General features: G+C 37.6%; 1 protein-coding gene and 1 non-coding gene across 2 annotated transcripts; one reads left to right on the forward strand and one right to left on the reverse strand.

The window, feature by feature from the left end:
• Nucleotides 1–31,468: 31,468 nt before the first annotated feature.
• On the reverse strand, nucleotides 31,469–31,610 carry LOC148093487 (small nucleolar RNA U109). The gene has a single exon (XR_015714354.1). It is a non-coding gene; the product is annotated as a small nucleolar RNA U109 (small nucleolar RNA).
• A 12,280-nt stretch (nucleotides 31,611–43,890) lies between these two features.
• XRCC4 (X-ray repair cross complementing 4) lies at nucleotides 43,891–226,303 on the forward strand. The gene is made up of 8 exons (XM_016210335.2): nucleotides 43,891–43,922; nucleotides 59,926–60,074; nucleotides 68,106–68,281; nucleotides 114,976–115,142; nucleotides 122,262–122,414; nucleotides 123,444–123,550; nucleotides 158,706–158,853; nucleotides 225,660–226,303. Exons 2-8 carry the CDS (start codon nucleotides 59,936–59,938, stop codon nucleotides 225,769–225,771), a joined length of 1,002 nt encoding a protein of 333 aa, XP_016065821.2. The 5' UTR covers nucleotides 43,891–43,922; nucleotides 59,926–59,935; the 3' UTR covers nucleotides 225,772–226,303.
• The last annotated feature ends 62,055 nt before the right edge of the window (nucleotides 226,304–288,358 follow it).

Raw genomic sequence — 288,358 nt, forward strand, 5'->3', positions numbered from 1 at the left:
AGAGGTTGATGCCGACTGGAAAAAATCCAATAATGGAGCCCCAGCGAGTCAAGCTTGGCGTTCACGCTCTAATTTCCATGGCAACGTGAGGTGATCACACCTGTGCTAAATTTTACAGAACGCAGGTTCGGGCCGTGAGGACAGTACAACAACTTGGGCCCATTCATTCCTTCAGGCTTCTTACTTTCTGTAGGCAGGATAGGCACCCAGCAGTAAGCTCCGGATCAAATGGAAATAAACGCACTGAGACAGACCTGGGGAGGCCCCAAACTGGCCAGGCTTCCGGCCAAAGCCCTGCAAGGCGCGGCACTTGCTGTGGTTCCCATCTGAAGCCACGGAGAACCGGGCACGGCCTTCAATACCTGCGAACGTGCGTGTGCGGTTCTGGTTCACACCCAGCTCCCCCCAGGCTCCCTACCAGTGAACCTGGTGAACTTCATGCAAGTTCAGTGTTTGTAATCAAACCTGAAATTCCAGGGGCTGTGTCTGGGGTTTGATTTCAAAATGAGGGCATGTCTTTCCAAGTTCCGTGTTTCCAACTATTGTTGATTACTGGGGCCCGGTATCTAGCATGTTCCATGCTGTGCATTCCTGAATAAGCAGACAGTGTGAGAGAATGCGGGCTGAGAGGGCCAGCGCTATGGGTGGGTGGCTGTAGAACGCCCTACATTTCCAAGCGTGTCTCCTAGAGAAGCTTCCAAATAGCTGAGGATTCTGTGGTGATCCTTGGCAACAACCTCTCCTTTTCTCTTTACACCTCTTCACCTCCCCAACCCCCTCAACAAAACTGAAATGAGAAGTCAGCCAAACGGAATGCCTGCTCTGGCTCTGTGGACTCTCTCCCTGAGGCCCCAGTTTTATGCCTTTGTTCTCCTGTCCTTTACCTGGAATATCTTTTTCCTTCTGCCATATGTTGACAGCCTCACTAATTATAAGGCCCAGACTATAGCCCTCCTTGTCCATGGGGCCTGTCGACTGGAAATATTCTCTCCTGTATCTGAACTGTCATGACTCTTAAGAAGTCTCAACATGAATCATGATACAGATACATCTATTGCCCCCTCCCTAGACCACAAGACACTTGAAGGCAGGACTAAGTCATCTTCCTATCGCTCAGTTGTTAGGAAGACGATAAAGTCATTCAAATGATATTTGTTGAAAGAATAATGAATGGAGAAATGGATGAATGTTAACTGCATTCAAACACAGAGTGGCAGGAGGACTTGAACATAGCCTGTATGCACCATAACAGAAGCAGCCATGAGAGAACATATTCTAAAAAGTAAGACACTTCCAGGGCCTTTGTTATGCTTGGGCTCTGTGTAGTTAAGGCCAACCTCGCACTATCGTGAGCCTCGGAAGGACAAGCATTTCACTGCCCTCATTCACTGCTACATCCCCAGCCCCTCAGCACCATAACTGGCATATAACAGACACCTCATAAATGTGTTTTGAATGAGTAATGTATAGCATTTTAAGAAGCAAGGACTCTATACAATGTAAACCTTTTGGCTAAAAGGGGAAATCTTAGAGACATCAGAAGATAAATAAAACAAAACTTAAAGCATCTTAAGGCAAACCACTAAAATGGTCCCCCAGTTTCTACCTGTCTCACCTTGTCTGAGCCTCCTTGAGCTTTGAGTTCCCTTCCTGTACGATGTCCAGTTGATGAGACAACCACAAGTGATAATCTGTAAACTCAGCCACTCTCTCATTAGCCCAGAGCAGCTTGTAGTAGCTGCTACTGGCTCTTGCGGGTTTTCTGGAGAGCACTCTCTCTCATTTCCAAAGTAGCTCCCAAGCTTGATAAGATCCAAGTCTTTGGAGGAGAGATTAGCATCAGACCAGGGGGAGGGGGGATTTTTAATCACATTAAAGCAAGATAACATGTTACCTGAGCGAAAATTAATCCTCACTTCTAGGCTATGTTATTTATGCAACTTAACACATGGGATTCTTTTAAATAGTCAGCTGGTCCATTTCATTTCAATGCTTTGACATCTAAATATCTTTAATTTATGAGTATTCAAATGGTTCTTGATTAAAACAGCTAGTAATTTTATTATTATTTCTTGCTTCATAAAATAAGTAATGCACTAATATCAGGTACCTAATGCTGACAACATAAGTTTATTTCCTTCTGCCCTTACAATTTAATATTAGCTAGAAAAGATACACAGAAAATTGCACAGTGGCCTATGGCTATTTATAAAGAGATGGAGAAAGGTCAATGTACATCTGAATGAACTTCATAAGACAAGTAATTGCTTGTTTAAAATTCCTCACATTTCCAGACAGTTCTTGTGATTTTTGATGGCATCATATCCTATCTCAAAATATGCAAAATATTTATTTATTTATAGAACTAGCTATTTACACTTTTTCCCACAAATGACTTTAAGTGGAATCCTTACTAATATGATTTCATTAGAAGGGGAAATTTACCTGTATTCAACAAACTTTATCTACTAGGCTAATGAAAGTGTAAATAAAATATAAGAAAAGAGTTTAAGATATTTCAATACCTCAAATATCTTCAATAATTTAATAAACATTATTTATATATTGATTACATAACTAGGAAACATTTGTCAATCACTAATATTAAATGAGGCAAACACAGCCAAAAGCTGTTTAAATCCAGTTATATACAAGTTACCATTATTACATTATTTCAAAATTATGTCCATTGAATTACCAGTTGTTCTTATTTACATATTATAAAGAAAGCTAGCCCCAAATTTACTGTAGCCTTGTTTGTTACCATTTACAGTTGTAGTAATAATAGCAGTAAAATTCCTATAAAATCACTTAAAGTATATTTATATCACATTCTCAATTAAATTTTACAATATCAAGCACCGAAAAGTAAGAGCATAAACAAATTCATTTAATTCAGCCACTTATTTTACTTTAAGATGTTCTGTAATTCTGGTACATGGTGTGTAATATGAATTCTCGCAAACTACAAAGAATGTGTAATTAATTGCATTTCTGAGTTGAACTAGTGCAGTAAAATTGCTTCAGAATTCTGATAAGTATTCACTCAATATTTTAGGTAATTTTTCATTTGAAAACACAAAGTGACTACCTCGATGATGAGTTCAAGTTTAATCAACGTGTAACATTAGTTAATACATGACAAGCAACCACAATATCTTCTCCAGCCTCACTTACGAAGATGCTATAACCAGTTCAAACTAGGCTATCACATATTCTCTTTTTTGAAAATCAAAACAAACCTATAAAGTGGGCAGAACAGGTGGCATTCCCACCCCTTCTCCACTCCATTTTACATATGAGAAATTTGAGACTCAGAGAGTCTAAATGCCTCAAGATCACCCAATTGGTAAGCAGAAGACTCAGAGAGCCAGACGGGGGGAAAGGATTTGCCAGCAAAATTAATGAAGCATTTTGCATTCAGGACAGCACAACCACTAAATCCCCATTTCCTATATTTTTTCCTATATTTTTCCTATGATTTGCTTTCCTATGGGGCATCCTAATATTTTTCTTCCCTACTTGTAGCATGTCATCTATATGTGATCAATTTAATCCAGCCCGATTTCTATTTTCCATCATCCTTGAATTCAGTGTTAGTATCCTTACATAGCTGGTTTTTGTGGTTGTCAATCAAAGGTACTATACGTTTCCTTCCTTTTGAAGTACCTTGTACCTAAGAGAAAGCCAAAGAGCAAAAATACAATTCATTCAGGTCAAAAACATATCTTAGGAAGAAATTTGCTTTGCATACTGCCATTGAACAAATATTCACTTGATTCCTACCATGTATCTGACAATGACATGGAAGTCACTACCTATAGGGGAGATCTACAGTAAGCTAATAGATGACTACAGTGCACCATGGTGCGTGCTCTGATAGAAGCAACAGTTAGAGAACTCCCAGGAAGAGGTAGATACAAGTGGGAAAGTTAAGGAAGGCTATAGAGAAGGGAATGATTGAAGTAGCTATTGAAAGATGGACAGGAATCAGCAAACAAAGAAGGGTAACCTAGGCAAAGAAGAGAGTTGCCCAACCTGGTATAGCGCTTTTAAGGATCTGTTCCCTTCTAGCAGAATGAGATGTGTCCCAAGAGCAGAATTATCTATTGCATGCTCAGTTTTGCTAACCTTTTCTTCTTGAAACTCCAGTTTTCACCAGCTTTGTACGACCTGCGTACTATTACACCTTGGCCTCCTTCCAGTTGGCTTAGTAAAGGAGCCAATCTGTCTTATACTTTGACCCTAGCAATGATTTCATCTCTCAGCATATTTGTGGAGGATTCCTAGATTACACCATCCTAATTCAACTCAAAGTCTAGCACTTTCCAATGATCCATAACTCCTTTAAGCATTTCTCTATCAACTCTGCCTCATCCTCCTGAACAGGGCTTGAAAAATGGTGAGAAATCACAAGCTATTGTCCAGGGACAGAAAACAGTTGCATATGGCTGCAAAGATGGAGGTTTGGGAGAAAATAGCAAATACTAGAGGTGGAAAAGTAAAAACAAAGAACAACAACTATAATAAAACTTTCCAGCATTGAACAGTAGCTGTCAGGCACCACATCAAGTACTTTTCATATTATCTAATTCAGTCCTCACAACAATCCCATGAGATACTGTTATGATCCCTATTTTACAAACAAAGTGACTGAAGTTCAGGGAGCTTAAGTGATTCCCTAAAATCACACACCTAGTAAAAGAACCAGCCAGACTCCCACTCCCACTCCAGAACCTACACTCTTAAGCTATATGCCTCCCAAATATAGGTTGACTGGCTTGTAAAACATCTGAACTTAATCCTGATGAAGTGAGCCACTGAAGATTTTTAAGCAGGGATGTGTTTAGACTTGAATTTTAGAAAGATCATTCTGGGGAATGGGACAGAATGGAGACAATGTAGAGTTTGCATGACCCCATTGTGAGAAGATGACGCTCTCAACTTGTGTGTTGACAGTGGCAAAAGGAGGAGACAAAAAGTATTGGAGAAGTAACTCCCCATATGTAGATGAGGAAGGTGAGTGGGAGAGGACTCCCAAGTCTTTGGCCTGGCTGACTGTCCATGGCCACTAACAGTATGAGCACAGAGCGAGATCACAGGAGAAACGGGCTTAAGATGCTGAGTTGCCCACCATCAGACACACTTCCCACTATAATCAAGCTTCCTTCCTTCCAGGTTCTTCAAAGTCAATTTTATGACTGATTTTTATTTAAGTAACCTTCTTGGAAATCTGTCGAAGACTTTAAGATACTTAAAGACTAAGAATCTGGACTATCTGTCCTAATGAGTCTGTCTTCACATCCCTTTTCTCCTCTATTTCCTAGAATATTTGTAGGCATCACAAAGAAAATCAACTATTATCTTCCAAATCAGCTTCCAGGCCTTACAGGAAAAGAGCCCACCCAGCAGGTTTTAATTGCCTCTAGATCTAACCACCCAAATATCCTTGTTATTTTCTCTTTTCTTTCCGAATGCCATGACTCATCAGACCACCAGGTAAAGAGCCCCGGGTCAGCAAGCCAGCAGCCAGGGAGAGCACAGAGAGCATGAAGAATGGCTCCTAAAGTCTCTCATTTCAAAAAGCTGTTGTAGCCTATTCTTGTTGAGCAGAAAACAACTTTTGAGGGCCCAGTCTATGAGATCCCACAAGGCTGACGCAGGTAAGATTCAGCCTAATATGAAAATGTGATTGGCTTTCCATGCTAAGAAAAACAAAGCTAGTGACATTTCCTCAGAGCCAAATATTTCATCACATGAACTATAAAGCCTCTGTCTTAGTTGTAGGTCATGTGTCAACAAGAGGGTGGTTTATTTTTTTAACTATGTGTCACATGACCCAACTGCATCATCTATAATAATTTTCTGGAGTGAATCAGACAGCCGGGACCTTCTCTCAAACACAAATACTGAAGCCAACTCAAATGGGCAGCTGCTACGTGTTTGTGAATGGGCTGTTGTAATTTGAATGCCTCATTCCATTGGGAGCTAGGAGAGGTGACATAATCCAGAAGAAGCTTGGAAGTGAGAGTGTTAGTGGGGGTGGCTGAGCTATGTGACCTTTAAGGTCTGCCCTCTAATTCTGTCTCTGGTTGTCAATGGATGTATTTCAGGAGTGTTAGGCACTGGGGGCAAGCTTCTTGGGAGGTTTATATGAAAGGAAAAGAAAAGTTAGGCTGCAAGTAGGTGGCTGTGATGAATGGTTTTCTTTACATCAACTTCCACAGAAAGCGGCCAATTAAATTATGGATGTCTGCTCTGCGCTGTATTGTAAGAAAAAGAGGGAGTTCATCTTCTTGAACCAAATCCGTTCTTGGAGGGTGCTTGAACAGCAGTAATAGGCAGCAATCAAGTTGATTCTTGTGCTTTGTTTGAATTCAGCTAAGAAAAATATCATTAAGCACTACCTACATTTTGTTTTTGTTTTTAAGTAGGGATAGTTAATGGAACTTGGAACCTCACATACAAACTGTCCCTACAGCATTGTGGTCAAATTTTCTCACGAAGGGTGGGCCTTAATTTTTATTCTAAAATTGTAATCCTTAAATTGTACACTGAGAGAGTTTCTCTGTGTACTAAATGTGTAGGAAAGCACTGGCAGCCAAAGGACACATGGACAAATGGGATCACTTGAAACTAAAAAGCTTCTGCCCAACAAAGGGAACTATCAACAGAGTGAAGAGACAGCCTACGAAATGGTAGAAGATACTTTTAAACCACCTATCTGATAAGGGGCTAATGCTCAAAATATAAAAGGGGCTCAAACAACTGGAGATCAAGAAAACAAATAACCTCATTTAAAAAAATGGATAAAGGACCTGAATAGACATTTCTCAAAAGCAGATATACAGATGGCTATCAGTTACATGAAAAGGTGCTCAACATCACTAATGACCAGGGAAATGCAACTCAAAACCACAGTGAGATGTCACCTCACACCTGTTAGAATGGCTGTCATCAAAAAGAAAAAAGATGAGTGTTGGTGAGGATGTGGAGGAAAGGGAAACCTTGTGCACTGTTGGTGGAATATAAATTAGTACAATCACTAAGGAAAATAGTACAGAGGTTCCACAAATAATTAAAAATAAAAGTATCATATGACCCAGCAATTCCACCACTGGGAATTTACCCAAAGGAAATGAAATCAGCATCTCAAGGAGATATTTGTGCTCCTATGTTTATTGCAGCATTATTTATAATAACCAAGATATGGAAACAGCCTATGCGTCCATTGATGAATGAACAAATGAAGAAATGTTTTATATATATACACATATACATATATACATATGTATACATACAAATATTATTCATCCTTAAAATAGAAAGAAATCCTGTCATTGGCAGCGACATGGAAGACATTATGCTAGGTGAACTAAACCAGACCCAGAAAGACAAATACTTCATGATATCACTTATATGTGGAATCTAAAAGTCAAACTCTTAGAAGCAGAAATTGGAATGGTGGTTACCAGGGGATGGGAGGTTGGGGAAATGGAAAGATGTTGATCAAAGGGTACAAAGTTTCAGTTATGTAGGATGAATATGTTCTGGAGATCTAATGTACAGTGTGGTAATATAGTTAATAATACCATATTGTATGCTTGAAATTAGTTAAGAGAGTGTGTATATATATATATAAGAGAGTGTGTATATATATATATATATATAAACTTTAAACAAATTTTCGTTACACAAAAGTTGCCACATAATTGTGTATTTCTCTACTCTGCACACAACTACTCTCCACGGAAAGGCTGCTTTTTAACTTCTTATGGGGATGGTAAGAACTGAAATCCTGATTTCGACAGAATAGTAGTAAAAATGCTTCAGTGATTTAAGTTGAAAGCAGTACCCTGGTACATGGCTCTTGCACTTCGTTATCAGGAACGTACAAATGTTCTTTACTGTGATGACACTTTTCTTCCAACCTTTTTCATTGCATCGGCAATGATGTTGCCAATTTCTTGGTCTCCTTTTGCAGAAATCATAGTGACTTGAGCTATTTCTTCAGGGGTCGTCACAGGCTTAGGCTGCTTCTTAAATTCAGCAATTGCAGCATCAGCCGCTAACGTCACACCCCTGCCGATTCCCACTGGATTACCCGTTGCTAATCTCTCAAAGCTCTCCTTGGCAGGAGAGCGGGCCAGTGCAGTAGCAGTGGCGGTGCCGCCCCAGCCTCTTCATTCCTCTTACTGGCAACATCTTGAGCAAGTTTAGCGCCCTTCGTCCCCCCTGCCCCCTCCTGCCTCCCCCACCCGTTTCCCTCTGGCGATCACCATGCCGTTGTCTGTCTGCGAGGTTTTGTGAAAGCAAATAAGGTCCCTCACTAGGTATAAGGGTCTGATTGTCATGGTACAAAGTCATATGTCATATCCTAGACCTTACCATGAACTTTGAATTTATGTTCCAAGTAATATATAGTATTAATTTCAATCCCAAAGAAACGAGAGGTTATTCACATTTAGTCATTTATTTTATATGTTGAACCAGGTTTGCACCCTCTGTGAGAACTGCCTCGTAAGCGTTACGAGCTTGGAATCCCCCCAATGGCGGCCTCAAGTACCCAAGTGTTCTGTTACTTGGACCAAGGTGCTCCATGTACAGCCCTTGAAATTCCATAAAACTTCTGGTGATTTCTGACCATGGGTGGAAGACTGGATAGGGGAGTCCTTGTCACATTTGTCCAGTGAAGACCCATAGACATGGGGTGTGGCGCTGCTCTGTCCTTGCCCTCGCTTGAACCCCAGTCCTAGGACTGTGGGCAGGGCAGCTCAGCCGTGTCACGGCTTGGAAGCTGAGCACACCCAGCCAACTTTTAAGCACTGCTCCCCAAATGATGTCTGGAGACTACGTTTGGGATTCTTCTCAAGCCTTCTTCTGGGACTCTTTTCCATACTAGTGCCATTTTTTATTTGGTGGGCTCAGAATTAGAGCAGTTTCTAAAGCATTCTGAGGCCGCCTTTAACCATGAGCAGAGAAGCAGGAAAGGACACCACTGCCTCCACTAATCCCAAAGACAGAAGCGTCCTAACCAGCAGGGATGATTCGGCCACACCAGCCTCTTCCTGCTTCTTCTGGCCCTTGAGAAGAAAGAGAAATAAAAGCCACACAATGTGTTAGCGTTACATGGCAACACAGGTAGATCTGACACTAAAGTTTCTAAATTTTACTAAGAAATCTTTAAAGAAAGAAAACCTTAAAGCAGCTCATAGTCTTAATCTTTTAGGGGTCCTAGGGGATGCTTCAGCTGATTTATAAAGAGCTCCTCACTTGAGAGCCAACATTTGTGGTGAACAGGGAACATCGGTTAATCTCATATTAGGGCGACTCCTTTGTTCGCTGTGTGAAAGTGTCTCTAGCAGACGTTCTTATATTCCCATGCACAATATTTATCTTCTCAAAGCCAAACCAATTCAAATAGCCAATGTGACCTTTAAATAGTATTCTTCCTTCTGTCTCTTAGAAAACAATTTAAGGGGTTTCACTGTATTAGTGGGATTTTCCCTTTTTTTCTAGCCTTCAAAAGATTTTCCTTTCATCTTCTTTTTCTTTCTCTCCAGCTACAAAATGTGCTCATTACGGGCCTGTCAGCTATAAAAGGGAGGAGACTCCTTCCATTTCAGCAGGTATGCATCTCAATAGCTGCTTTCATCTCTAGAGAGTTCACTTCTGCTCTATTTAATAAAACCCAACACTTCAGTTATCAGAGTCATTAGTAGGAAGCAGGACTGGAAGAAGGAAAGCCTTCATTTATTTTGGTGTCATACATAATTATACTATTTAATTCCCCAATGGGCTCTACACTTTTCCACCATCTTTAAAATTTTCTTCTTTTTTTTTTCAGTTCAGAATATTTATGAAGAAAAGCTCCTCATGTGGAAAATGAAGAGTAGACAGCGATAAAATAAAGATTACTCCTTTGGAAATCGAAGTAATTCTAGTACCAGATAATTAGCACAAGTAAGTCTGACTGTCATTGTCACTTTGTTTATTGTCTTTTTCCCTCAACTAATGTGAAGTGTATTTCATGAGCTAAATTAGTCCTGCATAGTACAAAAGGAATTTAAACTTGATCATTTTTAAGGGCTACAAATCTCTGCAGACTGTATGTATGGCCAATAAAGGTTATAAAATGCACTTTCTGAAGCTATAATCAGAAATCCAGTATTATATTAGCACATGAAAACCAAGCTCAATTAATTAATTAATTCTAATCAACCACCCCTTGTTTAAAAAACTAAAATAAATATATAAAGATTACAATTAATTGAAAATGCAAAACACCCTAATAATTATCTGTGCTAGGTTCATGGGGAAGCAGACTTCAATGATTCTTCACCAAGGCCCCCCAGAATTCAGTGGGGAAGCTATGAGAAAGCTATCAGCTGATCCTAAATGATATTCAGATGATTAAAGAAATGGAATCATAACATCTAAGAATTTTCAAATCAGAAAACTCCTTGAAAATCCGCATAGTTGGGAAAATCTTAATCTGTAGTTCATAATCTCTTGAATATATAAACATAATTGTTTATAGGTATGTTCATACTTCATAGGAAGGCTTTACCAGCTTTCTTAAGAAATTTATGACCCAAGAAAGTGTAAAAGTTATTAATCTAGTTCATTCTCCATCTTTGCAAGAACTCACTATATAATAAGGTTGTAGTTTTTATAATGTTCTAGGCAAATCCAATCAATCGATGATCAATCTGCATATATATCATTTACAGATATTAAAATCATTCTTAGTTTGTGGGTTGTATAAAAATGGCTCCGGGCCATTTTGGCTTGTGGGTCATATTTTGTCAGTCCCTGTGTCGTGGAGACCCAAGTGCTCTACACCTGCCCAGCCTGAGGCATGGTCATCCGCCTTCCTCCCTGACTCAGCCTAAGCCTGGTAGTTCACTCACTGCCAGCTGGAGCCTCACTAGCAAATTGGCTGAATTACTGGTGAGCCAGCCTGCTCACTGTTGTCATTCCTAAAATCTGCTGGTCTTGCTATTTTAGCTTGTTAGCTACAGGTTCAGCCTCTCTTAGAGAAAATACTTTGTATATGTAGAGAAATCAGATGTGTGTCTAGCACTGATGTCTCCCTTCTTCTGCCAAGTGTATAATTCTGACAAGTTTCCTTTGGGAACCTTAATTCCCTTTGCTGTCACTGGCCCTGTAATTTGGGTTGTTTTGGCCAGTCAGAGCATCTGATTTCCCTGGTCACAGTCACTGGTTTAGGAATGAGAACAAGATTTCACCTAGGCCAATGTGAAAGGACTTTTGCTGGAAAATTATGGAAAAAGAGTTCACCATACATAGTTATTATAATACAGGGATGGGCAAAAGTAGGTTTGTAGTTGTTCATATGGAAAATAATACAATAATTAATAAATAATAATACAAGAATAAACTCTATTTCCCATACTCACAACTGTAACCCACTTTTGCCCCACCTGTATATTGACTATATTTCCTATGCTGTAATTAATATTTCTGTGACTGTTCTATAACTACCTATTTATACTTTTAATCCCTTCACCTTTTCACCCAGCCCCCTAACACCCCTTCTCTCTGTCAACTGCCAGTCTGTTCTCTGTATCTATGAGCCTGTTTCTATTTTGTTGGTTTGTTTTGTTCTTTAGATTACATATAAAAGTAAAATCATATGGTATTTGTCTTTCTCTTACCTGAACCTGAAATCATCCTAGCACGTGGAGTTAGTGTAATCTGGAATAAGCTCAATGGAAAAGAAAAATGGAGAAGGAAATACTCTGGGCCCTCCGTCCAAATGAGAGGAGTGGATCAGATGAGCAGTTTTCAAACATTTTCTAAGAGTGAAGCCCTTTATTCAAATAAAGTCTTAGGAAGAATCCAAAGAATTGCTACCCAAATGGGAGCCTAATGTGCTGACCATTTTCTGCCTCCTGTCTTTTGAGAAACCTTTAAGGATCAGGATCACAGTTTGAAAGTAACTGGACTCAAATTCGAGAAGACAGGTTTGGTGATCTACAGAATGAGTTCCAACCCAAACTCTGCCACATTCACTCTATGTGACCACAGACGAGTTACCAAACCTCTCTAAGCTTTATTTTCCTCATCTGTAAATTAAAAAATAACAGCACCTGTCTCATTGGGTGGTTTCCAGGGTGAGAAATAATGCTGTGCACTGTGAGTGATGAAATGTTAACTGAGATGAAGGTTCTTTATAACATTCTTTGATTTAAGCAGCCATCAAAAAACTTCATACATTTTCCTCCCCTCCTTTTTTTTCTTATGGGAGGTACTTCAATTAGGTGTTGCACGGAGTAAGAGATAAAAGCATAAGTAATTAACCATTGCTATGATCTTAATTACCACAAATTTAATGAACACTTGGTGTGGCAGAATAAAATGGTTTCTGCCAGTCTCTTATATCAAAAGGCTGTCTGGAGGAGTGGATGGACTGTCAAGGGAAGCTGGCAGGAATTCTAAGTATCCTTTGACTCCCTTTCACATGTCGTTTCTCACTGTAGGAAGATGACCTCTGACTTATCTAGAAACATCTGGATACTTTGAGGGATCTTATAAGAACTCTCTCTTTAGTAAAGGCCTTGAATACATACAAAGTGCTTGAGAAATAAGAAGTATAATTATGACTGGTCATAAATAGAGTAGATGCCACTTAAGTCAAGTCTTGTGGAGTTTTCCAGTGTTTAAAAGCATCACTTAGCTGTTGCTTGATTTCATCAAGTTGTCCTGGTCCTAGTTAGAAGGTGGGGAGCAGTCAGCCAAGCCACCTGTCCTGGAGGATGTTGTTAGGAGGGCCACTTGACAATGAGCCCTTTCTGATTCTCTAGTGGATGTAAAATCATACTACCTAATTGTGAGAGCCTCTGGATAACTTGCGTGTACTTGAACCCCAGTCTGTTCCCCAAAAGCAGAGTGCTAGGTATAGTATTTTAGTCTCAAATAACAGAAACAAAATTCAGCTAATTTAAGCAGGGGTAAAATTAGAAGAAAAAAAAAAGTAGGCAGGATTTTTGAGGGTTCTCATGAATATGTCATCAGAATGCTCCCATCAGTGCATCTTAACACCACTTACTCCAAGCTTCAGTATCTCTCCAAACCAGATTCAAATACCTGGAGGAAAGAATCTGATTGTCTACACTGGCCAGGTGTCATCCACACCTGAGAAAATCAGCCCCATGTGGGTCTGTTCCCCGAGAAGCAGGAAAAATAAGCTGGGTTGGCACTCCAGCGGGGCCCAGCTCAGGGAACTTGTGCCAACCACACATCACTCACTCGAGCACACGTGGTCTCCACGGAAGCGCCAGAGTTGAGGGCAAGAATCTTACTTCCGCAGAAGAAGGTAGTCTGTTTCTTGTTGGAATCAATCAGGCTGACATGTTTTTTCTCTTTTTTTTTTTTGCTAAGGAAAAAGTCAGTATTGAGCATATATTTATATTTTGATGGCCAGGCCACACCAGATATCCATCAAAAGTGATCAATCCTTACACTTCCCCAGTCCCTTCGATGGAGTTCTGGTAGGTAGTAAAGAAGCAGCATAGCTGGAAAGTGGAAATTAAATCCTGAAGTTTTTCAATCAATAAACTATGCTTATCAACAATCCTAAGACTAATAAATTATGCCTCATTGACACGTCTATTCTTTATCTAATTGTTAATACTTAAACATCCTTTTGATATGCTAAGAACTCTTAGTAAGGTAGAATAATCATTGGGTAGGAAAGACGACTTCAGTCTTTAGCTAAAACTATTAATACACCTCTTCCACATGCCCAATATATTAACCTGGTTTAGTAATTAACAGGATCATAGAACATCTTTAAATGTCCAAAGCCACACATCACTATTATGAAATCATTCACGTAGAGATTTTCTTACTAAGAATTGTCAAATGCTTCATTTTTTTTCAAAAGCTTCAATGTATGCATAATTGAATGGTGTAATAAATGCCAAATTCTCCAGTATTTTAAAGGCATGTAAAATGGATGGAGATACATTTGCCATTATTGCTATAAACCAGAGAATCAGGAAAATTTATTTAGTTGACATCTTTATGTAATCTAATACCAGATAGATAGATACATTTCCTTTCATTTAAGATAAAATTGAGTTTCTTCACTCAGAAAATAAACTCATTGAGTTCGCACTAATTTCATACTCAATGCAAGGCATTTATTTCTGGAACTTGGACCACTCACTCTGTTGTATATTTAAAACGTTCATCGACTAGTATATACATTTTAAGTTTATTATCTTTTGCCTTTACACAAAACCCTTGGCAGACCAGTCTTTAGCATATACGTTGGAGATAACCGAGTCTGTTTCTTGTCAGTTCTAAATTTAAATGATTTACTTTTCTTGATGGTTGAAAGTGCTTGAAGTCAGGGCATTAGGGGGTAAATTCAGGCCATTTGTGCCTCTTCAAAGAATTAAGAATTTACATGATGGATGAAAGTTTACTAAATACTGTTCACATTCTGTATTTCTAAAGGCAAATAAGGAGTGACCACCCTTAAAAACTCTAAATTCATATGAAACATCTAGCTTGAGAAATTGAGCATGGGGGAAAGTAAGGAAAAGGAAAGACAGAACAACAGATTTGGAGATAAAATGACAAAGACGTTTCATATTCTCATGGGAATGAAACGAAGAGGAAAAATCAATAAAGCAATTGCAACCAGAAATGGTCTGAAAATATCAAGCACGAAAAAAAAGTAGAGCGTCAAGTTCAACTGCACATACTTGCCATTTATTATATCATATATGTTTATCATAAAAACACAGACTTAAAAAATAACAGGAAAGAAAAACCAGTTATTGTTAGCTCCTAGAGAAAGCCATTATTTGCATGCTGGTATGTATTTTTATATTTCTTTTTATATAAATGTGTGTGTGCGCGCACGTGCGTGTGTGCACAATACAGAATTTTTTAAACAAAGAGATCACAGTGCATAAAGTGTTTTGCAACATGATTTCATCACTGAATAGGTTGTGTGCATGCTTCCATGCTAATACTTCAATATATTTAATGGCTGCATAAATATCCCATTTTGTAGAATAAACAAATAAATGGATTCTATCAAAATTTTCTATAAATTGATCCCCCACAACTTCCATTAACAAAATGGAGCTACAGCTCCACTGCACCCCGAGTGACTAAAAACTGTGGCAGCAGGTTGTCAGCAGAGCGACGGCTGCAGGACACTCAGGCCGTTGCGTGCAGCGCTGTTTTGCTCAGTCTGAATGCTGCGTGGCACGCCTGCATCCTCGGCTTTCTCTTTAAGTTTCTCTGCTACTGTTCTGCTTCTCTCACGCCTCAGATGCCTAATTTCTTTTGCCCAACTTGGCGCACATCTCTGTTTTGCTCGGTGTACTACGATGTTTAACAGAACTGGATACAAATATGGTATTTCAGCAGCTGGCTCCCCCACCTAATGCAGGCGGGCACTTCATTGAAGACTCATGGTGCTGGGGGAGGGAATGATTTAAAATGTACTGTGCCCTACTCTATTAAACGCTGACAAGATATGAATGTTAAGCTTTTTAAGGGTATAATTTCAGTTCACAGGTAGAGGTGGAGTGGGAGCTATTTCCAACTGGTTTTCAAATAATCAGAAGCAAGCAGTCAATTCTTTTGCCCTGAACAAAGAAACCCGCTCAGGCAGACCTAAGTGCAAACTTAGATATATCCATTTAACTCAAGCACATTGTGCTACAAATTAACCGTAGTGGACACTAATGTGATTTGTGCCATGCTGTTCTTTTACGTGTATCATTTCCAAAATGGAAAAACATAATTTCCAATGATAGGCTATAGGTTAAATATATTATGTTGTATTTTATAGTGGAATACTCTCCAATTAATTAAAAATTGTATAATAGCAAAAAATCTATAACTTATGTAAAGATGTTCATGATATATTGTTAAAGGGGGAGGCTATAAAATAGCATGCACTATTTTATCCCACTCTGTAAAAGTAATTATATGTTTTATCTTTACAAGAATAGTTAATGATGGTTATTTTGGACTGGTAGGATTACTAGAAACATTTTTTCTTTTTGTAAACTTGCATTTTCTAGATTTTCTGTAATTCATAGATTTAAATTTTGTAGTGATAAAATTTTTAAAACATTATTTTTAGGTATGAAACTAAAGGTGCCATGGAAATTTGTCTCCCATATGACTGACTGACTCTGAGGGGGCTTGTTACTCAGGGGTCAGTAGTCTCTTAAAACGAAGAATAAATAATGGAAAATAGAGGCATTTCTTGCTTCATGACTCATGCTGTGCTCGGGTGGTGAGGGGTTAGCGCAGCTACAATAGTGTATTTGCTTGGATCATATGGAGGAACACACGGAAGGCAGAGTGGGGGGAAATGATTAGCAACTAGACACCCAGACGCAGTTTTTGTCTGTGTTTTTCCTCTCCTTCGAAGGTGATGTGGGCACGTGCCTTTGCAGGGTGCTAGTCAGTGGGGGGCGGATTCTTGCTGATGGTCGTGGACAAGGGCAGTCTCAGGGTCAGGTCCAGAGAGGAGCAGCCAGCTCGAGCTCCCTGAGTGTCTCCTGCTGAAGGAACCGGTGTAACCAGAGCGTCTCCGTGACTCAGAGAAGACTGAGAGGAGCCAGCAGGGAACTTCTGGCGAGGCGAACTCCAGGGTGCATCTCCCAAAGCAGAGCTTCCAGCCGCACGGGATGCCCGAGGACCGCCTGGAAAACCAGCGAATCTTCCCTCTCCAAGAGCGCTCTGTCCATTGAAGCCACGCTGAGCAATAGCGGGGGCCAGCCCAGACCCAGGCCGGGGAGGCTTGGCCCCGAGTTCTGCATCCATGACATGGATTGCGGCCCCTCCCCACTCTCTGGCCACGTAAGGAGGGCCCGGGTCGCTGCCTCGGCCGCAGGCCTGGCCCTCACTCCTAGATCCTCAGCCCTGCTGGCACTGGGGCCGCCCCTGCCACTAGGCACACACCTCAGGGGACGGAGGAGCGGGAGTAGGAGATGGAACATGAGCTACACCAGATGCTGCGGACAAGAGTCCCAAATAGGATGTGCTCAGGGGTACGGTCCCCTTTAAGAGAAAATTAAAGATAAGAATGGAGTTATTTCAGTTTAAAATCTCAACAAGTTTAGTTTTTGAGCGCCAATTTCTCTAGATTTTGATGACTAATTAAAATATGACAAATTTGGATGGAGCAGAAAAAGTTGCTGTGTAGTAGACTAGAGCATTAATATGCTTAAATAGAAAGAACACTTCTGTAGAATTAGTAATACATGACTCAGGTACCCTGAAGTCTGCTGATCATACCCGCACCAGCCCACCAGGACCTCCCAATGACCACCGTTTTTTTGTGTTTTTTTTTGTAACTCCACTGGGTGTGATATTCAGTGTCCAGGATCATCTGTCATTTTGTTGGACTTCTTCACAGCCCCGCTGCTTCCTGGCTGAGTTATTTATGTAACATTATTCCACATGGGAAAGCCCAGCTGTTAGAGTTTTAGGATCAGGAATAAGAACACATTTTTATTAGATCTTTCATCTTGTCTACAGTGTTTTTCTTGGTTTAAATAATGATAACAGCATGCCGACTCCTCCACCATAACTCACTCCCTGTGTCTTTGGAGGGAGAATGCCCTTGTTGTACTTCTGGGGTTCCAGAATGGGGCTCGCATCAAACTGAATGTGAAATCAGTGTGTGGGATTGTGCAATCACCTGGTGAGCTTGAACTCATACAACTGGGGTGGGCACTGCAGAAACAAAAATAAGATTAAGTTACAGATTGGTGGGAGCAAGAGAGGCATATGAGAGAGGAAAGAATGTAGTGGGTTAGAAAGTTTTGATCACGGAAGGAAAGCTGTACCATTTACAAAAACAGGGAAACACAGGGCAGCATGTTTGGAAGGGAAGATGAAGAGCTTTGTTTGGGACACATTAAATTCGAGTTGCTGGGAGGAGATTCAGATGGAAGGGTCTGAGAGGTCATGACGACCTTGTCGTGTGTCAACTTGGTTAGGCCGACCTACATTTCCTAGACTCCCTTTGCCTGTGAGGGTCTGGTTAGAGTGGGCGACAGGAGTGGTGTGAAACGTGGAGGGCAGAGGTGAGGCAACAGCCACTTTGCGAGCCCACACCCCTGGTCAGGGACCTGTACCTTGTTAGCCTGAGGCACAGCTGGGCCTTCAGCTGCTCTGCCTTCTCCTTCAGCTTCTGACTCCTGGGCCAGAGATGTTTACCTGCAAGGTAATGAAGGGCTCTGGGCTTTTTTCTGGACATCCACAGCACCAAGGTCAGAGCGGTGAGAACTGACACGGGGTCTTAATCCATCCTGAAGCTTCTCGCCTTCCCTTCCTGTGGATTTCGGGTCCAATATTCAACACAAGGACAGCAGCTTTAGAGAAACTACTAACCCTGCTCCAGTTGTGTAGTGGAATCTTTTGCATGAGTCTGTCGGCCGTTTCTTCGGCTCAAAGCACTGGATGCTTTGGCTGGTTTCTCTATCCAATTTACACCATTCTTTGTCTCACTTAGAATAATGTTCTTTATGCTACTGTCCTATAAATTGCTTGACCACTTCAAGCCCCAAGCTCTTTTCCTGTCTCTGGGTCTTTGAATATGCTGTTCCTTCTGCCTCTAAGCTCATGCTTTTAGTCTGCAGGTTGTAGCTTAACCCATTCCATAGACTGGCCTACTCTGACAACTCTATTTAAATCCTGTCTTCCTCAGGGTCCTTCCTAGAGGTTGGGAACACTCATGTAAATAACTTTTTGGTTAGCTGGTCTTCACTAGAATACAGGTTCCATGACAGCAAGAGCTTATTGGTCTTGCCACACTTTGTACACCCTGACACTACCACTGTCTGACACACAACCAGTTTTCACATTTTTCTAGTAGAAAGGGAGACATGAAGGACTCTCTTGTGGAGCAGAAATACCAAGTGGTTAATTTCACATTTCTTGGGAGCACAAAAATTATCTTGAGTTTTATCACTGTTTCTACTCTTCATGGCAGGTCAAGCTAATTGCCTAAGGATTCAGGAACCATAACAGTTTTCTACATCCAATTTCTAAATTTTAACAGATTCAATTACACTTCTTTGAAAAGATGCTTGTGATAATACTTAATAAAAACTCAACTAGTATTGGAGTTGCCAGAGTATAAATGCTGTTTTACATGGTGGGTTTAGAATTATATCACTGTTATTTTGGCTTTGATTTAGAGCTAAAACCAGTGACCCAGTAGATCTGAATGAAGCTGAGGTTATTCATAAAACTAAATTTTCAGAAAACTCATCCAACTCTATTACCTGATATTTTGTGTTTTACAGCTTATTTTCATATTGTAAACTTCTTAAACATAGTTTATTAGAGTACTCTCATTATTTTCCAAGATTTAACAGACATTCCATTTGTAAATATATAACATTAGGTAGAGAACAAGCAAATATTAAGTTTTTATTCATTAAAATCAAAAGAAAAATACTATCTTGTTTTCCAGGAGCCTTAATGAAATAATACTGAGAGTATTCTAATTTCATAACTTTTAATTTCCTAGGTCAAATCTTTTGGGGTTACTCAGAACCTGCATATCACTTTTAACACTTCAATACTGCAAATATTCCTTCAAGGCCAGCCTTAAAATCCTTCATGCCTTAAGTGTTTCCTTATTTCTTTTAAAACAGCTTAATATCTTTGCAAATTACTTTTCCAGCATTTAGCCTAGACATAGTACTTGATCAAAAATGTTAGTGGCTCATACATTACACATTTTGGCATCTGGGCACAAATCCTCAATCACTACACATTTGCTGCTCGGCCCTTCCTTGCCAAAGCAAGCTGCTAGTGTCTGGGCATTCTGTAGTTCCTGAGTGTGGAGTCCTCAGACTCCACAGTGTGTTTAGTGACTACCCTTATTTCTAATATTTATGCCTCCCCAACAAGTATGTGTGGTTAAGGACATTAATGCAACTCTTTTGAATTGAAAACAGATTTGCAGATTTTGCTTTCCTACTATGTTAAATTCAATGGTCTCAAGCAAAGCCATTTTGAATTCTCTTGAGCAGTTAGAAATCAGAAATTCATTGACTTTCTCTAGTCTTATCTCAACTGGTAATAAAATGGAGCAGTGAGGGATTTACAAAACACATCAAAGGAAACAAGATCCTGTTTTTTTTTTTATTCATATGTGAAATATCTTTTGAGTTCAAAACTCAGCTACAAATACAAGGGTGGGCAAAAGTAGGTTTACTGTTGTGAATACGAGAGTTTATTCCTGTATTAAAAATTATTGTATTATTTGCCACAGGAACTATAAACCTACTCTTGCCCACCCCTGCATAGTTGTTGCAATTCATTTGGTTACATAAATTCTTTTTAGTAAGAGGTCTAACAAAACTTTGCCTGTTAATATAGTGGTAGGATGACAACAGTAGAAGGACCGTGCTGCCCAAAGCAAGGCATATGGTACATACAAGACTTTCCTCTCTCTCGATAAATGGTGTGAATTTGCTGAGTACTCTGACTCTGATGGACACAGCTCATAGACAGATTCTGGACAGAAAAAGATAGCTACTTGCCAGAATGTTTGGGCATCTGAAGGCTTCCAGTTGAGGAGGTTGAAAATAATTGTAATTAATAACTGTCACTTTCATTCAGAATCAGATTTCAACCGTCCCTAGGGGAATTAACGACTTCCTATCTAAAGTAAGTCATTTAGGCTCTTGAAGGCTCAAATAAACAGTACTATAATAGACTGAACAGTTCTAAGTTGCAAAACAACCAAAACCAAATTCCCCAAACTAATCTTGATCATTTATTAAAACATGAAGGTAAAACAAATAGAAACATTTCTTTCTCTATTACCATCTTACCCCAAAGATGTCAACTGCAATTTTTTAACCTCTAAAAAAACTTTCACTCATCTGACATAAAAAGTAGGAGGCTCTTGAGAGTTCATTTCGATTTTTATTATACACCATAGGCATGTGGACTAACTGGAGTAGGATGATTAACTGTACTCTTAAAATCACAGGAAATGTATTTCCACCCCTCCCCCCTTTCTGATATTGGAGTGGCATTGCAGAAAACTTTGGGGTTAATTTAGGGCAAAGTAAAAGAAAATGCCATGGAAGGTGGTATATAAATGAAGCTAGTTTTGAAAGCTAGTGTAACTTGCTCATTGCTATTGAGAACAAGGCTGTATAGTACTCACAATGCTATTTTAGTTAAGTTCTCATTTAAGGTGAATAGGTTCTGTGACTTTCCATAAAACGATTGCAATAAAACCAATTTCACCACAGGCTAATTGAAATAAACCAGTTAGGTTCCTAAGGCATCTCATCAGCATTATAACGAAATGATGTTAGTCAAGTACTTGCTATGCTCAGCTACTTATATTCTGAACATCTGTCACTGAATGCAAAGACAGAAAAGAGCAGTCCCTAAGAATCTTCCATTCGTTTTTAGCTTCCTACGATCCAATAATTTCTCAAAGGCTTTGAAAAGAGTGTAAGTCCTTGCTTATTGTACGCCTTTTGTGTGCACCAAGGGAAGGTCTGCTTCTTGCACAGATGTGTTTTAACAACCATGGCTGCTCTGGCACTGATGGAGGATGGGTGACCGAGGTCCTAAAAGCATCTGACCTGGTTGCCTGGGCTTGATACACTTAGCAGGTCAGTCTCTGGAGAGTATGCTATTGTAGTCCTGGGCCAAATTAGTTTGTTTATATATTCACCAAGGAAGGATTTTATTTTTATGTTGTAGCTTTTTTTGGTCAGGCAGGAGGGAACACATATTCAACTTCAATTTTGAGGTAGGTAACAGATGAGAAAAATACAGACCCTCTAGGATCTAATCTCCGCTTACCTTTCTAGGCTTGTTTTACTAATCCCCAGGTGGCATAAGCTGGGTAGTTATAGTCAATATATCCCTGGTGCTTTTGCACATGGTTCTTAGATTCAGCTCAAGCACTGCTTCTTCAGAAAGAAGTTCATATCCTTGACTGAGTTGTCTGTCACCCTTATTTTCTTCTAGAATTCTGGGATTATCTCAATAATAAATGCTCTCCCATCCACTGCCACTTTGTGACTACTAGAGGGGAAGAATTGTGTACCTGTCTATCTTCAGTGATATACCATATGCACTCTATAAATGCTTCTTGAAAGAATACTGAAATATAAATATTCTGTTTACAAGTCCTAGGTCTTTTCACAAAACTAAGCAGAGAACTGTTCATTTTTGACTTTGTAAACTTGGAGAAGTTAGTTCATTCAAACTTCTATTTTGTCCTAAGGCTGGTCTGCACATCACTAAGATGAAAGAGCCTATTACAAATTACATATTACTATTATCCCTAGTACTAAAGGACTATTTTGAATTTGAATATGTAAGAGCATTCAGGACAGCGCCTGGACGAGCAGCACAGGTACTGCGAAGACACTGGACTTGATTCTCAACTTGAAGCCACAGAAGGGATTCAGCGCACCATGTGGCCCTTTGGCCATCTTTAAGACTGCTGAGGGAGAAGACACTCCTGCCACTGGCACAGCTCAGGCCAACCAGGAACTGATTTTCAGTACAAGACAAATTCTAGGAGAGATGGAATCAAAGATTCTGGAGCCAGTAAGGTTAGGGAGAGTATCTGAACCTAGACATCTGTGGACTGCAGTGCCATCACCTCACCCTGCACCCCCGCAGTAAGACTGGTGACAGAGGCAGCCATCTGATGCCTAAACTGACCCAGACCTCCCCACTGAGGCCACGGGATATCTGCATATTTTGCAGGCTCAAAACTACCTGCACTGCCCCTTTCGTTACAGAACAGGAGTCAGTGGGAACCACTTGAAAACAATACATTCAAGAAAGTGCTAACTGCTTTTATTCATAGAATCCTATGTCTTTCCCCCACCTCCCAAAGAGCTTGTGTTGAAAAGGTCAAAACGGCTGGGGTCAGAAATAAGCTGCCTCCCACTCTGTTCAGAATCTATAAGAGGGCAAATTTTTAGATATTACCACAAATTTTCCAGAGAAATTATTTCTTCCTCTATCTTCCACCTACACCCTCCAAAATGCCTACTTAAAGAAATGTCTTAGAATTGATTATCTAGAATATTTGTCTTTTTAAAATATTAGATTTATGTAGCACATAAAAAGTTAGTCGACAAAGCTTTTGGAAAATCTAGTTGGCAGCAGAATTGAACAACAGATGGCCACTAAGAAACCAGACTCAGAAAGGTAACTTACTCTGCGTATATATGCTGATAAGAGTACTATTTTGGGGATATCCTGAAAATCCTTGACTTAATACAAAGCCCAAGAGACAGTTCAGAGTAGGAACAATTCTCATACCCTGATTCTCTGTCTACAGCAAAATATACCACTTTTATTTAACCAGCTTTAGATAAGCAAAAAATGTAAAAACAAATATAGTCACAGCTTACAGCAGCTTTTGTTTTGGGAAGAAAAAAAAAGACAGCAACGCATACCCAGTTTTTCTTAGATGTTTCCTAGAATTCTTTCCAAGTAGTTTAGTTTTAAAAATAGCTGGCTTTCAGTTCTTTACCTTGTTTCTGTAGAAAGAGCTACTAGCAGACTCATTTTAAAATAATTCTCTTTTCTTTAAAAAAAAAAAAAAGTTTTTTTTTACCTTTATGGGGAACTAATAGCTGAGAACAACATCCAAATAATACTATATATAACGGGCAATTTTTAGCTAAGATGGTCAGTAGATCTGAAAACTATCATTACCTATTAAGTTACATAAGAGATTCCAGTTCAAGTTGACAGACAAAAAATAAACTAGATTCAAAGTGTTGTATTAAAAAACAACAGTACAGTTTGCATTTTAGGGCAATTAAAGTAAGCGGAGACCTGAGTCTAAAAAAAAAAAGAAAAAAACACATACAGGATTATCATTTTGTAATTGTTCTACTTTGCTCTTTTCATTCTAAGACTGTAGTTTTATTTAGAGAATGAGTTAGCTGGTCAAATTTATGCTTAAGACATTTATCCATACTTAACTAGAGAGGGTGCAGAAGCTACTACAACAATCGGTTATTCTAAATCCTTTTATGTTAAATACACACACTTTCCCCACAATACTCTTAACTCAATTTCATTTGTCTTCTTCCTTAGAATGGCATAGGCTTATTTTAAATAGTTTAAAAACCTGTAATAAACTACAGAGTTCATTAAGAGTAGAGGTACTCTGGTTTATGCTCAAAATGGTATGACCAGAGGTAAAGCAAGTATTATTAAAAAAGCACAATCCTTATCAACATAAATTGAACCTTTTTTTTCAATAAAAAAAGCTAGTCCAATATACGGTCTCATTCTATAAAGATATATCACTTTCAAATCACAGTGAAAGGAACTTGAATAATTTACCAATTTTTTTTCTACTATGTGACTTAGAGATACCTCACTAAAAACTGGTATCAGACAGGACAAAATGACATTTACAGAATATAACATTGTAGTGACAGTACTGAGATTGATTGTTACAAACTCTTTGAGTATTAAATGGTTACATCCTAATTATACAGAACATTGGTCCAATAACGAAATAGAGAACAGCAGCTGGGAATTTATCTCATTCAATGTTGAGAGATAAAGTTAACCATTCTTTCCATTATTTTCAAGATAAGTCCCCTTTTTATACTGAAATCTGATGGGAGTTAAATCCAGGTACTTTCCAAGCTACTGCATGAAGAGGATGCTGAAGGCCATCACTATACAGCATACCGCAACGTAAGGACTCTTCCGCTCACCTGTTGAAAACAAGGAAGATGTTCACGTTGAGGAACTGAGTAGCTAACATGTGTGATTTGGTTACATAAGAATCAGGATAAAGTTCCTGTGATAAGGTCCATGTATTTGGAGGGTGGGGTGGGCAAAACAAGAACTAGAGGCAACATAAGAGCAAGTACAATACAGAACGTACTAAACTATATCAATTTATTTCTAAGAGCACCTCCTTTTCACTTGTTTAGAAAACCCTCAATGCGCCATTCCTGTGCTGCTGCATAAACCCAGACGTTAAAAAATACAACACAGAAGGTAGGGGAAAGATCCAAGAGAAATGATCTATACTCAATTAAGGCCAAACAAATAGTGATTAATTATTTTCTGCAGAAAGGGAAATTTCCACCCACAAAAAAAATTCAACAGGCAATTTTCAGCCATATTTTTTTTCTCATTGGTAGCAATTCGCGAGACTTTTAAAGGGAAAAATAAGCATTTGTGGATGAAAATGAACAGAGGGTGATCAATAAAACTGCATTTTAAGAATGGGCATAAAATAAAATGATTAACAAAAAACATAAGAAAAAACAATTTTTGAGATGAATTTCATATCGAATCTTTTGTATTTTTTATAGTATGGTAACTCTGGGTCAGAAATTTAGAACTTAAAACAGCCACTTCAGGATGGGTAGATTTTCATATGTGTTTAAGGAGTATTTATACTTGGGTGACTTTCCTTCTGCATGAAACAGACCTGGAGTTGGCTAGTGAAATAGTCTTGCAAACAGATATAGATCTTGTGATTATGGGTTAACTCAAATTCATCTTTTTCTTTCCCGTTTCTTTAGCAATTGCAAGGCTGTACAATTCCACAGAGCACCAGGAAATTACGTGCTGCCCTGGGGACACATAAGAAAGTGATGTGCTACTTCTAGAAATGGTCCTGGGTATGTAGCGGCAGCGTCTAGTAGACATGGTTTATACACCCCTCATTTGTGTTTTTTTATGATGTTTAAAACCAGCGCTTTTTCAGTAAGTTCCTTATTTCCTTTAGCAAGGTCAGTTAACCACCTCTGAAAAACATCAAATTTGACCACGCTGACCTAACCAAAATCCTCAGTTGCGCTCACAGTCATAGTGTTAGTGAGCATATATGTTTGTTCAATCACAATATTCATGACAGATATTACACACATACAAATAAAATAAACATTTGGTGTTTTTCTGAAAGTGTTTTTCTATCCATAGACATTTAATGGACTGCTTCTAGCTAAAGGAAAATCTAGAAAGTGAGAGAACAGTGTTTTCATAATACCACTATCCCAACTAGAAAAAAATATTTTAAAACTAAGTCTCCTTGGGTTATCATTTGTAAGCAATGCTAATTCCTTTGGTGGTAAAAACTCAAGTTATCAAACAAAATGAAAACACACAAACTCATTCTGACATAAATTTCAGGTAGATTCCATAAGCAAGCCTGTCACCCTTATTGTGGCCAGAAACTCTTCTTGTCCAATAGTCTTATTAAATACCTAAAAGAGAACTTAATATTGTCCTAACCTTCCCATCTGCTGGAAATTAATTTTTGAGGAAGTTCTCTTCCTCATCCTCCAGCTCAGAATGCTATAATTTACATATGGGTTTCATTTTCCTGTTTCTAATTTTCTTAAAAGAGATCGCCATGTGGTAGAGTTAAACATCTTTGGTTGAACTTGGGTAAGAATGTTACTTCTTGTCTGCTCTTGGTTCTGTATAAGTGAATGTGAAACAGTTGCTGTAATGTGATGTGTAACATAAGATGATCTGGCTGGGCCTTTTCCCATTAAAATTGCATCCTTTCCTTGTGGATATATTCTTTGTCAAGATAAGAGGAGCATGTGTTTGAGAAAGCAGCATATCAGCATCAACATTTTCTAAGCCACTTTGCCAAAATGAAAAGCTAATGCTTTTATAGAATTGGCAAGAATGAATACTTTAACTGAACTATGACATTCATATAGTCAAGCTAGGAAAATAAAAATAATAAATGAGCAAGCAAAAAAGAAAAGGCAGTTTATAATTAGACATAAAATTTATATGAGACTACAGGAAAGCATTAAGAAAGCTACAAACTAAATGTCCTAAATTTTTAGCTATACTTTCAAGTAACAATTATGAGCAAAACAGTCACCTGGGTTGGCTAATGAATGCAGCTGTACTTCTCTTATTACATAAAATGGATTTAAAGTACCTTAACATTTTATTTCTGAATTAGCAACTTAATAATACTGAGATGAAAACTCAGTCTCCTAACTCCGTACTTTTTATATTGTTACCCATATTGAGACTCACTTTAATACAGTGATATCCTCTAGTCCTTCCAACTGTTTTGCTCCTCTATTATGTTCTCTTGTTGCGGGTTACTTGAGATATTTTTACCACTCTGCTCCTTGACAGTATTTCCTTTGCCAGGTGACTTGGCTCTGAAGTAAATGGTTTGGTTTGTATATATTTACATTTACCAATAGTTACCAGAATTAGCCATTGAGGGTGCCACTGTGTCTCTTTACCTCTCTCGGTTATTTGTGAAGTGCTTGAGATCTCTTCTGCTATTTCAGGGCTTGCAGCTGTTGAGCATGACTGAATGCCAGATAAGTCTGCACCGCAAGGCTCTGTAAGTCTAGGCTGGGTATTCTCAACTTCAGCACTACCGACATTTGGGGCTAATGTTGGAAGGGGCTGTCCTGTGCATCACAGGATGTTTAGCAACATCCCTAACCTATACCCAGTATGTACTTCCACTAGGCATTGTCAAATGTCCCGACTGACACAACTTATCTAGGCTATATCTGTGCTTTACCAATCTAAGGCCAATAATATTTCTTAAAAAAGAAAAAGATTCTTATGTCTATCACTGTTTAAGAGGTAATAAAGTCCGACAAAGAACACTGAGGAAGAACAGTTTAACATGTTAAAAGCACACTGAATTCTCTGAAAGATGTCTGTTTCAATAGTCAATATATTAGAATGAGGGCTTTGAAAGAGGTACTTTTCTGTGAAGGTCTTTGTTCTTATACTATCATTTTCCACAGGAACAAACATAAAAGGCCCAGGAATTGTATAATCTCATCATAACAGAATTTTTAAAAAGGACCTCTAGATAATTTAGTATTATACTTACAACTGCCACTGTGAATAGGTCATGCCAATCATTAAAAGCTCAAGGGAAGAAAAGTTGCTCTCAAGATTATTTCAATGTTAACATTATATGAATCTTAGAAGATGCTTAAAGAATTTGAAACTCCTACAATTAATTTTTAGTCCTTAACTGAGACTATGTTATGCCTATAATTATCTTTAGATATATTACATCAATTCTCAGGTCTTCTTTAAAAAAATTTTTAAATATTATAAGCATTTAGTTTATATTTTTCAATCTTTACTTAATTTTGTTTCCTGTTATGGAACATCTTCTACATTTTCCACATCTCTGAGAAGTGACAGTCAAAATAAAACATAATACTCTAAAGGGAGCACAGCTTATTTAAAGGAGACGGTTCTTAAATTCTCCATCCTATTTAAAGGAATTAGTTTAGGGAATTCAGGCAGTTGTTAGATTAGCTATTTTCTTCATTATGAAAGCCTGGCAGCCTTATAAAAAAAAGTAGTTATGTACAAATGCAATACTAGAAGAAGAGTATAAAAATCATGTTTTTGAGGGAGGGGTCATGCAAATAATTTCAAAGAGGACAAGACATTTCAAAGAGAAATAGACATTTTTCAGTCCAAGTGATGTAAGTAACAAATGCACCAAAGTAGTGTTTTTGGAACAAGGCATGTTAAAGAGGGTATATAATCTCTATTATTCAAGAGTACTGGTGAATTACAGCAATATAATACATTTTAATTCATTCATTACCAATCATTTGAGAGTCTAGTATGTGCTGCTGAGCATTGTGCTAAATGTCATGTACATAGTGGAATAAGACAAGAGTATATTATTATTTAAACATAAATACACTTAAGATGCTACTAATCTTATTGTGAAAAGTTAAAAGAAAATCACATTTATGTTAACTTTAACCAATAGAATAAAGCTCAGCTATGACCACCTGGGTTTAAAAGATAAAAGTTAATGTTATCTAAAAGCAACAAATAACAGTCTATGACTTAGCATAGGGCAATAAAATGATTATGTTGGGTAGTTGCTCAGCAAGTCTTTCGCTGACGGGAAATTCATCCTCAGTTATCAAAATGGTACACATTGTACAGAACAAGATGCTCCCTACTATAAGCATACGTGCATAACACTATACATATTTGTCTAAAATCTTCTCAAAACCAGGAATGCATAGTATTTAATACCTGAACTTCAAGAGAGAAATTTTCCATCTCCCTGCTAATAAAGTATCATGAGGTAGCCACTGAAAAGAATTTGGTAGAACGCTACAAACTTTTGCAAAATTGCAGAAAATTAGGAAGCCTGCACTTTAAACTGACATTTGACTCGTATGAATAGGATATAAGTAAACTGGCCAACAATTTATTGCTGAAGAAATGAAGGAAGATTACAGAGACACTTACCAATTCTGGCACACTTCCAAAATATACCCAACAGTCTGCGTAGAATAAAAAAGAAAAAAGTAGCTATTGATTACTGGAAAAGGTAAATCATTCTCTCAGACTCACAGACAATTCATTATACTAGTATTTTAACTTCTGATGCTTTGCTTCAAAACTGAAATTTGTTTGATGTCGAGCCACTTATGTAGGAAGTAGAACACAATAACTTAACCACCATCAACGTATATACACTGTTGCTAACTGGAATGCACGTCGTGTCATAGATTAAACCTAGGGTAAATTAATGTGAAAGTGGCAAAAATTAGCACAAGGGCTTACTATTTTGTCTTTAAAAAATGTAGATCTACATTTAAATAATTTATAACCATGAACTCCAGTGACAGCATCTATATAACTATGTTATTCCATAAAGAAGAATACAAAAACATGTGCCTATGTTCTCAAAATAAGTAGAAAATCCTAGTTTAGGGACACTGTATATGAGTTAATTAAATATGGCATTTAAAACACATTCTAAAAATAAAGAGAATTAAAATAAAGATGTCCATTTCAATTCTATAAATGAACATATTAAGAATTAAATAAGTATTATATATATACATATCATTTATTTGACATATAAAAAGTACCAGCATAAGAAAAAAAAAACAGCGGTCAAGTCATTTAATAAATATCAGAAAAAATATAAACACTGTGGATAACTATTTTGTTGGTCTGACAGAATTGAATAATAAATGGTGCTATGCATGGTTACAAATCAAGATAAATTAACATTACTTATTCTGGTAAGTTAGGATTGGCGTAACAAAATCAAAATCCTTAAATTCCAGAGAAGCTTATATTACACATTTTTTGCCCAAAGAAATGGCTGGCTAATGAATCATTATATTAGAATAACTAAGACTGAAAGAAAATACTGGTTCAGTTAAGTTCTATATAGGTTCCTCCTCTGAAGTATAACAACGTCCTGACCTCAAAGCAAAAACTCTCTTACTTCAGATTAAATGAAAGGAGTAAAATATAAGTTATTCTGAAGAATGACCATTCTGACAGGTGAAACAATTTTACTACAAGACTAAAAGGACAAAAATCATATATATTCTTGAAAGTAATGTAGGATAATATAAGGGCCATACTATGTCTAAATTCAATCCTACTTAATCGGTTGCATAACTGTGGTTATTTTATCCTTTTGTTAAAAGGATTAAATGAGTTACTTCACAGAAAGTCTTTAGAACAGTGACTAACATGTGCTGTGCTCAGTAATACACAGGTTAAAGGAACATGTGACAATAACTCCAGATATCACTTAAAATCGGCTCACATTTCACCAAAAATGGAAAACAACTGGTTAGTGACAAATGGTTCCTTGATTCTAAAAACCTACTGGTTATAATATGCACTACTGATTTAAAGCTACTCTGCTTGAGGGATTCAGAGGCAGGATACCTGGAGTTCTTCCACAGGAAGCTTAAAGTCCCACAGAGCACAGTCTGAAACCAAATGATCACAGTCAAGGTCTTTTCAGGCCTAATATTCTATTAAGTATGATCAGAAGGTTGGTACAACACAGTTAATATATTAAAAGCTATTTAAGTAAAAAATATTCCCAAGTTGGCCACTGAAGGATATACCAGTACTACTTTGGCTTTTTAAACATATTTAGACATATTTCTTAGACATATTTCTGTAATGTTCCAAATGCTATTCATTAAAACACAGGAATTTTAATCCTTGGTAAAACAGTTATGCTGCTTAATTTCTATGGCTGTAAACCAATAAGTATAACTGGTGATAAAGCTATTAGGAAACTGGACAAAGTAGCAGTATCTTTCTGCTGCTTTTTATTTCTATGTTATCTGAAGCAGCAGCAGTTGAAGGCATCAAAAACGTGCTTTATGCATGCGACCCAGACATCTGCACTTAAGTATGGAGTACTCACTACAATAAAGGGAAATTTACAGCCTCAGAAAAAATACGTGTTGTAACAACAAAAACAAATGGCCTATACATTTTTTTCTACAGAAAATATTTCTTATATAAGTTAAAATAAAATGGGGCTTAATATTTATATAAATAGAAACTACGTTTTTTAAAAAGCTTTCAAACAGTTGACTGTATCAACATAAACTTTAAAATGTAAAAATAGGCATCCTATTTTTTTGGTCTTTTATGTAGGAGAAATATACTACTACTCAACCTCTACTGTAAGGTTGGCAGCCCTGAGAACTCCTTTTTTTTCTTAATGTGGCATGTTATGGATGTATTCCTGCTCCCATAGGAATGAGGAGCAGACCTATTTCCACATGCAATCTACTTTCTTTATAATAGAATCAACAAAGTATATTCTATTCTACTACTATGGGACTATTCTTTAATGAAATAAACACTTAAAAGTATCTTTTAGATAGAAGCTACGTATTATATGAGAAATCTAAGCAATGGGTCAATGAGAATGTTTAATGGTTTCTACCACATGCTTTAACTATAAGTAATAGTTAATAGAGGAAGGAAAGGAGGAAAGAAAGGAGGAAATAAAACTGGTTGGGTAAAAAGATTTCACACACAAGTAAGAAACAAATACAATTATTTGTAACATCAACAAATGGACAAAGTATTAAATCGAGTGCCAAAGGCTAAGTGCAATAGGAGTTCAGAAAAAAAGGTGGAATGATGAGAGGACAATGTCTACAAAGGAAGTGGGGGTTGTAATAAAAACTGATGGACAAACAGCATCTGTTTCCAACTTTAGTAAATTAAATAAAATCCCTCAGGCCAACAGAGACAGATGATCAGTTTATTAGAACAGGATTACTGGTTTTCAATATTCAAAACTGGTTAGAGTTCTGTTTATCCGTTTACACGTGTTCAAACAACCCGAGGAAATAAAAAGGGAGAAGTAGGGAAAAGCCCATGGTCCAGCTAATGGGATGTTTGAGTTAATGTTAATTATGACTCCAGACAGAACAGGGCTGCAGGAAAGAGAGCAGGGATTATTACTCTCATACTTGACTATCTACCACCTGGCCTTCTGTAGCTTTTATTAGAGGAAAAGAAGTGTTTGACCTTGCAGGATCCTAATTTGGCCTTTTTCTTCCTGTTAAAAACAAAAAAGGTGCTGGAGATAATTAGTCCCATGGGAAATAGTCCATTATTTCATCTTTTTATTTCTTAAAATCATTAAGTGAGGTACAGCCTCTTATCAAGAAAGAATTAAGACAATCATTCATAGAAATTAATAAATATGTAAGGCAAAGAAAAGTTTTTACCTCACAGTCTCTTTTTAAAAATATACTCTTACTTTTGGTTAAATTCAACATGTATTTCTGCATTATGAACACGGCACTTTAATTCTCTGTGTTACAATATTAAGTTCAAATTTTGGGGGAGCATGAATCTATTAAAAGGGACGTGACATGCCCAAGACAGTTTAAGTAAGCTAAATACATTTCTTCAAAGATGTTTAATTTGTGACACAGACAGGGAGTTCACATAATTAGAGCAGTCTTGGATTAGAGAGGGAGTGTCATATTATTATTTTTATGTACATGGTGCTTGCAAACTGCTTAATGCTTTCAGAATGTGATAACTAACCAACTTCACTAATTATTTTATTTTCTTGATCCCAGAAAAATTACCTGTTGCATCTTTTTAAATATACATATTTTTCGGTCTAATAAACTTCAGGTCACTTCTGATATTTATCTTTTTATTTAATAAGATTCTGTGAATATAAAGTTTTTGGATTTTTAAAATGGAGGAAGAAAATAATGTAAAAGTTATTACAAAAAACTGAGTTACATGTAGAAATTAAACTGTTTAATGACGTTTATAGTAATTTACATTCAATGTCTATAAGAACTAATTTGGATGATTAGGCATCATTAGTAACATACCCAGTTTTATTTCTGTCCAGGAGGCTTGGTGCCAACGACCGGATATAAGCACAGGTACATATAAGCAGCAAGATTACAGTCAACAGACTCTGAAAATTGAAAATGGCAGACTAAAAAGAGAAAAAGAAAAATTAGTATCAAAAGAGAAACTGCAAAGGTAAAATATGCCAGACAAGCCCATATAAAGAATCATACTTTTTTCTTCAAAAAGGCAAGCAGAATGCCATGTCTGAGAACACTTAAAACCGAATAGGTATTTCGAGAGTGTACTTTCTTCTTCATTCTTTGAGCTAAGGGATGAAGATGTAACAAAAATTCTAAATTCAACAACTTAAAAACACTACCAAAAATGTCACGAATCCAACATAGGTCACCAAAGCTGAATCAATATATAATACATACAGATGTTCTAGAGGCCCAGACTACAAGCAGGACATAGAGTCTCCAAGCTCTGCCAGTAAGTAGCTGGCTACCTGACCTCAACTGAATCACTAGCCTCTCTCTAAGTCTCTGTTTCACACCTGCAAAACTGGGTGGAGGGAGGAGAGAGACTAAATGTTGACTAACATTTTTTTCAATTCTGAAATTCTTTTAGGATAAGCATGCTTTAAATTTGAGCAGTCACGTTCCATGTACTGACTCATACTAGTTTATTCTGTTTTGGTGAAATAAAAGCAGTTGCTCATTCACTGATGAATCTTTATAAAAAGTTTTTCAATAAATTTAACAGAGAAAATCATGTTTCCAGTCATAGCAAAATGAAGGTGGACTTTATTCAAAATTCAGCTCAAGCATTATCTTTTCCAGGAAGTCTCCTTGAACGCATTGGCCTCTGCTCTCCTATTTCATATAGAACGTTCCTTTCTGTTCCCATAGCAAACTGTTACACATTTATTATAATTAATACTCAGTCATGAAGAGTGGGCATTGTCTTACCAGACTCAATCTCCAGTACCTGACTATGCATCTGACACAAAGTTCGAGCCCTATAAGGGATGGTTGAATAAACAAAAAGTACAGAGATGCTACTGTATATATAAGCCCCCCAAAATCTAGTGAAAAACAAGTACAGATCATAAGGGAATTAAGTAAGGTGCTTGGGTACATAATTAAAATATTTAAATCAATAGGCTTCATGATTATATTTATCAACCTGTTAAAAGACATACTGGAAAAAAAGACTTCATTTACAATAGCAAAATTGCTAGGAATAAGCTTAACATGAAATATGTGCAACACTGGCATCAAAGAACTGTCAAAACCTTAAAGCATACTGAAGAATACAGAAGCAGAATGAAGTGCTTTATTTGGTTCTTATACTAGAAGGCAACATCATAAAGTTAATCTGTAAATTTAAAGTGAACCTAATACCAACAACTTATTTTTGAAACAGACAACTGATTTTGAAGTTGAACAGGGAAAAATAAATTTAAAAGAAATAGCAAGAAAATTCTAAACAAAGGAACTAGCCCTGTCAAAAACTGTCATAATATTTTTAACCTTTTATACATATTTAGAATATTTATAAACTATTCAAAACCTTTTTTTAAAATTATACATTATTTACCAATATCCTTAAGGACAAAAATGCTTACATACAATGCTAACTAGTAGGAAAAGCAGCATGTAAGATTTCACAATCCTATCTTTAGCCATGTAAACCTTTATTCAAAGAAGAGGTGAAAATGCAGTGATTATCTCTAGAAGGTTTTTAACATAATTCTCAGCTTTTCTGGATCTCTCAAATTTTCTAAGTGTTAGTTTTATGGTCTGAAAAAGATAAGCAAAAATCTTCTGTATTATTTTAACAGTTGTTTTTGTATGGAAACCATTTCTTCATGGATATAGCAAGGGTAAAATTTAATATGCCTTGGTTTTTAATTGAATTGGATTTTAATTTTGCATCTGTGAAGGCAAGTGATATACATTTTATAACTTGAACGAAATTAATGAACTCATGATCAATTATAGATAGAAAACACAGTATCTTCCTTTCAAAGGTCATTTTTTGAACATGTATATGAGTATGTTGATAAAAATAGTATTTGATAACACCATGAAATATAAAGCATAGATTTCCTTCCACTCAATATAACTAAACACGTATTTAGTATCTAGTCTGGGGTATGAGGCTAGACATGGGATTGAAAAGTACATAGCATGATTCCTTTCCTCCAGGACTTTTATAAAAGCTAACAACAATGATAACTGATATTCACTGAGTGCTGGGATTATCTTACTTATCCTCACATATGCTGTTATTAATACCCTCACTTTATACATGAAACAACTGAGGCACACAGCAGCTATAATCGAGTTAGGACATATATTTTAAAAACTAAATAGCAACTCCCTGTAGCGTATGTGACTACTGAGCCACGCTGACAGAAAAGTGGTTTTCATAAAGTCAAGTCAGGAAAAGACTCAAGAAGAAAGCAGGAACTGAACCAAGCCTTGAAAGAGCACAATTAGTCAGGCAAAGAACAAGAAAAACAGGCTCCAGAAGAAACAAAAGCATGTAAAACATCCCCACAGAATCAGAAATGCACACGCACGGAACAATGTGCAGATTTATTAAGCAAAGGATTTATGTGGTAAAGTGGCTGGAAAATAAATTTGCAAAGTAGGTTTATCATCTTCCTTAATGGAGTATCTAAATTCATGATTTTGCAATGTATACTTTTGCCTTCCCTGAATGTCTTGTTAAAAAACATGCTTAAATGATACGGTGTTTGGGATTGGTTTTTAAATAATCCAGTGTGTGTGTGGTGTGAGGTTGATGAAATGCTGAGTATATGAGGCTTCATTGTGCTCTTCTTTCTACCTTTGTATGTTTAAATTTTTCATAATAAAAGATTTTAAGAGGCACTTAGAAACATGCCTATTATTAAAAAGTGGGGTGTGTTATATACATTTGTATGTAAAACCATTTACAAATGAAAATCATTTACAAGTATGCGATACATAATACATGTAACTTTGTTCCTGGGGTTTATAGACCCTAAAATTTAAACAAATAATCTTAGGTGGTAAAGTCTTTAAGATGTACTCAGGCTGGTCTAAAGAGCGTTTCAAACCTCTAGACATTAGTCTACCACTGCTTAGCCTACCTAAGCATTCCTCTTAATGCTTAGCATCTGTTAGCCGCTGATATAAAATTTTAGTCTCAGGGTTAGAGGAAACAGATGTTCCTGTCCTGTAGAAAAATAATTGAGATTTTTAAATAGGGAAGTGTTATTAAAGGAAAGGGAGGAAGCTAAGAAAAAAGGAAGCATATTTGATCACAAAATAGATGGAAAGATGATAAGGTGGTAAGAGAAGTAAAATTCATTTACTGTGCTTAATTTTTTTTCAGGTCTTTTAAATCATGAAATCTTTTTCAAGGTATTCCGTATTTTTGCACATTTCCATCTAGTTTTCCTTGCCTGGTGAACTGACTGAAACTGCTGGTCTCAACTCAAGAGGTACCTCCTCTGTGAAGTCTTCCCTGTCTCCACTCTCCACACCAAGAGTCAAGATCTTTGACAAGTATGTGTTACGCACAGAGCTGCCTAAGATAGCACCCATTAATCTGTACTGTGATTGTATCCTTTATTTTAATTAGGTTAACCCCTGTGAATATTAAACAAAATAGTGCACAGCAGTCGCTGAAAAATGCTGAATGAAACAGGAACTTGAAAATAATCACAAATAATATTTAAACAAATGCAAGAGCATACTTATATTCTAAATTAACAATGCAGGTTATTAAAAAAAGTGTAGATCAGACTGCTGAATATTTTGTTAACTCAAGAGAAACCTCCATGCACTCCTTTGCATTTATATTTACTTGTCAGTGATAATCGGAAAATCCAGAAGGAAGAAGCAAATATCCTTATGTTTTGTTAAGAGCCCAGGCTGTAGGGTAAAATAAAGGCCTGAGGTAATTTCCTTTCAATATCTAAGACTTTTTGTATCACAAACTGGAATTCAGAGAAAGTTCTATCAAGCAGCCAGCCTTAAGGTGCTTATACATGAGACAAAATGTATTCTTCTGACTCACCTAATTTGTAAGAGAGACATCTTTAAGAAGCGTGGCTGGCAGAAAATTCTAGAACCTCAAACAATTCTCCAATCTCAGGTTTACCTAGTTTTCCATGAGGACACCCTGTGACAATGGCAGGGGGTTATACAATGGCATGCTACCCAGTTTAAGAAATAAAACTTCATGAAGTAAACATTAAATAAGGCACATTGGAACTAAGGAGTTCTAGGGAAGAATTTATCTTCTGCTTTTTCTAGTTTCTAGAGGCTGCCTGCGTTCCTGGGCTACTGACCCCTCATCACTCTGACCTCTACAGTCACTTTTACTCTAGTCACTTTTGTTGTGACTCCGCCCCTCCTGCCTCCCTCTTACAAGGGTCCTTGTGATTAAATCACCCCTCTCCCCATAATTCAAGACACTCATCCCATTCCAAAATTCTTAATCAAATATGCAAAGTTCCTTTTCACTTATCATAAGATAGTAAGATAAAATATTTGCAGGTGTTTGTTTGTTTTTGTTTGTGTGTGTGGGGGCATTATGTCTACCACAACTACAAACACTTCCTTTTTATGAAGTATCCAATTAACATTCCCTAGACTCTGGGATGCTTGAGCACCTGGAGCACAAACCTCAAATACAACCAGAATGGTAACTCTTGTGGTTGTGGAATACAGCAGTCCTGCCTTGACCTTTCATTCCTCTCATAGTTGTGCTCAGTCTTCTAAAAAATGGTAATGGAGATCCTCAACTATTTTTCTCCAAAGGCCCCTTTTATTATCCTTCCATATTTCAGACTTATCACACTGCTCATAGCTAATCAGAGCTCCTAATATACTTCAAATTAATGTTACTGTACTAATTTATACAAACCAGAAGGAAATCAACTTGATGAGTCAGTTACTTTGTATAATCATTTTAAAGTAAATCACAATTTCTCAGTTCATTTGAAACAATGAAAATAATTCAGACTTTGATTTGGCCATTACTACAGTACACAAAATCATTTATCAATGAATAGACAAGAGATTGGTCAACACAAAGCTTAATGTTCAAACATGAAATTATTTGCAATGTTGACACATCTTTTAAAATTTGCTATACTGAAGTCAGTTTGAAAGTAAGCAATATTTATTTCAGATTCAATTTTTGTCATTTTATCTATACAGATATAATTTCTTATTTCTGACTCATTCCTGAATGTTAAAACTATATTAACTAAGACTGACTATAAAGACAAGAATTCAATACAGAGTTTTGTTTTTAGACATATAAATAAAAATACTTCTAAGTAAAAGAAACCATCTATAACATTAGAAATAGAGGAAAAAAAGGGGAAAGATCCAAACAGTATAAAGGTTCAAATAATAATACTATGCAAAAAGCAGCAGAAATATACATATTAATATGCGAAACAATGCTTTGCCCAAAGAGTGCTCAATGACTGGTTGCTAACCATAAGACCTTAATTAAGCCTATAGTATTTTCATTAGTCCTGGATCACTTAAACTACATGCAGCTTAATTATTTATTAAGACTATTAAAATAAACTGTTTAATCAATTTGTTAATTAAGGGCCTTCTTTATGCATAACACTGTCTGGGAGCTAAATGTTGACTGTTACCTATGCAGGAAATACATTTTTATTGACATATTTAATTCTTCCAGTTTAACTAAAATTCACTTTAAACAAGAACTGAATAACAAAGATTTAAATCCTTAAAACTCCAAATAGTAGCAATTTTACTTGATTTAAAAATAACTACTGCTTTTACACAAAACTAAAGTCATTTATCCCTCTCTGGGGGTCGAAGGAAACCCAGAAATGACATTCCTGACCTAAATGTTATAAAAATTATACAGCACTTGAAAAGTGGGTCAGCACTTTATCATTTACAAATCTAGGTCAGGTCAGCATTTTCCAACTAGTTTGTACCTGTAAATTCGTATGTACCACTATTATCTCTTAAAATGGAAAAACAACAGGGAAATATAGGGATAAATGTAAGCCTGTATGTGAATGTGCAAACACACACACAAATACCCCATTTATGCAAAATAATTACAAGTAATTGAAAAGATTTTTACTAATACATAGAAATAGTTAACATCTTTTAGCATTATTAGCACATTAAGTTCAACCTTTGTTGCTTACTGTAAGGTAGCACTGATACTGTACCAGGTTATCTTAATCTGAATTTAATTTGAAACCCAGAAGTCAGGATTGCTTAATGTGTCAATGTTAAGAACACATTAGCTTCTCAGAGTGGCTAGTGTATAAATTTGTCCTTGGGTAAATCAGCATATCTAAGCATCAGTTTAATTTCATTTGCAAAATGAGGGAGCTGGACTAAATAGACATTTGATCTCACTGGTTCTGTTTCAAAAGTATAGACTTTCTCTACTTACACTTTGCACTTAAAATTAGTAACTTTCATGGCTATGGGTAAAGTTACAGTCCAGGGTAGAAGCACTTCAACTCTGTTCTTCACTGGCAACAGTGGTGGTCATTTGCGTTTATTTTCACCTCAGTCACGGTACCTACAATGCATTTGCTGTGTTTGTGCTGCTTAGTTTTAGAGCTATTTTATGGACAACTCAGATCTAAATATAAAGCAACAAGGGTGTCCAAGGTATTTATAAGAGAAAGTGCAGATAAAATAGGACCCACATCAGGTACCTTAAATTATGCTAATGCAATGGTTTTCATAGTGTAGTTCATGGAACCCTCTCACAGGTTTATGAGGTAAAAACTATTTTTATAATACTAAGAAGATATTTGCCTTTTAGCTTTTATGCCTTTTGTGTTAATGGTGTGAAAGTAATAACAAGAGAATTATCATCTTAACCAACTTTTCTACCCTCCAACCACTGAGGCATACCATCCTTTTCTTCTTGAATTCTGGAATTAATGGCATTGCATAATATACAGAGCACAAGATGTATGACAGAGTTAAGTTTAAATCTAAGTTTCACTATTTATGTCTTGTGATCTTGGGCAAGACACTTAACCTTTCTGTGCTTTATTATTCTCAGGTAAAATGTGGCCAATAATTTAAGTCTTTAATAAAACACTGTATGCAAAGTGCCTGGCAGAGTAGGTGCTTACCCAATATTTCCTTCCAATCCTCAATCATCCAAACAGGAGTTGTGCTTCATCAACCCTCACTAAGCATCCTCAAAATGATTTTCTTATTTATCCTTTCCTTTAACCCAACTACTATGGCCAAAGTTGAAGCATTCAATCATCTCCTACCTGGATCACTGCTTTTGTTTCTAAACTGGTCTCCCGAATTTTAATCTTCCTCTATTTAAACATACCCTCTGTATTGTTACTAGTTGGTTTTCTAAAATGCACACCATTTCTTTTCCCTGCTCAGTCTTTACCAGGTAAGCAATTAAACATCATCAAAACATAAAGTTCCTTGGTATGGCAAAAACTCCTTCAAGATGTGGCCCCAACCTTTCTAGTTTCTTTTTTCATTTCAGTGCTTAATTTCTATTCCTGCCAGTCTCCAAGCAACTATTCAATTTGATGCCCTTTGGCTCCTTAACTGCCACTTCCTTTATCTATTATCTAAAGGACAGAGAACACTGTCCAGCTCTAGCTAATTATTCCTTCGGTAATCCCTAATCACTCTTGAACATACGGGTCAGAGCATTACCTCCTTGGGGATGTTTCTGCAGCAGTTCCTAGCCAGAATTACTTCTTTTTGTGTATCATTAGAACTTATGTGCTAATATTCTCCCTGCTATGAGGAAAACACTTCACACACCCCCTCTTACACTCCGTTTAAGTATAAAATGTGGGCAAAAGCTCCTACTCTGCAGGTTTTGTGAGCATTAAATGAGAATATCTGCAAATCACCTAATATAATGAAGAAATGAAATGAAGATAAAGTTCCTCAAGTTAACCAAGCAAAGGATGGGAACTGGGAATGACTTTGACCCGCTATGGCTCAGTCTTTCCACTACACACATTGTTTTTCTATGTATTAGCAGATAACACATGGAATTTACTTAACAGTCTTTTCCACTGGACTGTGAAATCCTTGAATACACTGAGCATCGCTACATGACTTTGTATTCCTGACTCTCATTCATTTGAATACTAACTCTAACTGACACTGTGATGAAGAGACTGAAAGGTCCAGTCTCTACATTAAGAACTCTGTCTAGAGAAGAGAGAAATATTTGCAACACCCTATTGCTGTTTTCCTTGTGCTAAGTGCTATGCTAGTGGGAAACTGGAGTTATATACAAGGACTATGGGTGCCCAAATGGATACCTAAAAGGGATAGGCAAAAATAAAGGGGCAGGGAAGGGTTTCTGGGGAGAGATGAAACTTGAGGTGAATCTTGAAAGATTAAAAATTTAGGGAGAACAAAGCATTCTGAAGTTCTAAGAAGCATTAATTTTTAAGTGGTACAATTATCAGACTGTTTATACTCTGATAATTGTAAGTTTTTATTGCTGATAAACATTTTATGGCCTTGAAAAGCATTTAAAAAATGAATTCATTAAAATAATGGTAATTCAGATTTAAGTCATTATCACAAATACACCAAGGGTAGGTGCGAACTCAGTGCTGGCATGAGAAGCTCATAGGAACAGAGCAGAAATGAAAAATTAATCACCTGGCAGTTGTTTCTATTATCCACCCACATTTGATTGGGATGTTACATATGAGAGTTACAAATAACTAAATATTTCATTCTCTATTAGGTTGTTTCTATTAACAACATGAAGATTTCTAGCATCTGGACATTAAAATAAGTTTGAGTTCTGTCTTTACTACCTACTAGGTTGTGCAACCCCAACACATCAATCTCTTTCTCCCTTACTTCCTTCATCTACTCAGAAGCTGTTTTGGGCTTGGAATGAGAGTGCTTATAAACTGATTTTTCAAACATAGCCTGGCACTCAAGTGTTAATAAACGAGAGCTACTATCGTTACTTTGGAAAAAATAAGCATGGCCAGACGGTTTAAATACTGTTGATCTTAAACATAGTATCCGCCTTGCTTTTAATTAGACATTAGATAGTAAGGATGATGAAAAGAAGAATATATCTTTGCCTTGCACTAAGAGTAAAATAATTTAATTTCAGCTTCTTGGAAGACATGCAAGAATTAAGAATAACAGTCTCTCTACTCTTAAAATTGAAGGAACCACATTTTCTAAGTTAAATAACAGCTCACCCACGACACTCGGAACAAGTGTATCCTGCTTATCATTTGATAGGTGGGGAAAGAAGCTGGAGAGCATCCTTGTTTGAGAAATCACCTGCCATCTCCTCTATAAGTGAATGGTAAACTTCTCCAGGGAAAAGACTGTATGTAACTTATGCCTTAGCTATAATCAAAGCAGCTAGCATAAAGCAATCAACAAGTAATGAGTTTTCCATGAAGTGTCTAAAGCTTTTGTGCTGTAGGAACTTCTGGGAACACACGCTTAGCAACTATTCACAAAAAATAGCATTCTGGGCATCAAGGTTGCTTCTGATTCTATAATAAAACGCAGGCATCCTTTCCCCCAAAATATGCTCATAACTGCAACATTGGCACGTGGACTTCATAAATTCATCACGAGGGCCTGGAGTAGAGGCTGTTGGCATTTGATCATAACACAGGTAAAATGCCTGACGGACGGAGCTTGGGAGCTTTGTACTGACACCGCATCTGTCCTCTGGCCACGCTGGCTTCACCTCCTTTTTTTCAGCCTGGAGATGTAAGCATTTCCTTTGCGAACATTTGTGACTTATTGCAAACTTGTCTAGGAGGCCCAAACTATCAGAGGAATCTGCAATACCACAAACAACCTTAACAACGTGTGGGGAGGAGAGGCCGGCCCGAGGCCAGACACACTCCAAGGACGCTAAGCTACTAGAAGAAAAACCATCTTTGCAGAGCCCTCCAATCAGTAATAGTTTGTAAAGTAGCATCCTTAAGGTTAAGAGAGTCGAGTACGAGAGGCCTAAAGGCCACTAATTCAACAGATAAAAAGGTGTTAAGTTTGGGACTTGAAAATGAAATAAAAACCTGTTTCAGGAGCGCAGGGGGAGGAGACGCAAAATAACCTGAGCAAACTGCAGAAGCTGTAATGCCTCAAAGGGCCGACCACAAAGGGCCTACGTAACCGACAGGCCAAGCCAAGCCAGCACATTTCTTCGAAACACATCAAGAAAGTGAACTCAGGGAACCAGAACCGGGGTCCTTCTTGGGTGGTCGGCCCTGGTTCTCCCCGGCTGGGCGTGCAGGGGCCACACGGCTCCCGGGCCCGTGCATCCGCCGAACCCCGGGAACATCAAGATAGTGACAAGGTTCCCTGGCCCGCCTCCCAGTCCTCGAGCCCCAGTTCGGGGCCACAGCCCCTTCCGAAAGCTCAAGCACAAGCCCCCAGACCCGCTTCTTACCATAGTGAGGCCGGCGGAGCCCCAGCCACATCACCCTTCCGGGCCCAGGGCGGAAAAGGCGTGCTCGCCCCGCTGCCCCTCTCGCTCCTTCCGGCGTTCCGGTTGGGCCTGTCGGGGCCCCGCCTCCTGAGCCGCGCGCTCGGACACTGGGATAGGCTCCTCTCTATGGGAGTAAGGCGGGACTTGAGGACGTCACGCGCCCCGGCGGAAGTAAATGACACTCTGATTGGCTGCGGGGCGCCAGCCGGGGGAGCGGGCGTTTTGGAGGAGAGCGGAAGTGGAGTCCCTGCGAGGTAGGGCTGGGACGTAGGGGGTGGCCCTTTTAAGTAACAGTAATTTTAAAACTGTCTTTTTTTGTCTTTTTCTCTTTTAATTTTTTAATTTTCATTGTTTTTAGTTCCCCTTTTTCCCCCTGTCTAGAACAGCGCGGTGCTTGGATATTTCCCGACTAGGATCCCCCTTTAATGTGTAAGCTACGGGGCCATCCGTTTGTTGACCCCGGGAGGCCAGGGTTCGCCGGCCTGGTCCGCAAGGTGTGCACCTGCTGGGCCCTCTTTTCAGTTTCTCCCTTTGCACCTGAGGGATTCTTTGGGTCACAAAGCATCTTTGAAATGCCTCTTAATGGTTTTGGATTAGGAGGACCCTCGAATCTGGAGGGTTGTGTGGAGTCGGCTGTTTGGTCTAACCCTGGCCTTTTCTCTCTCCCGCCCCCCGGTCTTTGTAAACTGTCGGTGGGTTGCATCTGGGGCTGAAACGTTTGGCGCTTTGGGATCAGGAACCACTCACTTTCTGTGGTGATAAATGGAAAGCAACTGCCCTTTCTTGAGGTCAGTAGCCGATTATGTACTCTAGAGAAGTGATCCACCAGCGAGACAAATCACATGCCAACTTTTTTTAAAATTAGTAGTAGTATTTAGCTTCCTCTAATTTTAATAACCCCGGTAGGTGAGACTTTATTCCCCCTCCCCTTTTTTTTGTTTTGTTTTGTTTGTTTTTCCCCCCAGAAACTGGCGCGCTGATATATCCAGTTTGCATAGTTTTTGGAATTATTCAGAGTTTATTCCTCTGCCCCATTAAGTGAATCAGAAAATTATGACAACTTGTTGGCTCCAAATGTATAGTTTATTTTTCCTCACGTAGCAGAGGGTTCTTTTCAGAATGTTTTTTTAAAAACTTTATTAACTCAGAAAATGGATAAAGAAAAAAAGGGAAAGTGTGCAGTATCCTCTTCCTATAAAAAACAAACAAGCCGTTTATACGTTACAATACTTGCCATTCAAATTAAATAATCTTGGCTTAGTCATGGAAGTTATGTGCAACTCATCAAGCTTGGCTTCTAAAGTAGTAAATGTGTCCTGACGTTATAACTGTTTTTGCTTTCATGTCAAGGTCATCTTCATCTTTATGAACACTTAAGGGTAATACTTCTATGTGAAGCTGTGCTTCAAGCTACTTGTGAAGAGCACTAGGAAACTGAAGTTGTTACAGATCACAGTTGATTTCCTGTATTTACGGATTACAATAAATTTTAGGCCATGGTTACTTAGGAACTTAAGCTTCAAAATGGTAAAGAACAGTATTTGCCAGTTAAAGTTGTCCATTGAGGAGCACAAAGAGCAATAGATGAAGCTGAACCATATATGTATAGCGTTTTTGTGGTGTTTTTTTTCATGTAACACAGCAAACAAAATTAATCTGACCTGTGATAAGAGGTGGGGAGTTAGTCGTTGAGCTACATGGTCATTAAGCACATAAACCCCCTGTTTTGGTTTTCACTGCCAATGAACTACTTTAAGTACTATCATATTGCTATTTCAAAAGTATACTTTCTGGCAGCTCTGCTATGGGTTTTCATTTCTTAGTAAATCATCTTTGATCCTTTTCTTACTAAAAGTAAAATCTATGTCTCCTTTTTCAAAAATGACTGCCTTTTCTGTGTCTAGAAGAGTATTTTTAATTTTGGTTTCATGGGTTCCCTAGAATTTTATGTAAAAATAGTGCATATTTATATTTCTCTGTGGAGAGAGTTCTTGGCTTCTCTAGTGTTATGAGAATTAAATGAGTTCATACAAGTAAATCATCTCACAAAGAATTTGGCATTTAATAAGCACACAGTAAGCACTGCCTATTGTTGTGTGCCTGGCTTTCTCTTTCACTAAATTAAAAATTTCTTGAAGGGAGGGATAATGATTTAGAGCTGATTGACTTGCATGTTAGGCACTCAGTAAAAGATTTTTGAAATAAATTGGTACTGCTTTTATACCACCAGACCACTTTCTTCCCCTTTTCTTTTTTTACTTTGATATTGAGTGTTGAAGGATTCCTTTTATATGATTTCCCATATTCTTTCATTCAGTGATATTCTCATATGTTAAATGGTTTTACTTAACTGCTTGTTTACTCTGAGCCTCAAGTAGCCTCCATAGTTTGAGGTTGAGGTTCTTCGTGTTCTAGTGTTTGTCCTCTCCCCCCTTTTTATATTCTCTTTCCCATGGCTCTTAGATTAAGATCCATAAAAGTTTTGTTTGACCTGAATGTTATTATTTTTTTAACCTTAAGAAATGCTTCTCTTAGCCTTTCTCCACTTCCAATCCCATTTATTTGCTCTTCTGAAACATACTTTAAGGAGTTGTCTATGCTCCAAACCCTCCCCCCTGCATTCTTTCCTGTATGGGGGGAAAAATAATGTTCCTTCCTACTCTTACAAAGTTCTGGCTGCAGTAATGATCAAATTAATGTAAGACACGTTAACTGGAGAAAATGGCCAGGTTTATTACATATGTACATATGGGGGGTTCCATAAGAATTTGTGACTAGAGGACAAATTGGGCAGTTAAGGCTTATATGCCATTTTGAACCCAGGAGAAGGGGTAAGGGTGGTGGTTTGGGACTACACAGGAGAGGGAGGCAAACATGGAGATAGAAAAGCAAATGTTTGGTAAATAAATGTTTGCTGGGCCATCTTTAACAATGGGTACGGAGAGGACTTTGATCAAATGAGCCTTCCTAGGTTCCTCCTTATTACACACTAGTTCTTATTAAGCTATAGTTGTCTATGATGATAGCTCTCTTCTCGGAGCAGGTCCTTTGTCTAAATTCTTTTAAACAATTGGGAGAAGGTTAAAGGTTTTTCCTGAGTCTTTTGTTTCTTTAAAATAACTCACTTGAGATCTTTTAAAAATGGCTATTGTTCCCACGCTCCCCCAAATGCTTTATTTTTTATTATTTATTTCTTTTTTACCCTCACCCAAGGATATTTTTTCCATTGCTTTTCAGAGAGTGGAAGGGAGAGAAAGAGAGGGAGAGAGAGAAACATTCATGTGAGAGATACACATGGATTAGTTGCCTCCCGAATGTGCCCCCACCAGGGCCAGGGATTGAGCCTGCAACTGAGGTATGTGCCTTTGGCCGGAATCGAACCCCAGGCCCTTCAGTCCGTGAGCCGACACAAACCACTGAGCCAAACTGGCTAGAGCCCCAGATCCTTTTGTTAGTGTCACCTGTGATTTCTAGGTGTTAATCATTCTCAGTCCTTATATTTGACCTATAAGCAACCTTTGACGCCACGGATCATTCTTTTCTCCATGATGTATTTTCTTCACTTGATTTCCAGGACACCACACTTGGTTTCTCTTCTACCTCATTGGTTGCTCCTTCTCAGTCTTCCTTCTGTTCTTCCCGATCTCTTACTATTGCAGCGCTTCACGGCTCAGTCTTTGGTTCTCTTCTTTTCCTCTGTCTATACTTCCTCTTGATGCTGTCGTGTCTTAATGACTTAAATACCGTCTGTATACTGAAGACTAGCAAATTCATATTCCTAGTCCCCTCTCTTTTTGAACTCCAGGCTCACATACCCAGTTTTCTACCAATACATCTCCACTTGTTTAAGATATTCAAACTTAAATGTCACAAACTGAACTCTTTTACCCTCAAACCTATCTCATTCTATCTCATTTCAGTTGATGGCGATTCTATACAGCCAGTTGCTAAAAGTTAAATATTTGAGTCATCCGCCACTCTTTCTCTTATATTCCATCCAAATCCATCAGCAAATCCTATTGACTCTCTCTATAAAATATATCTAGAATTTGGCCATTTCCTACTATTTCTACTTAGTGTACTGATCATCTCTTGCTTGGATATCTGTTATTAACTACTATAATTTCTTGCTTGGATTATAGTAATAATATTCAATCTGGTCTCCCTGCTTTCTTCAATCCTTGCCTCTCTATAGTCTATTCACATACAATTGCCAGAGCGATACTTTTAAACATAAGTAAAAATTTGTATTATAATTAAGGTTCTAAATGCAATGTGTTATCCTAGATTGGGTCCTGGAATAGACAAAAGATATTAGTGAAAAAAACCTGGTAAAATCTGAGTAGTTGGTGAGTTCAGTTAATAGTATTGCACCAATGTTGGTTTCTTTGTTTTGATAAATGCACCGTGGTAATATAAGGTGTTAATATTAGAGGAAACTGGGTGAAGGGTATATGGGAACTCAGTATTATCTTTGCAACTTTTCTGTAAATTCAGGATTTTTCCAAAATAAAAAGTTTATTAAAAAAGAATGTCACATTGCTTTTTCTTGCCTAAAAGCCTTTTATTACTTCTTCTTTGACTCATGGTAAAAGCCAGCATTCTTACACTGGCCTGTAAGACTTTACATGACCTGGTTTGCCATTCCCTCTCTGACTTCATCCTTTGTATCCTCTGCCCCTCACTGTTCCAGCCATACTGGCTGCCGTGTTTCTTTAACAGACTAGGCCCATTTCCACCTTAGGGCCTTTGTACTGGCTGCTTTATCTACTTGGAATGCTTCTTCCCAGGCATCCACACAACTAATTCCTTCACTTCCTCTATGTATGTTCAAATGTCACCTTTTCAATAAAGCCTACCTCTAATTTAAACTGCAGCTTTGCAACTGACTCCCCTTTTCCCCCAGCTGGCCTCTGCACTCCCAGTTTCCTCTACCCTGTTTTATCTTCTCCTTTTACTATAGCACTTACCACCATATTTTGCATACTTATTAGTTGTATTTTTAATTGTTCACTTATTAAAATGTGAACTTCACAAAGGCAGGAATTTTTATCTGTTTTGTTCCCTCATGCCAAGTTCTAAAACACTGTTCGAGGCATAGACATACGCAATATGTTTTGGTTGAATAGTTCAGCTTGACTGGGTATTTGAACTTGTAATCCTTGATTTACAATCCATCCAAAACATTGAATTGTTTATCATTTCCATATATCATGCTATTTCTTGCCTCCAAGCCTTTTCTCGTGCAGATTCTTCTTCCTGGAATGCCTTTCCTTATCTTTTTCTTTTACCCCTAAATCATTTTTACCCTTTGAGATTCATATCTTAAAAGATGTAACTCAAGGAAGCCTTTCCTGCAATGTCAGACTGGTTTACATGCTACTTTTCAGAGGAACTCCCACCCAGCCTCTGCATTTCACAAGTTTTTAATACTTCTCTTTGTGTGTTTCTATCTTGCTAGAGAATGTTTCCTATTTGTCATTGGGATATCAGAGCCTGGGTACATAGGTAGTCAGTGAACATTTTAATGTGTTGGCGTGACCAAAGTCACTCAGCTATGAAGCAGTGGAGTTTTGATTTCAAGCTTGGTCTTCTGAGTATAAAATCAATGCTCTATTTTGCTATACTCTGTTTTCTAGGGAAAAGATGACCATCTTTAAAATAATAGAAGGATGGCTCCTTTTATACAAGTAGGAGGTAGTTAATGTATTTTATACCCCTGGGCAATTTGCTCCTTGTCATTTGTGAAGTTGCCAGTGCTGATGAGAAAGTGAGTTGTGCTTTTTTCTAAGACACTGCCTGAAATCAATGCATAGAAGGTTATTATAGTCAGCAAAGTTTTAATGTTGATGAAATTGAGCTCTTTATGGGAGAAAAACACTACTGAGACTTTCATTGCCCGAAAGAAGAAATCCATGCTAGAATTCTTAACTGTTCCTGAGACATTTATGCTTTGTAAATGCCAGTACTGCCAATAGCTGTAAATTAAACTTTAACTTGTGTGCCATTGGGAAATCCCGGGGTAGTTACAAGATATTGCAAAGATTTTCTCCTAGTCATATGGAAATTTGCTTTTAACATTGAATTAATGATGATTAGTTTGCGTTTTTCAGTTACCTGTTATGGTAGGCATTCTGATTTCAAACTGTCCTTTGAATATCATCATCTTGAGTCTAAACCGATCTTTCATAATTTTGCCTATCTTTTGGACTAAGAAAAAAGGAAATAATTTAACTATAAATTCTGAGAGGTTCCAGTGGCTTTCAATTCCAACAGTGCAGTTGAAAATGATTAGGCTTGAGATTAAGTTATCAACAACAAATATTACTTGGAGGGCACTCCTGAATTTGTGCCTGGTTTCTTTGAACTTTACTCATCCTGCAGAAGTGATCAAAACGTTGAAATAAGCAGGGAGCTTAATCTGGTTTTTGTCTGACGGGTTGCTTTTAGCTTAATTATAATTCCATCTGAACAGTTAATGAGAATTTTGTTAAATAAAAAACTTGCTCAATTGGAAGAGAAACAAGTGGCTGCTAAGAAATAAGATGCAACCATTGTTGAAGAAACTCAAAGCCCTGACAGAATAAATGTGGACATGCTGAGATATGTCAATATTTACCATAGAATTTGGAAATTGCCAAGTTCCTGTTTAAGAAATATGACCCTAGCATTGAACATAGTATATCAATAAATAAGGAACATGTCCTAATGAACAGCTGCTCAGAGAAAATAGGATAACATCTGTTAAAGATGGAGCAGTTAAAAAGTTACATTTAAAAAAATTATTGATGCTTCCTTGGTAATTTGTAGGTAGAGCTTATACAATATAGTTTACTGATATAGTTACATATGTGGGCTTCACTTAAGTGTTTTTTTAAAAATGAGAGCATGGATGTAATTTATAACTTTGTAAATTAATTGTGCTATGATACTCATGTGTAAATTGATTTTAAAATATCTTTCCTTAATACTGTGTTTAGGAACCGAACCAACCTCTTCATTTTAAGCATTATTCTTATAAAAATTGGCTCAAGTCATGTCTTAGATATTACCTTTGGGAACTAAAAGTTTGTGCTCTGAGAATTTAGCAATAGAGAAAACATAAGAAGTTTCTGAAGTTTGAATGTACTGAGGAAATTTGTCCTGGTTATTATCTGACAACTATGTCTCAGAAAAAAATCTGTGGAGTAAAGTCGGTATGTTAGGTTGAATATCACAGATCACCACTGTTAATTCCCATAATGAACATCACTGTAATATAACAACATTTGGTGCAAGGTAGAAGAATGTTTGAAGCTTCTAGAGCAAGTCATTGGAACCACACAAACAATCTTATGTCTGTTATGCAAACTTCTAGAAGAAGGTTAAACTTACGTTTTTTGAGTAATAGTCCTAAAAAGAGTCTTAGAAGGTCATAAATTACAGGTATTTGGGACTGCTCCTGTCATTGCTTCTTTTTTCTGATAGCAGAGATTGATGGCTTTTATTGAGCAATCTAATCATTTAACTACATAATGTTATATTTATATAGTGAAGATAGATGCATAGATCAGTTGAGGTCATATATTCTGTTAGAAGCTATATTCATTCCTGTAAATATCTTGATAAACATGAAAAAACAAATTTGCTTAGAGGTTCATTAAAGGCTTTTAACCTATTTTCATTATGTTAAAGATGGAAGAGGAAGAAACACAGTTTTGAAATTTAAATTGGTTGAATCTCTCTTTTTGAGGGAATTTGCCAGTATTTTGATTTAAGATGTTGAGTTTTAAGGAGAAATCACTAGATTTATTAATTAGTGATTTTTAAAACATGGGAAACTTTTTTTTGCGCCATGAAACCAAGACTTGAATCTGTGTTTTGAATAGACATATGATTTTCTTCTGGAATTATTAGGCCTTATGCAAAATATTGACCAGTTGCCTTCTTGAACCACCTGTTACCAGTTATTTATTATGTAGTGATAAGAGAGATACCCAGTGTTTTCAAAATGTCACGTGTTTTAGATTTGATGAGAGTGTAAACATATTAAGTATAAAATATAAAATTTCCTGTTTGGTAATGAAAATCATGAGTTTAAAACAGTGTTTCCCAAAGTGTGTAGTGCTTACATACCACTGATGGAATGTACACAGTTGCTTCCTTACAACTGTTTTTCAGGTACTATGAGATAATTTAAGAGAATGAAATGATTAGTTGAAGTCCTCACAACCAGTAAATGACAATGAGAATGCATCCTGAAGTCTGTCTGAATTCAAAACCTGATACAAGGTAGCTTAAGCAAAAAGGAATTTCTTTGGCCTCATACCTAAAACATCCACGGTTAGAACTAGATTCTGGTGCTGCTGGAATCTGGCCTGAGTTGCTTCCCATCCCTTAGTTCCACTTTTTGCTATCTTGGTTTTGTTCTCAACAGCTCCAGGCTCACAGTATCATAACGCAAAATCCTTGGAGAAGAATCTGTATCCTTCCTGATGCAAATAAAAGTCTTGGAATTGAGCCTCACTGGTGTGAATTGTCCTAACTTGAATTATGTGCTCATCTCTGAATCTTGCTCATGCTCTTCCCTGAATCAGTCACTGGGGATTAGAATAATGTTGGCTTAGTCCAGGTTTGTGTTCTGCTTCTGGACTATGGGGCCATAGTCAGCTTGCCCAAAGCCTGTGGACTGAGAATAGCAGAGGTGGGATCACTGAGAGTTTTGTTGCTACAAGCAGGTAGAGTCTGAATTGAGTGGCAAAAATCAATACATTCTCTCTAAATGTTTGAGGAATGAACAGTTTTAACCTGAATTACAGTGGAACATGGCTAATGATACTGGTGTTATTTTCTGACCAATGTTTGGTAATAGCTAGCAATGCTGAATACTTACTGGGAAACTGTTTTCTTGCTTCTTGAGGTAGGCCTGCATTGCTATGAACTTCCCTCTTAGTACTGCTTTTACTACATCCCAAGATTTTGATATATTGTATATCTGTGTTCATTTGTCTCTAGGTATTTTATTATTTCTCTTTTGATTTCTTTGATGACCCATTGGTTTCTCAGCAGTAAGTTGTTTGATTTCCACAGTTTTGTGTTTTTTCCAATTATTTTTTGTAATTGACTTCTGATTTGACACCACTGTGGTCGGAAAAGATGCTGTACAGTTTCACTTTTCTTGAATTTATTGAGACTTGTTTTGTGCCCTAATATGATCTATTCTGGAGAATGTCCCTTGCCACTTGAGAAGAAAGTATCTTCTGCTGCTTTTGGATGGAATGTTCTGTAACTGTCTGTTAAGGTCAAGTGGATTAATCTGTCATTTAAGGTTGATGTTTTCTTATTGATTTTTCTGTCTGATTGATCTATCCATTGATGTAATTGCAGTGTTAAAGTTCCCTACTATTGTATTGCTCTCAGTATTTCCCTTTAGATTTGTTGATATTTGATTTATATATTTTGGTGCTTCTGTGTTGGGTACATATATATAAATGTTTTATATCTTCTTGTTGGATTGACCTCTATCATTATGTAATACCCTTCTTTGTCTTTTATTACAATCTCTGTTTTAAAGTCTGTTTTTCTGATATGATTATAGCTGCACTAGCCTTCTTTTCATTTTCATTTGTATGGAATATCTTTATTTCTTCACTTTCAGTCTGATTGTGTTCTTACTACTGAAGTGAATCTCTTGTAGGCATATAGATGGATCTTTCTTTTTTACATATTTAGCTACTCTGAATCTTTTGATTGGAGCATTTATTTAATTTATTTACATTTAAAGTAATTATTGATATGTATGTACTTAACATGTTGTTACTTGTTTTCTGGCTGTTTTTGTGGTTTCTCTTTGTTCCTTTTTCTCTTTCCTTGTGGTTTCATGACTTTCTTTGGTGTTATGTTTAGATTATTTTCTCATTTTATTTTGTGTATTTAGTGTAAGTTTTCTATTTGTGATTACTGTGAGTTTCATGTATAATGTTCTATGTATGTAACAGTCTCTTTTAAGTTGATAGCCGCTTACATTTGAACACATTCCAAAACTTTACATTTTTACTGCTCTCCCTTCATGTTTTGTATTTTAGGTGTCACATTTGCATCTTCTTATTTTATGCATCCCTGAACTAATTATTGTCATTTAGTTAATTTTACTACTTTTGTCCTTTAACCTTCATACTTCTTAAGTGAGTGATCCACTAGCTTTACTATATATTTAGTGAGATTTTTACTTTTGTGTTTTCGTGTTACTAATTAGTGTCATTTCTTTTCAACTTAAGTTTCTTTAACATTTCTTGTAAGGCTGGTTTAGTGATGATGTACCCTTTTAGCTTTTGCTTATTTGGAGAACTCATAATCTCTTCTTCAACTCTGAATGATAAGCTTTGGCTTGCCAGCTAGAGAATTAATTCTTTGTTGGAAGTTTTTTCTTTTCAGCACTTGAATATGTTACGCCACTCCCTTCTGGCCTGCAAAGTTTCAGCCAAAAAATCTGCTGATAGCCTCATGGAGTTTCCTTTGTATATAACAAGTTGTTTTTCTCTTGCTGCTTTTAAGAGTCTCACATAGTCTATGTATGGTTTGATACTGTCTGTGGTATAGTACATTGTATGTCCAATGTGTATGGGCGTATACCTGACCTGTGTAGCTCCTAGAGGCATTACGATTTATACCCTTGCTTTAAATGTACAAGGCTTGATTTAAATCTTAGGAGATTCAAATCTCCTAAGTTCAGTTTGGGAATGTATCACCCAGGGGAACTCAGAATTGAATCTTTGCTTCTATCTTGGAACCTCCTCCCTATAGAGTTGTCTAAAATATATTCAGAGATGTGGTTGAAATTGCAACCTACGAAGTATGTAATTATTCATCCAATTAGGAATGTACTGTTTATAACTTACTATTATTTGAACCATGTGAAATTGCTATTCTTTGTGGGTTCAAAATTATTAAATATTGACAATTTCATATGGTTCCTAAATATTTCTGTATGTCTGAATTAGGTAGCTTCACCAGTTGAGGATATGTTATAGGATTTTGTGCTTTTTTTTTTCAGGATTAACTTTCATTTGTACCCCAATATTATCATTCATTTCCTTGTTTGCCATTAGAAAATAGGGAGGTAAGTGGGTGCACTTTTAAGTAAATGGTGGGTTTGTGAATGAGAAAAAGTACAGTGCAAATCTTGTTCCTTTTCCACACAAGCGTCTCTAGTTAAATTTCAGTTCTGAGCAGCACATTTTTTCATGTAGAAAAGACTGTATATAAGCGTAAGTAACTGATGGTGTTTCATAGGAATACCCTCACTCTCCTCAAAGTAAAATATGAGACATGTCAAAACTTTGAGGCTTAAGAAATCATAATTACTAAATTCGTAATGAGAAAAGGCTGTTGCTTAGTAATGCTGTATTTCAGGTACTATCTTATCTCTTTAGTTCTGCTAAGTGTCATTCTCACATGAAACTCTGCAGTTAGAACTGAAGTGTTCTTGTGAAAGTTTAGAAAGTTTCCAAAATGATGAGTATACTCTCATTCATCTGCCCTAGTTATTTGTAATCAAGAGTGTCCTTTTGATGAATATAAAATAAATCACAGTCTTGTAACTTTTGGTCCAATTTTAAGGGCATTTTGGAAACCTACATGTTAGATATTTTGTGGGAAATTTATTCAGGCCATTTTATTGTTTTAAAATACTTCCACGGGTAAGAGGAGAGAAAGAAGAGGAAGTTAAATTTAAATGAATTACTGAAACTAATGATTATTAATGGTATTTATAAAAGATTAGAAGAGGAAATGAACAGTAATATGATATTTGGAATGGCAGCAGCTGGCATTCCACAGCCATAAGAGGTAATTGAGAATGGACTATGACTATGGCAATGAAGCCTAAATTTTTAGATTTATTTTATATTTCTAATGCTTTATTTCTGAAGCATCAGATTGTTAACATAATGTGTTCTTTGAATGTCCAGCTGTATATTACAAGTTTTTGAATAAGATTATGTCCACAGTCTTAACTATATTTTACTCTTACTTAGAGTAAACCAACCATTCTAGTTTGCCTGGGGTCAGGAGGTTTCCTGGGACATGGGACTTTCAGTATTAAAACTAGGAAAATCTCAGCTGAACCTGGATAGATGGTCACCTTGCTTTCGTTTTTAAAATTAATAGAATGAATATAGTCCTACCCTGATTAGAAAGGCATTTAATAGTCCTATAAATTCTTTACTCTTAAAATTTAGAAAATTCTAACTTGAAAAGATTATTTCAGGAAACATTTTTTTTGTAGGTTAGCTTGATATTTTTGTTTTAATTGCTTTGGAAATTTAAAGGTAAATTAATTTTGTGCTCATTTTTCAAAACAAAACCTTAGCATAAAAGATAATATCAACCAGCAAGTTGACAAGCTATTAATAATGAAAATGCTAGGAATAAATAATTAAAAAATTTGCAGTATGAGAATTCCAACAAGATACATACAAATAGTCAATGCTTTAAAAAAAAAACAACTAAACAAATAGGAAAATAGTTCTTTACACTTAGTTTTCCTGAATTGTATGATATTTGTCTTACCAGAAGTAAATAGCTCAGTGTTTGTTGCCTAAACCTTTCTTTTTTATCTAGCAATAATATATGGCCCTACCCTTGAATTTTTGTAATGTGATGGAGCTCAAAAAATTTATCCGCACACTTTTGGCTTACAATTTACATTTTCTTTTTCTCCTTTTTAAAAAAACTAAGGTCAAACAAAATAATGTGATCAGAAATCTAATTACAGACTACTAACAGCATGTGCTGTGTGCTAATCTTTATTCTGAACACTCTTTAGGTATCAGCCTACTTTTCTCAACAAGGGGGCACTTAAGTTTAATTGCTTCATTAGAAACATGCATTTAGCCTTTTCTGATCTGTAAGTACAACTCCTTGGCATAGCTGCACAAGTTTGAACACCTGCAGCCCAGGCAGCTTGAAAAGAAACCATAACTTACTATAAAGGAAACTGAAAGAAGCTCAAGTTCAGAATGGCATTATCAATGATACAGTGTTGTCACTAACTTGAGCTGACCTAAGAGAGTTGGCTTCTGCACTGCTCCTTATCAGCATCCAAAAGGGCATACAAAATTCTTTGTAAACTAATTTAAAAAGTGTCTTGTTTATTCAGAGGCAACTGTGAATGGTATTTGTTCAGAGTGTAGATCACATCAATTGCATACCAGCCAACAACTTATTTCTCTTCTCAGAGAGAAGCCAAGTATCAAAGACACAAAGTACTAAAGATAAGCTTCTCAATTCTCAACTGTTCTGAGCCTCAATAAAGCTACTGATGTACAAATTGGGGTGGGACCCAGCTGTTTCCACCTGCAGGCTTGTCTTAGATCCTTGGCTCTGGCTGGGAGAGGTACTGATACTAGCCTGACCTTTAGTGCCCTCAGAAAACAAAACCTGGACTTTCTTATGGCCCTGATCAATCAGTCCCTCTGAAAAGGATTCCAGCCCCTTTCTTCAGGTAGTCTTGGGGGGCAAAAAACCCCTATGGTTGACTATTTCTATTTACATACCTGGTGAGAGCAAAGAGGTGGTTGATTTGTTAATACTGAATATTAAAAGACATTGCAAATCATCCTTTTTCCTCTTTCTGTTACTTCTTAGGTATTTTGTATTTGATATTTAATGAGAAGGCGACCTCAGTAAGTTGAATTAATGAAGTACTTTCAAAACTGCTTCAAATAGTATATTATCAGGAAATTAAGACTCAGTTGATACAAAGAAAACATTTCTGAGGCTACTTGAGGCACAAAATACAGAAAATTGAGTTGTCACATTTGGCTATTGATACGTTAAGTGCTTAAACATGGCTCACATGTACCATCCATAGTTTCAAATCTGAGTTACTAAAGTAATTGAATTCTTTGAAATAATATAAATTTGTTTTTGTGATGAGTACCTAGAGTTAATCAGAAAATTGGAAGATATTTTAAACATTAATAATTCAAAGCTGCTGTTAAAACTAATCTGATTCCTAAATATCTTTTTAAGATTTTTGAAATTAAAGCCCTTTATATAATTGTGAGTAGGATGAGTTACTGACGGGCATTTGGAATATTGAATTTTAAACTAATTTGTCTCTATAATTTAAAATTTGTGACTTGTTTTAAATACGGTAAAAAATAGCAGTGAAACCAACTGCTGTTTTAGAGTAGTAATTCTAAGTGCTGTGTTTTCCTTTCACAAAGTTACATTCATTGCTAACAATCGTAATGGTTCATGAGGCACATTTGAGAATAAGTAATCTGTGTAAATGTGTGTGTGTTTGTGTATTTGTATATAGATTTTGTAGCGGCAAAATGTGGCCTTCATAAATAGTTTCTGTTACTCTCCTTCCCTGTTAGAATTGTGTAAGCTTCTTCCTATGTGTCTTTTTCAGTGATTGGCATTAGAAAAACAGTAACACATATTTTCCAGTAATTTTCAAATTTAAGGATTACGGAGCATGTGAGTAATTTACTGCATATTAAGTGTATTGACTGATCTAAAAGAAATATTCACAAATGGATGAAGCATTTCAGAATTAAGCATATCTAGGCAAAGATGGCCTCAATGTAGAAAAAATTTTGACTATTTAAAAATAATTATGTATTTTTAGTGATTATGATGTCAACCCTACATATTTACATATTTTAAAAATGTCAACATGCTTAACTGATGTGACTAAAGTATGATTATTTTATAACTTTGTCTTTTACTGGGAAGAATAATAAATATTTTCCTGAGTAAACCTTAGGTAGGAAGTAGAATTATTTCAAATTCGTCAATTATAGAGGTATCTTGCACTCTTAATTTTAGATATTTTCCTCTTCATTATGGAAGTTTCTTTGCTTCCTTGTTCTGTAAGGTAGGACAGCTCTAGCATTCTCCAATTAAGCAGCCTTCCCACCCCCAGAAGGCAGAGATCTGTGGTAAGCTAGCTTTGTTTTGTGAAGAGCTGACAAAGGGAGTTGTTTTTATTTTTCTGTTCATTGGCAATTGAGAAAAATATGATGCTTCGTTTATGAGAACAATAGTTTTAAATTGAAAAAGGAAATTAAAACTTCTGATGTAAAAATTTGCTCTTATTAAAACTTAATCAGTTGTCAATGAAATGCCAATTAATAATTTACTTCTGGATTTTTGTAGCATGTTATATGTATTGGTCATAAAAATTTGAAGCAAATTTACATTCTTCCTCTCAAATAAAAGATTAAAGAATACTATTCTTTTAGCTCTTTTAGGATCATCTATGAGAGATTCATGTTATGTGATTAAAGAATAATTCTCTCTAGTGTTCTATCTTTGAAGTTTGTGCTTTGTTCCTGGTTTGGCTTTTTATTTTGTTTATTCTTTGCTTACTTGTAATTTTTAGGGCATTTCTTTAGTTTTGGTATTTGCTTCTTCAGCTTATTCATCTTTTGATGAAGTGCACATGGTTGAATGATATTCTAGTATTAGAAAAATGTAATTATTTTCTTTGAACTAAATAATGTGTGTCATATCATAGTCTAGTAAGTTTGAGGTCAGTCTGGGCAAGGTTCTAGAGTGAATTACCAGAAGAATGGTTTTTGAATTTATAGAAAACACTAATCATTAGAAATGAGAATGGATCACTAAGAAAAAGTCTCAGTCTTAATTTATTCCCCCTTTTTAAAAATAGTATTGCTAGACTGGTGGAGTAGGTAGGTTTTCCAGAGGGCTCTCAAATACTGAATCCTTGTGACTTAAATGGAGATAGCAGCAGTATACATACTGAGTAATGATTGATGTCCATGAGAGGCTTGTTTCCAGTGGCAAGCCACAGAAGTCTATACTTGAGTTGGTCCTGATAACATTTTACATAAATGATTTTAATACTTAGGAGGGAGGTTTATCAAATTTTTAAATGGCAGGGTCAGGAAGAGATTGTTAGTGTGTTGGATCACAGTAACAGAATCAATATTCAGTGTAACCTTGACATCCCACATCTAAAATATAAAATTGCACCCCCCTACAAAAACAAAGAAACGATATTAAACCTTGTATATATATTCAGTCACATGACTGATGACAAAGGAAACACAGCAGTGCAGTTGGGAAAGGATAGTCTTTAATAAATGGTATTGGATCTATTAGATATCCATGTGTTCCTGTCTCAGTGGAATGAGTGAGTCACTGAGCCTGGTGCTACAGCTGAGAAACCGATACAGAAAACATCACTGTTTGATAGTCATCATTTTTTGCAAAAATATTAATTTTACTCTCCTATAATAGGTGACCAGAAATGGAGAAAAAAATAAGCAGAATCTGTCTTGCTTCTGAACCTGATGTAATTCATTTTCTACAAGTCACTTGGGAGAAAACACTAGGATCTGGTTTTGTTATTACACTTATTGATGGCCAGTCAGCATGGACCGGAACAGGTAATATTAAAAGCATAATTTCAGTAACCTGCCATTTTTCAGTTGTCAGTGATACTTCAAATTAAAGTATATTTTTAAAACAGATATTGGGTAAAATTAGTATGATTGCTTTTACTTGTTATTGATGTCTATATACAGATTTGTAGTGTTTAATGCTATTTTCTTTAATTAGTATTAATAGAAGGATAGAGAAATAAGGATATGCAAATTCTGGTTACCATTTGAGCCTTAGTACTGGGTCTTGGTTGGACTTTTTAAATGACCTCTTTATACAAAACATAAATAGTACTTTTTACATGTATCTTTTATCAAGACCCTAGGGAAATACTGGGGGGCAGGGAAGAGGGGTTGGCTGGGTCAAGGGTTTGTGTTGGCTTGGTGGAGTGGAGTAGTGGTGCTTTTCTTTTTATGTTATAAACTTATGTTGTTTAAATTATTTTCTTATGAACATGTACCACATTTATAACAAACTAAAACAGAGCTCATAGCCTAAAGCTTTGTCATGTAAGGTTCAAACCTATAAATGGAATTTTGGCACTTCTTTTATGAAATAGGCTCTTGATTATTTTTATCTTTGGTGATAATCGTTTTATTTATTTAATTTTTTCATCACCATTTATCCCCTCTGTGCCCATGATAATCTTTTTAAAAAGGCTACTGGCCCTGAAATAATTTATGGAACATAGCAGGTATAAAGTAAAAAATCTAGCATTAGCCCAGCCAGTGTGGCTCAGAGGTTGAGCATCAAGCTAGGATCCAAGAGATCGTGGTTCAATTACTGGTCAGGGCACCTGCCTGGGTTTTGGGCTCGATCCCCAGGTGGGGCGTGCAGGAGGCAACCGGTCAGTGACTCTCTCTCATCGCTGATGTTTCTGTCTCTCTCCCTCTCCCTTCCTCTCCCTGAAGTCAATAAAGATACATTAAAAAAAAAAAAAATCTAGAATTATGTTTTACTCATATAGCAAAGTTTTAATACTCCTCTAAAATATTTTATCAAAAGACTTAAAAAAACTATTTCTACAGCTATGCAACAGTCATTTCTACAATTTGTAATTTTGAATGATGTTTTAGATAAAGTAATTTTGTAATGTTAATTTATATACTGTTACTATCTTCTATCAACTTTTGAAGTAGTTCTCTAACATTTGATATTATATCATCTTTTAAAATTATATGTTCTGACATTGTTTCTTTCTTGAATGTTAAAAATTCTGTTACACCACAGATTTTTTAATCTACTCATCTACTGATGAACATTTGGGCTACTTCCAAATCTTGGCTATTGTAAATAAGGCTGCAGTGAACATAAGGGTGTATATATTTTTTTTCGAATTAGTGTTTCAGGTTTCTTCGGATATATTCCCAGAAGTGGAATTGGTTGGTCATAAGGCAGTTCCATTTTAAATTTTTTGAAATAACTCCGTACTGCTTTCCACAGAGGCTGCACCAATCTGCATTCCCACCAACAATGCATGAGGGTTACCTTTTCTCCACATCTTTGCCAACACTTGTTTGTTGATTTATAGATAAGTGGATAAATAAAACCTGTGGTATATTTACACAATGGAATACTACTCAGCTGTGAAAAAGAAGTAAATCTTACCTTTTGTGACAGCGTGGATGGACCTGGAGAGTATTATGCTAACTGAAATAAGCCAGTCAGAGAAAGACAAGTATCATATGCTTTCACTGATATGTGGAATCTAATGAACAAAATAAACTAACAAACAGAATAAAAACAGACTCATATATACAGAGAATGGACAGACTGCCATCTGCCAGAGGGGAAGGGGTTGAGGGTTGGGTGAAAAGGTGACAGTATTAAGCAAAAGAGCACAAAAAAACTTTTTAGACACAGACAACAGTATGGTGCTTACCAGAGGGAAGTGGGGTGGGATGGGAGGAGGTAGAAGAGAGTAAAGTGCCAATAAATGGTAGTGAAGGAGACTTCACTTGGGGTGGTGAACACACAATCAGTATACAGATGATGTGTTATAGAACTGTACACCTGAAACCTATATGATTTTGCTAATCAATGTCACCCCAGTAAATTCAATAAATTAAAAAAAAATATTCTGTTACATAAGATAGTCAAACTGAATTTATACTCGGGAGGTGTTTTTTTATCTTTTATGACAGATTGCAAGGAATGTTGATACAAGGATTATTGTAAAAGAAATTTCAAGAGTAATGTTTGCGGTACCTATTATGGTATCTATTTAAACTATAAGTTTTTATGTAAGAGAAATCAGTTGTTGCTTGATTGTTGTAGTGCAGGAGCGGAGGAAAATTTGTCAGGTTAGCTCTGTGTGTGCTGGAGAAGGTGGATCCAGGTGACAGTAGCTCTGCTTTAGGGTTAAGTGAGTACGCAGGGGTGAAGACCATGGCAGTAGGTACATTCCAGTCATCTGGGGGAGAAGATAATTCCAACAGCACAGCCCAGGAGGCAGGTCCTAGGTGAAGTGACTGCCTGTATGTGAGGAATAATGTATTTATAACTTAAATATTTCTAGTTGGCAAATGGCTTATTCTATACAATGAGCAATTTTGGTTAAACAGAGGACCTTGAGCTACTTTAAAAGCCTTAATTATTAAAGGAAAAGATTAAATTTTTATCTGGTCAGTAACCCTCCTTCACCAAGACAAAGAACAATAATTACATGTTTAAAATGTGTTTTGTTGTTATTAAGTATTGGGGAAGAAAAAGAGTAATTTCATTAACACTTAAATCTTAATCTAACCAGAAATTTAAGTTAATTTTACATTTATGAAACTTTTTGTTTATGTCATACAAAATGTGTTGGCAGTTCTTAATACTATTACTAAGACTATTATTTCACTAGACTAGGTCCATTGAGAGCAAGGAACACATCTGATTTGTCAACCACTCTATATAAGTATCTTGACTAGTACTGAAGACATACATGCTTAATGGATATTTTTTGAAAGAAAGAATGAGAGGATGCCTCAAATATATCAACCAGGTTTGGAAAAAAGAAAGGGAACCATTCATTTTTGAGTTAGCAGGTTGTAAAATGGAAAATCCAGTTTCATATTTCTTGTTGGCATTGATACTAAATGCAATATGTTCTACCATTTATTTTCCAGCTAATGGAATTTAGTGTGTCAAAAATGTGGTATCAAACTTCTGTATTATTTGGTGGGTTGGCTTCCTGTACTAAAAAGCTTTCAAACAGAAAATTTAACAGTGCACTGTATATGGTCATTTTCTTTTCAAAGATATCTAATAAAGTTTTAAATCTCACATATGTTTTTTGCTTTCATTATTCATTTCTATTTTCTTGTTTAAATTTCAGGGGCAAAATATGAAACCAAATAATATAACATTGTTTCCATGTTTAGTTAAGGCTTATTACATAAATATAATTTGGTTTGGCACTTTACAGATAGACAACAATATGATTAAGAACATTGAAACAATTAAATAATTGAAACATGAAAATGGATTTCCTTCCTATACCTCATCCTGTTTTTTGTACAGCTTTTTGATTGCTGCAACCTTCAATTTGGATAATTTTTTTCTCTTCATTTGAGTGAAATTAAAAGGATGTGGGGTTCTTTTTAATCTCCCACACACTAAACTCACTGATTTCTTTTTCATTAGCAATGTTTTATCTAATGAATGTTTTGGGGGTCTAATTATCTTGTGGTCTGTCATCACTTCACCATTATAGGGGGTAATATCACAGGGTTAAGTCACAAAGTGGGTAAATGATCGATGACTTTTAGTGACTTTTGTAAGAATTGCAGTCTGCAGTAAGAAACTTAAATCTATCCATCTCTGGAGTAGTTTAAATTTCATTGAAGACTAAATTAAATTTTAGTAATTCTTTTATTATCAAATAATTATACCCACTTATATTTGTCCTACACATTGGTAAGTGGTGACACAGATGGAGATTATGTGGCAGGGCTCAGTGGGAAAAGGACTTTTAGTAAATGAAGTAGTAAAGTGGGGCCACGATGTGAAATCATCAAGAAACCTAATGGGGATGATAAGTCTGTGTGTCTTCTGAGCTCAGGCACAAACTTAACATATGCATAGTGTTTGGTTGTTGTACATAAGGATCCAAAGGAAAGAATCTTCTTTCCTTACTTAACATTTTCACGTACCCACAAACAGTGTTAAAGTGATGCTTTCCTGGCTCCTACCTAACAAAAATTTCTTGTTTTGTGATTGTGTTGGCCTGCTCACTTTTTATAATGTATTATGTGAATCAGCTGTATCCTTGTTGAATTTTATTTTTTCCATGGCTTTTAATCCTGGTCACTGAAGTTTTTGTAGCATTGCATGCTTACAACTGTGCTTCTTCCAGATGTTCTTAACACAACATTCAAAACTGGTAACTAAGTTGTTTTTTTAAGATTGAAGTTCTAAATAGGCAGTCGGAATTTCACATTTGTTCTTATAGGAAATGTTCAAGTAAATTAAAAAACACACACTGGTACCTCTTGATTAAACATTGGCTTTAAAGGGGAAGTTTTTAAAAACTGACAAAAGAGAGGCATGGTTATATGGAACAGACTTACAGCTATCAGAAGTTGGGGGACTGGATGAGAGGTGAAGGGATTAAGCGAGAAAACATATATAGTAATAGCCAGAGGGAAAGTGGGGTGGGGCTAGGTAGAGGTGGACAAAGGGGGCTAAATGGGGACAGAAAGAGACTTTGTTTTGGGCAATGGGCTCATGATGTAGTGTGCAAATAATGTTTTGTTGAGTTGTACACTTGAAAACTATGGGTTTCTGTATGGTTTTGTGAGCCAGTTTCATCCCAATAAATTCAGTTCAAAAAAGAAAGATAATTTTCTTTCATATGGTTTTTCTTCTTAAAAATGAAATATTCCATAACAATAGTAATCAAGATGGCATTCACAGAAGGAGTCACGTAAGAGGGTACCTAAGATGTCAGCCCTTGAATCTAGGCTCCATAGGCTGGTATTTTTGTCTCTCTTTAACTGTTGTATCCCTGGTACATAGTAGATGTACTTGGGATAGTGCCTGGGCACCTAGTGCCTGGCACATAGTAGATGCTCATGGAGCATTTTTAAATAGGTGAATTGAATCAATACATTCTATTAATAAGAATTTCGATAGGTATCTTTTCATTTTAATGAAATTTAGAATACTTTGAACTAAATGCTTTATCAATGAAAATCTATTTTTATTATCTTTTGTGTTTTGTAAGTTTATTTATAGCTGCATTAAAGATGGCTTCTACAGATTTATTTTTTATTTCTCTGTGAAAAAACTGCTTTTCCTATGTATTTACGACTCTTCAGAATTACCCAAATGGAAAATATGAAATTATTCTTCAAATAGCAAGCATTTGTCTTATTTTTAGATTGTTTCAGAAGAGCTAATGGGATATTTAAAAGGTGAATAGATTTGATAGTGATGGTCAGCTTAACTACTCATCTGCTTTAGAGAGAAAAAATATGTGAAAGTATTTTACAAGCTGTAGAATCATACAAGAATATAATATGTTTTCTTGTTTTTAAAGGCTGTATTGAGATTCACTTCAATATCAGACTTATTATCAAAAATTGCTCATGAAATATTTATGGATTCCAAGACTCTCTTCCTCATTGCCTGTCATGTGCCTTCCAGACACTTGATAGCACACAGAGGAACACAGAGGAAAAGCTCTGTTGTATTTTCAGGGATTCTTTAATCAAGATTTTGTTGTTTTCTGTAGTACTTCATACTAATATGTTTTTTAATATCATGGAAGAAAATAGTTTATTCAGTATCCCATATCTCTGCCTCATGTCCAAACAGAACAACCAAAGACATAAATATGAATCCTAGGTTCACTGCTTACTGACTCCATGACCCTAGACTATTACTCAGTCACTCAGCCTTGATTTTTTATCTTGTAAAATGAAAATAATGTCTGTCTTTCAGTGTTATAAGGAATGAAATAAATAAATGTAACTTCTGAATATAAAAGTATAGAACCATATGGATTTTCATCTTTGTGGTATCTTATTTGACACAGAAAACTACTGAATCATTCCAAACAAATGTAGATGAAATCTTGTAATTTGAAAAGAAAACACATACATCACAGCTTTGAATGTAAGAAAGAGAAATCCCTCGGTTCCATGTATGAAGCGGTACCTGAAAACCAGAGTGGTTAATGGGAGCTAAAGCTTGACTATAGGTTCATTGAATATCGGAACCACACATATGTCTAAATGCCTGTGATTGTAGTACTTGAGTGGGGTATGATGTCAAGACTGCAGGCCTCTTAAGGAATTGGAGTTGAGCTTTCCTTACAAAGAACGGAACCTGGAAATGTTATCCTGCTAATGAAATCATCTTAAAAAACCAACCCCGCCCTCCGCCAAACTACACTCTGGTTGGGATGCAGCATAGCCTCAGTCAATAAGGGATACAAGTGAGTAACCCAACAAAAATAAGAACCTGAAGCCTGTGTTATGTTTGGGTGGGAGGGTTAAATTTGAATTCTTTGTCTCATGTGTGAAAACCAAGTTAAGAAATTAACTTTCAGTATTGGCCCAGAACAGTGAAACCTGTAGGGACTCCAAGCAAGGCAGAGCAGCAGCCTTCATTTAATACCACCTCTCCTGCCTGGAGTTCTCGATGCTCTGGCAGTAGGAGAGCCATGCTGAAAAACGGCCGTGAGGAGAGGGAAAACGCGGAACCAGAACGTGGAAGCAGACTGAGGAAATGGAATTAATACTCAGGAACCATGCGTAAAGACTGATCTGAAAGATATTTAAATATGTTTAAACCTTCACTTATTTAGAAGGAGAGTGTTACAAGAACCAGGATAGTATGACAAGGAAACAGGGTATCTAAAATTGAAAGTATATTTATTGAAGTAAATAGCTCTATGGAGGAGTAAAACATTAGTTTTAAAAATACCATGATCTCGCTTATATGTGGAATCTAAAGAGCTTAATAAACTGCAGAACAAAATAGATTCAATGACATGGAAGCATAGATGAGACTGACGAATGTCAGAGGGATGGAGGAGGGCTGGTGGGTGGAGGGGAGAGAGTAAGCAAAGAATTTATATGCATATATGCACAACCCAAGGACATGGACAGTGGTGGGGAGAGGGACTGGGGAGGAGGAAGGGATGGGGTGGAACAGGTCACTTGGGGAGGAAAGGGGACATCTGTAATATTTTAAACAAAAATAAAATTTAAAAAAAATAAATAAAAAATAAAAATACCTAGATGAGAGCTGGAAGCCAGATCTTTAATATAATGTATGCCATAGGGGAGACCCTCTGTAAGTGTCAGCTCCCTTCCCTTTCCTTATCACCTCGCCTTTTCTGTTGCTGGCACATACTGAGATGAGAATGGACTCCACTTTTACTTTAATTTGATGCTGCCCATGTGAGTGAGAAATAAGTAGACTTGACTATTTGCTCTCTTAAATAATAGAGGCAAGGAAGAAAGATGGAGTAAAATACAGTTTATGACGATCAGAGGAGTAGCTTCTCTGGCTGTGACCTAGGAGCAGGTGCATAGGATAGTGGTTTCTGTGGTAACTTAAAATGAATGCATGCCTTTCACCCGAGAAGAGAAGGAATGCAGGGGAGTCTAATACCTTCAGGTAAGATGTGAGACAAAATGCGTTTCTTAAAAATTGTGAGTTCAGTTAAAAGGTATAATTTGAGTTAAAAATGTTTGGTGTGGGGTTTGATTTTACTTTTTGTTTAAATTTCTGTTACCGCCCGGCCAGGTGTGGCTCAGCAGTTGAGCATCGACCTAGGCTCCAGGCGATCGGGGTTCGATTCGCGGTCAGGGCACATGCCTGGGTTGTGGGCTCAATCAATGACTCTCTCATCATTGATGTTTCTATCTCTCTCTCTCCCTCTCCTGTCTTCTCTCTGAAATCAATAAAGATATATTTAAAAAAAATAAAAATAAATTTCTGTTACCTAAGTGATAAATTAGTAGCAACAAGTAATGAACTATGTCCCTACGTTTAGAAATTTATTTTTATTTTAAAACTTTCTATTGTTTCCATAGTTTGTGAATCAATGATTTCCCAAGAAGCTGATGACATGGCGATGGAAAAAGAAAAATATGTTGAAGAACTGAAAAAAGCACTGGTGTCAGGAGCAGGACCAGCAGATGCATACAAGTTTAATTTTTCTAAAGAGTCTTGTCATTTCTCCTTTGAGAAAAAACTGAAAGATGTTTCTGTAAGTAAGATTTTCCAAAATGTGGTAGAATGTCAGAGTACTTATAAGAAATTATTGAAGTATTTAGCATATTATTCCCAGAATACCTCAGAAATAAAAATTTGAAAAGTGCTTGGTTTCCAAGTTGGGAGAATGCTTCGAAGTTACAGTCAATGCTTTACTTAATGAATTATGAAAAATAATTACTGGAAATGTATTTAGTTTTTAATGTTTTAAATATTTTAGAGATAATTACATGAAGGAGCAGTTTTGAAGAGTGAGGTCAGAAGTTTTAGACCATTGAGACAAGGTCTATTGAAACATAAGTTTGGGGAAATACTGATTTTAAGAAAGAATATGTTTACTTTTGAATATTTAGTAAGTATGACATTTTCTACTTATTAGAATATATTTGAAATTATAAAATGATATAATTAAGTATAGTAAGACTTCTAATTAGGAATTAAGATGTTTTATTTATATTATCAAACTTAGAAATATTAAAATAGAAATAATGCAAACCCAAGCTTTCCAAAGCTTACATGCTTTATAGACAAGGATATCTGCTATTGCCCTGCTCAGTTCCTATGCCTCAGATCAAGATGGGTGATTTATTTATCAAAAGTTTCATACTTGCTCTTTGTATTTTTTACCCAAGTTTATTTGATAATTGGAGATTGAATTATTTGCATTTGGCCAGTGGCTTATCAATCAGATATGAGCTGATTAGTAGATGAAAAGGAGGGCCATCTTTATTACATTAAGTTTAAAGACGGTTATTGACAATTTGTGCTAGAACTAAATTGAGTTTAAAAATAACCTCTCTAATTCAGAATGAGCAAAGTGATTCATCAATCAGAGAAACATTTGAAGCCGCAAATTGAATCATTTTTTCAAATGTATATTATCATATAGAGAATAATATAGACAGATTGGCTTCAGTAATTACTTCTATTTAGAAGATACATACTTTTTCTAATTAGCTGCCAGTGTGTGTAAATTTTAATAAGCCACGTCCTTAAAATGATCATTTAAAGTAGGTTAAATAAGAAGGTTTAGACTGGCTACTGAAATTTTGTTATTTATCACAGTGTTCTTTCCTGTACAATTCGATGATGTTATATACTTCAGTACTGCTGATGGTTTCTTCTAATGTTTTGAGGCAGATCATTGTCAAATGGGCAGTAATGCCATTTCCCATTAAACGTTCCCATTTAGTTTGTATGTAATAACTAGCATTATTTCATGCAGCGCACTTCTAGATTTCATGTTTTGTGTATACTGAAGCATAACAAATTCTAAGTTTGTGAGGTGTCTTTGAAATCTGAAAGGCTTTTGGTATCTTTGACATGGTGAAAAGTGGAGTTGGTACATTGGGCATGGATGGAGAACTTGCCAGGCTTGGCCGTACATCTGGTTTTGTTGCTTCTGTGAAGAAAGAACTTGAAGTCCTCATGACTCATGTCTGTTACAATTGGCTTGATGTGTATCAGCATCAGAAATGGTGACAGTGATCCAGAAGGCTATCTGCCTCACCACCTGGACACTAGTCAACATTCTCAGAGCCAAAACCTTTAACCCCTACCTTTTCAGTAGGTTTTCTGCAGAGATGGAAAAAGAGCAAGAGATTCCCAGTAATTGAGAAGTATGTTGGTTTCCTGAGGGCTATGTCTTAAATCACTATACTGCAGTTTAGATAGAGGCCTCCTTATTTATTGATTTATCAACTTGCTTATGAGAAAAAGGCTACTCTCAGACTCTCAGAGACAAGGAGGAGTTTATTCATGGCTTGGCTTCCTTGAAAGGTATTTTTGGATATTTGAATGAGGTAAAACTTTCAGTTTGAGGTGCTGCAGTCAGCCTCATGGATGCAGATGAAAATCACAAGTCCATTTGGCCAAACTGCCTTGGGAATCTTCCAGGGCTTCAGGATGTGTTTCTGCAAATTGAATTTCAGAGTTACAGTATGTCGTAAATTCATCTGCTGGCAAAAATTTGCAGACAATTGGAAACATAGCAGAATACTTTTTAAGGTTAATTGTGCTTTGGTGACCTAAAAGTTTAAATGGAGTTTGTAATCCTTTCCTTGGTGACACAGACATCTGATTATTGCCAAATATGACCTCTTGCACTTAGAAGAAAAGAAAAACATGAATGCAGATTCTCAGAAAGTTGTAGTGAATTCTGATGTTTGTTGACATAAAGTTACTCTCATGGCAAAGTATATTCCATGAGTTCTAAGTATATTTGCTACCAGAGTCATAACTCTGTGAGTCCAGGTTTTTAAGCATTTGTTGCCATAATTCAGTAAGTTTTACATGCCTAATTCTGTGTTGGTGATCACTACACAATATGAGCATTTAGAATATTCAAGTCACACAAGACATTTGAGATTTATATTTGTATCAAATTTTCTTTTTTTAAAAAAGAAAATAGCTACTAATTTTTATATTTAAAAAACCTGATTTTGGGGGAAATACCTGTTTTATCAGAGTGAAAGAATTGTCAATTTCCAAAGCAATGAAAAAAAAATATATATATATTTTATTGATTTTAGAGAGGGAGAGGGAGAGAAAAAGAGAAAGATAGAGAGGATAATCGATGTGAGAGAGACACATTAGTCAGTTGCCTCCGTATGTATGCTGATGGGAGACCTAACCAAAACCCAGGTATGTGCCCTGATGGGGAATCGAACCCATGACCTTCCAGTGCACACTGGCCAGGGCAGCAGTGAAACATTTTAAATGTATAATGCGTATGTTGCTGTTTATATACATTTTGGGAGGTGGGTAGTAGGGGCATAGTTTTCATGAGATAGCTTTTGAGCTCAAAACACCCAAATTTTCATTTATGCTCTGCCTGGCTTTTCTTTATAGATAGCATAGATGCTTTTAGTTTAGCTTAATTCCCATAGGATTAAATGTTGAATGACCTGCTAGACACTATTTTTCCCTGAACAGTACAAACCTTTGGAACCATCATTTGGCAGTAGATTGTGCTGGCTGAAAGCATGCTCTAGTGCCCTCATTTGGAACTCACTATGTCTTCTGTATAAGTACTTCTCACCTACTCTGGAGACTCTGCCTGGTCTTTGTGTCATTGTTTTCCCTCTGCCTTTCACATTTCATACTGATTTTATAGTAGTATATGCTTTGTCATGCAAACAGTACATTTTAATAATGTCTTCCTCTTCCTTTTTTGCTTTCATAACTTGCTCTGTTTCTTCAGAAAAAAATTTCATTCATGAGCTAAAAAAAAAAAAACCTAATTATTTTTTATAAGAATAGCCTTGGGCTCAGCATTTAGCTTACTCACATCTCTGTTTTCTCATCTATAAAATTTCAAAGTGATTTCTTAGATTAATTTTAGGTCATCTAAAATACAGTAGTTTTTTATTTCTAAAAATAACCTTAATGAAGGAAAACCAGGAAGTTCAAAGGAAAATTAAACATGATAAGTAAATACACACACAAACACACACACAATTACAGGTCTCTCTATTAGAATTCTGGTGAAGTCTTTTTGTATTTCCTTTCCCTTTGTCTCCCCTGCCCCCACCATCAGACGCTGGCTTGGGATACAGTTTAGGCTGAAAATTTTATGACTTGAATAGTATGGAGGTTTGTTGTTCTCTGATGTAAAAGTCCAGATTGGCAGTCCTGGATTAATATGATGGCTTTATGATGTTGGAGGCCCAGGCTTCTTTAATCATGTTGCTTTGCCACTTTTAACAGGTAGTTTTTATCTCATGGTCCAGGTGGCTGCTCTAGGCTTCACTGTTATGTTCACCTTTTAGGCAACAGGAACAAGTTAAAGAGAAAATAAATAGTCATGTACCGTTTCTTTTAGGCCATCACCCTAAAATTGCATGTATTACTTTGGTCACATCCCATTGTCCAGAACTAAATCACATGGCCTCACCTAGCTACAGGGCAGTCTGTGAAGGTTGATTTCAGCTGTGTTCTATGCCCAGAAGTTTCCATTACTGTATAAAGAGTGGAAGGTGGATATTGAGGGACAACTAGCAGTCTCTGCATATTAACATTAGGGAAGATTGAAATGTCATTCAGAAAGGTTTACTATAGTTATTATTACAAGGATATTTCCCTAGTATTTTTATTACAAATACATGTTTCAGTCATATTTTAGTTTAAAAAAATGTTCAAACATATAGTGAGGTACAGGCTAACTGTATCTATATGTTGTAACTTTTTTTAAAAGTGGAAAATGCATTCTAATATGTTGTAAGTTTTTTTAAAAGTGGAAAATGCATTCTTAGTTCAAACATGCTCCCTACATTTACTTAACTTACATTTCTCATATGTATAAAAATGAGGTAAAATAAATTAGGCAAAAGCAGCCAAAGTTGTTTTTAAAAACAGCAGTCCAAAATCCTATATTATTGCCATGTGTCCTGTGGTTTAGGGGACTTTAAATTCAAATGGCTATTTCCAGATGCAATATCAGAAATGGAGCATTTGTTATGGTTCTCTGCCAAATACTTTGTCAAAAATAGTAATGACTTTCAGGTTTGTGCGAGTATGCGTTGCAAATGTGTTGTTTGAATGCCTGAAAAAGAAATTGTAGTATTCTTTATTTCTATGATAAAAGTATTTGTATACATCTGCCGTTTTTATATTAAACACTTTATAATTTTCTGACCTTTTTGGAATGTAGGAACTAAATCAGTAATGTAAGTGGTACAGAAGTCCCGCTCAAAGTACATATTTTCTGGTTAAGTCATAGAAGAGACTTGAATTATTGCTTTAAAATTATTTTTTAGTTATACTATTTTGTCTTTGAGAACAGATCTCAAATATTCTGGATAGTCTTGTAATGAAAAAATAATGCTGTTTTAATCTCTTTTTGATAAAAAGTGAATCAGGCATTTTGGTCACTTCCGTATGGTCCTTGTCATTCTTCAAGTATCTTTTATATATACTGTCTTATGGAGAGTGCTGATTTTTATTGGTGTGTGGAAATGCCTTATCCTTCAAGGAGTTTTCACTTCTCCTTTTTTTCCAAACTGTTACTGCCTTTCTTGGTATTCCTGTAGGTTTCCTGTATTTTATAATTCCTTTTAAATTTAGTTGTGTTCAGTTATTATAGCTTCCTAAGGCTTGGGACATTGTAGTTGTCATATATCACTCTTACTGTGCTTAATGAAAATGACCACTATATGCCGTACGTTATGCTACGTACAACCCTGATGATTTCCTGTTATCATCTCAGTATTGTGGATGGAAACTAACTTTTATAGATGAAACTAACACTCAGTGGCATATAACGTTTCCAAAGCCAAATAGCTAGTGAATGGCAGAGCTGGGGTTGAACACAGGTGGTGTGACTTCAAAGCATATGGGGCTAACTGCTATGCTATATATAATGTCTCTTAATTTTGTATGCAGTTAATGTGCTCAAATTTTTATTGAATTGATTTATTAAAGTTCTGTGGCATTCACAATATTTCATTTGTAGGGTTGGGAAGGCCTTGGCTAAGGGAGCAGCAGTAAAAGAAGAGTCCTGGGAGACAAATTGCACATCCACATGCAGTCAGCATACACTGAGCTATATTGGCCAAGTTTGTAAGGCTCTTTGAAGTTTTGTCAGGGTTAGCCTCCTTGTGCTTCAAGAAATAATCCTTAATTCTGGTTACATTGACAAAAGGAACCCATTCTGTACATGGCTATTGTTTAAATGACATCCCAGGATACCCATTTCCTTTGTACATTGTTTCAGAGATCAGCCTTGATCTTATTTTTATTTCTAAGTGCTAAATATTAGGCATTATTAAAATTTCTTTCAAGGAAATGACTTGTTTAATTTTCAGAAATCCTTGAGTAGCAGAAATGTTTTTTAGTGGGTTTGTTTGTCAATTTGGTATGCAATGCTTATGATACAATTTCTATTACATCAGCTGATCTTTTATACTTGATGCCACTTAAATATAGAGATTTCAATAGTTTATCAGTAACAGAATGCTTTTTGATAAAAAGTGATAAAGTTTTTTGCATATCAGGGTTGTATGTAGCATAATGTATGGCACATAGTGGTCATTTTCATTAAGCACAGTAAGAGTGAAATATGACAACTACAGCTCCTTGTAACCCTGTGGAACAGGTATAATTTTTTGTTAGGGTGATTCAGAGATTAAATGGCTTATCAGAATAATAATGGTTTAGGAGAATCAGTTTTGTTTGTTTTTTTTAAACAACCATATACCAAAAATACTTGTATAGTAAATTCTGTTGTACTTATAAAGTGAAAATATAGAAATGTAATATAAAACCATTAAGTTGCTTAATTTTAAAGGTGTTTCCTACTGGGAACCACAGGTTCCCCCAGCTTGATTAAATTGCCCTCTTAGTAGCAGCAGAGGCTGCTGAAGGCGAGCTTCCAGTGTGTCCTGTGGGGCTGGCACTCACCTGCCTTTTGCTTCTTGGCCCTTCTTTTGATCCATGTGCTCATCTGGTATCATTTCCCTTCAGCCTGAAGAAGTGCCTCTGGTATTTCTTACAGTGGAGCATTGTTGGCAATGAATTCTCTTAGTTTTATTTTATCTGAAATTTCCTTTGCTTTGCTTTCAATGTTGAAGAATCTTTTTTTTTTGGCAGGGGGTGGGGGGCTGGGGCAAAGGAATCTGGACTGACATTTTTTTGTTATTTGTTTTAGGAATTTCAGTGTTAATTTTTAAAAATCTTTGTTGTTTCTAATGAGAAGTTAGTGTTCATATAATTTATAATTCTCTCATATGTAATATTTTTTCCTGTCCACTTTTAATATTTTGTCTTTACCTTTGATTTTCAAAAATTTGGCCATGATATGCCTAGGAGTTCAATTTAAAAAGACCTCTTTTGCAAGGGTTTCTGAGGTTCTTCAGTTTGTAAATTTAGGTCTTTCACTAAAATTGGGAAATTCTTGTTCATTATTTCTCAAATATATGAATATATATATTCTCATTCTTTTTCTTTCTTTCTGAGACTTCAGTTAGAGGTTCCTGAGGCTCTTTTCATTTTAAAAATTCTTTTTCTCTTTTCTTCAGATTAAATTATTTATATTGACCTTTCTTCCAGTTTATTATCTTTTTTTCATCTCAATCCAGCTGATTTTTTAAAAAAATTATTAATTTTTAATTTCCAATATTTCCATTTGGCTCTTTATAACTTTTATTTCTCCACTGAGCTGTTCTATCTTTTCATTTATTATGATTATATTTTACTTTAAATCCTTGATTATAGTTATATTAGCTGATTTAAAATCTTTGTTCATTTCAACATCTGGATAAATTATGTCACTTTGCAATGATATATGGGTTATAGCTTTGCTATGTTTTTGTTTTATCATTTTTTGAGAAATTTCAGATTTTATCCTGGACATTGTGAATGATATATTATAGAAAATGGGCTCTGTTAGACTCATTTGAAGAATATTGATTTTTTTGGGTCTGTTTGTTTTTTAAGTCAGTTAACTTGGCTATACCCCAACTTCAAATTCTGTTTCTCATCTGGTGGGTGTTAGCTGAAATATTAGGTCAGTTCTTTTAACCCTAAGAGGGCTTGGAGTTTGACTCTCACGTACTTGGTTTGGGGATTAACAAGATTTGAACCCTTTGTCCATAGAATATAGAGTTTGCAGTCCCTGGTTCTCGCCTTTCCAGCATTCTTCCCCTTTCTCTCACGCTGCTGTTTCCCCCACCCTGTTCTCCAGCTCCCAAGGGGGTAAGACTACCGGTTTCTGTTAAATGCTAGCTGTTCTTTATGGCAGGTATCGGGGTCCTTACTCAGGCTAAAAGCCATAAAAGTGCGAATCTTATTAGTGTAATTCCCTTTTTTTTCAGATTCAGCCTACTTTAATTAACTTCTTTGTATTTTCAGGTCTTTTTAAAAATAATTTGCTTAGAGTTTATAATTGTCATCTTATGTGATCATAGGTTGGTCCTATGGGAGCTCTCTGACCATGGCTAGAAGCAGAGATCCATAGCTTTTGAGCTATACAATCCCTTTTGGTCTCATGACTTTTCTTCTTATTTCAACAAAAGTATGTTTATATTGTTGAGCTTTTTGTTTGTTCAGAAATTGGTGCCTAATTCCTTAAAATCAGGCCTAATTCCTTAAAATCAGGCTTTCTAATGTCCTGGTTTATGCCCTGTCTAATTAAAGTCATGCCTGTATTTGAATAGTAGAAAATTTTCAGGGAAAGTCAGTAGCAGTATTGACACTCAAGAGTTTTATGAAATGAAAGTAAGCAAAGGGCCAGTTAGGCTGAACCTCAGGAAAAAGTATCTAATGGTGAGATTTGTGAGACTAAACAGTCTGGCAGGGGGACTTTCTCTGAACTATTTCAAACTGAATTGGAAAAGTCAGGGGAAAAACAAGTAATAAGCCCAGGTTGTGTGTTGGCAGATGGACAGTTTGTATGATCTCATTGTTATCTTCCCAGTGGCTATTTGACTGTGTGGCCATTAGCAGGAAAGGCCTTCAGGTTTTACATTATTAATATGAGTGTCTGAATTGGATTGACAGGATGAAAGTCTCTAAAAAGTTTATAATTGATCACGAAAATTCTCCTGGAAAGGAAGAAATAGTATGATATTAATTTTTATATATCATAAAATTCCATGATAGCAGGACTTGAGTTGTCTTGTTTATCACTGTATTCCCAAGATTCAGGATTGTGCCTGGACAGTAGAAGACATTCAGTAAGTCTTAGTATTCCTGGTACTTTTATTACACTTTACTAGATGGCAATACACTAGCAAGTGGGTATCAGTTATTGAAAGTGACAGTTAATGTTGATGTTTTCCATTATTTCTCTTACTCTGCTCTGTTTCCCTTTCCCCCTAAGTCCAGAAGCCTGGATTTAAGGTGTTTAAGTGTTCTCTGTAGTTTTGGTCACTTGAAAAACAAAAGGATTCATTGTTTTATAACTGAAATATACTGCAGGCAAATAGAGTATCAAAGTTCCTTGCTAGAAGAAAGAATATTTTTCAGACTGGTTAATGGTACTGATTTGAAGTCAGATAGTTCTAACTTTGAATCTGGCTACGTATTGTACTCGTTTGAAACCTTTGAAAACTTTCCTACCTGCTCTGAACCTCAGTTTTATCCCTTTTAAAAAGTGTGGATAATTAGTACCTATCTCATACAGCAGATGTGAGTGTAAAATGAGGTTAGTGCATAGACGTGTTTAGCAGCATACCAGATGCACACAGTAGGCACTCAGTAAATGATGGCTTCTGTTTATGGCAGTTATTCTATACATTTTAGTCTCTATAGTTTCTTCTTCCTTGCTTTGTAGATAATTTCATATTTTAACACGGGACCAGTTCATTGCCCTGTGACCTGGAACCTTTCTGGCTTAACTTTTGGCCTTCTGTTAAATTGCTTATAACACGAGTAGTTGAATTACCTCAGGTTCGTCCCTTACCGCACCTCCAATTGGTGGGAGCTTCTTGGAGCACTTTTCTTCAGAGTCCTCCGGAGCTGCTTATGGGGCTCACTGGAAGATGTCCAGGATAACATGAATCTGTGAACCAGACTTGACATCACTTACCTGTTCATAGTCTCAGTCTTCAACTGTCAGTAAATAAGAACATAAAATAAGTCCTTAGAGATATGTTTATGTAGCTTCACATTTTAAAAATACTCACTGCGTGCCCACTTTATACAATGCATTGTGTTAAGCACTTCCTTTAGGTCTGTGAGGAGTGGAGGCATGAGTGAATGAAAGGCTTTTCTTGGAAGAGATAGCTTGATTAAGACATTCAGTATAATAATAATAAAGAAATTGTAATGAAGACACAAGAAAAGAATGAAGAAATTGTATCAGATATACTCCAAATGAAGAGATATGCTTTTTAACAGAGTACTTGACAAGCTGTCAATTCCAACCAGCAAAAAAATAGCTTATATATTTTTTTATTTCTTATTTTAAAATATATTTTTATTGACTTCAGAGAGAGGAAGGGAGAGAGAGAAATAAAAACATCTATGATGAGAGTCTGATTGGCTGCCTCCTGCACGCCTCCCACTGGGGATCTAGCCGGCAACCCGGGCATGTGCCCTGACTGGGAATCGAAACCCTGACCTCCTGGCTCATGAGTTGACACTCAGCCACTGAGCCACACTGGCCAGGCTATGATATTTTATTTTTGCAACATTATACAGTTAATAGCCCTATCCAAAACAAGAACTTTATTAAGTCAGAATATTGAAACACAGTATACAGTGTATTTTGTATTTAATTATCAGATCTTATCATTGATATATTTATATGACCATATTCATTTGTATTTTCTAGCAGAGATTTGCATCAGGTCACATAATGGAACCATACATAATAGTTCTTTTTATGTATCGTGACGTGTGAGAGAAGTCTCCTTTCTACATGGTAAATGGAGTTCCCTGACCCAAATCTAAGCTTGGTCTAGCATTAAGGCCTGACCTAGTACTTTCTTTTACTTTCTTTTTGGCTTTTACAGATAGCAATAACCAGGGAATTATATATTTAACCTTTTTGTTATTAGTTTACATTTCCTAATGTACCAAATGAACCAACTCCCCAGGAGTTGCATCCTCTCTAAATTTTATTGGTAACTTTTACCTTTACTAGTAACTAACCGCAGCATAGCAGCTGCTCCATACCACGGGTGACCATGTGTCTATCCAAGAATCAAAGATTCCTTGTCCCTTGAACTTTCATTATTTCTGTTCTCAAACCACATGTTTCTGTGAGCCAGGGTTGTTCTGGCAAATCCCACCAATTAAATGAGGATCTTGGACTGAATTACAACATAGGGGTTGGGGGTGGGCGTTCCCCACACACCAACAAACAATTCTCTAACACCAGCAAGGTGTCTAAGAATTCAACTCAATTCTGACACTGTCTACCCAGAGATAGCATCAGATTTCATAGGTTAAGCATTCAGTGCTACAGGAGTCCACCTCCCACTCTCCCCAACACACACACACTTCAGGCGCCAGCCACAAGTCCAGGCTCTTACCTGTGCTTCTTACCAACTGGCTGTAGATCCAAGTGCCAACCACCCGCTCCAATTCATAATGCCAATGGAAAGTTCAGGTTGTTACCTGTACTGATGACCGACTGGCTATAATCAGAGATTTCTTCAACCCCCTCCTTGGATTGATTAATTTGCTGGAATGGCTCACAGAACTCTAAGAAAAGTTACTTAGAGATTTATTATTAAAGGGTACAAATCAGAGCTCGATGAAGAGATACGTAGGACGCGGTCTTGAGCAGGAGCTTTTTGTCCTCTGTGGAGCTTGGGGCCCGGAAAGATGGCACATGGAAGTGTTCTGGTTCCTCACTGTGGAAGCTCTCCGAAAAAAGGACCAGTGAGCTGTCCTGGTTTTTTTATGGGGGCCTCATTACATAGTTGTGATTGACTAAGTCAGCGATTTTCACCCAGTGTGCCACAGTGCATTGCTGTGCTGCAAGAATTTTTAAAACATGCAATTCCTAACTACTTAGTTAGGGACATTGACCTCTTTTCCCTTGATTGTCATATAAAAAAATGGCAACAGCCAACACAATGGTCCTCCGATGTGAATGAATCAAAATTATAACTTTTTTTGTCAGATCGGAAAAAAATACATTTTTTGGTGTGCTGCAGAATTTTAGTAATTCATTTATGTGCCATGATGTGGAAAAGTTGACAGTCACTGGGCTGAGACATGGCCCTTGGCTATTGACCTCAAATTTCTGTTCTTTTTCCTCCTTGGAAATCTGGGGTGGGAGTGAAAGTTCAGAACCTCTAATCATGTGGTTGATTGTCCTGGCAAACTGTCTCCACCCTTGGGTCAGGTCTGAAAGTCACCTAAGTTAACTTAACAAAATACACTTTTATCACTCTTAACACTTAACAAATCCTAAGGGTTTGGGGAGCTGTGAGCCAAGAACTATGGAAGAAGACGGAATATCTTATGAACCACAACATCGCACATTGTGTTCTGCTGTCCACACTTTATGTTGGGCTCTTGTTCTCTTCCTAGTTAACCAGCTTTAGTGTGTATTCTTCAAACGATTGCACTGTGTTGAAGTATGCTGCATTATCCTACTACTGGTCCACAGTATTTTTGTTTTTTATTTTTGAGGTATAGGAAGTATATGTAATGGATATGTCAGTACATGTTAGTCTTTGTTACATGTTATGCTTTAATAGTAGCATAATGATTAAAGGCATCTTTAAAGCAAAATGAATAATTCATTCAACACAACAAACTCCAAATATTTTTAACATTCTTAATTATAATTATTGCTCTCCTTTTAGTCTTTTGAAGCAGTGATGAAAGAAGTTGCATTTCTGGGTGACTCAGTATTTAGAAGTATTCACTCCCAAGCAAAGCAATATTTTATCAAACGAGATGATGTCGTTAGAACTGATTTATAAATGCACTGATACGCTAACCCGCTAAGCTGCTATCTGGCCGCTTGGAAATGTTCAATATGGGAACACTGTTTTAGGGTTTTGAGTAATGAGAGCAGAGGGTGTTGTTTATTTCTATTAAAATAACAGTTTGTTTGGTATACTGTGCTAACCCAGCTGCAAGGCTAAAATGTGCCACCCACAGAGAGTCCAGTGAGGGCTTATTGAGGCTTGGCTGCCTGAGCTGCTCCCACCTAAACAAATAGCACTGTCGATTCTGTGATTTAGTGCTTGACCTAAGTTACATAAGTTACAAAGAAATTAATCTTTCCAAGTACATGAGCTGCTGAGATTTTATATTAAAAAATTAAAATAATAAAACCAGGAAGAACTATCTTTGATATAAACTTAAAATAGGATAGTTAAATTGAATCTTAAATAGTAGCTAAATTATCATATTTTCTTTAATTTTAGTATGGCAGATATTTTATTTATTTATTTATTTATTTATTTATTTATTTATTTATTTATTTGATATGTTTTTATTGATTTCAGAGGGAGGAAGGGACAAGGGGAGACATATAGAAACAATGATTAGTCATCGATTGGCTGCCTCCTGAACGCCCCCTACAGGGAATCAAGCCCAAAACCTGAGCCCATTGTCCTCACTGAGAATTGAACCCTGACCTCCTGGCTCATGTGTTGACACTCAACCACTGAACCATGATGGCCGGGCAAAAACATCTTATTTTAAATACTATTTAAATAGCTTTCTGTATAAAGCTATCATTTTTTATGCAATATTATATTCTCACTGTAGTGGCAAAACTTGGAGACACTGTGTTTTGCCACTGCAGTGAGATTTTTGAGAATATTAAAAAAGCAGCTATCACACTGATAATCAGTTTTATTGGGTGTCCTTGAATGATGCATATTCATAACAGTCTATCATAATGAAGTAAGTGTTTTACTTTGCAAGGGAAGCCTCTTGGTGTTAAAAGGCTTCCTATGGAGAATTTGGTAGATCAAGGTTTGAGTGATAATATAGCTGTGTGGTCTAATGTATAGTGTTTGGATAGCAGAGGTCACTTGGAGTTCAGAGTGTTTCCCAGGTACTTAAACTGTTCAATTAAGGGTAAAAAAGTGTGTTCAAAGATGAAGTTATACTTTTATAGAATGTATGGGTGCGTTGAAGACTTACGTGAGTATTCACCACTTCCTGAGGGTTCAACATAAATACACACACACACACACAAAAGTCCTTGCATTGATGGTATATGAACAATGAGAAAGATTGTTGGACTTGTGTGCTATGAAATTTATTCCAAAAATATATCCTAACGTTTTGAAAATTTAGCCTCGGGTCTGTCACACAGCTGTAAATTAGTGTGAAGTATTTCTAAGATTTATTGTGGCCAGATTTTTTGCCTCTATGATAAAGATAAACATAATTATTCAGGGAATTCTGTATTTGTATAATTCATAGTCTGTTGGTGAAGAGGATTTTTTTATATTGAACTATACGTCTTATTATAAATTGAGCTTGTGTGTTTTTCAGTATAGCAAGTTTTAAAAAAGATTTATTTAAAATAAAAATCCCTATATAACTATTCTTATATAAACATAAGTGTATAGCACTTTCTAAGTGTTTTGTTTACCTATGGCCCTCAACAAAGAGAGTGGTGGGTTAAGTGAAAATGAGGTAGTATAAATCATGGTGGATTATTTTACAGTTCTAGTGGAGGGCTAAATGTTAAAGTCAGTGCCTAAGGTAAAGGTTGAAAGTAGTCAGTATTATCCTTGAAAGCCTTTTAAGTTGCCGTTAAGTATAACATTCATGGCATTATCTACCAATAAGTTCAGTATAAGTAGTTTTCCCCGTAGTGATAAAAGACATTGCTGCTCTTTTCACTGACCACTAGGTTAAAAAAAAAAAAAAAGTTACCTTTAATTTAGGTGCTATGTTGTACCAAAAAAATTTGTTTGCACTTTTTTCATAGGCCTATAGAATTCATTTTGCTTATATTAAGTACACATATGATGTAACTTCACTTTATTGCTTGTGGTGATAGTCTAAGGTAAGGATTTATAAAATGTTGCCAGTATATAATGAGAAGAGCATGGGCTTTGGTGATAGATGACTCCTGGTTCAAATCCAGTCCTTTCACTCAGTGTGTGGCCTTGGGCATTTTATTAAACTTCTCTGCTTCAGCCCACTTGTCATGGGAACAGTAATATTTTTCTCATGGTGTGTGAACTGGCCTAGCCAAAGTTGGCATCATCTATTTTTCTGTTTTCCTTTTCTATCTCACCATGAATGTAACTGCAAACAATTTTGAAACCAACTAGAATTACATTGGTTATTTAAAATGCATGTAATTTATAGGTAAAGACTTATTAAAACAAAATAACTTGTTATTAAAATATTTTAACAATTCTCAGAAGCTTTCTGATAAAATTAAGCTTTGTAGCATGGCATATGAAGCTCTTCATGATCTGTTTTTCCTCCCACTTTCCCTATCTGCTTCCACCGAGAAATTCTTCCTGCTTGTGCTACTAGTTCTCTCACTGTCCTTATCCTAACTAGCTCCTAGTACTTTGAGACTTAGCTCAGTTATCAACACATGCCACTTGGTTTCTCAAGCCATGCATTTTCTTAGCACCCTGTATGTTGACATAGGTATTGTGATTATTTAACCTTCCCCTGTTAAATGTTGTGCTTTACTTTATTTGAGGTGGTGGACCATATATACACAATAATTAGCATAAATGCATGAGATCATTGATCAATGTTTGGCTCAAAGTGTATTTTTGAAAAAATAGAGAAATGTTTATTTGAGCATTGCCATGTTCCTTGGGGTAGATTTTGAGACTCCTAGTTTTAATTTGAGTGTTAAACTTTGAATACTTTCATGGGCAGTCAAGTTTCTAATCATATTTTTATGCTATAAACTAAAAATATTTGGTTTTTTACAAGTAGTAGTTTGAGCAAAACGGTAGGCTTGAAAATGTTGTAAACACTTTACTCAGAGGATTAATCACTCTTCTAATTCTATCAGTGTCAGGAGGAAAAATAATCATCAATAGATCTTTGTCAGAGCATCCACACATGTTGGTTATAAACAGCTGTGAGAAATGGGTGGAGCTGTAATTAACTCTCTGGGCATTGCATGGAAGCAACTGGCAATACTATAAACAGGAGACAGCCATGCCATCCTTGATAGATCCATGGGAGTGGTTTGCTTATAAATGTGGGTGTTATTTTAGAAAAAATAAATAAAATTGAGATTTGTTTTTCTAAAAGAGCAGCACATTAGGCCAGGGGTTGGCAAACTACTGTTTGTGGATCAAATTCCACCTGCCTTGTTTTTATAAATAAAGTTTTATTGGAACACGGCCATACTCATTGGTTTATATATCCATTGCTGCTTGTGTGCTACATGGGCAGAAATGAATCATTGTGACAGACAACTATATGGTTCTGAAAGCCTAAAATATTTACAATTTGCCCTTAACAGAAAAATTTGCTGACCCTTGCATTAGGTACTTTGCCAATTTTATTGTTTGTCAATTGTAGAGTAAGAAATTCATATCTATATAGCTCAGGGGTGGGGAACATCCAGCCCGTGAGCTGTACAGGGCCCAAGAAATAATTTGGTCTGGCCCTGTCAAGGCAACTGTAGGCAGGACTCACAATTCAATATATTCAATTAAATATTTGACCAAATATAGCAGGCTAATTTTTAAGTTGATAATTTTGTATGGTCCAAGAATGATGTTATAAATATCCAAACGGCCCTTGGCAGAAAATAGATTCCTCACCCCTGACATAGCTTAACAAAGAAAGTAAACACCCTTAGGTGCAGTTTAGTAAATGTAACCAACTTTTGTTTTTTATTAAATCTATTAAAGTAAAATTTCATAAAAGGTAAAAATCATAACTCATAAATATAAAATGAACCCATATAAGGTTTTATTAAACTCATTAATTAATGAGGGAACCTGTAACATATTAAAACTGTTTCAAAGGAAAATAGTGTATATATCTGTAATCAGTAATGCTGAAGTAAATTTTAATCAGCATGAAACTGGGTAATGCTCTATACAACAATATGTTTGTAATCATATTTCCTATGGGTGTAGATTAGCGTTTTTATGTCAGACAAAATGCGTTTCTATGAGCAAAGTTCTTATATTGTCAGTTTTCTAAGACTTAGTTATAGAGGAGCCAAGTCAAAGACAGTTATTATTTGAACACCTCTATAGAATCCGATAACCTGAGAGGTTCTCTAAAGAACATCTAGCATTCTATTGAAAAGACACTCAGAAATAGCTTTTGCCTGTTTCAAAGTCCTTAATCATTTTCCCTATCAAGTGTAAGCCAGTGAAAAAGTACTTTGAAATAACAAACATGTCGGAACTAAAATTTAAAATTGCTATTCCAAGAAATTGAAGTACTCATGTAGGGAGATATATTGGAAAGCTCATGTAATAAGGATTATATTTTCCCCCAATTAATCCATAGATTCAATGCAATTTCTATCAAATAACAGCAAAATTTTCTGTAGACACTAAAATTTATTCTAAATTTTATTTAAATGGAAAGGCACAGACTCTAGAATACCTAAAATAGTCTTGACAAAGGAGAATCAAGTGGGAGGAGTTCCTTCCCTCACTATAGACGTAGACATGGACTAATGGAACAGAACTGAGAACCACTGAAACAGACCCACGTGGATATGTACAATTTCTATGTCAAGAAATTATTTTCCACTAATTCATTGAGTAATGTGGTCAAAGTAGATATAAAGTCCCGATTCAGTAATTACCAGGGAATGGTCAACTGTGTGTCAAGGAGCCAGGTAGTGCCTCAGAGACAAGCCTAGTAATCACGATGATTCTGTTCCAGTTTGCATCAATGTCTAAGGTTTATGCCAACCTAAAATTATACGACTTAGAGTGTTTAGTTGCATGTGGTCTCCTTGGGGAAGATGAAGAAGAGGAATGACGTGTAAACCGCTATGCCACCTGAGACTGCTCCTGACCTTATGTATTTTTTCCCAACTGATTTTAACAGCAGTGGAAGAACAGTTCAGTGGGGGAAAGAGCCTGTTTGACTAGCGGTGCTAGAGCGTCCGTGGGCAAGAAGACGGAACTCACCCTAGACCTCACCCCTTTCCACAGACTCACTCCAACGCAGCGCTGATTTAAATGCACGAGTGGAACTTTTAGAAAGGCAGCAGAAGGAAGCAGCTGTGGGGTGGTTTTGGGATCTAGGCATAGGTAAAAAGTTCTTAGATTTGGCACTGAAAGCAGATTCATAAAATGAAAAATTGACAAAGTGTGTTTTTAAAAATTAAAAACTTTTGCAAAAGACCCTGCGAAGAGGATGCAATGACAAGCTCTCGGTTGGAGAAAACACTGCGAACTGCATGTCCAGCAGAAGACTAGTGTCTAAAGTACATGCAGAACTCGCAACAGGCAGCAGTCAAACACCAGATGATTCAGTCACAGAAATGGGTGAAAGACGTGAACAAGCCTTTCACTAAAGAAAATAGATAGGTGTCAGATAAGCACATGGGATGCTATTCAACATGATTAGGCATTAAAGAAATACAAATTAAAATGACAATTTACTGTATCACTATACACCTATCAGAGTGACTCAAAGAAAAAAAGTGACAGTGACATGCTGGTGAGGATGTGGGTAAACAATAGCGCACATACATTGCTGGTGGTAGTGTAAGCCTTCATAGTCACTCTTAAAAACAGTTGGGTTAGTTCTTACGAAACTAACCATACACTTACCATGATGTAGCAGTCAGAGAGATGAAAACATGCTCACACAAAAACTGTTTAATAATGGTCATAGTAGCTTTATTTTTAGGAGCCCATATTCCCTTTAACTTGTGAATGGTTGAACAAACTGTGGTACATTTTCTAAATGGAATAAATACTAAACAATAAATGCAAGTGAACTGTTTATACATACAGCTTGGATGAAGCTCAAAGGAATTATGATTGAGTGAAAAAGTCAATCCCAAAGTGATTCCACTTATATCACAAAATTATTCTTGAAATGACAAAATTATAAAGATGAGAACAGATTAGTGGTTGCCAGGGGTTAGGGATAAAGAATCACAGGGATTCTTCTGGTGATAGAACTGTGGTAATGGAATGTGTTCTTCTTCTGGTGATGGATACAAGAAACTCTATGTGAAATACAATTACACTAGACCTTAATACTCACTCTCAAAAGTGAACACAGGTAAAACTGGGAAACCTGGATAAGATGGGTAGATTGTATGAATGACAGTTTCTGGGTTGTGAGGTTGCACTATAGTTTTGCAAGATGGTACCATACAGGAAACTGGGTGAAGTACATGGTCTCTTTTTACTATTTCTGCAACTGCATGCAAATCCATAGTTATCATTAAAATTTAATAAGAAGGAAAGAACATGGATCTTTCCAGAACATTCTTTTAAACTTAATTTTTATTTACTTAGTATTTAAAATAAATATATTTGAAGTCCTGTAACAATTGTACTTACGTATGCAGTTAAATATTCTTAGGCATTAAGTTTAAATTAGGAAGGGGGAAATCTCTTAATCCCCTAAAAATTAAAAAAAATCCCTGATATAAAACAGGTGTGGATTACCTTTTGAAAATTTGAATAATCATACATCAATATTGAATTATCATTAATAGCAGTGGAATTAGCATTTTTAAATATTTTATAGTTTAGTAGCAGCTATTTCAGTACTTTAGTTACTGAGAACTATTATTTTATTTTTTTAAATTTCTAAAAAGATTAGTTGTGAATTATTATGTTTTGTATTATATAGGTTTAGAAAAGAATAAATTTAGGCCATTCTTATGGAATTATGGGTAGTTCTACCAACACTGGCTGACCATAGCTCCACTTTGGGGTACTCCTGGGGGTCAGTCCTAGGTCTGTAGTGACAAAGTGCTTTAAGAAAGGGATGCAGAGACAAAATATTTTAATTACCTCAGGTTTTGAATAATCTCTGCTGAATTGAATCTGTATTATAAAACTTAACCCTTTTCAGTCAACATCAAACCACATGCTCAGGTAACATTATTAGGCACTGATATCTGATTTTTTTCTTCCAGTCAGTTTTAGACTCTTCTCTAGTGATAAATTTCAGTAGAAATGTGTTTATTGAAAATAATAGTGGACACAGAACATTGAAAATCAGAATGGAAAAATGTGTCACTGATTTTGAATGAAGCATTTTTTATTGTTTTTAATACAGGCAGAACTAAACTAAAATAGCTTCCTTCATGTTTATATTAACTAAAGATTTTATAGCTTTCATGGATATAATTTCAATTCATCAGTTTTAGAGTCTGATAAAAATAATATGCATGTAAAAACTTTTCATGGATGAGACCTTATATAACCTTATTGCAAAGGAAAAAATAATTTCTTCTGGATTCGGTTCAGTGACAGTTCTTGTTCTTGATATATCATTTTTTGAAGCTATGTAAGCCTGGAATACTAGGAGGAAAGCCACCTGCATAATAAATAATATTCTGGTCTCTCATCTTATTTGTGACAGTGACTGGTATATTCTGTTCTCATAAAATGCTATCTATTGAAGAAAATACTGTCATGTTTATGATATTTGTTTTCCATAGAGTTCAGAATCTAATTTTGAAATACATTTATTTTAAAAAGTAAAATTCACATTAATGATCTTATTTTAATTTTATGAAGATATCTGGTATTTTTTCAATAGTATGTTTCCCTCTGTCTAATATAAAAACCAGGTATTAGTTTCCTGTGAGCAGCTGTAGCAGATGTTTGTAAGCTGAATGGCTTGAAACAGAAGTTTATTCTCACAGTCCTGGAGGCCAGAAGCCCCAAATCAATGTGCCTTTGTAGGAAGGGCTGCACTCCCTCCAGAGGCTCTGGGAGAGACTCTGTTACTTGCCTCTTTTAGTTTTTCCCCCTCGGTTAAAAAAAATTTGTGGTAAAATACACATAGCATACAATTTTCCATCTTAACCATTTTTAAGTATGCAGTTCAGTGACATTCACATTGTTGTATTTGCCTTTTCTGTCTTTTATAGCTGCAGTTCCTTGGCTTGTGGCCACATCACTGCAATTTCAATTTCTACCTCATCTTCACATCATCTTCTGTGTGTGTGTGTGTGTGTGTGTGTGTGTGTGTGTGTGTGTGTGTGTGTGTGTGAAAGAGAGAGGGGGAGCAGGTCCTGGGGATTAGGCAGGCAGTGCGGTTTTTGAGAGCCCATTATTTGAGCCTGTCATAGTAGGCATTCATTAAACATAATTATTCAGCCAATATATGGAGTTATTATTAGTGTTATTTTATGTAAGTGATTATAAATCAACTGAACAAATCAAAAGGTGCTTCTCAGTCGCATGCAGGATATGGCTCAAGCTTCTTAACACAGCATTTAGGGCTCCCATCACCTGGCCTACACCTTCATCCCCTTCATCTCTTATCATTCCCAGTCTGACAGCTTTTTATGTATCTAGACACACCCATGTGGCTTTTAATTTCTCCCCCAGTCACACTATTCTTCTATTCTGTACTCTTGCTGATGATCTCACCTCGTCCAGAATTCTCTCCTTTACCCCTTCACTCATTTTTTTAAAATTCATCTTTATTGTTGAAAGTATTACCGATGTCCCCTTTCCCCCCCATTAATCCCCTCCACCCAGTATCGGCCCCACTCCCAGACCTTCACCACACTGTTGTCTGTGTCCATGGGTTATGCATTTATGCATATAAGTTCTTTGATTAACCTTCACTCATTTTTTTAAAAGTAATAATTCTTAGCTTTGGGGTTAATAAGGGAATGACAGGTTGGATATAGTTTAAACAAGCATATTCAGTATTATAGTAATTGTGTATTTGAAAATTAGCAACTAATTTCTTTGTTTGAAATCTAAATTACCACAGTTTGTTTATTCATTCACTTACTGAAGGATATGCAGGAGTGGGTAAAGTAGGTTAATAATAAATAATAAAATAAATAAAACAAAACAAAAATAAACTGTTTCTTGTACTTCCAACTGTTTGCCCACTCCTGTATTGGTTGCTTCCAGAATTTGGCAATTATAAGTACAGCTGCTATAAACTTATGTCCACACAAAAACATGCACGGATGTTTATAGCAACTTCAACTTCATTCATAATTGCTCCAAGTGGGACTCAAGATGCCCTTCAGTAGGAGAGTGGATAAATGAGCTGTAGCTCATCAGACAGTGGAATATATTCATAATGGGGGAGGCTATGCACATGTGGGAGTATATGCAAAATTCCTATATCTACCCCATAACTTTGCTGTGAACCTAAAACTACTCTAAAAAAAAAGTATTCAAAAAGTTAAGTTACTAAAAACAAGGCTTGCCATATTCTTGACTGCTCGAAATGCACTCAAGATATAATTCTCAATATATCCAGGGAGTGCGAATCTCAATATATTCATGGTTTGCATCTAAATATATTGGGGGAGTCCTCATCAGACTCTTTGAAGAGAACTTGAATGTATTTCTAAAGAGGGAAGGGATTACAATACGATAACGAAATGTTACTTTTGTCACCCTTAGGAAGCTTTCCCTCAGTCCCTGTGTTTGAGCAAGTAATGTAAAAAGCTAATTGCTCCATACATGTTACTTGACTTTTGTATTTACCTTAAAAAGGCTTTGCATGCATTGATTTTATGTGGTCTCCCATAATGTGAGCTGGAAATGAATTAGTTAAATGTAAAGTACAAAATTAATGTGTAATGAGTCTTTAATTCTGTCCTCAGTGGATTTAAGTCTCACATGTGAAGATTCATCTTAGACTAGTCTAACAAGAGTAATATAAAGTTTAGGTGAAGAAGCAGTTCTTGGGTGATCATAGTTCAGATATTTTTCTAATACATTAAAAAATGCAACCCTGGCCATTTGTTCATTGGTTAGAGCTTCGGCCCATGGTCCTAAGGGTCTCGGATTTGATTCCCAGTCAAGGGCTCCACCTCAGCTGCAGACTCCATCCCTGGCCCCGGTCAGGGCGCATGAGGGAGGCAGCCAATCCCTGTGTCTCTCTCACATGGATGTTTCTCTCTCTTTCTCTCTCTCTCCCCACCCCCTCCCCTCCATTCTCTATAAAAAAATCAATAGGGAAAAATATCCTTGGGTGAGGATTAAAAAAATGCACTTAATACTGTTGCAACTGTAAGAATAGACTTTAGAATATGATTAACTAATGGTAATTTAGCATATAGAATACTTTAAAAACCATTTACGTGATTTGAATGTCAATATTTATTTTAGTACTAAGATGAACTTAAGACAAACCCTTTTAAAAATAATGATATCTTTCAAAATTATTTTAAAACACGTATTTCTAGGAATTTTGTTTAAGCATATTGCTATTTTAGCTCTTTTTTCTCTAGTGTTGCACAGGCAGTATGAACTGTAATGTTCATGTCTTTTTACATCTTAATTTACTCATTAGTTAAGTGCTTCCTGGAAATTGGAAGCTTGAAAATAGAAGAGTAAATAAAGCAAGACAGTATAACTGATAATTCAGTTGTGAATGAAATATGTTCAATGCAAAAGGACTGTTATTATTTAATTTTGAAATTGTTAGAAGGGCAGATTTTGAAGAATATAACATTTCATTTTGAAATGCGGTCTTCATCATTTATTTACAGATATATTCTTCAGGGAATGTAACTTGTCTTCTTTGTGTTTTGAATGACAAACATAGTTGAAAATTTAAGATATTCATCAAAGCAATTCCCCTGCCAATACTAGTCTGGTCCCTGTGAGATTTTTTCAAGTGCTTTGCCTGGGCTAGTTCTCAGCTTAAGTGATGGGGCTTTCATTGCATTCCTGGAGAGATTCATCATTTAATAGACTTCACTTTAAGAAAATGTTTTGTATGTTCAGATTTATACAGTTATTATGGTCATACCCTCTACTGCTATATTTATACTTGTTTCAGGGTGATTTATTCTTTGTATAGAAAGCAAAAAGCCTTTCATGTAATGATCCTCATGGCATATGTGAGCCTTAGGGATAGATTTGGGTCTTTAGAAGACCTAAATGCTAGTAATAGTAATTGCTACCTAGTATTGCTTCTATCTATCATATCTATCTATCTATCTATCTATCTATCTATCTATCTATCTATCTATCTATCTATCTATCATCTATCATCAATCATCTATCTATCTATCATCTATCTATCTATCATCTATCATCTATCTATCTATCTATCTATCTATCTATCTATCTATCTATCTATCTATCTATCTATCATCTATCTATCATCTGTGTATCTATCTATCTATCTATCTATCTATCTATCTATCTATCTATCTATCTATCTATCTATCTATCATCATCTATCATCTATCTATCTATCTATCTATCTATCTATCTATCTATCTATCTATCTATCTATCTATCTATCTATCTATCTATCTATCATCTATCTGTCATCTATCTATCTCCATCATCATCATCTATCTATCATCATCAGCATCATCTATCTATTAAATGAATTGGGATGACATTGTTTAATAAAATTATGTAGGTTAAAGTGTACAATTCTGTAATACATCATCTGTATATTGCATTGTGTGTTCACCACCCAAAGTCAAATCTCCTTCCATCATTATGTATTTGACCCCCTTTACCCTTTACTACTCCCCACCCCACATCCCCTCTGGTAACCACCCTACTGTTATCTGTGTCTAAGAGTTATTGTTTATTTGTCTTGTTTGCTTATTTGTTGTTTTCAGTTTTATATCCCACATATGGTTCTTGACTTTTTCCTTCTCAGTTATTTTGCTTAGCATATTAGATATTCTCAAGATCCATCCATGTTGTCACAAGTGGCAGTATGTCATGTTTTCTTATGGCTGAGTAGTATCCATTGTGTCTACATCTTCTTTGCCCAGTCATCTGTGGAAGACACTGGTTGTTTCCATGTCTTTGCCACCATGAATAATTCTGCAATGAACATAGGAGCACATATCTCTATGAATACAGGTATTCAGAATTTTCAGGTAGATACCAAAAGAAAGGTTGCTGGGTCATATGGTAACTCTTTTCTTAATTTTTTGAGGACCCTCCACAATGTTTCCCATAGTGACTATAACAGTTTACATTCCCAGCAGAATATATAAAATAGTCATACAACTCAACAACAAAAATACAAACAATCCAAATTAAAAAATGGGCAGAGGACCTCAAAAGGCACTTCTAGTATTGCTTTTAAATTACACTTACAGTGTTTTTCATAGGTATTTTTCAGGTATTTAATAAAGTAAGAGGTTTTTAAAAAAATAATTTGAACAACTTATATTTAGGAATACTCCCACTTTTCTGATTTTGATGCATAGGATACAAACATGGAGTAGAAGGGGATTACAGCAGAATTACTGAAAGGTTTCTGTCAGGCATAGATAATGCTATTTAATTTTGAGTATATATTATGAAATTATATTACTGCTGTATTATGTAATTACGAGCTTGTGCCAGTGTCATCTGAAACAAATTAACAAATATAATTACAATTGTATTTTGCTTGTAACAAATTACATGTCATATAGTTGAGTAAATAATAGTTGTATAACCGATACTTCAGTCCTAGTTACTACATATGTCTTCATTTTAGGTGTTTTGTGTAATAGCTTGTTTCTGGCTGAATTTTATGCTCATCTTTGTTTCCTTTTGCCTCATCTTTCTAAACATTATTATTTTTTTTTTAATAATATGGGATATAAAAACTTATTAAAACACTAGCTTTATAGTCTAGCATGTTAATATTTTTCATGGGTTTTTAGTGTAATTGGAAAAACTTAATAAAAGCATTAAGACTCAGTGATAAAATTAAAATTTTCTGTGAAGACTCAGACAATAATTTTACGTTGGTGTGCTGTCCAAGTTTGTGACATAAAGTAATTTTTTCCCTAGGCACAAATTTAAGACATGGGTACCACAAAGGATCGTCTGTGGGAGTTAAGTCACTTACTAAGTGGAAGAGAAAAACTGACAAATTGATATCTCAAAATAATTTTGGTTTTGCCACCTACTGTGTTATATACAAATACTATTATGAAGTAATAAAACTATTTCCTTGTGAAAATGGTTATCTACAGGGAAACAAAAATATGCCAGGGATGAGCCAGCATTAAGACACAACATATAAAATGTAAAAAGTTTAAAAATTAAGCAAATTGAGTCCTACCTTGTGAATGACATTTATTAACAAGGAAATGATAGTTATTCTTTAAAAGCTTATAGTATTTCATCAGCATTAAAATATTCTAAGTGATGTACTTTAAAAATAATCAAAAGTCATTCCTGAGAAATACTGACAGACACAATCAAATGAAGTTTCTTAGATAATTTTAGGGAGTGTAAAGGTCTAAAAAGAAATCAATGAAGTTCCTAAAAAATAGTTGTTTTTTAATCCTCACCCAAGAATATTTTTTCCTTTGCTTTTCAGAGAGGGAGAAACATTGATGTGAGAGAGACACATAGATTAGTTGCCTTCTGCGCTCCCCCTGACCAGGGCTGGGGATCTAGCCTGCAACTGAGGTACGTGCCCTTGACCAGAATCGAACTCAGGACCCTTCAGTCTGCAGGCTGACTCTCTAACCACTGAGCCAGACTGGCTAGGGCTAAAAAATAGTTTTTATTAGTCAAAGAAGGAAATGTTGAAATTGGGGAGTATCTCAGATCTATGACTTAAATATATCCCAAAATGAAATCCTCAGTATTTAGTAAAGTGTGAATTATTGGAAAATAATCTATTTTAAGGTATATGCAACCTTCAATAGTAAATATAGCACTAAACTTAATGCACAACTTTGTGTCATTTAACTAGCTGGAGATGCACATACATGCGCGCGCGCACGCACACACACATATAAGAGGAAAACTGGTGAATGGCTAAAATTGATGAAAAACAGCTAAAAGCATTAAAAGGGGCTGCTTCTGTAGAGCTAGAATCTGGGTAGTGGGAGTGCATTTGGACTTTTTCATTATAAATCTTGTAGAACTCTTGGACTTTTTAAATTATGGACATGCATTATTTTGATTGAAAATGAAATTAAAATATGCCTTGACTTTGATATTCTCTTCAGTATTGTGCATGTGATTGTTTTAATATTAAGAACAGTTTCCTGTTCTCCAAATGCTTGAGTTAAATGTTCACTTGATGTGCCAGGTTGATTACATGGATTGCTATTTTTATTTTTTTGGCCCATATGCCACATGCTTTTAATAGGATATAAAACCCACTCTGAGAAGTATGGATTTAAATATTTCTTTGTTACATAAAACAGTGCTACGAACATTTAAGAACATAAATAATTTTTTTTGAAAAAGGAAATGTTTTATTGCGATAAATTAAAATGGTTATAAAATAATTTTTGCTAAGGAGAAAGTTACGATAGTGGCCACCAGTAATTGAATGAAAGGCTGTTAAAAAATACCCCAGAACTTTGGGTATTCTGTTATTGAAAATGCCTATCCCTATTTTGAAATTTGTTGTCCTTCCAACTGGCTGTTTACCAAGAATCTAAAGTTAAGTGGATAGTACATTATATAGTGAAGAGGTTGTTTACTGAAGTGCAAACTGGAAGTTTTTGTAAATAAATCTTTGATGACTCTATAAGAACCTCATTGTATGAGGAGGCATTCCAAAAATAAATACTTAATGTGGGATTTTTTCCCCTCTTAAGAACAATTTGAGAAAAGTTGACTACACTCAATGACTTTAAATTTGTGAAACTGGGCCCAGCCGGCGTGGCTCAGCAGTTGAGCTTCGCCCTAGGATCCAGGAGATTGGGGTTCGGTTCCTGGTCAGGGCACATGCCCGGGTTGCGGGCTCAATCCCTAGTGGGGGGGTGGTGCAGGAGGCAGCAGGTCAATGACTTTCTCATCATTGATGTTTCTATCTCTCTCTCCCTCTCCCTTCCTCTCTCTGAAATCAATAAAAAAAAAATATATAAAAAAATTTGTGAAACTGGGATTTCTGTCACGCCAAGGAGTAGGACATCATCTTCAGTAATGTTCTTTAGGCTTCTGTGCTAGGCGGAAACATGACAACAGATGGAGTAGATGACCTAATAGCTATTTTTCCATTTAAAAAGAATTCTTGTTTTCTTTTTGATGAATTCAGAAAAACAATCACTCCACCAGGGATTAGACTGTGAAAGAATCATGGTGTATATTCCAATGCCAATGTAAAAGGGCTTTTATGTTAATGATTAATGTAAGATCATTGTCAACCTATGAAAAAAAAATCATGAATGTATTTTTAAAAATAAATCAATAAAATTCACCTAATAAACAAGAAATACATCATAGTTATTTCATGCAAAGACGATAGTAATATCAAATACTGTAAAGTCATAAGTTTAGAAAAGCAAGAGGAAAGTAAGGGAAAGTGACTTATGAATGGGCAAAGATAATTTGATGTTTGGCTTTTACTATAAACAGTTTTAGCTGCAGGAGACAAAAGGGAATGTTGCCCAGTTTTGTTCAAAGAAACTATTTTTTTCTTTAGTTATGAAATAGAAAATGTAATAACAAAGAGCTAATCTTATATTTACAACATTGAGCAAAAATTACAAAATATTTTTTTCTAATTGGTATAGTTCTGTTCATTCCTTTTATAGTTCTCATATATCACTCACCAAATTACTTTAATTCTCCAAGTGACATATGGTAATATGACAGACATCGGTGACAGCTAAGCTGTACTGTACTTCAGCTATACACTTAAGAGAGGAAATATAGTGGAGGTTAATTTCTATAGCTTAAGTTTTGTGGAATTTTTGTTAGTACAGAATTCGGAAGTTAGTAAACAGAAGGAAATGTATTGAGGACTATATGGAAAATATGGGGGAGAAAGTAATCTAGCCCTGGCCGGTATATCTCAGTGGTTAGAGCACTGGCCTGCGAACTGAAGGGTTGCGGGTTGGATTCCCAAGCAAGGGCAGGTACCTTGGTTGCAGGTTCCATTCCCAGCCCTGTACGGGGTGTGAGTGGGAGGCAACCAATTGATGTGTCTCTCTTGATGTTCCTCTCTCCCTCCCTCTCTCTGTCTCTTTCTCTCCCTCTCTCTCTTTCCCTCTCTCTCTCTGTGCCTCCCTCCCCCTCTTTAAAAAGCAGTGGAAAAAATGTCCTTGGGTGAGGATTAACAGCAACAACAAAAGTAATCTATATTAAGGTGTAAAATGTTTTGCAACTTCTCAAGTTATTAAAATTCTTTCATACTTTCAGTATTTTAAAAAAATGATTACTCATGTCATTGCTGCTTCTATTTCCAAATCATATATTAGCCTATTTGCAAGGCAGATAATGCCTTTTCTTTAGAGATTTTATAATCTGGTAGGACTGCTCATCATTTAGATAGGGTAGAGGAGAATGTAAGAAAGCTGGGGGACTGTAAAAATGTTTGTCTCAGAATGCTAGTGCATGCAGTTTTAAAGGCATCCATGAACGTCCAGAACTCTGCCATCAGATTGAAACTGCGCACCCTGAAAGAAGAAATACTTGAATTTAAGAAATTTGGTGAAGATGCAATTATGACATAGTTATAGCATGACCAAGGTATGTGTGTATGTAAAAGACAAGAGTTTTTGCTGTGATAAGTGAAAAACCATGGGGCCTCCCATGACCTTTTTTTACTCAGGTTTAATCCCCGTTTTTTTTTACTGATGTCTTTCTGCACAAAATATGGGAGTTATTCTATAGTCATAAAACTTGGGGGAGGGGGGGTAGAAAATCTCAGAAATAAAATATTCAGGAATAATCCATTGAAACATTCTTGATGGCAAGTTGCACCTTTGTGAAAGGCTTCAAACTTAGGCTTTTTTATGTTATTTACAAATAAGATTTTACTTAACAGTTCCAGAGACACCTGGTAGTATGAAAGGATATATTCTTTTACCTTACCACTTAAAATTTGAGTCTCATTATCAGATCATATCACTGATATTATACTAGGAATATTTTCAGAGCTTCTGTTTCTTATGATCACAAATGCATACTTTTATTATGATCATAAATGAATAAGTTTTTATTAAACACAGTTGTAAATGCACATTATTTTATCAACAATTTATTAAATGTAAACATTTAGAAGAGTTTCTAATTTTTAAGACCCTGTTTAAAATTTCTTATTTTTAATGTCACGAGGTAAAATATTAAAAATAAAAAGAAATGGAAGTGGATATGAATCTTACCTTCCCAATTTTACGCTTTTTCTGAAGTTAATGAAAAAAATTATCAAATAATTGTATTTTCGGGAGCCCTGTAAAGGGTTAACTTTGAATGATATATTATGATATTTAAGTCATATTAATCAGAGACTATTAAATTATTTGAAGGAACAAAAGAGGGAAAAAGCTCAAGTAGACTATGCGTATGATTGTACAACAGTCAGCTTTCAAGTTCCCGATGGAATCCACTGATCATATTCTACTGCCCTGCGGTGCCTCTGTTATTAGTTTCCACTATGTGTGTGCACTGTCTAATTGGAAACCAGTATTCTCAATTTTGCTTCATTTACTCATATTTTCTTTGAAATGTTCTAGGTATTGATGATAACATCCTCATAGTTCTAAGGTATCAAATGTTTTATAATCCAAAATGAGGTTATATGTACAAGTGTGCAAATGTTGCCATTGATCACATAGGATGATTGACAACCCTTTGTATTATTCTTGAAGTTCTTTATTCTTATTTCAGAAAGGCTTCTTTCAGATTCTAATCAGATGGCGTTTTCATGGAGGAAATCAGTTTTGATTACCTCTGATTAGAGTGTTTCTGCTTACCTTCATATGTATTTCTTCCCATGACTTATCTTTTGGTTGTTTATAGATTATCACCTTCCTGCCAAAAGAGTTGGTGCAGATCTCTCTACCTTTTTTCTTTTTACTTCTCCCACTTAGAAAGGAGACCACATTTAAATTTGATTACTTAGAAATAATTATTTTTTAAATTTATCATATTTTATAATGTGTTATTTTTCAGGTACTTACTATACATGAGCAGGACTGTTCTGAGTGCTTTGGAAATACAAGCTACTTTAATAAAATAACTGTATGAGGTAGATACTATTATCCCTATTTTACAGATGAGGAGACTGATAGGCAAAGAGGCACATAGCTAGTAAGTGACCATAATGTTCTCAGTTTTTATTTTTATCGGTTGAATTATCAGAAATTTTTACCTTAAAGGCCTTATGATTACAAATCATACTTTTTAATAAATAAGAAAATAAAAGTAATACATGATTGAAGAGCTCTAGGGAATCCCTTAATATTTATTTATTTTATTTCAGTTCACTCAGATGCATTTGGCTATGTTTTTTAGAACTCAATAGAGTTAGGTGCTAATAGACACTAGGTTGCTCTAGGTTACTCATGAAGTACTATTCTTTCCTTCACTCAGTATATTTGTTCTTCTGTCCTATTAGAATCATAAAGAATTTCAATAAATAGGCTCTATTCCTATCTTGTCCTTGAATCTGTACTCATGATTTCATATTAGTTTCGTACAGTGAACATTTGGTTACTGACACCAGCATTAGTTTGGGACTGTTATCTGCAATTCTGTTTTGGCATACACCTTTAAAATCTGATTCAGTCTTTTTGAGAAGCCATTGAAATCAAATGCTTATAAAATTTCAGTTTGTTTATTTTTTGCAGTGGACATGCTAATTCATTTTTACATTGGGATACCTGGATTCCTTTTTGCTCGATTCCAATTTTTATAACAATCAATTTGTAATGATGGCTTATGGGGTTTACCGATTTTAGTAAACTCCAGACCACTTCAGCTGCTTTGCTTATTGACAAAGGAAGGAAGGAAATATATTACTCTGTACCTACTAAAGTGTATTGCAGATTTGGCCACCGAGTCATTTTATGACTATCTCCTTTTTGGTTTTGATACATCTTTTTTCCATGTGAACACATCTCTAAAGTTATTGGGTTTCTAGAAACAGAACAGATGGCTACTCATACATTAGGACAAATATAGTGGGGTCAGAGGACTTTCATCACTTCCCTCATGGTCATCGTGTTAGCTGTCATGTGGTGGACATCTGTGGCTGTTTGCAGTAGTCCCTGCTGCTATGTTGGAGTCCCTCAGTTCTGGTGTCAGTCCTCTTTACAGTAGCTTATATTCAAGCAGTTGTGTTTCACAGTTGTTTATTAGTCTGAAAGAGAAAGATAATTCTGCATAAATAGGTTAGGAAGTCCCAAATAAGGGTGCTCTTTAGATTGATCTATAGTTATACAAACTGATTCGTTAATGTTGATTAATATTTTTTTACTCATCACCATTGCCAAATTTGGTAATCAAACTTTACTAATGAAACTATCTGAATAAACACATTTCTATATTTGTATACCTGTTAGCAAAGCACCACAAAATAAAATAAAGCATAGATTAATTCAGAGAAAAGACCAAATGTAAAAATATAAACCATAGATTATATCAGTAGACTTTTGCTATTTATGCCTGTAATATCCAAATCCTGAGCAACTCCTAAGGGTCTATGACATGAAAAGATCTGTAATTTTCTAAAGCTTTGAATTTTAATTTTGCACCACAGATTTTTAAGTAGGAGAGTTGCTTATTTATTCATATATAATGTGAGGTTTTGCTCTATACTTGTCATTACAGTAACATTTGACATGTTCAAAACATTGTGTCTTTTTGGAGAAATGGTAATCAAATCAAAAGGAAAACTTTAGTGAATATTGTAAGTGCTCTTAACTTGAAACAAAACACATCAGAAACATGTTTCCTGAGAGAAATGTGGCTTGAAAATGCTAGTAGCTAGTAGAAAGGTTTATGTTTTTGTAAATGTACAGAATTATTATGGTCTTAGAAAATCTAGCCAGCAGGTCAAAGGTCTTTTGTGTGGAATCTTTTCTATAATAGAGGGCATTATTTTTCTTAAACAAAATGAAATAAAAACAAGGACAAACACACAAACAAAGCACTATTGGTTGTTAATTTAAAGGATAATTTTGTAAATTCCCTGATTCTTCAAAAGAAATTTGGTCTATTAAGAATTTTCTCACCCTAAGGACCTCTGCTATGTGCATAAGAATTTGCTAAATAGGAAAAAATCTTCAACTTTGTATTAAATTCCATGAAATTTGAAATAGAATCTATAATAATTAATTTTTTTGTATTAGCACATATTTAAGTTGAATTTCATGTACTTAAATTGTTCTTCAGAGAACAATATTTTTGTTAAGTTTTGTTAAGTTTTGTTAAGTTATTTTTGTTAAGTTTTACAGAATAATATTTCCAATAAATTATTATTTTCAAAAGTAAAAAATCATTCTGTAGACATTACTAAGATTAAGAATAGGAAATTTAAAAAATTTTAGTTTTGGGCATGTAACATTGTATTAAAGTATCTCCTGTTAAAATCTTTCAGTATCTCATATTTTCTTTCAGGTTAAATAGGAATGCATCTATGAATCATATTTATTTCATTTTGTAAAAGACTAAGAAATTATTAAGAGTAAATTCTTGTAATTATAGCTGACAATATGAAACTTGTTAAGAATATAAAATTGCTTTTTGGATGACATGTAAGTTATGATTGTGTTTCATTTGGTGTGTATTTTATTTAATTATAAATAATTAAAATGTGCCTTTTTTCTCCAAAGACTCCAATGTGAAATGTTAAAGAAACTATTATCTGATTAGGTAAGGATTTAAGATGATCCTATTATAAAATAGCATCCCAGAGTTTTATAACTTTGAACAAACATGAAGAATTAGTTATCATTTTTCAATTCAAGATGAAAACAAATGTGAAATTTTTCTGATCTTGGGTATAATGAAGTAATCTATCTAAATAAGTATAACCTCTTAGAATAAAATTAGTTTTTGTAAGGAGATATTGTTTCTGAAAGTTCCTTATTTCTTGAGGTGATAAACATCTCTGTAATTAGGGTAATCACTGGATATAATTGATTTATATTAGATTTAATTCAAAATTATTATGAAAAAGATACTATGGAATTGGAGGATTTTATGTCCTGGATAGAAAACTGAAATAGTGGTAATAGTGCATGTTGAAATTGCTGAGGACATTGATGAATAATCCTCAGGCCTTTTATAAACTCCAAGTGGGCAGATGACGTGACTGTCTTGTCATTCATACTTGTGCTGAGCCGATTACTTAGTAAATACCGAATGATACTCATGAAAGTAATATGAGTGGTTAGAAAGGCGCATGGATGTTTGGGTTAACCTGTGATATATGATACTCTTTCCCATTCCAGGTATATAGAAATGCTGAGAGAAGAAAAGGGGGTGGAGGTTGGTTGCAGAACCTCCAGGGGACAGAAATGAAAAGATTAACTTGAAGCCAGAGTTATACTTCATTGGCCAGCGAGGTCATTTTCCTTGTGTACAAGTTCTATGGGTTTGCATTTACTGCCTATGTGATGAAAGGAAGCTAGGGATTCAGTGCAGGTCAGGAAGGGGAGGGAGCCTCCTGTGCACATTTTTGAATCGAGTCAGAATTTTTCTGCCCCCATAGCACAGGAATTTCAAGCCAAACGATTGTCATAAATAATTTCTGGCCCAACCGGTGTGGCTCAGCGGTTGAGCATCAACCTAGGATCCAGGAGATCGAGGTTTGATTCTTGGTCAGGGCACATGCCTGGGTTTCGGGTTCGTTACCCAGTGGGGACATGCAGGAGGCAGCCAACCAATGACTCTCTCATCATTAATGTTTCTGTCTTTCTCTCCCTTTCTCTCTCTGAAATCAATAAAGACATACTTTAAAAATAATTTTTGAACTCTGGCAAAAGCAAATTCTGTGCTATTTAGAAGCTAATGCAAAGCCCATGCAGATGTGACTCTTGTGAAAAGAATACCCTCTCTGAAAATAAGTTCAAATTAAAAATTCCAGCCACATGAATTATCTATGATATAGTCAGCACCCAAAATAAAAAAGATTATTATCACAAAACATTACATAATATTAAAAAATACAAAGTAATATAAAATAAATATTTTAAGTGATTAAGCAGATTTTAAATGAATATTAAACATAGTAAAATGGAGCCAAGGACATACACATAGAAAATAGGAAACAATAAGATGGTAGAAATAAGTTAGTAAATTAATCATGTGAACATAAACTCTCCTATTAAAAGACAGATTCTAGGTTCTATAAAATCCAAAGTCCAACTTATGCTGTTTATAAGAAAGACATCTAAAACATAAGGATCATAAAGTTTGGAAACAGATAAAAATACACCAGACAAATATGAATCAAAATATAACTTCTGTGGGACTTTTATTATCATACAGAATGTACACTTTAAGGCAATGAGTGATTCTTGGAATAGGGAAGACCAAATGACTAGGAAGATATAATAATTCTGAGAACCTGTATTCACCTGACAACATACCTCAAAATACAGAAAGCAACAGTTGACTCAATTACAATTTGAAATTAAAATATCCAAAATCATATTGAAAGTTTTTAAAACACCTCTCTCAAAAACCAGTATATTAAGCAGATGAGAAAACAGCAAGAGTAGATTTGAACAGTATATTTTAACAGAATTACTTGGATAGGTGGATGGGTGAATAGATGGGTGTATGGATGGATGGATGATAGATAGATGAATCCCTTTAACAATTAAGAGAATGTACTTTTCCCCCCCAAGCATACAAATCATGATAATATTTAACTAGATACTAGGCCCCAAAGGACTCCTCAACCAGAGAATTAACATACATTTCAAGTTTTCTGTAGTAACTTAATTATACAAAGATTATCTCTCCCACAAATATAAAGCACATATTTTAGAAAATTCATGGGCCAAAGAAGAAATTTAAAGATTATTTAAATACTTTAAATAATCTTTTAAATAAAATTTAAAGAATTTTAAACACTTAAAATTTAAGAGCAACCAGAACACTCTGTATATCAGAAATTGAAGTGAAAGAATTAGTGCAGTTTTAAATGCATATTTAGCAGTGTTAAAGATCGATGAGCCAAGCTTTCAGCTCACACCATGGGATCCGTCTAAGAAACAGGGTGTACAGTGAAGAGAATCCTCAGGATGCTGCTGAAGGGAGATCCAGGATGACTGTAATACAGTGGACTTAGTGCCAGGCCATCTTGGAGCAGGGGCTGGCCAGAGTGCCAGGAGGGATGAGTCCAAGGGGGGAGGTGATGAAAGGGGATTATTTGATGTGTCAGCTTGTCTTAAGTTAGAGTTGAAATTTGCAAAATGTAAATTGTTTTTAATATTTCCCCCATTCTTAATCTCCATTTTATTCTTCCATTTTTAAATGAATATATTTCAGATTTTATCTTCTAAATTCTTGGAAAATCGTCATTTTTTTCATAGTTCACTTCTTTTTAAAGTATAGGTCATTTTATATTTTCTTTGACTAAGTTTAAAGGGAAGCACTTTTGTTCTGTTTTAGCATATATGCTGATTGGACATCTGAGAATACCTTCTTGAAACTGTTCATCTGAGGACAGTTCTAAATTTTAAGTTGTTTTCTCAGAGATTGATTTTATATTCCTTGAATGGGAATAGACTTTTACTTTTGATCTAAAGAGAAAGTTTTGTTGCACTCTTTAAGGAGAGTTGCAAGTTGACAAGGGAACGATGAAACACAAAGCAAGTGCTGTGCTTACTGACAAAAATGAGCAAAGGAGACACATTATGTCATGGGCTGCTTGTCTCCCTCGAGACAAGGACCAGGCCAATCTGGGTATCCTTTTATTAAGTTAGAACAGCTGGGGTTTGACATTTTTCCTCTCTAAATCTAACGATTGGATCGTGTTCATATTGAATCTTACTTGTCTTTTACAAGTTTGGTCTCCTGTGTTCTTTTTGGCTTGGGATCTTGGTTAGTGTGCAGTATGAATTTGAGGGAAAAAAATCCTTCTTATTTCAGGATGGAATATTTAAAATAAACAGGCTGTGTGTTTATTACTGTGGAAACCAGACGGTAAACAGAATGATTTCCAAAGTCTGAGTGATGAAATGCCAACGAGACTGTATTACTATTATTCTTTCATAACTTTTATTTCTATGATAATTATTGAAATGCTTTCTGAAACAATTATATGACATATATGTTAATTTTTTTGCCATACAAACGTCATTTTTTTTAGAGTTTAGTTTTAAAGTCATTTTTCTACTGAATGGGAAAGTTGAAGATATAATTGTGTATAGCAATTATGATGGCTAGAACCTTCTGAAGGTGTTAAATTCTCAGGAATTACCTGAGAGCATTTTTCATGTTTGTTAGCTACCAATGAAATAGTGACTTTGTATCTTGTGAATTTGCTGTATCCATCTGCTTTCTTCTATAGTCTTTTCGTGGACATGCAGTCTGAAAACCTGTCCAACTCCTTTGGCATATAACTTAAAATTTTATATAACAGGAAGTTATTTCTCTTTCTAGTGAATCATTTTGTGCGTAGGACAACTTGATGAGACCAAATTGCTAAGAAAGTAAATTCAACTTGACTCTCATATGGCAGTCCCACCACCTTTATCTTGAAGTAATCCCTGTTGTTTAATTTAAAAAAACTTTATTTCCTAATTACTCAGTGCATTAGTTTCCTGTTGTTGCACAGCAAATTTTTACAAACCTAGCAGCTTCAAGAATCAGCCATTTTCTCACAGTTTCTTAGGTCAGAAGTCCAGCCAGGTCCACGTGGGTTCTCTGCTCAGGATCTTCCAGGCTGAAATGGGGAGTCCCCAGGGCTGCGCCCTCGCCTGGGGCTGAGCCTTCGTCCGGCGCACCTGTTTGTTGGCCCATTCCTTCCTCGCTGGCCGTCAGCCTGGGGTTCTCAGCGCCAAGAGGACATTGTGGGGCACCCTCCATTTTCAAATCCAGCAACAGAGAATTTCCTTCAAACTGAATCTGTTCTTCACGAAGGCCCATTTTAGGGCTCACTTGGTTTGACTAGGCCCAGCCAGAATAATCTTCCCTTTGTAAAGTCTGCTGTGCCGTGTAACCTTACCTAATCATGAGTGAGCATTTCATTAAATTAACAAATTTTTATCCAAACACAAAGGAAGACGATTACATAGGCACGTACGCCAGAGGGGCCACCTGAGACTGCTGCCCACCACTAAGACACTCACTGGCCTATCTTAGCTGTGCATTCATTTTCTGTTCTACATCTTCATATGCGTCTGTATTCTTTTCCTCCTCTAGTTTTATTCAAGGAAGAATCTATTCTGTTCTAAGTTTGAATTCGTCCACCCTAGTCTTTCCCCCCTTTAGTAGACCTGCACACTCTCACTCAGCTTTACGCTTCCATTTTTATGTTCCCGGTGTCTACTCAGTGCTCCTTCCCTTCCATTTATGTGCATCTAGTTCTCAATTCTTTTCACGCAAGTGGATCTGTCTGCACTTTTCTATGGCAAAGGTTTAAGTTCACTATCTTTTTTGCAGGAACTTCTCCAAACATCTGATCTTCCTGTCTCTGGTCTTTCCACCTACTCTCATCTACCACTAAAGAGACATTCCTAAAATACAAATTTAATCACATTATTCTGCTTAAAAAAATCATTTAAGTTCACCTAGTTGTATTTAGCAGAGGACCAAATATGTCCAATAGACATGCTAAGTTTGACCCTTGCATGTAGAAAAAAATTTGAACGAGTTTCCAACAATTAAAATCAGGAGCTTATCTGTATCTAAAAATCTAGATTTCTGACCTCTCTTGAAAAATTAGAAATCTGAGTAATCTGGCCAACATTTTTACAAGACAACACTCCACTGCTGCTACCTAGCGATGGCCCCTGTGGATGGGAAATGCACTCTGTAATTTGTCAGTCCATCAACTTTTTTCATTTACTTTACCCGCCTTGCCTTTGAAGATAGTTGGTATTGCAAGCCCTGACCTAGAGAATAGAGGCTGAATGTCGTAGCGTGGCATTCGTATTTTTTCTGAACTTCATCCTGTCCATTCTTTTCAAACCATGTTGCATTTTAGTTGGATGATTACATTTTAGCTTGTCCTACCAGATTTCCGTAAGGACAGGAAGTATGCTTTGATTATGCTTTCCTTCTCAGCTCCCAACATCATTTCTAACACTTAGTAGGAACCTAGTGAAACTGATTCGAATGGTGCTGATTGTACTTTCACACTGACATACTGATTTTATGTGTCCATATAAATGCTCAAAAGGCAGTATATTTTTGATATACAAAGAATAATCCACTGTAGTACTGTGGGGGTGGTGGTGCTGGGAGAAACCCTTCAGCATTATCATGGCCTTGATCTCTTCATTCTCTCACTGGAGTTTGGGAACTGGGGCCCCACTGACAGTGTTCATGTTCAGTCTTCGGGAGAACACAGAGAAAACAGGGCTTCCAGTTGCCTCTGGTCCGTCCTTTGACATATTGGAAGGTTTTCTGTTTGTTGACATTCACCAATCAGTAACTATTTATAAGTTTTAAAATAGGTTTTCTAACCATTGCTAATCATTAAAGAGCATGTTAAACTGTTTTTTAAGGTGTTTTGGGGAATGATGGGCTTTGTTATTCAGGATTAAATACAGATTATGGATGAAATTTTCACTACACATTTTTTACAATTAGATTAAGATGTGAAAGTCTGAATAGGACTGTTGAACAACTGTACATCTAGAAGGAGGAAGTTTATGGTTTATGGTGCTGTACATGCTTAAATTGTCTGTTAGGCTTTGAGGGTGGCCTTTCCTGTATCTATGTTAGTCCTGTTTTCCAGAAATGTCATATTGAACATTTAAAAAAATTTTTTTTCTCATTTTTCCACACACGTATTTTTGCATGAAATTAGAAGTGGCTACTCATGTTAAAAAGAATCACAGATTATTTTGGGCAATGAGAAAAAAATCATATTTAATCCACGACAGGGTGGTTCCTCTGGGCTACTCACAAAATGAGACAATAACAATGGAAAAATTTGCATCATTGCTCTTTTTCTCTCTCAGTTAAATTGTGAACAACTCTTTCTGATCCTGTTTTTGTGTTGATCTCACATATTCAAAACATTCTGGACTCTTCCCTTATTCAGTGGTTGTTCATAGCGATGGCGAGAGTTGTCTACAAGAGATCATTTTGTGCATATGTTCCAACAGCAGTCATTGTTTGCAATACTCTGGTTTTATTTTTAGACATTGTTGCAGTAGTTATTTATTTTGTTATTTATAATGTTCAGTCCACACTCATGAAAACAAAACTTGAATAAAAGTAGTTCGTATCCTCTTCACATTTTTTCTTTCTTTTTTTATTGAATTGGCCAGAGGATGGATGCCTAAGGCACAGTGGGAGAACTTAGGAAATTGGTTATCTTTGGGATATAACCATAGACTCTCTGTAAAGCTGATATGCTACCTATATTAGAGTTTTTCAGAGAAACAGAGTCAATGCATTATTTATATGTATATAAAATAAGGTATTGGCTGACACAGTTATGTTGGCTGAGAGAGAAGTCTCACTGTGTAAATAGTCTCACTATTTACGTTTGGAATCTGGAGACTAAGGAAAGCCTGATAGCTGGAGAGCTGATGGTGTAGAATTTCAGCCCAGGCCAGAAGACCTAAGAACTAGGAGTTCTGAGGGCAGGAAAATACCTGTGTCTCATTCAGCTCAACTTGTCAGGCAGAGAATGGATTCAACTTTCCTCTGCCTTTTGCTCTATTCTGGCCCTCAACTGACTGGATGATGTCCACCTACATTAGGAAGGGAATCTGTTTTACTCAGTCCACCAATTTAAATGCTCTCTCTTCTAGAAGCACCCTCACAGACACACTCAGAATAATGTGTATCCAGCTAGCTGGCATCCAGTGACCCAGTAAAGTAGACACATAACATTAAGCATCACACTAGCTATAGCCAGTCTTGATATGGAGAGTCTGATTACGGTCCTGTATATTGATATCTTAATTAATAGTTCATGCTGCTACTATTATCCTGAAAATGTGCTTATCTATTCTGAGATTGATGTACTTGTGAAAAATATTGAATATGATATTAATGAGCACTTTTTTATAACACTTCTCACACTGTGTAATGAGTACTTTATAAATCTCTTTGCAGGGATGGGCATTGCTTTTTTTCTCCTTGTAACTTTTATGTATATATTAGTATTTGGTGAAATTTTTCTTAAAAATGGTTATCGAATTGAAATTTTAAGGCTGAAAAATTCTTTGAAGTTATATAGTAGTTTTTCCTTTTGGAATGCCTCCCATGTAAATAGGTTGGACAATAGCATTATTCCAAATTTTTGAAGTTCAAAAATTAGGGTCACAGCTTGTTGGTAAAGGAACCTTATCTAGACTATAATATTTATCTCATGTACATCTGGTTCTAGAATTTAAATACCAAGAATGTGGACAAATTATAAAAAAGAATTTCAAATTTTAGGGCATTTTGAAATACATTCTATTTTTCTTTATATTTTTTAGCTTCAGCTAAAAGGAACATATACATAGAAAGAGAAAAGTGTATTAAGAAAAAATAAATTCTGATCTGATTGTCAGTCTTTGATATGCCATTTAGGTGTAGGAAGTGGCTATTAAAACCAATTTAATTGTTAAATTGGACAACCTTAAAATTTGAAGTAGACTTTGAATGATGCTCATTAAACACAGTTGCCAAGATAGAGTTGTTGAAAATAAAAATCTCAGTTTAACATAAATAAATAAATAGACATTTCTTTTGAGGTAGCTATTCCAATAGATATTCAACTCCAGAAAAATCTTTCTATATTGTATAGTCCGGTTGGTCATATTTCTTAAGATCATTGAGGGGAAATATATACAGATGACCTTTGAAGATTGAGGCGTATTAGGAATATCCATATAAATGAGAGAATTTTGGTCAAGGGGAAGGTAAAGACAGAATGGAAAATAACCTATTTTGGCCTTCCAATAATGCCTGGGTCTATTATAAGATTATGTGCAGTGAACTGGAGTATTAGCTCTGTCCACTTTAGGAAAGCAGCCTAACCGTGTGGGAATCGTCTTGTATTTGTTTGCTTAAAATTAACACTTCCTTGGTAATTCTAAGGGGATATAGAATGTGACTACTGCAGTCACTTAATATATGGAATGGCTTTGGGAAGAGTTTAGGTCGAGTCATTTCTAAAGCAGTCAGCCATCCCTGCCCATACACGATCCTTCTGTAATTTCCTTTGGGTTTTGCAGTGATCCAGTTATCAATACTCGGGTGGCAAGTTTGAGTTTATCTAAAGCATGAACTTCTAAAAGCTTGTCATGTACTTGTAGAAGTCTACTTACCCAGGTAAAAAATTAAATAAATCTTTCTGAAAAAGAGCTCTGTAAATGACAGGGACATCAGGCATCATGGCCTTCTTTAGTTTATAGCCAAAGACTGATTTATATAATTTTGATAATTTTTAAAGAGCCTGTATTATATAGTTTTCTGAACTGCTTCATTAAGGGAAATACTTTTTTCTCTTTTAATATAACAGCGACAGTAAGTGCCAAAGTACTGCTGGTAGTTGAACATAAATCCTTGATCTGACCTTTTGAGTCCTACAAATTTTATTAAATATTCATTTTGCATTTGACATTGTTTCTCCGTGAATACAGCTTTTTATATAACTTGAGTATCACGGTGTATTCTGTATTTTCAAAATGCTACCCTCTCTACCACTACTCGCTCGCTTTAGTTTTAGGGATTCATCCCTTAGCACCCCATCAAGTGATCTGGGATTACTACATTGTCAAAATACAATAACTGCTATACCATTTGGACATTTTTGGCAATGGTTAAGAGTTCTCATTTGAGATTGCTTCATAAGAAAGTTTGCAGAAGTGAAGCTATAAAATGCCAAAACAGTTGATTTTTTTTTGGACTTCACTGAAACTAAGTTTCTGGTTTTAATATTTGCTAACAGCAAGGTGCTAGTTTATGTAACAGGATTTATTTACATAGTTACCACAAAACACTTGGTATTTCATGCATTAATGACATTATTTCAATGAAAACAGTAATTTTAGTCTCTTGGTTAATAGTTATTCATAGTGTTTATTTTATGTACTTTACCAATACTCTATATTCTCTTTTATCTGTTTGCCTGCTCCAAAGAACCTGAAAACTGAGTATATATTTTTTATATTTATACATTCTTTAAAAGCAAATCTGTTTAGGTTCTATTAAACCTTGTGTATTAGTACAATATCAAGTGCTTTTGTGCAATTTTTAACCATGTCCTTTTTGTATAAATTATACTATTCCATAAAATAAAACTGTCTTATATCTTTAAACTACTTAAAATGTCTTAGTTTGTATTCAGAGCATCATTGTCCCAATTCTTTTCTTTACCCACTCCATTTATAATTATATTCCCTTATTAATAAGGATCATTTCAATAAAAAATTCAAGTCTTTATTGAGCTTTTTATATATGTTTAGAACTTTGCAACATACTGTAGAGACTATGGAAGGAATATAAGATATAGCCTCTGATCTTAAAGTGCTAGAAATTTAAAGGAAAATACTGCATTTTTTGAAACAACCAGAGAAAAATATAAGGAGGGTGAAACTTAGTGAACAATTGTGTGAGACAAACCATGAAGTATTAGGAATGTAGGCTGAAATAGTTAAAGAGAACTTGACCTGGGCTTTGAAGCGATGAGTTAGGGGGTGTGGCTTTTAATGTTAGACTTAAAGAATTGACAGATAGATATCTAGAATAAACAAAGCCCTGGCTAAAGAAAATGGAAAGTTTTTGACATTGAGAATTTTTAATGCAGATCAGATAAAAAATGCTGTTATTTGTTTTACTAGCTAAAATGATTATGAGTTAGAGCCAACTAGTACAATCTATTATGATTATCAACATTAAAAAAGCTAATTGTTCTCAACTTTTTGCATAGAAAAATAAAGATACAGTTTAGGATCTTAGATTATAGACTGAATGAAGAGCTCAGTACAGGTCTGTGTACACTGAATTCTTCATAAGATCTTGAAAACTGGCTATGAAAAGAAATATGTTTTTGCCCAGGCTTCTAAAGAAGAAATATGCTTTCAAAATGTCTTTAATTTGTGGTTTCTGGCTCTAGTGTACCATTTGAAGTCCTGATTTTACATTGTAGATTATTTTGAAATGACAGAACCAGTAAATAAAGAACAGTCATGCTAATAGCCTTACATATCAAACAGAAAACTAAAGTAAAAGATTTTAAAATGGACACAACTATACAATATAGCTTTTGTGTGAGTTTGCTGGTTTTAAAACAATGCTTTCCGAAGCAGCCACTTTTCGTTTGAGTGGCAGGGTGAGGGTGGCCGAATGCCGAGGCAGAGCGCAGAGATGGTTTTGCCCCGATGCGAAGTCCCCATCGATGCCCAGCGCAGGGGGCGCGTGGCGCCTCGCGTCTCAGGGGATGTGGCCTGGCGGGGACAGCAGCAGCGACAGAGGAAGGGTCTTCCTGCCGTGGCTCTGGACCGCGTGTGGACGGGCAGGATGGTCCAGGGCCGTCAGTCTGTCATACTGAACAGGAGTTCTCTAAAGGATCATCTGAATATTTCAAGTAAAACCCTCTTCTTGGATTGAGTTTCTATGTACTTTTTGCTTGTTTTTATTGTTTGGAATAATAGATGTTCACACCGGTTAAAGGAAAAAACTAGGGAATATAATTAAAAAATAGAAACCAAAAATAGTTGCTTACTATTAAGAAGAAATGACATTTTCAGCTTATTCTGTACTAAATAGCCAAGAAAAGATGTATGAATCTCTTTTGGAATTTTGAATATATACATTTGAATGATGTTTTGAAAGAAGTTGATTGTTATGAGTGACTTAGAATTGGTTCCTTCTTCCTTTGCCATCTAAGATAGAAGGGTGGGGACTGGACTTGTGTTTACCTGTGTATTTATATTTTACCAGTTACTTTATTCAGGATTAAAATGTGGCACAAATTAATTATTCATTTGTCATTGTTGAAATTTTCAAGTGATGAAACTCTTTCTAAAAATGTCCATCTTAGTAAAAGCTGCCTGACAATTATGATAGTGCAAGAATACAGAATCACTTTGTGGGTTTACATTTTACTGATAGTGTTACCTTGTCTAAAAAGAAAACAAACTTAATTTTTCTTCTATTCATATTGACTTGAAAAGTAATACTCTATAGATGATCTTTATTTTTTGTGTGTGTATTTGTTTACATTAAGAGAAGCTTCAAAAGGTAAATGCTCAAATTTACTTCAAACTTATACATTCCTTACATAGATAAAATTTTCTTATTTAAACTTACATGTTTGTTAAGCAGACTCTTATTTTATTATATGAGAAAACTGCAAGGGCTTTTGGTCATTTAATTATAAGTTTAAGATAAATAAATAAATCAGATGTGACAGATTGCCTGAAATAATTTTAACTGAATAAATAACAATTCTAACAGTTTTTCCAAGTCTTTTTTGATAAACAAATTGTTTAATTGTTTAATTTCCGCTGCATATATAAGCCTAACACAACTGAGTGTACTCATTGAAATAAAGGATTTTTTTTTTTTAATCTGCGTCCCCTTCTTTTGTTAAGAAACAGGAAGAGGTAAGATAAGACAAATTAAAGGATTAAACACATATTATGACCTGCTAAGATTTCAACACACACACACACACACACACACACACACACACACACACACACGATTTCTTTTTCTGGCTAGATAACTAATAGTCAGTCCTCTAAAATGTGCCTATAATAATACTGAAGAATATAAATTTCCTTTGTTTTCCTTTAGATTTTAAGCTAGTATAAGTAAATGTTTCTCAACACGTAGGAGTCATCAGTATTTAAGCCTTTGGCAGGATTTCTGTAATATTAAGTAAGACACGTTTTCTTCCCGAAAATTTAAAGTAAATTAGTAAACACGACTTATCCAGAAAAGTTATTCTGTGGGGAAAAACATAAAAATGACTCTAAATTATAGAAATTAACTGAAATGTTTTTCAGATTGCAAACATTGGATTTTTACTTTAGTGACTTTTAGTTTTATTTGTAAATTGACTAATAAGGATTTGTCTAAGAATTGTCAACCATTGTTAAATATTTTTGAGTCTGTATATAACACACTCTTAGAAGTATTCTTTTTAAAGCAAGACATTTGGAAAATGTTCTTGTTAGATAAATGCCGCAGTAGAAATGACTGATCTAGGAGGCTGAAAATACCCTGAAAACCCCTCAGTTTTACTCAGCTGTGCCACTAGAAGCCATCAGAGTCTCCCTGCAGAATCATGTGTAGGTTCTGAACCTCATGCTTCCTCTTCGTAGTCGTTTAGTTCGGATACCTTCTCATGGGAGGACACAGCCTAACAGCATAGCAGAGCAGGGTCTTCACTCGATTCCTTCAGTCTACTAGAAAGCTACTCTGAACCTCAGTGTACATCTATAAAATGTGTATTAGTTCCATTTTGGTGATGATTAGATGCATTTATATTTGTGCTATGCTTGAGTTGTCCTTCCACTGCAAGACATGGCAGCTATATAATAATATTTATTTTTAAAATCTCACTGGTTCTTACAATAATTATAATTTTAATAGTAAGGATAATTGTCATTATTATTAATTACCATTTCAGTATCTTTATTTACCAAATGAGGAGAACCTGTGTTCCCTTCAGAATTCCATAACTGTAGCTAAAACTGTATTATACTATTTTATTTTAAAGGGCCCACTAGAAGAGGAATTAAAATTTTTTTATGTCTTACCTTTATGGAAATGTACTCAAGCTTGACAATTGACGTTATTGTTTATAATTTATAATAATAACTTATTGGTTTTTGGTACTGTGTGGTTTCCCCAGGTTTATCAGTTCCCTAAAATCCTACACTGCCTTTAGCTATTACCAAAACTTTTGCCCTTTCTTCAGAAATAGCTTATGTCAATTATTCCATTTTACCATCAGTGTTAAGAGAAACTAGCATTAAAAATCCTCATGTATAATCTCTTTTCTTACTCTGAGCAGAGTGATCTAAATAAGGTTGTAGCAAATCTGATAATATGCTTATATGGTGTTTATGTTGTTTTCTCTTCTGCTAGGAGGTGGCAGAGTGACTTACAAAAATTATCCTTAGATTTATATGATAAACTTTGGTAAGAAAGTAGTAAGTTGCCCAGTTTTTTTTGTTCACTCTATATCTGGTAAATGTACTGGATTTTGAATCAAACGTTTTTCCTCTCAGAAGAAATTATGTGCATTTAAAACTGGGCTGCCCAATTTTGATGTTCCCCCAAAGCTAACTGTGTTTTCCTTTCATCCTAGTTCAGACTTGGTTCCTTCAACTTAGAGAAAGTTGCAAGCCCAGCTGAGGTCATTAGAAAACTCATTTGTGACTGCCTGGACACCATTGCAGAAAATCAAACCAAAAATGAGCACCTGCAGAAAGAAAATGAAAGGCTTCTGAGAGACTGGAATGACATTCAAGGACGGTGGGTGCATAATATACTATAAAATCACTAGCTCTTGTTAGATCATTGCGGTGCTAAGTTAATGATTTGTAAATTTGTAACATAGACTAGCTTATATTTAAAATCAATTTATCATTAATTATACCTTTACTTATAATAATTGAAACAAATTATTGGCTACTATTGTACATTATAGCAATACATTAACACTTTTAGGTCATTGGTATTTGGTTGCACCAGCAAACTTATAAATGATAAGGAGTAATTGGGCAATGAGAATCAGAATCAGTTAATATTAATCAAAATTTAGGAAGTGGATATTTATAAGGGTTACTTTTGCTCAGATTACAGGGTTAATTGTGAATAAAAAGAGCATGAAGCGTAAGGAGGTCATTCCTTATTGGAATCTTTATGTGAGTGCTGCTATTTCACATGACATGTGCTTTGGCTCCTAATAGAGGCTTATTTTTCCTGATTGATTGAAAATTCACACTACCAGCATTTTTAAAAGATGAAGTAATTGTGACTACTGGAAAAGACATCGGAAAGCCTTTTATTTTCCAGATTTTACCACTTATTTTTTAAAAGATGAAGAGGAAAGTCACATCTTCTTAATTATGAATTTTCTTAGCCATGTGATAATCTAGGCTGGCCCTGGGTTTAGCATGTGTTACTCTGCTATGTAAAAGATGTTTGAGAAAAATAAAATGTATGTTGTGAACATCATATCTCTGTAGAGACATATATAGCATAATGTGCATATGTTTGTACATGTATGTCTTGCAACATCTGAAAGAATTATGTGGAATGTATATAATAATGATAATTATTATTATTACATCCAGTGTGTACAATAGATTCTTTAAAATTTTTATTCAAACTGGTAGTAGCTCTAAAACATAAGAACATTGATTCTATTTAGGGTTTTTTTTTAGGGCAGTCACTGAGACTGTTTTTATGGACATTCGTAAGTTTATATAGGAGAGAACATGAAGAATAAGTGAAGGGCATCATCAGGATATGTATGTAAAAATGAGGTTGACTAAAATAAATTATTTGTATTTATTTAATCATTTTTATTAATGCAAGGTATACAAAATTAACTTGCTAATACCTGGTTATATTTGGCTCTCAGTTATTAAAAAAGTAATTCTCTTAGTTCTGAATTAACTTTTGTCTCCATTCTTATAAAAATAATGTAACCAAATCAATGTATAAATACTAGGAACCATACAGAAAAATAAGTTAATTTTTCTTTTTAACTTCTATTTTATTCATGTTTGAATCGATATCAAATATCTCTGTTAGAATAAATGTTTTGGGGCCTACTTGTATATGAAATAAATCAAATTAAAGGAGATGTACTGTGTTTGTGATAAGCCATTATATTTAAAACTCAAGATACCCTCAGGATGATAGGACGTTTGATCCACAAATTGCCCACAGAAATGCAGACTAGGTACTTGGTACTTGAACAAATTGCTTTAAAATGTCTGCCAGAGGTTGAAAGAGGTATTATCTCATCAGTATTCAGCACCACGGCCATGGGATGGAAAGCAGCAGGGAACAAAGATGCGAAAATGTTCCCTGAGCTGTAACGTGTGAGGAGTACCTATCACATGTGGCCCACGGGTGCTCCATTTGCTATTTCTGAGCTGTGCAGAAAGTCCCTTTATGTTACTGTGGCAAGAAGTTTTCCGTTTGATCAAAAGCACAACCATGTATCTTATCACCTGCCTTATTATTCTCCAGCTATTCTTATTTTGTAAATACTGGATCAGACATCTTCTTCAGAGGCTGAAGATGTGTGCTATTGGGGTGACCCTCCAAACTGAGAGGAAAGACAGTTCACTCTAGAGAATTCTAGGTTCTTGATTATAGACCAGATGTTAGATTAATAGCTTATCTACAGGGTGTCACAACAGTAGGTTTACAGTTGTGAGTACACAAAACACAGTGTTTATTCTTGTATTATTATTTATTAATTATTGTATTATTTTCCAAACAACTGTAAACCAACTTTGACCCCGCCCTGTATTTCCCATTTTTCCCCTCAAAGGAGAAAGGGTGTGTGTATGTGTATTATATCTTTATTGATTTCAGAGAGAGGAAGGGAGAGGAAAGAGATAGAAACATCAATGATGAGAGAGTCATTGATCGGCTGCCTCCTGAAAGCCCCTTGCAGGGGTCAAGCCCGAAACCCTGGGCATGTGCCCTGACCGGGAATCAAACCTCCATCTCCTAGATCATATGTCCTTGCTCAACTGCTCAGCCATGCCAGCCAGGCAGAAAGGGGTTATTTTTAGGAGCTTTAACTATATCCTGGCCATGGCCAAGCAGTACTTCTTTAGAGTTCCCGCTCAACAGCCTTAGAATACTAGAAAATGAGCCAAAGATTTGCAGCTCCACCTTTCATGAGGTATGTAGTACTGATCAGAACCTTTAGAGAGATTAGAAGTAGGACATGAATATGCTGAGTTAGGTCACTGAGGACATGGAAAGTGGAGAATCATTAGTTGGGGGCGTCATGTTAGGTCTGCCATAGTTCAGTTTTCTGAGCAGCCTCAGATTTGTCTTACCAGTTTCCTTCCATAATCCAGTCAGTTCTTCCCCTTCATTGCTCCAGACTATATGCCTGGGGGAGTGAAAGAGGGAGGGATATAACATAGGTGCAGAGAATTCGTCTCTCAGCTATGGTAGATTGGTCTTAAATATATTTAGTACACAATAGGATATTATATAAGCAAAAAGCAATTGTGTACACATGGGCTTATATCATGAAAAATGGTTATGATATGTTAAGAGGAAAATTTGAATTACAAAAAATATGAATAATATCCTATATTTTGGCAAAATATTATCTTTAGATAGAGACTAGAAGGAAAAAAATGAAAATTTAATAGTCTACATCTGGAATCGTGGAGTAAATTTTACTTTATGTTTCAGGGTATTTTTTGCACATATTTTGGTATTTAAATAAGCATATTATTATAATCAGAGCCAACTCTAAAGCTATTTCCATTTGGGATGGCTGTGGAGAATAAAAAACGTTTGACTAAGAATTGAGGGCTTACAGTATGATTAAAAAGAGTGAGCTTTAATGTGTAGACTTAATATATTTATTTACTGTTGTTGTTTTTTATTTTTAATAACTTTGGTCTTAGTTCCATTTTGAACAAGGGACATTATTTGATTAATTTAATTTTGTATAGTTTACATAGAAAAAACATTAGAAATATTGTATGCAAATCCTTAGATTATTAGCTATATTTATTTCACTGTTTTTTTCCTGTTTATTTTAAATAACTCTCATGTTCCGTGTTACTAAATAGGTCTTTTGTTTGCATTCATACATCAAATTAGAAACTCCAGCTTTCTTCTGATTTTAGTTATTAAACCTATAATTTGAGGCAGTTTTCAGAGATTGAAATGGGTTGGCTCATTGAGTCATTGGAATAGAAGGGACCTTGGACGTTCTTCCATTCCATCCCTCTGCCTTCAAGCTGGGATCACATTACATCAAGAGACAGACCTCAAGAGGTGGCTGCAGCTCTCCTTGGCAGCCCGTGACAGTGTTTACCCGCAGTCACAGCCAGGAGGCCCTTCTCGCCTGTTGCTAGCCGAAGCCCTCCGTGGCGTGGCTCCTCTCCTCCGTCCCGGGAAAGGATGCGGAGCAGATGCGGGCCCTGCTCTTCAGCGCTCGCGGCTTCTTCTGTCTCTGCCGCTGCTTCCTTTGGCAGCATCCTTTGTCCTCTGAACTCTGCTTACATTTTCCTTTGCTCTACAGCCCTGACCTGGATATAAATTTTGCCAGAGCTGATTATAAATATAAAGATTACTGTACTGTTTCTAAGTACCACATATTCACATTTATGTATCTATTGTTTTATTTGGGGCTATTATTTAATCTGTTGTTTTATTTTGTTTCTGCTCTTATTTTTGTTGTTTTTAAACTTGTTATTTGATTCTTTGTTTTCACTCCCAGAAATATTTTATTTTGGATCTGCAGTATTTTTCATGTTTAATTTTGATTCTTTTAATTTTTTAAATATCTCACTCCTAAGTTACTAATTAAATTTAACATACTGTTCTGTTGTCCTAGTCACCCATGGAAGGGTGAAGCATCATTTAGGCCTTTCCTGTTTGAAGTTAGTTATGGTTTCATCAGGTTTGAGCTCTGTCGTGGAGGTGATCCTTGGAGGATTGTGGTCTGATCAAGTTGTATATGAGTTTCCCTTTAGTATCACTGAACTTAGCATTGAATCCCATGTCTCTCCACTGAATGGTCCCAGTTACTAATAATGCCTGTTTAATTCTTGAGGTGGAGGGTTGGCGTGAGACAAGTGATATGGAACACATCTTAACATAGTGCCATAAGGGAGGGTTGGCATTAAACGTGGGGGTGGGGATGGTCATTACCTTTTAGTAACTGACTCAAAGGATAGTATCCTCTGAATTTGTTAATTAAGAGTAAATTTATTTCCTGAAATTGTACATAGTAATCCTCTGTCCCAACTAACTCCCACTCCCCAGCTTTGTCTAGGAAGTGTTATCCAGTTTGATGATCAGAAATTTGGTTGTAACAAAATCTTAAGGTTTTGCTAAAGCCAAGCAAGTGTACTTATTTATTTCTTTACTTTTATCCTCGCCTTAGGATATGTTTGTTGATTTGTGTGTTTGTGAGAGAGAGAGAGAGAGAGAGAGACAAACATTGATATAAGAGAGAAACATGGATGGTTCCCTCCCATATGTGCCCCAACCAGGACGGAACCCACAGCCTACGTATATGCGCTGACCAGAATCGATACCTCAACCCTTTGGTTCAGGGGACAATGCTTCAGTCACCTGAGCCACCCTGTCAGGGCTAAAACCAAGCAAGTTTAACTCACAGGATGCCACTCATTCTATTGAGTTTGCTCTCTTACTACTGCAGTGTTTTTGCCTTTGACAATGTAATCATGACACTAATAAGATTATCAATATTTTAGACAAATTATATGATATTTCATTTTTATATCTTTTTTCATTTTTAATTTATGTTAATAAGTGCACATACTCTTTCAATCAGGAATTATTGAAGTGTTTTACATGGAAATTAAATATGTATTTAAATCAGATAAAGTACTAATTGGTTACCATTTCTAAAATTTTATATAATTATACAAGATTTTTAGTGTGCATTTTTATAACTGGTTTTTACTTTGCATAGTTCTATTTCATTATTATATACTCAGGTATTTTAATGGTATGTATGTTCTATTTATCTTTAAAATTTCGTTATTGTGTTACATTAGAAAATAGTACAAGAAAATGAGAAATAATATTTACTTAACACTTTACATCTGAAGTACAGATGCAGTGACCTGTCCCTGCTTAAAATGGGCCATCAATGTTGGCAGCTCTTCAACTTTGGCTCTTTCCCCTAACACCTTTTGGTTTACTTGTTTCTTAGAGAGCTTTTCTTGATGAAAGGAGTACTGTTATATTAATATTAACCACAATTTTTTAGAAGCTAAAGTAAATGAAAAATATTACTGTTACAGTGGTTAATAGCTGCTAAAAGTGTGAAAAAATATAAAATTCAGAATCACTGGTTCTCCATTTCTTTATAAGGTGTCCATGGTAACTTACCAACTTGATTCATTTATCTCATAGTAGCTACTCAGTATCTGTTGAATGCAAAACTCTGTGCTAGGTACTAAGGATAAAGCAGCCAATAAAACACACAGGCACTCTGCCTTTATGAGTTCACAGCTCATGACTATGCTAAAAGTGCTGTAACTGTTCCCAGAAAATATATTGCCATATGTTTCTGTTCATTCCATAAAAGGCCCTAATTCTTTGCATCTCTAGATAGATACGTTGTTGAAAACATAATGTCATATGTATCAAAGGTATCAAATTTTGACATTTTGTTTCTAATTATTTCACTGAAAAATATTTTATATATTAAAAATCTATAAACTATATTATAAATATATAAATAGATATAATAGATATATAAAAATCTATATAGTGAAAATGCTGGGATACCTGCAGAGAACAACAGGAGCTCGAATGAACAATGTGGTAAAGAGAAAACTAGGCAGAGTTAGACGAGCTTTAAAAGCGTATTTTACAGGAAATAATTTATATTTGAATCTTTAAATAGACGTTTATTTATGGTGTGTGTATATGCACATATCAAGTACATGTAACCTCTGCTACTTTGCTTTCTTTACTTTATATAGTGTATCTGGGAGATCAAAATTAGTACATTCTCTTGTTAGTTCATTTGAATATTGTAGAAAGAATTAGAAATTATAGAGAATTTTATGTTTTGTCTTACATACCTAAAATTAAAGACATACAGTGTTTCACATTTGCTGTTTCATTAACCTCTCCTTGGAACTTTCAAGTTGTATACTTTCATTCATTGTGTGTGTGTGTGTGTGTGTGTGTGTGTGTGTGTGAGAGAGAGAGAGAGAGAGAGAGAGAGAGAGAGAGAGAGAGAGAGAGAGAGAGAGAGAGTGTGGTGCTGGGTTATAAGCTACAAATGGCCTGGAGAGGTTCATAACCTATTTAAGGAAAATAGATTAGGTAAATCACGTAATTACAGAACAAGGCCACTGTTGCTATTATAGTAATATTTACCAAAGAATTTGTATGTAGATATGCATAACTGAAGGACACCGACAGTGGTGGGGAGGGACTGGGGTAGGGGCGGGGTGGGGTGGAAGGAGTCGCTGGGGAGAAAAAGGGACATTTGTAATATTTTGGACAATAAAAGTGTGGGAAACATAGCCTTAGTTATTCTTGTTTGAAATTTCTCCCACAAAATATTCATTTGGAAATAAACTGGAGATGTGAGTGAATTATTGCATTTAGGCATTTAGATTTTTTAAGAGTTTTTTGGCTTCAGTTTTCAATTTTGATCCATATCTCAGTACATAAGTTATTAACATTAATAAACCATTAGTTCTGATTATTTGCTTAGCTGTGTATATAGAATTTAAATTAAATCAATGGAAGCATGCAAAAGCAATTTTTAAATGTATTTTCCTTGAAAAGTTTTCTTGAAATAATTTTCACTTTTAGGTTGTATACTATTAATGTCAAGAAAAAGAACATGGTTTGTTTATTTGTTTATTTACATTTTAGGTTTGAAAAATGTGTGAGTGCTAAGGAAGCTGTGGAGACTGATCTTTATAAACGGTTTATCCTGGTTCTGAATGAGAAGAAAGCCAAGATCAGAAACTTACATAAATTGTTAAGTGAAGTTCAAGAACTAGAAAAGAACATCGAGCGTGAAAGGTATTTTGACCCTTCTGGTTTTAGATGGCAGATGCATAAATTTAAGTGGAAATTCTTCCCAAACTCAGTGCAGGTTAGGTGCCATCTTTTTAGTAATATCAGATCATTTACTAGTGGGGGTTGGATGCTCCTGCTGTTGGATACAGTGGGGTGGAGATTTCCCAACATGATCTCTCCATGTCTGTCCAGCTGTCACACCTACACTTAAATCCGAAACTGGCATGAGGTTTATCTAACTATTATTTGTTTAATTCTTAGACATCACTAAGAAATATAGTAACTAAAAAGTTTCATCCTCACAACTAGAGAGTGGTACACACATTTATAATCTTGATGACTAAGTAATGGTTAATATGAGAATCAAGTGGTTTTGAGAGTAAATATGTACTTGATTTTTAAGGCAGAATCATAGGTGACTAATGCTGGTATAGCTTGAATATTTATAATTATTTTAGGCATTTGCAGATACAGGTTTGGGTCTGTTGACCTGAATCCGAGAAAAAACATAGGTTTACTAGTGGCATAATATAAAGAATGTAACATCTGATGTCAGATGGTCCTAGTTCAAGTGCTAGGCTGGCACTGATATCTGTTACTACACGACTTTAGGTAAGTCCTTGAAACTCTGTGCCTTACTTGGATATCTCCATAGTACTAGAACGAATAAAAGTACCAGACTCAGAATTTTCAGACCAAATGAAAGGCAGAACTGCTTTGAGATTAAACTGTTGAACACTGCGACCCAGAGAAGAATAGTATTTTGATAGACGGATAATAAGCGGTAAGAAACTGATTTAAGAATTGATAGTGAGCACTCAACACATTTGGGTTAGCTAAAAGATAAACTTGTTCTTCAGAGAGTTAACATATAGTCTTTGAAGTACTTTCATCTTAAACATATATATTTCAATATATGTTTGTTAAATTATAATGTTTTCCCAGGGATATTTTCTTTAATTACTTACTAGTGAATTTGATACCTTGCCAGGGGTGAGCCAATAATTTAGTTCTAACTTTCTCTTTTTCTAGGGAAACTGCAACATGTTCTGAAATGACTGCTGACAGAGATGCAATATATGATGAAAGTACTGATGAGGAAGATAAAAACCTGCCTGATCCTTCAACATTAGCCCCAGGTAAAGTAAATATATTGATTTCTTTTTCTGAATCTTTCACTTCGGCTTATTACTCTAATGATAATAATCCATAATGGAAAATGCTATGAAAAAAAAAATTCTCTACAGAAAACTCTTTAGGGTTTTTAGCCTAAAACCTTCATTTTTAACAAAACAAGCAAGGATGAACACATACACATGAACCAAAGTATACTATTCCTTGTTAAACAAAGAAGCATAATCGATAAGCAAGCTATGCCTTGGTGCTAAATATCTCCAGCTCAAAGCTGGCTGCCTTTAACATTTGAGATCGAGTCTAGCTAGAGCTATGGGTAGGGTAATGAGGCAGGGTGGCTGAGAATTTTTAGATTATCCTGAGGTTGAGACCTCCTCTCACTGTTAGAAAAGGGATTCTAATGGGGTGAGATGGGGTCGGCAAGAAGGGAGGAGAAATGGCACTTTAAAGTACTCGAGCCTTTCTCAGTCCCTCAGGTCAGGTGCCCAGCAAGCAGGTTTTAAACCTATGGATTATTTTACTAGAGTTTTATAGATTTTTCTATAGGCAGAAGCCCCTGAGCTCATTTAATACTTACATGGTTATGACATAGACCAACATTCTCAAAATTATTATTGGATTCATTTATTTAGCAAATATATTTTGAGTGTCTGTTATGTTCCAGAAACTTTTCCACGTGGTAGAGAAGAAAATATAAAAGTTCTGCTTTTGTGGAGTTTAACTTCTAGTCAAACAATAACAGAATAAATACATTTAATGTAAAATATGTTAAGTGCTAAAGAGAAAATTAAATCAGGGAGAGACAACAGAAAATGTCAGGGCGAGAGTAGGATGAGGGCTGTGGTTCTGGCCGGGCAGCGGCAGAGGCTCAGTCAGCAGGCGGGGCGTTTGCCCGTGGGGAGCGTGCGGGGGGAAGGGGTCAGGTGCGGAGGCCCAGCCGCAGAGCTGGGGCAGGGTGCGGGAAGTGCAGAGGTGGCGGCAGGGAGACTCAGGAGGGGACAGCAGAGAGGCCCGTCGCGTGTGGGCCTTAGAGCAGTGATTTCAACTTGCACTTTGAGTTATGCTGGAAACTTTTGTAGGGTTTTAAACAATCAACCGACATGATCTGACTTACATTATGTTAAATTTAATTAAATGTGTTGGGTCACTTTGGTTAAGAACATCAGATAGGTCTCAGCGTGCGGCTCCGTAGGGCACCATCTGTGCACGGCTTTGTGTGTCTGCCACCTGAAGCCTGGCCTCCTTCTGCCGCCCCTTTACCTTCTTCACCGCCCCCTGGTGGCCACCACCCTGCTCTCTGTCTTATGAGTTTGTTCATTTGGTCGCATGCGCTTTCTGAAAGCCGGCTGAGTTGGGTGCTGCAGATTGCACAGGGAAGATAAAGCTTGGGGCCTGAAGGGTTTAGCAGTGGGAACGTCCCTGAGGCTCTTGAGGCACCGCGGGGGGGGGGGGGGGGGGGGGTCGGAGGAGGGGCAGCAGCGGAGCAGCACCTGGAGGGGGTCACTGTGACGCACAGGAGGGTCCAGGGCCTCCCCGCAGTGGGGACTGGAATCCCGAGGGGTGGCTTTTTCTCAGGTGAGAGAAGTAACACCGTGATTGCATCGCGGTGGAGTAGACAAGGAAAGGGAGGTGCCTGGAAGCAGCAGAGGTGAGGGCTGCTGGGATACTGTTTCAAAGCAGATGAGAGAAGATGGGGTCAGACGGACCCACGGCAGGAGCACAAGCACAGAGAAGAGGGCAGAGGACATGGACAAGCACAGGAAGGTAGTTGTTGCAGTCCTGGAAACTTAGTTGATTGATTAATCTGATTCTAATTAGAGTTGCATTGTATCACAATCCTGCTCTTGTGTAGCAGGGTTCAACTTCTCTTCATTTGGAGGCTCTGCTTGTTTTACATTAGTGACCCATTTAAAATGACACCATTTCTTTCCTAATAAAATGGAATCAAAAGCTCACAAGAAAACCTGTACTCTTTCGATTTCAAACATTCACAGTTTCTAAACAATAAAATGGCTTTTCACTTAGTTCCTTACGCAGAATGTCTCACCAGCCTTCCAAGGAGGTGAAAATTATCGTCGAAGAGAAAATACATGGTTACACCTGGGGCTATGAGAATGGGTCCTTTGTGTGTTCAGTCTCTTTTAAGCAAATCCTTTTAGCTACAATTGTACTATTTTAAATTTGGCAAAGTTTCTCTTCAAAAATTTTAGTTCATAGCTTTTTTTTTTGTTTTACGTGGCATAGTTTCTTTAAGTCATATCTAGCTCACTACATATTTGATGTATAGGTCTCTCATTCTATTTTTTTTTTTTTTTTTTTGCGTTTAAATGCATTTGGCAAGTTTTTGATGTCAAGAATTAAGAGCGTTTTATTGGAAGCTTTAACTATCCTTTTCCTCCTGCGTTAGTAAGAAATGTTCAGGAAACTGAAGTTTGCTAAAAAAAATGAACCTCAGTTCTAAAGTGCTTGATATTGAATTAAGAGCGAGATTCCACAGATTTGAGGAAAAACACTGTATATGTTCAACAGCGAAGTGAGGCTTATAAATTACCATATTCCATAATTCATTCCTTTACCAGACAAAGTATATTCTTAGACCATGGGGCGTTTTTTTTTTATCACAGCTTTGTCTATTGGTATTTTACATATTATTACTAAGTGCTTGGGGCAGAGCTGTAACAATTTCTTTCTACACTTACTCTGCCATCTTGGCAATAAAATACTTATTCTGAAGGTTCAAGTAAGAATGTGAATTTATTTTAGATGTTGCAGGTGCGCGTGCTGTCCTGCAGTAAGATCAAGAGGGAAGGAACTAGATGGGAGCTAATACAACACATTTACTGTCTCAGAAAGACACTTCTTTACATTGCTAAATGTGTTTTCATCATTAACTATTGAAGTCCCCCAATTTTTTCCTGGTTGTTCACATTACTACCCTATTCCCTTGTGATTAAAACAGCTTTTAGTGAGACCAAGGTCACTTGGTGATTTGATTCTGCAGTATTCATTCAAGAAAAAGTCCCTTTATTTTTCTGCAAATATCCAGAAGTAGGGTAGGGGCAGTTTAGTTTTTATGAATAAGCCATGTTTTATTACTTTTTTCTCCAAAGTTTAAAATTTTTTCCTAGCATTAGGATTGTTGAAGAAATAACTAACGACACGTAAACCAATCTAATAAACTACATCAGGCTCATATGAACCGCACCATAGAGCATGAAAAACCTTTTATTCATTAGCAGTTTATTAGTAAAAGACCTCCAAAGCATTCTGAAATTTAAGCTGCACAGCCTTTCCCACCTCACAACTACATTTTATGTTTTTCTTTAGCAAGATTTACTTTCTCTGTCTGAACTTCAGAATTTTTAGATTGTAGCAATGGTATTACACACTTTATTTCTTTAGCCGTGACTGCATGCTAAGGCCCTAGAGATCATAGGCATTTCACTTTTTTCCTATTAAGATTATGATAGAGAAGGTGGTTACTGGGACCTCTAGTCATAGCTCAGCCCTCCATTACACAGGAAGATGGGTCCCTTCCATTCCCCATCCTGCTGGTGTTAGCTCCTTGCGGCTTTAAAGGTTTCCCAGTTAGTCTGGATTCCTCCTGCCCCCAATTTTTTTTTAAATTTAATGGAAACTTGTTAGATTATTACAGATATTATGAAACAACCTTCACTGCAAGAAACCCTCTGTTTCTTTGGATAAAATCAACGTAACATCTTATGTCCGTGGTTGTGGAGAAGCTGCAAGTTGAACTAGGTCCCCTAACTACAGGAACCTCAACAAAATATATAGAGATGTAAACATAATCAATAAAGCATCTGACTGCTAGTCTACCAGTAGTACGTCTAAGTTGCTTGTCGTTTGCCCCAACAATATCTGATGTGATCTAAAAATAATTTATGGTTATGCATTTTAAAATATTTTTCACAATCTTTTGCTATTCTAATAACAATAGAATTGTATGTTATTTATAAATTCTGAGTTTTTAAATGCATATGAATATTCTAAGAATTTTAGCCATTATTAAAATATATTTAATTATAGTATAATTCAAAATGCATATCAATATTTAGTGGAAAAATTGAGTTTATTTCATAGAAATAGGATCTTTCTTGTGAGACATTTTGAAAACTTATTTGACTTCTAATTAGCCATCACACAGGAATTATCTTATTATTTTTAATTATTTAAATAATTTTTTGAATTGTAATTATTTCTATTAGTAGAAATTGGCAATATTTCTTACAGTTAGAGACCAATTAAATCAGCTTTCCTAAAAGTACAAATAAGAAAAATATTTTTTCTAGAATGTTTTACCCTTCTTAGCTTCATATTAAAGGTGCACAACCACTAAAAACAAATAAAATAAGCTTTCTTACCACTTCTCTGCATAATTATTAGTTTGAGATTTAGCACATTAGTTTAATTAGTCCTGCTTCTTAACCAACAGGAAGGTCCCTGTGTAACTGCTATCAGTAATTTAGGCTTCTACTTAGTTGGTGGGCTTCCTGACAGGAAGTGTGATTATAGAATAGCCTTTTTGAAAATAAATGAATGGCTATGTCACACAGTCGATGAATGCTGATATAGTAGCTTTTAAAAATAGAACAGAATCCAAAATTTCTAAGTATCAAAGAGCTCGTTGCTTCAAGCAGTGAATGTCTACTCACAGAGGGGATAACAACATGTACTGCCAAAGCGATTGCTCAGTCCAGCCCTGCAATCACAGTTTTTGCCCTTAATCGCATCCAGCTTGTATCATAGACACTTTTATTTATAAATTCCGAATAAAAAGCTTGATTTAATAAAACCTATCACAAAACTAGAAAAGCAGTTTGAGTATATTTCCTAGCGATGTGGACTTTTACACATTAGTAGTAGTGTTGCCGAGGAATAGCAATATAGACTTGAGAAAGCTAGATTTTTATATAGTTCTAGATCTATGTAGTTCAAGCTCATTATTTTTCAGATGAAGGAACAGAGGCCTAGAAAGGTTAAGTGTGTTATTGTTGGTCACTCAAGAGAAACGAATGAGAAAGTACTTTCTTCTACAACAATAAATTAACCATATTTCACATCTCTTTTGAGATATTGTAAAAACCCTTGGAAATGTCATAACACAAAGGAAATTGCTGTGGATGCAATAGAATAATGAGAATGCCTTTTCTCTGAAAGAGAAGAGAGGTCTTATTTGTACATAAATTCTCCAGAAAGATATTCAGCAGCATCAGATTAAACAAATATATAGCTTGTGGAGAAGATTCCAGAATGTACATATTTCTATTTAGGTCTTCCGTGTTTTTAAAATTGAGATAGAATTGACATGTAACATTGTGTAAGTTCAAGGTGTACAATGTGCTGATTTGATACATTTACATATTGCAATATGATTACCACCATAGTGTTAGCTAACGCCTCTGTTATGTCACATATTTATCATTTATTTTTTGTGGTGAGAAAAATTACAGTATAATCTCTTAGCAACTTTTAAGTCTATAATACAGAATTGTTGACTATAATCACTATACTGTGCATTAATTTCCAGGACTTATTTATCTACTAGTTGCAAGTTTGTATAGTTAAACATTTCCCCATTTTTCCCACCTCCTAGCCCCTGGTAGCCACCACTCTACCCTCTCTTTTTATAAATTTGGCTTTTTTAGATTCCACATACAAATGATAGCACACAGTATTTGTCTTTCTATGTCTGACTTATCTTACTCCCTCTTTATATTAATTGCTTCAGATTTTGACTCAGTATTTATTTACCTAAGAACTCGCAAATGTACCAGTCGTTGTTAGCAAATCTATGATAATTTCTCTATACCCCATTACTAAAATATAATTGATAGAACCTCCTAGCAATTATTTCTACATCTTTATATATTATTAGACAGACAAAAAGAAATTCTATTAAGAATATTTGTCTCTGTGAACAAAACAGATCCAGAGACATTAAAGTATGCAATAGACTGACATATTTCAGGGAGTGGGAAGAGATCAACCAAAAAACTCATATACATATGTGCATAACCCATGGACAGGCAATAGTGCGGGGAAGGCCTGGGCAGGTGGCGGGAGCGGGGTGGAGAGAGTCAATGGAGGGAAAAAAGGGGACATCTGTAATACTTTCAATAATAAAAATTTAAAAAAAAAGAATCTTTGTCTCTGGCTATGGATGAGTGAGGAGGCTGGCAAATCCTCTCCCCAAAGATGTTACTAGGCAAAAAAGAAACAAACATTTCAGTGCTCTGGAAATTGGCAAAAGGCAAACAGCAATAGGAAGTGTTCATGTTTGAAAAATTGCTGAAATTCAGGTAGGAAATGGGAGCCTGTGGAGTTCTTGCCCAGGGCCGCCCCACTGTTACCCCCACTCCCTCATTCCCTCCTCTTGGCTGGTGTGGAAGTTTTGTCCTGACCCGAGAGGCCGTGAGGACGGGCAGATGTTATGCCTGGACCACAGAGAGCTCACTCAGCTGGCAGTGGAGGTGACCCCCGCGTCCAGCAGTGTTATTGGTGGAAGTAATGATCTTGGCAGCCGTTGGTAAATGGGGTTGGACCAAAGGATGTTCTAGCCTGAGGTTAGCCTGCTACGTGGCTACACTTGTACCACCTTGCTTCAAGCATCTATGACTAGGATTTTACCGAGCATGGCGACTTGACATAAGTAGCATCTAAATGCTGTTTCAGTGGGTAACACATATATAAGAAAAAATTGTGTAGTCAGTCACATATTTAACTTAAACAAGCTTTTTTATTTTCTACATAACTTCTCAGAGTCTTTAATATGCTGTTGTGCATATTGATGAAGGGTGTAATGTACTATGAAACATCTCTCAAAATTTAAGACTTTAGGAACGTTTTCAATGGATATTACTATTCCATGCAAGCCCTGTGAGAAATCTTGCATTAGATGATTTCTACTTGTATATAAATGAGGTGTGAAAGGGGGAAATGTCAAAAGAGCACACGTATTTTCCCAGTACAGTCTCTGAATGTCCCTGTTTTAAGAGAAGATGCACTAAATATGGGAAGAGAATCATATAACAAGAGATATATTCTCAAAGTGTAGCAAGAACCCATGAGAATAATGTTAACTTTCAAAACATAGAGTGACTTGCAGGAATTCTGGGAATAGTTTAAAATGATATTTTTACCATTGTCATGGTCAGAGGACTGGTCTGAGCATGTAGGACAGATATTTGTTGATATGATTAATATTAATAGTTTCCAGAAACACTACATAAATGCTATTTAATTTGGTCTATCTCAAAGTGATTTCTTAACCTCTGGTTCTTAAACAGTGTTTAGTGGGGGCATCATTGAGCCCTTTGGAATTATATGTAGAATTCTTTGGGTATATGCATGTATTAGTTTGCTAAGACTTCTATAACAAACTGGCACAAACTGGATAGCTTAAACAACAGAAACATTCTGTCTCATAGTTCTAGAGGCTAGAAGTCTGAAGTCAGGGTATCAACAAGGTTGCTTCCCTCTGAGGGCCATGAGGGAAGGATCTATTCCAGGCCTCTCTCCTGGGCTTACCATGGCCCATCTTCTCCCTGTGTGTCTACATTGTCTTCCCTCTGTGCCTATCGGTGTCCAAATTCCCCCCTTTTATAAGGATTAGGGCCCATGCAAATGACTTCGTTACTTGATTACCTCTGTAAATATTCTGTCTCCAAATAAGGTCACATTCTGAGGTACTGGGGATTAGGACTCCAAAATATCTTTTTGGGGGATACAATTCATCCCATAACAAGGGAAATGTACATTTTTCTAAGCAAGGATCCAAGTTTCTGTTATGTTTTCAGTGGAGACCATGTTCCATAAAAGATTCAGAATCATTGATCTAGGATAATGGTGTTTAAACCAAAAGGGACACAGTGACACTTGTTAAAAGGAAATTGAAGCTTACAACAAATGAGAAGATGAGATAAAAAGAGAAAATAGCCTTCAAACAGCGGCTAAATCACCTTCTCTCAGTACATTGGACTGGAGGTTTGTCTAGAGCTGCATTGTTCAGTAAGGTAGCCACTAGCTATATGAGGCTCTTGAACATTGGAAATGTGGCTGGCCTAAACTGAAATGTTCTGTAAGTGTAAACCACACATTGGATTAAAAAAATTTAGTATAAAATAATGTAATATATCTAATAAGTTTTTATATTTATTATATATTGAAAGAATACAGGGTGTCCCCCCAAAATGTATACACACTTTGAATGATTATAAAGTCAGTGTTTATTAACATACAGTTCATTTAAAAGCATCTACAGAAATGAATACTTTTTTTGTCAATGCCTATTTTTCAAACTGATGACTGTTCTGGTACAGGCACTGCTGATAACATGAAGCAATGGAATCACAGACTTCAAGAATCATTTCCTTCAGTATTTGTGCACCCTCAGTTCATCGACTGTTGCCTGTTTTGTACCGTAAACTTTATTTCTTATGTATCCCCATAAAAAAAAGTCTAGTGTCACTTTAGGATAAATTTTCTTTGTTCAAAGCTTAGTCTGGGTTCGCCCATTATTTCAAATGAGTTAAACCTGTAAAGGAGTGAAAATTAAGTGAGCTATCAGATGTTAAAGTGTGTATACATTTTGGGGGGATACCCTATATTTTGGATATACTTAGTGAAATTAAATATATTATTAACAGTAACTTCATTTGTTTCTTTTTTACTTTTGAAATGTAGCTAATAGGAAATTTAAAATTCTGTATGTGACTCACATTATGTACCTATTAGACACACTGATCTTACTATTTGAGAAAGTTCCATGTCATGCTGGTTATGTGGTTCTGTAGTGGATCTATATGATTGTGGAAAGGAATCAAATTGTACTGCCAAGTCTCTGTGAAACTCTTAATGTAAGTTCATAAGGTCTATAGGTAGACATAGATGATTGTGGGTGTAGTTGCATATTTTATACCTAAGAAATGCAGAAGGTGTTGCACTGTTGTTGTTTTGCATTCATTGTACTAAAAGAGACTTAAGAGAGCCAGCATCATTAATCAACTTGTCCTCGGAAAATGAAACAAAACGTTTTTACTGGCCCTGCAAAACTGTGAACCATGACCCACTTGAGACGAAAGATGGAGTTGGTGCAGCAGCTATCTAACTCAGCTGAACGCCTGTCACGTGACGTGTCGGACTCTCGTCTGTGATCGTGACAGGGCTCTACCACATGCACATCTGGTTCCTTGAGGCATTTCATCAGCACCGCCTGTAAGCTGTAGTTACGATCAGAAGGATGGAGGTTACCAGTGAGGAGGCTGTGCAATGTTGCCAGCCCACCAGCACTGACGTGATACTTGCGGAAACTTAACTCTGAGGCTCTACAGACAGCAGGCTTGCTAAGCAGATTATGAAAGATGAGTGGAAGAGCGCAGACTCAAGTAGGGTGGGCAGAGGAAAGACTCAGAGTGAGACCCTATGTGCCAGGTTCAAGCCTTTAAAAACTCAGGAATGCTGAGAAATAGTAGCTGCAAACATTCACACTCAGGAGTTTGTGGGGGAGGGGAAGGGTGTAGTTTGGGGGATGACAGAACAGAAAAGAACCTAGGGTATGGCTGGGCATGTTGCTATTAAGCACAGTGGCTAGCCATTTAACAGCCATATTGTTTATTAGTCTGAGTGAATGACCCACTAAATCAGAGGTTGTAAACTGTTGATCCTTGGCACGATCTGGTTCACACACATTGTTTTTCCTTTGGTGACATCAGTGACTCAAATAATAAATTTCAATTCATTTAAACAGGGCATAGGTTCCCCAGTTTTCTGTAGTCTTCAACACTCCCCTTTATCTTAGATCTGGCTACTTCATTCATTGATATCACTTGTATGATTTCTGGAAGTATTTGAGTTTGTGATCCCTGGAAGTTGATGATTATACGAATGAGGAGCACCACAACTAGTTCTTCTAAATCTACTGCTATGATATTGCTACTACTTCTACATCTTCTCTTACTATCGTGGGTCTGTTATGTTACCGTCCCACTACCACTATTACTAATAACATCATAACTACCACCACAACTACTACAGACTCATAGTTATTTAAGCATTTACATGCCAGAGTCTATCTAGATTTTTTAGATACATTATTTCATTTACATCCACAGTAATCCTATGAAGTATATTTACTATTATTATCACCATTTTATAGCCGAGAGAATCGAGGCACAGAAAGATTAGAGAACTTGGCTAAGATAACACAGCTAGAAGGTTATAGAGCTAGAGGTCTAGCCTATGTAGTCTGACTTCAGAGCGCATCTCTGAGAGCCCTTCCTCTGCTAAAGTTCTTTGTGTTTATTAAACAGAACACAAATTTGTTAAAATCTTAGAGTTCTGTATGATTTTATACTTTAAAGCCAAATATATTTGATGCCTTTATTTTGATAAAATAAAGTTACTTAAGGCTCCTAAAAATGAAAGGGTGGAAGATATGGCCTCTGTTTCTTAACAGAGTGGGCACACATTCAGCTAGAAAAGATGCAGCTTGGTGACATGAATGCAGCATTGAGATGAATGTCAAGGTTCATGTTTCTGCTGGAGGTTCTGTTATGATTTGATGGCAAAGCAAATAAGGCAGGAGAATGGTGATTGATAGTCTGTGATTAAAAGGCTTGGGTGAAAAGGTGCTAAATAAATATTAAATAGTATTACTAAATGTTCACCTAGACAGTTTAAAAATAGAAGCTTCTAGTTTTAAATAGAGACTTATACTATCTGCGATTTATATAATACTTGGTTGATATAAAATTATATCTCCCTGGTGAACTGACTTTTTTATCATTAGAAACATCTCCCACTGTGCCTAGTACTGGTTCTTTTCTGACAGTTACCTTTATCGGATAGCTGTGTAGCTGTATCCCCTTGTTTTCCTTGGCCTTTTCGTGTTTGGTTTTGTTTTCATCTTTTCTACTCTGTTCCTTTCGACCTTTCATATATTAAAGTCTGTCCTTTGTTAGCAACATCTAGTTGTTCTTTTTGATGTCCGATAATGTTTGTCTTTTAACTGGAGTGATGATTAATTAATTTGTAATTCATATAGTTATATATTTAGATTTAGCTCTACTGAGATATTACTTGACTTTTATTATTCCAACTTTCTACCCTTATTAACTTGTTAATTATTCATTCTTATATTTTTGTTTTAGTGGTTACCCTAGAGATGGCAACATACATCTGTGGCCTGCTATAGTCTAATGTAAATCTAACTTGCACACTTACTAGATAATGCTAGGACTTTAGGGCACTTTAGTGCCACTTAACCTCATTGCTGCAAACATGTATTTAAATTTACCGTATATTTTAGACCTCGCAAAGCATTATTATTGTAGTTTTGAAAAGTCAGTGTTCATTTATGTTTATTCACAGCTTTACCTTTACCTCATTCTTTACCTTTTTCCATATATTCCTTTATCCTAGAGAACTTTCTTTAATATTTCTCTCAGTGCACAGTCAGCTTTCAACAAATTCTGTTGGTTTTAGTTTTGTGAAAACCTACAGTTTAGAAAGGAATTTTGTTGGTATAGATTTCTAAGTCGACAGTTGTTTGCTTTCAGCACTTTGAAGATGTCACTTCGTTGTCTTCTGGCTTCTCTTGTCCCTGATAGATGCTTCTATGAAGTTAATTTCTTTTTATTCTTGTTAATTTTATCCTTTGGCTTTGGTGTTTAGCAGCTTTTGTCTGATGTACTTAAGCGTGTCTGTTTTTGTGTGTGTTTTTCCTGCCTGAGATTTATAGAGCTTCCTGAATTGGTGGCTTGAGATCTTTAGTCGGTTTTAGAAAATGATTGGCCAGTAGTTTTTCAAATATTGATTCTACCCTGTCCTTTTTCTTCTCCCTTTCTGGGATTCCAGTCACACTAATACTCCGCTTTTCCATGTGTTAGTTTTTCACTGTGTTTCACACATTCCTTGTGGCCTTTTCTATAATTTCAATTCTTTGAGCGTTGTGTGCTCCAGCTGATATTTTTTCTTTGTTTATTGAAATGACCCATCTTTGTTAATTTGGACTTTACTTATTTTCCTTGTATACAATGAGTCACTTAGGCCTGTGTTTTAATCTACTAGAAAGGTATGTTTCTCTCAGTTGTTGGCTGCTTGATGGTGGTAGTCCCTTATACCACCTCGTTTATTCAGTGTCTTGCAACTAATAGGAATTCAATAATTTTTAAAAATTAATTAGTGAATTTGATTTATGTGTATGCCCTATATTGGTTTACTGATGGCAGATGTATGTAGTGTACTTTGAATACCAACAGGAAGATAAATTTGGACTAGAGAAATATCTTTTAAGAAATTACCTTTATTCCATTAAAACTGTATTCCAGGAGAAAACTGTTACAATATTCTTGAGTTTTATTAACAAAGAAGTTTGCAAAACACTGTGTTAATAAAAATTGAACATTTTCTTCTAAATTGTTCAGTCTTTAATATGGCAATTAATATGCATTTTTTATCTATTAAATAAGGAATACGGCGGCATGCACCATTTTCTACAGCTCAACATTTGCATTATTAGAAAGTTAATTTATTTCCAACCGAATGTGAGATTATTGAAAATTAAATAACGTGCATAACTACATTTGATATACTTTTTAATTTGCCATTCTATACTTGAATTAATTTTGTCAATATTAAATTCAGTCTTTAATAGACAATGTTTACTGAAATAGAACTTCCTCACATTTCTCTGTGCATTTAGCTTTTCTTTATTCACTTTTATTGGTTATTATGTTTCCTAGAGATATTTGTAGCATACTTGATTTGGAAGTGCAAAATTTTGAAGTTAGGTATTATTCTACTTTAAAATAAAAATTTTAATGATGTCTATTTTTTAGAGATTTTAAAAAATAATAAATAGGTTAAGTTTACCTGACAAAAGTCTGGTCACTTTATTAAACAACACAAATTGTTGTGACTGAAAACTCTGAAGGTTTTTTTTCATGATTTTTCAACTGCAGATCAAGCCTGCCTAGGAGCTCTTTCTCTGCTATATTATCACCCAGCTTCCAAAGTCAAATATTTAAAATTACACTTTGCTACCATTAGAGTCAGGGTTCACATGAATACTATTCTTAAGACATTGTGTGTGCAAAGTATTATACTCTTGCTCTAATTTCCATTACAAAGGAGATCAGAAACAATGAATCATTTCTTTAAAAAATTTAATTGCTTTTTAAGTAACAACCTTTTTAAAAATACTTTATTTTACACCCAAAGCTAAACAAAACAATCAAAAAATAGCGTCTGATAGTTATATGGAGAACCTCCCATAGACATGCTGTCAGTTGGAAAGTCATTGTTTTCAAAGCCGAGTTCTTAACAGCTCATGTTACAAAGAGTGTGATTGACAGCTCAGGATACCATTGGCATTCTCATTGTAACTCAAAACAAGAAGTGTGTTGCTTTAGAAACATAAAACAAAGATGCCATCGCTGTATTAGCATCTTTCTATTGCTTGACTTCATGCTTAGTTAGGAACAGAAAATTAAAAACAAGAAGGTAAATACTTTAAGAACTAATCTAAGTTCTCTCTTGGATAATTTGACATCTCTGGAATCACAAGCTCTTTTCTTTTTTGCTTTAGATTGCTTGTGTATTATATTTGCTTGTGAAAATATCACATTAAATTGTAGCAGCCCACATGTTTTAGATGACACCACATTCTAATTCTACTTTCTCCTTTGAATGTCAGCATCATGAAAACAAAATACATATTTGTAAGGAGAAGCATAGCCCGTCTTAATGGAAAAGATGTGGATTGTGAGCTGAGAACTCATGTCAGATCTTCCCTCTATTACTGTGGATCAGGATACCTGTCCTTTGCCTCTGTGACAGGTGGGGATTCGGAAGCCGTATATGAACAACATATGTGAAAGTATTTGCACTCTGCAGAGCATATGGACTGGTATTGTTCTTATCATTGTTACTCTTTTAAGTAGGAATTTATAGATTCCAAAGACATTTTTAGATACAGATTTCTTTGTTTCCCATGCCCTTTGTTCTCTGTTCTAAAAGGTAGTTGAGTTGGTTTCGTGTTATTTGTGCATCACCCAGCACAGTGCCTTGCATACAGCACACAGTAGGATTTTTGACACTTGCTCATTAAGTGGTGAATGAATTCTTCACAGTGTAATTAAATATATTTGAGATGAACACAGTAAATGCAGTTTAAATTGGATTATTTTAATTCATTTTCCTGCCATGTTATTTAAATACCATTAGTAAAATGTTGACAAATTTGGACTTTGATTGTTATTATCTGGCATAAAATCAGGACTGACTCCAAGTTTATTTTAGCATCATAATATTGCTAAACAAAGCTCAGCAGTTATGACTTTTATTTGGCGCAATTTCCTACCTATTTCAGAAGGATAAATTACGGTTTATACTAGTTGTTTTTCTCCAAGCTTCCTAACACTTATTTAAACATTGTGTTATGTCCAAATTAGACTAAAAGACTCCATTCATTCCCTGTTCATTGGCCGGCATGCCACATCCTTACAGATTCATCGACAGTGATCGATTATAAACTGCCTGTGAGACCCACTTGCACGGATTCGTCATTTGTTGGAGTTTGAATGAGTCACAGTTCCCTCTGCTATTGGACTTTACAACGTGCAGTAAGGTGTCTTGAATGGCCTTCTCTGCAGAGTGCACCCCTTTCACCTGCAGGCAGCCTGCTTTGGGTCCCTGTTTTGCCGGAGGCCCCCGCGGAGGGCACTTTCAGTCCTTGCTCTTCTCCCAGGAAACCGTCGCCTAAGATATTTTAAAGGCCAGAGTGCAAACTAACTGTGCTGCCATAAAATATTTCCACCAGAATAAACAGTGACAATATTCTACATCAGCCTCTTCACCAAAATCACCGTTTTCATTTTGTGCAGTTCTCATGAATTTAAAAACGCACAGCGGATGCCACCGGCACAGCTGGTGGTGGACTTGCCAGGCTGCGCGCTCCTGAGGGCGGGGGGCCGCTGTTGACTTGCTTCCCAAAGCACAGTGCTCGGGACTTAGTGGGGAGCCAGCATGTTTCTGTTGGATTGAATTGTCCTCATACTTCCATAAAAGATCTACGAAGAGTCTAACTAGGGAGGGCTCCACAAAGGTCTTTAGGAGAACTGTTGCCTGCGGTAAAAAAAGCTATGAGCAGGAGCTGAGCTGCCACGTCATTCTAAGGTGGCTGCATGAAAGACCAGGCATGTTAGACATTAGGGCTTTCATCTGAAACCACTTGTGCACTTTGGGGTTGAGAACTGAGTTTGTGGAGTTTTGTCCAGATGCATCTAGATAACTTCTTATCCCCCTTTCAAAACAGTTTCTAAATTAGGATGCCTGGGATTATTGTAATCAAGCCTTGTTCAAGAGCAAGGTCATTGAGTCAGCTAAGTTTCTGGTCAAAAGAGTAATGGGGAGGTAAACTAACACTGATTTTGTGCTGCTCTGTATGGGATGCTGTGCTAGGTGGTTTACATAATTTATCCCATTTCATTGTGACCACAGTCAATATCAGGCCTTATAGCTCTCAGTTCCAGAGAGCGTAAGTCATTTGTCCGAAGTTACACTACTAGTAAATGAAACAGCCACAATTTGAGCTCACTTGTGGCCCATAACAAAGCCCATCCTATTTAATTACCCACTCTGTTATTTAGGTTCTTTTACTATCAGTTAATAACTAGATTTGATTGTTAAACAAAGCTTAACTCTTTTATATAGGAGAACTGACAAGATTTAACATAAAGAATATTGACGTGAAAAAGCTATTTTGTCATTTAGTATCTAGAAAATAAAAAGTTATTGAGGAACCAAACAGTTTCTTAGAGATATAGGAGAAATGTTATAGCCAAGTATGATCAATTTTATAACCATTGTAATTTTCCTCTTGACTATATTTCTAGATTATATTTTCTGATAGGCAGAATTATCAAATACCTTAGGGCTTCCCCAAAATCAGATGGAGGAAAATAAAGCTGTGATTTCAGCAGTGAGTCACTTCCGTAATTCTTTTCAGAATTATTCTGATGGCAATCAGTAGAAGGAAACTTAGGAACACCCTTCCTACCAAATAGCATTACAGTTACCCCCTGGCACACTTTCCCAGACCTCATTATAGACCAAACAGTAGACTTTAAATGCATTGGAAAACTGTAAATTTAGAGCTGATGGAATTTCAGAGATTATGTAGTTTTTTCCTTAAATTTTACAGATGAGAAAAATGAGATGCAGAGAGGTGAGCAAAAAAATGCCTTGATCAGAGAACTAAAATGTTGGTAGAACTGCAGCTGAACCCCAGGTTTCCATAGTGCTGTAAACTATTGTGGTATGAATCACAATTTAACAGAAGTTCTAGGAAGTAAAGGTTTCTGGATAGTACATAAAGTCAAGAGAGACCTGTCCTTTCCTGGGAAAGGATGAGTTCACCCTAATGAGTCTATCAGTAAGCAAAAGATCAACTACGTTGTACTAAATTGATGCTTCAAAGGTGATGCCAGTTATTAACTATGGTAACCTTCTCTAGTGTCTGAGGGTGAGGAAGGGCAGAGGAGGCTCCGATTCTCTCTCTGGATTCACTTCCAGAGAGAACCAGAAGCAGTTGGGTACTTCCATTTCCCTACCACACAGGCAACTGCAGGGACACGTGGTTATCCAAGTGAAAGTTTGAGAAGTAAGTAGGACCTATAGTGACATCAGACTTATTAAACTATGAAAGGTTCTTTACGGATTGATGCTTTCTGTGCATCTAATTGAATTTTATTTTATTTTTTAAAATGTATCTTTATTAATTTCAGAGAGAGGAAGGGATAGGGAGAGAGAGATAGAAACGTCAATGATGAGAGAGTCATTGATCAGCTGCCTCCTGCACGCCCCACACTGGGGACTGAGCCTTCAACCCGGGCATGTGTCCTGACTGGAAATCAAACTGTGATCTCCTGGATCCTAGGTTGATGCTTAACCTCTGAGCCACGCCGCCTGGGCTCTAATTGAATTCAAAATTGATCATACTTGGCTATAACATTTCTCCTATATCTCCAGGAAACTGTTTGGTTCATGTTATTTGGATTGGTAAGGAGGCACTGTATTAATGGAGATTATATAGATTTTAAAAAGATTTGAATTTAAGCCTCTGGAAATACATATTTTATATTATATATTACATTTTATATTATTAAATATATATATAATTTAATATAGTACCTGTCATCCTCAATAAAATTGCTGAATAGCATTTTTATTACTATTACTATTTGTGGTGGTGGTGGTGATGGTAAGAGTACTACTGTTAAATGCCGATAAATATTACTATTTTATTTAAATTTTCAGAAGTATTTTTTAAAGTATGCTAATAGTATTCATTCTAGTAATTCACATATTTAAAAACTATTCCTGGAATTTAATCTTAGTAGAACTTGGTAAGAGATTTATGAAGAAATACAGTGGTGGTTTTCAGAAAATAAGATCTTGCCTCTTGAACAAGTAGTTTTGATTTTGGAATGGGAATTACCAGGCTGCAGAGAAATGTGAGTTGTTAGGATAAACAATGAGCCTTCATACCCCTGGGTGCTTTCAAAATTTGGACCAAGCTGCTGTGCTCTAATAATTCTTTTCGTGCTTATTTGGGTCAGTAGATGTTACCAAATGCTCACAAAGCTCTTTCTTGAGCAAATTCTCTAATTTTCAGCCTGATTTTTAAATAACAAAAATAGACATTAAGAAATGAGGTAGAAAAAGATAATCATAAATATTAGTAGACACACAGTGTTTGTCTATGTGTATATATGACCAATAAGAGAGAATTGTATTTGCAAGGTGATTTTGCTAAAGTTGAAATCTGACTTTTCCATGAATCAGTTTAGTTTCATCAAAGAAGCAAGCTTAGGTCATACCTTTTAGCTATATGGTTCTCAGGTTCATCAGTAATAAAAAATTTTAAACCATTTTCTCAGGATTGTAAAAGTTTTTAAGATACACAATTTCTAAAGTTTAAGGAACTAGGCAAAATAGGGTTAACTTTTCCTTTAAGAAATGGTTAGTTGCTAGGAGACGACAAATAGATGTTAATGATTTCAAAGCTCTTAAGTAGACTTGTATCTCTTTAGAAAAGATGTTTAATTCCTGCTCACACTAGACTATGCCATTAATAATTAAACGCCTGATGATTCTATTTTCACGAATTTTAAATTTTGTTGGGACGAATAGAAATAATTGGAGGGTGGAAAAAATCGTGTGTTAGAAAGCATCAAATTAATTTATTTACTCCATTATTTATTAAGTGACTATTAGGTGTCAGGCCTGATAACTGGTTCCAGGGATCACATGTTAAATGTCTTTCTTTTAGGAGTTCAGCCCGAATTTGAGGAAAGAAACATCTAAACATTTCGTTTCAGTGCAAAGGAGCAAGTGTACGAAATGGAAGTTACTCAGTATATGTTCAGTGAATGAATGATTAATGAATGAACATTTAAAAACCTATGTAAAAAGCTTTGTGAAGGTAAAGAATGAAGGAAAGACCGACTCCCTCTGTGGTCTACAGGGTCGATGATGTTTGAACTGCGTATTAAGGGTGGGTAGCAGAGCTAAAGAGAGAGCAGGTGGAGAAGGCAGCACAGGCTTTCCAGGTAAAAAGAGCAATATGTGCAAAGGCATGGAGGTATTTTTTAAAAGAATAAAGGAATAGGACATATTTAAGAAAGGGGGAGGCAGCTAGTATGTGGCTGGCTCAGCGTGCGTGTGCAGAATGGTGAGAAATGAGCCGGATAGGGAGTAACTCCTGAGACCAACTTTTAGGAAGCTGGCAGTCATTAGAGTGTGGAGGATGGGCCAGAAAGGGGGGCCCACAGGCAGAAGTGAGTTAAAAGAGTGTTGAATTAAAACGAGGAAAATAGTGTCCTCTGAGATAGAGAGGGGAGAGACTGAGAGCTCTTTAGAGATAGAATTAATAGAACTCGATTTATTCCACGTGAATGGGGGCAGTCGGACTTTTAGGTTTCTATCTTATACTAGTAGGTAGATGGTAAGACTAGTAATCAAACTAAAGATTTAAAATTTTTCACATACTGAATTTGTGCTTTGGGGACCTCAGATTTTAAAAAACTCCCAGAAACAGTTGGAACTCTCTCCAGAGCTAAGAAAGCACACTAGGGTAGATTCTGTCACACTTAAAGCTGTATAAGTGGGCAAGACCACCAAGAAGAGCCTGCACTGAGATACTGAGAGTTCTTACACACATCCCTGAGGGCACTGTCAGGAAGAACAAAGATTATTTTTGTGGGGTTTCTGAGGTAACTAAAAATAAGTAATACAGGTGTGTGAAAACCAGTATTTATATTTAATCGCTATCTAGTGACTGTCCCACAGGACTTTAAAGGAGTGATTTATTCACTATGTTAAAAATTCAGCAATACAAATTAAATAAAGAAAATAAAACTTTGAGTTGTTAGATTTTTAAGTTAATCCATTTGTTAAATAATTGCACACATATTATTTATTTTAAAATCCAAGAAGCACAATATAATGTTACATGAATCTGTTTCTTTTGTAATGAATTCTGGGTGTACAGGGTGAATTAATTCTGTTAAATAGAATAATACTTACCTAGTCCCAGTTCACCAATCTTTTTTTTATCTCAAAAGAAAAGTCTATCTTTTCAAATTTTTACTGAGACTCAGTCAAATATATTTCACATTTCAGTGAGCATACATATTTGTGTGTGTAAAGCTGACATACAAATACTACTTACCCTTGTTTCTATCTCATGAATATTCTCTAGGACATTTATTTTCTAAAATCTGGTTACCAGCCACTAAATTCATGTTATAACTCAGTAATGGGCCAGGACCTGCAGTTTGAAAAACTCCGCCCCAGACATTATTGGAGACTCGGTCTGTTTCGGTGTTTTGCCTCTGTGACGCTCATTCCCTTACCTTCACTAAATCTGTTCTATGAGATTGTAAACATGTTCGAATCTTATTTATCTTAAACAAATAAATCTTTCTTTCTTGCTCAACTTGTTTTTAAGATTGTTATTAAATCGAACCCTAATTGACACCTGAGCTTCTGGCATGTGTGTAATCAGCATTACGCTGCTGCCGCCTTCCCTTCAGGCTGCTCCTTCCCCTGCGCTAGTCCCCTAGCCTCCCCGCCACAGTCAGCTCCCTTGGTGACAGCCAGCACTTGCCTACCAGCCAGTGTGCCAGGCCAAGTGTTTATAAATATCAACACATTTAACTAACAGCAGAGTAGGCACTGTTACTGTCCACAGTGGATGTATAGCTTGCCCAGGGTCACACAGGCAGTAGCAAGGAAACTGGGATGGAAATCCAGGTATCGTATATAGCTCACTCTTAAACTAATTTCTGTAATACCACGTTGCCATTTGTATTTTTAACCAAGATCCACACACCTACCTCTCTCTCTCTCCTGATACATTGTTTCCATTCAAAATCAGACATCATTTTTAAAGACTGAGGTTTATAACGGAATAGTAGCCTAAAAGTAGCAATGGTTGGTAAGTGCATGCTTGTCTTACTTCAAGGGATGAGAATGATGTTTTAATGGATGCTGTGTCATTGAGTTAGTTTTGCAGAGGTAAGGAGATTGAGTGAGTGCTCCAGCAAAAGTGAAAATATATTTAGGAATGTATTAGCTTCCTAAGGCCACCGTAGCAAAATACCACAGCCCCGGTGACTTAACAGAATTTTATTTTCTCACATTTCTGGAGGTTGGATTTCTAAAATCAAGGTGTTGGCAGATTTAGTTTCCCTGAGGCCTTTCTCTTGGCTTGCTGTTGTCTGCCTTCTTGCTGTGTCCTCACATGGCCTTTTCTCTGTGTGTGCCCATCCCTGGTGTCTGTCTGTTTATAAGGATGCCAGTCATATTGGATTAGAGACTATTTAACCTTAATTCCCTCTTTAAGACCCTATCTCTAAATCCAGTCACATTCTGAGCTATACTGGGTATTAGGAACTTTAACGTGAATTTTAGAGGGATACAATTCAGTCCATGCAAGGAGTTTCTTACCATGAAAAAAAGGCAGTCTGTTGCACATAGATATCTTGGAAAGGATTGTAGATTAATTAAATGAAAATGAGAGCTAGCAAAGAGATAGCAACAGATATTGATCCCGAAAACTGTTATCAGCAGGATAAAGGAGGCAATAGATTAAGAAATTGGAAGCACATTTTAATGATGCAGAGAAAGGAAGGTCAAGACAGGAAGATGTGCTAGATCTGTTGACCTTACCAGCCTCCTAGGTACAAGCATAAAATTGATGTTCTGAGCCTTGCAAAGCTTACATCGTTGCTATGTGCCTATCGCTGACAAAGCCTAAATTGATGGAGAGTGGAGCAGTCATAGTGGGATGTGGCAGATAAAGTCCAGCTCTTAGAGCATATCTTTTGGAAATAATGTCTAAAGTTAAAATGTTTTTGAACTGAAGGGGTGTAACTAATTTAAAGACATTATTTTTCTATAATTCCAAGGATTGTACTATTTTACGATGGTGAATGTAGTAGAAAAATGAATATAACCTCTCATGATGTACTTGAAGTATTAGTGATTTCTCCATTACTAGAGATCACAGTTTCCTATTTTACATGTCCAGTAATATTCTGGTATACTGTGCACTGGGCATTAGCAGTTTTGTGCCTTTGAGAGTCTATTGTCTTCCTTTGAAGAGTGTTCAGTTGAACAGTGAAACAGCTGATCTACTGGCAGATAAACTCCAACCTTTTTCTTGTCTTTCAAGCTTAATTACAATGGGTCTAGACCTTTTAGGAGTGTCGCCAGATACTCAGTATGTTCAGTGTGGCACTTTACTCCACCAGTCAGAAGTTCTGCATCTCCATGTATAAGTAACATCAGGAATTTCTACTCAGCCACCAGCAGCTGTTTTCTGCTGGGTTGTACAGTCCTGCTCTGTGCATGTTCAGCTTCTAATTTATCCAACAACTCAAAGTGACTCCTGGGGTGGCTCAATTTTTGTGTAGTTATGTTTTCCAGTACTTGTCCTGCAGATTCCAGCTATTTCTGCAGCATCGAACTCTAATTTCTGACCCTTCAGTTGAGTTGAGGGCAGTCATTGTGCTCTGCTTGGACTCTATCTACCGCCTTGTGCTAAGATCTAGAAAGTCCACCAGTCAGAAAGACAGAGTGATCCTGGGCATGCCTCTTGTGTTTCACTTATCTCAGGGAGCATAGTCCTGCACCAACTGTTGTTCAGTGTTGAAAACCAATAATTTCTTCTTGAGAAACTGAAAACATCTTAAACATGATTTTTGATAAAATTAAATTCAGCCTTACAGAGGTGGTTATTGACTGAAGCCAGTTTTATATATTCTTTCTTATATTACTACTGTTTTGAAGAAATCAAATGTGGCTCTATATTAGCAACATAGCAAAGATAAATCACACCAGCTTGAAACATTAATGTAAACCACTTTATAAAAATCCCATCCTGAGAAAGAACAGCATGTTAAAATCACATGAGTTGAGAAAGTGTTCTGAGAATGGGTCTGGAACAAAAGTTTGTTTTCTTAGCTTTTGATATCCTCGGGTAACAAAGTCAACATTCTTCTGCATTTAATGAAAATAGGTTTGGAAATAGCAACAGGTGTTTTGGTAATAAAAAACTATTGATGGCTTAAATCATTAGGGAACCTTGTTTTCTTTATTCTAATTACTGAAACAAGAGCTTTTGAAATTAATCTGCTGCTGTATAGACTTGAAGAAGGGAATCTAGGAAGTAACTTTATTGATTTTTGGACTTATGTTTAGTGCAACAACTTAGAGTTAGTAGCTTTTAAAATAATTTATTGTTCAAAAACATAAACAAAACAGAAATGTTTAGCGACTAGGAATCTAGGGATATCATTTTTATTGTCATCATAGAAATAACACATTAATAAATATAAAATAAATTCAAGTTAGACAAATTACTTTTTGAATAATTTTGTAAGATCTGTTTCATGAGTGTTGAAATGTACCAATTTATTTAAATTTTCAATCTTAAAATGTTTATTTGATATCTACCGATATATTTTTTAACATGTCTTTATTGATTTCAGAGAGAGGAGGGGAGAGGAGAGAGAGAGACAGACAGACAGACATCAGTTGATCGGCTGCCTCCTGCAGGCCCCCACGAGGATGGAGCCTGAAACCCAGGCATGTGCCCGGACAATACCTATATTTTAAAGGAATGGTTGTTTAACTAAAAAACAAATACAGCTAGAGTAAATAATTGTTTGAAAGATATTTTAAAATATTTCATTTGATCAGAAAAGAAAAAAATACAAATTAATATTAGATAGCAATTCAGTAAGAATTCCCTTTTTGACCTATCCTCTTTCTTGCCCTCCCTTCCCCCTCCCCCAGCACCCCTGCTCCCGCCACCAGAGCTCTCTGCCTGCTCTCTTTCTGCATACAGTTTTCTATGAAACTATATATTATGCTATCCATTAAGTGTTTGTGCATGGCTTTTACCATACAGTGTTATATATACTGTATATTACTGTATTTAATGGGCAATTTAAGGAGCTTTCAATGGCAGTTTCGGTGAACTGTGATTGTTTGCCATATGCCCTGACTTTACAGTCTGATTCAACCCCGCTATATCTAGTACTCCGTAGGAGAACCCCAAACAGTTTTCCCTACTTCATTTTTCTTAGTCTGTGACCATAACCACTCTCTATGCTGCAGTGATAGGAGTAGTAAAAGGTGTTATGGGGGTACTGAGGAGGGAAACCTAGCCAGACTTCCGAGGCTTCCTGACAGGGTGAGATCTTTACTGAGATATCAAGGAGGGTGAGAGTTAGCAAGTTGAATGCTAGGTGGTAGAAGAACACTATTTCTGGCAGAAGACCCATGTGCAAAATCCAAGAGAGAGAAAGGATGGCACACCAGACAAAATTCAGTAAGGTTGTAAAAGTAAGTTGAACCAGAAAAAGAAAGAAATATTAAAATGCATTAGGGAACTTTATCGTTGACTTCAAGGCAGTGAGAAAGGACAACTTGATCAGATTTGCAGTTTTAGAAAAATTCTCTTGTGCATTTTGTAGGGAATGAATGAATTGTAACTGCTTTAGCCATTTTAAGCTGTAACAGTAATCTAGGTAAGAGATTATGAAAGTACTGGGTACAGAGAGTTAGACAGAGTTCAGAACTTTTTAGGAGGTGCTGATTGGATGTGAGCAGTGAAGTTTTGGAAGGCATCAAAAATTATTTTGAGTTTAGCTCTGGGTAAGTTATGGGGATAGTGGCATTAGAAGGGTTTGTGCTGCACATTGCTAAGACAGCATGCTGAAACTCAGAAGTTAACACATTGCTAGCAATGATTGCTAGCAGTGATGGTAAACACACTTCCCACATATAAGGCCTAATGTAAAGAGTATGCCTCAATAATAAACTGTAATTAATTTCCCAAATGTTATTCTCTTTGTCAAATCAATGCTTAAAATAATTTTGCTCTTGTTTGTCTATTTTGAGTACCATGACAAAAGAATATACAAAATATTTGTTTTAAAAATAAAAACTTTATGAGGTTTTTAATGAAAAATTTAAAAATTTATGAACAGTATGAAACAGCGTAATATAAAAAAAAGCATACAGATGTTTCGAAATGAAATTTCTGAAGAAAAACTTTCTCATTTGGACAAGACAGCTCAATAGTAACTTAAAAGTGCTTCAAAAGGCTCTGAAAATTCATTTAGTTTTTCTTACCAAATGCAGATAATATAATCATTTTTCAAAGCATAGTAACTTAAGTTATAGAATTAGGCACTTTTATACCAGGAGTAACTATTTGGTCTAACTTCTTTACACCTAATTTTATAGGCTGAAAAAAGCTTTCACAGAATTGTTACATGATTTGCCCATAGTCATCAGACAGTGATTAACAGACTCAGGTGTAGGATTGTAGGATGCTTCTGAAGTATTAATTCAGTATAAACATTATATTAGATTTTTTTGGTCATTTGGCAGAGAACTTTTCTTAATCCTTCTTAGTAAAATATTACCTTCTTGACATTTGGTGTGAGAGCTGGTTGGGGCAATATGTCTAGTACCACAGCCCAGGAAATCTCCTTTTTGGAAAATCATTCCATACTTTTTGAGGAAAACCTCTGAAATTTAGCCTCTTATTTGCCTCTTCATAGAACCACTACAAACCTGCTAAATTACATCACAAAGGCATTAACCTTATTGTGAAGGAGTATAGAGCAGTCAAATAGAGGGCTTTTTCTTAATGTATCAGAATTATTATGCTAAGTGAAATAAGCCAGTCAGAGAAAGACAATTCCATATGATTTCATGTATTTGTGGAATCTAATGGACAAAATAAACTAACAAACGAAGTAAAGACAGACTCATGGATACAGAAAACACACTGGCAGCTGTCAGAGGGGAGGGGCTTGTGGACAAGGTGAGAAGGGTGAAGGGACTGAGCAAAGAAAAAAAAGACAGACTCACGGACACAGACTGCAGCATGGTGATTGCCAGAGGGAAGGGAAGGGCGAAGTGGAAGGAGGGAACCGGGATGAATGGCCATGGACGGAGACTCGAGTTGGGGTGGTGAACACACAATGCAGTGTACAGACGATGTGTTATAGAGTTGTACACCTGAAAGCTGTATAATTTTACTAACCAGTGTCACCCCAATAAACGCAATAAAAATATTCCAAACTTTTCTAAAAAGATCAAGCAAATGCTGGGAAAATGAAGTCGAAAGTCTATCATGTCAAATAAACTCATTCAGGTCCTCTTTCTACCCCTGTTATTTTTCAAAGAGGGTTTGTGACCAAGGTGAGTGATTCTTACCTGTCCAATTTACCGTGTAATTATGCACCACTTCACTGTTGCCACTTTCGCCCTATTGTGATTTTGACTTGCTAGTTAAACTAGTGATCGTGTCCTAGGTAAGCAGTTAACCTAGAGTCACTGCAGATAACATGCGGGTAGTACCTTCTTTAAAAAAGTAAACTGAGCCCTGGCTGGGTGGCTCAGTTGGAGTGTCACCCACTACACCAAAAAGGTTGCTGGGTCCAACCCCGGTCGGGCACATACAGGAGACAACCAATGGATGTTTCCTTCTCGCATTGGTATTTTTTCTCTCTTCTCTCCCTCCCTCTCTCCATAAAAATCAATAAAAACATATCCTCGGGTGAGGATTAATAAATAAATAGGTAAATAAACTGAAAGATTCCCGATATTATTTATTTAAAAAGGTTTTATATTTTACTTTTTTTGTCCAATATTTAAATTTATACTAGTTCAATGAGATCATAAACTGTGTAAAAGGCCTAGGTTTTATTAAAAGTTGACCAAAGTAAAAAAGAATGAAAATTTCAAAAACCTTTAAATCTCTATGAATAAAACACTAAAACAAGTCTTAAGTTGACAGAAGACCTTACCTGTGACTCATGAACAACAATAAAAGCTTTATGTTGGCTCCAAAAGTTTATGACGTAGGTTGAAGGCAGAGGCCCTTTTGTAAAGCTTGTGAAACTTAATAAATTGTAGCTTTGTTTTCTGAAAATGTCTTAACCATTAAAATTTCTTTTCAATGTTTGTTATTTTTAACTACAAATACTATATAAATTGGAGGCTAATTTTTCTGTTTTATAAACTGCTTTCCCTGCAAATATTTTTCTTTTAGTGTTAACCAGACTGGCAGCAGCAAGCATAACTAACCAATAGTGTAGTATTTTACATGGATTCAAAATAATTTTTAAGAAGTTATTTGAAATTATTAATTCTATTAGTATTTAAGAATTTATATCAGTCAACTAGCATTTATTGAGGAAATAGTGTGTTAGAGATTGTGCTAGTCTGTCTTGTACTAACAGTGAATGGAACAAACTCAGCGTCTGCCTTCATGGAGCTTATAAATATTACAAATATTGTCACAAGTGTGATGAAATCTACTAAGGACCTCATGGAGCTGTATAAAGGATTATCCAAAAAGATGATTGTATAGTTTCAATTCAGATACGCTGTTTGAGTTCACTCAGAATCATCCTTAAAACTCAACTTTCAAACCCAGTTTTCCCTCCCTCCCTCCCTCCCTCCCTCCCTCCCTCCCTCCCTCCCTCCCTCCCTCCCTCCCTCCCTCCCTTCCATAGTCCATGTTTACTTAAAGATTACAATATAATGTTCTTTATGAATTTACACAACATACTTCATCAGGGCAATGGAAATTCTATTTTCTCTTTCATAGCCATTCCAAAATTGACCCATCTTATTTTCATTTGTTGTAGTATAATTGTGAATAGAATTATATTCCTCTGTTATTTTTTTCCCTTCACCTCTTTCAACCAGTTGCCCAATCCCCCTCCCCTCTGGCAGCCATCAGTCTGTTCTCTGTGTCTATGAGTCTGGTTCTCTTTTGTTTGCTCATTTATTTCTTTCTTTAGATTCCATGTGCAAGTGAAATGATGTAGTATTTGTCTTTCTCTGACTGATTTCTTTCACTGAGCATAATACTCTTTATGTCCATTCACACTGTTGCAAATGGTAAGAATTCATTTGTTTTTATGGCTGAATAATATTCCATTGCATATATGTACCACAGCTTTTTTATCTACTCATCTGTTGATGGGACTTGAGTTGCTTCCATAGCTTGGCTTTTGTAAATAACACTGCTATGAACATAGGGGTGCATACATTCTTTTGAATTAGTGTTTTGTAAAACCCAGTCTTTTCTTATCAGTTTGCTCTCAGTGAACTAACCTTTTAATTTTCTCTTGAGAAATCTACTTCAGAGCCATCTGATACTGATGGTTATGCTTTCAAAGGAAATATCCACACAAGAAGAAAAACAATGTAAGAAATCAACTTATAGTGTTTAATAATGGAAAGAAAAACTGAGATTAGAAAGCTTTGTGTACCTTAGAACTTCTAGGTTAGTTCCTTTATAATTGCTTGTGTGACTTTTGGCTTTCTTGCAAATAATGTGTCCCTCTGCCTTACCCAGTTATAAACTTTTGAAATACATGGTAGTGGTGTCTTCTGGATAGTGCCCAACACATAGAATTCACTCAATAAATATTTGTTGAATAAGTGAAGGAATGATAGACTCCTTAAGTTAACAGAGTTCATTTGGTATTACTTTTTTTAAATTAAAGAAATCAGATTGTTTTATAGGGTTAGAACAATAATTAATATATTCAACTTACTTTTTTTTTTTTAATTCTATGCCTTTAGAGTCTGTACTTTATCTTTAGTGGTCCACCTTGCCTCTGACATTGAGAGTATTGGATTTCCAAAGATTACCTCTTAGGTTGCCCCAGTGTCATTTTGTCATTAAGTCTGACTTCCACCTCTGCTGGCTAAAAGAGGAGCCTGACTTTTGGAAAACTATAGGTACATGGATACACACACACACACACACACACACACACACACACCCTTTTTAGTGTTTAGTGCTGTTAATTATTGGTTTATTTTGATGATTGCTGATTAGTAGGTTAGACTATTGACCTTTTGTGTAAGATAGTCATCAGTTATTCAGATTAGATTGTGAAAATTGGGTAGCAGCTGATTACAGATTGGAAAAAGAACTATTAGGTGAATGGTGAGAGAAAATAATGTTTGCTTGCTTGGTCAGATGAGAAATTTACTACCTGAAGATAGGTCACTTTAAGATACTGCTCATTGAAGTATGGTGTTACCAACCTTATCTCAGCTTCTTTTTTGGCTTATCTTTCTACCTGTCAGTAAGACACACTGCAGAGACACAGGATAGCCCAAGGCACTGGTTGATTTTCTCCCTGGTGAAAGAAAGAGTGTTTCCTGAAGTTTCACATTTACTTAGAGTAGTATTTTAAGGTTTGGATTTTTGCGTTTCTCTCTCAACATTTTATATCTTTTGAAATAAAACAAGGTGAATTATTGATTGTAAACACTTAGTAAATATTTGTGAAGTGAACAGATGAATAAAATAGTGAAAAACATAGTGGATGATCGTTCTATGAAAACTGGTTTGTTATGAATTTACCTTTTCTATTATTTTCTTTTTATGTCTCTAAGAAGCTATAGGAGATAGCCTAAAAGGTCTTCAAATTCATCTAAATGAATCTCAATTTAATTTTTTGTAAGGACACACACATATTGTTAATAATACTTTAATGCTTATATCAAATATTTCTGATATTATGATTTATAAAAGTTTATTTTATCTCATTGAATCATGTCAGAAATCATGGTAAACACAGATTTCCTTTTCTGTGTTCTTTTTTTTCCTTTCTATTGAATTTATTGGGGTGACACTGGTTAATGAACTTATATAGGTTTCAGGCGCACAATTCCACAACACATTTCTGTATTGTGTGTTCACCACCCCAAGTCAAGTCTCCGTCCATCATATGTCCCCCATACCCTCCTCCTTCCCTCACCCCCTCTCCCCCTAGCAGTCACCACACTGTTGTCCATGTCCGAGGGGTTTTTTTCTCTTTTTTTTTTGCTCAGTCCCTCCACCCCATCCCCCTCTCAGCTGTCGGCCTGCTCTCTATGAGTCTGTCTCTATTTTGCTTGTTAGTTCATTTTGTTCATTAGAGTCCACATATGAGTGAAATCATATTTCTCAGCTGAGGAACTTAAAGAGATTCTGTAATATGTCAAAGGTGAATGGCAGAATTAGAGACCCAGACCCAGTCCTGATTTGATTTCATATGCGCCTCATCTGAAGGCCCATAGGTAAACCAAGTTTTGGTTTAAAAATAAGACACACATTTGAAAATAGGCGTTCAAGTCTTCATATTCTCGTGGAACGCTGGTGGGCAGGATGTCAGGGATACGGCTGAGTGTAAAGCATGCCCTCTGGCTGTAGGGTGCTTATAATCTAGTTGGGGAACAGAAGCTAAACATAGAAGGAATAACTACACAAAGTAGTATATATAAAATGAGTGGTTCACACTCTCAGCCCCATAGAGAAAGAGAGATGGCTGTGGATTGAAACTACTCAGAATGACTGAAATGGGCTGTGCTGGAGGGGAGCACGCAGCTGAGCTGATAGAGGAGGGGAAGACATTCAAGACAGAAAGTAAGGAACAAAAGGAAGATGAAGGAACCCTGGAGCCTTGGGATAATTTACAGACTGTGGGAGGTATGGTCAGAGAGGTAGGAGAACCTCACATTGTAGAGGGATTTGAATGCAGGGCTGGGATCTTAGGACTTTATTTTGCAGGCCATGGGAACCACTGCAAGTTTTCTGTTTGGATGTGGCCTGTTACAAGCGGCACACATTTCTTTCTTCATGGCCAAGGGACCTAAAGATCAGAGCCTCTTTTATTCAGTATTTTAACCTAAGAGCTGAGTAGCCATCACCATGAATAACATGCCTGACGACATTCATTTTTTGTTTTGTGCAGGGCCTGGAGAGAGGTGTGTTTGTTTGAGGTGGGGGTGGAGTGAAGTGTGGCAATCTCTCTCAGAGTTTTGTAGAATCTGTGTGTCAAGCTATATAGCATATGAAGAGGGGGAAAAATCCATAGACAGGAGATAATAATGAGGCCCTGATAAAACAAATTATAAGCCTGCAAAATGTTTTTAAACATACTGAGATTTGAGGGTTTCATGGTTAGAGACAAGTTTACCAGCTAGCTTAACTCCTGGCATTTAGGCAGATGGCCAGCAGTTCAGCCCACAGTCATTTCCTTTGGACACTGCGAGTCCCCAGGGAGCCAGCTCTGCCCGCCCTGCCTGAACTCCCTGCCAAGCTCCTGCAGTTCCTCTGTCACATGGGACAAGTGTGGCTTTCTGTGGAGCCACCTTTCACAAGAGCAAGGCTTCTGTGAAGATCCTCATTCTCTGGATTCAGTGAACCTAATGAGACCTTGAAATCCATCCCACAGCTCTGCCAATAAGAATTTCAGCTCTAGTAAGTTAATTGGCAATCGTTGCTTTCTCTTCTTTTGTTTTCTTTTTTCAAAAATTCCTGGAAATGGTGCAAGACACATGGTCATGACAGAGACTGATGAATACTAAAAACTGAGAATTCTGGAGGAGGAATCTCAGAAAAAACTCCCCAGTCAGTGTCAAATGCATACACTTCTGCCTGGATTTGAAAACTTCAGTTTATGTAGCACCTTTCTGTCTCCCCTTCCTCTCCTCCTTTCCTGTTGCCAGCACTTCTCCATTCATTTCCCAAGTATTCCTTTCCCATGTACACCACTCTAACCAGGCCAGACCCCTCATTACCCTTTGAACATTTCCCATTCTTTTCCCATTCTATTCAGGCTTTTCTTCCTATCTCAAATGAGTGTGTATAACCTAGTAAACTTAATATGGACTCATTTTTTTCTTTGAAAATGGGATGCAAGACTTGAAAGTGAAAGCTTTCATTGTTGCCCTTAAAAATATGCAAGGTTATATGCCCTGGCTGGGTGGCTCAGTTGGTTAGAGTGTCGTCCCGTGCACCAAAAGGTTTTGGGTTCTATTTCCAGTCAGGGCACATACCTAGGTTGCTGGTTCGATCCCCAGTCAGGGTATGTATGGGAGGGAACCAATCCATGTTTCTCGCTCACATCGATATTTCTTTCTCTCTCTTTCCCTTCCTCTCTCTAAAGTCAATAAAAATATGTCCTTGGGTAAGGAGTTTTTAAAAAAATGTAAGGTTGTGAAATAATATAGACATCTTGAAAGTCCCATATTTGACTTCCTGTCGATGTAGATCACATCCCTTCTGTTGTATATAAAACAGCTTTGCTTGTTTGGAGACTCAGAGTCGCTGTTGGAGGGAGGGATCCAATGCCAGAAGAGACACATAGCATCAAGCATTGATACACAGGAACCAGGCGCCTCTTTCCTGGTTTCTGGCATCGCAGGAGTGGAGAGGAAGGGATAGAATGGAACATTTTCCCTTTTATTTAAGATTATCTAAATGTCATGAAAACTTCCTTTTAAATGAATGTATAAATTCAGAGAATATTCTACAGCTTGCTGTTACATGCATGTAATAAACCAAAGGGAAAAGAGTTTCCCATGGTGCAAGCACAAAAAAGACATATTTATTTTCAGCAGTAATTGGCTTGTGTGCAGGCCCCTTTTCCTCATGACAGTGGCTCCGAGACTTGAGAGCCTCAGGAGAATGGAAAAAAGTGGCACTGTAAATGGACTTGAAACACTTGGTTACACACAACTCTTGGTTCTTTGGGTAAATAATGGTGGGCACCGAGAAGTTTGAAGTGTGGGATAATGATAATAAAGTATCAGGTTATTTTCCCACACGTACAGGCAGTTACCAACTCAATATTGCTAGCAAGTCAGCACAAAATAATTCACAAACCTGCCCTGAAAGCTTAAAGAAATTCCAGTTGTCTGCCCTTTTAGGTGTCCCAGTCACTCCCCCCTGTAAAATGCTTATTTTTGGCATTATAAAGCTTCCTGAGGCAGGAATGATGGTTTTCCATGGTATCAGGCGACCACAATTGTCCAGAGTCCACAGCTGGACACAGAACCACTTCGACATTTAGCACAGGGCATCATCTCTAAGAGTAAACAGACCTCAGTGGGTTCTTATGCCCTGTTGATAAAATGCTGGAGATCTAAAATATTTTAGCCGAGCTATAAATCTAGAATACCTTTAATTTCACTCACGAGAGCCCGTAAGCAATATTCATCATGCCTGTTTTCCTGCCATGTTCACCAAGAGATACACACATTTTTGTCAGTCAGTATACCAATTAATAAATCATCCGTTATTGATTGAAATTCTGATTGCAGAAGTGCCTCTGGTAGCCTCTATAAGAGTATGGAAATTAGTATTAGAACTGAGCAAACTGCTTCTGGTGTGTGTTCTTGATTAGATGCTGGCAACACGTGGATTATGGCTCACCCTGACTAACATACACATTGAAACACATTGTATTTTAAAGTAAATTGTAGATGTTATAACAAGTAATATAACCATATCACATTTAAAACATCCTTTTGGATGCCAATGTGTAAGCCATTATTTAGAGTTTTGAAATGAGTGGCAGAAGTTTTTGGTGACTTCATTTTTAAAAAATTTATCATATATTTTAATTTAAACTTAATATTCTTTCTTCCTTGATGTCCAATATGTCATTAAATGCAATCTTTCTCCATTTTTCAAGTCTAACTATAGTCGAAATGTCCTCTAACTAAGACAGTTTTGCTAGTTTTGTTCATAAACAGCCTGTACTTTGTTGATTGCTTATGTGACTGAGTAAATGAATCCTAGATAAGAGCAGACTGGGTAAGAAATCAGTAAACCAGAATTTCTTCCTTAGTCACCTCCTGCCTTAATTAAAATAGGGCAATCATTCAGCTTGAATGTGTTTTAAATTTATCCTTCTCTACTCCAAAAATACTTTTAGGGGCTAATAAAAATAATTTACAAGAAATACAATGGAACTTATATGTCCTAATAACTTAAAGAACTTTGGAAAGTAAAATATGCTTTGATGGGCATTCAATTAATATTTGATCAAATGCTAATTTACCCACTAGGGAGAAACATTTTTAAATTGTCCTGTGTAAAATATAAAAACACAGGCTGAATGATTTGGGCAAGTTACTTAATACCCTGGTTTTCCAATAAGTAAAGGTAGTAATAGTAAGTACTACACAAAGTGAAAGGTTAATAAGATAATATAAATAAAACCCACAGCAAAGTGTCCAGCAGACATGTTTTCAAAAATGATACCTATTTTAAGAAAAAAAAATCAAAAGAAGAAGTTTCCTGAGATTGGTCACCAGTGTCCAAGTGATCACAGTCACTCAGAGAAGCATGACTGCCGAATGAAAATTCAAAATACAGTTTTCTTCTAGAAGGTGATAAATGTGTGCCTGAAAAGCCTCTCCTTCTGCACAACCGTGCACTACAAATAATAGAGCTCATGTCGAAAGGTTAAGATTTGGTCAGACCACACAAAATCTATTCAGCGTAGGTTGCTATTAGTTCTCTAGTTAAAATCCTAATAAAAATATTAACTCTATTAATTAACTCTCATTAATTGCAACATTTGTGCCCAGCAGCATAGTCAGCTAACCATTTGCATCACACTTCCTCTTACGTGGAGATGGGAGTTATTGAATGCACTTGATTTCAGTAGTTTCATCAAAATTAAATATCTGATTCAAGATACAGGGAGAAATGTCTCCATAGCTTGTTCATCTCTATTGCAGCTTTAGTGGAGAGCTTAATTTTTGAATAGTGTGGGGTTCTTGGGTTTGCTAGACCAGCTCCTATTTGTGCTAAAGCAGTGGACCTGTACCAGACTTTTTTTTTTTAGCCACTCATCTTCAGTTTTTTAGGCCTTTATACATTGCTAAGTCTTTCCCTTTAATTGGGATGAAAGCTTACCCCTGAGCACTTTAAACCATTAACATGCTAGAGAAAAAAATCATATGAACTAGCAACACATCCAAAGTCCAAATTATATTGATAGTATTTATTATTTACCAATAGCAAAGGAGCTCCTTTTTTTAATAGAAATATGCATTATAGCAGAATATACTGTGTATTGGATGAAAGAATTCTAAACTCCCCTAGAGCTCTTTGTAACTAAGTTGTTTCTAAGAGAATAAAGGAACATAAATCAGGCATGTTTCTATTGTTGCTTCTGTTTCATGTGTATCAAACACTTTTAGAGGCAATTTCATGGTTTAGCTACATTAGAGACATCTGTTAGTATTTTCTTTCATTTCTCTTGGGCTCTCTCCTCACAGTTAGTGGAAAAGTCTGGGTAACTATCTCTGGGTCGCTATCAGAAATTGCCATTTCTGCTCACAATTGCTGTTTAGTACCAGTGCGATTTATATTATTCCTGTAGCATTATTTTTCCATCCAGATACCTTTTAGAGGTGCCTCTGAGGCATTTCTATCTAGTTCCAGCACTGAGAGATCAAACTGCCTAGAATGCATTTGAGAAGATTGTTACCCAAGATAGGCAAAGACCATTTTGCTCAAGTTATTCCATGTATACAACATACTTTATGTTTTATTTTGGTATGAAAGTATTTCACACTCTCTAGCTGACTCACTTCAAATCTGCATGACTTGTTAAAAATTGTTTTGCTGTGTATTAATTGTGTCAGTTTATATTAGCACTAAAGCAGCAAGTTGAGACTTTATTCACAAATTATATATATAGTCTTGTTGGATCACATTTTAATGTCATTTTATTTTAGCTACTTTAAGAAGAGATGATTCCATTATTTCGAGTCCTGATGTCACTGATATTGCACCAAGTAGAAAGAGGAGGCAGCGGATGCAAAAAAATCTCGGGACAGAACCTAAAATGGTTTCTCAGGAACATCAGCTTCAAGAAAAGGAAAAGTAAGTCATCTTATCCTTTGCAAAATAGTGAGATGATGTTTAAATGTTTAAAAACTCTAATAAATAATCTTAAAAATTATATTTTTATTTCTGAATTTAAGGCTTTTTTTTAAAGAACAAAAATTATGATTTTGGAAATTGCAAAATGTTAAATCCATATATTTTCCTTGGTATTCAGGTAATTCCTATTAATATTTAAAACAGAAATGCCAAAAATGTAAGCAAATTTTTTTTTCTTGTGGTTTTTATAGATTAATTAGACATGGCATAAAAGGTACTAAAAACATTAGAATCCAGCTTGTGTTCAACAAAGTGTTTTCATCTAATTTACTGCTTTAAAGAGACTCAGATAGCATTCAAATTAACCTCTTGATTTGGCTATGCTTGAAATTTTTCATGTGTGAAATGTCTCTTCCTAGTCACCTATTTCTTTCTTTTATATTTTAGACTTGTATACTTTATTTTTATAGTTCACTCTTTAGTTCTGACTACCCTCCCTTTGATCTGCATCCCAATTTAGTTGTAATGAATTGAGAAGTTGGATTAATAAACATTTCATTGCAGCAAAACAATCAGCATTTATAAGGAATATTATCAGTTGAATCAAAAACAAAGGTGTAGATCATTTGTATGTTTGGATATCTGTTATATATGCCTGAGAACCTATTTCTTTTTCTTCAGACTTTTCATTAACTTGACAAATAGTCATATGACAAATTATTATATACCAGTGGTTTTCAAAGTGTGGAAAACTCCCTCCTGTCAGGCTGTCTTTCAATTTCTTGCATAACAATAAGAATTTCACAGTTAATAGTGAAATTGTTTTGTTTGTTTATCATTGGGTTTTTATTTTCTCCACAATTGGCCTGATCTACCAGGACTTGAAAATGCCATTTATATACTGTGGTGAGTCGCTTATGTCTTCAGGAGATATATGTGAAAACCCAGTGTGCCCTATTCTTACTGGTTGTGTTTAGTATGTAAATTTATTCATTAGCTCATAACACCCTAACTTTATAGAGTTCAAAGAACTGTATTATCTCTTAAATAGTGAAACAAAAATATTTCTAATTTGAAAACATTAGAGTAGGCAAACTGTTCCTTCCTATAGGTTAATATGGGAAACATAAAATTAAAGATACCTCATTCATACCCGAAAATTTAGCACATTAATTTGTCAATATAAAAACTCTAATGGAGATAATTTCTCAAGATAAAAAGTATAATTCCATCCTTACATGAAAACAGTTATTCTTTATTCATATAGAAAAAATAAAATATTAACAAAAATAGAAAGCTAAATAGTGCATTTGTAATGGTCATAGTTTTTATAATGAAATAGTCCAGTGTACTTGGAAGTTCTTTAAAAAATGTGTCACTCCCAGTGTCTTAAAATTATTTTGTAACCCAAGACAAATGTAATTTTCAAAGTCCCTAAGTTTACTCTAAAAAATAATGATACCATCTTAAGTGGAAACTATTTACTGTGGAAATGTTGACCCAATTATGTTAAATAATTTCAAAAACTGTATTGTAGAAAGTTACTTAGAGGTTTAGTAACTGTCCAAAGTCAGACAGCTACTGAGTGATTTTAAATAAATTTTCAGTGGATTAAGTCAATGACATATTCTCCAGTGTTCATAAAAGAGAATAGATACTGTCTTTACATGGATGAGTTATTTCAACTCACCAAATTTAGCCATAAAACCAGGTTAGTTATTGCTGTTGTGTTATTACTGTTATCTTACCAGATTAAACTGTTAGTTCAGCATTGGCCAGTCACAGCTGTTCATGACGCTGTTTGACTGCATGGTGTGTGCTTTCAGCTTACTGCACTAAAGAAGGCATTGCCTCTTTACACACCTGTACCAAGGTCAAAGTAAATGAAGTATTTGGATGGTTATCTTAAGTGTGTGTTCTAAGGACATCCAATAGAAGTAACCCTTCAATGGGGATTCTTAAGAGTTTTCAAAGTTCTGAATATGTAAAGAATTTTGTATGTGAACTAAGATATTCTTACCATCTTCATTTCCCTCCTCTTCTTAGTGTGTTTAACTCGGAAAGATGAACTGAGAGTGAATGTATTGCGCGATTTCTATATACTTCTCTTGCATGGAAAGGTTTGTGTTTACATGTCATATTGCCATGGCTTATTAATCCCACGTAACTTATCCGGAAAGCCTGGCTTCATTACTTGTTTTCAATTCTAAGCACATACTGGATGTGAAACATTTTTGTGAGACTCTCACAGTGTTATTTCTTCTGTATCCTCTGCCTCTCAATAGAGTTTGCATTCATTGTGTGACTACCATGTGATTTTACAGTGGCTAAGGAAAGGCACAGCAGATACTGCTGTTCGTTGAGAACAAAAAGAGTCTGACTATGGCCTGTCTTCCCCCCTCCCCCCCTTCTTTCCTTCCTTCTTCACTCATCTAACAGAATGCTTGCATTCGGAGCTCGTGGGGAACATTGCTTCGCAAACTAGCACATTCCCAATCTCAAAGTTTAGTCTCTATGAAAGAAGGCAAGCATTGATTATATTACTACATAGATATATATCTGAAAACTTTCTAAGGATTTCAAAATGTAGGGGAAACGTGGAGGGGGTTTGGCCCAGGAGTCGTCATTTGAGCTCTAATCTGAAGTATGAGGAGGAGTCCAGCCCCCTTAGAGAGCAGGTATTCCAGCGAGGAAGCAGCCCAGCAGGCCCCCAGGTGAGCCGAGAGTGTGGGGAGTGGAGGGAGCAAGGAAGGGGGAAGAGCAGTGAGGCTGAGGGCTGCTCAGAGGCCAGAACACGGTGGCAGTGTGGCCTTGGTTAAAAGCTCAGTCTTGCTTTGTTCACATGATAGCATTTTCGTTTTTCTCATGGGGTGGAGGACTTTTCTCCTCTTTTTCCTACCTTTTGATGCTATTTTTCTTAACTCTTCTTAAGAGTTTTAAAGATATCAGATTGACTAGAAAGCTCGGATATTTTGGTCATTGTTGCCTCCTCTTAGATGTCAACATTTAAAGTTATCTGAAGTTATTGTACTTACCTTCATTCTTTCCTTTTTAACTCTGCTCTCTCTTAGTTTCTTTCTCTCCTCTTTAACCAGTTAATGTTGTACAATTTTGGATTCCCAATAATAAATACTTTCATTCTCTTGAAACACAGGAAGCTAGAAAATTGAAAACATACTGAAACTTATGTTGCGTGCTCACAGGGGTAATGCTTAAATTGTGTGTGTGAGCAGCCCTGAGGTGCAGAACTGTGCTTCCATTTCACCTTTCCTCTGGTAAATGTAAATGCAATTCTTAGGAATAGTTTTGCTCTTCAGTAATTTCCCACTTCTAGTAAGACTCTGAAATTCTTAAATCTGGCACACATTGATAAATACTCATTAAAAATTTCTGGTGTGACTAATTCTCACAACATGATTGTACTTGGAGAACACCCAGCCTGCTCTGTCAGCTGGCATCAGCATGAGGAGTTACTATAGAGCCAGATGCTGCACATTCCTCGCTGTTCACTATCACTTGAAATTGTGATTTGTAGAATTGTTTGGTATGACTTTTTAATTCCATATGTTAAACAAAATGAACCAGCTCACAAAGACTACAGAAATAATGAAATTATATTTATGTAGTAAAATCCTGAGTGTAAGTAAGAACATTGTAAAATCACTCTCTATAAATATACAAGAGCACAATATGTATCTAAATGAAATAGCACTACATCCAGGCTCTGTTAGGCGCCCAGCTTAAATTTTTAATGAGGTCATGCTTTATCATACAGCATAATAATCAGGGAAGAATTTTGCATTTAAATATTTTTTAAATTTAAGAGCTCTTAATTCTTCCAACATTCTAAAAAAACGAGTACATTAAAAGTCCATGAATAGCATTCTGTTGATATTACATGAGGTCAGTTGTGGTCAGGTAGACTAGTTGGATTATTTTAATAAATTGATTAATTCATTCATTCATTATTTACTTACATGGTTAAATCGAGTCAATGTCCCAGTCCCATTGAAATTAGAAACCAGTTAATAAAATTGACCAACTGACAAAATGCTCAAATTAAATAATTTAATTAATACTTTATTGCCTGTTACATCTTCAATTTTCAGCCCATTTTAACCCAGTTGGAAATTCTGTTTTACCTTCTTCTAGCTGTTTTGTTTCTCATTCCTGTAGGTTCTCTTTCTTGAAAGGAAACTAGTTTTTAAGAGATACTGAAATTAGCATTTGAACAAGGGGTCTATAAGTTAAAACTTTCTCAGAATCAGGGATTCAGACTCCAGGAGAGGTAGCCACAAATAAAGCCAAACCCAAGTTGCAACTAAATAAGGATTATACTGGAAACTAAGACAGGGAGTCAAACAGGGATATAACATGCAGGGTTAGTGACCAGAACTGCACTCTAAAGTTCTTACTGCAGATGTTCCTTCTTAAATGATCCTTAACTGGAAAAAGTGTTAGTTGGAGAATGAGCTCAATATATAGGTAGGAACAAAATACATCCAGCTCTGAGATTTGGATAAGTAGAGGGAAGAAAGTCAAGATGTTTATTTAAGTTAGATGGTAACGAGTCCAGAATTTGTTTTTTATGATACTATTCAAAGACTTCTTTCTGTAGAAGTAGAAAAAAGAGATCTTAACAAGTACCCTACACTTAACAGCTCCCACACTTCCATGTGCTACAGCCCCTCAAATTTGGGGATTTACAAATTAAGGGCTCTGAGAATCCCCATAGTAAATAATTTATTTGACTTTGTTTAATCACTTTTAAAATGCACTTCAGCATAGCACCCTCATGCAGTCTGCCTACTTCCTTCCAAAAAAGGCTTAGTAACATTCCTGGGGTAACATTCTGCAGGGTCCTAGTTTGGGATATGAACTCTCAAAATTCTTAAACATCAATTATTTTAAAACTATAAGAACCTCTCTACCATAAGTATAGAGTGTTAGGCATTAAATATACCTCAGGAAAAACTATTTTGGTATGTATGTAAGAACTTCATCCCTCCTTTCCGCAATCCTACTACTTAGGAAACTTTCTGCTTGTGCAACAGAGCAGCAGGCCATTTTCTGAGAGAATTCTAGTGATTGGAACACATAGGTAGACCCCTAATTGGAGGAGTTCAGCATCATCTCAACTGCATGATTAGACCATCAGAGTAATTGGGCCAGAAATACAATTAAGTACATGCATAGTCTTTAGATAACCTTGTATAGCCTGATTCTGCAGGCTTGCACGTAACAATATATAGGTTCACATGTCTCATGCAAGGCCACATGCATAATAATTTAGTCCTCTGTGCGACAGGTGTCTTCTGAAACACAGAGCCTAACATGCTGTTCCAAACAACCTTAAAAATGTTATGAAACTAAAGCTTTTCACAAAGGCTGCCCTTTGGACTATGGCGAGGAGGTTTTAACTGCGTGCTCTGAATCTGTAAGTGGTCCCATTAAGTAATCATGTTTCTGCATTGTAGGTGAGTGGTAGGTGGCATAGCAGCACACACATACTCACACACACACACTGCTTAGATTAAGTGTAATGAGCCAAGTTTAATTAGCCAAGTTTACACAGTCTTATAGTCCACATGGCTACTAGGAGCAGGAAAGGATGCAGCATATTTTAGCGCAGTATTTTCTCACCTCCATTGTCTGGATAGACCACAGTTTATCCACTCACCTACTGAAGGAATCCATTTATTTTTCAATAGAATGAGGTTTATCTTTTACTTGTTCCCTAATAATAAAAGCAGCACATGCTTCATAAAATCAGAAAACATACAGAAACTAAATGATGACCGAAAGGGAAACTCATAATCCTACCTACCTGGGGCCAACTGCCATTAACACCACGGTACTCTGTATATTGGCAGACATCTCCTTCTACATTTTATTTACAAATCAAGGCTCATGCCACTTAGGATGTAGCCTGCTATTTAAAAATTTAAATATATATTATAAATTTTCAGCATTGCATATTTATATTATTCCATTATTTAAAGGTATCATAATTTCTTTAATCAATTCCTCAACTATACATTTAGGTCTCATCCACATTTGTATTATGAAGAATGTTGTATATACATGTACGTAAATTTGCACATATGGCTGTTATATTCTTAAAATGAATTCCCAAAAGTGAATCGCTAGGTCAGAGGGCATATGTACTTGTTAGTCCTTTGCTATGTTTTGCCAGAACTTTTCCAGAAGGCTATAACAATTTATACTCCCACAATCAGTATTTATCTTTTGTTCTGTTGTTTTCCAGTTTATTTTGATCATTGCCAGATCATTTAAATCATGTAATCAATGAATAATATCTCATTGTTTAATTTTTGTCTTTAACCAACATAAGTTCATTTTTAAAATATATATTGATTATTGGAACTTTATCTTTTATTTATTCTCTATCCATAACCTCAGCTGATTTTCACTGGAGATCTTTGTCTCCTGTTGTTTTATAAGAGCTACTTATATCCAAAAATATTAATTTGTGTTTTTCTTAGCTTGTCATTTGCCCTTTAATTTGTGTTAATGACATTTTATATTTATATAAGACATTAGATTAATCTATCAATAATAATAATATTTAACATTTATTGAATACTTATGTCCTAGATGCTGTGCTCAGCCTTTTATATGCATTATCTCATTTAACAACATCCATTTCATACATCAGAGAGCTCAGACCTAGAAAGGTTAGATAACTTGCCCCAAAACAAATGCCGCATCTTTGATTTTGAATCTAGGACATCTTGTTCCAAAGACCCTACTTTTTAGCTACTTTATTATACATCTTCAAAAATAACAATAATACCTAATATTTATTTGATAACATTGTGCTAGGTACTGTGTTAAGTACTTACATTTCTTTCTTTTTTTTCTCCTCTACTATTTGTTTGTTTGTTTTGGTTTTAAATTAATCTTTATTGTTGAAAGTATTACATATGTCCCCTTTTCCCCCCTCAATAACTCCCTTCCCCCTGTACCCCTCCCCCCAGAACTTCACCTCACTATTGTCTGTGTCCACAGTGACTCTAAGTGACATACTAGATCAGATGGATTTAATTGACATTTACAGAACATTCCATTCCAAAGCTGCAGAAAATACATTCCTCTCAAGTGCACATGGGACATACTCAAAGACAGACCACATGTTAGGACACAAAACAAATCTCTACAAGTTCAAGAAGATTGAAATCATATCAAGTATCTTCTTGGACATTTAAACAATGTAATACTATGCAGCTATAAAATGGAAGGGTCCCTTACCCTTTGAGACAGCATGGCGGGACCTGGAGAATATTATGCTACGTGAAATAAGCCGATCAAAGTGTCACATGATCTTACTCATATGTGGAATCTAATGAACGAAGTAAATGGATGAACAAAATAGATCCAGAGACATAGAAACATGGAACAGACGAATCCCAGAGGGAAGGCAAGGGTGGATGGGTAGGTAGGGACAGATTAACGTAAGTACTTACATTTCATCGATTTATTTCATTCTCACCGCAACTCTATGAAGCAGGGCTCTATTTATATACATATTTAATAATAGTTGAATAAGATTTGACTGCTTGTTAATTTCTCCACAGTAACACAGTAGAGATAGGACCATAAAGCTCTGTTAGTGCAGGGATTGGGTTAATAATGCCTCCTGCCTACCTTTCAACATGAATATGAGGGTCAGATGAGATCATGTGAATGAAAACACTAGCTCAGTAGGACACTCTAGGACTATGATATACTGTTATTTTTAAAGCACTATTTTCCCTGGGCTTTCAGCTAAATCTTGGAAACCTGTTCCTGGGAAGGAAACTGTGTTTATGGAATTTTCAAACCTGGAGTGTTTTCTTTCCTCATAATTCTTATGGAAATGAGGATAGCCCATATCCTTCTATGTGTTAACTCAGCTAGTCTTCTTTCCTTATACTTAGTAATCAATAAGAATTTTTTGAGGAAAATAACACAATTGGAAAACCAGATTTTAAAGGCAATTAGTTAATTTGATATATATGTGTTTGTAGTCCATCATATTTTATATTATTAATCATTGTAAATTTAATTTCCAACTCACTCAGGTATTTACTTATTTTTTACAATTAAATCATTTGTATTAAATCATTTGTAAAAAGATTCTGTTTTCATACTTATACCTGATTCTTAAAAATCCCTAACAATTTATTGTTTTCTTTCTAGTTTAAACCTCAACATATTTGAAATGTGTGTGTGCTTAATTTACATGGAGAATATAATTTATCCAATTCAGATATCTAATTCTTGAAGATTTTTGGTAACTGAACTTTAAACTTCTTTAGTGTCAAATTAGGGATATAAAATGTATGTGCAGTTGCTATATATTTACTTGGGTCATCATGAGCAAACCTCATTTTTTACATAACTTTAATTTTATCATAATGTTTATCTTAGTTGCAAAAGTAAACACCGTGGTGGTTTTAAAATGGGCTGGGTTTTTATTAGCTTCACTCTGTGTTTACCTAACTGTTCAGGCTGTGGCTCTCACTTTCCTTTCTGCTTGTTTGATTAATGGCCCCCTGGACTTGTTCCAGAATATACTGATTATGGTCAGTGCACTTCAAAGATGATTTATTAATTGTGTTTGCAACTCAAATAATTAAGTAAAGATTGAGCATATGCATTATTATATGTTTGCCAATAAAATCAGTAGTTACACTTTAAGATAAAGTTTGCCTGAGTGGATTTTTTAACTATACAGAAAGGACAAAATATTAATGTTTAAAGTATATTCAATATTAACTATGGCTTCATGGCTTTTTAAAGCATGGTTATTAACTGCATCAGAGGCTTAGTCTTATAATTACATGTATTTTAAGTTATATTATAACATAATTTAAAAATAATACGTTTTAAATGAAATTACATACATGTTTAAATAAAGTATTTCCATGTTTATAAGTCACCCTGGGAATACCCTTTCTATAATTCCCTCAGGCTATTTCATGCATTTAGATTTCAAATTACTGACAATCTTGAATTTCTTTTTGATAAAATTTTAGTAGAAAGCTGTTACAATTTTTCTGCATTTTAGGTAAAGGGAATTTATCATATATTTCATATATATTATGCCCCTATCAATTGAAAGACTTTCTTTCATAACATTTTTCTAAATTTGGCTTGATAATAGTTATTGTTTCAGACATTTTAAGTACTCTACCAATATAGAATAATGTGTAAATATTCATTATACCTGGTCAGAGGGATTATTAATCAAGGGAAATGACTCCCTATCCATAATTTATAGTTCAATATGAAAGAAAAGTAGGTAATATTTTTTATTTGGTATGCTATATTCAAAATTTATATTTTAACAGTGAAATTCTAGAACTTAATTCATCTACTGTGATACACAACTAAATGTTATATAGGTCTTTGGTTTATATTAAACATCATGAAATGAAATAAAGTATTTTATCACAATAGAACTGAAGGCTGTTTCATGTTCTAAGCTTGTGTGATAGTATAAACTAGTTAAGTCAAAAAAAGAAGATTTAAACCTCGCAGGTAACTGAGATGTTGGCAAATGTAGTAAGGACAGTAAATTGAGAATAAAAACCAAAAATGAACAAAAAATCCAAATAAAGAAATTAAAAATATATAATTATCCATAAGTATTATTCAAAGATTTTGGGTTTTTTTGGTAAATCGTTATGAAAGGATTAAAAACACAGACATAGTTTGTTTAAATATCATCATTCAAAACTATTTTCAGTAAATTTTTAGGACATATACATTGTTTAATTGAAAATCTTTTGTAATAGTTTTTTTTTTTAAACGATTCCTAAAACTTGTAATTTTTGTAGATCAAATTTATGGGTATTACTTTAAAAAATGTTACTTTTGTAATAAGTGAAGATAAATTATCAGTGTATTGAATGAAGCAGTGTTATCATTACCAGCATTACTGAGTGCTTTGTCCTACATATACCACTTCTAAAAATACAGAATAAAGGAGTTGTCACAGGCTGTGTCTTCAACAACTCTCTATATGAAATATAACAATGAAGTAAGATTAATTACTAGCACACATTTATCTTTTTTATCACATTATATTTTCTTACAAATAATATTTACTATGTATAAGCTGAAATTTCATAATAGGTATAAGAACTATGACATTTTTGAGGAGGGAGAGTTAATATTCCAAATGGGGGAATCACATGTGCAATACGGACATGTGATAAGATCAGAGAAAACTGGCCGGTCAGAGGATTGAGTTTGGCTCTGTAGAGAATGGAGGTTTCTAGAGACAGACTAAAGAAAGATAACACAGCGACTAATACTCGAACCTAGTCTCCTGGCCCTCCTCTTTTTAGTGACAGAGCCCCTCTTCTGCCACCTCGCGCATTCCCAAGTTTTAACAGGGCAAGTGGCTGCCAGCCTAGAGGCTTCGTTTCCCAGCCGCACAGGCGGTGACATGTGGCCATGTGACCAAGTCCTTGCCAGTGGGGTGTGAATGGAAATGATATGTACAGTTTGGGGATCTTGTCCACAAAATGATTGGACATACATTCCCCTTCTCTCTCTCCTCTCAGCCCATCTTCTATCCAGCAGTTGAGGAAAACATCCCAGGAGATGGCAGAGCAGGGACAGAGCAGGAGTCATGTCCCTGGACAGTCTCCCGGAGCAGAGCCGCACATCCCCGTAGACCACTCCGCTCCCTCTGGACCATGTCTAGCTTCATTGAACCACGGTGCTTTGGGGCCTCTTTGTTATGGAACTTGACATATCCCCTAGCTAAAGAGAAGGGCTTTCCTGTCAGAGGAGCAGAGTGTGTAAGTAGATGCATGGAAGAAGACGGGGCTTTGAGCCAACGAGTGGCATAATGAATAGAAATTTCCCCTGGAAACCATATATTTGATGGAGGGAATGTGTGCAGTCTGGCAGCGAAGATAGGATGTTACAGGACTTCAGGAAGAGGCCCCTGAAGAAGGGTAGTGATCATAAGCGCAAGTGTGACTGGAAACGGAAGGAAGGGATGGATTGAAAAAAACTTAAGGTTGCTAACCTCTTACTACCAAAGACCTGGGAAGCCTCATCAGTTATTGAAAGGTATTTGCTAAACATGGTCTTGATTAAAGTAAGTCATCTGTCTCTAGAAATCAGCCTACCACAAAAGCTGGATAAATAAAACTTGGTGGTCAGGAGCCTTGACTTCCCAAAAGACTGGAAAAGTTTCCTTTTCCAAGCTGGCATATTTATTTATATATGCAAGTATATAGATATATACAGTATTAATTTTATATTATTTTACTTCTTTTCATTTGTTTAATTTTCTTGAACTTAATTTAATCAGTAAGCTATCTTCGAATCATACTTTAAGAAAGGTTGTCAATCTGAAAGGTGTACTGTAACCTCTGAAAACCTCCCTTGATGTAAGGGTTCTTGTTAGCTGCAGCCACAAGAAATATTCCCTTTGAACATGTATTTTCATTTCAGTCTGAAGTCATGGGGTTTCTCTTGCTTGGAGATATATGATATTCTATTTATGGACTACAGAGAAAATCAACTTTTTCACTGTCAAAATTTGTTATGGATATAGTGCTGATTTTACAGAGTGTTTTGCCTAGGGCAAAAATATATGACTGTAAAATTTCCAAGACTGTAGGGGATAGAATATGAATTGTATTCACAAATGCATTTGGCAAACTAACGAAGTTATGAGATAATGGTATAAAACCAAACAGACTTATATGTCCCTATTTCAAGGAAACCAGGACAATTGAGAGGGGCTTTTTTTGGTTAAGCAATAAATGGTACCATATAAAGCATAGACACTTAAATAGATTTCATCTGTTCTGAACTGCTATGTGTGCAAGTAAGACAAAGGAAAATCTCGGTATTCTTACTGAACAATAAGATAGACTCAGGTCTAAAGGATTGTTTTTGAGTCTTGCATATCAACTGTTTAATATGTACACCAGTAACTTCTAAAGGAGTAAAATAACCCAGCATAGGAAGGAAAACTTAGCATTACAGGTTATCATTAGACTGGTGATAGGCCTCTGCTTTTTTATCTCTCCCTTAATGTAATCATGGAGTGCCTACTATGTGCCATACACTCTGCTTGGTGTTGGGGCTATAGCACCAAGCAAGACTGGCCAGGTACCTCCCCTCCACAAGAATATGTGGTAGTTGCCAAAACAGATCAATAAATAATTACAGATAGTGAGGCCACATGATAAAACAGTTCCAGGTGCTTTCCAAATGCCTAACTGAAATGAATACTGGAGGCAGGCACAACTAACACAAAATAAGAATTATTTGTGCTGCTCAATGGAAAACAAATAGCCATTTATTAAAAATAGAAGGAAAACCTTGTGATGCTGGACCAACCGAAATCGGTGTATTATGCCGGAGTATACTATTTTCCTAAGGATTGTTCAGGATAGTTTGATTTTTGCGTTAAGATCTACCGTTGGGCCTCAAACTGTACATAAGGTATCACTGCACTGAATATGGAGACCATTACACCTCCTGATTTTTTTCTTCTGGGAGGTAAGTGAGCCTGTTTATCAGCATTCCCAAATATAACAGTTTCACAAGTCGGTCTCTTGCTTGCTGCTCACTGAATGCATATGCATTGTTTTGCAGAAGTTGTGGCGCCAGAACCTGCTCGTGTCCCAGATGTGGAGCGGTCTGTACAGGGAGTAAGAGGCCACCACACTTTGGTTAGGGCGGGTCTTCCCTTGCTGTTACACCTTTCATTCCTGAGATATCACTAATTTTTTTTTTTAATCTACTGAAAAAGATATATATCATGGTCCTGACTTTCCCAAACTCCAGTCATTCTTATGATCACTATGGAGACGGGTGTGGAAATGGGTAGTGAAAACAGATTAGGTAGGAGGTTCTGCAGCCTTCCCAGTGAAAGTCCACAGTGGCTCAGGCTGTGTGGGGAAATAGTGAGGACATCCTGGAGCCTGGGGATGTTTTAGCACTGAAGTTGCCAGGGCTTGCTGTTGGATTTCACTTAGGACAATAAGGGAAAGCGGGAAATCAGGAGAATTTCTTTGTTTTTGGCATGAGAAACTAGTTGAGTGTTGCACTTTTCAGATATGGGAAGAACAGAGAAACAGGTTTGCAGAGCAGAAAAATAAAAAGGTTCTGTTTGGGCTAGGTTAAGTTTAAAATGCTTAGCAAACATCAAAGCAGAGATATCAAGATATATAGTCTGTAGTTTCTGGAAGAAGAGAGGTCTGGAGATAAAGATTTGAAAGTCCTAAACATTTGGGATTTATGGTTATGATCTTAAAGTGAAACAGTCAGCTTGGGTGGGTGTTTCTGCTCATCAATGCTTGAGTAGTTTCTAATGTGTAGCTTTAAAGAGCAAATACATTAAAGGTGAAAAGAGAGATATTGTTGCAGTGTCAGAGTTCCAGGCTGTGTTCTTGAATAGATTATAACATCAGTGGGAAAATGAATGCAATCCATTTTTGATTATTGATTTTATGGATTATACCTGAATTTAGTAGCCAGGTGCTTGCTTTCTGGGCTCTCAGTACATCTGAACAATTTAATTATCTGTTCCTGGAGACTTTAGTATTATATTAGAACTGGATTTTAAAATATATGTAGTATCAGAGTGGGGGGTGGAATTCCAAAAAGACGTAATTACTTTATTTAAAAAACACTTTAAATTCTGCTGTTCTGAATTTAAATTACTGAATCAGAGCAATTTCGGGGGGGGGGGGGGCTTTTAAGTCGTAGATTCTAACTTCACTGCCCAGCTAGATAGAGAAAACAAAAATACATGAAACTGTAACAAAGCAATTATTTGGGTAACTGTGATAGTCATTAGTTCTGTTCACTAAATATTTCCAGCTCTCTTTCTTCTGGGCACATGGTAAAATTGAACTTCACAAATATAGCTGAGTGAGGCTGTGAGACTAATTCTCACCAGCAAGTTTTGATTAAAAGTGTCATGTGTAATTTCCAATCCAGAGAATTTGCTTTCCTTCCGCTATAGCAACTGGCAATGCCCTGTTATCCTAGGTCCTGGGATGAGGAGAGCACAGAGTGGAGACCCCAGGCCACCCCTGATGGACATATGGCACGAATGAGAAATTCAAGCTTTGTCATTTCAAGCCATTGAGATATTTGGGTATTTGTTACTGTGGCATAATCTAACCTATTCCAACCGATAGAATATGGAGGCTTGTCCACCTATAGCGTGTTCTTAGTACTATTCATTATACTGCTGTTTAAAAAATAACCACAAGACCACATTAATTGGAAGTTCAGTACCACTACCAGGAAGTGGGTATTCACACCTTTACTGTAGGCAGAGTAGAGGGTCAGAATTAATTACTGCTTAGCTATATTATTATTACAAATATATAACATATTTAACTTACAAATATATAACATATTTCCAACTGTTACAATTTGGAAGTTTTATTTTCTCTCCTTACCAATGTAATCGTATAACATAGAAACGTTAGGACAATAATTCTTTCATAATTTTGCAGACAAATTAATATCTTGTTTAATAAAGAAAAATATAAGAATTTTTCTCAAGCAGGTTGTGGGAGTAGATTTTAATGTTCACAGAGCTGTGTAACAAATGCCCTTTTATTAGCTCATCTTGGTCCAGTCAGACAGATGGAGCCCAGCTCCCATCCGGAAGGTTAAGAGAGGAGGCACTCAGATTCAACATCACTTTACTCCACCAAATGACTTCACTTTCCACTTGACTTGCTTGTTTGTGGTCTGTCTCAGTCATTCTTTGAACCAGAAAAATGTAGTAACCAAATTCAAGCCGTAGTCTGCCCTCCAGTAAGTATGCAGAGATTAATCACAATGCGGATGATCCAGAAACTAATAACTTGAGTAATGTTAGTCACAGAACTTTTGAGGTGGGAATAGAGTAAGACAGCCCTATTCCTTTACTAAACGCTTAATGATATCATTATACACTGTTTATTTTATTTTATTTTTTAAATATACCTTTATTAATTTCAGAGAGAGGAAAGAAGAGAGAGAGAGAGATAGAGAGAGAGAGAGAGAAAGAGAGAGAGAGAAACATCAATGATGAGAGAGTCATTCTCGAGCCCACAAACTGGGCATGTGCCCTGACCAGGAATCAAACCCCTTTTGCCTGGATCCTAGGTCGACGCTCAACCGCTGAGCCACACCCAGCCAGGTTACACTGTTTACTTTAAACTGGCACCGAATGTTAGCCAAATGAAGCATGGTAGGAGGGGCTTTATTTGTGATCAGTATCTGTGCCCACTGTCTATCTCCTCATGATCTCTCTGTCCTCTTTCCTGAAGTTTATTTTAGTGTAGTGTTTGTCTACACTACACTAATAGCACCTCTAGGAAAAAGAGAAATCCTGGTGTTCCATCCAATCTACTGCGTGTAGAGAACCTCCCCTGGAGCTTCACTGTAAACTAACTAACGTTCTGCTCAGAAAGACATCCTGGTATAAGACTATTGAGCACCGATGTTGGAGACCTGAGTTCAAGTATCAGCTGTGTAATTGACTAAACTGTATACCTGGTTTAACATCTTTCAAATCTGTCTCCTCCTTTCCAGTCCCTGTCATTGCATTGGTTTAAGCCCTTGTAACATAGCTTCCTTCCAGACTTCACAGAGCTTCCTGAGTGATCCTTTTAAGATGTTAATCACTTCAGTCCTTTAATGAGTCGTTACAGTTTTCAAGATAAAGTCCAAACCCTTTAGCTTAGTACTCAGAGCCTTTTCTGAGCTGCCCTTTGCCTAACTCCCTAGCCCTGAGGTTGTAAACTGGAAGACCAAGCAAAATTCAGCTCATGTATATGTTTGTTCTGGTATGTCCATGTTTTCTTAAAAATCTGGTATCAAGATTAATTTAAAAGTTGAGAGATTTCTGGCGTCTCTTGAAAGTATAAGATTGTCCTCTCATGTGGTAGTGATTGGCTATATCAACTGAGCAGGTAATATATGTCTTTAGAGAGGACATTTGCTCTTTAATTTACCACAGCCCTTATTCATGAAGTTTTACCCATTTCTATAACTTGTGAACATTGAATTTTCATCCCCCTCTGGCCTCTTCAGCCACTTTTTTTTTAATGTTTATTATTGAGAGAATTATAGATGTCCCCTTTTTCCCCCATTGACCCTTCCACCCCATACCCACCACCCTCCCCAGGCCTTCACCACCCTATTGTCTGTGTCCATGGGTTATGGATATATGCATATAAATTCCTTGGTTGCCTGGCCTGCATGGCTCAGACATTGAGCATCCATCTAGGATCCAGGAGATCACAGTTCAGTTCCCGGCCAGGGCACATGCCCGGGCTGGGGGCGTGCAGGAGGCAGCTGATCCATGACAACTCTCCTCATTGATGTCCCTCCCTCCCTCCCTCCTTCCCCCTCTCCCTCCCTCTCTCTGAAATCAATAAAGATACATTAAAAAAGAATTCCTTGGTTAATCTCTCTGAGATCCCTCAGTCTGTTCCACGCTTCTATGTCTCTAGATCTGTTTTATTCATTGGTTTATTTTGTTCCTTAGATTCCACATATGAGTGAGATCATGTGGTATTTGTCTTTCTCTGACTGGCATATTTCACTTAGCATAATATTCTCCGGGTCCATCCATGCTGTCTCAAAGGGCAAGAGATCCTTCTTTTTTTATAGCTGCATAGTATTCCATAGTGTGAATGTCCCACAGCTTTTTTACCCACTCATCTACTGATGGGCACTTTTTAATATTCATTCTTTAAAGCACTGAATTATACCAAGTTCTTATGCTTACCCTTGCCTAGATGCCCTCCAGCCTTTCCATATTTTTTATCTCACCGACCCATCGTCTTCCTTCAAAGTACAGTACAACTGTTGCTTCTTCAGAAAACTCACCCACCCTGCCTTCTTGAGGGACCAACACCACATTATTGTCTCACAGTGCCGATCACACTGTACATTATTTGTTCATTTATTTGTTGGTATCCCCACTAGACTGTAAACCCCCAGGGACAGATGCAATGTATAATTTGTTTTTGTGTCACAATCTGGGCTCCAAGGATCATCAGTATCATCATCTATAAAATGATGAACATAGATTAGATGATCACCAGGGTCTCTTCTTATTTGAAAATCTGCTCTATACTGTTCATTTTTGGGAATCCAGGGTCAGAGGCTACTTTAAACAGAGTTTAACAAAAGCTTAGATGCATAGGAAACAGGACTTAAAGAAACTAAGACGTGGTGCCCTGAAGTGCCAAGTAACAAAGGTATTGCTCTTCAAAGGGAGCTCTATGCTCTGTTAATCATTCCTATATAGAAGCTGACTTCTTGAGAAGTCATTGTCCAAAGGCAGCAAAAGGCGAATCCATTGGACATCCAGTGATATTTTACAGAAAGGAATTGTTGTTGCTTCAGAGAGGACATTTAATAGCAACCTCTTTATCATCATAAGAAGGGAGGGTAAATTTCTCGGAAAGAAACAGAATCCAATTCAAATGCTACAAGTGGGCTTTGTTACCATTTAACAAGCAGAATAGAAAATCGGCACCTTCCGCCGCTGTCCCCATTTGTGGGGAGATGAACGTCAAGGCCAGTAGGCGTGACAGTGAATGCCTTAAAATTGTATGACAGAAATCCGGCCTGCAGGAATTTATCCTAAAGAAATAGCTGTGAGTGTGCACAAAGACCTGAGTGTTATTTATAATAGGGGAAAAAAGCTGGAAGCAATTTAAATGTCCAATATTAGAGAACTGTTTAAGCCAATGAATGGTTTTAAAACAGTAGAGTATATGGTTCCATAGAGTGTGTTGATAGCCATCTCAGGAAACCCCACGCTTCATCGCCATTTCAACCAGAATAGTTTCACATGTATTTCTTGTACATATTAAGGTTACATGTGAGAAAAAATGTTTTTGCTCATAAGTATAAAGATTTGAAAATGAGTAGATTCAACAAATTATAGTAATTTATACAATAGATATGGAAACATACTATGTTAACAGCTCAGATGGTTTTTGGGTAGTTACTATAGATAATTCTTTTTCTTATTTGGATTTATCTCTATTTTCTGCATTGTTTACAGATAACGTAATTACTTCCGTAACCAGACAAAATACGGTTTTTGAAAAAAAATTGTTGAAAGCAATAAATAGTCTACAAGCCACTGTAACTTTCCTAGCTTACCATTTTGGGCGTTCAACTCATAGATTTTCTAAGTCTGCTATCATTATGAATTTTCCCCATGAAATATCATAGTTTGTAGAGAACATTGAAGATACAGTCCAGCCCCCTCATTTTATATTTGAATAAACTATGACCAAAATGTTTTAATATATTGAAGTGAGAGCTGGGAGCCTGTGGTCTTCTGATTTCATATTCTTTCTCTGCTAACCCAATTTGTAAAATGTGTAGATGCATCATTGTGTTATTTCTTACTTTTTCCTATGACTGAAAACTAAATTTTTTGAAGTGCCAGTGGTCAGAATTTCTGTTTAGAAAAATTGGCACAAACTAGGGCATTAAAACAGATCCTAAAACTGTCATGACTCACTCTGATTTATAAATTCGAGTTTTATAATCTACTTTATTCCACTAATTCATTAAATGTGTATTGTCACTCAGATTTTTAATTTGGAGTTGAACTAAATTGACCTCAAATAGTTCTTACAGTTCGCCTTCACTTTTGGCACCTAAAAGGTAGACATTAGATACATGTTCCATCTGCCCCACCTTCCTTCTCAGACATGAATGTACTTGGGAAGCACTCTGTCTTAGGTGTCATTCAGGATCTTTGCTCATCTCTGAGTTATCTTGCTATGATCGCATTCACACCCGCCCCAAAATGTAATGGTTTTGTGTAATATTTTTTTATGTATGTGTATATATGTCAGCACTTTCCCATGTTTTTCTTTTGGTTGAATGTTGAGAAGTGAAAATTGGGTAGGCCAGGTGAGCTGAGGGACTGAAGACACAGTGGAAGGTAGTGGATTTCAAGGCAAGGGAAATGGAAAGCTTCCGAAGCATCGCTTACTCCTGCACACCTTCTCCCAGCCCCAGAGTGAGTAGGCAGAAATGAGAAGCATTCGCCTTTATTTCAGGGGATGGTGGCTGCATTCTTTATTGATGATTGTACTCATGAAAAAACTGGAAATGGAGGGCTTTATAGAGCTTCTTTTCTAAACATTTTCCCCGGGAATCTTAATGTCTTGATTTACTTAAAATGCAGACCTTTCAGGCTTGTATCATATAAAGAACATTTTGTTTAAAAAAATTGTAACTTCAACTGAAATAACTTATTCAGTTGTTTTAACTAAAATAATTCCTTGGAATACCACATGTAGTAGATTTGTGGTAAATTTTAAAATATTTTTTAAACATCATAGTTTTGCAATCTCTTTTCTGGTTTAGTGGCTCTAATTGTTTTAATGCATCAGAGTTGCTCTTCATTCGCTCTGGGAACCAAGTACAGAACCTCAGTAATATAAAAATGGAATCAGGTTTTTAAATAATCAATTTAATAACTTCAACTTATATGCAAATATGTTTTCTCATGATTAAACCTTTGGTATAATACGTCAGTGTTTCCAATGAAGCATTTAAAGTTACAAATGATGTGCCACTGGCTCAAAGTTCTAATATTGAAACAGTTGTTGACACTTCTCAGTGAAAAGGTTAAGTTAAATGCTTACGGTATATACTTTTAGAATAGTTGCACTACCTGTTTCATTTATCAGATGTTTGAGAAATAATATTTATATATAAAACTGTACAGCTTTTATTTATTTATTCATTTATTTAATTTTTTTTAATCCTTACCTGAGGATATTTTTTCCATTGCTTTTTCAGAGAGAGTGGAAGGGACGGAGGGGGGTGGGGGGGAGAGAGAAACATGGATGTAAGAGGGACACATCGACGGGTTGCCTCCTGCACAGGCCCTGACCAAGGTTGAGCCTGCAGCCGTGGTCCATGCCCTTGGCTACAATCGAACCCGGGACCCTTCAGTCCTTGGGCTGACGCTCCAATCACTGAGCCAAACAGGGTAGGGCTGTACAGCTTTTAAAGCACACACACATACACTACATTCATTTAGTTTGTAAATAAAACCTGTAAGTGAGGGAGATGGAAGATTATTCACAAATGAGGATAGTGAGGTTAATGACATGCCCAAAGTTTCCTGACAGTGCACAGACCTAGATTCTCCTATATATCCAGCATTATTTCCACTAATCTTATAGCCTCTATAAATTATTGTGTACCCTAGAATATCTTATAGCTTAATAAAAGCAAGTTGCAAAATTGGATATACATTTTAATGGCAATTAGTAAAAAACAGAAAATAGTAAATATGTTCTAGTGGTACATAAATGTTCTGAAATGTTACATATAAACTATTCATTCTGGCTACTTCTGATGCAGCTGGGGGGTTGAAATTGAGGGGTGGGCAGTGGTGATATTTAACCTGACTTGAAGTATAGTCTAAATACATTCATGTATGATTTGTAGAATTAAAAATAAAATAATAATTTTTCTTTTTTTTTTTTTACTTTTTTATTGAATTTATTGGGGTGACATTGGTAAATAAAATTATATAGGTTTTAGGTACACAATTCTACAATAATCATTTGTATATTGTATCATGTGTTCACCACTTCAAGTCAAGTCTTCTTCCATCACCATGTATCCCCCCTTTACCTTCTTCTGCCTCCCCCCCCCCCCCCCGTCTTTCCCACTGATAATCAGCATACTGTCCTCTGTGGTCTGTGCCTATGAGTTGTTGTTGTTGTTTTCCTTAATCCCTTTACCTTTTTCACCCATCCCTGCAACCCCTTCTGACAGCTGTTAGTCTGTTCTCTATCTATGAATCTGTTTCTTTTTTGTTTGTTAGTTTATTTTGTTCATTAGATTCCACGTACAAGTGAATTCATATGGTACTTGTCTTTCTCTGACTGGCTTATTTCACTTAGCATCATACTCTCCAGTTCCATCCATGTTGTCACAAAGGGTAAGATTTCCTTCTTTTTAATGGCTGAGTAGTAAGTTTTCATTGTGTAAGTACACTATGTTTTTTTTTTTTTTTAAATATGTCTTTATTGTTTTCAAAGAGAAGAGGGGAGAGGGAGAGAGAGACATGGAAACATCAATGATGAGAGTCATTGATTGGCTGCCTCCTATAGGTCCTCTGCTAGGGGTCGAGCCCTCAACCCCCACGTATGCCCTGACCGGGAATTGAACTGCAGTCTCCTGGACCACAGGTTGATGCCTAACCCTGATCATGCTGTCTCAGCTACTGCAGCTTTTTTATCCTCTCATCTACTGATGGGCACTTGAGCTGCTTCCAAATTCTGACTATTGTAAATAACACTGCAGTGAACATAGGGGTGCATATATTCTTTCAAATTAGTGTTCAGGTTTCTTTGGATATATTCCCAGAAGTGGAATTGCTGGGTCCAAAGGCAGCTTCATTTTTAATTTTTTGAGGAAACTCCATACTATTTCCATAGTGGCTGCAGCAGTCTGCATTCCCCCCAGCAGTGCACTAGGGCTCCCCTTTCTCCACACCCTCGCCAGCACTTGTTGTTTGTTGATTTGTTGATGGAGCCACTCTGACAGGTGTGACGTGATATCTCATTATGGTTTTAATCTGTACCTCTCTGACGATTAACGACTTTGACCATCTTTTCATATGTCTCTTGGCCATAAGCATGTCCTCTTTGGAAAAGTGTCTATTCAGGTCTTCTGGGCAAGTGTTAATTGAATTGTTTGTTTCTTTGGTGTTGAGTTTTATAAGTTCTTTATAACTTGTGGATATTTGGCCCTTATCGGATGTATCATTGGTGAATAAGTTCTCCTGCTCGGTGGGTGTCTTTTCATGTTGTTGGTGGTTTCCTTTGCTGTGCAGAAGCTTTTTAGTTTGATATAATCCATGTGTTTACTTTTTCTTTTCCCCCTTGTCTGAGGCGATATGTCAGAAAAAACACTGCTATTAGATTTTAGTTGTTTATGTTTTCTTCTAGGATTTTTTATAATTTTGCAACTTACATTCAAGTCTTATCAATTTTGAGTTTATTCTTATATATGGTGTAAGAAGGTGGCCTAGTTTCATTTTTTTGCACGTATCTGTCCAATTTTCCGAACACCATTTAACAAGTAGATTATCTTTACCACATTGTATGCTCTTGCCTCCTTTGTCAAATATTAATTGACCATGAAGGTGTGGGTTTATTTCTGGGCTCTCTTTCTGTTCCTTTGATCTATGTGTATGTTTTTATGCCAGTACCATGCTGTTTTGATTACTAGGGCCTTGTAGTGTAGTTTGTTTCTGGTAGCATGATTCCTCCAACTTTGTTCTTCTTTCTCAAGATTGCTGTTGCTATGCTATTTGGGATCTTTTGTGCCATATAAATTTTTGGAATATTTGTTCTAGTTCTGTGAAATATGCCATTGGTGTCTTGGTAGGAATTGCACTGAATCTATAGATTGCTTTGAGTAATATGGATATTTTAATGATGTTAATTCTTCCTATTTATGAACATAGTATATATATCTTCTTCAGTTTCTTTCTTCAGTGTCTTATAATCTTCCGAGTACAGGACTTTTACATCCTTGGTTAAATTTATTCTTAGGTATTTTATTTTTTTAAAACTTAAAGAGTGTATGGGTGGATTCTGGAAGTTTTCAGTCTATACTAGGAAGGAAAGGGTATGGCTAGAGAGGTAAATGGTAGAATAACTGCTGTTTTGTGTATAAAAACAGGTAATTCCATGTCTTTGGAATCACCATGTAATATTTTTTATGCTTGATTTGACCTACTGGTTGACAGAAACAAAGGAATTGAAAGTAAGCCTCTTCTCACTCATTCTAATTCATAGTTTTGGGAAATAATGGCAATCAAAGAGAAATTGGCTGAGATGCTATATTACCCAGCAAGTTAGTATCAATCAAAGGTGGGGGGACTGTTTATTTCATCACAATAGCCTTGATAAGTTAAAAGTAATAAATTCAGTTGAAAATCTCAGAGATGTTCTTTTAATTCTATGTTGTACTATTTTTTTTTTTTTTTTTTGTAATTCCTCTGGGCATTGTTCACAAGGGTGGAGGCAAGGCCTGTGATCGCCTCCGCCTTCACTCCACCCTCTTGGAATGTGGCATCTGATTTGCAAAAACGAAAAACATGACTTTTCACGGGAGCTTGTTACTTTTTTAAGTTGTTTGAATCTCAAATGGAATTAGTCTGAGTTATCCCCTGCCCTTTACATGTGTTTCTTTAGAAAAGCCAGACAATCTAGCCCTTAATTCCTGGTCAGTAAGATAATATCTGTAGCTGGGTGAGGTTCTAGAGATGGGATAATTTAGCATAACACATCTCTGACTGAAATTTAAATCTGACTCCTGGGACCAGTGGACTATGAATTGGTCTGTCTGTGTGAATTTCAGTTTCCTTTTTCAACGAATCAGCTTCTTGTCTGAAATGTCTAAATAAGCTCCCTGTTACAGTTCTTCTCTGACCTTTCTGACTCACATTCTTGCTTTTCTGTCTGACAGCCTGTCATTTTTATTCTCTGACCAAAGCCAACCACCAGTGGTCCTCACCCTTGCTTAGTGGCTCTCTGAAGTGATTCTCCAAGATGTGCCCATCATAATACAGGAAACCATCTAAGTTTGTGATAACAGTAAAATGATAGCAATAATTACCAGCAGCCAGCATTACACCTACTATGTTTCCACCACTACACTACATAGATATTTTAGTCTTTACAACAATCTTGCTGGGTGGATCTTACTATCCTTCTTTGACACAAAAAGAAACTGAGGTACAGGGAGCTTCCCCAAGCTAGCCTGCCCGAGGACACATGACAGAGTAAGGATTTCAACCTTATTATTCTATACTATCAGTAGTCTTCTCCCAAATAAGCCTGCGTGGTAGCCAGTCTCACTTTACAGCGGAAACAGACAGTGAGGTTCCAGTGAACACACATTGCTATCAAAATCCGTTCTGCCAAGCATCAGTTTCTTGTTCAGTCTGATGTTAGCTACAAGTTAAGCAGATATGAATTAAATTATTGAAATATATTTGCTATTATTTTTCTTGACATTTTCTGCTTCAAAGACTACATATATTAAATGTTATTTTTCAGATATTTATCTGATATTTTTCAGGTATTGTCTAATATCTGCTAGTCACATGACTGTTCTATCCTAGAAATGGTTCAGAAAAATTGTGTACCACTGGCCTCTGTTCTTTAATTACTACAACAGAGTCAACATAATCACTGGTTTAGAAAAGAGGAATGAGTTCTATTCGGTCAAAAATCATACCTTTGTTAAGTAACAGCTAAGGACACAAGCTTCAAGATCATGAGCTCTGTTACCTGCCAGGTATTTTCACCTTAGGCAAATTACTTCATATCGCTAAACTTCATTGTCCTCTTCTGTTAAAGAACGTAATTTGAAGTCTTAGCTTCAAATGGTTTTTTGATGGTTTTCTCTTGCATTAGAGTTGAATGAGATAATCAATATAAAACACATAGCATAGTACTTGGTGTATGGTAATACAAGTTGCTCATTGTTGATGTAATTTTTATTTGAAAATAACTATTTTAAGTTTGTAGTTATGTATCACAGTGTCTTAACACCCATGACACACTATGAAATTTATTGATATAGATCACAGAGCATGGTGAGGTTTTGGTGCAAGTCTGTTTTTCATTCTCAGCCAGAATGCAAGTGTGTGTTCACGTGTAGAGTGTATCTTGAAACCATGATGAAAAGGAATTTCTTTTTTTTTTTTAATTCCTTATCTGAGGATATTTTTTCCATTGCCCTTGACAAGAATTGAACCCAAGACCCTTCAGCCTGTGGACTGACACTAACCACTTAGCCAGCCCGACTAGGGCAGGAATTTCTTAATTGGTAGTGAAAATGGATTAAGAACAGAATTCATTGTTTGGGATTTTTATCATATAAAAATGGATTTTTCCATTGCTGCTTATTTAGGCTGAGAATAAAATTGTTGAGCCTCATTATTCCAGTAATATTAACCATCCCCTTCTTACTCAGTGCCAAAGACCTGAGCATTGTGCCATTGCCACTGGGATGCCTAAGGCAGAAAAGAACAAATAGAGAGCTGTGTCAGTCAGCGTTCTCCAGAGAAACGGAACCAATAGGAAAGGGGTGCGTGTGAGTGTGTGTGTGTGTGTGTGTGTGTGTGTGTGTAACATATACATAGTCGTTCATACATATATGCTGTGTGAATGTGTGTAAATATATAAAGTGTGTGTGTTTAAAGTGATTTATTTTAAGGAATTGGTTGACATACTGTAGGGACTGGCAAGTATGAAATGTGCATCGCAAGCACATTGGTGCTGCAGCCTTGAGGCAGAATTTCTTCTCTGTGAAACCTCAGTTTCTGTTCTAATGCCTTCAACTGATTGGATGAGGCCCATCCATATTATTGAAGGTAATCTCCTTTATTGAAAGTCAGATGACCGCAGATGTTAACCACATCACAGCAACACCAAGATCAGTGTTTCATTAAATAACTGGGTGCTCTAGCCTAGCCAGTTGACACATAAAACTAACAGTTACAAGCTGGGAACAGTAAGTACATAAGAAGACTGAGACAAGGGGGAATGTTGAGAATGTGTACAATAAAGGGTCATTGAAATAATGCAGATAACTGAAAATGGGCACCTAGAATAGCTGATGACTAGATGAAAATTATGGGATAAATACAGACAATGTGAAAGAGATAGAGTTGACAGTACTTGGTCACCAGCTGAGAAATTGCTGGGGTTCCTGAAGGTCAAATCCAGGAAAAGGTGGGGATTTCCCAAGATAATGCGCCTAGGAGTTTCTCACTTTCAAGCTAGTCTACATTCATCTTTCAGCAGTTCATAAAATTAAGTGTTTCTACCAATTTATGGCTCCAGGGGCCTCATCTCCAGGGAAGCAGATCCCAAATGTGACTCTCTGGATTAACCTATCTTTCTAGATTTGGGGGAGTTGGTTTGTGCTGCAATCTCAAGTGTTTGATTGGCCCAAGAAAAGTTATTGATTTTCAGATTTATTCAGCTTTTTCATGTAAGGATGGAAGTGATGACTTCCAAGCTCTTTACATTTCAGAAGTGAAACTGGACATCTCCCTCATGGTAGAATATTAAATTTACTTAATCTGTAAACAGATGGAGAACTGAAATATTCCTATTTTGACTAAATTCAATTTACACAATTGAAATATTATGAAAATTGAATTCTGTATACATTATGTAGGATTATATATGAAGTACACAATTTTAATAATTTTATTTAAGAAAATCAAAACTTAAATATCCACCTGTATTTCATTTGTTTTGTAAATACTTATTGCATGATTACTGCATTTCAAGTTCTCTGATTATATTCTTTACCATGTGATTTACAAAGATTCTCTGCTAAATGTTATTCTTACTACTTGGCGACTTTATACAGCACTTTGGTGTGGTTCAAACTAGCAGTTCCTGGACTGAAAAATAATTGGGAAGAATCTGTCTATTATATGCGTAAAGTGAAATTTTTCATTATTTGTGACTTCTCATTTAACACCTCATGTAGTACTTTAGAGAGCTCGGAGATTTTCAAAATTAGTGCAAGAAGTCTCAGTTCTCTGCCATTTCTTTTCTCTAATCTAAGTAAGTGGAGCTTTTGTCCTTTTGTCGCTATGCTCTTTGGAGATTTGTGGAGTGCTACGAAATCGCCGCCTGAGGAATGCTGCAGGCGCAGAGCACTCCTCAGACCGACGATAATGGCATCTGGAAGGCGCAGCGCCCTACTCACAGGGTCAGGCCTTGGTAGGCCTGCGCTGCTCAGCTTAGGTAGGCTACGCATGTGGGTTCAAGACCAAACTCCGTAGATGAATGTGAACAAATTTAGATAGAGAAGAAAATAAGCATTGCTGACAGCTTTCAATCTCTAGGCATCTAAGTATGTAAAACACAAATATATTTGTATGTATGTTTTTTGAATTGTGTGAAGATTTTCAAAAACAAAACAAAACAAAAAGATGAGGGCAGGGTACAATGGGGAAATGGAGAGCTTACAGGACAAATAGCTTAAAGACCTGGATTCTAAGCCCTGGTTTTCCCATAAATTTGTGTGACTTTGAGTTCATTCACCACCCCTCCTTCCTTTTAAAATTTTATCCATAAATGAGTATATTAGGTGATTTGTAAGAGTAGTTTGAGCTCATAAATTATATAATTCTGTGTCATAGTCTACATTAAGATTGTGCATTTATGAAATTCATAAACGTCTTGAAAAGGATTATTTTTCTATAAAATTTGCTTGTTTTCTTTCTATATATATTTTTAAAATTTGTGTTGGAAAGGGTAGGAGAAGAACAATGAAAAAATTACATACTTTTTCCTAAGTATGAAAGCAATGCTTTCCTTGGATAAAAACGTATTACTGATTTTGCATGTAAGCCCTATGTAGAACAGTTGTTGGGTCAACAGAACAGAACATCTTTTTATAATCTACCCTGTGTCCCAGTACTGTTTGTGGTTTATTTCTTTAGGTTAAGACAGCCAGATCTATTCTTTTAAAATTTCTATATACCTTTGATTAGTTACCAACTTTATCTGCCAAATCATCTTAATTTATTAGCTGCTATTCTGTGACTGCTGATTTGGAGGCACTAGGTGTTAATACTTTTGATTTGGGAGAGATGGAAGGAAAATCCAACTGGATCCTGGAGCATTGCCCAGGAAGGGTGGGTGGATGGATGTGATGGATGGATGGATGGATGGATGGATGGATGGATGGATGGATAGATAGATATAGAACATTTACATATATACACTATATATGGTGTGTGTGTGTGTGTATTATGTAGGGCAAAGTTTGGGACTTGAGGACATTCTGTGAATAACGTATAAAGAAAGGTAAAGCAAACCTAGCAGTTTGTATAGAAAAATGAGTTCCATAATTTCTCATAGAGTAGCATCTAAGAGTTTGTTCCTTGAAGTGGTAAAAAGCACCTGGCAAATAACAGGTTCCCTGGTTATATGCTTTTGGGAAACTCTGAAGGCTATAACCCTTTCCTAAGATTCACAGTGCACATTTGCATGTTAGATTTATTGAACATTTCCCAAATGTACTTGAAAATAGAACACCTTTTACTGGAGTGTCTCATGGGATTTTGGAAAGCACTTGCCCAGAGCAGTTTTCAGTTTCAGTTATTACCAATTCTAGCAAGTATCTCCCAGAATAATTGGAATTGACTAAATGTTTTTTTGTTGAAGAACTGTGTTTTGTGGCATTCATTACCCACAAACTAGCTCCAAAATCTAATTTGAAGCAAATCTTGAAATACGCATTTTACTTTCCCACTGTTTGCTTTATGGTAAGGAAATGGCATTATTTTATTTAATGACATTTTGAATAGTACCATATTTCCAAAATTAACGAAATGATTTAATTTCTTTTTGTAGATAAAATTAATTCTACAAGTTAAATACAGCAGTGCTCTTTATTCTCACTCTTACAGGCCAGCTCGTATCCCAGGGAACTGAATTCACAGTTCCTTTCCTTTCCTTTAGTTTTAGTTGTTTGAGCAGTAGCATATTAACTACATTATTTTTTCATAAGTTCACAATTTTATCAAACGTGTATCTTTTTATTTATTATCTATACTAGGTGACAAAAATAGATTTTGGATTTTTTTCAGTTCAAAAGAAAAGAGAGGAACTTGAATATTTTATTGTATATTTAATGACAGATTTAATCACTTTGATAAAGTGATCTTTTAAAATGCAATATATAAGAATCCAGGTAGAATTAGTTCTAGTTGTCATAAACAATAGACATAACAGTGAGATTTATTATAGACCCGTTTCCTGTTCAGTGTAATTTTATCTAACCATTCTAATTCAATATGTAAATGAGGGTATGCTGCTCCCTACTTGTGAGCTGACTTCAGCCCTTCTTTCCATGGTTACGTTCCCAGGCCACCACACCAGAGAATGTATCACCCACCCAGTAGAAGATGCTCTTTACTCTTTTTTATTGGTCACTAATCATATTCCTTTTATATATCTCCATAGCCCCTTCCCTTCGTTCCCAGAGAAAACGATGTCCTTTTCTGTGACCAAACATCTGCAACCGAATTGCTTAATACTACCCTGTGCTTTACCTGTCAGTACAGGTCTCAAGTTAGACTTAATATTCCTCTAATACACCTCACCCATTCATTTTCTTTTTCTTCTAAACTGTTCTGCCTGCTTGAAAACTCTTGTTTTCCACTTCTTTTATAGTCCTGTTCTTCAAAAGTGACCTCTTCTACCAGGCTCCATGGAAGTCACTGGAACAACCTCTCTTTCCTCTTCGAGTTTATAGGCTGTTAAGCACACCATCTAATGTTTTACCAGTTTTTCCTGGTACTGTATTTATGTACATGCCTTGCCTCCAGTCTCAGTTTGTAAGCTGCTTGAGCACTGAGATAGGACACCTGCATCTTCTGTGTTCCATGGCACTTAGCAAGATACTTGTATGTGTGAGTGTGTGTGGGGGAGGTAGCTTGGAGAGGGAGGCAGAAGCCAGATCATGCAGAGTCTGGAGGCCAAAGTAAGGGAGTTAGATTTTATTCTATGTATTTTGGGAAGCTTTTGTAGGGTGTTAAACAGTGAATTTTATTTGATTTACTTGTGAGATGACTTTTTCTGCTCTATGCTAGGTTATTTGAGAGTGGACAGGAATGGAACTTTGGAAGGCCAGTTAGGAGGCTGCTGTAATTCAGATGAGAGATGAAAGGGATTGTGTGTTGTAAGATTCAAGGTAGAGTTTGATGCTTTCCATCGGGAGATAAGAGAGAAATAGCAAATAAGGGTGACCTTGCTCTCCTTTTCCCCCTCTGCTCTCCTTCCAAATAGCAGCTCCAGGGGTATTTAGCATCGCTTTATGCCAAAGTATAAATTATATAAATTGCAAATTTCTCTGGAGTTTGACTTTATTTGATGTAATGTTTGGAAGATTTCCAAAATGATTGATGGAGACAAGGTGTAAAATCACTTAGAGTCACATTTTCCCTTTACCTGTTTTATTCATCTAATTCTGACACTTTATTTCAGCACACCCTTTCACTTTAAATGAACCTCATTTGCTTTCACCTTAATAATGACACTCTCTTGCGTAGGACATGCAAATGAAAATTGAGTTGGTACTATGAGGAATAAGAACTCTTTTGACCAAGATATGCCACCATGGCATTCTCTGCAGTAGCTGTTCTATTACCAACATTTCAACCAGCCAGGTGTTATTTCCCCTACATCTAAATCATACATCACACCTCTTGTGGGCTTCTAGTCAATGGTAAAAAAATAAAACAAAACAAAAACAAAACTAACATATGGAGGACCCTCTTCTATATAGAGTGAGTGCTGTGCTGCATGAAAGTATTGTGCAGTGTAATTTTGACTTCATTCATTAAAATTTTATGTTAAAATTCATTAAAAGTTTATGTACATGAACTTTTATGTTGGCCAGATCCCTTATAGATGAAAATTATAAAGAAAATAGAGATTTTTTTGTTTGTTCTTTGTCTCATTTGAATGTATGAAATGAATTTCTTCAATACTCCATGCTTAGGAATATTTTCTCTTGAGTCTTCTAAGAGGATTGAGTGAATACAGCATTCTGAGTGTTATAAGTGTTAATATCAGGTAACAGAAATAGCCAGTGTTTTTGCTTTTGGGCTTGGTTGTGAATAAGAAGTGCCTGCCAGTGAGGATTATACACTTTAGATAGTATCAAAGAGTGAGATTATAGATTTAAAAATGAACTTGATAAAATAGAAGAGAGTAAAGGGGTGATAGTGATAGGAGACTTGACTTTGTGTGGTGAACACAGTACAATATACAGATGATGTTTTATGGAATTGCACCCCTGGAACTTGTACTAGTGAACCTGTGATGCTCCACCTTCATGGAGGAAGGTCTGTACTTTGGCAAACTCTGGGCTTTGTCTCTGCTCACCCCATGCTCTGCAACTGTGAAAACTGCAGCCTTAGTTCACTGAGTTCCAATGTCCTCAGGTTAAAAAAAAAAAAAAAAGGCTTTAGCACTCCTCACCTCTCTAGGCACCTGCCTTTCCTTAAATGTTCATCTAATATTGTCGTAGTATTTATGTTTTCCAGTGCTATTAAGCGGGGGGATATGTATGTATGTACACACACACACACACACATGCACACCAGCATTTTTAGTTCTTTTAAGCAAGGGATATTGTGCAGACTCCTGGCATTTCAAATATTGCAAACAAGCATTCAAATTCATAAGCTGAAATTTAGTAAGAATTGTTTTAAAGGTATAAGTAGAATACATTTATGGATAAATTTAATTAGATGTATAGAAGACAGTTTATTGTGACAGATAAATTTCATCTTTAATGGAAAACAAATTATGAAAGACCAGATTCAAGGAGACACAGCTTATAAGGGCTCTAATAACAATTTTCAAAGTGCTTTACCTCAGTTAATCTTCCCATTAATTCTGTGAGATAGTATTTTTATCCCTATTTTATTCATGAAAAGACTGAAACACAGAGTCCCAGATAATCAGGAGTGTAAAAGGGAGTCAAGCCCTGGCTGGGAGCTGAACTGGTCAGAGCATCATCCCAGCATGCTGAGGTGTGGGCTTGATCCCTGGTCAGAGCACGTACAGGAAACAGTCAATGATGCATAAATCAGTGTTCGTCAATCTCTCTCCCTTCCCCTCTCTCTCTCAAATCAATAAATAAAAATTTAAAAATAAATAAATAAGTAAATAATAAAAGGGATCAAACTTGGGTAATAACAATTTATAGTCTGTGCTCTATACTGTATTGTTGACCTAGCAATAAAGGAAACTGAAGGATATTTTTATTTATATATAGAGAAAGGTTTCAAATGTATCTCATTGTGGATAATTTTAAGGCAAAACATGCATTGGTAAGAACAGTTATATAGTATAGGAGACGTAACATTAATGTTGGTTGGTGACTAAATATTTTTATTATGAGAAAGTTTTCATTATAATTGTAGTAGTATAATAATAAAGCATATAGGAATTAGGTAACAGCAATAATTTATGATACTTCCAAATTGTAAAAGAGAGATTACTTTTATCACAAATCTTTTTAAAAAACTAAAATATCCTTAATTTTATAGTATAATAACTTGTGAAAATCAAGTATAAATCTATAAAAAAAACCCCTACAAATAATACAATAGAAAATTCAATTAGAAAGACAAAGAACACCACATAGCCTATTTATATTTGTTAATATTATGTGGAATAAACTGTTTTAAGAATGAAGGATTTGAGGTAATGATTCAAATGAGTGCAATTTCAAGTTCAAAAATGGTTCTAAATATAATTAAGGAAAACTTTGATAATTTTGCAGATGACGCATGGCCAATTAGGAAACAATTTGAGAATATAGTAAAACTAATTACTTTGAACTCAACTATAGTGAACCCTGATTAACTGGCATAATTGGAGTGATGAATAGATAGAAAGGAAACCACAAATTACACAGAATTGTGGTTGAAACAAAACTAATAACAATACAGCACAAAATTAATTTATTAATAATCTGATATTTCAGAACACAGATCAGAGTTATTTTCCAAAAGTGTAAAAGTAATACAAGTACATTCTTTAAGACCACATAAATTGTCAAAAAATACTAAGCTGTTAAAAAACTTCTTAGTAAAGATCCCTTGTGTTCATGAGACTTGAATTAAGCAAACACATGCCTCCTTTCTCTTTCTTTGCCACCTTTACCTAAGTTCAACCAAAGTCCTTGTTGTACGCGATTAGAATATACCACAAGTACCGCTATATGGGCTGAGGGCAGGACCTAGGCTGCCAGGTTATTATAGATTGCTCTGTACCATCTGTTCGTTACTACAAATATCTTTTGGTCTATAGATATTTTATAGATGGCTAGTAATTTTAATTTATTCACAAATACACTCTCTATAATTGATTATTACTTTACCTATCTTCTACCAGATAATCAAGAGTTGAGTTCCCTTCCAAATATGTAGTCATCCAGAAGAAATTTAGCTTTTCTTTGCTTCTATAAAATTTTCACATAAACTATCAAGTTTTACATAAATTGATATTTACATAAGGTTCTATGAATAATGTTTTATTTGCTTCAAAAAATAAGAACTAACTTTCTTTTGAAGACACTGAAATTGGCCCAAGCCAGGTAGCTCAGTTAGTTGGTTAGAGCATCATCCCGATATTCCAAGGTTGCAGGTTCGCTCCCTGGTCAAGGCACTTACAAGAAGCAACCTAATGGATGCATAAATAAATGGAACAATAAATCGATGACCCTCTCTCCCTTTCCCTTCCCCTCTCTTTCTAAAATCAATTAAAAAAAAATTTAAAAAGACACTGAAATTGGTTGGTATGATATAACTAAAATATTTGTTTCATTGAATTACTGAACTAAAGTTGAATTTCTGAATTAAAAACAAACATATAAACTAATTATAATTCGTTCATATTTGGAGCACATTTTATAATGATTGAAACAAAAAGAAAGAAACCTTAGTCACCTTCTTGCAGCCAGGAAAACTATAGTCAGTTGACCAAGGCCTCCCAACAGCAACTCATTATAGCTGAGTGTAGAAATCGGGTTTCTAACTAGCCTCTTAGTGTTATTTTACCTTCCATTTATAGCTCCCAAATCAAGTATTTTTATGATAGACTTTATTTTTTAGGATAGTTTTAGATTTACACAAAAATTGGGAAGATAGTACAGAGCATTTTCATATGTACCACACTCACCTTCCCCTATTATTCACATCTTGCTTTTGTCTGACACATTTATTACAGTTAATAAAGCAATTAATACCCTGTTATCAAACAAATCCATTGTTTATTCAGATTTCTTAAGCTTTGCCTAATATAAATTAATTTGACAGGCTACTTATTAGTGTTCTTGAAGGGGAGGAAATGCTAAGTTAAACCAAGTTAGACTTATTTCTTGCCCGAAAAGCTCAGAGTTCTTAAGATATGTAATTTTTTAAAATTTCTTTATTGTTGAAAGTATTACAAATACCCCCCCTTTATTTCCCCCCATTAACCCCCTCCACCCCGCATCCGCCCCCTCCTAGGCCTTCACCACACTATTGTCTGTGTCCATGGATTATGCATACATGCATATAAGCTCTTTGATTAATCTCTCCCCACCCACTCTCCCACCCCTGCCTTCCCACTGAGATTCATCAGTCTGTTTGAAATCTCAAAGTGCATTTAGGAATATGTTGTATTTCCCAAAATGATTGGGTAACTATACTCTTTTAGATAGAACATGTCAAAGGACTTACATTCTGAGGAACAGCCTTGGGGAATTCTGTCCTACACCATGGCCAACCACATTAACTTACGCTGAGTTAATTAATACGCAGATCTGAAAAGAATTAAAACCCACTTTCATTAGCATCATCTCTGGAAGTATGGCTGAGAAATTGATAATAGTGGTTAGTTCCTAGAAGCAATTATTGGCTAAAGGTGAAAGGATGAAGGGAAGAGCTATTTTTGTGTACTTTTTTGTACCTTTTAAATTTTTATACCAAGTACATGTATTACCTTCTTAAAAATTAACAAAAATGCTATAAATTGGATTATTCTGTGATTCAGTCTGTCATGGAAAAAAATTGTTTATTGTTCAAATACAGATTTTGCTATTATAACTATTGTGGTATATGTCCACAGCAATGAACCATTGGTGCTAATTAAAATCATACACCTCTGACCTATTCTCAAATATGAGTTGATAAACTATTTATCATGAAACTATCTGTATAAGAATATTTTAGAAAATAACCAATGCAAGATGCTCTTAGATAAGGTCATTGTAAGAAATCAGATGTTATACAAGACATGCATGTCTGTAATTGAATAAAATAAATAGTGCCTTATTGATTATAATTTTTAGCTTCATATTAAGTAATATGTTTTTAAAGTTGGTTATTCTGGAGAAATTAACCCAAATTTGGCAAAGAATATCAAAGTAAAGGTTTATTACACAATATGTTCTGCAACAAGGGATCCATCACAATTTAGCCTCAGTTCAAAAAGCAACTTTCTCAGCCATTTCATTGGAAAGTATCTATCCAAATAAAATTGTAAAATACTTGGCTAGTTGGGCCTGTACTATAGCATATTATTCTGATTTATAAAAATAAAATATTAACCTACTGGTATTTATTTTCCGTACAGGGTGTCCCCAAAAATGTATACACACTTTGAATGATAATAGCATATTATAACATTAACGTACAGTTCATTTTCAAAATTAAGTAAGTTATCAGCTATTATACACACTTTGAATGATTATAAAATATGTGTTTATTAACATACAGTTCGTTTTTAAAATTAAGTGAGTTATCAGCTGTTAAAGTGTGTATACATTTTTTGGGACACCCTACATTTGTACTATTATTATCAGTATTATTCTTATCATTAGTTTACGCTCACAGTAGCTCTGGGAAGTGTGTAGTGTGGATTTATTGTTGGTGCCGCTTTCCAGAGCAGAGGATGTGCAGCAGTCAAGGGGCTTTTCCTAGGTTACCCAGAGATCGCAGGTCAGTCAGCTCTGCCCTCCTGACAGTGTTGAGGTACCTCTTCTGAATGCTATGCTTCCTGACGGTAGCTCAGCTTAATTTTACAAAGCCTCGGTAATTATAAATTTGAACAGTATTAATTAAAAGAGAGGAAGATTATATTACGTGTTTTTTAAAATAATGATGTCCAAGGAATTTCAGATACTCTCTTTAGAATCACAACACAATGAGAACTGATTCTCAGGATGATCACCCAAAGGAGGTGTTAACATTTGATCTGCAGCCTCCATTAGTTAGGGACACAGCACAATATATTTCGCAAAAGCTTTTTTGGTAACATCTTTTCATAAGGGCTCTGTTATCTTGGGGGGAAAAAGCCAAAACAATTAATGCTACTAGTTTTATCCCTGAACATTCCAGTGAATTTTATGCCAAAGATTGCAGATTCCTAGTGAGCAGAGGCCATGTGGTCCTCATTGAGTATTGTTATGATACCTTTACAGGCCGATGCATAATCAGTGCTTATATATCTATCAATAAATATTCATGAGGATCAAGAAATAAGAAAATAAGTACGACTTATTAAAAACCATAGCATGTGTCATCACACTGAAGTACATACAAGATTAGTAATTTCTGTGTCCGTCTCATTTTATTTATTTATTTACTCATTTATTTATTTAAAATATATCTTTATTGATTTCAGAGAGAGGAAGGGAGTGGGAGAGCGAGATAGTAATGTCAACGATGAGAAAGTCATTGACCGGCTGCCTCCTGCACACCTCCTGACTGGGGATCGACCTCAAACCCAGGCATGTGCCCTGACCGGGAATCGAACCTCGATTTCCTGGATCCTAGGTCAATGCTCAACCACTGCGCCACACCCGGTGGGGCTGTTCATCTCATTTTAAACATGAAAAGGAAACATTTCAGCAAATGAAATCACAGATTATTACTGAATTCCCATGTTACACTTTATAAGTCACATTTTAAAGCAGGGTCAAACTTAAAACATTCAAGGAATCAAGTAAATCTCTTTAAGATTGTGGACTCTTCTTAAGATTGAATTTTTAAGTGCCAAATGATTAAGATTTTATGTTAACGAGAATGATTTTAGAGTCAACAGGGAGTGTCAGCATCCTAGAAACGAAGTGGCATGGTTCCCAGCCATTGTTGTTTGATGCGTACTTTGCGTAGTTTGGGGTTTTCAATCCAAGTAAGCAGTGCATGGCCCTGATGGGTTATGGTGATGCGGCAAAGCCACAGCACCAGCATCCCCCCCAGCCCCGGCAAAAACACTGATTAGGCAACAGGGATCTGCATCACATCAGGCCCGTGTCTCTCGGAGGGAGGCTGGAAACCCTGACTCATCTTTGTGGCTTCTTTTCTTGCCTCATGTGGCACTAAATACTGAGCAAAGAACACAGCGCACCAGAATGAGAGGGAGAGGAGGAAGGGGCATTTTGTAACTCTCCAGAGCATTTCAATATCCAGCTCTTTCGCCAGACCTCGTGTCTGTGGGAGGAAGCAGTCAGAGCTGCGTGTTTGGAACTCAGGGCTTTCCCTGCGCTGCGGGGGCACCTGCCTGCCGCCGCGCCCTCTCCCCACCTGCCCGTGTCCAGCCTCTGCCGTGTGGACTGAGTTCTGTGGCCAGGTACTGGAAAGAGGCACAAGACTTTTCCCCAAAGTATTTCCATCCAGCACACTTTCTTGCTAGTAGAAGAATTTTAAAAGCCTCTAAGGAATTTTGATGGGATTTTTAATTTCATTAATTCAAACTAGTAATGTTTACTCATTTTTTCTAAAAAGTGGTTATACATTGTTTCTGCTGGTTGGTTGGGGGTTAGGGGAAGAGCAGGAGTTATAGAGAACAGCTGATGTTTCTACGTGTGGCCCTTCCACAAATAATTTGGAAAGATTTCACACTATTCAACACTAAGGGACTGGCGGCTTTCTTTAATGTAGTTCCCTAAATGTACTTATAATTTAGCTAAGGGGTGAACAAAAGCACAAAGTCTATACTTTTAAGGCAAAACAGGATACATGCCTGGAGAAAACTTTAAAGAGTTTTTAAAAATATTTTTAAGAGCATCGTAAGCAGAGTCGTGGACCAAGGTGAAAGGCTTCGTTGTGACTATTGGGAAGTTTTATACTGAAATTCAAATTGGGCACACATCAAACCTGGCCTTACGGGAGTTTCAGTTATTTGGAAGTGAACTTTTCACTGGAACACAGATGCCAAGACACCTTACAAAACATCCACAGGAACTTCCTGTCTGTCACTGAATTGTTCCCAGACATTTCCTACAAAATCCAACATACAGCTAAGAAATTGTTTTCAATTTACATACAATGGAAAAACAAGAATATATGTATATATTTGACAAAGTTTAATAAACACTAGGTAGGCTGATAGTTTAAGTCTATAGGTAAGAAATCATCCAATAAAAACAACCAGAATTTATTTAGCATCAGTCACTTTCATAACCAAGTATTATTCTGATTAATAAAACTTGCTGCTCTTAGCAATTCTTCTTTAATTGAAATGTAGGGCATAGTGAGAAGGTTGAGAGAGCGAACTGTAAAAGTAAGATGAGCCCTGGCCAGGTGGCCCAGTTGATTGATTGGAGCATCACCCAGTATACCAAAAGGTGGCCAGTTCAGTTTCCAGGCAGGCCACATACCCAGGTTGTGGGTTCAATTCCTGGTCAGGGCACATATGGGAGGCGGCTGATCAATGTTTCTCTCTCACAGCAATGTCTCTCTCTCTGTTTCCCTCCCTCTCTCTGAAATCAATAATAAAAAAATATGTTTAAAAAAAAAAGGGTGAAAGCCAGGAGGCATTTTTGTGGTTATATATACAGCTAAATATACGCACTGTGAAAGATGAACTGTCTAGAACAATAAGGAATTCCAGGTAGAAAGTTCAAGATCAAATAACTTAACACTAAACGGTTGAACCTTAAATTTTAACTTCTGTAAAGAAAGTCTTTATGAAGCATGCAGTATACTCTGTGCCTTATTTAACTACTATACAGTGTGGGGCAAAAGTAGGTTTACAGTTGTTCATATGGAAAATAAAACAATTAATAAATAACAATGTAAGAATAAACTCTGTGTTTCATGTACTCACGACTGTAAATCTACTTTTTCCCCATGTCTATTCCCCTTTTTCTGATTATGTTTCATAAAGACCTAAAACTGTCAAATCTGTTTTGGAGGGCAACGAAAGGGTCATCCTCCCACCTCCTCTCTCTCTTCCCCAGAGCAGTTCAACTTCGAAAATATTTACTCTTTACATTCTAAGAAAATGGAAGTACTTGTAATATTTGGCATGTTCTTTACCTAAGAAAAAAATCCGAATATGTATCCTCTAAGCTTAAAATAACAGTAAATATAATCCTCGTTATGTTTTTAAAGGAAATGTTTCAAACTAACATTTACTCCTTGTATAATCCATAAGTATTCATTAAATTTTAGATCACATAATCATTAAATTTTTGTGCAATTTAAATGTGATTCATAATTATTTCCATGATCTAATTTTTTATCCCAATACCCAAATTTGACTTGAGTTTCCCTTAGTTCCATGTGTGGGAACTCATGGTGTGAGAACCATTCTTTTCATTTGTTGCACAATAAGGACCAAGTCTTGAGAGAATTTTGGCCATAAAAAATATGACTTGCCATTTGGAAGGCGATTCATGGCAATCACATGGAATTAACAAACATTGAAATATCGAAACTAAAATTTTCCCTGGACTCTGATAAGCTACTTCTATTAATATTTGTAGGAATGTGTTTTTTTTTCACCTGCTTTTTGAGCACTAAGAATTATTCTGGGGCCTTCTCACAAATGGGTTAAGGATTTAGGGAAAGAAGAATTTTGTGCATACCCTCTACTGTCATCTCTCTGTAAAGCAAAAGCACAGCAAGTTAAGAATTTCAAAACTAATTTGTATGGTATAGAAAGTTTAAAATACACATAGTCTACAAAAATAAATGTATCATACCAACATATGCATATCAAACTTACACAGTGTTACATGTCGATTATATGTCAATTTAAAAAATCATTGATTAAAAAAAGTAGACATATTCTTTAAGCTTGGTAGTATGAAATTTCTTTTGGTATAGTCAGGGATGACAAATTGTTATCTGTGAATGCAAAATAGAGCATCTGCCCTCCGGGAGCTTAAGCTTCCACTGGGGCCAAGGCGCTGCCCTGTGTGGACATAAGCACGTTAGCTCGCAGGCCTGCCGGTGGTAAAGGCAGCCCCCGGGCCCCAACCTTGAAGCGGCTGGAAGGCTTTAGCAAGCAGGGAGGGCTTCTGCCGGTCGCCTCGGTCATGAAAGGACTGAAGCTGTGTGGAGGGGAAGGGAGATCATGAAAGGACTGAAGCTGTGTGGAGGGGAGGGGAGGCCGTTCTGTCCAGAGGAGCGAGATGGGCAAAGGCAGGGGGCAGGGTAATGACTTGAGGCTCGATGGGCCCTAGCAGCAGGTTAGTGGAGGAGAGCAGCAGGAGGCAGCAAGAGGGAAGGGTGGGCCAGAAGTGGAGACGGTAATAAGGGAAAAAGTCCTCCTGGCAGCGTGAAAAGTAGAAAGGTTTTTGTGTTGTGTTTTCACATTTATTCTGTGTGACATTCTGTGGCAGGCAGAATAATGCCTCCTTCCACCCCCCAAAGATATGAACTTCCCGATGCCTGGAATCTGAGCGTACCTTCCCCATATAGTGACATGTGGACAAGGAAGGCGTAGGTAGTAGACCAAGTCACAGTCCTCAAGGCTATGCATGCTCTTATTCCTGGAAGCCGTGAGTGTTACCTTATGTGGAAAATGGATTTTGCAGCTGTAATTCAGGATATTGACGTGCAGAAATTAGCCTGGGTTATCCAGATGAGCACTAGATGCCATTGCAAGTGTTCTTGTTAGAGGGAGATTTCAGACAGAAGATAGAGAGGCGAGGTGATAGAAGCAGAAGCAGAAGCAGAGAGAGGAGGTACCAAACTACTGATTTTGAATACACAGGAAGGAGACATGAGCCAGGGGATGTAAGAAATGCCTCTAGACACGGGAAAAGGCAAGAAATAGAATTTAGTCTAGAGCCTCCGGAGGGAGCATAGCCCTGCCAGCACCTTGATTTAGCCCCGTAAGATGCATTTCAGACCTGTGGCCTTAAGAACTGTGAGAGAATAAATTTCTTTTGTAGGCCACTAAGTTTGTCATTATTGAGCTACAGAAAATTGATGTGCGTATGCATTAGGTGCTCATCAAGTCGTTGGAAAGCCTAGACTGGACTCCAGTGGCCTCTGAATAACCTGCGCCATGCTGCCATCAGAGCACAGCGGGCCACCACCCTAACTCTAATGCAGTTGCCTGGAAGCTCCTGTGCATGAGAGCCTCAAAATGGGTGAGTGGTCGTGGGACTGTATTCCGGCCACCACCTCGGCCACAGCTGCCTCTGACACATGGAAAACTGAAAAATGGACACAGGAATCTGCTACGGAAAAGCCTCTTACTCTGTATCAAGACTTTACTTGTTGGTGGGAAGAGAGACACTAAAGTGAGTCAAAGTGTCCTTTGTCTCATTGTCACCTTCCAGATATTTCGGTAGTTTTACAGGGGAAACTGGGAAATAGTTTTTAGCTTTCTAGCTCCTGCAGTAGTAAAAGTTACCCCAGAATGAGAGTGGAATGGAAGATGAGCAAAAAAATCGCCAGAATTCAACAGAGGGTGTGAGGTGATTTATATGCCCATCTAGGCTTCACCATTCCCTGTGTTTTTATAGTCTTTTCTAAGAAAGATGAAGTAATAAAACTAAGTCAGTTAATATAGCAACGTGGATAGAATACGTATTGTATGAGGACCATCATATGAGATCAAGGTGGGAAGATGCTGAAGAAAGAGAAGACTTGGCCCCGTTCTTACAGAGAGTACATGCTTAATGCAAAACAAAACTGATACCCGCCTGTGGTTAATACAGGATAAGTGATGTCTGGAAATTCTGAATGATAAAAATTATTTGGAAATGAATTCAAAAGACTTCATATGGGAGGAGAGTTTTAGTGTTTGTTTTTCTGAGAAGAGTAGGAAATGCATTTCTGGAACATGGGGGACAGCTTATCTGCAGGATGGAGGAGGGAATACAGTCATATGTGTGATTCTAGTTGGTTGGTATGCAAGTCAGCATGGTTGGTAAGGAAGTTATGGGAATGAAAGCGCTAAGATTTATGTAGTTGCTAAGTTGCCAAGAGGCTCAAATTGAGGAACTGAGTTTGCTTAGTGAAATTGTTATGACTTAGTCAAGTCATTGGAATTAAGGTCTGCGAAAGGGAATTAGGAAACAATACTTGCAAAATTCATTTCAGGATGCTGAGGTGGCGTCCAAAGGGCAAAAGGCAAAACTCTGACATCAGCTGCTGATGAGGTTTGACTGGAAAGAGACCATGCTGAAGATACATAAATGGCTCTTTTCTCCTTGTCTTCTTAAAGAAAAAAATAATATATAAAGATGGTTTAAAGTAGTATAGACATTTAAAACTAAGAGTAAAACCCTCCCATACTCCACCCCACCTCTGGATCTTCTCTCTAAAGGCTGCTTTAACTCTTTCTCATGTCCTTTTGGAAAGCACTTTTTTCTGACATAAGGACCACATATTAATGTACACAAAGGGGCTCACGGTGTATACACAGTACTTGACCTGTCCTTTGAGATCTTCTAATACCAGCACATTTCGATCTAGCCCATCCTTGGTAGTGGCTCCCAAGTATCTCATTGTGCAGGTTTCCCAGGATACCTGTAGCCGGTCTGCTGCTGCGGGATATTTATGTCGCCGCGCTCCCTGCCCTTTCCTCCCTGGGCTTCATTCCCCCAAGCGCTCCTGTGCCCCGGCTGCACCAGCTCTCTGCCTATTGTATCCTTCAAACACAGCGGCGCCGTCCTGCTTTTGCACACGCGTTCCTGCTTTTGCACACGTGTTCCTGCTTTTGCACGTGCGTTCCTCTGCCTAGACGGTGCTTCCCTTGGATACCGACTCGTTCCTCCCTCACATCTGAGCTCACGCTTCACCTTCTCAGTAAGGCCACCTTTGATCCTAGTATTTAATATCATAGTCCCATCCCACTCCCAGTTTAGTTCCTTTTTAAATCTTTCTCCACTGAGCATTTCATTCTCTAAAATATTATATGCAACTTATTTGTTTGCCTCTTTTCACCAATATGTCAGCTTTGTAAAAGATACTGTGTTGTTTGTTACTAATACCTTCATGAGAAAAGGATTGCTAGACTTCTTATATGCAGACAAGAATATAAGGTTAAATAAAATCTTATTTGTCATCAATATTATTTGTTATTCAATCAGTCCTCACTTCAGGTATTTCCTTTTTATACGCAAATATCTCCTAACACTGGAGACTCTTCCTTTAGTGAATGTTACTTTAATATACAGGGTGGGGCAAAACTAGGTTTACAGTTGTTCATATGGAAAATAATGAAATAATTGATAAATAATAATACAAGAATAATTTCTGTATTTCACATACTCACAACTGTAAACCTACTTTCCCCCACCCTGTATATTTCTTTAAAAAGCATAATCATAACACATGGTAGACACCAGTTTTTTAAGAAAAACTGTATCAGTCAAATAAATAAATCATATCTCTTGCTCCAATAAAAGGATAAAAGTAATATAACCTTATCTTTTGATAATTATTTTTTAACACCATTTTTAGGTGAAACATGGCCGAGTGAAAGAAAATCATTTGATTGCATAAAAGCAGTTCTAATTGTTAGTGAAATCGTTATGTGTAATAGTCTGCATTCTCTGTACCACAACTGGAAAGAAATAATAATTTAAATGATATAGATGGTAACAGCTGTCAGTAGATAACGTTGGTCCAATATTCAGTAAACAATAATTTTGAGCACTGACTACAATAAACATTTGTTTCACTTCATTTTTTCAGAGTTACAAAATTTGCCACAAATTTCAACAGATACGTGGAATGACATAGCAGAATACATCGAGAAAATCTCTAACGCTTTTGACGATGAGTGTTATCAGAAGTTTTAGATTCCCCTCCTTCATAGAAACATTTAATGTTGTTAATAGAGAAAAGCTGAGGTTGAATTTTTGGTAGTCTTACATGTTCTATGAAACCACAACATATATTAACAAGGTTAACGTGTTAACTTTTTATTTTTCAAATTGCTGTTAATTTCAAGTACATTAGGAGAACAAAAATACAAACAACTTGTTATCTCATAAAGTACGCAAGTGAATTAGATGCGTCCACCTTACAGGCACAGGCACAGAAGGCTGATTTCATAGCATTAACTGGAATTACGGGATACAGGCAGGAACGTCACATAATTGCGGAGGTGTGGAGTTTTCTGAAGAATGGCCTGTCAGGACATTTCTCGTTCATTACCAACATGCAAAGAAGTTGCAATGTGCTGTGGTACTGTCCCTCATCACCCGTGATTAAATCACATCAAAATGGCACAGAGACCAGGAAACCAGCTAGACGTTCACTAGCGGCATTCACATTCAGTATCTAAGAGATCCAATTGATCTTTATGAGTTAGTGCATATTTCATTATCTCGTATCTGTGAAGTTTAAATAAAATGATCCTTTCACAAATAACTGCAAATATGTTATTTATACTTTTTGTTGGAAAAATAATGAGCTGTACTGATAAGCTATTTTTTATTTTACTGTATGCTCTATGTTTTTACACTTAACAGTTGCTTAATTATTTGTAAATTTGTCCTGGCTAGAGAATTTTTTCCTTATTTGATGTCTTCATAATTTTTGAATAATGCTAGTTGTTGAATGGGAAACTAATTATAAAACAAATTCAGTTTTATGGCCTCTAAAAAACATTACTATCAGCCTGTTAAAGCCTCTAGTCTTTTTTCCCTCAATGCTGAATTCTACTGAACATTGTAAACTCATAATTTTGCATGACTGTTATCCAGTTAAAACTTCAGTGAAGTTATGTATGTATTTGTTTATTGCACAGTTATATAGCTAATATAATGGGGACTGAAGGTATCAGCATGGATAAGGTACCTCCCCCTTACTGAGTGTGGTAGCCTAACTGTCCCCTAAGATGGTCATGTGAATGTTACCATATATGGCAAAAACTTTGTAGATTTGATCAGGTTCAGGTTCTTGAGATTATTTTAGGATTATACTGGAGTATTGAGGTGGGCCCAAGTGCAAATACATGTGTCCTTATAAATGAGGGTACAGGGAGATTAGGCAGAAACAGAAGAGAAGGCAGTGGGACAACACAGGCAGATTAGAGCAGTGTGGCTCCAAGCCAGGGCATGCTGCAGTCTCCAGGAGCTGGAAGAAACAGATTCGCCCCCAGCGCAAGAGGGAGCCTAGCCCTACCCACCCCTTGATTTTGGCCCAGTGAGACTGATTTTGATCTTCCGGACCCCAGAACTGTGAGAGAGTAAACGTGTGCTGTTTTCAGGCACCAAGTTTGTGGTAATTTGTTACAGCACCATAGGAACTGCTTATACTGAGGCACTGGACATTTAGTGAAAGAGACAAACACAAAACTAATAATTATGGTTCAGTGAAAGCCCTGTTGGAGGAATGTGGGAAAGGAAGTGGGAGTATAGGGGTGGAGCATTAATTTGGGCAAATAAAGCTCTGTAAAGCTGCTTAGAGGATCTGAACTGAGGCTTGAAGTAAAAATAAGACTTTTCCAAGCAAGGAAGATAATACAAAAATGCAGAAACAAAACAAAAAAGTGTGGTGAGTTTTATAATGCAAAACTGTATTTTGAAATGCATATTTTATTTCAGGAAATAGTAAGCCCTAAAACAGTTTTCTTTGATTTTTAAAATTTTGATTAGTCATATTTATCAAAAAGGAGTATAAACCTATGAAGCATTCTTGGAAAGAGTGATATCACTATGAATAGATAAAGGAATATTCCATTGTTACAAAAGTATAAAAAATAATTATTATCTATTGTCACTGCCAGAAACTGAGGATTTTGGAGAAGTTATGACATGGAAATTTTGATTAAAGCATCTCAACAGTGCCCTAGTTTAATGAGTTAGGGAAAGAGAGATTATTTATTCTACTTATACAAATAATTACCAGTCCTTCAGATTGTAATAAAATAAGACAACACTTTTAATAAAAATATTTCTCTTCTCTTTTTCCATTTTATTTGGATTTATAAGAATTTTGCCTAGAAATTCTTGGCCACAGAAAAAATAGAAAGCGGTCATTTCGTGTGTTCTTTTGTCAAAATTAAATACTGAGTATTGAGGGTGACTAAACAATACATCTGATCCTGTGTTGGGGATCCCTAGAAATTTTGTAGACTGGACAGAATTTGGATGGGCTTTAAAATCCATTTTCAAAGTTGATTTAAGTACCTGAAAGAGAGAATGGTGAAGAAAAGATGTTATAAATCAGATGGAGATTTACTATGACATGCATCAAGCATCAGTGATTTGGCTGTGAGAACAAAGAGCAAAAAACAAATAAATTATAAAGAACAATTAGTGTATCCAGGACCAACAAGGAAAGGAAAAGGAAAAAGGCAGCTGTTGATTTGGGCTCTTTTTCCAGAGCCAAGAACTTGGATTTGCTTATTACTGGATCCTGAGCCTCATTCCCGCACCCTCAGAGCCCTGGGCATCGTCACGCGTTTCAGTTTCGCAGTGAAGGGGCCGAGTAATGGCCCTTCCCGAGCACCGCGGAAGACGTTTTCAGTGGCGCTGTGGCCATCGTCACTGGCCTCAGGGGGACCCACATCTACCCCCAGCACCCAGCTCGCCTGAGAGCCTCGAAGCTCATGGGCCCTCCCCAGGCCTCTCTGGCTCCTGGCCAAACAGTCGGTAAGTTGAACCATGTCTGTACCCCAGTCAAAAATAGGTTTGCCAGCTCAGCCAGTTGGGGAGGTCTCACCTCATGTATTATTCCAGCAGAGAGTTTTACGAGATAATTTCCTCCAAAACAGCCTAAAAATAATTGCTCTGTATGCAAATAGACATAGAACTGAAGGAAATATTAGAAATTATTTACACAGATGGCAGTATCCTGTTTGGTTCTTTGTTTTTTTATCAATAGTCCAAGAGAGCTTTTCTGTTGATAAAATATTTTATTCATACGCATAGTAATTATGCTTAAATGATGGGTGGCACATAGTCTAGGCAATTCTCTCATTATTTCTATAAGCATAGTTTCTTTCTCTCCCCCCTCCCCCCCATATATATCATTTGGGATAGTCAGGATAATAGTATAATAGTATGGTAACCTTTAGGAGCAATACATATGCTAATATTCACTTATAGAAAGATCTGTTTTAAATATTTTTAAATTTCTACTTTTCATTTTACTGCAAAACAGATTTCTATGACTATTCTAAAAATATATTTCTCACTCAACTTTGTAATCGGAATAACATGCACATTGGTAATACCACTTGTTTATATAGAGGTGTACCTTTCCATTAATTTTCAAGTATTTTTCATAAGCTGTATCCATTGGCTACTCTGTTAACAAAAATATTGTCTTATTCTGTCTTTATCTCTCTGGCTTCTGTCCATACCAGCCTAAGCCCGACATTTCAGTCATTCCGAAATGATTTGGTCTGCGAGACTCTAGACAAGAAATTACTTCTGTTTGTCAAGATTTGACAATAATAGGGAAACTAGGCTGAAAAATAACTACCAGTTTAATCAGCCAGTATACCAATGTGAATTTTACCAAAATCACAGTTGTACTTGGGATACTGCGCTAATTTGTATAGAATTACAACAGATCTTATCCTTGCCCCAGCCTAACAGTTGTAACAGAAACAGTAGAATATCTGCATCAACCCTTTTTTTCTTTTTAAGTACAAACAGTAGGATCAACTTTTGCTATTCCTGTGGCTTTTTTGTGCAGTTGGAAGAAGGAAAGTGACATTTTAATTATTCTAGGAAGAAAATAATCTGCTGTGGTAATAAGCTGTAAGACTGACATATTTCACACTGGGTAGTCAGGTAGTCCCCTTAGGAGAGTAAGATTTTGATTGAATTAAGATAATATACCTATGGCTAACATCTAAATTCAAAAAGAAGTCCACTCTGTAAAAGCAGACTAAAAATCATTTGAAAATAGACTTATTGGGAACTCAGAAGGTTTATGTGAGTCTTGGGTAATCATGTAGAATAGGATCTCTCCCAACTTTTTGCTACTTTCATAGATAAAATGGAAACTCCTCATGTGATTTTTTTTTTTTTTTTTTTTTTTAAGAAGTTCCTTCATACACAACGTGGACCAGAGCAGTCTTTTCTGACGTCGTAGACATTTCCTGTTCTACTCCCTACTACGACCCAATTCCAAAGTCAACATTCCCCTTTGCAGTGAGGCTGGAAATGTTTCTGCCTCATAATCAAAGCTATCACATACTTGAGCTTCCTGTACTTTTAGAAATTGTAACTTTACCTCCTTTCAGTCAGATTCTCTTATTACTAATAGGCTGTTTTTCTCCAAATTTCATTTTATTTAGTTACTCTTCATAATAAAATCTGTCTCTGATTTTTTAAGGATAATTGAAAGAAATTAAGTAATCCTTCTAACCAAGCTCAAGCCATTTCACATTTAATATTCTGCATGGGAAAATCCATTTTGGATTTATATATTCTACTGACATCACATTTTCCACTCTTCCACTTGGAACTACAATATGGTTTATTTCTTGAAGTTTTGCTTTGACAAGTATAATTTTGTCATTGCATAACATGAGTTTTTAGTACCGTACTGTTACATTTCTTTTGGTCTTACAGCAAGTACTTCTATCCAGAAAGCAACTTGCAATCTATTTCTTAAAGACTATAGAAATAGAAAATCTAAAGAAGCTTAATTAAGCATCCCATGAAAGTTTGAAATTAGCAAGCCCCTTTCTTAATTGCTTCCCTTTATTCTTAGAAGATTGGTAAGGAACTCTTATTGTTGTGCAATGGTTATTTATTTCACAATTAACAATACACTGTATATTTTTAAATCAGTAGATTTTAAAAATAATTAATGGCATGAATGTTATGCTGATCAGAAACAAAATATAGCTTAAAAATGCTCTTTCAGGGTAAAAATTACTACCTTTTTTATTTGTTTTGCTTATAGATGTATAATTAACATAAAGTAAAATTCATGATTCTTAGGTGTATAGTTCGATGAATTTTGGCAAACATACAATCAAGCTAGGAAACATTTTCACCATCCCATAAAGGTTTTTCATGCCTGTTTTTAGTACTCTCTTCCACACACAGCTCTAGCATTCACTAATCTGTCCCAGTAGTTCTGTACGTGTGGATGTATCATGTTTATCCATTTGCCTTATAAATTCTTTCACTATTAATAATTATATTATTATTATACAAATTTAGTTATTATTTCAAAGTACTTACTATGTGCCAGGTACTATGGTAGACTTTCAACATAACTTAAATGATTTAATGCTGCAAGTAATAGCATACTATTTTTTTAACAATAGACCCAGACTTTAGATTCTAATTCTATCTCCTCTACTTATTAGTTTTATGACCTTGGGCAAGTTGCTTAACATCCTCTAGTTTTACCCAGCTGTGCAAGGGAGATGATAATTATAATACCTCATAGGGCTGTTGTGAAGATTAAGTGGGTTAATACCTACAAACCCTTCTAACAGTGTCTGGCTCTTAGTGTCTACTAAATATTAGTTATATTTTGCTATATACTTTTGAACAGCCATATAAAGTAGGAGTTGGTATCCCCAATATAAGGAGGAGACAGGCTCAGAAAAGTTTGGACTTCCTCAAAATCTCTTGATCACTAACGTAACAGATCCATGATTTTAACCCAGGCTTATCTGTTTCCAAACTTGGTATGCCCTCCATGACAAGACACTATTTATTATTAAATTAAAACCACTGAATCTCTCTCTGACAATGTGGCAAACTAGGTATTCTGAGGGATCCTTTCACTAAAACACAACTAAGTCCTGCACAAATTACAAATATGTGTATATTTTTTCTAGTGCACACAAAACTGAATTTGAAGTTACTAAAATTCTTTAAGACCACACAAGCTGAAGCCAAAGCAGGCACCTTGCTATGAGAGTAAATGAACTGACAAGTAGGGCTGCCCTGAGATGAAAGTGCTGATTGAGCACAGCCTTTGGAGGACAACCTCAGGCCTTCAGGACCCTTGCTCAGTGGAAAAAACAAAAGTTCTCTGTAGAGGATAGGCCTCAGGTTTTTCAAGGAATAAGTTATTGTAATATTATTGAACTTTTCTGGCAAAGTAAATAAGAAAATACTTCCAACTAATCCTTTAAGGCTAACTTAACCTTGATTGCAGAACCAAAAGCAAACAAACAAAAAAAGCAAGAATTTGACCAAAAAAAAATTACAGACCAATTTTATTCCTGAACATAGGTACAAAAATCCTGAACAGTATTAGAAAACTAAATCCAGCAATGTGTTTTTTAAGCATAAAATATATATGATGAAAAAGTTGGGTTTATTTCTAGAAGGAATAATTATAATATGCCACATTAATAGATAAAAGGAGAAAAGCTGTCATCAACTCAATTGGTGCACAGAGTTAATAAAATTTATCTTAATAAGAAAACTTCTTTGAAAGTTAGGATTTATAGGAATTTCTGTATGTAACCAACAAAACTCATTAGAAATAGAAGCGTTTCTTCAGATCGAGATTCCCATGATCACTATTTCTATTCAACATTGTATTGGAGGCCCTAGCCAGTGCATGTGGAGCACAGAAGGAAATAAATCTTGTAAAGAAAGTTTTCACTATTCACCGTTTATATGATTTACTACATAGAAAATCCAGAAGAATCTACAGATAAATACTTTGAGTTAATAAGAGACTTATCCAAGTGGCTCAATATATGATAAAATACAAAACTCAATTGCATTTTTATCCCCAGCATCAATTGATTATAAAATGTAATCCAAAACATATAAGTATTAAATTATAAAAAGATGGATTTAAAGTCTGAAGGGTTGGAAGATTCAGTATCATAAAAAATTTGCTTCTCTCAAAATTATCTGTAGCCCGGCTGGGCGTGGCTCAGCGATTAAACATCGACCTGGGATCCAGGCGATCGGGGTTCGATTCCCGGTCAGGGCACATGCCCGGGTTGCAGGCTGCAGCCGATCATCATTGATGTTTCTGTCTCTCTCTCTCCCTCTCCTTTCCTCTCTCTGAAATCAATAAAGATATGCAAAAAAAAAAAAAAAGATTAAAAAAAAAATTTTCTGTAGATTCACTCTATTTGTAATAAAAATTCCAGCAAGTTGTTTCTGAATTTTATGTAAAAGAACAAAAGGCTAAGAATAGCCAAAATAGTCCGGAGAAGAATAGAGTGGTGGAACTTTCTCTACCAAATACCATAGCTTGTCATATAGGAATAGTAATTACAATTAGCAAGTATGGCTTCTCAGAGACACAGACAGCTAGGTAAACTAAACAGGCGTCCAACAGGACACCCATGCTTATGTGCAGATTTCATGTCGGACCGAGGTGGTAATGCAGTTCACTGGGAAAGGGTCAACCGGGTACTAGGGCAATGGGCTTCTCTTTGAAAAATAATGAAATTTTGACCTTACATCTACATGAAAGTGAATTGAAAGTGTGACTATAAAGGGCAATTGTTTTTTGAAAAACTTGGAAGACAACACAGGAGTATATTTTTAAAGTCTTGAGGAAGAGAAGAGTTACTTAAATAAGGCTGAAAAGTGCAACCCATTGAAGAAAAGATGTATAAATTTGATCACATTAAAATAAAGAGCTCCTTATCAAAAGGCATCATAAAGAAAATGACAACCCATATGCTGAGGTAAAATATTTATAACCTATATAACTGACAAAGAATTTATAATCTCCTCCTAAGTCAATAAAGTGCAAGACAAACAGCCCCGTAGAAAAGTGGGCCAAAGACTTAAGCAGGCATTTCAGAGAAGAAATACACAAATAGCTTTTAAACACATGAAAATATAGGTTCATGAATTCTCCATAAAACACTTATTCGTTACAAAGGGGGAAACAGAAGCTTTACAGCAGAGAAGCATGGCAGGCACTAGTGTTCAAAGTGAACGGCAGCAGTAACAGCACAGCCTGAAGTGAGGCACCACCCGATCCGGCGCAGCAGGCGTGGCTCTGTGAGAGGCCTGCCAGAGGCGCATAACTTTAATCAAACCGTGAGGAAATGTCAAGCAACCTCAAATTGAGTATATTCTATAATATAATTGACCAGTAATCATCAAAAATGCCTCAAGAAATAACAGGAACTGAGAAAAGACTAAAGAGATGTGACTAAAAATGTAATGTGTGATTTTGAGTTGGATCTTTTGTTAGAAAGGATATTGGAATATTGAAAACTGGACGTAGGCTGAGGATTAGATGGCTGTAATGTGTCTGATTCTGATGGTTGTATGGTGGTTAAGTATGAGAATGTTTATAAGGACACTTACGTTTACCATTTACTCACTAAAATAGTGAGCTAACAGGGGCATCATAGTGGCAACTTATTATAAAATAATATTGTTCCTACAACTTTTCTTTCAGTTTAAAAAGTAAAAATTAAAATTCTGCAGAGATATACCCTTTAAGATCATTTTAGCAAAAAATTCTAAGTTCTGACAGTATCAAGCATTGGAGAAGAGTTGATCAACAGGAGCTCTTAAACACTGCTAATGAGTGTGAAATTAGTTTGAACACTTTGAAAAACAACTTGACATTATTTCATTTAAAAAAAGTTAAACATTCACATACAGTATGACCCCAAAATTCAGATCCTAGGCATATTACCAAAGAGAAATTCTAGTATGTGTGCTCTGAATTTTTATATAAGAATACTTACGGCAGTGTAGTGTGTATTAGCAATGTATACACATACATTACATATAAAAATTTACAACATATTATACAGCACTGAAAGTGAGTGGGATGGATGACTCATAGTTACTTGAAGTTGAGTGAAGGAAGTCTGTCACCGAAGGCTAGCCCTGGTGCGGTTCTATTTTTATAAAGCTCAAAAAGAAAGCAATATTTACACAAGATAGTATTGAGGAATATGTATAATAAAATGTTCTTTCTAGGGCAAAGGAATGATTAGCACAGTATAGGACGGGGCTATCCCTGTGTGTGGAGGCAAGGGGAGCGGGTTGGAGGAGAATTTCGGATGTAACCACATTGGGAATTTTGTTTTCTCCAGGCAAGTTATGTGGTAATAGCAGTGCAGAAGTGTGATTTATTATTGTCCTTTATAATACGTGTTTTTATGTGTTATGTGCATATTATCAAATATTACATAAAACTATTTTTAAGTTATTGAAACCACTGAAAAGTGATTTAAAGTAACAGCTTTGGGTCTTTTAGTTCTGATAGGAAAACATTTTAAGAATGGAGGGAAAGGGGAAGACAGTGAATCAACCTGTCAAGACATCTTTTTACTATGTTGTTAAAGAAACAAAATGCCAGCAGCGTCAGGACCGCACGCTCCCGCCCCGCTCAGCACCCTGTCGTCCCGCTCAGCACCCTGTGGCCCCGCTCAGCACCCTGTGGCCCCGCTCAGCACCCAGTCGTCCCCGCTCAGCACCCTGTTGCCCCGCTCAGCACCCTGTTGCCCCGCTCAGCACCCAGTTGTCCCCGCTCAGCACCCTGTGGCCCCGCTCAGCACCCTGTGGCCCCGCTCAGCACCCTGTCGCCCCGCTCAGCACCCTGTGGCCCCGCTCAGCACCCTGTGGCCCCGCTCAGCACCCTGTCGCCCCGCTCAGCACCCAGTCGTCCCCGCTCAGCACCCTGTGGCCCCGCTCAGCACCCTGTGGCCCCGCTCAGCACCCTGTCGCCCCGCTCAGCACCCTGTGGCCCCGCTCAGCACCCTGTGGCCCCGCTCAGCACCCTGTCGCCCCGCTCAGCACCCAGTCGTCCCCGCTCAGCACCCTGTGGCCCCGCTCAGCACCCTGTGGCCCCGCTCAGCACCCTGTGGCCCCACTCAGCACCCTGTCGCAAGGGCCTGGGCCGCCTGAGACCCAGCTGCGCAGCGGGAGGGAGGGTCAGAGGCGTCCCGGCGCCTTTAGCGCGGGCGCTCCCGTGCAGTTTGCCAACCAGGCTGTTCCGTAGACGTGGACCTGGGCATGCTGGTGGTGTTTGTTTTAAAGAGTCTCTTTGAAGCAGAACGTTGCACTCCTCTTAAAAGGCTTTGCTGTTGACTAGAGAGCTCCGTTTCTATTTGTCAGGGCTCGGCCGCGTGAGGAAAACAACAAAGCGACTGTGTGAAGAGGCAGACAGTGTGTGAAACCCTGACTCGGGCCTGGGCTCCGAGGGTCAGTGTCGAGAACAGAGGCCTCCTGACAGCTTTTACATGGGCCCTGTGGATCTGCAGGAGTCCCTGTGCACTGACTCAACACTTAAGCTCTGTGCAGGGGATAACATTCATAACAAGCTCAGCGAGCTCCCGGTCTGAGGTACTGCGAATGAATATTTACTCTAACAGTCATTAATTAGATATCTGTGAGTTGTGTGGCCGCTAAACATTTTATTTTCGGTTGAAGTAAAATCCTTTGAAAAGGAGAGGGTAAAATGTAGACATTGTTGGCACAATCTTACTAATAGGAGGCAGCTGTAGACATCCCTCTGAAAGACGTTTGACCGAACACACACTTATCACTTACCCCACTGCAAGGCTAACACAGCAAAGCAGCGGCAGAGGAGTTTATATTTGCACATCTCAAAGTACCCATTTTTGTATTTTCCACTACTTCAGGATGGATAGTACCATATGGCTGCCACATAAGTGGACCTGTTACTAATAAACTAGGACTGATGTGTAATTACGTTTTCAGTGATTCATCTGTGAAACACCCTGGGTTATTTTACATGGGAGCATCTGGTTCACATGTGTACCTCGGTTATTCTGTGGTGACTGACATCTGTATTCTTCTCATAAAGTCCCAACTGCACAGATGTGAGCTCTTGCCTTCTTACGCAGACAAAACGTGCATTTGAAAAATCCTTACCTCGACCCCGTGTATGAGCGGCTCGGTTCCCTACACATGCGCGCACACGCCACTTTCACCGCCGCTGGAATATAGCATGAGCGTCTCGTGCAGTGTGTTTCAGTTGCCGAACAGATGTATGCTGGTGCCTTTATCTCTTTTTATGTTTGTTTATACCATAACATCTGTTTTAGATTGTAAGCTCAAAGAGGGCAGTGACCATGTCAATGTAATATTACGCAGACAGTGTCCACTGGAGCGTAATTCACTTTCAAATGCTGCTGAGTATTGTCGGTCAAGACGGTGATGTTAATGACTTTGGGAGAAACAGCTTATAATCTGACCGAAGCCCTTTTTTCGCTTTAAGAAACATTTGCTGTAAATGGCCCTGCTCTCAATTTTACACATGTAATTACCCAGGTAACACAGAAAGCTATGTTGTTTTGAACAGAGCTAGTTTACTTTATGTTAGAATAATTCTCTAATGGTGCGTGGTATGAGAGCTCACAGAGGCAGAGTTCAGGCCCTGGAGGGTAGCTCCATTTGTCAGAGTGTCGTCCCGATACACCAAGGTTGGAGGTTTGAGCCCCGGTCAGGGCACATGCAAGAGTCAACCAATGATACATGGATAGTGAAACAAAAAAGTCAGTGTTTCTCTCTCTTCCTCTCTCTCAAATTAGTCAATCAATAAAAAAGAGGCAAAGTTCAAGGCAAATTTTATGAGGAGTGTAGCATTTTAGCTGAGCCTTCAAGGGTAGGCAGGATTCGGGCACGTAATAATGAAGGGAAGGACATTTGGGGCAAAGGAAAAAATGGGAAAGAGGCATTTGTTAAGAGCATGGAGGAGGCCAGTCCTGCCTTGAACATTTATAAATTGTGAGAACTTGGGTGCATGAATTGCTTGAATATCTAAAGTTTTGTTTTTTCACCTGGAAAATAGATACCGTAATAGGACATAAGGTTATTGTGACAATTACCTGACTAAGGAGCTTAACACAGTATCTGGAGTAAGGAAAGCATTTTATAACGTTGCTGTTACTCTCAGTGATAGATTAGCAACTTTGAATAGACTTTCAACAGAATTTTGAATTAAAAAAGACATACACTAACATATCAACAAGTGAATGGACAAAGGATAATTTTTGTTTTATTTTTTCTGTTATGAAGTTTTCAAACTATTTGTAATGGCCGTAAACTACTTTATATGCCAAAAAATAAATAATTTTGTTGTCGCTTGCATTCACTAGCATTGCATAGGATTTAGAATTTCTGTGTTTGAAACCCTAGTCTCCTTAAGAGGCAGTTAGGGAAATTCATGATTTCTTTTAGCCGAATGTTTATTTTAAGTAGTAACTATTTCACCCTGAGGAATATTTATTTGACTTTATTCAGAGTAAGTAAAGAAGAGGAGGTAATACAGAAAATGTAGTTTCATAGCTTTGGATGAAACCTAAAAGGTGCACTATTCTCTTCTATCCTGGAAATACAATGTTAGAATTTTTGACTCAGAAGGGCCATTCAAATGCGGGAAGAGCCTTTTGAGCACACCCCGCCTAAATGTGGGATACAGTATTTTGGAATAGATTTATCTGGATATCTGAAAGGATCTGTCATTATTTTAACAAAATTCCCATGAATATAAATAAACATGTCCCTTAAATAATTTTCTGATTGCAGGCCCAGTGCAAAATGAAAATGCAGAACACTTTTGTTCAAAACCATTAAGAATTGCAAGACAGTGAAGCAGAACATTAAACCAGGGATGAGCATCCAAGCTTATGGCCCTGTGTGACCGACAGCACAGGGCCCATGATGAGGTGACATGCTCATGATGGTGGCATTGTCTGTGGTCCAGAATTGGAGCTGTCCTAGTGAAACCGGCACTGTTCCTCTATTTTGCTCTCCTATCCCCAAGGCCAGGGCTGCTGGAAGTATGTGTCTGCAGCGGTGTTGTTTCTGCCTCAGACTATTCCATTGCTCAGCTTTGTATCCCAAGCATCCAGTGCAGTCTCTGACCATAGTAAGCACTTGATAAATAGTGGATGGGAGGTGATGGATAACAGTGGTTGCCCGCCTGTCTCAGTGATTCTGATTCAGCCCATGTGTAAATAAGACCCTATGTGGGTTAATTTGAGCTTCAGGTTACATTGCACAGACCTTGCAGATGCCTCCACCAGCCAGCCTGAGGGTTTCTTTTAGCTCAGGCCTTCCGTATCCCGGCCTTATTCCATCTGTTTCTCTATTCAGTTATCCTGAAACATATTTAAACTGATAGATTAGAATGACAATTGAACCCTAACCAAGTTCAGGCTGGAGTGGTGGGCAGAATGATGCCCCCCTCAAAGATGCCCACATCTTAATTCTTGGAAACGGAGACTGTAGTAGATCACATGGCAAAGGGAAGTTAAGGTTGTAGGTGGGTTCAGGTTGCTAATCAGCTGGCCTTAAAAGCAGGTAAGTTATCGCGGGTATTCAAGTGGGTCCAATGTATCACAGAGGCCCTTAGGTGGAGGAGAGAGGTGGAGAAAGACATGTCAGGAAGGAAGCAAGGCCAAAGTGATGATGTGGGGAGTCCACCTGCCCTTGCTGGTTTTGAAAATGGAGGAAGAGGGCAGCCTCTGGAAGCTGGGAAAAGCAAGGAAACATCCTCCACTAGAGCCTCCAGAGAGGAACAGCCCTGCCAACATCTTGATTTTAGCCCAGGGAGAGCTGGGTCAGACTGCCAACCTCCAGAACTGTAAGATAATGGATTTGTGTTGTTTTAAGCCACTCTGTTATGGTAATTTGTTACAGCAGCAGCCGAAACTAAGCAGCTGCTTGCACACCATGGCCTGCCGGTCACTCCTGGCCGCTGCTTCCTTAGCAGCCTCTAACCTCTGTTGCTGGGTATTACTGTCTGCTCATGTTTTTCCCACCTTTCTTGGAAGCCAGAAGTAGAGTTCTGCCTTCTTTTATTGTTTCTTTTTTTTCCTGAATTGCACCACTAAGTTCTTTAGTTCAGGCTAGTAAATGTTACATTCATAGGGAAACACTAGTTTCTTGGGATGTTAATTGTTGAGAGATAGTGAGAAAAGAGGCTTCTGATACCAAATTCATTTGTAAAACCCTGGTAAAACAAACCTCTTTTTCTTAAAGCACTTTAAAAAGATATAATCTATATACTCACACACACACTACACATACCTATGTATGTGTGTATATATATGTATATACATACACATAATATATGTATATACATACACATTTTCTACACACATTCTCTGCACCTTGCTTCTGTTTTACCTAACAATTTAATTAACCAGTTTATTTATGGAAGAACTGTCATAGCTTTTATTGTATAATATGCACATGAAACAGAGCATTTAGTGGAGAAAAATAAATATTTTCCAACCATTTCGAACCACAGGTTTAATTTTTTAGAGTATCTCGTGGAACTACTTTTGGGACACACTACACACCACCAAGCTGCCTTCCTCTCGAGTAGAAATAAGAATTAGTGACCCCGTACACCAGTGTAGTCTGAAGGGTATGGCTTTTGGATTGAGAGAGACCTGGACTAATATCGAGGCTCCACTGTTGACTTGTCTGCCTGCTCACTTCCATGCTTATTGGTTGTGTGGCTGTGGGCAGGTTGTTAAGCCTCCTTGTTAATACTGTCTACCTCATTTATTCAATCATCTGTTCATTAATTAATGCATGCAATCACTGGAACATTTATGAGCCACGCCAGATAAAGCAGTCTCTTCGCTTGAGAACCGTCTAGTTTCCTGGGTTGTGGCACACTGAGCAACAAATGACAATGGCCTGTCTCAAAACTAAAGTTGTGGAGAATCATTTTCTACCAAAACAACAGCTTTCTACTTTTATAGACCTAGATCAACAGTAGCAAATGTCTCATGTACCAATTCAAAATCTGCAAGAATGCAGGAAGAAGTGGAATTTAATATGGGTTTTTTCAGGTATTGATTTTTTTAAAGCATGTATAGACTTTGATATTGATCATTAATAAATTACCAAAGTGATATTATTTTTCTAAGTACAGCAAGAGTGATAGAATCTTTCAATCTATGATTATGAAATTCCTACACGAATTATGGCATCCTTGTGGATATGAGCATATTTACCTTAATGGTTGTGACTTTAAACATTGAATTACATAGAACTAGAAAATCTTATTTTCAAATCCATTATATATATATATATATGTGTATATATATATATATACATATATATGTATATGTGTGTGTGTGTGTGTGTGTGTATATATATATATATATATATATATATATACTTTTTTTTTTACAAGGAAATTTGAGAATTATCATTTCCCCCAATACCTATAAAGCATGTGAGTGCATTTTAACATTATGTGTATTCACGCTTCATAATTCTCCTTTCTTTGTTTCATTCAAAATTACTTATTTCAAAACCATATTTCCATTTTCTTTTTGCTCTTGAAAAATTTGTACAGCAAAGTAATATTCATTAGAAAAAGATATCTTCAGGAATTTAATTGAAAATAGCCAATGCAATTTTTGTTACTTGCCACTATGGTTGCGAGAAAAAAGTTTCAGCTTCTCTTCTTTCATTTTCTCAGGCCAGTGAAATGTCGTTTAGGCCTACTGAGTGCCAGACACTGTTCAACCCTTGTTGTAATGACTCCTGATAACTTCAGTCAGTTAATTTACCTACGAGACACTTTGGTTTTTATAAGGTCAGCTGGAAAGTTGCAGCTATTTTTCGCATTTATTCTAAGATAAAAAATTTTTCTGAAGAGATCAAATTTGATTATTTTTAAAATATTGGTATGATTGTGTCTTGTGAGGGTAAAAAAAAGCATTCTAGGCAGAGAGAACACAGCGCATTAGGTTTGTTTTGATGACGCAGGAAACAAAACTAGAAACAGTGGGTCGACTCTATCAGGGAGCAGAAGTCAAGAAGAACTGGCAACATCATCACTAGCATCAGACAGAGCTTGATGGTCTCCCACTTGGTAGGAATATTGCAGGGAAAACGCAAACATTAGATGTGTTGTTGGACCAGATGAATGCTTGCTATTTTGTAAACCTGCATTTATTACTTACTGTGTGTTACATAGTCTAAGGAACTAACAAAAGCTCGAACTTTCAGGGAACACCTAATTCCATGACTTTTAAGCTCATAACATAACATAGTCAACTAAACTTCCAGATGTCCCGAGTTATCACGCTACAAAGTAACACGTCATCTGTACCCTCAGAACATGACTTCCATGGTCTCATCGCCTATTTCCTTCTGCAAGAGGACAGAAATGCCAGCAACAGAAAAACTGAGAATGTCTCAATTAAGACTAGCTCACATCAAAATAAAAATGAAGCACAAAAGACAAAAAAGGAATTATATAATCACATACTCAGTTCCTCCTACCTGATTCTTTTAATTTTCTACCTATTTTATTTTCACTTTTTTGTATTTTTAAAAATACTAAAAATTCAGTGGTGACTTCCGTGACATCAGATCATTCAGCACATTATTTAAAACTTTTCCATTTAAAGGATGTTTTTATAATTGACTTTATTCCATAATGGGAACTCTGTTAAGGTCAGTATGGTAGCTGCCTAGTTATTTAATAGTAGCAAGTACCTAATACTTTGATTTGGCTGGTTTTTGTGGTCATTTTGATGAAGGTTTGCTTTGTTGCATCCTAAAAAACAAACCATTAGATATTGGATTTTATTATTTCCAAAATATGTATGTCCAGCCTGATGCTCGGGTCCGAGTCTCTCCGAGCACGTGGCTCTCACCCCGCCTCTCACCTTCATCCCTGGCCCTGCACCTGACCTTCATCCCAGGCCCCGGCGGAGTCGGGGATTCGGTGCGCGAATGCCAGGGAAGTTTGTGGCAAAGCAAAGCCCTGTCTGTTTGTTCCAACGCGAGAGAAGCAGCTACTTCCAAATGCTGAGCTCGGGTGGTCAGGCGGGGATTGGTCATTTTCCTAGATATTTACTGTTACTACTGCAGACCAAGATTTAAGATTTCTTCTTCCCACAAGAAAACATTGCCTGCTTTTCCTGTCTGTAATAAATCACAAGTAGAGCAGTATCCTTCCAGACTATTCTTCTCAGCTACTGATAATTGATAGAGGGTGAAAATAATTTATGTAACACGAGTTTACAGATTCAGCTGTCAAAGTTGTATAGAAAGCCAGCGCTTTGGCAGCACTTGGAAACGCAGAATAAACTTGGTCAGCTTGGTCCTTGGCTTCTGTGACAACACGCCTCTCTGGTTCTCCTCATAGCTCTTGTCTCCTCTTTCTTTAAAAATTTTATTTATTGATTTTGAGAGAGAGAAACAGAAACATCAGATTTGTTGTTCCACTTATTGGTGCATAAATCGGTTGATTCTTGCATGTGCCCTGACCTGGGAGCGAGCGCTGCTCTAACCAACTGAGCTACCCGGCCAGGGTTCAGTCTCCTCTTACTCGTGTGTCTCTCTCGCTGTCTGTCCCTGCAATTTTTATACTCTCCAGGATTTCATACTAAACTTTTCTCCGGTAGACTCTCTCTGAGTGATCTCGTCAATTGCCTCATTTGCCATCAGTGGCCAGGGTATGGCAGTGACTGTGGTCTCTGTACTTGTAGTCCAGCCATCTCTCCTGAGCCTTCCAGCTCTATAATCATTTACCTCTTCAACGTCTGTCTCCATTTAGATATCCTGCAGTCACTTCAGACTTACCCATTATGTCTAAAACAACCCTTTTTACTAGACTAAACTATACCTAATACTACAATACTGTACCGTATAAATACCTTTATGCCATAACAACCCTGCCTCTCCTGTCTGTCACCATCTTCACCATAGCCAAAGCCACAAACCCCAGAATTCTGAGAGCATTGTCATGGGAAAGCAAATGAGATCCACACCTGTTACGTATATGCACAGGTACACTGACACGCACCAGTGTTCAGCGAGTAATACTGAAGTTTTGCATGTTTCTGAACTTGAACTAAAGGGAATCATGTTGTGTATTCTGTGCCTTGCCCTGGCGCAGCACTGTGCTGGAGATTCGTGCCTGTGCAGCTGCGTTGTAGTCCATTGTGTGGGCATTCTAGTGCTTATTTGCCCATTTCCTGTGTAGAGACACGAGGGTAGTTTTTACGTTTTTGCTACTAGGAGTACTGCATCTGTAAACACTTGTGTATGTATCTCCTTGCACACATAAGCACATTTTTCTTAAAGTGCGTAGCCAGTATCGGGATTCCTCGGCATAGGTACGTTCGTCTTCATGTACCTGGGTAGTTACTGCCAAATCCTTATACAAAGTAGTTTCAAATGTTTACCCCACCAGAGCAATTTATCTTGTACTCCATTTCATCAGTGATCTTTGCTATTGTTAGACATTTTCATGTTTTCTACTCTGCTGTAAAATATTTCGTACTGGTTTTCATTTGCATTTTCTTGGTTACTAATGAAGTTAAGCTTAATATGCTTATTTATCCCCTCTGTTCCCTCTTCTTGGAAATTCCAAGAAGTTCTTGTAGTTTTTGGGCATATCTTTTCATTATGTTGGGGTTTTATTGTTTGTAGCAGTTCTTTGGATAGTAATTGTTTGTTAGTAGCCTGTGTTGCAGTATCTCCTGCCAGTGTGTGACTGTCTTTTCTTTCTCTTTAAGGTGATGAATAGAAGGCCTTACTTCTAATGCTTCTAATGTAATTGAACTTATCAATCTTTACCTATTTGGTTTCCCTTCTGTCTTTTAAAAAAATTTCTCTATCTTACGATCCTAAAGACATTCTCTTTTATTTTCTTCTAAATGCTTTAAAGTTTGCCTTTGAGTGTTATGTGTATTGTGCAGGTAGAGATATTGTTAGGTCACATAAAAATTGACTCTCGATTTATTATTTCAGAACCATTGTTTGTGTCAAATGAGCGTGATTTTTCGAGTGTCACATTTGCAGTTGATCATTTCACATTTTCCTGGACCTCTCAGTTTGCTCAGATTGGCATCTTGAAATGTTCCAGAAATACTATGTTCAGAATATGTTATAAAATGCAAGTAATTCATTCCAAGCAATACTGCTTCTTATTTGAATAAGAAAAGATTGATATTCCACCCATGGTAATACTAATATGTATTAAACTTGGCTGAGAAAATGTCTTTACAAAATGAGCCAATAACCGGAAATATTTTAAAAGATGGTAATTCAGTTTCCAGAAAGTTAAAGGAGAAGATAATCATTCATTCTCACATATTCAGGAAACAGGGTGTGATATTTCTTTTGGCAAACCTAACTTTTGATCCACACCATTCATTGTTAATTGGTTGATGGTAGTACAGTTTTGATTCAAGTTGGGGTGTGGGAGGGGGTGCAGTGTGAAATAAAGCTAATAAAATGTAGGACTCTATGCGATTGTATTATTAAGAACATAAGCCATTTTTTTAGAGAGGCCGTCATCATGTGGAGAAGTTTCTCTTATTTCCTTTATTTGAAAAAGTCCATATACTTGAGCCTTTAACTCTAGAAAGACAGTGTCTTATTCTGCCATTCCCTTTCCTCTTTAATTCACACTATTCATTTATTTTGCAGATATTTATTGAGAACCTGTATTTTGCAAACTAGTCTATGCTCAACTATTTGAGCATAACTGTATCAGAATTCAGGGGCTAAAAGAATTCCAAGATCATTTATACTAATCCCTACTTTTCACAAATTAAAGAAACTGAGATCCAGAAAGGTGCAGTCACCTGACCAAAATCCCGATGTGGTAGAGTATAAATGAAGATCTCTTGACCCCAGATTCAGAATTCCCCCTGTTGAACTATGTTGTCGACAACGGCTGTCTGAAAATCTACCTGAATCCTAAATATTGACACACATGTTTATAACAATTCCTGAAGGGATAAATCATTGTTTGTGAAAAAAATTATACTACATAGTTTTTTGCTTTCGAGATGCTTATAAAATTTTTAAAATGAAAAGGCACATTTGGAAAAAAATTGAGAAAATTAAAAGTGTAACTAAAAGCTTCCTGAGGGCAACAATCATGCATTAGCTTTATCAGATTTGTTATATTTCCTTAACACACTGAGCTGTTCAGAGGATGTATTCAACAGATACTGATTGAATGCATAAAACTATATATTGAAATATAAGGTGCAGACATCAGGTATTTTAGATGATCAGAGAAAAGGAAAATCAGCCTGAAGATGGAAAGACAAAAAAAAACCCACAACTCTTCATGGAATATTTAGAATTTAAAGGGGGCTATAAGGTATGATTGCATTTTAATTAAACAGAGAGGAACTCCCAAGTTTCAAGCTACTTGTTTAGCTCACTCTCTATTAAGACTGTAGATACAGGTTTTCTGAGTTATTTACTTTCAGATTTAACCTGTAAGCATGAATTCTTGGAATAACCATGTGCATGAAAAAATAATGTGTAAATATGCTAAGATATATGAATAAGAATATTAATTGTTGTGTTGTTTATAACAGCATTAAAAAATGGAACCAAGCCAAATATCCATCAGTGGATTAATGCTTAGTACATCAAAATTAAAATTAATAATGAAAGTAGATTTATATTTTCAGAGACATTGCTAATATTTTATGGAGTGAAAACATCAAGCTGCAAATTATATAGAGAGAATTACTTCATTTTTATAAAAAGATATGAAAGTACAAATAATGTAAAGTAGGATAATGGACATTTTTATTTTCTTTGCACTTTATAGAATTTATAAAACGTCTTAAAATAAATATTTATTATTTATAAAAGTGATTAAACTTTTTTTGGTTGTGGAGAGAACTCTAAATTGACTTTGTAAACTTACCAGGGATATGAAAGCTGTAGAATAATATCTCCATTCAGTGATGTATTTTATTGAGCACCTATTATGTACTAGGCACTAAGAGCAAAAGAGTCTAAATCTAAGCTCTTGACTTTAGAAGAAGATGGGAATCATATATGGAGCACCAATCATATATGGAGAATTCTTTCAGACTTCACTTCAGAGGGGTCCTTTTGTCCTACGCTATTTTTAAAAAATTAAATTGACCTCTGTGTTCTGGTTGTACAGTGTCTAGAGGACAAACCAAATCATACAGGTTTTTCCATGTCTGACTTTTAATTGAAATAATTCAATTCTCTGTTTGGCTAGGAGAAAAAGCCACTCTTAAGACACTTAGGCCGGCGGAAAATGTTTACTGTGTCCTGAGTTGGCATGGGAAACTTACACGTGCATTAATTACACTTTCACTCTGTCCCATGTCATTTCAGCCTGTGGGATATAGCTGTAGGTATTAGTTACACGTCACAGTAGCTGTGTCCGTCTCCGTGACTCGGGGGCAGCGTTCCCGCCGGCGCCTCGCCTTCCTGCCGGGCGCGGCCCCTGCACTCGGCTGCTCGGGGAGAGGCGGCCCGTGTCCCAGGGCTGGTGGCAGCCACCCGTGCGAATGACATGCAGTCACGAGGCCGAGGAGGATCCTGTGGGGCGTTATTTTTATTAACCTGTACCGCTAAGCATGGCTGCGGGCTTTTTGAAATACTCATAATCTAAAAAACATACTCAATGTTTGGGGATTTTTAATTGGTTATTTCTTTAAATTAAAGAAGCTATTAGCAGTTCCTTTAAATTAAAGAAACTATTAGCAGGAGCTTTTTTGGTAGTTTATGCAGTATTAGCAGCTAATATTAATAGTTTCCAAATGTTTTGTGAGAATTTACAAGCATTTTCACTTACAACACCTCATTTAATCTTTAAATCACCTCTAAGGCAGATATTATTATGTCAGTTTTCCAGGTGAGAGGGCATACATCCAGAGAGGTTAAATGACTTGCCTAAAGTCACATAGCTAATAAGAAATAGACCTGGATATTCAAATCTGTGTCCTGGCTTCAAGTCCCGTTCCCTTTCAGCTGTACCAGGCTGCGGCGACGACCCCTATGCCTTTGAAGTTAGAAATATTACTAAGTATTGCTGGGCTGACTCGGCCTAGTCATAGTAGCCCTTGAAGCCACCTCTAATTGTGAATATTAAGCCTTTTTATTTAGGTTCCATGGAGAACCACTGACAAGGTTTATACAAGGGTGTAAACATGTGTTTCTAAGCTGCCTTTCTGACTGAGCTGCTACCCTCCAGCTTTTTAAGTTTTTTTAAACTGTTTTTTTTCCCAGTTGTGTTGTTTTATTTTATTTTTGAACAGCTACTTTTAATTTTTTGATTACAGTTTGTATTCAACACTGTTTTGTATTAGCTTCAGATATCTAATGAACAAAATAAACTGTTGATCAAAATAGATAGATCCAGAGACATAGAAGCATGGAACAGACTGAGGAATCTCAGAGGGAAGGCGGGGGTGGGTGGGGAGAGATTAACCAAAGGACTTACATGCATATTTGCATAACCCGTGGACACAGACAATAGTGGGGTGAAGGCCTGGGGCGGGGGGCAAGTGCTGGGGAGAAGGGGTCAATGGGGGGAAAAGGGAGACATCTGTAATACTTAACAATAAAGATAAATTTTTTAAAAATAGCTGTTCAGCAGACTTACAGATACAGAGAAATTATGGAGGTAACAGAGGAGGGGGGTTGGGGGTCAGAGTGAAATAGCTGCTGAGATTAGGAGGTGATAATTGATAGTTACAAAATAGGCTTAGTGGTCAGTCCACTGATGTGGTACCTGCAGACTGACGCTGAATAAAGTTTAGCTGCTAGGTGAAGATCTGTAGATTTAGTACATGAATGTGGATCACCAGCTGCTAAGATGTGAAGTCATTGCTAGTTATATACACACTTCTAATCAGACCGCTAAAGGAAATTCATGGGGCTACAACTTCCTACTCTTGAGATTAAAATGCATGTTAACAGGTAGAATTTAAGGATCTAAGGAAAATGAAAATTGGGATAGAATTATTGAAGAATGGCTTGAGAAACCACCTATATCTTGCCATAGAAATACATAGAGAACAGAGCTAATTTTTTTTTACCTTAATCATGAGTATTATTGTAGGCCCTTGAATTTTTGTGACCTCAGAATAGTGACAGATTAATTCTAAAGCAGTTAAAGTCATGAAATTCCCTTCATCTCTCTCTCTTTATGGTCTAAAACCAATTCTGAAGCAGGATTTAACTGTTATTTTAGTTACATGTCTCTTAGTTTTATTTTATATGGATTTTTTAATGAAATTCTCATGATTTCCTTTTTCCTCTAGGCTTGATCTTCCACTACCCGAGACGCAGAAAAAGGAGCCCAGCTCAGCTGACAACTTGTCTTTAGAAACTCTCAGAAACAGTAGTTCAGAAGACCTCTTTGATGAGATTTAACTGTCTCAGAAAAGCCCTTTGATGTTCACTAGACTATGTTTTCTATTCATTTCTTTAAACTGAAAAAAGCGAAATTTCTACCCAGCAGCAGCTCTTGCCTCAGCTTAGGATTTAATTACAGACACACAGAGCTGAAGCCACTGTGCACGGTGGCTCGCACGTGGCCGTGAGCGTGCGACTCGGTGGCAGTGGTGGGCGATTCTACAGCATTCATTCGGCCCGCCTGTGGTCACATGAAACCTCACTTGTTGCAAAGGACACGTTTGTCGTACTCCGTTCACACGTATTGTGTGGTAGCTGTCTAACAGCCTGCCGAGGGGGACGTTGGAAATACGACAAAATGTCTACAGTTCTTTGTTTTTTTAATAGTCATGTTCAGAGCAGTTATGTCTGAGCGTTTTAATTTGTGGAATGGTGTATAAACCTATTTTCAGTTTGTACACAAACAACCTGAAAAGCTGATGATACAGTTTCTGATGCATTAAAGATTTTGTGTTCTTAATAAAATATGTAACTTAGCTTGACTTCTTCCTTTACTCTACTAACAGGTCTTCATCCAGTGCTTACTAGTGTAACACCTTTTATATTAAGAAAGCATTTTTGAGAGACTGATAAAATATTTGTTTTATAGGTATGAGAACCCTCTTTGGCAGCAAGGATCTTGTCCTATTCACATGTCATATTCACGTCAGTGACATCTGGCACAACTTTTTAAAAATATTCAGTTTCTATTTCCTAATCTCTCACTTCACCTTCCTTCTCTCCAGTTGCACATCCATTCCCTTCGTGCTAACTGAAAGTTAAGAATGACCCCTTAAATGCAGCAATTTCTACAACAAAAGGAAACAAAACATGTTAAAAAGAGAAACAAAAAAGAATGACACCCCCCCCCCCCATAGCCCTAGCTTGGTGCCTCATTTGGTTGGAGCACCGTGCCCTGCACCAAATGGTTGCTGCTTCCATTCCGGGTCAGGGCACGTACGTAGGTCACAGGTTCGATCCCAGGTAGGGACGCGTATGTGAGCCACTGATCAATGTTTCTTGCATAGGAACTTTACCATAGTAACGAACCTCATATAATTCAAGATTTACCTTGAATCTTTCTAAAAGGATTTTGTACATAAAGTACCAGAATCTCAAAATAATGTTATCTCATCTGAATAGACCACAAATAACTAACCAAAACCAGCATACAGGGGTGTGTGTGTGTGTGTATGTGTGTGTGTGTGTGTGTGTGTGTGTGTGTGAAATTTGCTTTAAGTGGAAGAGAAGAGGAAAGCAGGATTTTGGCTCTTACCCCACCAGTGGTGAGAGGGATACATGGAAAGTGTTTCCTAAATAATCGTAACAATAGGATCTATAAAGTTCATAATTACAGAATTTTAATTGTATTTTTCCAGGGTGGTGGATCTTTCAACCATTGCTGTGTGTCAGGTAGATTCAGCTGGTTAGGACAGAGCATAAGCAGCCCGTTACCGCCGTTTCCTCCTTTATTTCTAGTGTGGAAAACTGAAGGGATGGTTGTGTTTCTTGCCCTATGTAGACAGATGTCTATAGGTTTGGTGCTAAGATGTTCAGATCCTGTCATTCCCTGCCGATTTTTTCTCTTATTTTTCCACTGCCTGCACTCTAAAGCAGACTGTTGCAGAAGAAACGGAAATCGAAGGCACCAGAATCACGTTATTAGGCAGCACGGCTCTTTCCACCTTAGTGCCCTCACTTCTACAACAAGGTGATTGCATTTCTAAAGGGTTTTTTCAGCTTAAAATTTATAATCCTTGGCTCTGGCATCAGATGGTATGGCTCAGGCTTCATTAGGGAAATTCATGAAAGAAAAGTCCCATCTCAGGAAGATATATCTTTATTACATAGCTTTAAAAGGTCAAGAAACTACTTTAGAAAAGTTTTTCTTAGTAACCTATCACACAAACTTATAAAATACTCAACCCTGTGTTTTTGAGCCAAGAATCTCTTTGTTGAGTCAATTTGATTCAACAAATGTTTATAAAGGGTCAGTTATGCACAAAACACAGAACTGGGCCATGCAAAGAATCGAAGGGTAAACCCGTCCACTCACCAAATATCTGTTAAGCATTTGTGCCAGTCCCTGTTCTGGGCACTGGGTGTGGCAGTGAGGAATCTGAGCGCTGTAGCTGTGGAGCTTGTCTTCTAGCAAGTGAAATGTGAGGTCTGCTCTCAAAGAGTGGAGTATCGGGATGGGCATGGGCCCCAAATCACTGTATATGAACTGTGAGATCAAGGAGCACCTACAGGAGATAAAAGATTCAACTGAGAGGCTGAGAGAACTAGGTGCAGGTTGAGGAGAGGGAGCTGAGGGTGAAGCTGTCTGCAGACCAAAGGAGAGTGCAGAAGGTCCTGGAAAGTGAATCACTGGAATGAAGCAGGCAAGTTAGAAGGCATCCCAGTAGTGTTGGCCGGGGGTGTCTAGTAGTGTGAAGCTAATTTATGTAATAAAGACATGACGATAATTGAGCTCTTCCGTTCCAACGGGCACTTCCTTGGGAAACTAGGGACTGCCAGAACCCTTCTCGCCGGAGGGCCCGTCCGGGCACCTGGGGGTGGCAGAGCAGGCCCAGCCCGGGCCCAAAGAGCAGCTAACCCTCACCCTTCGGTGTCTCTCGCTCCTTCACTCAGTACTACTTATGGAATTCATTTTTAATAAAATGAAGATAACATCTAAGTTCATGTAAGGTCTTGTGAACTTACCTATAAATCAGAAAATCGAAAAAAACCTCAGGTAGCTACCTACGTTTTGAAAGGGGGACTGATAGAACCACAAAGGAACTATTCATGCACCCATTCGTAGCTATCGTCTGAATTAGAAATGTTCGCTGCTCGTCTGACAGCTTCTAATAAATGCTTTTCAGGAGGGCAGGTTTCATTTGCAAGGGTTTAGTGGTAACCTGAAATGGTTTTCTCTGTGTTTCAATAACTGGAAAAGAATGCCTTGGAAATTAATTACATGACAACAAGCGCTCTGTGGTCGCTTCATAACTGACCACCCGCCGCCTCAGTGCTGACTCCCAACTCTTACGGACTCAAACTAAAATGCGCTCAGCTACTTTTTCCTCCTGTTTTCCCGCTCAGACATCCACATGTCCTCTCTTTCACCAGCCTTTGCCCTCACTTTCTGACTCTCCTCTATTTGAATAACATTTGGCGTGAATTTCATTGTTTCTGTTGAATTTCTTTCCTCTGTTGGGGGCTCTTCATCCTAAACCCTTACCGCACAGTGTCACAGAGAACTAGACCTGCTGAGCGAGGGTCTCTGTCCCTGAAGGCTCTGGGCTCCATAGGGAGGGAGAGAGATGAGGGTCCTGCCCCCATCTGAGTAGTCGATGTTCCTGCTAAGGGCTGGGGCAATTTTGGTGGCCACTGTTCTAGTAAATAGAATATAGGCTAGTCCTGGACCACTTACTTTTGGCTTAGAGACAGTCTCCAACTTAATTACTATCTGAGAAACCACACAGCCAGTCAAATAAATGTAGGTAGATTAGACAATATTTACAGAACCTGCTCGTACAAGACCCTCCTAGGAATCAGCCCTCCTCTGCATTCCTCCAACAGCCGAGCCTGAGCCAGGGGTTTGCGTACAGTCAGTTTACTCGGGAAAGTGATCCAGGCAGTGGAGTGCTGAACAGAAAGTGTGAAAAAGGAAAGGAGGAAAAGCCAGTGTAGGGGTCCTTGCAGAGGAGCCACCCTATGGGTGACGTGTGTTCCGCCTCACCAGGATCTTCTGGAAGGTCTCTGGGAACTATACACCCAGGAGGGAAAGGCAGGAGCATTTATCCATTGATTTAGGACTGATGGGTGATCCTGAGTGGGGACACTGGCCCCTGTGACAGGGTGTTGACATTGCCCTTTCCTGCAGGATGCCGCTCATCTGCACCTTGCTGCCCTCATTAGCTCACTCTCCTTGCACCTCTCCAGAGGCTGTAGGTGCACCTGTCCTGTTGGAAGTGATACAGCATTTCCTCCCTGAGGCTCCAGCACTTTGTGCAGAGGGACCAGCTCTGGGTCCGACCTCGTGAGGACAGGGAGGGAGTGCAGTTCAATACGCCGGTGCCCTTCAATAGAGGGTAAATAGCATAGAGCACTGAGAGGGGCTTGAGTCCTGAAAGGAGACGTTACAAATTAACCGTCAATCATTGGGATATTGATCCCAGGGCAATTAAGAGAGAGAGATTAGTTTCCCTTGCCCCCAACCCAAATATAAAGTGACAAAAATAGCATTTTTTAAATATCAAGTTATTTTTTTACATTTTAACAGAAAACTTGAGATAGTGTTTCTGTCTTTCTAGTAGACACGTTGGCCACTATTTCTGCACAGATTTCAGTGGGCAAGTGCATGAGGAGGCACTTTTTCCACCTCACTGATGATCTTTGCAGTAACTGAATTTTGTAAGAGTATTTGGAAATCTTCATGAGTCAGTCTTCCAGTGTATTTGAAAATAATTGGTTTTTCTCTTACTTCCCTTCATCTCCTGTGAGAGAAACATTTGCAATCAGGAATTCCGTGGACCTGGCTAAATCATATCATAGAGTCATCAGGAATGTCTTAAATATTAAAGCCAACTACCAGTGTCCCTGGAGCCCTGACACACTGTGCCAGTGTCCCTACTCAGGATCCTCCATCAGCCCTGCTAATGGAGCAACCCAGCAGCCTCCCCTTGTAAAGAAAGGTAAGGGTTAGTTAGTTCTTAGTTTATTCCAGTTAATTAAAGGACAGCTGAAAATCCTGCATTTTCAACACATGGTTCCAATTAGTGCAGCAGAGCAGGACCCTGAATTTGATAAAAGCCCTGACGTGTACGTTTGGTGCCTGTACAATGTACTCTTTCATTTTACAAGGTGGCTGAAGTGCAACTTTAAATATCTTTTTTAAATGTTAACAAAAACCCAGGGGTGTAAGCTTAGAAAAAGGTGAAGAGAGGCGAATACAGTGTTTTTCCAATGGCCTGCCTGAGTCTTTTAGAACCCTTTCTGCAGAAAGAGCCTTATTTGGTAAAATCTGCACCAGCCATTCACAGGCTTGTGTGCAAAGAGCATTATGGTTCATGAGACTTTTGCTCAGAGGCCATGAGATGGGAGGTCCATCACCTCAGGAAACACCACCTACTGTACTATACATTTGCTTCATGTGACCCACCTGCTCAAAAGGCAGTGGGAATCCCAGTCAAATACAGGGTTCCAGGTCCTGCTATAGCCGATAGGACATCTGCCTTCAGTGGGACTCTCTCTGGGTGACTTCTGGAAGGTCATGTTATTAAATAGGAAGGTAAGACTGGCGCCCTAGCATCTGGGAATTAGGTGTGGATCAGCCTGATGAAGGTCATCACTTCCCACCTTCTGCCAAAGGGAAGGGGGCTAGCAAGAGGAAAGGGTGAGAGGAGAAAAGTAAAGCACTTTATGACTACTGCGCACAGTGTGTGTTCCCTGCTGTCCCAGGAACAGTGAGATGATTTTCCTCTGGGAAAAACATGTCTTTTGTCCCGCAAGGGTGAGACACATACTGTTACAAGGCCCGGCATGAAGTTAAAAACAAGCCCCTTGGTGCCTGGCTTTTATTTTCAGAGCTACCATTCCATTTTTGACCGTCAGGAACTGTAAATTCCATCCCCTGTTCAGAAATGTTATCCAGAAATTATTCAGACATATTATCCCAAAGTGCCAAGGTAAGAACAAAAATCTGAATAGTGTAAGACTGAGAAAATGAATTTCTTATAACTAACTTCAACTTAAAAACAAACTGAGATGGTCCTTCCCAAGGCCTCAGTGTCAGAAACTGTCAACACGCTTAACTGTGTGTCCTCCCTGAGTTCTCACAACTATAACATAGAACTTTCACTTTCTGGAAGGAGCTCTAAGTGTCGGCTGAAACCCTGCAGACCTCTCCTCACACAGGTCACTCCTCAACCCTTTACTGCCATTGGTGAGGGACCTTCAGCGGACAACTCCGAGGGGACTACAGCACCTCTGCCAACCCTGGAAGGGCTCTCCTTTAGCCGCTGCTGCGCCAGCGCGCTGTGTCACCCCAGAGGGCCACCAGGCCGCCTTTGATTTCCCAGAGCCCAGCAGAGACCAGGCTGTTACTTTAAAAAAGTTTTGATTAAGCTCTCCAATGACTCCATCTTGCTAAGTTCCATGGTCATTCCGCAGTCTTCATCTTACTCACACTGCACCTTGATTGCTCAAACACCCGAAAGGCCGGGAATAATGACAGGGAAGCGCGCCGCACTAATTTAACTTCCAGGTAGACCCGTCAGGGGCCGCCAGCGTCATGTGGCCGTGTCGCCGGGACCAGCTTAGCACACGCAGCCCAGCACAGCGTAGCACAGCCTGGATGGATCCCCTGGGACGCCCCCTCGCCCAGGGACAGGCAGGTGCCCGGCCCCTCGCTGGAAGGCCTGCTGCCTGGGCCATGGCGCGTGTTGCAGGGCCTGCCTCCCTCCAGGGGCTGCGCTCGTTCTCCCAGGGAAGCGCCCCCCGCCTCAGCGCGGGCCTCACTACGCTTCAGCACGCAAATGGCTCAGTGTCGTGTTTCTCCCAAGCTGAGGCTATTCAATTGTTTTACACCGAGTGTGGGGCATCTGCGCTTCAGTGGAAGCTGTCCCAAGCCCAGTCAGGACCTTTGTCAGGTGCAGACATACCCAACTCTCCTGCAGTCTTCAGATTCTCTGACGCTAAGAGCTTGACATATGGGAACAAGGACACATAAACACACATGTTTATGTACACGCCACACACACACCACGGGCCCGTATGCTCTGAGAGGGTTTCCCGTACAATAAACAATAATAAACTATTGTCAGGGAGCATAAATCCATATAAAGGAAAAAGAAAGTTTTATGTGTCTCAACCCATACTCTGGATTTGAAGTGTCAGAATCAAGGTTATTATTTCTGCCCCAAGAATAGAGTCTTTACTTACTTTATTTTTTAGAACTAAAAGGCGTAGTGGGTTGGTTTTCCCAGAATAAAAAAGCTGTCTGCTCTCGGTCTCCCTTCTTGGAATACAAAGAACCATTTGCAGCATCAAAATGGAAGATTTCTCAGCTTCTGCCTTTGGTGTCCAAAAAATTGGAAACCGTATTGCATCTGATTTGCTGAGTGTGGTTTATGCACATTACTTCTCTATAATCTGGGCTTCCTTTATCTATTAGATAATAGAAATGCTTTGAATCCAGAGGGATTTTGTGCTATATAATAAACCCTCAAATATCACTTCTGAATTGTGAAATGACAGCTGTCATTTCTAAGATGAAAACTAATATGCTTCTAACTGTGGAGCTGTCATTAGGAAAAGTTGTATAGAGACTCACTATGTGGTTTCTCAGAGTGGCCTGTAAGAAATTAAATCTGATTAGCTGCCCTTGAAATACACTCTTCAATGAATCAGAGCTTTCTGGCTATATGGGACTAGCCCATTATGGAAAAACAAATTCTTTTTCTCTATCTGCCCCACTTCATCTCTCATGATCTCTTCAGTGGGTCCCCACTATTGTAACTGTTTCTAGCCTCTCCACTAGCAAAGTATACCCAACCGTGGCTCTTGTTTGGGGACATTTTTGCATAACAAGGTAGCTAATAAATTGATGCCAAAGACACGTGAGAGCTAACTTGTGCTGGGCTACCCTTTCTCTTGTCATGTGATCAGTTTAACAGGCCTTCCCTGGTCTAGCCCGGAGTTACTGACATGAGACTGCACACTTCAGAGCCAACCAGCGGGGCTGTTCTTTTAGACAGTTACTCTGTGGCCCCAGGGTGCACAATGCAGGCAGTTCTGGGTTCCATGGATAGATCTAAAGCTGCTTTGAATGCTTCAAACTGTTTTTAAAACGTGGCTGTGAACCCTCATTTCCATGAGCTCCACACCGGACCTCACCACATAAAACAACAAGAGAAGAGTTGCTATGGTTGGGGCAGGATCCTGGAGTTCTGCCGCCTCATCCTGGGGGAACAGAGTTTCCAAGCCATTGGCCTAGTGATTAAGAAACAGATTCAAGGGTCAGAGAGTTGAGTTCAAAACCCAGTTCTGGGGTGACCTTTGGAAAATTCTTCCTCTCCCTGAACTTGAGTTTTGTAATTCTAAAATGCAGCCAATAATCCCACATCACAGGTGGTTCTGAGGATTAAATGAGATCATGTAAAACAGCGTTTAACACAGCGCCTGGTGAACAAGGAGAGCTGTGCTATGTATGGGCGTGGGATTATTAGTGCTAATCTACCGCCACTTCCACATTAGCCAAAACTGTTCCGGGGCGGGGGGAAGGATGGGTGCAGGGTGATGATGAAGGCCTGGTGACTAACTAAACACTCCCCTGAGGGTAGCACAACAATTGCTTTTTTTGTAAACTGAGTTAAATCACTCCCTGGTGTGGCTAACAGTGACTAATACAGCAGAAGGGAGTCGGCCGCCTTTGTGCAAAGCACTGTTGAGAACTTGACCGTGCTCTGCTTACAGAAATTCAGGTCACTGATGAACTCTAGTCCTTGCCGCTCCTGCCATAGTTCTTAGAAGAAGTTTACTCATTTGCAGAAGAAATTTCAACCCTTAAGATATATACTCAGTATAATTTTCTGGGAACTCCTAACAGACTGCCTAGAGTGAAATATACCTCATTAATAGTGTATTAGCCTTTTGATGAGGCAGGTTGTATTATTATATAAAGTATTAGCATGGAGACATAGGACTTGATGATGACAATGGGATTATAAAGTGAAAAACTCATCTCGAAAACCAAAAAATGGTACCCTTAGACTACAATATTTGAATTCTTTCATTTTTGTCCCGCTAACAGCACAGAGAAGCAAAATATTTCCAACTAGGGGTGTTAGACATATATTGGCATTGCCCTGGCCAGTGTAGCTCAGTTGGTTGTAGCATTGTCCTGTAGACTGAAAGGCCGCAGGTTTGATTATGTTCCTGGTCAGGGTACATACCTAGGTTGTGGGTTCCATCCCTCATCAGTACATGTGTGAGAGACAACCCATAGATACTTTTTTTCTCTCTCTCTCCCTCTCTTCCCTGCTTCCTCTCTCTAAATCAATAAATAAAAAAGAAATATGTTGGCATTAAACAAATATCTAACAATGTGAATGAATTTTTAGAAATGACTGAAGTATAGTTCATTTATGATCCTTTTTATATATTGCTCTAGATAGAATTGCAAAAGCAATGATTTTGCAAGAAATGAGGCCTCCACTGCAAATGGTATGCACCATTAAAAAACAAAGCAAAATATACAAGTCAACAATGATGAAATGAAAAAAACTAATATTTTCTTCCTTTATATTTCATCCATCTACACTCATCAACTTGGTCTGATTTGCTTACCCCAGACCTGGATATATTGCCAAGATGCTGCCAGTTGAGAAAGTACAAGAGCCCCCATCAGGTTTTAGCTATTTCAGGGCTACCTCCAACTTCCCCTAAACTCCTAAACCCCTGTGACATGGAGTCCTCTCAAAGTATATTGCTGAGAACTTGGCAATGAAGCCATATGACCTTTCGCACGAAGTGTCTAATTCTTGTTGCAGATTCCCTGACAGCCCAATCCTCAGAGCCATAGATCTTGAGCTGTGGCTTCTGTCTGACATGGGAAGTGTCCTCCTGCTTAGAAGAAAGCCAGATCCCCCCTAGAAGCCTGTCACTCCCACTCTGCACATCTTGTATTGTGGGGCACTTACATGCTCCCTGAGAAGGCTCCTGGGACGGAGAAATCGTCAGCATCCCCGCCTTCCTTTGCTTGTCTCTGGAAGACCCGGAGAGCCCGTACCTCCCCGGGACCCCGCTGCCTCTCGGTGTGCCTTTGCTTGTGCAGAGCCCAGCAAGCTCCAGCTGACCCTGTGCTCTCCTCCACCTGCAGCTGCATGCGGCTCCCGCTCAGGTGCTGGCCACGTCGGTGGGAGGCACCGCCGGCCGCCTCGTCGTGGTTATTGTAATTGCCTCTTCCATCGCCCTCACCAGAGTTGTCCCCCACCCAGGCCCCCAATCGGTGACTAAATTGTGTTGTTCCCTCCTCTGTGACGGCCGGTTCTCTCTGTCCCCACTCACGCTGCCACCATCTGGTGTCTAAATCAGTGTCCCAGGTTCCTAGCAAGCCCTCCTTCTTCCAGCCTTGCCCATTCCACTCCCCCCTCCCTGCCAGTCACTGTGCAGCTCCCTGTTCATCACGGGCCCCCCACGGACCCCCACTGCCTTCAGTAAGGGCCCCGTCTTCTTAAACTGCCTTGCAAGGCCCGGCACGGTACGATGCCTCCTCACTCCACTGACATATTTACCCTTTTCTCCCCCCAGAACCCCTACATTTTATTGCCTCGGAACTACTCCAGCTGTCCATGCTCGCTCTCTGCTGCCGAGCCCTTGCACCCTCTCTTCTTGCCTTGGGGACCCTTTCTCACTTCCTCCCTCCCCTGGCTAACGCCTTTCCACCTTTCAAGTCTTTAGATTGAACGTTACTTGGAATGAAGCTTCTTGGACTGAAGTTTTCCCCGACCTTCTGAATCCTGATTAGACGTTTCTGTGGGTCCTTCCGTAACACTGTGTTTTCTCCACCATAGCGCTCAGCACACTGTTGGCACTGCGCGTTGCTTCTCTGTCTAGACAAGAACACAGCCTTTCCTTTTCACTTTTCTACTCTTTACACATGAAAGAGTATAATGGGAATGAACTTAAGAAACGACTTAAGGAGAGGGAGTGTCTACATGTCTGATGCATCTGAGAGAGCAAGTGAGCTGAGAACCAACAAGTGACTTTTGGGTCCATATGAAAAGTGGTTTGTGACTGTGACAAGAGCATGCTTTCAGTGGAGTCATGGGGACAGCAGGCAGAGTGCAGTGGGTTGAAACTGGCCAGGACATGAGTATATGTGGACAGCACATGGAGACCAGTTTATTGGAAAGTCGTGCCCTGATGAAAGGAAGTCATTGTTGATGCAGGAGGGAGAGGAGATGCCTGCAGGAACATATATATGTGAAAGACTGAAAGAACTGCTTGTAAGAAAGTTAGGATCACACAAAAGGCAGACCCCCAAGAAAGGAAAGTACAATTGGGCAAAAGTCCACAAGCACATTTTGAATCACAAGCTCTAATAAAATTTGCTAGGACAAATGAATTAAAATTCCAGAAAGCACTCTTAAAGGAAGCTTACAGTGTTACTTAGCTAAGCTGTGTGCAGCAAATGGTAACTGCATTGGTAGATTTTGTTGGCCTGTGGGATAACAGTGTAAAGGAAAGCAGCTAGACTGGGATGCAAGAGATCCTTTTGCTTTAATTTTTTATTAAAGGTATGTCACAAAAGTAGAAAGAATCATGCAGCAGATGCTTAAGGAATAAGAATTGTTGGATGCATTAGAAGAAATGGTGCCTCTTGAATTGAAAATGATTTTTCTCCCAGCCGTGCAAGTGTCCATTCAAAGCGCCGTTCACTTTTTAGTATGAAAAAAAAGTTTCCACTGTGGAAAGTCATAACCAACTTGTTGAAGTTTATACAGAAAATATTTTCAGTAAACAAAGCAGAGTGCAGAGTTTCAGAAAGAGAGTGCTGAGGGTCGGGATGATAAAAGCAATGGAAGACCAGCAGATGTGCCCCGGGCCCTCCTCATTGTCATCAATCATAAGCCTGTCCTGTTGCTCGGTTCCCAACCAGTAGGTCTTGAACCCCCAGGGGTAGCAGAATTTATTGGAAGGGCCTGTAAATCCATATGCACATTCAGTATGGGTAGACTAAATAAATAACATGTCATATACACACACACACTTCTCTTTTCTAAAACGTCTGAAGATGAGGTGATAAATAAAATACAAATTCACTCGCTTCCCTGAATTAATAGCAGCCTTTGATCATTATGTCTTTTCTCAGTCTGTAGACATTGAAAGTATAACGTCCTGCATGGCACAGTCCTCTTACTCAGAAAAGGTTGGGCGATTGCTATTGTTATTTGCTAGAAAACATCTAGAAAGCCGCTGGATGATGATTTACACAGGAGGCAAACGTTTTCTTTAACATTTTAATAACTATGTACATTATAAAAACCTGCTCTTTAAAACACTCGCAACATGTTTCAACAAACTTGTTTAATTTATTCCTTTGTGCCAAAGCCATGTTTGGTCCATAATCAGCACAACACACACCATCAGATCTTGGAAAATGACATAGAGCATCCAAGGGCCAATTCTCTAGGGGTCTGGGTGGGGTTTCTCTGCTTTGAAGGTAGTACTTCCCGGGGTGGCACAGTCAGGGCAGAAGCCCTGCCATCCTCTGCTGGCCTTGTGCCTGCGGAGCCCTGAGCCCCGCGAGGGGCTGGGCTGCTTCCCTGCAGGAGGGCCCGTCCCTAACTTGCCTGCCTCTAGGGGGCGGCCTTCTGTGCTCTTTCCCTGCAGAGGCACCCACAGGCTCCCTGGGCGCGGTCCCAGCCCAGGTAGTTAGTATGCACCGGAGCTGAGTGTTGATTTGCCTTGTAGCTATTCGTTTCAAATGCACTTCTCTTTTCTCATCAGTAAGAGCATAAGCTGCTTGAAATACCTGAGCCTATAGCTCGTGTTGAGTGTTCAATGGAAATGACTGCGGGGGAAAGCAGCATCTGCTGTATCTCAAGCTCTCTTTCTCACAGGCCTAACTGAGCTGTGGAAAGGCCGTCTTGAATGTAGGCATGTTCTCCAGAAATTCTTCCCTGAAATATTTCCAAAAGCGAGGCGGCGCACGAGACGGCACATTAACTGAGTCCCCTAATAAAAAATTAATTTCTTTGTCAATTTTCTTTCAGTCCTTCCGACCGCACGAAGGAGAAAATCTTAACTTAGTGTTGGGACATATTGAACCCTCCTTCCGGTGTCCCCGGCCCTTCTTCCGTTGTGCGTTTTCCTTTGTAACAGTGTCTAGGCCTCGCATTCAGAGTCTTTAGCATAAGGTGACAACATCTCCCTCAACTTTAAACCATGTTTTTGTACTCATTGCACAAATATATTTTTAGCTACCTTCTATATAAGGCAAATACTATACCTTTTATCTATTGACCATGGTGATATAATTTTTTAAAATAATAGAAAAAGTGCATCAATCTAAAGAAAAATATTATACCGATATTGATGGTTTCATAGAATAGCAAAAACCATTGTGAGTTCCCCAGGAATGAAGCTTGTGAGGTCCTGCCCCAGCTCGAAGCAAAGAGATTCCTGGGAGACAGACTACTCCCCTGGGAGCATGAAGTTGTTTATCACCCGCATCCTGAGTAAGAGGACCCAGAATAGGTTCACTTGGCGGCCAGGGGAGGTGGGTAGGCAGGCGTGGGCACAGCGCTGGGACCCGACCCCCCACCACGCGGCGTGGGAAGGTACCCACAGCATTGCCCCCGCGTCTTAAATGTGAAAGGGAATAAAAGCAGTTTAAATTTTGCTTTGCTTTTAACCCGGCAGCGTGTCACTTTCCCCATGCCGCGGTGTCACAGGGTTCATGCCTAAAGGGGTTAAAGATTATATTCTGAGTGGCCGGCGAGACAGCTCTCAAGTGCGTTACTTCGCTGCAGTCAGACGTCACAAGGGGACCTGGCTGTCGCTTCGGAGCCCGGGGGTGTAAAACTTGCTGTTCCTTGCTGCTTGCCTGTGAGATCATTCTGGCTCTCCCTTTGCCTCCAGGATACAGCTGCCAAAAAGAATTAATCCCATACCTGCCCCGTTCGGGACGGCCTCTGAAACGGGAGAAGTAAATGTTTCTCACGCCAGCAGGAAACGTTTCCCCAGATGACTGCAAATAGCACGAATGTCTGCCCCAAGGATGGGTCATTCCAGCAGTACTTTTTTGTTTCCCAGCAGAGTGGAGATAGCGTCACAGCAGGATAAGGGGATCTCCCATGCCTAGCTCTTTTTTGTCAAGCCAGCCACTTAACCTCTTTCTGGAAGTCAACTTCCTCTCCCTGAGACCTGCTCACAAGTACTTCTTATCTGAGCACCAGATAAGGCAGATGCTGCGGAGAGGCAGTGGCCACAGCCCAGGCCACAGTGTAAAAGTGCTTCCCAGAAGTTCCCGAGCCCCACGATTCCTTAAATCACACAACTTCGTGTACCCCCACCAATGTGGACGGCTACAGCCAGGAGCCCTTCCTTGCACTGAGGCCCAGCCCTTTGGTGGCTGTGGGCTTGTTAGTCACCGACTATGAAATACTTGTAAGAAGAGCAGACTTGCTCCTCTTGATAGCTCTATGTTGGTAGATATTACCTAAGTGGAACATTTTCAGCTTTTTTGTTGTTGTTTGTTTGCTTTTTGTATTTTGGGGGTTTGTTCTTATTTTTGCTTTGAGACTCTGAATTCTCAGTTACCTGCAGAAAATTTGAAAAATACCTCTTACTTCCCAGAGAAATCATTTTTATAAAACAGAGATGCCATCTGTTGTCTAGCAAACGTACTTTGCCTTGGGTGTCACCTGGAATATAGAGAAGACATACTCATGCAGCTACTTGGGCTGAGAACAGAGAGCAAAACTTGAAATAGGTACATAAAAATGGCACTGTTACCTTTCCTCAGCCATTACCAAAGAACTGGGTGTGCTGGAATAGGCATTTGCTGAGCAGTAAGGAAGGCTGAGAGACAAACAGATTTCATTTAGAAGTGGCAAGACAGGCGTAGTATCCTGTATGGACAAATTGGTTTGTGTGCTTGAGCCAAATAGTTAGCACAGAGGAATAAGCACCCAGGTTTTCAGAGCCCCAGACCCTCCATTGTTGGGTCCTGCTAGTTACTTCCTAGAGGATACTCCAGCAGACTGAAAAGCAAACTGACTTCCAAAAGTTAACCTATGTTTAAATGAAAGCACAACCTACACACGATGTTTTAGTCACACTAAATGCTTTGATGTCCCCTCTACAACTAGGAACTAACTGGATTAAATTTAAGTCCCTCAGGTATAAAGTAAAACATATACTTAGTGCACTTTTATAACTTTTGTGACTATTTAAAGTGAAAGATGCTTGTTTTGTAAAACAACTTGTGAATCTTACCTTGATTCTGAGGGTTCAAAAGGATGGGTTGTGACTGACAAGACTGATAAGAAACTGTGTGTGTGGTAGATTGTGGTCAGATAAAATAAAAGGAGTCCTGGGGACATTTGTTTTCCTGATTTGGCCCAATCTGTCGACTGCTTTGGCTCTTTATCCATGTCATTAGAAACAGTTTTCAACAAAGATATACATTAGGCAAATTACAAATGGTGTCTTAATGTGTTTGATGGGGTTTCCCATTTCTTTCTTTGAAGCTTTGCGAACAATTTCTGGTGATTATTATAATTGAAGTCCACTTGCACCATGGATTTCCTTTATTTCTCTTGAACTGTGATTTTGGGCTGAATCTCCACAAAGGGAAGTAACGCTGGTACTAATCCTAACTTGGCAGAATTATTGGGTTCCACCCCAGCAGTCACCAAAGCCCTTGGGCTTAAGTGAGAACACCAGTTCGTCATTTCATAAAATCAGATCTCTTCTCCATCCCACAGTAACCTGTTCACAGGCCAGAGGGAGGCGGAAAAGGATGGCAGCAGACTCCCCGAGCAACGGCCCGGCGCTCGGAGACGCCAGGCAAACCCAAGCCCCTTCCATTTTTTTGTCTCTTGGAAAATCAGAAACACAAAAAAGAAGGGGAAAAAAATGCTAGAATAGATGGGTTAGCAAAGATTGAGACACATTTAAGGACCTAAATCCTGCTTTAAACCCATAAAAATAAACTAAAGTAACCTTTTGGAAGGCAGGATCATTTGGCCACGTTTGAGGCCCTTTGTGAATATAAGGCCCTTACTAACCAGCTTCCCCGAGGGCACCTGCTGCTCAGCCTTCATAGCTCCTGCCCAGAGCTGGATGGACGTCTCAGGGTCAGTTGGCTTCATCTGAAATATAAGAAAACTGAGGCTGAAGAGTGTAAATTATGTGCTTTAGAGCGCCGTGGATGAGGACGCATATGTCAGTGCCCTCTCGGTGCGGGTAGAAAGCACGTGGGAGGCACAGGGGAGGTCTTTGGTGGGCGAGATGCAGTTGGTAAGGTGACGAGTTTTGAGAGCACTATAACAAGGAAAATAAATGTCAAACAAAGCCACTATAAAGTGCACTGAGTCATGGCCAGATGTGGCTGATCAAGACTCCAGACTGGTGTTTGCACACAATTTTGGTGAGGGCTGCCATTATGAAACGGCTCCTTCATAGAGTGGAACTGGAGGCCCCTTATTTTCAAAGGCTCGTTCTGTGTTTAGTCTTCCAGTTGGGAATCTATGTGAGATCTCGTGGGGACAGGTGGCCACTCTTTCTGGTGAACCTCTAATCTACGATAATCTATGAAGCAGGGACGTTATTCATTGATTTTGACTCCGTCTTTTTTGAGACACTCTCTGTTCTCTGAGTCACATTTTAACAATCTGGATCTCGGAAAATATTTTTATTTATCTTGGAGCACTTTTCTTTTCTAGAGAGCCAGAATAATTCCTTCCTTTTGGATATTAGGAGCAGACACTGGAAAAGCGGCCTTGTGTGTCTTTCTCATGCTGTTGGGATCCTGGGCTCCTCAGTGACTTGGCCCGTCTTCTTGAATCAAATGTTAGGCCAGGACTATTGTCTCTCTCGCCTCATAGATCATTTCCAGCTGTTAGCACAACACAAATATGAGATCATCTAAGCCAAGAAAATTTGAAGTTTCCCTGGATTCTTGTACGAAGATTGAAGGCACTGATGAGAAGGAAGAGTCAGTCCCCTGTGCTTTGAGGGTGTCAGGATATGGACACCACAACACTACTATTGGAGATGTAATTTGATACAAACATGCTATTGGGCAATTTGGCAATATGTATTAAAAACCTCAAAATGCATATATTTTCTAGACGGCAGACTGAATACATGTATTGGCTTTCAACTTCTTTTAAGATCTCACTGAATTAAAAGTATAGAAATATAGACTAGAATACCCCCTTTATGTCTATATCTCTCAGAGTTCAGAGTTCAGCCAGGAATATTGAGTGAAGTAGTTCAATGGAGAAAACTCAATATGGGGAACTATTTTTGAACTTTTAAAAAATTGATTTGAGAGTGAGAGAGAGGAAGAGAGAGACAGAGAGGGAGAAAGAGAAACATCGATCCATTGTTCCACCTATTCATGAATTCATTGATTGATTCTTGCATGTTCTCTGACTAGGGATCGAGCCCACACCCTTGGCATATGGGGGTGATGCTCTAACCAACTGAGCTATCCAGCCAGGGCTGGGGAACTATTTTGGAAGGTGTGGAAACATCTAAAAAGCCAGATAAACTAGCAACATCAGGTGCTTCTATGACCACTAGGGCTGGAGGTACCAAAAAAGGTATTATTGCTGGAGGTCAGGAGCCTGGTCCATATGACAGGAGCTGGAACCATGGCGAAAGGGGCTGTTTGGGGTCAGGAGGTGCTAAAGGAATGGATGTAATGCAACCACTGCTAGAGATGCTGCCCAAGGCAGAAAGAGAAGGGAGAAACATCCTGCCTCTCCCTCGGCCCTCTCTCCAGCATCCCACCAGTGCTTCCACTGGCTGAACTAGATGGGAGGCAGTTGGCACAGAAATATCATTTTCGGGGTCACTTCCCTGTGATAGACAGCAGAGCAGGGGAGGGGGAGCAATGGCTAACAGCCAAAAGTCCCCTGCCTGGCACAACACACACAAGAGTGCGTGGGGATGTGTGTGTCACAAAAGGGTGAGATATTTAATAAATTTCTGAAATACAAAAAGTAGACAGGAGCCATTAGAAGAAAAGGGCAGAGGAATTGTTAGCCTAGAGTAGACTCTGACAGGTCTGTGGAGCAAGAAAGCTAATCTGCCCTGTGGCTCCCCAGATGCCCCAGGTGCAGCCAGTAGACACAACAGAGGGGAGAGTGAAAGATGGAGCTAAAAGCGGGCGATTCCTTAAAGGCCTGAATATGTTCAGCTTTCTTCTAGTCGGAGCCCCTATGCACAGAGTGCACAGTGAGCAGGCAGCTGGAATTTTACCTCCAGGCAAAACATACGATGACTCCTCTAAAGAAATGGGACAAACTGGGAAGAGATAACATGTCTAAGTCGGCTGGTGCCCCGCAAGGAAGCCATGATCCTCTGGGCATTTTGCAGGCCCTCGTCCTCAGGCCAGCTCCCGCTCCATCGATCCTCACCCCGGGTGTGCCAGTCAACACTGCTGCGCCCCCCCCGCCGCAGGAGGGGATTCCGGAGGGACTGAGCCGCTAGGAAAAGTGTCACTTCCACATGAGCAGAAGCATCCAGTCCCTCTACCCAGGCCTCCTTTCTTAAGAGCAGAGAGAAGGCACCAGAATGCCAACTAGGAATAAAAAGAGAGAAATACCAAAGTCTAAAACACAGGCTTTGGAGGGGACTGAAATGATTTTAGAGACCAAAAAAGGGCTTTAAAAATCATGCTGATAAATGTTCTCAAAAAGACTCAAGGAAATATTACATCTACAAATAAAGAAGTAGAACAACGGAATGAGAACAAGGTCTTAGAGATTTAAATTATAATTGCCTAAATTAAAAAGTTAGGAGACATGCTAGAAACATTAATCAAATAAACCTTCCAAAATGTTAACCAAAAAGCAAAAAATGAAAAACAGAAGGAAGACACTGAGGGCCTATACTCAACTAATAAACGCCTCAGAAAGAGACAAAGAGGTGTTGAGATTATCCTGGCAAATAATCAAAAGGCATGTACTGGAGCCGAAGAAGGTCAAGAGCCTTCAGTTGGACGTGGCTCGCTGCGTATCCAACCCAGTGAATGAAAACAGACCCCCGCCTCGCCTCATTTCGGCGACATTTCTGAGCAATATATTTACAAAGAAGAACCTAAAAGCTAAGAAGAAAAAAGTCACAAGTCACAAAGGAGAGAGACTCAGACTGATACTTTTATAGTTCTGAAGTAAAATTGTTTTTTTGCCTAGAATGCTCTATAAATATAAGTTTCAAAGTTACAAGCACTAAGTGTATTTATCACCTTTGTGTCGCCTGTTGTGCTCCTTGAGTTTGCTGCAGCGGAAGAGATAAGAACCCAGGAGGTGGCAACCCGAGATCCCACCCAGGCGCGCAGGACAGGGGTGCCCAGGTGGCCGCGGACCTGGGAGCAGCCTTCCCGAGGGGAATGGGACCGCGAGCCCCAGGGGGTACGGCTTCTGGGATAACCCACGGCCTGGGAAATGGCTCATATGGCTTAGAGTGTGGAAAACTAAGGACAGATAACCAAATTCAGGGTAGGGGGAGGGAGGGACTGTAGTAGACAATCTTGATCAAGGTAGAAAGCAAACTAAATGCAATTATTTTAAGGAATCCATGGACCTTCATGCTAGGAACAGTATTGTTTGTGTGGCCCAGGCTCCCGCATGGGGACCCACGGGGAAGGCGTGGCATATATTTGTTTTTACGTTAAAGCATAACACTGGCAAGTCAGTTTGTTGGTTTTCTAATTTAAGAGACAACCTAAGGACCTAACGGAAGATTCATCTGTGGTTGCAGGAGAGAACAGATATATTAACTACTTGGATTATTTACATGGCAAAGCAAAGCTAACAAACATTCCATCCAAAGATGGAACAAACATTTTCTGGAAGGAAACATGGAAAAAAATAGAATTCTAACCTCGTTTTAAAAGGATTGGTCAAGTATCAACAAATACTGTCAAAATGTAGGAAAAAAAGGGGAATTTAGTTATCCAAAGTTAATTTTAATTATCTAAAGTTACAGAATAACCACTAGCAAAACTACAAGTAATAATATGACAAACACTGGGGAGAGGAGAGGGGAGTGATGCAAAGGAGCCAACCACTCTCCCCTCAGGAGGCTCTGCGCGTTGTCGAAAGCCCTTAAACCAGTGACTGGAGAACGCTCGGTATTATCTAGAAAGCGTGGTCTCCAACCAGGGGTGCTGACATCACCTGCTAGAGACGCCGGGCCTCAGCCCCCGCAGGCCTCCTGCAGCAGGATCTGCGTTTTCCAGAGATCGCCGGGGTTCATGTGCACGCTAACGTGTGAGTAGCACTCTCTTAAAGCTGGGTTTCTCAACGTCGGCTTTGCATTATTAAAAGCCTGGGAGCTTTAAAAACCATTACGTAAGAAGTCCCAGGCCCCACCTTCAGAAACTGTGCTTTAAATGGTTTGGGATGGAGTCCAAATACCTGTATTCTTTAACAGCTTCTGAGCTAGGTTGACTGCGCAGGCCTGGCTGGGAACCGGTGCTCCCGGATAGCTGTGGTGGGCGAGCAAGAGAGGATTCTGAACACTTTGAAGCAGCTTTGAGAACTTGCTTCTGGACCTATCTGGGCAGTGAGCTGAGGATGGGGAAGCACGGGAAAGAAGGCTGGCTTGGATCGTAAGAAATTCTCTAATGTTTGATCTTTTCCATGTGCACGTATTACCTTGAAATATAGGTTTATTTTTCATGCATATGCTCTTTGACTCGGCAATTTTACTGTGAATTAAGAAAATAATTCATCCATTATGTTTCAGTATTTATGTTCATGGGAGTTCATTGTAATGTTGTTCATAATTTTAAGAATCGTAAACGATAGCCCTGGCCCGGTGGCTCGGTTGGAGCGTCATCCCAAATGCCAACAATGTCGTAGGTTGATTCCTAGTCAGGGCACATACCTAGGCTGCGGGTTCGATGCCGGTCGGGGCACGTATGGGAGGCAACTGATTGATGTTTCTCTTTCACATTGATCTCTGTCTCTCTCTTTCTCTCTCTATCAATAAACATATCCTTTGATGAAGATTAAAAAGAAAAGAATTGTAAACAATAAAAAACCCGTCAAAGGAAAAAAAATGTCTGCACACTCGTGTTCATAGCAGCACTATTCACGACAGCCAAGCACAGAAGAAACTCCAGTGCCCACGGGTGGGTGAGTGGATCAACAACGTGGCACGTACACGCAACAGAATATTACTCAGCCCTACAAAGGAAGGCAATCCCTCCACATGCTATCACGAGGATGAACTTTGAACACATCGTGCTAAGTGAAATAAGCCGTTCATAAAGAGTCAAATATGACTCCACTCACATGAGGTATGAAAACAGTCAAATTCATAGAACCGGGCAGTAGAACGGTAGTTACGAGGGCTTAAGGGCCTCTGCTTCGTGGGTGTAGCATTTCGGTTCTACAAGATGAAAAAGTCCTGGAGATTGGTTTTAGAACAATATGAATAAACTTAACACTCCTGAACTGTACACTTACAATGATGAAGTTGGTAAATTTTATGTTCTGCCCTTTTTACCACACAAAAAGTGAGTATATATTTGAAGGCCTATTAAAAGTTACAGGATAGTAGGCAAGAAAACAGTTGTGCCAGCCAGCAGAGCCACAACTGAGACCTCTCCTCCTACCTTTCCAGATGCTCTGCTATGTATAGAGTGAGCACAAAATATTGCTACAATTATGAAAAAAAGAGCAAACTTGGTTCCGTTTTGCAAAATATAAGACACAACTTCCGCTGGGGCTTGGTAGGAATGAATCCCTCACAGAAGGCCGTCCCTCCTGCTGGGAAACACAGTGCTTTACAACTGTGTAAGGGGGTGTGAAGTGTCCGGACCTTCTGGGGCTTCTGCAGCTTCTGTCTAGTCTTGGGAAAGAGAAACAAATGCTGGGCAGCCTGCCTGCACATGAAGTGGAAAGACTAGTTTTCATGAAAGCATAAATTTTGTTTCATAACTTCTTTTAGGTTTGAGGAACCATGAAGCGGAGGTGGACACTGGGGAAAGTAAGAGGGGGAGGGGAGGCTCGGAGGGTGGGGTTTATTTGCTGTAGACAGACTGCCAGGCCCAAGTGTATGTGGACACTTTTGCTTTGTGTCACAACTCTTTCTTCTTGACCTTTGCCTGGGTACCCTGACTCACAGTGACAAGCACGTGGGTCAGTGCATCACAACGGTTTTAGGACCTTCGTGTTTGCCCTTCTTGGCGCTTGATGCCGTGGTCTGTTGCCACACTGCCTTGTGCTGAAAGAAGATCATTAACCATGTTCCTTTTATTTTAAAAGACTGGCCGCATGAAGTGTCTATAAAAGGGCAAGAAAGAGTTAAACTGGATCTTCTTCAAGATTATTAAACCCAAATGCTCAGAAAAGGAGTTTTACTGTAAATGTCAAAATCTCCCTGTGGTAAAGCTTTTTTTTTTTTTTAAAGCAGATATTAAAAGTCCATCAATTAGCTGCTGGACATCGTGATCAGCAGGTCCATGGGTTACCCTTGTGAGGGATTTCTCTCGTGGTGTTTAACCGTTCTAATACAAATGGCTCCACGCACCAACATCCAGTGCTTTCAGCCTCACAAAAATTAGATGGTATTGTAATAATCCTAGCCATCAGGAGTTTAAAAAACACACATAACAATCAATAAGGTATCATCGAATGAATACAATAGTTAGTTATACTTCCATTCAAGAATTTAACAAACCTTGTCTTCATTTTTGTGTTAGCATTGGGATCCGAGCCATTTCTCTTCTTGTTATTAGGCCTGAATATATCTTGTGGTTTGTCACCATTGTTTCTCACTTTGAGGTCTTCTCTATTTTTGAGAAGTAGCCCTGAAATATTCCATTTCTAGTTTCTCTTTTTATTCCTGTAATCCATTACTTGGTTTAGAATATACTCTCAATCTTTTGAAAAGAAGGAATATATTTGCTAAAGATAAAATACTTTCAACAGTTAATAGTTTCTTTTTACTCTAAGTGACCCAAGTTTTAATATACTTACATAATCTTTTATGATATTGGTTGTTAATATTTTAAAGTCATGAAAAAGTAAGGAGAAGGTGGGAGTGATAAAAAGTAAATGAGATGCAACAGTAGGAAAAAGGAGGGAAATAAGAAGAAAAGTCGGAAGGAAAGGAGACATGGAGAGAGGGAGCAGGACAGAGAGGGGGAGGCAAACAGTTACAGGGCTCATTTCTCAGATAAGTGCTTCTTCCAATATGGGCAATAGTCCAGACAAATCCATTGAATTTCCACCCCAAATCCAATCTGAACAAAAGTTCAGACCTGTGGAATAAAAATAAAACACATATTTAAAATAGCCTCAGGTTGTTTTATTGAATCTAAGAGGATGTTTTTCCTACATCATAGAAGTAAAATGTTGCTACAGTTTTTTCAAAACATTATAATTTTTAAATAATACCATGCAAAGGGAAAATAAACACATTTTCACATTGCCTTCAGGATCATTTGGGTAGCAAGCCACACAAAGTTTTTGAGTGGATTTACGCTGACTTGGAAAACATTCTGGATATCTGGTTCTCTGAAAATTGTGCTAAGCTTGCAAGTCCATAGCAGATCAAGAATAAGACCTGTCTTAGGACGTTTGTTGGTTTTTCTTTAGTTTATATGTAGCCAGCTGGTTTCTGACCTCTTTGTGTAAATATCCAGCTTTTCACATAATCAGATTCCATATTACCTTGTGATGACATTATTCTGGGAAGACTTTGATCCCTTACTAACTTTTCCAAATCATAGACATAGACTTAAATAACAAAAGGAAGGTTGCTACTTGTCCACTAAATACTACTGCTGGCTTTGTTAAAAAGGATGTATATATGGATACATCTAGGTATGTGTGTATACACATCTATATGTATGTATATGTACTTATACACATACACATGAAATAATAATGCATAGATCTACAGAAGGGTTAGAAATGTACTGGAAAGGAAAGTTATGTCCTATTCGATACTAAATGATTGAATTTTCAAAAATGTTTGTATATCTCTGGTGAAGTATACATTTAAGATCCTTCTTTTTTCAGTGTTACCAGTTGATATTTTTGTTCAACTGACATTTTAAAAGCAGGTGAATTGAAATGTAGGAATTAGACACCTCATTAAATATTATTTTTCCACATGGATAGATGAAAATAAAGGTTAAGCTGTATTCTTTGGTGATCCGGAAAGTCAGGGTGTAAGAGACACAATGATCTTGTAAATGACAAAAAATGGCTTATTTAGTGTCTGATCAAGATAAATGACACTAGGCAGCTGTAACAAGAATTCCCACTAGCCGCTGACCCATAAGCAGTGGTGTCACTTTTCATTTTTAGGAAAAGTATCAAAATCAGTTTAAAATAACACCAGATCTTTAGGGTTATAATGAAATGTCCTAAATTCCACTTAAAGGATATTATTTTAACTAATGTTATTTTTAAAGTTACAATATAAATTAAAACATTGTGATTTTCACAGAACTTTGATGTCTGTATAGGAATCATTTTTCTATGAGCCCTTGTGTCCTCAATACCTAGAATAGTGTCTGGTACATAGTAGGTGATCAATAAATATTGTTGAATGAATGAATGAATGAACAAAATGTTAATATATGAACTCGTGTGGAGATTTGGATACTAAATGTGACATCACACGCACAAAAGACACATGTTTATATAGACACATAATAGTAATGAATTTTTACTGACCAGCTTTTATGATCCTGGCATTATGCTAAGTACTTTGCATGCATTCTCTTACATAATCAGCAAAATAGCCCTATGGAAAGTAGTGGTTTGGCTAGCTCACATGAGAAACTGTGGCTTTGAAAACAGTAATAATGAAAAGTAAAATAAAACAAATTAAACATTTTTAAGTTTAAAAAAAAGAAAATGAGGATAGCAACAACGTATTCAAGGATTATACATATTTTTAGCAACTATGTACCACTCTCTTTCAAAGGACTGTGGTTTCACTGTGCCTTTATATTCTCTAGGACCAATCCTAGAATATAGCTACAAAAAAAGGAAAAACTTCTAGAAGAATTAAGGCTCTCATGAAGCATTATGTTTCTATCAAGAGATTAAACGTTTTTATTATCATTGTATGTAGAAATTTTAAAAATTGGTCAATTATATTATGCCTTTTCTACACAGTACATAGGAATTTATTCTTTAAATACATTTGCATGAATAGGGAAAAAGTAGGTATAACAATTTAACTGTTGCATTTTTTTCATAATAGCAAGAAACTGACTACAGCCTCAATGCAACTCAGTAGAGGTCTGGTGAAGCAAATTATGAATGTGTAGTGGATGGCCACGCAGTTATCAAAAAGATTGATAAGTCAAATTCCAAGACTGAAAAGAAAATAGCAAACTGCACATGAGTACTACAGACTTTGGAATCAAGTACATCTGGTTCAAGCCCAGCTCACGCCCACTTACCAGATATGTGACCCTAGACAATTATTTAACTTTGGTAGGCTTCATTTTCCTCAGCTATAAAACGTGGATACCACACTGGCCAGGTTGGCTCAGTTGGTTGGGTGTCTTCCTGTGCAAGGAAAGGTTGCCGGTTCAATTCCTGGTCAGGGCACATGCTGGGGCTGAGGGCTGGATCCCCAGTAGTGGTGTGCAGGAGGCAGCTGATCGATGTTTCACTCTCACATCAATGTTCTCCCTCTCTCCCTCTTCCTTCCTCTCTAAAAATCAATAGAAAATCTTTCTTAAAAAGGTGGATACTGCCTGGCTGGGCGTGGCCCAATGGTTGAACATCAACCTAGGATCCAGGAGATCACGGTTCGAATCCGGGTCGGGGCACATGCCGGGATTGCCAGCTCCATCCCCAGTCGGGGGCGTGGGGGAGGCAGCCGATCAATGACTGTCTCATTATTGATGTTTCTATCTCTCTCTCTCCTTTTCCTCCCTCTCTGAAATCAATAAAGATATATTTTTTAAAAAATAAAATAAATAAAAATAAATAAAAAGGTGGATACTAATAGTATCTACCAGAGGAGTCATACATAGTATTGGTGAAGGAGATGTAGGAAGGGGAAGTTTATACACAGAGGCAGGTTTAGCATATATTTCTCTGTCTTAGTGTCACAATATTCTAAGCATCTGGATTCACATCAATAGGCAATTACCAACGGCAATGTAAGGAAAGATGGCCAGAGTTACAATAGTTTGAGATTCAATTTTAAAAGACTATTTCTGATAGCAAATTTAAGTGTTATTAACTGTATCTTTTATTTTTATTTTTTTTATTTTTATTTTTTAAATTTATCTTTATTGTTGAAAGTATTATGGGTGTCCCATTTTTCCCCCCAATTGACCCCCTCCACCTCGCTCCCACCCCCTCCTCAAGCCTTCACCCCATCATTGTCTGTGTCCATGGGTTATGCATATATGCATATAACTTCTTTGGTTAATCTCTTCCCACCCCCCAACCCCTTCCCTCTTTCCTCTGAAATATGATCGTCTGTTGCATGCGTCAATGTCTCTGGATCTATTTAGTTCGTCAGATTCTTTTGTTCAGTAGCTTCTTCTTAAAGAAGACCCTTCAACATTTCCTGTAGTGCTGGTCTGGTGGTGATGAACCCCTTTAGCTTTTTCTTATCTGTGAAGCTCTTTATCTGACCTTCAATTCTAAATGATAGCTTTGGTGGGTAGAGCAATCTTGGTTGTAGTTCCATGTTTTTCATCACTTTGAATATTTCTTGCCACTCCCTTCTGGCCTGTAAAGTTTCAGTTGAGAAATCAGCTGACAGTGGTATGGGTGCTCCCTTGTAGGTAACTAACTGCTTATGTCTTGCTGCTTTTAAGATTCTCTCTTTGTCTTTAACCTTTGGCATTTTAATGATGATGTGTCTTGCTGTGGGCCTCTTTGGGTTCCTCTTGTTTGGGACCCTCTGTGCTTCCTGGACTTGTAAGTCTGTTTCTTTCCCTAGGTAGGGGAAGTTTTCTGTAATTATTTTTTCAAATAGGTTTTCAATTTCTTGGTCTGTTTCTTCCCCTTCTGGCACCCCAATAATACAAATGTTGGGCCTCTTGAAGTTGTCCCAGAGGCTCCTTATACTATCTTCCTATTTCTGGATTCTTTTTTCTTTTTGCTCTTCTGGTTGGGTGTTTTTTGTTTCCTCATGTTCCAAATTGCTGGTTTGATTCTCAGCATCCTCTACTCTACTGTTGATTCCCTGTAAATTAGTCTTCATTTCAGTTCATGTAGCCTTCATTTCACATTGGTACTTTATTATGTTATCGATTTTCTCAGTTATTTCCCTAATAGTCTGCTTAAACATCCTTATAAACAAAATTCTGAACTCTGTATCTGTTAGCTTGCTTGGATCTATTTCATTTATTTCCTCTTCTAGAGATTTCTTCTGTTCTTTCCTTTGTGACATGTTTCTTTGCCTCTGCATTTTGGCTGCTTCCAGGTGTTTGTTTCTATGTATTAGGTAGAGCTGCTATGTCTCCTGGAATTTGTAGAGTGGCTTTGTGTAGTAGGTGTCCTGTAGGGTCCAGTGGCTCAGCTTCCTCAGTCACCTGAGCTGGGCCTTCTAGGTGCTCCCCTGTGTGGGCTGCGTGCACTGTCCTGTTGTAGTTGAGCCTTGGTTACTGTTGGTGTCCCTGGGAGGAATCGAGCCCCCGGCCAACCAGATGTGAGGACCAACTGCAACTACAGCAGAAGAGCTGCTGTGCTGGAGGCACCCCCATGGAGCAGGACTTACTTCAGTGGGGCTTTGGTGTTCACCAAGTGCACTCCTTGAGTGTCACTCGTGGATGTGGTAGGGTTGTAATCCAGCGTGGTCGAGTCTGGCCACCAGGTGCACTGTCTCTGGGGCCTCCCGGGAGGTGCAAAGTCAGCCTGTGCCAGTGCCTTGCCCAGGGCCCCCCAGCATGAGCTACACAGCAAACCATAGTTGGCTGCTCCTTGTGCTGGGCTTGGAGGTGTCCAGGAGAGGCCAAGCTATGAGCCAGTGCAGGCTGCCGCTAGTGCCAGGCCTGGGGCCGCTTATCAAGCCGTATGGGGCCCGCTGCTGCTTGTTTGAGAGATTTTAGGAAAGTCCTAAGCATGAGGCTCAAGAGGCCACTTGCACAGAAAAGCCCCTGGCAATGGCCTGGATGAGCTGCAGGTGGGAGGGGCGGGGCCTCCGGGAATCACGGGGCGGGGCCAAAGGTGAGAGTCAGGTGCTGGCGACTCAAACATGGCGCCTGCCTGCCGGCTGTGCGGGGAGGACTTGCCACAGGAGCCATGGCCTCCGCCAGCCCTTCTGCCTGGGAGGAAGCCGCCCTCCGCCTCTCGCCCGGATCTCAGGCAGGTCAGTTCCTCCCCGAGTGTCCCGGGTCCTTTCAGGCTGCTGCCCGGCGCTGGGCTCAGGGGGAGCGTCCGAGTGAGTCCGTGCCGGGCCCTTTAGAGGAGCTGCTGGGGCTCCCGCAGCCTCCGGACCCTCAGGGACAGTCCCCGCTGGTTCACAGCCTGAGGTTGTGGGGACGTCTCTTCCCAGCCTGGAGCCCTGGGCTGGGGGCCTGCTGTGGGGCTGGGACCCCTCCCTCCTCCGGGAAACCCCCACCGCCGAGATTCCCTCCCGGGTTTCAACGGAGGCCCCGGGTGTGGGCCCGCGGCCGCGGCTCCGTGATTCAGCCCCGATCCGCCCGCGTCTCCGCCCCTCCTCCCGGTCTCGATGCTCCTTCAGATCCCTGGTTGTGGGGCTTCTGTGCAGCCGGATCTCAGGAGGCTCTGAGTGACGGTGGTTCTGTATTTTAGTTGTGATTTTGATGTGGCTGCGGAGGCGGCGGGTGCAGCTGTTACCTACGCGCCATCTTGTTTCTCTATAACTGTATCTTTTTAAATTACCAGTCCAATTTTTTCTTTATATGGCACTCAATGGACCTCCAATCAGATTATTTTATTGAATAAGGGAAATTTTTATCAAATGCCCTTTTCAGGAACAAAGAGGTGCTTGACAATGCCTTTTCCCCTTTAAATCATTAATGGTGTTAATTGTGTCTCAGTAAGTAAAAGAAGAGAGACAAACATTTCAGGCACCAGATCAGCCCTCTGCAGTCAATACTTAAATTCCATTCTCAGCTGTAGCTCTTGTCCTTTCAGTGTCCACTGAAAACAGTCATCGTTTGGCCACGGAGTTGTCAACTGACTTTGGAGAATAAAAAAAGTCTACATAGGCCAGCCCTCTGAGCCAGTCTTTATTATTAGAAGCACAATACATTCATTAATCTTATTTAGAGTTCTACCTTTCTCATCATGTTTTTTGTTTATTTTCCTTCATGAAGAAAAACACGTTTTTAATTCTAAATCCAAACAGTTGGTCGTCTCCTTCCTTGCGACAAGCCAGTGTGCATCAATATAAGTAAAGCAAAGCATCAAAGTTACTTCTTATGTGCACTTCCACCTCAAAATAGAAAAATTAAAATTACTATGTTTTCCCAAACTTACCATTTTACTTCCCTGTCGTTCACACTAAAAAAGTAGGAGATAAATAGGAGGTGACATGGTCCCAGCCCGGGAGGTGAAGATTGTTGGGGTGCCCAGGCCTCGATGCAGGCAGTTTCCCCTTAGGATGCCATTCAAATACTTTAACACGGCTCACGCAGCTCATCCTGATGGGCCACTGCTGCGTTTGCCTCCTCACTCCCTCTTCTAATTTCAGGTTTCACCTTTTCTGAACAGAATTCGTTTCCTCATGTACTAATGCTCCTTTCGAAGTGCAATTCCTATGGCCTAGACCGTCTGCATCCCTACCTGTTCTGCTTGACTTCTCCTTTCTAACCCCTCCTCATTGCTCTTCCCTTACCCCTCAGCCAAGATGTCAGTCTCTCCCTTTGTGAAGTTGGCCTGGGTCCTGACTGGTTGAAGTAGCTCTTCAATATGCTTCCAAGTTTCTGCATGGTTTTGCTCTTTTGATGCAGTTGTCATAGTATATAGGGAGTTCCACGAGAGATGAGGTCTTGTCCTTCACTGATGAATTCCCAGCATTTAATACAATGTGCATGGCACAGAGGAGAGTTTAACATGTAAATGACAGAATACTAAATTTTCTAATACTAACATATAAAATGTTTCTGTACCCCAGATCTTCAGAAGATAACACGAGATAGGTTGCTGTGGAAAAGTAGGATTCTTGTGTCAACTATTGGTTCGCACAATAGCATTTATGAATCTTAATTGCATTTTGTAAAGTGAAAGAAACCATACACAAAAGGTTGTATATAGGTTGATTCCTTTCATATGTCATTCTGGAAAAGGCAAAATTATAGGGACAGAAAATAGATCAGCAATCTCCAGGAGTTCTGGGTGAATGGATGGGGAATTGACTACAAGATAGAAGCACAGGACAACTGAGGGTAATGGGGTTGCTGGATATGGAAGCATGGGGGTGGATACCTGACTCTATGGACAAATTCATAGAGCTGTATACTGTGCTCTGGTGTTAATCCCTTAAATTCTGTCAATGAAATGTCCCAACACAGCTTTTCCCACCACTAAGGTACTCATGATTATGTATTTGAGAATGTATTTCCTTAGTCTCTCAACATTGTCTTAGCATAACAAATTGCTATACAAATATTTCTTAGTTTGGTTTTATTAAAAATAAAATCATGACTAATTTATGAAAAGGTATGTTTTATTACTAACCTTATAAAATACTGAGACATGAAAATATAGGATATTCTGAAATTATAATCTTCAATATTTGTGTTGAGTAAAATAGGCTATATCTAAACCCTCAGGAAAATGCACTTGAGTTAAGAAACCAGGAGCATGTTAGGAAAGGAAATGGCTTATAATGGATGGCTCACTCCACCAAATGGAGACTTAGCATTTCTTATTGTGTTTGCTTTGTAAACAATCAACCTTGGTTTAGTGATAAAAGAAAAATTTAGCTGATTTCTAGTGATTACAGTGGGAGTAAAGGTCAAGCTAGAGCGTAGGCTTTAAGACAAACTTCTTGGGTTTTATTAGCTGTGTGTCTTTGGACAAGTCACTTAACCTTTCTGTACCTCAGCTCTTCTCAACTATAACAGAGATAATAATAGTACTTACCCTATAGGGTTGATGAAAGAATTAAATGAACTTAATTCTCATAAAAACCTTATGCATGGCTACTATTATTTTGATATATGTAAAAACACTTAGAGTAATCTTGGCACATATTAAGTAATCAATAAATATTAGCCACTATTATTATTAGTCTCATCCCTTGCAATCAAGAAAGAATTTTTTGCACTTTCAGATAAAAAAATGTTATTTTTGTTTTGAGATAGTTGAAAGCCATAGCGTTAGACTAGGGTTAAGAAAGAAATGTTGCAATGAGGGTTTGTTGTCAATACATATAATAGTCAAAAGTCAGCAGACTTGTTCCCTCATTCTCAACCATCATTCATTCAATCAATGCTTATTGTATTCCTACTATGTGCCAGTGTTGTAGTTCTGCCACTTATTAGCTATGTGCACTGGGACAACTTTCTTTACCTCTCTGAGCTTCATTTTTCTTTATCTGAGAAGTAGAGTAAATTAAGTTGGAAATTTTGTAAAACAATTGCACAGTACCTGGCCTATAATAAGCACTCAATAATTAAATATTATTCTTATAAAAATTAATATTGCCTGACTGTCATGGCTCAGTGGTTGGACACTGACCTAAAATCCAGGAGGTCACGGTTCGATTCCCAGTCAGGGCACATGCCCAGGTTGCGGGCTCCATCCCCAGTGGGAGGTGTGCAGGAAGTAGCAGATCAATGTCTCTCTCATCATTGATGTTCCTATCTCTCTCCCTCTCCCTTCCTCTCTCTGAAATCAATAAAAACATATATATTTTTTTTAAATTAGTATGAAAAGGTCTTTGTTTTGAGATATGGTTTTTTCATACACCTTTTTAAACTGTAAATCTTAATCCATTGGTAAGTGATAAAATAAAATTTAAAAATAGAATCAACATTTTTTAAAACCCATATTAAAAAAGTAGAATAGACCACAATAGAATAGTGTAGGCTAAACGTAGAGGTTAAAATAGGACACTACAGATAAGAGCGCAAACATTAATATCATCATATCAACACCTAACGCATATGGGTATTGGCTGTGTGTAAACATATTTTTATTAAGGGTGGCAGTCAAAAAAGTTTGAAAGCTTTGTAATAATTGCTGCGTTGGCACCTTCAATGGCCCAGCAGTGAGAACATTGTGTTTGTTATGAAGCCAGTTCAAAGATCTCTACCAGCATGTGGCAGAAATAACACATGCAGGATTTTTAAATCAATCAATACCAAGAGGGTTAAAACCATCACCTAAAAATGAAATGTCAGTATCTTTGACAAGTTGCATTTTTCTCTCTACTTCTGCTCACTGTCACTCTGTAAAATAAAGAGGTCATTTACAATGGAGATAAGTCATGTGGGTGTATGGTATCTTTGAAACAGTCTGCGATGAACCTGCCTCCTCACGGTGAGGGCAAGTCCAGGAGCCCTCTGCTGTTTCTAGTGGATGTACTGACACAGAAGTGAGCTGTCACTGGGTGAGGAATCGCCATCTTCTCAGGAGAGTTCTTTGCCCTAAAAGTCTTCAATTTCAGTTCATCTGTCTTTAGAATTTCTTGGGCACATAGGCCTCCTGTCTCTTTTTCCAAATTAAGGGCACTCACAGAGCTGCCACTCGGCACTAATGAATTCCCTGAGACTAATCTACACAGTAATGAGAGCTGGAACCTGTCACTCCCTCTCCCGGGAGGTAGCAGTTCACACGCCGTTACATCACCCTGTTAAAATAACTCATTAGCTGCGTGCTTGTCTGCTGCCCTTCATTAAGAAGGTGCGACCGAAGAGACATGGGTTTGAACAAATGGTGACATTAATTTACATTGTTCTCCGTTTGTTTTATGGCTGAATGCACACATGCGTCAGATGCATGTGAGCATCTTGTCCAGCTCACAGCTGCGTTCGGGAAGCATCAACACAGCTATGACTTTCACCAATTAGATGAGGCCCCGCATCCCCTTCAAAATGTGTGAGGGACTCCTATGCTCCCTTCCCTGCATTTTTGTCTCCGAGGAAATACTTGTTTTTGCAGGAGACTTTCATTATGGGCATAATGTACAGGGCGGGGCAAAAGGAGGCTGACAGTTGTGAGTATGTGAAACAGTTTATTCTCGTGTTATTATTTATTGGATTGTTTTCTGTATGGACAACTGTAAACCCACTTTTCCCCCACCCTATATTATGCCATGAAACCACTGGTAAACCATTCTGATAATTAAACTGGGGATGGTACATTTAGATGGTGTAAGAGGGAGTTGAGTGCAGTTTGAATCACAAATCTGCCACATTATGTAAACATTTCTTTGCTATTTTTGTCAATATAATATCTCAGTAAGAGCATGGCTTTCACCTTATGTGGAGGTTACTTAAGTCCTGACTTCTCCTTTTGGTGGTTCTGTGATCTCAAAGGAAATTTTTTAGCCTTTTTATCTCACTTAGTGCATCAGAGAAAATGAATGAGTATCTATCTCATACTTGAGGTTGATGAGAAGATTAAATGTGCGTGGCCTGTGATAGGCACTCAGGAATACCTACTATGATCATAATCACCATCAGTACCCGCTCCTCCTCCTCCAAGAAAGTCAGGAAATTTTTGCATTTTTACATTAGATTTATTATTATTATTATTATTATTATTATTGGCTTTTGATGTAGCTGTCTGAAAGCTACAACTATAGACAGGAGCTCACAAAATACTGGAAAGCAACATAAAAGCTTGCATAGTCTCAGGGCTCAATCAGGCCCTGCAGGCAAGTCTTCAACAATCTTCCTCAAAGCAGAGCGTTTCTTCCGCGCAGAGCTGTGGCACCCGCAGTTATCAGCGCTGCGATGTTGAGCAAGCTTCTTTAACTCTCCAAGGCTCGTGTTCCTCATCTTTGGAAAGAGGATAATAATACCCCCTTCAGTGTGTTGTTGTGAAGATTAAATCAAAGAAAATATGGTTGGCAAAACATTGATCAACGTGGCTAGCATGTATTCAAACTGCAATTGTCATGATCATGGTTACTCATAATGCCACTGAGCCACCATCTGTAAGGCAGAGCTCTGAATTACTTTCTGATGGTTTTATAGATGCCAGCTGTATCCCCTCCACCCTTGCGTAGTCTCCCTCATGTCCTCAAAAGCCCACAGTCCCAAGGGGATGCCTGGAAGCTCACTGGTTATAGAATAGAGCTGTCAAACTAGACCATGTCGTACTTAAATAGAATCTGTAACTTTGGCCTCATTTGCTCAACCTTCTAGCAAACTATACCAAATCGCCTACGTTATGTTAATGTCCTAGTTGTTGAATTATTAGATCATTAACTGGATTAAGTACTATTTTAATAACTTTGAAAATAACATTTGCATTCATAGTATTGGCGAAGACATAAACCACTCATAGCCTTTCAAAACTATGGGGATTAAAAGAATATTCCCCAAATAGCAGTCATGTGAGGAAAGTTCTTCTATAATTGGTTGAAGAAGAGATTTCAGATAATTTTGTATTTCTCAGAGTCAAGCTAAATTCATGAACAACTGACAATTACAATTGCACTCAATTGCTATTTAAAACCCACTGGATTCTTTCTTACTCTTTGGAACTTACGTGAGTACCTCCTGAGGAGTTTTACAGCCTCGAGGTGCACGCAAAACGGAGCCTTGAGTTCTCACCATTTTGCATGAAATACGTCTTTTCCAGATTTGTGTTTTCCACAAATCTTATCGGTTATCTAAAGGCAGTGTACTTTGTAAAGGTAAATCCTTAATAACAATATTGAAAATACATTGATATCTCCACTTCTATTTCTCTTGCTTAGCCTAAAACATCCTCAGGAGACAGCGTACCACTTTGAAATAAAAGAAAAAAATAGTAACAATAATATGATAATAACAGCAAATACTTCTATCTTATTTTTGCATGCCAGTTATGTACTAAGCCTTTTATACATATTAAGTCATATAATTCTCATATTGACCCTATGAGGTAGATACTGTTTTTACTCCATTTCACGTTGCAGGAAAGTGAGCCTCAGAGCAGTGAAGTGACTAGCTGAAGGCCAGAGGTAGAAAATGGTAGAGCCAAGACTCAAACATCAGATTTTTACCTTAAAATGTCTGGATAAAATTGTTACATGGCTAAAGCTTTTTCTATGTATCAGCATTAAACTTACAGTATGTCAGTTGGTGATGCAGACCGGTCTTGAAATAGAGAACTAGAATAGAATTCCTAAGTGGGGGAAAAAATCCTTCTTCCCCATGGTTTGGTTTCTCCTCAAACTAAGCTAAATTTCTTTCCTGATTGCAAGGTCTGGGCCAATTTGACTAGTTATAGGAAATAATTTTTTAAATCACATTTTAAATTCCTGACTCAAAATTGAGTGAGCTATTGGCTTTTGAGGATGACGTGGTGACTGTATCAGACTAATTAAAACAATTTGTATGCGCCTTCTAGAAAAAACTGGTCATGGTGTTAGTATGGTTGACCCCAAAAATAACATCAGCCATGTGACTTCAGAGGTGACCCTAATTCCAGAGACAGGTTCTGACTTTACTATGCCAATTGTGACAAGCCCATCATCCTTGCCAGAACTGCTTGAGGACTTAGTGCTTAACTCCATCCAACTACAAACATTCCCGTAACTGTCATTTGCTCAGGAATGTGTGAGCTAAACTGGTCCAATAAGACTCAGTGGAAGTCATCCCATGGTTGAAAGGTGCAACCTTCACTCTCAGTGGAGAAAGAGACGCAGGATGAAGTTAACACTGTGGACCACAGAGGAGAAAGGGAAAGGACCTGGCTATTTAATGACATTCTTGAGTTCTGAAGCAACCGCCCCTGACGTCTACACTACCTTTAACTCCCCCTTAAAGGAAAAAGAAAAATACATTTTATCATAGTTTAAGCTTGTTGGAGTCTGGCTCTTTGTTAATTTGCAGCCCAAACACAGCTGGGAAACACATTTTCACCCCCCCTCCCCCCCCAGAACCTGCCCTATAGTCCTGGTTTTAAAGGGGTAATTAAGATATGCGCATTTTGAACCACTGATAATTTGGTTCAGACTTACTAACTGACCCAGATTCATATCCACATTTATTAAGCACATAATGTAACATGCCAGTCACAAGGTAGCAATTTTCATATAGATTGTCTATAAGCACCTTCACAGCAATTCAGGGAGAGGGATATCATGACCCACCTTTTCCAGGTGAGGAAGTAAACGTTCAGAGTGGTTAAGTAACTTTCCTCCCATCACACTGTTGCTTGCTGGAAGGTTCTTACTTGAGCTCAGGTCTTTGGCCTCCAGTGTCCAATGCGATTACCCTGGCACTTTGGTTTTGGTGATTCAGGGCAGAAAAGATGGAGATGCATGAAGAGCTCCACATCATTTCAGTTGGAGGCAAGTTTCATTCGAGGGCTAGACCGTTACTTACCACCTTAAATATGATACCCTATCACGTTTTTCTCTTTTTTCCATCTTACGGAATAACACCCGAATCATCAGATGTGAAATATTCTATAATTCCATGTAAGTTGAAGTAGAAATATCTGTTCTGGCCCAACTAATATACTTCTCAATTTTTTTCTGGTCACATCACAAAATTATGTATAGATACATATGAAAATATATATAATATAAATATATAGAGATATATAAATATATATAATACAAATATATAGAGATATATAGTATATCTGAAGCATATTTAATGTAGCTTTTAATTTCTTTATTGTCTCATAATTCCCCCTTCCTTGGATTTTCTAACTTAAAACATTCTAATGTTCTTCTAAATGGGAAACATTTGTTACTCCTTCCGGTGCCCACATACTGAATTAGATTTGGATAACTTAGCAAATAAAGATGACTATCATGCATGAGAGTGAAGTAATCCAATGTATGTAACATTTTCAATCACAGATGACAAGGTATCTATAGAGCTCTATCTATTGTTTTTAAAAGCCTGAAGTTCTTCAGAGAGTGTACTGCAAAGTCTCTTGATCTTATAAAACAATTAGTCTAGAAATGTTAAAAACTCAAATAACCAAAAATCTTTCCTCTGCCTCTCCCATCCAGTGCTGTCTCCTGAATTTGTCTCTTTTAAAACCCAGATAGTGGCATGTTGCATTTTCGGACCTTAGCATGAAATTAATTTTTATTATCACCAACACTGGTGCCCAAGCCCAAGTGTGCCATGCAAATTGTCCAGAGATGCTATAAACCTAGAGCTGGGTCATAGGCCTGGGCAAATGCAGAACTTAGGGAAGCAGGGAATTTTAGACTTTGACCACTCAAGCTAACAATGACAACTTCAGGAGCCCAGCTCCAAGCAAGAGGCAATGCAAGGCTGCCCAGAGTGTGTTGGGATGAATGGAATTCCACTGGATATTGATAGGTATTATGTTAAAAGTATTCCATGGGTACAATATGTGCAAGTGCCTCAATTGATATATCCAAAGAACCGTATGTGGCCTGGCCAGGAGTGGCTCAGTGGTTGAGCATCGACCTAGGATCCTGGAGATTGTGGTTCGATTCCCAGTCAGGGCACATGCCGGGTTTGCAGGCTCGATCCCCAGCAGGGGCCATGCAGGAGGCAGCCGATCAATGACAACTCTCTCATCTTTGATGTTTCTCTCTCCCTCTCCCTTCCTCTCTGAAATAAAAGAGAATTATTATTCTAAGATTTTAAAAAACACACACACAAAGAACCGTGTGTGTGTGTGTACAGTATCTTAGAGGAACAATATTCTATAAAGCACACCTTGAGAAGTGTTGGGTATGACAGGGAAGAGCTTCATTTGAAATAGGTTGTTTACCTGAAAATAAAGAGAATGTGATGGAGAAAGGATTTTAACCACTTTTGTTTGGAAGTATTGCTTTGAATCATTATTTAAGTTGAAATAATAACATTTTGCAGAGCAGATAACAATTTTTTTCTAAATAATTTTATCTCCATCTCTTCTTTTTTCTGTCTGGGAAACTGTGGTAGGATAGTCAGGACAGTTGGATTCTATTTCACAGAGAAAGAACGTGATGCAGAGAGAAGATGACTGTAACTCCCAGCATGGGCCAGGTCAGTGCAACGGAGAACTCGGGCCCGCAGGCTGCAGCTTGTTTTTGTACAGTCTGGAAACTAGGAAAAGATTTTAAAGGCTTGTTAAGAAAAATAAAAAGACAGAGAAATGGACTATCTGGACTTTTGCAAAACCATTGTGCCAATCCCTGGACCAGGTGATGCTGTGGTAACAAACAATGCTCACGTCTCCAAGGTTTTACCCACAACAATGTGCTTCCTGCTGACACTTCAAGCCCAACACAGGCTGTCAGGAGTCTGCTTATCCAGACCACTCAGGAACCCAGACTGACAGAGACTTCACGTCACTGTGTACTCTCACAGTCGCCACAACAACGGAGAGGGAATGTGATGAGATAAACGCTGGCTCTCAAAATATCTACCTGGGTGTGAAGCACCCTACTCCTGCTCACATTTCACAGGCCAAGCAGGTCAGTGGCCTCCTCTCACTTCAAAGGGGTAAACAAATGCTCTCCTACCTTGTGCCTGGAAGAAGGAAATCCAAAAATATTTGCTGAACAAAATAGCACTAATACAGGCTGCACCATACTTGCACACACACATATGTGTATAGAAAGGAGGTTGAGAAGAAATTAATTAGAGTCCTTATCTTGTGAAACTTTATTTATTGACTCCCTCTTCTCTCTCTCTATCTATTGATAGACATAGACATAGATAGATATAGATAGATATAGATGATATAGACATATAGATATAGATAGATATGTAGATATCTCTAATATATATTGATCTATAGAGATTATAAATACAGTATATTATAAATACTATATATATATATTGGGGGGGAATTCCTATGCTATATTGAATTCTGTATATATTAATATACAATAGATATCTCTCTATACAGATCTATCCACCCATCTATCTATGGACGAATGTTAGCATTAGAAGGAAACCTAAAGTTAATTCTAAGGAAGCTTATAAAGACAGGAGAGGTTAATAGTGACAGATCCAAAGTGTGAGGTTCTTATAAATTTTTAGTCTCTGGCTACTCTGTCAACCACGTACTTCCTCCTCACGTGAAGCTTCTAAGTCAAAGCCTGATGATGTAACTTTGAAATCACGCTAGGCCAATTCTTAGGTGATCTCACGTTGGGAATAGTTGGTCTGTGTGATAAAGAGAAGTGTATCCTTCCTCAGCCACCCCCCTCCTCCCCCATACAGTTAAGGACAATCTTCCTGCCTTTCAAGGGGTGCTGTGAATCTGCAGCGTCCTGACTGCGTGCCTGGGCTGTAGCCTGAAATAATCCCACACCCCAGAGCACACCGGCCACACCCTTCTTGGCTCAGTGGCAAAGCAAGGATGTTGTGGATAATAAAGAACTGAAGGGGTCGTTTTCTCAGTCTTCGTGTACGCTTCCTTCCTTTAATCAGAGATTATCTAGGTAGGCTTGCTTTCTGCCAAACGAGGGGCACATAAATTGTGAGTCCTTTTAACTGCACCCTTGGCCATTCCCTCTGTGTAGATTTTGTCACTGGAGACTATGTGAAGATTCACAAACAACCAATTCCTGACGAGGGGGAAAAACCCTGAAAGGGACAGTTTCTTTTCAAAAGAATCACAGTCTTTAAAAAGGAGAAATCTTGTGAAAAACCCACCGGTGGAAAAGTCCAAGCCTGTTTTTCATATGTGTTTGGGGAAAGCTTAACGGCGATGTGTGGGAAGTCAAACAAAAATGGAGAGCGGAGATTTTCTTTGCTTTAAACAAAAAGAAAGGATGTTTGTTTAAGGAAAGTATTTGTGGGGGCAAGAAGGGGGAGGGCAATGGCTCCTGCGAAAGAAAGGAGACACACGAGACAAATTCCAGCAGTTCAAAGGACTTTCGTGCGTGCAAGATGGTAAATAAACTAAGAGGCAGTCTTCATTAAAGAATATTTGCCCAGCCATAGAGAAAAGACAGTGCAATTGTAAGGTTGCCCCTGAGTAATTAAATCCGTCAGCTAGAGCTCGATTTGTGAGCATGGCTGATATCCATCGCAACTGGCCTCTCTGGGTTTTTCCATCTTCTCTCTGAAAGTCTTTATATTTCCATTGGGTTTCTTCTGAAATTAACCTGTACTACTGAGAAATGTGATTAAACTGCTTTAAAAAGTCCCCAATTTTCCTCTTGAAAGAGGAAATATAAATGCAAAGAGTACCATAACTACTAGCTCAATTTCCAGAGCGCCTGAATGTCAGCAAGTTAGAGAACAAACCGGGAAGGCACTTTGTCAGACAGTGTGCAAAGTGATGCAACAACTCCCAAGACACTGGGAAAGTCCTTTTTATAAGGAGTAGCACACCCAGTCCTAACGGCTACATTTTGGTAAGGAGTATGTCTACTGAAATCGTTAGAGTTGGAAGAATCATTTTATACAACTTTGTTGGCTCATGAATATGAACAACTTAAAAATGTAAATACTCACTGGAAAAAGAACCAGTCATACTTTCAGTATTTAATTATCTTCCAAGAGAAACAAGTTTAAGATTCTCACCTTTTCACTAATGAAATTATAGGCTGCCTGATTCTCTATGAAGTCGTGATAACGCTAAAGGAACTTACAGTCTTATCCTCACATATTTAAACCTCCTTATTTGTGTAAATTCAAGTCAATAAATGAATATAAAAACATACTTCATTTTGAAGTGAATTAAACTTACTTCAAAGAAAATATTTAAATATACAGTGTATTATTCAACTTCAGAAAACAAAAAGTTTTCAAGCTTTACATCTTGTGGGTCATATTTAATCACTGAAGGGTTACTATTCTAGGCATGCTGAAATTAAAAATAAATAGATCTCTAAGCCACCTCATATGTGCCAGGTGAGGCAAATAGTTCACTTCCATAGAAATAAATTTCTGATTTTGAAGTATGAGGTGAGCCTCCCATCAAGGAATTCTGTGATGTTTGTTCATTTATCTAAGATACTGTTTTCAGACTTATGAATATTTATGAACCACAAGGTTCAATTGAGTATTATAAGACATGAGAGATAGTGTCTTCCAGATGTAAAGTGTGCTTTTAATTCTATCATTTCTCCAAATACCCACTGGCATCTTGTCACGCTTGAATGAGCCATTCAAAATAGAGCTGCCATCTAATCGAAGTACCTGAAGTGCAAAGATGAGAGCAGAATTTAATGAAGCAGGAATTGTCTGTTCAGTGGGAGATCCAGACCCCCTTTTGTGTGGCACAATTAAATGGAACATAGTGGAGACTTTTATTAATCAACCCCAAATGCCTTCTGTTTTGCAGACAGGAAACCTATGAGGTCAATTAATGTCTTTATTGTGAAATGTGTTGCATGGACAATAAATGGAGTGTGTGTGTGTGTGTGTGTGTGTGTGTGTGTGTGTGTGTGTGTGTTTAAAATCAAGATCCTACACTGTGCAGTACTAATGGGGGACACCAAGATTGATCAAAATGGTCCCACTACCTATAGGAAACAATAGCCCTTATTAGGTGCCAACAAACTAGCTTAAAATAACAAAAAAGTTATTATGCAGCTCTCCAGGATAAAAGGCAGTGAGAAGCCCAGGCATTGGGATTTGGAGGAATGGCAACTAGAGTGGTTTAATGGCGGGGGGGGGGGGGGGGGGGGGGGGGGAGGCCACGGACACAATTATTTTGGGGATAATGCACTTTCTCCTGGTCTCCACCTATATTGAGTTTCTCAGTCTAATGGGTGTGTCCATGGAGTGACTGTGGGCATGAAAGTCAAGGGCTTAATCATTGTAAGAGAGGAAGCAGCGGGCAGTGGGAGGAACAGCAATAGTTAAGTACATGCTCTCCCCACTTATAATTTTATAGGATCCTAGAAGCTCAGGAAATGGAAATGGCAACTGGCTGAGGGACCAACAAAGTTCAGAAAATGGGAATCACAACAAATAGATCTAAAAATCCACCAATTACACATGATTAACTCACACATTCCTTATTTTGGAAAATAATTCTTGAATGCCTGTGTATGTAAAGCATTTTGAATGCTGGTTCCTGGGAAGGAGACACATTGTACTTTAAGATTCTTCCAGCATGGTCTTAGCTGTGTTTTTCTCTCTCTTTTCACTCTATACTACTCCCCTCCCCCGCCAGACAACCTCTTTCATCTGTATACTTTATATATCTATTTTACTAATATGTATCTAGTCTGAACAGTCTTTCTAAAGTTAAGACATATAGATAAAATTGCTTGACATTTTCACTTAGCTTTCCCAAAGGCACTTGTACATTAAATACCCAAGATCAAATTCATGGTCTTCGGCTAAGGATTCTCCTTACGTAGTGTTTCCCACTTCAGCTGGCACCATCGTCCAGTCGGTTACGCAAGCCAAATTCCAAAATCAGTCCTTCTTCCTACCTCCCTCACTTCAAATTTATCATCAAGTCCTGTTGGTGTTACCTCTGAAATATCTCAAATGATAGTTTATTTCTCTCATTCTATACTGACAACATTTTGGTACAGAGACTTCTCCTCCCACCAGATCTATTTGGCAAAGGAAACTATAGTCACTCTCTGCATTTAACATTTGCCCACTAACACTTTCATATGTAGTTTCAATTGAGACAAGGATGACAGACTTCTGCTTCTGGCCATGATGAAGTAATAAAGACCAGATAAAGCCTTTAATCTTAAACAATTAAAAACATGACAAAAATAAGGGAAACAAGACTTTTATGACATTGGTCAGCAGAAATTATAGGACCATTATCCCACAGAAGGGCAACAAAGAATTCCTATTGCCTGGAGGTAGTGGCAGGTCATAGCATAGAGCAACGTGCAATGTACAAAACACATCGGTTTCACTGAGTTGAGGAGACCGAGACCAGGGTTTAGGAAAGCCAAGGAAGTTAGAATTCATGGGACAGAGTGCCAGAGGAAGGACATGGAGAGAGGGAGAGAGAGAGGGAGAGAGAAACTCTGGATGTCTGATTCAAGGGGTCCCCTTGAGTCTGGGGCTGAGTACTGATCTACGCAGCCCTAAAAGTAAAACACACTTGGTCCTGATCAGCCATTCAGAAACATGCCTCCACTTCATCACCACATTCTAGACTCAACCTGCCCCAAGGGTCCCATCACTGCAACACCATGCGGCAGCCACCTCTTCTTCGTCACCTGACGTGATGACCACAGCCTCCTTGCAAGGGCCCCAAAACAACACCAAGCCTGCAGAACCAAAAAATGGACAAACTTGCCTCAGGGTACCAATAATTTCGACCCTAATAATGAGAAAACAGGTTGATCGCGATGGAGTGTGCATAGCACCTAGACGACGCATGAATCTGTTACTGCTACAACCCTGAAACTAGCTACTGACAAAAACGACTCCCATTTGTTTGACTTCCTTGAGACTTTCTATCTAAATAAGCAGGCGAGATCCATTTTAAAAATGGATGATCATGTAAATAAACTTGTACAAGAGACGGGTTCCTGCATCCGCCGTCACAGTATATATCTTTGACAAGCTCTCCGTGGGAGACAGTGACCGCGAGAGTGAAGCTTCAGGCTGGCTTCCCCGCGGCCCATGGGGGCGGCTTCCCATAGTGCGTAATACAGAACATTTTCATTTGTGTCACCTTTACAAAAACACGCACCACTCCTTCCTCACTACATTCCCACCATTGTTTTAATGAAGTGTTTTGGTACCAAAAAATAAAAGGCACTGACTTATCTATGAAAAAAAGTTAAACAAATTAGTAGCACAGGTTAACAACTTTTACATAGCTGTTGGTTGTTGGCAGAGGGAATTTTGACCTACGTATCTTGATTTCCAGCCTGAGTTTTTTGTTCTGTTTTTTAAAAAATAAACTAAATAAAAGCCATTTCATTGAGTTTAATGCCAATAAAACACTTTAGAAATCAGTTTCTGGGACTAAATTTTTCTTTTTAGCATTTTAAATATATAAATTATAAGCTATTTTCAATGCTTTAGGCTCCTGTTAGGTACAAATGACTTTTATCATGTATATTTCCTTTGTGTGTCTAATTTGATTCTTCCAGACTTTATTTTGTTCTCATAAATGTTTACCCTGCTAAATTCATTCACAAAATGATAATTTCCTTTCTAAGAACTATTAGATGGGCAAGAAGCCTTTGAACCTAATAATAGTTCATTCTTAGAAATAGGAAGCAAATCTTTGCCAAGACGAAACATGCCCAAACACTGAAGGTGCAGGGTCAGTTTGAAACAGAAACCACAAATTTTGATTGTATCTAAAACTTGGCAGCGTTAGACTCACACGAACTGTTTCTGGTATTATATGGAGGAGATATATAGACATTGTCTAACAAAGGCAGACAGAAAACCAGTTTAAACTAGCAGAACATTCAGGAAAGGATTAAAAGCACAGGTCTGCTGTAGTGAACATGAACCTGGAGCCCCCGAGTCTCACGTTCTGTCTCTAACACACCTGGAGTAGGTTAACAGAAGGACAAATGTTTTTGGAGGTCAGCTAACGTTCCGAGGTGAATGAATGGTATACAGCACCATGCCAAGTACACATTCCTCCTCAGTGAGAAAGTCCAAAACTGAGGCATGAGAGTGCCAAAGAGAGAGTTTGCACATGAAACAATTACTTTCAGAATTCTCCTTAAGTTATACTGTGTGGCTGGCTAACTGGGCCAACACCCCTCACCGGGGGGCATCAAGAGTGAAAACAAAGAGATACATGTGAAGTGTTTTCAAGTCACTAAAAGGACTTTAATGGGAGAGTGCATTATAATACTTTACTTTCAAAGTGCAGCTATAAGAGAAATTATTATGGTAGAGCTGGGAACTAGTTTTTCATTGTCAGTGGATCCCATGGAAAACCCCTACAGTAGCCCCTTTTCTGCGAGGGATGTGTTCCAAGACACCCAGTGGAGGCCCGAAACCACAGATAGTAACAAACCCTGTGCATACTATGTTTTCCCTATTCATACATACCTATTACCTATGATAAAATTTAATTTATAAATTAGGCACAGTAAGAGCTTAACAATAATAACTAATAAAATGAAACAATAATAACGAAATATTGTAGCAAGGTCCCTCTCCCTCTCTCTCTGATAACTGATGGGATAACCAGATGGCTACTAAGTGACTGAGGGGCAGGTAGCATATAAAGCATGGAGACGCTAGACAAAGGGATGATTCACATCCTGGGTGGGACAGAGTGGACAGCGCAAGATTTCATCACACTATTCAGAACAGCACACAACTTAGAACTTACGAATTTTTTATTTCTGGAATTTTCCATTTAATATTTTCAGACTGGGGAAAGTGAAACCAGATAAGGGGGGACTACTGTACTGAGTTTGCTAGCACTTCACTGTGTTTCCTGAAGGGCCTCAAAAATTCAAAAACATAGACCATAACATTTTTAAATCATTTTTTTAGTATGAAATGTAATACACATGAAGAAAAGTATAAAACGTAACATAAGTGATTACAAAGCAAAATATCATGGAACCATCTCAGAGGCCAAGAAATAGAACAATGCCAACAACCCACAAGCCCTCCCCAGGGTTCAGGACATATTGAATTGTTTATTAAAATTATCCCACAATGGTTTTAGAAAATAAAAAACATTGTAAATCATATTTTCAGAAATTAACGTCCCTGATTAGTGGCATATTCTAGACTCATTTGAACAGTCTTGATAAATTCAAACCAACAATAAGCCAAGATTTATATTTGTGTTGAATGAAACATTTCAAGACAGAAGTTGGAGATAATATACAGTTAACACGCAACAGAAAACGCAGCTGTGCCCTCAGGGTGCCTTGCTTCAAGGTGACATTATACGGTAAGGACCTGAGACTCACCTAGGGGCTCTCCTCTGTGCTCTGCAAAGCCAATTTCCTGTCAGAGAAAACAGGCCAATATCCTAAGGTCTAGAGACAAAACTTGTGTAGGAGTGCATTAATAATGGCCTGATCTGGCATTCACTTTCTAGAATAAAGGAAGAACTTGTCTTCCTCTCAGACAATTTGCTTTGTGTTTTCGATTCCCTCTTTCCCAAGACCCAATGCTTCCTCGCAATTAAACGCTGTTCCTGGCTGCATGTACGTGGGAGGTCACACACAGCTGGAGATTCCGCACAAACGGATCCTGAGGCAGCTTCTTTTCACAAGGGGCCACTTACCTACTGTACTACCTCTTCTCACCCTCTTTCACCAAATCTTCTTAACTATGTTTTGAGATGAGCATGAATTTTTGAAATTTTGCATACTGATTTTGTTCAACTTTTGATAAAGGTGGCACCATAGCTAGGTACAATTGTCAGATGAGTAAATTCAATCTCTATATAGCTTTATCAAGAAAAACAGAAAGACTGAATGAATGAACTGAGTTCTACTTGTGTGTGCTTGCCACCAGGCTCCGGGCTGCTCGTGTCTTGCAACTATTTCTTGTCCCAGCAGAAAGCATGCTTCCTGACTAAAGTGAAATGGACTTGCGCCCCAGATTCTTGTGTCCTTACTTGGTTCCCCGACCAAGGGCTGCTCAGCTCCCCTGCCAAGGTGTTCTCCGGCTGCCTTGCCCGGTCCTCTGGCTTCCCTTGTGATAGACTCCTGCAGACTCCTGGTCTCTACCACTGGCCCAGGCTTTAGCTGTGAGGCAATCGGACTCCAAGTGAATCTTGAAGCCGGCCTGGTTACAGCACAGCTTCACCGTTAACCCCTGGCTCCGAACACCTAGCCTTTGCCTGTGTTTGAGCCCCTGGCCAGCTTTCTGAACTCACCTCCTCTCCCAAACACTCACTTTTCTTAGGGCCTGCCGGGACTTGTCACATGGCATATTCTGCTCTTAGCACCAAGCAGACATCGCTGGTCATTGTTTAGTGCACTCTCAGTATTATTGCCTGTTAGGTTATTTGTTTCTCCAACTATACTATCAGGGCTGATTCAAGACAGAAGCTATTTCTGCATCTTCAGCATCCAGCTTTGTGTCTAGAACTTGACCTGCATATAAGCACATTTATTGAGGAAAGCTTTTAACCTGGATCAGGATCGTCCAAGTGACATGGAATCTAATTCTGGTCCTCTCACTGTCTAATAGTATAATCTGAGGCAACTGATTTGATATCCTTGATTCTCAGGTTCTCATCTGCTAAACAAGGGTGGTCACTGGATCCTATCTAAGATTACTTTTAGCCTCAACAGTCTTTAACTCTGCCTAAGACTCAGAACCTTGATTATGAAATCTTCCAAAATAATAGTGCTCAACTTTCACCCTCAAAGAGTGATCTGGATCATTCTCACCACTATTCAAAACTGTCACTGTTCAGGAAAATGCGATTTTAAAAGTAAATGGTCCATGTTTACCTTCCTTACGCCCATCGCAGTGCTTAGCAGATGGGCTCTCCAGTGATGGGACTAATGTAGATGAATCGCCACCTAGTGGACACGTTCCTGGGCAGTGCCCTCCCCACCAGAACAAGAGGGAGCTTTGTTCTCTGCGGCCGATGGATCCTACCCATAGCTTCTCCTTTCTCCACCTGACACACATCCCAACCTTGCCATTGCTTTGCTTTCCAGAAAATCACAGAGATATTCACTGTGGTAAGAGGAAATGTGTTTTTTGACCATGTTTGATTTAATTTTTACCTATTTCTGTTTCACATTTACGGCGTGGTAGGCATTTTAAGGAAAAAAGATAAGGTCCAGAAAACTCAGACTGGGTCTTTTTAGTCTCTTATCAATTTGGTTTAAAAACAATCCTTGAGCATTCAGAGACGCCTTGGCTAGACAGACAGAAAAGGGATAGTAGAGTTCGCACGTCTCCTAAGCACAACTGTCTACAGAAACCAACCTTTCATCCAGTTCCTCACCAAACGCTCAGTCTTACAGTTTTCCTCGCTTAAAGGAAAACCATTTAGGGGCTAATCCAGGGCTTTGGATTAATAGAGTTATTTCAGCGCAAAGTGGAATCTTTGCCTGGATAATGTTTGCACCGAGCTTAAGTGAATCTAACTGACCCCTACTTAAAATGAACAAGAGGATATGATTAAACGAGGTTTTCTCTCTCCACCTAGAAAAAAAATCCCTGAGTTCTGTCAATGGAGGTTTAAAGAAGCCTAGTAGGAGGTGTCTTAGCTAATTAATGAAATACCAAGAGGATTGCTACAAGCTTCAGCCCAGCTTTGGATGCCTTGGAGGTACCTTATTATTTGAGCAGCAGAAACAGTCATTTATCCAGCGCTAATGATTGCTTCCAGCAGCCCCAGGTTGACCAGACATTCGTGGTGTAATTGCAGCGCTGAGGTTCTATATTTCTCCAAGCCTGCTCCACAAACATATTTTTCCCCTTTTCATTACTTTTTCTCTGCTAAGTGCCTCCAGCCAGCTCATGACATTCTATTTTAATTTCTGTTTCCAGCAACCACCAAGTCAGTGCACAATTTCTTTACTTTTCTATAGACTTTTATTTAATTTCTCTTTCTCTGATATCTCTTAGTATGTGTCAAAAAACTAGAAGTTCTCTGAACCTAAAAATAACTCTTTTATTGATCTTAATATATATTCAAACTAAAGATCTCTCTCACTCTCCCTCCTTTCTCCCTCCTTTCCTTCCTTCCTTGAAAATCGTTCAACACAGTTCTAACTAAGGCGTTCACACAATCTCCACGAGTGCCATGGACACACTTCCCAGTGGCAATTCTGTAGAGCCTCACTCCTAACTAAATCACTCAAAGGGTTCTGTCAAGATTTCTAAGCCTTGTTCCTGTACTTCTGCTCTTGAACAGACTTTATTTGTCCAGTGAATTAATTTACTCAACTAAAAAAGAGACTTCAGGTAGCCCTCCAATTAAGATGTGCATATTAAAATAAACCCGTTAAAGCGAAAGATATCTATAGAAAGGCAGAGATAGCTATAAAATAAAGCTCCTCTTATTTCTTTATGCAGAAGAAATAGCTACAAATCTCTGAAGGGCTGGAAGAGTGAGGCTACCCGGAATTAAATAGGAGAGAGGCTTCGGACTGAGGTACACTAGAGGGCATGCATCCTACCAAGGGAGCAGCCATTACTCAGCTGGAGTCAATTGTCACCATGCAGAAATTTGAGCCTAATTTGCCATTTGTCTCATATTTTCAAGAGAAGCCAGAAATATAGATGAGAACACTTGCCATTTTAAAAGTTGGCAGTGAGTTCACTTTAAAAAAAAAAAAAAGCTCTGTGATGGCCCAAACAAAACACATCTGCTGGCCAGATAGGCCTCCAGTGCTCCAGCCTGGGTCTTCATTTCTCAGCATCTTGTCCTTTCTAGGCTTTCCTCCAGTTTTTTCCTATTTCTTCTTTCTCTCTCTCTCGCTCCCTTTTCCCTCCTGAATCACTAATTATCTAGAAACTAGTGTCTGGGATAAAAGTTGTGCAGGGCAGAAAGGCTGGAGAACTGGATGGGTTTTGAACGTCAAAAGATGACTTACCTTGAGCAACTCAGAAAACAGACTGGGAAGCAAGTAAATGGGTTTTGCATGCTGAGGTTCAGCCCATCATCTAATGACCATCTAACCACTGGGACATTGCTTAACTTCCTTGGCTCTTAGTTTCTCCATCTATAAAATGGGGATAATTGCACCGATGTCCACTACACCATTGTGAAACCAAATGATATAATAGTTTTCAATGAATCTTATCAACATAAAGGGCTGTACAGTTATTAATCATACAACAGGATGATTAAGAGGCTTACTTGCACACTGCATGCCTGTTATTGTGTGATAGTTATAGTTCACCAGAGCACTAAAAATGTGCATAGCCCGAGTGAGGTCAAATAGCCATAAATCAAATATGCTGTAGTGAACTCTACAAGACAGTCTATAACTCAGTGCTAAATTTTGTGGTAGAGACTAAACGTGCTATAAAATTTCAGAGGAGAAGATTGATGACAACTAGAATAGGAAGAGAAGGAGTCTTAGAGGGAGCGAGGCTTACACTAGATTTTGAAGGCTGCAAAGGATACTCATATTATTGGGTTGTTTCAGGCATCAGGTGTCAAAACAAGTTTCATTTGGAATTAAATTTTTATGAATATGTCCTATGTGGAGCACCAAACAGATTTAGTTGTTGGTACCCCAAATGTCATTCATTCATTCATCCATCCATCCATCCATCCATCCACCCAGCTGATACTTATTGACATCTATGAGCACTAGGGACTTTGATAAGTGCTAGGGATACAATGTCTATGCCCTCAGGGAGCTTTCCATTAAGTTATTAAAAGATCTAAAAAGCCTTCAGTTAAACAAGATGCACGTGTGTTTAACTGAAGGCTTTTCTGATCTTTTAATATCCTTGAGTCTGGAACTACAGAGAAAATAGTGTATTAAGAGTTCTTTTACAGATGAGCAATTGGACCCATGGTTTAAATTTAGAGATACTGTGTCTAACAAGTTGTCTAGAGGCTGAAAAAATAATGTGCATATTATTGGAACACATAATCTTTACACTCTTTAAACATAAGTTTACCTTATATTTCCTGACTTGTCAGACACTGAGTATAATAATTGTAGCCAATTTTTGGATTGTAGAGATATTTAAAGGTATCCACAAACTCATCTGGTCTCACTAACTTCAACTTCGTGGGCTCTTTTTAATAAAAATGTCAAGTATCTATCCATTTTTGAGGAATTAAATGAGGAAGCAATTAAATGAAATATTTTTTAGAGTAGAAAAGTAAGATAGATTTAAGAAAAATAGGCCCTCAGGAGAAAGAAAGAGAATAGGTATAAAACATAAGCCGCCTGAACTAGATTTTTCAAGCAGAATTGCTTCCCCAAAAAAATAACTTTCAAAGCTTTCCAAAAGGCATCTAGGTTTCTTGAAGATAAATTATGCATTATAACATTTAAGGTGAAATTCAGCTACTTTTTATACATTAATCTTTATCCATTAACATGCATATTAATTAAGCTTAGGTTACTAAACTCTTTTCTAATATTTTAAATTGGAGGATAGCCGGAAGCTTTGCTATTTCTTCATTAGTTTAAGCTCCTTTCAAGCATAAGTAGTATTCTCTATAAATTCCTTTAAGAAGCTTCTGTGTTTGAGAGCAGAATGCAGGGGCACAGTCACTGTTCGTCTCTGCTTTTTCCTGTAACTAAGCTCTTTGCTCTAGCTGTCTTCATATCACTGACTTATGTTTCTAGAATTTAACAGGTAGGTTTTCATTCCCATTTAACAAATACTGGTACTAACAACGTTATGGCAAATATGTTTTTTAAAAATCAACAAATCAAACCCAACCCAAACGACGAAAATAATAAATAAAGCTCCTACCTATTGAGCCTGAAGATGGAATGGGAGACTAGGAAGAAAACGAATGTTCGTTAGAAGGGGAATAAACATTATTGTGTAGGCTAAAAATAATATCCCAACTATCATTTCTGAGGGCTCAGAGAGTGGCTGCACTAAATGAGTAAACTCTGGGGGGAAATACAAAGTGTGCACACCCATGCTACTTGCTTCCAGCATGTCCATCCCAGCCCTGGGGCCAGTAGACCCCAGTTGGAGCTACTCAAATAACCAGTAGGAGAGGACTGGATTAGTAAGTCATTGTTCACCTTGTCAGAAACTTAAATTTTTTAAAAATGTTCTGTGAAATAAGTATTTTGTGAAAAAAAGAGTTATTTTCTAGTTATTGTATTTAGTATTGCTATATTGTTATACTGTATTAATAACATTAGTATTTAATGTCTTAATAATTTTACTCAGTAAACACTGAGTAAAACATACAGGAATACTTAGAATATTTAATATGCTAAAGTATATTATGAATTTTCAAAAGAGGGTTTAGTATTTACTGTTTATAGAATGAGGGAATCCTTTTGGCCACACATAGTTAATGGAATTAGCTCTCTGAGAAACTAGTGTTCTCTACTTTGTGTTCTCTACTTTCTACCATAGAACCTCCCTTTTTAATTCTATGTCCCTCAGTTACAAAATTATAATAATTTTGAAGCTAAGAATGGAACATAAAACATTACATGTGGTGTAGTACTTTTGTTACTTTTTGCACTTATAAATATATGAAATATATTAAAATATATATGTATATATACATGAATATGAAAACGTAAATAAAAATGTCTAGGAAGCTACATATTGACACATATTCAGTGGTTATCTCTGAAGGGTGGCATAACTAATAATATTTTTTCATTATTATATTAATTTTTCCTGTAAAGTATATATATTGAGGCAAAAATTTCTTATTATAATGTTTTTTAAATGATAATTTTCAAGAGTACAGCGTATAAAGATTAGAAAGTTGGGAAGTATGGGCTTAAACCTGGGATTTAGAGCCTGGCAATAGAAGAAATCCATACGAAACAAGGCCAGGATCAAGGGATTTGGGGGCATTAGGAAGGCAGGCATCTTTAGATGAAGATGTCGGGGGGAAGCTGTATCTCTAACAGAAAATTTACAACTGGTTCGCATGGGAACAGTAGTTCAGTTCTATCCATTGGTGAGCTTGGCCTGGCTTGCACCATCCAGCACAGGGCCAACTGTGTGCTCCCCTTTCCAAGTAGGCGTTCAGTGACACCACATTGGTAACTTGAAATTGACCATGGAAATTGGGGAACTATAAATCAGGGATCCCACACCTTGTATATTTCAACCTGGAATACCTAAGCAAGCTAATAGGGTATTTTTTCCACTTGGCTTTAGTTCACACTCTGTGAATTGACTCTAATTTTAGATTCAAGTTATTTCCGTGGCCAGAGATATTCATGTTATTTCTAATTTGGTGTTAAAATTGGTTTTAAACTATCAAAAATAATGTGAAAAAAATTAAGTAACAATTTGATTTACAACAGCACCAAAAAGAATAAAATACTTAGGAATTAATTTAATCGAGGAGATGAAGGACTTGTACATTGAAAAGTATAAGACATTACTGAAAAGAAATTAAAGAAGACAGATAGATGAGAAGGCATCCTATGTTTATGGATTAGAAGACTTGAAACCGAAAAATCAGCTTTCGTGCTACCTGTCGCTACCAAACCAATAAGTAGAGACAAGGATTGAATCTTTATTGACACTTTATTCAGATGGCCAGTGATCTGAGAAGACAGTGGGTTATGTGCCCTAAAAAGACCATCTTACATCTCATCTTAAGCCTACCCTTTTTATAAGGAGCAGAAAAGTGTAGGTAAAGGGTTTGGAATTCAGGAAAAAGGTATATCAGATAAAAACTGCAGTCTGGTGATTTTCTGAGCATCCCTTCATCTGCTGACCAGAAATTCTTTATTTGCATCCTGCGTGGGGGACATTCTCTCCCTGGAGCTACTGTTTTGTTCGCTTGCAGTCTTCCTGGGGCACAAAAGTGGAATTGCTTGAAGGTCTCCTGAAGTCGGGGCAGGTCTAGTCATACACTCCAGTCCATGGAACAATGACTTTCTAATTAATTAACAAGTCTATTAACTGTATAGAAATAGGAAAACCCATGCTAACATTTATCTGGAATCTCAAGGAATCTCAGATAGTAAAAATAAGAACAAAGATGGAAGATTCATAATTTCTGATTTCAAAACTTACTACAAAGCCACAGTAATCAAAACAGTGTGGTACTGGCATAAAGACAGACTTTTCAATTACCTGAGTTATGAAGTATAGTCAAAGTCATAAAGCTGTAAAGCAGAATGTTGGTTCCCAAGGGCTCGGGGTGCAAGGGAATGAGGAGTTGTTGTTTAATAGATACAGAATTTTAGTTTCACAAGATAAAAAGAGTTCTGGAGATGGATGGCGGTGATGGTTGCACAGTAATATGAATGTTCTTAATACCACTGAATTGTACAACTTAAAATCATTATTTAAAATGATAAATTTTATGTTATGTGTATTTTACCACAATAAAAAAGTGGAAAAAATAATAAAATATTGATTTTCTAATAATTATGATAAAATCTTGACTTTATAGTTTTTAAAGTCTTTGGCCTACTCAAACTTAAGTTTTCTCTCCTTTTTCACTCCTCACTCTTTACTCTCATTTTTGTTTTACCTCAGGGACTTAGGCATCAAAAAAGTTAATGTTTGATGCCCTTGAGAAGTGGTGCCTTTATCTACAGGCCTTTTATACACAGTGAGGGTATTTCACTTCCCAGTTTCATCCCCAGTCTGAACCTGCACTGGAGGAATTTAGTATAAATGAGCACCTTGTAGTCGTGCCTCCTTGTTGCCTCGGGACACTCACCACCTGTGAGAGGCTCCCCCAGAGATTGCTCAACCTTCTGGGAACCATTTCACTTCCCCCAAAGGTTTGCCATGTCCCACCTCCACTGCCTCAGATGTGTGCATGTCAGTTGTTTCACCCAAAGGCTAGAATAATTTTCTCATCTGAATTGGATTTTGAAATGATGTGAACGTGGAAGGAAAACATAAGGGGAATGGCTATTAAAATGGGCACTAATTGGAACACTCAGCTCCTCCCGGTGACTTCCCAGGAAATGATAAGCAGTGGCTCAGATAAGAATGCCTGGGGGCTGACCTTCCTTTTGGGTTGTTGGAAGACTGCATTAAGCTTGCACTGACTCCTCCAAGCCAGGAAATAGCTCTCCTAACAGATGAAGCACCCCGTTGACACCAGAAAAGATGCAAAGCCTAAGGTGGTATCTGTTAATCAGCCAGCAGAGTGCCCAGGGCAAGCAGGCTCTCCACGAACCCTATTTAATGAGAGAGTTGCTTGATACACCTCATCAGAGATAAAATAGTGTAAAGTGAAAATTCCTTAGAAGGAGCTCGCGCAATTCAGCTGATGTTAATTGGGTTTTGAAGGTACCTCGAGTCGACACGCATCTTCATTTATTAAGTTCTTACAATTGACCCGGTGCAGTGCTGAGCAACTCTATAGGGCACTGTCTTCTCTGTTGCTCATGTGCAAATAGTAAGAAATCAACACACTGGCCAGGGAAAAGTAATCTCCCCCTTGTTTCTCTTCTCCCCAAATCAATAGGGAAGAAATTGTATGTTCCTATGTTTCACATACTTTGTAATAGAGATCCAACATCCAAATGGAACACGATACAAATAATAGAGCAATCATTTGGTGTCTCTTGTAAACTGAGCTATTTGAAGGAATGAAATATGACTGCAATTTCATTTAACGATCACATCTTTCTTGGGCTACTTGGTAAATTTAACTGTTCACACCGTACGGATGAAGACATTAACACCTGTGGCCAAGATGGAATAAAAGGGCCTAGATCTACCCTCCTGCCAGAAAACACCTGGAAAACTGGACAAAATCTGTGAAACAATGGCTTCCAAGGAACTGGATCTCAGGCAAGAGAGAACAGTGGTACCTGATGGACAGGAAGTGAACAAGTTGAGCCTTACTATCGGTCCAGTTTACTCCCTTGAGAGTTTCCGAGCCGTGGTGCAACTGTCCAGGCCATGGAGGAACCAAAATTCTCAGGCACTGCTGGTGGTCAGTGACTTTGGGAAACAATTCAGCAGTTTCTTAAAAAAGTTAAACATATACCTACCATCAGATCCAGCCATTCGACTCCTAGTTATTTACCCAAGAGAATGAAAACATATGTCCTTAGAAAGATGTGTATGCAACTATTCACAGCATCTTTACTTGCAATGGCTAAAAAACTGGAAACAACCCAAATGTCCATCAAGAAATGAATGGATAAACACACTGGGATATAATACATACAATGGAATACTCCTCAGCCATAAAAAGGAGTGATCTGTTGATACAACAGCATCGGTAAATCTCAAAGAAAGAAGCCAGACAAAAATAAAGTACATATTGATTCCATCTATATAAAATTCTAGAAAATATACATTAATCTATAGTGACAGACAGATTAGTGGTTGGCTGGGGGTGGGGATGAGGGAAGGGCAGGATTACACAGTGACATGGTGAGTGTTTTGGAGATAATAAATATGATTATTGTTTTTACTGTAGTAATGGTGTCATGGATGTATACTTATGCCAAAAGTTGTCAAAAAATATTGTACACTTTTAATATGTGAGGCTTATTGTATGTCATTTAAAAATATTTCTAAATGTGTAAAATTGTAAAATATACATAACATAAATTTTATCATTTTAATAATTTTAAAGTATACAGTTCAGTGACATAGAGTACATTCCTATTGTTGTGCAACCACCACCAGAATTTTTTTCATCTTGCAAGTCTGGGCCCATCAATATATTTGTCAGCCATATCTCAATCAAGCTGTAGGAGGAAGCGGGGGGCTGGGGGGCAGGAGGAAGAGGGGCAGGAGGAAGAGAAGGAGGGGAAGTCAGCACAAAATGAGGATTTTTCCTCAGCTTCTTGAAAGAATAGATTGCTAAACACTAGCCCGATAACTGGGCACTTACAAGAGCTGCTCTATGCACTGGGCCTGGGCAAAGTCCCCTCTATGGGGTAAATAGTGTTACACTCCCTACTGTACGGATGAGTAGATTGAGGACTTCCTTGGGGAGAGGGTAGAATTAAATTATCTTTTCAAGATTACTTAGCTAGTAAAATGGTGAAGCCATGTTTCAAACCCAGACAATCGATTGCTGTTTCAACCCTTATGCGTCCATGAATAATTAATTGTTCAGTGTCAAAGAAATAGGTGCACTAATGATTTTACTTCATTTTGAGAAGGAAACAAAAAATATCTCTGAAATAGGAACTAGGTGTGTTCTTTTTCATCATTCATTTTTTCACCAAATAATTTTTCAGGATATTTAGGTGTCAAGCACTGCTCCAAAATTTGGGGAAACAAGTACAGGAAAAACAAACAAACAAAAAAAACAGTCCTTGCTTTTAAAGTCTCATGTAGTCATGTAATCCATGAACTGGAGCATTACTGGGATCAAGGTGATAATGAAAGCACATGCACCTTACAGTAGCTCTCTTTTGAGGGGCAGCAGGGGTGAGGTTGGGGTGCAACAGGGAGGTCAGTTGAGAGAAAAACTTCCTGGAGTACCAAAGCTTAATCCAGGTCTTGACATTTGGGTCCATTTTTTCCCAGTTAAACAAAGGTGGGAAGCAGGGAAAGAAGTTTGTAGGTTATAAAAACAACATATATGAAGGCCAGCAGGATGCTATAAAAGAGCAGATGTTTTCAAAGGTAGAAGCCACAGGGAAATGAACTTTTAAGTCCATTTGTTATAAGAAAAATCATCAATATTTGATTTGGAAATTTCTGGAACATGAAGAGTATTTAGTAGAAGTGCATTAGGCTATTGTAATTTCCAGAAATAACTAAACATAAACCCTATCGTGCGTTGTGAACTAGAAGTAACAGAAATAGATGAACTTGAGGAGATTAGCCGTGATATACGCTTCGGGGCACAGTGAGTGACCTAGGATTGCTAAGTGCATGGTATCTCTAAGTGGGGTATCAGTAAAATGAAAATAATTTGGGTCTGGACTAAACTTTTTCTTGTAAGCTAAATTTTACATGGCAACAAGATCACCTCATATGAGCTGATGTTTATTAAACATGCTTTATAAACTTTACACTTTATGAAAATGTCATAAAATTACTTTTCTAATCCCACTTTCACTTTATTTAAGAGCACTTGAAATGCCAAAACTTTTAATGTTCATTTTTCCTATAAGGAGTCCTACTCTTATGAAATCGCTGTCCTACTTTTGTTGGAAAATTTTGTCTGTCATTTTTAGTACTGTATAAAACAGCATAAACAGAGGTTTCTTAGTTATCTTTTAAAATAATTCCTGGTTTTATTTTTATAGATTATTGACCCAATTTGTAAACATTGCATTAGCTTTGGAGAAACCTCCAAAGACAGTTTTCCTTTTTTTCTTTAAAGGCCAGAATTTCCTGAAGATTCTGAAGCTTCAGATCGTGTTTATTATGACTACCTCAGGGACTGATAGGAGTCTGAGAACATGGACAAAGTTATTACAAAAAGTCCTACTGAGCTGGTTTCAAGAACGTTTCTATCTGTGAGGGCTAATACCCAAGGCTGATGCTATCGCCCCTGCTGCTTTGAAGCACGGTAGAGGGGGGAACAAGGGGAAAAAGAACTTTTAATTGAATAAGCAATGGAACAAAACGGCAATTGATTTTTCTGTGTTCATGAGTAAAACTGCATGAGGTAGAAGACAAATTATCAAAATCAAAATAAAATGTCCCCGGAACAGTGTTTATCAGAATGTCCGGGATGGTAAGGATTTGCAGAGCACTTAACTAAGTCTGAGGCCACTTAAATGTGATAAGTAGTTTTGCCACACACTCCCCCTCCCTTGTTTTGTTCTTAGGAGGGTGGGAGCTGGGCAGGCCCTGCTATGTTCAGCTTCAGCTTAAGGAAGAGGGAAAAAGTGGCCCCTTACCCAAATAGTAACAGCCCCTGGGAAGGTTACAGTGCGCTCGTTCTTTGTAGATTCAGCTGGAGCCTTTTCCTAGGGCAGCGGCTTTCAGTACCTGACTATTTAGTCAGGGGCACTGACCTCTTTCCCCTTAGACTGTCAAGTAAAAAATGACAACAGCCAACACAACGTTAGCCGTCTGGTGTGAATGAATCCAAATGATACCTTTTTTTTTTTTTTTGGTCAAATCTGCAAAAAATATATTTTTGGTGTGCTGCAGAATTTTTGTAATTAGTTTATATGTGCCCTGAGATGAAAAGGGTTGAAAATTCACTGCTGTCCTTCAGTAAATTATGCTTTGACCCAGCTGACATGTCAGTTCTGACAATAAGAACAAAATGTATCACAATAAATTCACACCAGTGCTGTCATAAGACACATCTGAGCTTGAGCGCTGTAATCTCGCCCTTGCTCTCCATGCCCTCAGCCCCCATCGCTTACCTCTTCCAAAACTCATGGCAATAGATGACTGTACAAGACGTCCACGGTCTGCTGTACCTGGGAGGAGCAGTTGGGATCAGTCATATTCTGCCTCCTCCAGGTAGTGTCCTTCCCCTCTGGGCTTCAGTTTTCTCTTCTGAAAAGCTAGAATAATACCTGCTTTTCAAGATTATCATGAAGCCATGCTTGGCCTATTTTAGGTGGTCAACAGTTGGTGGCTATTATTACTATTATTTTTATTATTGCCATTATTTTTATTGCTATCATTATCATATTTGGAGAATGAAAGAGTTTAAAGTACCTTTGAGATTGTAGCATCTTTTGTATCTTTTGGATAAACAATTCCCTGGAATCAAAATGTTTTGGTCTCCATAACAGGGAGATGGTTTCATGATTAGATTTGTCACCAAAATAGAAGTTAGAAATCAATGCCAGCCCGGTGCATTTACTTTAATGAAGGAGAACATACTTTTAAAAAACCCAATGGTGGTCTCCTATTCTATTTAAAAATGACTGCTGGCTGCAAACTTTTTAAAAGTAACTTTTCCCAGCATTTTAGGAATTGTTCCAAAATCATTATTTCAAGATGTCCCATGCCAGCCAGCAGCACCCCTGGGAGCCCAGCACCCCCTGGAGCCTTCACCTCAGGCCACATGTCGCTTCACCTCTAGCTCTGAGGGGGAAATGGAGACCATCTCTGCCTTGCAAACATAAAGCTAATTTCAAGCAATAAGAGAGTACTTGAAAGCCCTCTGCTAATTACAACTTGTGGCATAGTAGATATAACAGTGTTATGTTTATAAGTAACACAGCACTAGTCCTGGGTAAGACAACATCTGAGTCGATAAAGAGCACTTGCTTTTAAGACTATTCCATTTCCTATGGAACATACTTGCACAAGGGAAAAAATATGACTTGTCAAGGAAGGAAAAAACTGTTGTGAATTAAACTATGAATCCCAGGGTGTTTTTAGAAAAATATCTGTTAGGTCTGTAGAGGCAAAATTCAATTTTGCAATGGTTAGTATTACACACATGTGTTTTTGAACAACTAGCAGATAATTAAAGAATGTTGTTACAATTCATTTAAATATAAAACTTTGACACTATTTTTTTTAACCCTCACCAGAGGATATTTTTTTCCTTTGCTTTTTATTGAGAGTGGAAGGGGGAGGTGGAGGGGAGGGGAGAGAGATACATAGATGTGAGAGAGACACACTGATTGGTTGCCTCCTGAATGCACCCCAGCTGGGACCAGGCAGGAACCTGCAACCCAGGTATGTGCCCTTGACCGGGAATCGAACCTAAGACCCTTCAGTGGGCACACTGGTGCTCTAACTGCTGATCCACCCAGGCCAGGGCAAATTTTGACATTATTTTTTAAGGCTACAAAGCTGATATGATATATCCTATTGATAAAAATGATACTTCGTACTTGTTTTCTTTTTAAAAAATTAATTATGTCAATGACCACTTAACTACATTTCCCAGTTAAGGTGCAATCTGAAGTGCAGAAAATCAAATTGGACCCTCAAATAAATGAATTCCTAAATACCAAATGTTTTAAATAAACTAAATTTGAATCCTATACCCAATCTTTCTTTTATAAAGAAAAGTCTCTTGTCACTGAGATCAAAATTGGACCTCCCAAATGGAGTTACTGTGTACCTATTTCCATCCTCAAACCACACATTTGGTTCACAAATCAAGCAATTATGAGTACAGAGGGAGTTTGGGAAGTGCAATCACTTCTCTGGGACCTTAAGGAAAATATGGATGCTCAATTTCCATCTTAATGCATGCAAATGATAGACCCACACAGGCTTTGTAACTGCCCCTGTGCACAGCCTGTCACTTGGCCATTGGATTTAAGGAGATAGATGTCTTGCTCCTCCAAACATGTTAAACATTCAGCGGAATTGTATCCAATTCTCTCTTTCTTTAAATTTCTCTTATTTCTAAATAAGCAGGTACTAAATTCTAGTACTTGACATATTTTTATCTTTTGCCTAAGAAGGTTGATGTGTTACTGTGTTTCATATAGTGAAACTGGCAAATTATCCCCCTTATGCTCTATAATCCTTGTGGGACTTTGCATCTAGGATATACTAAAGGTGTGGCCAGGCCTCTGGGAGATTCGTAAGTGTGTTTACTGATAGGAAATAAAGAAGAAAAGGAAAGAGTGGATAAAGGGAATAAACTGAGCCTTACCTCTGCTTGCTTCCCAGCAGCCTTCCCTTTGAGCATTTAAACTAATGGTGACAACCTTAGGATCCTTCCGGTGGGATTCAGCCCACAGACCCGCTTCATTTGGCCTATTTAATGTTTTAAGAGCTGGGAGCACTGGGCCAACCGTCCCGCCTCACGGGTGGCCGGAACTGAGTAACAGCGGGCTCTCTGGCTCACCAGACTCCTCACCATTCTCTGTTGCTAATTCTCTGTCTGGTTCGCTCTTTTATAGTCCTCATGGCCTCAGTAAAGCAATTGAGTTTCCAAAATTTGGGGGTTTTTTTTGATGCAGAGTATGTTTTATATTTCTACCTCTATTCTCTAATGATAGTTCTCAGGACATGGAACACACTTGACAGATGTAGCCATTCCACATCTGTTCAGCACACATGCACTTAGCACCTACTATGGGCCAAGCATGTGCTAAGGAACCGCGTGTATCATCACGGAGCTTCCACCAGTGACCAACAGTCTGAAGGAAAGTGACTTTGCATTAGAGACATTTATAGCCCTTCTATACTTTAATTTTCATAGATTTAAGATTTATATATGATTGTTGGGACAGCAGTTTTCAAGCCTCAGTTGTCCGGTTCCTCCTAGGAGTTGAGATATATGTGAGGGAGTCAAACTAGTTCTGTGTGTGGGGGGAAGAGGCCCTGAGCTTCAGGCTGCCCCCCCCAGGAGGCAGTACTGAGTGCGGGAGGGAGCGTGGTGTGGAGAGGGAGAGCCGGCCTGAGGGGGGGAGCGCTGGATGGGCTCACACTTCTCCTGGCTAAGACCTGCCGCTTCATCCTGTCTCCGCCAAGGTGGGAAACCTTTTGTAGCCAGTCCTGTAATCCTAGCCAGCCTCGGTGGTCCCAAGACTGGGAATCACAGCAGACGCGGTTGACACCCCGCTCGTATCCCTCTCACCTTTGTCCTTTGTGTGATGCTGACCCAGCTTCTCACCACAGCCCCTGCATCTCCCTGAGCGCTTTCCCAGGCCGCCAGAGCCCAGTCTGCCTGTCACATGCAGAAGCGGCAGGGAAAACACCCCTTGGAAAAGCCTTCAACCCAGGACTGCTGTACAGATGCTCCAGCTCCCTGTGTCTCAGATGGGGAACCTCTGGGGCGCAGGTCCCCCGTTTCCCAGCATTCCCCAGTGGGCACAAGCTCCAGTTGCCCCTAGTGGCAACCCGCTTGGCACGCTGGCTTCACTCGCCTCCTTCCCTCCCCTGCCCCATTCCCTGCTTCTCTATAGATGTGTTTTGGTCTCACCTCCCAAATAAACTACTTGCATTTAAATCCTTGTCTCAGGGCTTATCTCTGTGGGAACCCAAACTAAGAGAGACATCGTTTTTTTCTATTTCTGTGAGAAATGTCACGAATTTTTATGGGAATTGCACTGAATCTGTAGATGGCTTTGGGCAGTATGGACATTTTTCTAATCCATGAACAAGGATGTCTTCCCCTTATTTGTGTTTTCTTCAGTTTCTTTCCTCAGTGTCTTGCAGTTTTCAGTGCATAGATCTTTCACTTCCTTGGTTAAATGTATTCCTAAGTATTGTATTGTTTAGATGCTATTGTAAACGGGATTGCTATCTTTATTTCTTTTTTAGATAGTTGTTACTGTGTAGAAATGCAACTGATTTTTGTATGTTGATTTTGTATCCTGAAACTACTGAATTTGTTTATCAGGTCTAACAGTTTTTTTTGGTGAAGTCTTTAGGATTTTTTATGTGCAAGATCAT

The sequence above is a fragment of the Miniopterus natalensis genome, chromosome 3 (assembly GCF_054644295.1).
Source record: "Miniopterus natalensis isolate mMinNat1 chromosome 3, mMinNat1.hap1, whole genome shotgun sequence".
NCBI classification, from domain to species: Eukaryota; Metazoa; Chordata; class Mammalia; order Chiroptera; family Miniopteridae; genus Miniopterus; species Miniopterus natalensis.

What these genes read in the sequence shown, in the direction of transcription:
- XRCC4 (XM_016210335.2), top strand. Translation starts at nt 59,936, where the DNA reads ATGGAGAAAAAAATAAGCAGAATCTGTCTTGCTTCTGAACCTGATGTA. An exon ending in GTCAGCATGGACCGGAACAG is followed by an intron (nt 60,075 to 68,105) that starts GTAATATTAAAA and finishes TTGTTTCCATAG; the next exon opens with TTTGTGAATCAATGATTTCC. An exon ending in CAGCTTCAAGAAAAGGAAAA is followed by an intron (nt 158,854 to 225,659) that starts GTAAGTCATCTT and finishes TTTTTCCTCTAG; the next exon opens with GCTTGATCTTCCACTACCCG.